The 288,358-nt window shown below is 45.8% G+C and overlaps 4 protein-coding genes and 1 non-coding gene across 13 annotated transcripts; 3 read left to right on the forward strand and 2 right to left on the reverse strand.

Moving 5' to 3' along the window:
* Positions 1–47,657: 47,657 nt before the first annotated feature.
* Positions 47,658–171,018, forward strand: STX18 (syntaxin 18). The gene is given in 12 exon segments (XM_032632447.1): positions 47,658–48,126; positions 116,402–116,437; positions 116,439–116,470; positions 129,173–129,288; positions 131,041–131,118; positions 131,278–131,344; positions 145,348–145,463; positions 155,180–155,268; positions 164,029–164,087; positions 165,566–165,635; positions 168,009–168,089; positions 168,783–171,018. Coding segments are annotated over 12 exon segments (1,008 nt in total). The 5' UTR covers positions 47,658–47,958; the 3' UTR covers positions 168,879–171,018.
* NSG1 (neuronal vesicle trafficking associated 1) lies at positions 168,096–201,217 on the reverse strand. Of its 3 annotated transcripts, XM_032632450.1 has the most exons (6): positions 200,985–201,162; positions 200,436–200,590; positions 196,711–196,827; positions 178,486–178,596; positions 171,328–171,563; positions 168,096–169,015 (listed from the first exon to the last, which is right to left on the reverse strand). In XM_032632450.1, exons 2-5 carry the CDS (start codon positions 200,562–200,564, stop codon positions 171,363–171,365), a joined length of 558 nt encoding a protein of 185 aa, XP_032488341.1. In that variant the 5' UTR covers positions 200,565–200,590; positions 200,985–201,162; the 3' UTR covers positions 168,096–169,015; positions 171,328–171,362. The 3 variants fall into 3 exon arrangements, with proteins under 3 accessions (XP_032488341.1, XP_032488339.1, XP_032488342.1); XM_032632448.1 differs by lacking the exon at positions 168,096–169,015 and having other exon boundaries at positions 170,083–171,563; positions 200,985–201,217; XM_032632451.1 differs by lacking the exons at positions 168,096–169,015; positions 178,486–178,596 and having other exon boundaries at positions 170,083–171,563; positions 200,985–201,167.
* A 32,514-nt stretch (positions 201,218–233,731) lies between these two features.
* Positions 233,732–233,804, forward strand: TRNAG-UCC. The gene has a single exon. It is a non-coding gene; the product is annotated as a tRNA-Gly (tRNA).
* A 9,742-nt stretch (positions 233,805–243,546) lies between these two features.
* On the reverse strand, positions 243,547–267,314 carry ZBTB49 (zinc finger and BTB domain containing 49). 7 transcript variants are annotated; one of them, XM_032633287.1, is made up of 8 exons: positions 267,190–267,314; positions 261,529–261,699; positions 258,478–259,580; positions 255,479–255,525; positions 249,357–249,430; positions 247,800–247,882; positions 247,547–247,708; positions 243,547–244,614 (listed from the first exon to the last, which is right to left on the reverse strand). In XM_032633287.1, the coding sequence occupies exons 2-8, from the start codon at positions 261,678–261,680 to the stop codon at positions 243,950–243,952; spliced, it is 2,286 nt and encodes a 761-aa protein (XP_032489178.1). In that variant the 5' UTR covers positions 261,681–261,699; positions 267,190–267,314; the 3' UTR covers positions 243,547–243,949. The 7 variants fall into 7 exon arrangements, with proteins under 7 accessions (XP_032489178.1, XP_032489180.1, XP_032489181.1 ...); XM_032633289.1 differs by having other exon boundaries at positions 243,557–244,614; positions 261,602–261,699; positions 267,190–267,209; XM_032633290.1 differs by lacking the exon at positions 267,190–267,314 and adding an exon at positions 260,775–260,887 and having other exon boundaries at positions 243,557–244,614; positions 261,529–261,603.
* A 29-nt stretch (positions 267,315–267,343) lies between these two features.
* On the forward strand, positions 267,344–285,732 carry LYAR (Ly1 antibody reactive). Its single transcript, XM_032633531.1, has 9 exons — positions 267,344–267,510; positions 272,318–272,494; positions 273,856–273,970; positions 277,058–277,165; positions 277,283–277,366; positions 280,553–280,985; positions 281,910–281,996; positions 284,819–284,904; positions 285,401–285,732. Exons 2-9 carry the CDS (start codon positions 272,373–272,375, stop codon positions 285,533–285,535), a joined length of 1,170 nt encoding a protein of 389 aa, XP_032489422.1. The 5' UTR covers positions 267,344–267,510; positions 272,318–272,372; the 3' UTR covers positions 285,536–285,732.
* The last annotated feature ends 2,626 nt before the right edge of the window (positions 285,733–288,358 follow it).

Consider the following 288,358-nt stretch of genomic DNA (forward strand, 5'->3'; position numbering starts at 1 on the left):
GCTGGATCCCAGTCTCTGAGTGTCTGTCCCAAGATACACACTTCCAAGGGTACCAGTTTTCATGGGCTTTTAAGAGCACTCTTCATGACAAAGCAGGACACAATATAGCACTGCCATTATCTTGCCATGGCTCACACACACAGATCATATCAGCTGACTCGTTGGTGTCCACCATTGACCCAGAAGCAACACAGCAGGTGTACGTTTCCACCCCCTCTGAGGACAATTAGATTCAATATCTTGGCACACTTGGTCTCAGTCAGCTCAGGCTGCCATAACAGATACCACAGACTTGGGGGCTTAAACAACAGACCTTTACTTCTCCCAGTTCTGGAGGCTGGAAATCTGATCAGGATGCCAAGGTGATCAGGTTCTTGGTAGGGGTCTTCTTCCTGGCTTGTAGATGGCTTCCTACTCTTTGTGTCCTCACATGGCACAGAGAGAAAGGAAACAAGCTCTCTGGTGTTCTACTTAGAAGGGCACTTACCCCATCGTGGGGCCCCACCCTCATGACCTCATTAACCCTAAGCACCTCCCAAAGGCCCCATCACATTGGGGGATTAGGGCTTAACGCATGAATCTGGGGGGGCACAATTCATCCATAGCACACCTGAAGGCCACTGATGGTGTGGGCTATGTTATGCTAAGGGGAAATCCCATTCATGTCAGAATGATGGAGCTGGAGCCATTTGCTGGGTTCAAATCCTGGCTCAGCCCCTTACAAGGTCATGATACTGAAGAAACTCCCTGTGCTTCAGATTTCCTCATCTAAGAATGAGAATACCAATAGGACCTACTTCCTAGACTCCTGGTAAGGCTTAAATGAACTGAAACATGTAAAACATTTGCAGCTGTGCTTGGTGCATAAGAAGCATTCAGAAGTGTTCGTTGATATTGCTGTGTCACCAGGAATATCTTGTTCTCAGCAAAAAACTGGTAAGATTCAGACCTTTGGGGCTGAAAGATGAAATGTATACAAATATACCTAATAAGACAGAAGGATAACAGGTTAGATGGAATTTTGAGATGGTAGCCTGTATTTCCCCCCCCCCCCCCAATATTCCTTTTTTCTTCCCAATTCTGAAATGAACAGCCAGGTGACATGTCCTGAAACACTCCAGTTATAACAAAGAAGCATAATAGGCAGACTTGTGTGCCATTCTCCCTAAAACCCTGGTCCAGGCCTTTCTTCCTCCACAATGCAGGAGAACCTCCATGTTCCTCAAGGCAGCGTCCATGCTATTCCTCAAGCTGATCCCTGCTGCACATCTCTGGATTCATCTCTTGATGCTCTGTCTCCTGTGATGCGGCTCCAGCAACACCTGACACACGTGCGTACACACCAGGCTGTTTCCAAGTTCAGGGACTGTGCCTGCTCATCTCCTCTCTCCTTTGTCAGCCCTAGCTACAAGTCTCTGCAAGGACGCCCTTCCAAGAAGCATTCTCTGGCCCTCCCAGACTGTGCCTTCCCTCCCATGGGCTTCCATAACCCCTGGGCACTGAACCTACCCCACTGAATGGCACCTGTTTGTGGAGGTTGCTCAGGACAGTGGTTAAGAGCATGAACTCTGGACCCCAACTGCCCGGATATGAACCCTGACTTTGCACCTGCCGTCTGCATGATGATGGGCAAATCACTTGGGCCTCCCTGTACCTCTAGTGTGCCCTTTGTCAATGGGGTTACAGACACGTGCCTCCCTCACGGGGCCCTGTTAGGATATAAGGGTACATAAGGCCCTTAGAACAGTGTTCAACATGTACCCGGTGAAGAGGCCACCGTACCCCTCACTAATGCTCTCTGTACATCCCCACCGCCGGGCCCAGCGCCGGAGACTCAGTAGTTGCTCCATAAATATTTGTTGAGCTGAATTACCCGACAAAATGGAAACAGAGCTTGGCTCACAAAGAGGGCGATCACTCATATTACACATTAGGCGATTTTTCCAGAGTATATCATGCCAAACATTGTACATTCTTTATTACAGTGAGGGTAGTGAGATTCATTAAAGGGTAGCGCCGTTTCATTAGAAACCCTTATTTTCGGAATTTTGTAACTCAGCCACAAAAATTCACTCCGGGCAAAAATGCTAAGTTTCGTCTGGAAGTAAATGGGTTTATTTTATAAATTTTTATGCATTTTCCACACATAAACAAATGGCTAGATAAACCATTCTTGAATGGAAGGATTGCAAGCGGAAAACTTGATATTTTGGCATAGGAGACAGAAAGACTCAAAAAGAGGGGCGGGGGCAAGGGGAGGGGGCTTGCTTGGCTGGGAAGTGTGCTTCACTGGGCATTTATACATAATCTTTCCTCGGAGCCTTTTCAAAGGTCTTTTGCATCATAATGACCGCCATTGTGAGGGCTTCCTCGGGCCAGCTGCTGTTCTAAGTGATATATATGTATTAACAAATTCCTCAAATTACAAATTACATGTCCTCCTAAAGGATGGATATAGTGGGTTGAATCATGTCCCCCCAAAATTTATGTCCACCTGGAACCCCAGAATGTGACCTTAGTTGGAAATAGAGTCTTGGTAGATGTAATCAAGGTAAGGTAAGGCTTACTAGATAAGGGTGGGCCCTCAATCCAATGACTGGTGGCTGATAAGAGAAAAAGGAAGGAGATTTGGACGCAGACACACAGAGGTGAGAAGGCCCTGTGATGACAGAGGCAGAAATTAGAGTGACACAGAGACTGCCCAGGAAAGGCAGGGACTGCTTACTGCCACCGGAAGCTGGAGAAAACAGGAAAGGATTCTGCCCTGGAGACTTCAGAGGGAGCACATCCTGCTGACACCTTGATTTGGACTCCTGGCCTCCAGAACTATGAGAATACATTTCTGTTGTCTTAAGTTTGTGGTCATATGTCACAGCAGCCCCAGGAAACTAAAGCAAAGCAAGGCCAGGTAACTTACCTGTTTACTCAGTGAGTGGGCAGAGCTGAGGTTGGAAACACAGGCGGTAGGCTCCAGGGTCCAGAGGTGTGCCCACTCGTACCTGCTCATCAGCAGATACATAAACAAACCTTTTGAACCAGCTCAACAGTAAACAACACACCTGTAGATGACTGCATCTCTTAATCCTTCCCCAAGGTCCCACAGGAAAAAAGGAACAGGCACCCCGAAAATCTTGTTTTCATTTCAGGATTTTAATTCATAATTCAGAGCTCTACCTAACAGCCTAAAAGCTACCTCTCATTGATTTCTACACCGTGGTGAGATCTGATTAGGGCAACAACATAGATCTTTACACACATTCAATGTCTAGAAAAACAAAGTCACAAGGAAAAGCAATTTTATAGTGTCTGGGTCGGGGCAGGAACCCCACCCTCATCCTCAGCCAGGTAAGCCTCTGTCCTTCCCACCTGCCCACTCTAACCTGCGTGACCTCAGCAGGGGCACGTCCGGGGGAGGGGGTGCCAGCAACGATGCAGCCATTTAAAATGTCCATAGTATAACCGAGTCACTTTGCTGTACACCAGAAACGAACACAACATTGTAAATCAACTCTACTTCAATGAAAAAAAATAATAAAATGTCCATATCAGCTCACAATGATAGGTGTGGAGAGATGTACACAGTGTTATGAAGTGAAGAAGCAGCTTATAAAATGGTATGTACAATGCACATCATTCTTAAAAATGTAAATGCAGGGAGTTCCCTGGTGGCCTAGTGGTTAGGATTCCGGGCTTTCACTGCCATGACCTGTGCTCAATTCCTGGTCAGAGAACTGAGATCCCTCAAGCCGGGTGGCGAGTGGCGCAGCCAAACAAATAAATAAATAAAATAAAATGTAAATCAAACATATAAACAAAGAAAAAGGGTGTGTGTATATCTGTCCATAAACACATAAGTAAGAATGGAGAAGAGCTGACACAATGTTAATAATGGTCCAGTAGGAAGATATTAAGGGTCATTTTTGCCGCGTTTTGCTGCGTTATATGTTTACTTATTGTCTGAATTGTTTTCAATGACTATGCATGTATTTTATAATTAGAAAAAGATAACAAAACTCTTTACACTCAGGGAGGGCCAGGAAGCCTGCAAACTGCAGTGAATTGTGTGCAACCTCTCCTGCAGGACGGGCACCAGAAACCCCCCAGGTCACAGGGTCTCACCCAGCAGTGCCCCAGTGGAAGAAAGGCTTCGTTGAGTCAGCAGCCCAGAAGGATTGGATTTCAGCTCCCCTGTCAGCTCCCCCTGCAGCCATCCCACGTAAGCCGGCCTTTCTTATCTAAAATGCAAATGAATTCCTCAGAGTTAATCTGAACCTCCTGGCCCAGTAAGCAACAGGGAAATGAAAAAATAAGAGGGCGTACCAAAGCCCAATGGGGCCTGAGCATTTACAGTTAAGGGCACAGGTCCATCAGAGGGGATTCGAGTGTTCCGGAAAGAGGAGCAGTGCCAGGCAATAAGGCTTGAGAGGCAGAAAGACCCAGTGGCTGCTTATTCAAGACAGACTGTGTTAGTTTCCTGTGGCTGCCAAAACAAATTACCATAAACCAGGTGGATTAAAACAGCAGACTTTTATTATCTCACAGTTCAGATGGCCAGAAGTACAAAATCAAGGTGTCTCAGAGCCATGCTCCCTTCAAAGGCTCAAGGGGAAATCCTTCCCTGCCTCTTCCAACTTCTGGTGGCTCCTGGCATTCCAGTGGCTGCATCGCTCCAGCCTCTGTCTCTGGATTCACATGGCCTTCTTCTTTCTGCATATCTGTGCATCTTCTTCTCACAAGGACTGTTGCTGGATTTAGACCCACCCTAACCCAGTATGATCTTAATTTAATTACCTCTGCCAAGATCCTATTTCCAAATAAGGCCACATCCTTAGGTCTCGGAGGACATGAATTTTTAGGGTACACTATTCAAATCAGTACAGAGACAGGCCATCTCCTGGGACCAGGTCTACCCCCAGCCTACCCCGAGGTTGTCTGTCCCAAATCCCACATCCTAACAGTATCTGGTGACTGACACAACTGTCCCTTGGAGCAACTGGTCATCCATCCAACAGTCAACAGCTATTTACTCAGCAACAGAAGAAGGACCCAGACACATTAGGGTTAGACATCTGCATGCACATTTGCTCGCTGTGATGGTTGATTTTGCGTGTCAACTTGACTGGGTCACAGGTGCCCAGTTAAACGTTATTTCTGGATGTATCGGGTCAGGGGGGTGGCGTTTCTGGATGAGCTTAAACTCAAATGTAGACCAAGTAAAGCACATTCGCTCCCCCATGTGGGTGGGCCTCGTCCGATCAGTTGAAGGCCTAACTAGACTGAAAAGCTGAGTAACAAAAAATTCTTTCTGTCTGTCTTCAGTCTGGGACATCAGTTTTCTCTTGCCTTCAGACTTGAACTGGAACCAATGGCTCTCCTGCTTCTCAGACCTTCAAACTTGGACTGGAAGGACACCGTCAGCTCTTTGGGGTCTGGACTTAGCCTCCATAATCATGTGAGCCAGTTCCTTATAAGCAATCAATCATATTGGTTTTATTCCTCTAGAGAACCCAGATTAATACACTCCAACATGAGGCAGATAGCCATAGACCATCGTCAAGGAACAAAAGTGTAAGGAGGATTTAAAATAGAAGAGAAGGGGAAAAAAATAAAAACCTATGAAACTCTGAGAATGGGCAGTCTTGTTTATACACTTTTAGCATAAACTAATCGGCTGGTTTCTAACCAGGAAGTCAGTCCTGGCAACCTGGGTCTAAGCAGACAGGCTAGGGGTACACAGAAAACCGGTTCAGCTGTTTTGTGGATCCTCCAGAAAACCTTGGCAACTGGGCTGTGAAGCACAGGAGACAGACTGTCCTGCGTGAGGTTCCTCCTCCTTCCTTCCCCTTCCCATGGGCCGAGTCACCTTATGCATGTGTCCCAGCCTCACTCCACGACAGGCCACAAGCTCAGATACTGGGACAAGCAACACAGCACAGCCTCGGCCTCAGTGCGCTTTAATTTTCTCATGTCTTAGTGACTCTCACCTTTACCACTTAAAGAATTGAGCCTTGTCCCAAGTTAACAATAAGAAGCGAAGGAGACTCAGCCCTCATCCCTGACCTTCTCCTTCCACACTTTCTTTGATGCAAAACAGCCTGGCCCCCCCCAGCACCAGCCTGAGCTGGCTTTGAACCCCAGTCTTATGAGGGTTCCCTAGGTGCAGCCTCAGGTGGGATCTAGCACACAAAGGTCACCAGCTCATCCCAGCTAGACATCCCCGGTTTTAACACTGAAAGTCCTGTGTCCCCAGGAAAGCTGTCAGACAAGAAAGCTGTCTGTCCAGGCTTATGACAGAGGGAGGGGAGGGACTCAGGATCAGATTGCGGGGGGAGGGGAGTGAGAAGTTAAAGGCAATACAACCCCGACCCCCAAGGGCTGCTTCTGGAGCTGGGCTGGCCCTTCAGCATGGACACCCAGATCAGTCAGAGGCAGGCTGCCCTCAGAAGGGCTGTCACCATAGGCGAGGTGGCCCCCTTCTCTGGAGGGGCTGACAGTGGGCTAACAGCAGCTGGGGCCACAGGCCTCTGCTGAGTTGGAGGAGGGTCTGGATGGCACATTCCATCCTGCTTTCAGAGCTGTGGATCTCGGGCAGGTTACCCCACCTCTGAGCCCAGTCTCCTCAAACAACACCGTTTTTCCTACCTGAAAAGGGTGTGGGGAGGAGAAATCTAAAAAATATAAGGGAAGTGACTAGAACATAATAGGACCTCGCCAGTGGGGTCGTTTCCCTCACTTCTACCTGTCTTTAGGACCTGAAATGAAGGTGATAATGAACATGGTTGTACTAGTTTATCATAGTAATGATAATAATAGCAATAGCCAGTCTTTATGGGGCCCTTACCTTGCATGCTTGGTATTATTCTAAGCACTTTGCATGTATAAGCTCATTTGATCTTCAAAACGACCCTGGGAAGCAGGTACTATTATTATCCCCATTTCATAGATAAGGAAACTGAGGCTCAGAGGCACTCAGTAAGTCGTTGACGTTTGCAAGAGTAAGAGGGAAAGGGATGGTATTTACGTTGAGTATTCCTTTTTCTTTCAAATGACGGAACTTAGGCTAAAGCACATTTGACTTAGAAGAATAAAAGTTAGGCAGCATCCAGGATATATAAGGAATTCTTACAACTCAATAACAAAAAGACACACAACCCAATTTAAAAATAAGCAAATGACTTGAGTAGATATTTCTCCAAAGAAGATATAGAAATGGCCAAGAAGCACATGAAAATATGTCATCAGGGAAATGCAAATCAAAACCACAGTGAGAGTTGTTGGGAATGTAAATTGGTGCAGCCACTATGGAAAACAGTATGGAGGTTCCCAAAAAAACTAAAAATAGAGTTGCCATATGATCTAGCAATCCCACTCCTGGGCATATACCCAGCCAAAACTGTAATTCTAAAAGACACATGCACCCCTATGTTCATAGCACCACTATTCAGAATAGCCAAGACATGGAAACAACCTAAATGTCCATTGACAGAGGAACAGATAAAGAAGACGTGGTACGGGCTTCCCTGGTGGCGCAGTGGTTGAGAGTCCGCCTGCCGATGCAGGGGACATGGGTTCGTTACCCGGTCCGGGAAGATCCCACATGCCGCGGCGCAGCTGGGCCTGTGAGCCATGGCCTCTGAGCCTGCGTGTCCGGAGCCTGTGCTCCACAATGGGAGAGGCCACAAGAGTGAGAGGCCCGCATACCGCAAAAAAAAAAAAAAAAAAAGATGTGGTACACATATACAATGGAATATTACTCAGCCATAAAAAAGAATGAAATAATGCCATTTGCAGCAACATGGATGGACCTACAGATTATCGTACTAAGTGAAGTAAGTCAGACAGAGAAAGATAAATATCATATGGTATCACTTATATGTGGAATCTAAAATATGACACAAATTAACTTATCTACAAAACAAAAACAGACTCACAGACATAGAGAACAGATTTATGGTTGCCAAGGGGGTGGATGGTAGAGGGATGGATTGGGAGTTTGGGATTAGCAGATGTAAACTATTATATATAGAATAGATAACAATGTCCCACTGTATAACAGAGGGAAATATATTCAATATCCTGTGATAAACCATAATGAAAAAGAGTATGTATATATATGCATAACCGAATCACTTTGTTGTAGAAATTAGCAGTAGAAATTAACACAGCATTGTAAATCAACAATACTTCAGTAAAATTTTTTAAAAAATGAAGTGTACAATCCAATGGTTTTTAGTATTTTCACCACAATCAATTTTAGAACATTCCTATCCTCCCTACAAAGAAACCCAATACCTTTTGCCTGTTACCCCTAACTCCCCACCTTTCCCAACCCAAGGCAACCACTAATCTACTTTCTGTATCTATAGATTTCCCATAGATAGAATCATACAATAGGTGGCCCTTTGTGATTGGCTCCTTTCACTCAGCATGTTTTCACGGTTCATCTATGTTGTAGCATAAATCAGTGCTTCACTCATTTTTATGGCTGAATAATATTCCATTGTATGGATGGACCACATTTTGTTTATCCTTTCATCAGCCATGGATGTTTGGGTTGTTTCCACTTTTTGCTATTATGAAAAATGCTGCTATGAGCATTCGTGTGTAAGTTTTTGTGTAGACATCTTTTTTCCACCCTTTTGGGTAGATAGGAGTGGCATTGTTGGGTCCTGTGATAATTCTATGTTTCACTTTCTGAGGAGCTTTTGGACTGTTTTCCAAAGTGGCCGCACCATTTTGTATTGCCAGCAGCCGTGTAGGAGGGTTCCAACTTCTCTACATCCTCACCAACCCTTGTCAGTATCTGTCTTTTTTTTTTTTTTTTTTTGCGGTACGCGGGCTTTTCACTGTTGTGGCCTCTCCCGTTGCGGAGCACAGGCTCCGGACACGCAGGCTCAGCGGCCATGGCTCAGGGGCCCAGCCGCTCTGCGGCATGTGGGATCTTCCCGGTCCGGGGCACAAACCCGTGTCCCCTGCATCTGCAGGCGGACTCTCAACCACTGTGCCACCACGGAAGCCCTACCTGTCTTTTTGATTCTACTTATCCTAGTGGGTGGGAAATTGCACCATTTTTTAAATTACCCTTTACCGAACACTTAGAAAACACCAGCGACTCTGCCAGGAACTTTCCATGCACCGTGTCATTTGTCCCTTTCAACAGTTCTATGAAGCAATTACTTTTTTTTTTTTTTTTTTTTGTGGTACGCGGGCCTCTCACTGTTGTGGCCTCTCCCGTTGCAGAGCACAGGCTCCGGACGCGTAGGCTCAGCGGCTATGGCTCACGGGCCCAGCCGCTCTGCAGCATGTGGGATCTTCCCGGACCGGGGCACGAACCCATGTCCCCTGCATCGGCAGGCGGACTCTCAACCACTGCGCCACCAGGGAAGCCCGAAGCAATTACTTTTATTCTCCCTCTTTTTACAACAAATACTAAGACTGAGAGAGTGAACAGGTGTGTCCATGATCACTCATCTTAAGCACGCAGGTCAATTGCTACAGCTGTCTGCCTCCCAGTTACCAGCTGTAAAATGGGTGTAATAAAGAACAACAGGCACTCAGTGTGATGTGAAAATGGGATAAAATAATATGCGTAAGTGCCTGGTGTTCCCTCACTCACTCATGCATTATGCATCCAACAAGCATTTCTTGAGCACCTGCTATGAGGCAGGTGGTGTATTGAGAACTGTGTAAACTAGAAATGTATTCCTCAAAGTGTGGTCTGCAGACCAGCATTATCAGCAGCACCAGGACACTTGTTAGAAACGCAGCATCCTCCCTCCTGAATCAGAGCCTGCATTTTGCCAAGGTCTCAAGGTAATTCATCTACTCACTTAAGTTTGAAAAGCACTTCATGACAGCAGTGGGTCTCAACCCAGGCTGCTGCCCATCCAAATCACTTGTACAATTTTTATTTTTTATTTTTTTAATTTAATTTTTATTTTATATTGGAGTATAGTGGATTTACAATGTCATGTTAGTCTCGGGTGTACAGCAAGGTGATTCAGTTATACATATACATATATCCATTATTTTTCAGATTCTTTTCCCATATAAGTTATTACAGAATATTGAGTAGAGTTCCATGTGCTATACAGTAGGTCCTTGTTGATTATCTGTTTTAAACATATTGAAAGTAGTGTGTATATGTTAATCCCAACCTCCTAATTTATCCCTCCCCCCACCTTTCCCCTTTGGTAACCATAAGTTTGTGCAACTTTTAAAACTAGAAATGCCAGTCTCTCTTCCCCTCACACTCCGCTCTCAGATTCCGATTCAGCTGATCCAACCTTCTTCTCCTGGTGCAGGGATCCAGTTGTGTGTCAGAGTCGGGAACCTGTGCTGGAGACTAGGTCATACATGGCTCCTCCTCAGACCTTTCTGTACGTGAGCAACCTGGCTTTGTACCTGGAAAAGTGGGGGTCAGGAGACTGGTGAAATAATCTGAGCAAGAGTGATGGGGTCTGGACGGAAAAGAAACAACAGACCCCAGAAATGTCTAGGAGACGACCCCGGCAGAACCTCACCAAGGGGCAGTGATGACAGTGATGGTGACCGGGTAACTGTGGAGGAGCTGGTGATACCATTCCAGGAAGGGGGCAGTGGTCACGAAGATAAAGAATATGGCATATGGACAAGCAGAGTTGGAGTGGCCTTTGGAATAGCCAAGGGGTGATGTGTTGCAGGTAACAGGATAGGCAGGTCTGATGCTCAGCAAAGAGTTGAGGGATAGAGACACGAACTTGGCGTGTGAGGACAAGACCTTTCAGACCATGCAATGATAGCCTTTTTTTTTTTAGGATGTTGGGATGCCGCATTAGGCTATGTTCTGCAGATGGACCTGTAAGGGTGTACTCTTACCCTTGTGTGGGCCACAACTCATCTGGTTTCCTAGAGAAGCAGTACATTTCTCAATCAAAACCTTGGACCTGGGCAGGAATGCCTGAAGAAGGGAGATAACAAGACATCCTTTCTCTCTGGTCTAGAGTCTGGGAGAGTAAAGGGTGCCCTGGAGAGCTACCTGCTCACATGTAGTCACATTAAATATATATATATATGAACCAGGGACCTTCACCTGCTTAGAGACCCCAGGGAAATTCTCACTCAGGACTGAAGGGAAAAGGGTTTCTTTGAAGCATCATTTGTGGTGGAGGGGTTGGAGGTGATCTGGGTGTCCCCATCACCAGGAGGATGGATAAATGAAATGGGGCAGAAACCCACCTCTGAGGACATAAGTTCTAAGTGAACCAAATGACTTACAGAACAAATTCTTCAATCTAGTAACATCCATGGAGATTAAAAATCCATGACCAGATAAAACAACACTACCTATTTTCCAAGTATACATAAAAATACAAGGATACCCATTGTTACAGACTAAATGTTTATGCGCTCCCCAAATTCATATGTTGAATTCCTAACTCCCAGTGTGATGGTATTTGGAGGTGGGTCCTTTGGGAAGTAACTAGGTTTAGATGAGGTCCTGAGGGTGAGTTCGCATGATAGGATTAGCATCCTTACAAGATGAGGAAGAGAAACCAGCCTCTCTCACTCTCCACCATGTATGGACACAGTGAAAAGGTAGCCATTTTTAAGCCAGGAAGAAAGCCCTCACCAACGACTAAAACTTGGTCTTGGACTTCCCAGCCTCCAGAACTGTAAGAAAGAAATGTCCATTGTTTAAGCCACTAGTCCATGGCATTTTGTGATAGCAGCCCAACCAGACTAAGACATTCATCAAACATTTCAAAGTGATTGCCTGTGGTGGTCATGAGGAAGGGGTGTAGAGGAGAGAGTGCAAGTGTGAGATGGAGATAAAAAGAGAATAAATAAATAAAGCAAAAAAGCAGCCTCCTGTAGAACAATGATGAAAGTATACCATGAATTGTGGGGTAGGATTCATTAAATTCTCCACTTTTTTTTTTTTTTTTTCGGTATGCGGGCCTCTCACTGTTGTGGCCTCTCCCGTTGCGGAGCGCAGGCTCAGCAGCCGTGGCTCAGGGGCCCAGCCGCTCCGCGGCATGTGGGATCTTCCCGCACCGGGGCACGAACCCGTGTCCCCTGCATCGGCAGGTGGACTCTCAACCACTGCGCCACCAGGGAAGCCCAAATTCTCCACTTTTGATGTCTAAAGATAAAACTGGAAGAGGGGTGGCCCTGCATGCTCTCGCCCAATTGGTGCTTGATCTGCGACAATGGTTGAAGCCAAAAACTGAAGGCACCTAAAACCCTCTCTTCATAGGGATCCTCATGGCATGGGACAGTCCCACAGATCCTGGAGAACAAGTTGGTTCTTGTGGTAGCCAGCCTCCAAGATGGTCCCCAGTGATCCATGCCTCCTGGCATTCATGTCCCTGTGTACTCATCCCCCATACTGAATCAGGGCTGGCCCTTTGTGACCAATGGAATATTAAGGAATTGGACGTGTGTGACTTCTGAGGTTAGATAAGAGGCATTACAGTTCCTGCAATGACCACTTGCTCTAGGGAAAGCCAGCCACCATGCCATGAGGACACTCAGGCAGCCCTATGGAGAGGCCCACTGGCAGAGAAGCCGAGGTCCCCCAACCAGTAGTCAGAAAGAGCTCGCCAGCCATGTGAGTGATCCACTTTGGAAGTGGATTCCCCAGCCCCAGCCAAGCCTTCAGATGATGCAGCCCCAGCGGATATGTGAGTGCAACCACAGGAGAGCTCTCAAGTAAGACTGTCCATGAGATGTCTTTCTCTATTCCCACCCAATGGAAACCAGGAATATAATAAATGATGGTGTCACATCACTACATCTTGAGTTGATTTGTTACTTAGCATTAGATAACTCACACAGCTCTGTTGGTTCAGACCTTGTAAGCCAAGCTGTTTAACTTCTTTGGTCTTGCTCTGCTTATTCCCCTTGAGTTTTTCCTCTGTACGTAGCCACATATTAAGAAAGCTTCACTTGTCAACTGTGCTTTAGGAAAGCCAAGGGGAAGGGATTGTTCACTTATGTCAGAGATTTACAGGAAAGCAGGCCCTTCCTGACATGCCCAGAGGAGGGGTGAGCAAGAGTTGCAAAGAAAAGAAAACTCAGACAGGGACCAGGTGGCTAGATACCCCTTCCCATCAGAAAATTCTCCTCTCGACAAAAGACTTGTATGCAGAAAACTATAAGACACTGATGAAAGAAATTAAAGATGATACAAACAGATGGAGAGATATACCATGTTCTTGGATTGGAAGAATCAACATTGTGAAATTGACTATACTACCCGAAGCAATCTACAGATTCAATGCAATCCCTATCAAACTACCAATGGCATTTTTCATAGAACTAGAACAAAAAATTCCACAATTTGTATGGAAACACAAAAGATCCCCAATAGCCAAAGCAATCTTGAGAAAGAAAAACGGGCCTGGAGGAATCAGGCTCCCTGACTTCAGAGTATACTACAAAGCTACAGTAATCAAGACAGTATGGTAATGACACAAAAACAGAAATATATATAAATAGAACAGGATAGAAAGCCCAGAGATAAACCCACGCACATAATGTCACCTTATCTTTGATAAAGGAGGCAAGAATATACAATGGAGAAAAGACAGCCTCTTCAATAAGTGGTGCTGGGAAAACTGGACAGCTACATGTAAAAGAATGAAATTAGAACACACCCTAACACCATACACAAAAATAAACTCAAAATGGATTAAAGACTTAAATGTAAGGCCACACACTATAAAACTCTTAGAGGAAAACATAGGCACAACATTCTATGTGACATAAATCATAGCAAGATCCTTTTTGACCCACCTCTTAGAGAAATGGATATAAAAACAAAAATAAACAAATGGGACCTAATGAAACGTCAAAGCTTTTGCACAGCAAAGGAAACCATAAACAAGATGAAAAGACAACCCTCAGAATGGGAGAAAATATTTTCAAACAAAGCAAATGACAAAGGATCGATCTCCAAAATATACAAACAGCTCATGCAGCTCAATATCAAAAAAGAAACAACCCAATCCCAAAATGGGCAGAAGACCTAAACAGACATTTCTCCAAAGAAGGTATACAGATTGCCAACAAACACATGAAAGGATGCTCAACATCACTAATCATTAAAGAAATGCAAATCAAAAAAAAAAAAAAAAAGAAATGCAAATCAAAACTACAATGAGGTAACACCTCACACCAGTCACAATGGCCATCATCAAAAAATCTACCAACAGTAAATGCTGGAGAGGGTGTGGAGAAAAGGGAACTCTCTTGCACCATTGGTGGGAATGTAAATTAATACAGCCACTATAGAGAACAGAATGGAGGTTCCTTAAAAAACTAAAAATAGAACTACCATATGACCCAGCAATCCCACTACTGGGCATATACTCTGAGAAAACCGTCATTCAAAAAGAGCCAGGTACCACAATGTTCATTGCTGCACTCTTTACAATAGCCTGGACATGGAAGCAACCAAGGTGTCCATCAACAGACGAATGGATAAAGAAGATATGGCACATAGATATAATGCAATATTACTCAGCCATAAAAAGAAACAAAATTGAGTTACTTGTAGTGAGGTGGATGGACCTAGAGTCTGTCATACAGAGTGAAATAAATCAGAAAGAGAAAAACAAATACCGTATGCTAACACATATATATGGAATCTAAAAAAAAAAAAAAATGATTCTGAAGAACCTAGGGGCAGGACAGGAATAAAGACGCAGATGTAGAGAATGGACTTGAGGACGTGGGGAGGGGGAAGGAGAAGCTGGGATGAAGTGAGAGAGTGGCATTGACATATATACACTACCAAATGTAAAATAGATAGCTAGTGGGAAGCAGCTGCATAGCACAGGGAGATCAGCTCTGTGCTTTGTAACCACCTAGAGAGGTGGGATACGGAGGGTGGGAGGGAGACGCAAGCGGGAAGAGATATGGGGATATATGTAAATGTATAGCTGATTCACTTTGTCATACAGCAGAAACTAACACAACATTGTAAAGCAATTATACTCCAATAAAGACGTTTAAAAAAAAAAAATAGGGTTTCCCTGGTGGCGCAGTGGTTGAGAGTCCGCCTGCAGATGCAGGGGACACGGGTTCGTGCCCCGGTCTGGGAAGATCCCACATGCCGCGGAGAGGCTGGGTCCGTGAGCCATGGCCGCTGAGCCTGCGCGTCCGGAGCCTGTGCTCCGCAACGGGAGAGGCCACAACAGTGAGAGGCCCGCGTACCTCAAAAAAATTAAAAAAGAGAATTCTCCTCTCAGGGCTAATCTGGGAGACTCTGGGTTTTACTTTATTAAGGCAGGTAGCATTGCCTTTCTGGTAACTCTAGGCTTAAAGTAACCATTTGAAACAGGGCTGGATGAACTAACTCTGGGAAGGGAATGTTTCCAGTGAGAAGAAGCAGAGACCTGAGCCCTGGGGAAAAGCAACATTCAAGGAATTACCTTTGGAAGAGGAGGCAGGGAAGGGAACAGGAGAGGATGAGAGGTAGGATCAGAGCTAGGGCTCCAGAGGGTCTTGGAAGCAAAGGGAAAAGATCTTTAAAAAGGGACATTTCTGTAACAAACAGACAAACAAGAGGAATGGATCTTATATGCTTAAAAAAGAAAGGAAAAAGGCTCGAGATGATGACAGCTCTGCAGTAGTCCGGAAGGAAGGTTAGAGTCTTCAAGGATCCAATAAATGTGATCCTTGCCAGTCACGCTTCTCAGAGTTCCTCCTCTGGGCCCAAATGACCCGGACAGTCACCATGACCCATCATCACACAGGCATCTACTACCTCTCAAGAAGGTGACGTCATTTCCCCATGTCTGTTTCTCGTCTTCAGACAAGGCACAACTCTAGAAATTGCTGAATGCACAGTTTTAGCAGAAAGAAGGGCTCTGTCTTCAGCCCCTATTTTCCCAGTTGCTGTTCTCTTTTGTTTCTGTGCACCCTGTCTCTGTGTGAACACTGAGATCTCATTGAGCATCCCCAAAAGAGGGATTGCACTCAACGTGCTGAACCGTCCCTGGAGGAATACACAATCATCTTCAGTGAGCAGAGGACAATAAGGAGGTGTCCTGTTACATAATTGAGGAGACAATGTCTTTTAGACTCAGTCTGGTTCACTTTTCACACTAAATTAATCTTAATAAGCATCTGCTTTGAGTAAAGGAAGTTTTGTGATAATTCAACCGTGACCTCTGTAAAAGTCCAAGTGATTTCACTTTAGTCTCCCAGCCCCGAGTATCCTATTGAGATGGTCGTCTTTATTTCATGATCATCAGCATGTTAACATGAGCTGATTAATCCCATCAACCTAACTACACAGATCGGACGCAGCCCAGGGCTATGACATCATTAGCTTTGGGATGCGAGCAAGGAGAATGGCAGACGGGGCCAGTCAGCTGGTCCCACAGGTCATTTGATCCAGGCTCCTTGTTTCTAAGAATTAAAAGCAGATTCTCCCTCCAGCTTGTTCTCTGGCTCCAAGATCCAGGTAGAATTGTCCCTACAAGGGCATCACTGGGACATATGTAACAGGGGTCCACTGAGCCTTCATTCTCCCATGGGACCATTTGCGACCAAGCAACTGAACAATCAGCCAGGACTTAGGACCCAGCAACCCGTGGGTCTCAGTGGCCAGCACGATCTCTGCCAGCCTCTCTTTATCCTCCTCCATCATTTCTGAGCACGCCTTCCTCATGACTGCATCACATACTTTCTCCAAAGCAGGAGCCCCTAACAACCTGGACATTCGTGTCCCTGCCATCTGGCGGCCATTGCTCCCAGCTTCTGCATCGTAATGATATTTCAGGAAGTTTCTCTTCCCACCATATATAGGCGGGTGAGAACGTCTGTCAAGGAGCTCTGCCTCCTCTCAGCTTGAAGCGTGATTCTGGGATGAGCAGCGTCAGCATCACCTGGGAATTTGTAACAAATGCACATTCTCAGGGCCCTCCCCAAACCTGCTGAGTCAGAGAGTCTGGGACTGGGGCCCAGCAAGCTGTAAGCCCCCGCAGTGGCTCCATCGTATGCCGTTGCCAGAGGTAGGCACGTGAGCCAAATTACTCTGTTGGCCATAAGTCCATAGTTTACATTTGGGTCCCTCTCCGTGTTGCACATTCTATGGGTTTTGACAAGTGTATAATGACATGTATCTACCATTACAGTATCATATAGAAGAGTTTCTCTGCCCTAAAATCCTCTGTGCTCCACCTATTCATCCCTCCATGTGCTCTGATTTAAGCCACTTGTTTGTGATAATGTTTGTGATGATTTGTTACAGCAGCTACTTTCTCCCTCCCCCGGACTTTGGTCTGGAACAGAGTGAGGTAACTCAGGAAGACGGCTGGGGCCAGTTGCCCAACGTTGGCTTGGCCTCACCTTCTGTCGCTCACGATGCCCTGCACCCTCACAGGTGCCCTGATTCCTGTCCTTCCAGAGCCTGCCTTGGCCTTTTTGTGGATTCCAAGAGCCATGATGATCGATCATCCTAGAGGTGGCCTTTCTGCTTAAGTGAACCAGAGTTGGTGCTTGTTGCTTATAACCATAGGGCCTTGTCTCCAAAGCGCAGAGTTGAACGACAGTAGAAGTAGTGCCCATAGCTTACACTGAATTCAGCGCTTAGAATGTTAAGAAAAATCTATTTCTGTTTCTAGGATAGAGTTTAAAACAACACCTTCACAAAGCTAACAACTTTCCATGGAAGGGAGCAGATCTCTAAATGGTGGTTCAAGTTGCTGAGCAAGTTTCCTGAGACTTCTGGGTCGGGCTGAGAACACACCAAGCACCATCAGAGCTTCATTTACTCACTCCTCATGGCAACCCTCTAGAGTGGACACGATTATGGTTCCCTTTACAGAGAGGAAACGGGTACAGAGAGGTTGGCTGACTTGCCCAAGGTCACACAGCCCTGCTTACTCAAAGAATGCAAAGAGCACCATGCAGTCTAAAGCACTGGTATTGTTTCCCAGCTTTGTCACTCACAGCTGAGTGCCTTTCTGTATCTGCTTCCTTTCCTATTAAATGGGGGTCACAATACTCACATGACAGGTGGGAGCAGAGATGATGTGCTGGAATGAGAAGAGGGGCCTCCTAACATGAACAAACCAGTGCAGATGAGAAAACCACAGCCCAGAGAGGACAACTGACATGCCAAATGCCAGCCAGTCAGTGGGTAGCAAGATCAGAAAAGGCATTCTTAGCCGGACCCGGAAGGTTCCGGAAGCTTTCTCAGCAACTTTCACCAGCAGTAAGAAATCTGCTCCTTTCCACGGAAAGTTCTTAGCTCCGTGGCGGTATTGTTTTAAACTCTATCCTGGAAACTGAAATCGTTTTTTCTTAACATTTTAAGGAACATTTCACTTTCATTTACTATTTTAAATGATAACTTGGATATGAAGACATGACCGAGTTTGGCCTGCTTTTCAATTGGGATTTGGAGCTGGAACACTTTAGTGTTAGATATACAGACCCAGTCCAACTCTTTCAAGATTTCTGCACACACACAGGCACACACATAGATGCACACACCAGTATCACAAAATGAAGTCAGGGTTGGAGGTAGGAAAATCAGGAAGCCAAGCAAACCAGGCCTCCCCCGTGTGACCTGTCTTGAGGCCTCAGCCCACTACCTACCCAGCCGTTTCAGAGCCTGTGCACACACATGGCTTAGATTTCTCTTCCTTGGCCTGGCATAGAGATTTAAACACAAATATCCTGTGAGAGGAAAGAGTCGGTGCCAACTCCCTGACTCACAGATTTGCTCCCTTTTCTCTGATTTTAGCAAGGACTGCAGGAGTGGAAGAGGTCTACCCCAGGTAGGCACTGAGTTTGGAGGCAGGACACCTGGGTGCTAGCCCATCCTCTGCTACTAACTCACTCTGTGGTTGTGGGTCAACCATCTACTCTCTCTCGGCTAGTTTTGACATTAGGAAAGGGAAAAATGATATCTTGTACCAAGAAGAGATCCCACTTAGAACCCCTAGGTTCACTCAGTTCCATAAAATACTCGCTGAGCAGCTATTATGTGAGGCACAGAAGCCATAAATATGAGAAGACGCATCCTTCTGATGAGAAGACGCTCATCACTGGGGATCAGGGAGGTACCAGGGGATGTCCGATCTTCAGCCTCAGTTCTACCGCTAACCATAATGTGGATAGCCCTGATCTCACAGACTGAAGTATCCGCCCCCCTCCCGCAAATTCATATGTTGAAGTCCTAACACCCAGAACCTCAGAATGTGACTGTATGTGGAGATAGGGTCTTTAAGGAGATAATTAAGGTTAAATGAGGTTCTAAGTGTGAGGCCCTAATCTGATAGAAATCATGTCCTTATAAGAAGAGATAGCAAAGAATTTGCTCTCTCTCTTCAAGCCCTTAGAGGGAAGGCCACATGAGGACACAGTGAGAAGGCAGCCATCTGCAAGCTGGGAAGAGAGGCCTCACCAGAAATCAACCTTAATGGCACTTTGATCTTGGATTTCCAGCTTCCAGAACTTTGAGAAAATATATTTCTGTCCCGTAAGCCACCCAGTCCACAGTATTTTGTTATGGTAGCCGGAGTGGACTAATACACCTCTTCTCAGGCTGCCTCGGTCCTCCAATTAGGTTACTGGATCTTTGCCTTTTTTATCCCCGGGACCCTTTAGGAACCTGATGAAAGCACAAATGCTGGAAAACACCATTTCAGAGGTCTCTCCTGCCCACTAAAGAACATCCACGAGAGGACCCTGAACCCCAGCTGGTCTCTGTAGTTCCTGCCAGTCTCAAGCTTCCCCACCTGGTCTTATGCACTGATATAGGACAGAGAGACTGTCCCTTCTTCACTCTCAAATGTGGACCTCCTTTCAGTGCAATTAGAACAACCGCATGTCTTGAATAAGCAAAGAACACTGGGGTTTCTCCCTCACTGTCCAGACAAACCACTAACCTTTTTTTCATTAGGGAAGAGAACCCACACTGAGTTAGCAACTTTCTTTATGCAAATCCTATACAAAACTTAATTCAAATTTCCTCTGCTTCTGGCTATACACAGTAGCTACACAAAAGTATCCGGAGTAAACTTCTCACTGAGAACAACTATAAAGGCTGAATTTTTTTTAAAGAAAGAGTTGTTTGGGGCTTCCCTGGTGGTGCAGTGGTTGAGAGTCTGCCTGCCGATGCAGGGGACACGGGTTCGTGCCCCGGTCCGGGAAGATCCCACATGCCGCAGAGCGGCTGGGCCCGTGAGCCATGGCCGCTGAGCCTGTGCGTCCGGAGCCTGTGCTCTGCAACAGGAGAGGCCACAAGAGTGAGAGGCCCACGTACCGCAAAAAAAACAAAAAACAAACAAAAAAACAAACACACACACACACAAGAAAGATTTGTTTGAAGTCATCCAAAAATATCCCAGTCAGGTCAGACTAGAGAGATCAAGACCCCACAAAAACACACTGAAATAAGTGTTACATCCTCTGCTGATTAGCTCTTGGGGTATTTTTCACAATGTGGGTCATAGAGGCCGAATCAAAAGCAGCGATCCAGAACATAAGGCAGCATCTTACTGAGATTAGAAGGATAAAGAAAAAATTAGATACCAGGGGTAACAAGCACCTGGTGGAGGGGACAAGATACCAGAGGATGGAGAGCCATGCAGAAGTGAGTGCTATAATCTGCACTCTATCTCTCTACAAGAAACGTACCAAATCCTAAACTATGCAGTCACAGGGAGAGAGACACAGAGAACCCAACTAGAAAGTATCTGCTAGGAGGCTAAGCACAGAATTTGGCAGTTTCGTGGGCTTGGGGAAACAAAATTTGGAGTTCAGGGTAAATCAAGAGTACGTGTTCCTAATAAACACCTCAGGCTTTCAGTTGAAACCCCAAAGGGCTACACTCTAAGAATACGATAAATGGGACATAGGCCAGACGCGACTGGATGAGGATGACATAGCCATACTTTACCCATCAATAAGAGGAAAATTAAACCTGTTCTGGAAGAATATGATATCATCCAAAAGCTCTACAATTTTTCATACACAATTTCCAGCATGCAATAAAAAATTACCAGGTGGGATAGAAACAGGGTTGAATACCAACAGTAAAGAGAAAAACAGAGTGAAAACAGATTACAGAGGAACCAGATATTGGAGTTCTCAGATATAAACTTTAAAATAAGTATGCTTAATATGCCTAAGAAAATAGAAGAAATGATGGAGAAAATCACCAGAAACTGGCATCTATTAAAAAAGAATCAAAGTCTGCTAGTTTGCCCTACAAATTTTGGACTTGCCAACCCTAACAATCACGTGAGTTAATTCCTTTAAAAAATCCCTCTAATAAATCTGATATCCATAGATATATATCTATAGAGAGAGAATGTATATATATAATGTACATATCTTATTGGTTCTGTTTCTCTGTAGAACCCTGGTGCAGGCAAGATCAATCATTGAAGAGAAAATGGCACAGCACTGTTCCAAGTTTTATTAGAGATATCAACCCACAGATTCAAGAAACTTTACAAATGCCAAGCAGGATAAACACAAAGAAAAGAGATTAAGAGAGCCCGGAAAAAAAGACTGGCTTCAGTTTTTATGGTGATTAGAGGACAGAGCTAGGATTTGGCTTCCCACGCAAGGTTCAGACTTGTGTGGTTCAAATTTCCCACTGGCACAAAGGGAAGATGCACCCAGGCTTTCTGAGCTTGCCCAGATGTGGGACAAAGGGGGAAGAGGGAGAGGTGGGCTTGAAGGCTGTCACTGTCAAACATCAAATGAAAGAGTCAGGCTTTCTGACAGCAAATCATAGTCAAACTACTGAAAACTAACAGCAAAGAGAATAATCTTTAAAAGAGACTTTATCTTAAAAGGAGCAATAAGACTGACAATAGACTTCTCAACAGAAATGATGGAAGACAACCAATGGAATGGCATCTTTTGAGCAGCCAAGTAGAATTCCATACCCAGTGAAAATATCATTTTTTAAATGGAGGTAAAGTATAGATATCTTAGACAAATAAAAACTTAGAAAGTTTACTGTCAGAAAAGCAGCACTAAAAGAATATATTAAAGGAAAATAATCTGAAATAAAAGCACAAATAAGGTAGAAAGAAATGAGGAGCAATGGGAATGGTAAATCTATTGGTAAATATAAGTAAATACTGACTACTTAAAACAAAAATAACAATGTATTTAGGGAATTAATATATATGTAGAACTAAATACATGACAGTATAGCACAAAAGGCAGAAAGGATAAATAAGCTGAAAGTATTGTCAGACCCTTGCCTTATGGAGGAAATACAAAAGTATTATCTAAGAAATGGTAACATCCAAAAGTAGATGCAATAGGTCAAGGGTGGGTGTTTTATTCTCTAGGGTAACCAGTACAGGAATAATAACAGAGTGTATAACTAACAAGTTAGCAGAGCAGAGAAAACGGAATAAATTTAAAAATTTTTATATTAATGCAAAAATTGTCAGATATCTAAAAAAGCACAACTCAATTGTATTGTGACTATAAGAAAAAGGTACCTTAAATATAAGGAGTCTGAAAAGTTAAAATTAGAAGGATAGGAAAAGCTGATTATGTTAACAGTATAGTTATTGCTATTGACCATAGTAACATATAGACATAGAGATAGCTACATGTCTTTAACAACATATAGTTAAAAAGACAACATATTCTTTAAGGCAAGATTTATTACTAGAGATATTTCATAATATTAAAGAGCCAATTTAGCAAAACAATATAAAAATTTTATAGCTGTACACAGCTGATAACATAGCCTCAAGATAATAAAACATAAACTGAAAAAAAAAGAAATAATCAAATCCATACCCATAGTGGAAAATATAACATACCTCTTTCAGTTACTGAAAGAAAAAACAGGCAAAAATTCAGTAGATATAAAAGACCTGAACAACATAATTAATGAACTTGAGCCAACAAAAATATATAGAGCACTGTAGCCAACAACTTCCGGGTACATACTCTTTTTTTTTTTTTTTTTTTTTTTGCGGTACGCGAGCCTCTCACCGCTGCGGCCTCTCCCGTTGCGGAGCACAGGCTCCGGACGCGCAGGCCCAGCGGCCATGGCCCACGGGCCCAGCCGCTCCGCGGCATGTGGGATCCTCCCGGACCGGGGCAGGAACCCGTTTTCCCCTGCATCGGCAGGCAGACTGTCAACCACTGCGCCACCAGGGAAGCCCAAGGAAACCCACCAGGTACATATTCTTTTCAAGAGCACAAGGAATGATTCCAGAAATAAACCATGTGTTGTGCAGTAAAGCAGGTCTCAACAAATTTCAAAGGACTATCATTGTACAGATATATTCTTTGACCATGATGAAATAAGCTAGAAATCAATAACAACATAATTAAGAAATCAGCTAAATGTTTAGAAATTAAGATATAGCTTTCTAAAACTATGCTTGGTTACTAATCATTGCTTCTGGGAGATCATTTGGGGCCTCCTTTGGTTCCCTCTTGTGATACCAGAACTGTTAATAGATAAACTGAGACATATTAAACATTTTAAGAGGTTATTTGAGCAAAAATCGATTTGAATCAGGTAGCACCAAAACAGGAGTGTTTAGGAGTGCTCCTGGTATCAGGTGTTATGTTTAAGTCTTTAATCCACTTCGAGTTAATTTTTGTGAGATGTGTAAGATAGGACCTAATTTAAAAAAAAAAAAAAAGATATAGCTTTCTAAATAATTCATGGGACAAAAAAAGGAAATTTAAAAATATTTTTAGCCGAATGATAATTTAGAAATGACATATTAAAAACTTGTAGGATGCAATGAACTGCAATGAACACAGAGTTTATAGGAAAATATAAACTTAAATATAAATATTAAAAAGAAAAAAAAATCACTTATGTAAACCAGGAGTTAGCAAACTACAGTCCCTCAGCCAAATCTAACCCACCATCTGGTTTTATAAATAAAGTTTTATTGGCACAGAGCCACTGCAATTTGTTACTATATTAATCATGGCTGCTTTTTACTATAACGCAAGAATTGAATAATTGTAACAGAGATTGTAGAGCCTGTAAAGCCTAAAAGATTTACTATCTGGTAAATATTTCATTGACCTCTGATCTAAGTTTTCAGTCTCAAAACCTGGAAAAGGAACAGCAAACTAAACCCAAAGAAAGTAAAAGAAAACAATAAAGATAGGAGTAGAAACCAGTGAAATAAAAAATAAACTTGCAGAAGAAATCAACAAAGTCCAAAGGCAATTTTTTTAAGATTAATAATTCTGATAGGGACTTTCCTGGTGGCACAGTGGTTAAGAATCCGCCTGCCAATGCAGGGGACATGAGTTCGATCCCTGGTCCGGAAAGATCGCACATGCCGTGGAGCAACTAAGCCCGTGCACCACAACTACTGAGCCTGCGCTCTACAGCCCGCGAACCACAACTACTGAAGCCCGTGTACCTAGAGCCTGTGCTCCGCAACAAGAGAAGCCACCGCAATGAGAAGCCCGCGCACCGCAACGAAGAGTAGCCCCTGTTCGATGCCATTAGAGAAAGTCTGCGGGCAGCAGCAAAGACCCAACACGGCCAAAAATAAATTAATTAATTTAAAAAAAAATAATAATAATACTGATAAACTTCTGACAGGATTGTTGTGGAAACTGACAAGTTCTAAAACTCATATGGAACTGCCATCAACCGATAACAGTGAAGATAATCTTGAAAAGTAAGTACAAAATTGGGTGATTTACACTACCAGGTAGCAAGTCTTTTTGTTACTGTAACTAAAACATTTTGGTAATTATGTGACAATAAAGAAATAAACAGAACAGAGTCCAGAAATCGACCCACATATATCGGGGCCAATATAATGCTGCTGGCAAAAATAAAAAAGTCTTTCAATAATGGTACTGATGAACTGAAAAGCCATAGGAAAATAAAATGAACTTTGACCCCTACCTCACATCATACGCAAAATTTCATTCCAGATGGATCATAGACCAAAACAGGAAAACCAAAACAATAAAGCTTTTAGAACATAGAAAGAAAAGGATTTTTATGAACTTGGGATAGGTAGTAATTTATCAATAGTACACAGAAAACACTAACCATACAGGAAGAGATTGATAAATTAAACTTCATCAAAAACTTCTGTTAATCAAAAGACACCATTATAAGAGTACAAGGCTAACCACAGAATGGGAAAACATATTTTTTACATATACCCACAAAATATTCATCTTCAAAATATATAAAGAACTCTTATAAATCATTTAGGAAAATATAGCTCCATTTCTTTTAAATTGGAATTGAATAGGCATTTAAGAAGTCATCCAAATGGCCAGTATATAAATGCTGCAGAGGGTGAGGAGAAAAAGGAACACTCCTTCGCTGTTGGTGGGAATGTAAATTGGTACAACCACTATGGAGAACAGTATGGAGCTTCCTTTAAAAACTACAAACAGAGCTACCATACGACCCAGCAATCCCACTCCTGGGCATATATATGGAGAAAACCATAATTTGAAAAGATATATGCACCCCAGTGTTCACTGCAGCACTATTTACAATAGCCAGGACAGCGAAGCAACCTGAATGTCCACTTACAACCTGTGTGTCCTTAGACTATTTAGCCTCTCTGCACCTCAGTTTCCTCATCTGTAAAATAGGGATCATGCTAGTACCTAAGTCTAAGGTTGTTTTGAGGACTCGTAAGTTGATTCATGCAAATTTTTTACAGTAGTGCCAAATATGTAGTAAAATCTCACTAATTGTTTCTTTTTTTTTTTGGTTGGTGTTATTATCTTTGCATTCATCCTGGAGGGCCACAAAAGTTGGGGTAAAAAGCAAAGACCTTACACCCTCAGGCATTCATCCCAGAAAAATGAAAACTTGTGTTCACACCAACATCTGTACACAAACGTTCACTGCAGCTTTATTCACAATAGACAGGAACTGGAAACTCAAACGTCCTTCAGCAGGTGAATGGTTCCATACCATGGAACACCACTCAGCAGGGAGGCAGAATGAACCATTAGTCCAGGAAACAACTTGGGTGGGTCTCAAGGGAACCCTAAAATCAACCCTAAAATCATGTAAATGTATGCTTCCATTTATAAAACATTCTTGAAATCACAAAATGATAGATCTGGAGAACAGATTTAGTGGTTGCAGGGTTAGGGATTCAGGGTGAGGGAAGAGAAGTAGGTATCGTTATACATGGGCACCACGAAGGGTCCTTGTGGTGATGGGGTTGTTCTGTGTCTTGACTGTAGTGGTAAATGCATGGACCTATAAATACGCTAAAATTGCACAGAACTAAATATATATGTGTGTGTATATAGACACACACACATAAGGACATGTAAAACTGAGGCAATCTAAGTTTGGTGGATTCCATCAATATCAATATCTTGATTGATATCATAGGATAGCTTTGCAAGACGTTTTCACTAGGGAAGACCGCACAGAGGTTGCACTAGCTCTCTCAGTATGATTTCTTACAACTGAATGTGAATCTACGGTGATCTTTGATGTCAATCAGCCATGGTTTGATGTCCTGACTCCATCACTGACCAGCTGGTGACTTTGGGCCGGTAAACTCCCTAAATCCTCAGTTTCCCCATCCACTAAATGGAGACAGTCATAGTTCCTACTCCCCAGGGTTATGGTAAGGATGGAGTCACTGAGCATAGTGTCAACAAATGCCACTTTAAGGAAAATTACCATTGTTACAAATAAGAAGAGGGACATTAAGGAGGTGAAGTGATTTGCCCCAGGTTGCCCTGAAATGAGCCAAGATTCCAATCCCTGAGGCTGGGTTCTACTTGCTCAGAGGGGAGAGAGGATCAAAAGTGGGAAATCTGGGGGTGGATGCACTGATTTTCTCCCCCTGACATTGTGTATGAGTATGTTGGGGGAAGGGAGAATTAGGAACCGGGAAGAGGAGCATTAGGAGACAAAGGAAGACGGGGTCAGAGAGCAGACACCAAAAAAATGCTAAGAAAATCAAAGGGCCGAGGGGAAACAATAGTTTAGGGGGCTATTGTGCTCTTGCCCAGATCCTCTGGCTAGGTCTGAATAGAGTCCCCAGCCATGTCCTCCTCTCCCACCAGGGTGCATGCAGAGGTCAGCTGGGTTCAAGGATGTGACAGCTGCTCTGGACAGCGAAATGCACTGCACAAATGTTTGTTGTTGTTGATGATGATGATGATGATAATGACAATGATGATTTTCGTAACTGTTGGTTGAAAGGACCCTTGGCATCATTTCACAGTTTTTACTGCCCTCGCTGGCCCAAATCCGGGCAACTGTTCGTCAGTCTCCATGTGCCTGATGCCAAGGCTCAAAGTCAGAGCCAGAAGTGGCATCATCACCAGGGAGTTTGTCAGAAAAGCCCCACCCCAGACCACCGGAATCAGACTGCATTTTAACAACATCCTCATTTGATGTGCTTGAGCAGCACGGCTCTAGTCCAGCCTACTGGTTTATTGCCAAGGAAACAAAGGTGTAGAGAGGGTGAGGGACTGCTCTGAATCCCAAAGCATGTTTGCACCAGAGCCAGAGTCAGCGCCAGAACCCGGGCTCCGGGGCTCCCAGACAGCTGCCTTTAGCCAGAAGCCGCTGGTTAAGATGGTTAGAGGAGGGCTTCCTTGGTGGTGCAGTGGTTGGGAACCCGCCTGCCAGTGCATGGGACAAGGGTTCGAGCCCTGGTCAGGGAAGATCCCACATACCACGGAGCAACTAAGCCTGTGCGCCACAGCTGCTGAGCCTGTGCTCTACAGTCTGTGAGCCACGGCTGCTGGGCCCGCGTGCCACAGCCACTGAGGCCCCCACACCTAGAGCCAATGCTCCACAACGGGAGAGGCCACTGCAGTGAGAAGCCCATGCACCGCAGCGAAGAGTAGCCCCCGCTTGCCGCAACTAGAGAAGGCCCGCGCACAGCAACGAAGACCCAATGCAACCCAAAGTGAATAATACATAAATTAATTAATTAAAAAAAGAAAAGATGGTTAGAGGAGGAATGGGGCTGAGCTTCCTAAGTGAGGAAAGTTCTCTGTCTTCTCTCTTGAAAGCTGTCCTGGTAGGAAAACAATGCCCCTCAGTGAGCTCACTCAGCTTGTGCTTTGGGTACAGGTAACAAATTCCACCAGTTTGCAAACATATAAAATCCTCCTCTTCCAGGGAAGGTTGTGCAGAAACATCACAGGAGCTGGATTGTTTTCGAGGTAGACCACTTCCTCTCTTTGTACCTTGGTTTCCTCATCTGGAAAAGGTGCTCTTCCCTGACAACCATGATTAAGCACCTGAACGCATCAGGCCTGGTGCCGGGCCCTCGGTAAAGATGCACGCGTGCTTACAGCCTGGTGGTCACAAACATAGGAAGGTCATTCGGTATCTGCTAAGGATACAAAGAAAAGCGGGAGGCAGCAGGGAGACTGCACGCAGAAAAAATGCAGAGAATCACAAGCCACCACTGTTGGAAACATTTGTTTGACCCCACTTGCCAAAGCCAACCTTGGCATCTTCCCTTCCCATAATGCTCATTTGGGTGAAACCAAACTGTCTCCTCCATGAACCGTATCAGTTGAAGAATGGTAGCACTGAAAGAAGCATCATGTTAGAAATCTCCTGGTCCATCTTCATTTCCCAGAAGGGGAAACTGAGACCCAGCGAGGGGCAGAGGCATCCCTGGGGACACTGAGCATTAGTGGCAGCACCAGAACTCTCCACCCCTTTTCTGGAACACTTTCTATCTCACATCCTGCCCCCCACTTCCATGATAAAGTCACAATTCAATCAATATTGACAAGCGTCCTCCCTCTATCGGCGGTAGGAGGGTTGTTGACACTCGGTTACAGTTAGTTCCTGCCCTGAGTAAACTCATTGCTTAGCAGTTGGTTAATCCTGGCTACTTAGAAGTCGTAACACTGGAAGGATGGGAAGCGTCCCCCAGAGTGCGGGGGGCGGGACTGGCGTGGGCGGGACCATTCTGGGGTTGGGGGGAACCTTGGGAAGAGCCTGCAACTCACAAGCTGTGAGGAGGGCTTTCCAACAAGAGTGTTGGAGACCTGGGTAAGTAATTTTTGGCTCCACCACGATAAAAGCAAGCTGCAAAGGCAAAACTAATAAATGTTTAATTAAAGGTCTACAGGAGGTAGCACCGTGTCAACATCATTAAGTAGCTAAATTAACTATTCCTAAAAAGTTTCATTACCTGTGAAAACGATTTAGATTTTCTCACTTTGCAAGAACTTCCCAGTTCGCCCAGTCAATCCTAAGAAATTGCAGCCATTATAAATTAGGGCCTTGTAACCAAGTAAAGCAAAATTAAAATCATGAAAAAATCCTTTCAACAATTTTATCATAAAGTTCTATGTAATGTGTGGGATGTTGCTCTTTTTAAGGGTTCGCTATGATGAGAGCTGGGACCTCCAAAACAGAGGTACCTAAGGGCCTACAAGTTACCATAACTTGGTATGCTAACTAGCTCAGGGCTGGTGGTTGGCTAGCCTGCCAGAAATCCTTGGGCAAGTCACTTACCAACTCTGAGCTTCGGTTTTTCCCCTTCTGAAATATCCAGGGGAGTCAGGAACCCCAACTGCGGGAGCTTGCTGTGAGAATCCATGCCAGGCAGTAGAGGGGAGTGGATACCACCTGGGTAGTACTTCCCTCACTTGTCTGCCAGGCAAAATTTAATGGGCGCCAAGAAAACTGGGTATCCAAGATAACATTCTAATGCAATATATTTTTTTAAAGCAAAATTAATGCACACACCAAAAAAGGCAGATGAGCAAAATACCAAATATGAAAATACGATCTGTCGGGGACTCAGGCCAGCCAGTCTGGCAGCACCACTTCTAGTTCTGCAGACTGGTGGCGCAGTTCCTTCGTGCCTCGTTTCCTTTATCTGTAGAACGGAGCTAACCATCCTCCCAACTCGAGGAGTTTGGGGGAGGAGGAAATGGGTTAATAAACGCTAAAGGATTTAAAAGAGTGCCTGGCAAGTAGGCGCTTTAAGTCTTTACTATTACGGTGCAAAGAAAGCACTGCACTCAGTGGGAATTTCACACGCTGTAAGAGAAACCGAAGGTCACACCGTCACCAAAATTTGGTTCTGGCCAGGTCTGGGTAGAGGCGAGTCCTGGCTGCGGTTGGACCGGCTGGCGCTGCAGCTCCCGCGCCCGGGAGGCGCTTGGGGACGGCGAACGGGCGCCGGGGAGCCGGTCGGGGGCGCGCGGGGCAGGCGCGGCCACCCGCTGGCCCCTGCCGCGTGCTCGTCTCCACCTTTGTCCCGCTCCGCGCCGCGAGGCAGCCGAGCGCCCTTTGTCCGCCCAGCTGCGTCTCGCGGCGGCGCTGACACTTGATCCCGCGGCCCTGCAAGCCCTTCATTAGGCCCGGCCGCACTTCAAAGTGTGCGCAACAGTCCAGCTCCGAAGGCGATCCCCGCGGGGCCGTGCCCGTCGAGCTACAGGGCCAGACTGTCCGACAGGGAGCAGTGGCCATCCCTGCCCCGCCGCGCCCGGGACACCGAGGGGGCGCCGGTGTTGGGGCTCGCAGTGAACATCAGCTCCTTCGGTGGGAGGTGGGAGGACGCCTTACCCCAAGGGGGCCAATAATGACACACTTTTTGTCCATTTCAGAGTCAAGTAGAGTGCGTAATTATCTTCAAGATTTTCTTTTTGTAAATAAAACAGCCCCTCCACACACACACACACCTTTTGGCCATTTCTGAGACCAAAGGAATCCTTGTGGCTGCCCAGAAATCCTTGAGGCTGCCCAGAAGAATTACGCGCTGGGAGTAAATTAGCGCACTGGGCCTCGCTGGATGGGCAGGGATGCGCACAGTTTCAGGACAGCTGGTGTGTGTGTGTGTTTGTGTGTGTTGGGGGCCTGGGGAGGTGGTCACTCTCAAACGGAGACGTGGTGGGGACGGGCAGACCAAGCCAGCACTCACACACTTCACCTACTTCAGTCTTTTCCCACCCACTGACCTTCTCCCGGCTCCTTGGTCTTTTCCATCAACCCACGTGCTGTTCCTTGTCCTTGGAAGGCCCTTCTCTCCATTTTCTACTTAATGAACTCCCACCCCCACCCCCACCCCCGAGGCCCCACCCCCACCCCGAGGCCCCACCCCCACCCCCGAGGCCCTGCTCAACTCACCTTCATGAGAAGTCTTTTCCCCTGCCTTCAGAGTTTTCTTGGTTTAGTACAGGAGCTCTGGAACAAGACAGTGGCTGCTTGGAATCCTGCCTGGACCGCATATCTCCCCCTGTCAGAGAGGCAGGAGGGAGGATAAGTATTGGGTAGGTGAATCCTGGACCAGGTTTCCCAGATGCTGACCTCGAGGTGAGAATTAGTGGTCAAGGGATTTATTAAGGAAGTGTTCCTAGGAAAAAGAAGTAGGGGAGTGGGGGAAGCAGAACAGGGCAGGGAAAGAAGACAAGCAAGGATGCCAGGTTAGGCCGAGTCCCAGTCTTACTTAATCTTGCAGGGAGCTCCTGAGGATTAATTCCACCTCCATAAACTCCTTGACATCGGTTTTGGTGATGATTTTTTGAATCTGACACCAAGAGCAACAAAAGCAAAAGTAAACAATTGGGACTACATCAAACTAAAAAGCATTTGCACAACAAAAAGCTGAACGGGAGAAATGTTTGCAAATCACACCTGGTAATGGATTAATATCCAAAATATACAAAGAACTCATACAAGTCAATAGCAAAAAAACCAAACAATCCAATTAAAAAATGGGTAGATGTTCTGAATAGACACTTTTCCAAAGAAGACAGACAGATGGCCAACAGGTACGTGAAAAGATGCTCCACATCACTAATCATTAGGGACATGCATATCAAAACCACAATAAGATGTCACCTCACACCTGTCGGAATGGTTATTATCAAAAAGACAAGCAGTAACAAGTGTTGGTGAGGCTGCGAGAAAAGGGAGCCCTCATGCATTATTGGTGGAGATGTAAATTGGTGCAGCCACTGTGGAAAACAGTAGGGAGATTTCTGAAAATATTAAAAATAGGATTATTATACAATCCAGCAATTCCATTCCTGGGTATTTATCTGAAGAAAATGAAAACACTAATTCGAAAAGATATATGCACTCCCATGTTCATTGCAGCACAATTCACAATAGCCAAGACAACCTAAATGTCCATTAATGAATGCATGGATAAAGAAGATATAGTACGTACATAACAATGGAACATTATTCAGCCATAAAAACAATGAAATATGGCATTTATGACAAAATGGATGGACCTCCAGAGCATTATGCCAAGTGAAATAAGTCAGACAGAGACAGACAAATACTCTATGGTCTCACTTATATGTGAAATCTAAAATAAGTAAATAAACGAAGCTCATAAAAAATTAGTTAAATAAATAAACAAATTACACCTCTCAATTTATTCTGCCTGCAAAGCAAGGAACATGGACTCTCCTACCTGTCAGTCTTTGGCTACTGGGGGCTGGGGGGAGGCAGGGCTCGGAGAGACACACTTACAGGAACTGTTTGTTGGCCATCGCTGCCAGTGCAGAAGACACTTCTAGCATCCCAGGGTAGTTCCTTGACGAAGGCTGCAGGTGTCAGTCTTTAAGAGCAGAGCACACAGAAGCTTGGGGGATAGGCAGGCAGAGCCAGTAAAGGGCATCTGTGTTGTCTGGGGGCTCAAGGTGCAGGGGGTCTCTGGGAAGAACACTGACAGCGTTGGCTACAGTAGCTCACAGTGGGGTGCCACGTCCTGGCCCAGAAGACACTCTATTGTTCTTCTCACTTATGTGTCTGCCCCACCCAGTAAACAACCAGCTCCTTTGGGCAACAACAAACCCAGATGAGGTATGTTCTATAAAATGTCTGGCCTGTAATCTTCAAAACAGTAAAGGTCATGAAGATCAAGGGAAGACTGAAAGAGACGAAAAGGGGTTTGACATCTAAAGGTAAGGTGTGACTCTAAATGGGAACCTTTTGCCATAAAGGACATTATTGGGACAAAGGGTGAAACTTGAGTGTGGTCTGAGGACTAGATGCAGAAATGCATGATATGAACTTCATGAATCTGGTGGTTGGTCTCTGGAAATACACACTGAAGTATTCAGGGGTGACCAGGGATCATACAACTTTCAGATGGCTGAGGAAAAAAAATTCTTTGTACTATACTTTCAACTTTTCTGTAAACTTGAGAATTTTTTTGTGTGCATGTATATATACATGTGTGTGTGGGAGCATGCGTGTGTGTAATATATCAGGTCGTATCACTTCACTGCTCAGACCATTTATTGCTTCCATATCACCTTTGGAATAAACAAAGCCCTGACCCTGGTCTGTTTGTCCTACACATCCTTTACCCATGTCCTCATGCCTCGCGGTGTTTCAGCCACACTGGCTTCCTGGATGTTTCTACAGTGTGCCAAGGACTCTCCTGCCTCTGGGCCTTTGCACTAGCTGTTCCCTTTGCTTGGAGTGTGGCTCTCCAGATTTCCATACAGCCCTCACCTCGCTGTATCCAAGGTCTCTGCTCACAGGTGCCCCATCCGAGAGACCTATGAAAATAGCTCCTCATTCAGGTCAGTCACCTGTATCCCTTTACCTTGTTATTTTTTTCACAGTACTTTTCACTACTTGACATTTTAACATGGGTTTCCCTGTCTATGGCTCATTTCCTCACTAGCACATAAGCTAGTGCTAGTGTGGAGCGCTCTTTAAGTCCCTAGCACGGTGTGTGGCTACAGTTAGTACTCGGGAAGATAAACAAAAAATACAACACTGACCAAGTTATGAAGTTGTTTGCTCAAGTCTTGGAACTGGATATTTCAAGGGGTGAAAGATCAGGAAGAAAGAACACAGGCTCTGCCTGAAGCCTGGAGAGGTAAGCCCCTGAGGACAGAGGCTGGATTCCAAATCGTTTCCTCTTTGCTCTGGGTACAGGTCACTTTAGTGCTTTGTATCTGGGATTTCTGTCCGCCTCTGGGGACTGGGCCATGCCCACAGGGGTGGGACTTCTCTCTCCCGCTTGGGCTCAGCCTTTGCTTCAAATGCCTTCCTGGAGACAGGTTTCTCATTTGGCCAAGGCAGCCAGTTCCACTTGAGTATGATCCAGTCCACAGGCCGTTTGCTCAAGGCTGAGAAACAGTCTTGAAATGCGACATTTCCAGATTTGCTTTTGCTCGTTTATAAATGTATACTGTAAGCAAGTTTCTGTCCCTGACAATCCAATCCCTCCTTTGGCACTGAATTACCTTCAGAGCACTAACATCAACATGGAGAGGATGCCCTTTCCCCAGCCCCAGAGCAACTGGAAACACTGGATATCCTTTTAGCCATTAAGGATGGATAGGATGGGAAGTTTATAAAATAAGTACCTATCACACTTTTGATAATCTTTGCACCTTGCTAGGAAATAGAATTCTATTTTGCCAGGTCCTGCCAAGTTACCACTCATTCATTCAATAAATATTCATTGAGCTCTTCCTCTGTGGCAGGCAGAACTCTAGATACTTGAGACATACATCAGTGGACACATCAGACAATGATCCTGACAAAGACACCTTTGTACAGGTGTGATACACCTGATACACACATTTATTCTCGCTTTACCTGGTGAATTTCTACTTACCCTTCAAGATTCTGTTCAAACCAAATCCACCTCCTCTGGAAAGGTTTCTCAGTGTGCCCTCGGAAAGTTAATTACTGCTTTCTCTATACTATCACAATACTTTGTTCAGACCTCTCTTATAGCACTTTATCATCTTTTTTTTTTTCTAAATAGGTATTATTGCGGGGGTAGTTTGGGGTTTACAGAAAAATTGAGCAGAAAGTACAGAGAGTTCCCATATACTCCCTCCATCATCCCTGCCCCCACTGATTTTCCCCTATTAGTACATTTTGCATTAGTGTGGTACATTTTTTATAATTGATTACTATGTGAGGAAAATAACTCCCCGTCCTATTTAAACTGCTATTAGGAGGATTTTGGGTATTGTGTTCTGTATTAGCTTTCCAAAGTAATACAATACCTACAAACGCTCACGAAAAGCCTGTGCTAAGCCTTTTATAGCCATCATGCCATTTAATCTTTGTACTAATCCTATGAGAAAGTGGTATTATTACCACGTAAGAATTTTTTCCAGAGCTGGATGTGCTAAGGCTCTGCTTCTCCAATTCTACCCAGACTCCTGAGAAGCAGACCCCAGTCCATCTACACTTACCCCAGCACAGTAAGTTGGAGTTTTACTTACCCAGGTGTGGTCTTGGCAAGAAACTGCTTTGAGAAACAGAGATTTGAGCCAAAGTCTGCCACCTCCATCCAATAACAACAGAGAAATTTGTGAGTTGAGGCTGGAAAAAGATATGAGAATCTTAGGGTTCTGGGGTCACCACAGTGTTTCTGAGCTCAATGCAGTTTACTGGTGGACAATGGGGATGAACAGAATGCAACGCGGAGGATTCTCTGAACATTTCTGGATCCTGGGGGTAGCCAGCCTCCTTTTCTAGAAGCTTCAACAGAGGAGAGGGTTGAGTGGTACACTGAAAGTTCCCCGTCACAGTTAGCCGAATGATACGATTTAAAACAAACCTCCACTTGCTCCTGATAGTACCGTCTGCTTTTTCACCAGTAAGGTTTGCATTTGGGTTAACAAGCAAACACCCTGGGTGGTGAAGAAGAGTGTAAACTATCAACCATTTACTCCTTAGTATGGATTACTTTGCTTCCATTTTCTCTGTAATACCTAGGCAAAAATTCTCAAAGAACAGAAGTTTCATTAGGGGATGTTGAATAAATGTGGCAGAATGAAAAACTTGTGTATGAATGAGCTGCATTCATAAAGGAGTGTTCAGAAACTCACAGGTGGTCTCCTCAGAGCTGAACCCTAACACACACACACACTCTAACAGGAGATGCAGAGCTTTTGAGGTCTTCTTGGGTAACAGGAGCAAGATTCGAAAGTTCAAGAAGCTACAACAAGGGTACTAATATAATAAGACTAAGTTTAACAAGGGCAGGTGTCCAGAATTGCCCCACACAGGTGGGGAGATGGGGAAGGCAAGGCTTAATTGCCTAGAGGACAAACATGAGGATGGGGATGGGGGATGGGGGAGGGAGAGCAAGCAGGGGAGGGCTGGTAGCCAGCAGCTCCTGTGAGTCAGCAGTAGGAGCTGGCTGCCAAAACATTAATGAGATTCTGAGCCGCTCTAATACAAGCACAGTTTTCAGAACGGGAGACAACAGAGGCATGAGAGTCAGACCACACCTGAAGTCTAGGGCTCAATTCTGGGAAGAAACATGGGCAAATGGTGACCGAAGGAAAAGCCACATGACAGGAGAGGGAAGGGGGAAAGCAGGGCAGAAGATGTGGCCTCTAAAAAGCAGGAACGGGGCTTCCCTGGTGGCGCAGTGGTTAAGAATCCGCCTGCCAATGCAGGGGACACCGGTTCGAGCCCTGGTCTGGGAAGATCCCACATGCGGCGGAGCAGCTAAGCCCGTGCGCCACAGCTACTGAGCTACTGAGCCTGCGCTCTAGAGCCCGCGAGCCACAGCTACTGAGCCCACGTGCCACAACTACTGAAGCCCGCGGGCCTAGAGCCCGTGCTCTGCAACAAGAAAAGCCACCGCAATGAGAAGCCTGCGCACCGCAGCAACTAGAGAAAAACCCGCACACAGCAACGAAGACCTAACACAGCCAAAAATAAAAATTAAATTTAAAAAAACAAAAAAAGCAGGAAGGATGGGGGCGGCTGGAGAGCAGGGATTGTGTCTGATTCACTTTGATGTTCCCAGTGCCTGTTGCCGAGCCAGGCAAATACGTTTGCGGCTCCGTAAATATTTGCTGAATGAACAAATTGGAGAAAAACAGAAAGAGCTTTCCTGTAGAGTTCCCCATCCATGAGAGTATTTTGATGCAAAATAGATGGCCCCTTGCTGGAGTTTTCCGGGAGAGATCCAAGCAACCAACGAAGGCTTGGGAATAGATGCTAACTAAGATCGACGTCCTGAGAATCTTATTCTCTAAGTCTAGGTAGTAAAGCCCTCACCATCTCCACCTCTCAGACTTTATTTCTCTTTCATCAGTGATTCCCCAAGAGAAGGGAAAAGTGGCCAGTGTAAGGGCTGTTCGCTCCCGGAAGCTGTACTCCCCTCTCCCGACTCCCAAGAAGAAACACCACGCCACCCCCCTGCCCCCTCTCCCCGTGCACCACTTCATTAAGAGCATTCATTGTGCTGTGTTTTTCCTGTCTCTGCCTGGTGCATGTGTAACAGCCTCTCTTCCCTGAAGCCTGGCTTCATTTGTTTCATACCATTTTGCCCCGAACACTTACACGGTATTGGTTGAACAGTACCTGTTAATAAACATTTGTCCAAGGAATGAGTGAATGAATCTTGCACTCTTTAGACTTTGTTAGGAATGTGTTTTCTACGCTGGCCTGTCTTTCATACAATATTCTTAAGTAAAGTTTGTGTATATTATTCCACTGGAGGAAAAAGGAAGGCAGACGGGGGGTAGGGAGACATTCTGGAGAAGTAAAAACTACCCTCTGTGGGTTTCAGAAATGTCTGGGATATTATGCCTGAAGCTGAAACATCAGGTTGTATTTACTTTTGCTGTTCTATAAACAGTTGTAAGTTTCCTAAAAAACAAACAACAAATAGCAAAACCTCTTGTTACTTTTTTGTAAAGAAATCACATGAGCATGTGTCTCTCAGATTCTGGGACTTGGTACTCTTTCTTTTACTTGACTTGTTCTCCAAGGTTTAGAAAAATTATGTATTGATCTTATGCCTTGTGTAAGGGTTTTTAATGAGCAAAAGGCAAAAAAGTACTTGAAATTTCAATGAGAGCGGGGCTATCCATCCCCTATCATAGTTCCTGCAGCTAAAGCAGTGCCTGACCCATAGTAGGTGCTCAGTAAATACTCAGAGAAGGAGTAAAATAGTTGCTGCCTCAATGACAGGTGTCACATAAGGAGCACATTATCAACAGTACTAGTTAATCTACCAACATCCCAATGGTTAAGTATGATTCTGATGTTCAAAAACAAAGAAATAAGATGAAGGAACTAGTCAATGGTGGTAACTGAATGAGTTAGGATTCAAAACCAGCCATGCCTGACTCCAAAGCCACCGATCTCTTGTGTCACACGCTACTCAGTGGACAGTGGTCTTTGGTCCGAGCAAAGCTCATCTTGGGCTTTACCTGCTACCTGCCCAACCCTTTCTTCCCCTAGTTGTTCTTGGGTCCAGATCTCTGTCTACCTTTTTCAAATGCTTTTGAAAACAAGGTAGGATATAAGGATTAAGTGGGTGGATGGTTAGAGAGTGAGCTAAATGGTGGATAGTGAGTGAAATTGATGGGTCGATAGTTAGTTGCACACATAGGCTCCTTCTCTGTCTGTACCTACAGTATCAGCCTGGCAATTTCAGTCTGGCAACACATCCTAACAAAACAAATTGGTCTCTATAACTCTTCCCTGCCAGTTCCATATCAGCTGCCTGCCCCACCCAGGATGGTAAACCCCGAAGTCTTGAAAGTGGAGCACACTTCTGCACTATAGTTTTTGCCAGACCTCATTAATTCAGGAAGATGATACTTCAGTCAGTGGAAAGACTTTGAATGCGTGCAAAAACTCCTTAATTGCGGGTTTCCTTTTGCTGTCTGCTCCCTTAATAAATTTGGAAACTATTTCATGTAAATTCTATTCTTTGAATGGGGCCCTCATGCTTTCCAGCTCCATGAGCTGGAGCAGAGATTGAGCAGAGCAGGATAGAGGAAAACAACCCGCCTGGTGAAAACGCTCCTTCCCAAGGAGATGGCTATTGTCACTACATCTACTTTTTAACTGTAAATCAAATTCCTCTTAGGGATGCTGTATGTAAATGTGAACTTTGGGGATGCCGATGTGAAAGGGAGCCAGAAGTTTGATGTGCAGGCAACAGAGTAATGGTGCAGCAGAACGCTTGGCATCCGTAGTAACTCCAAGGGCAGGAAATATACACTAAGCCTGGAGATGCCTGGGGTGGGATTGGGTGGCTTAAAAAGAAGGATGCATGGGCGAGAGTCAGTGAAATGGAGAAAAGAGAGGATGTTGGTCCAGCCAGCAAGGCAGAGCTGGAAGGGTGGCCCAGTGGAGAGATCTGGCCAGGCCAGGAGCCCAGGGGTAGAGATGGCCCCTAAATCTGTTTGAGTCCACCTCTGGTCTCAAAGCCGGAGTTCCTGCAACTACCCTGCACTTCCGCCTGTCTGGCCCACAAGCACTTCTGGCATGACTGATCTCTCCATGGGAGGCATTTCAGACTTTGGAGCTGGGCTGCTTGGGCTCCACTGCTCTTTACTTACCAGCTGTGTGACTTTAGGCAAGTGTCTTAACCATTCTGTACCTTGGTTTTTCATATCTATAAAATGGGAATGATAAGATGACCTCCCTCATAGGATTGTGTGACTTATTGCCCATAAAACACTTAAAATAGTGCTTGTAAGTAAGTAAGCTAGTAAGTGGTACATAAGGATTTACCATCATCACTGCCTTCATCCTTCTCCTTTATCTCTATTAATGGCAATGAGTCACCCAAGCCAGAAATTTCCATTTATCTACTTGTGGGGAATGGATGTCCATCTTCACGCCCATCCTGCATTTCCTGGAACCTACACTCCCCAAGGCTAAGACAAATGAAGGGACTACAACTCAAGGTGGAGGAGGAGGAAGACATGACGTAGAGAAAGAGGTAGCAGAGCTCACACCGGAAGCATGAATGAAACATCTGACCATTGTTTACACCATCCCGCCAGTGGGGCAGAGGAGACCTCCCTTAAGTCCTTGCATGAGCCCCACTAGCAAAGATGAATGACAGCCCAAGAAAAGGGAGGAGCCAAGGGGACCTCCAGGGCTTCAATAGACCAAGGAGTCAGGGAGGGAAGGACAGAAAGAAGGTCTGAGGGGAGGTCTCTCTGCAGACCCAGGAGGGTGGCCATCGGGCTGCCATAGAAATGAGAGCTAAGGTCTGGCTGGCTACGGGGGCTGGGCCGACCATGGGTAAAGCAGCTGCCTCTGCCTTTCCTCCCTTTGTCGGCCATGTGTGGGTAAGAACCTGAAGTAGAGGACGATGAGAATATTTTTCTAGTCTGTTCAGTTATGGAAACCATGACTCCTCCTTCGACAACAGGGGAGGGAGGGCCAGCCTGGGCTCCTTCGTAACCAACAGAGTCCTGTGGGTCTGACGGGAGGCATCCAACACGTGAAAGTCCTTTGGTTACAATTAGGGACTTTGTAAATTAAATTAGTGGATTATTATAATGAATTCGACATTTCCAACAAAACACTTTGGGGGAGTGTTAACTACTGAATGATTGAATGATACAGGTTCTTTCTTAAAAACCTCTTCCAGATTATAGCCACTCGACTTGAAATCACTTAAAACACAAACCTAACCCATCAAGCCTACTTTTGGGGGGAAATAACTCAAAATTATTCCAACACTGAAGCTCACAGTGAGACTTTTATGTTCAAATTTTAACTTAGAGCTGTAATTTGCCTGCCTTTTTGATGAACTATTATTAAAACTGGTGGCTGGCTTAAAGTCTTCCTAAATTAGCAGTGAGAAACTTGGCTTTCATGGGAAGGTTGGGGAGAACTCCAGCAGTGTGGTCAATTCCTGGTTATTGATAACTTTTGAAATCCTGCTGGGCTGGCCTGCCTTATGCCTACAAGGCAAAGAAAGGTGAAGACAAGTGATAATGGAGACCTAAAAATACATCAACAGGAATAAATGTGTTGTGAGGAAATTCCAAACTTTATTAAACGTACTTCTGTTGAAAGAAGCCCTACAGAGAATTTCTTAATAAATTTCAGAGAGGGGAGGTGTTTAGTCACTGGAGTAGCCTACATAAGCAATCGTGGTATTTGTGGAATGTCGAACGGCAGATTGCTGGAGGTTAGTAGCACAATTGTTTCTTACAACAGGCCAAGGTCTAGGACAGTGGTTTGGGGTTGGCTGAGACTCATGTTCTCCTGTTAAAGGATTCTGTGAGTGACATGGGATTCCTCAGTCTGGAAAGAGCTTGAGAGTGTAGCCATCCCTACGTGTAGCCAATGCTCCCACACGTAAAGGTCCGTGGCCCGAAGAGCCATTGTCCTGATATTAAACACCTTTTGGTAAATCATTGCCAAGTTCAATGACACCCACATCCAGGAAATACTTCTTGATGATTAGCCTCAATCCCTCCTGCTTCACTGTAAGCTCGTTTCCTCTCATTCTGTCCAAAACAGAAATAGGGAACAGCTGGTCTCCATCCACTGGTTCATACACTCGAGGACCTTTATTTCATCCATCCCCTAAGTCTTCTCTTTTCCAGAATAAATACTCCAACTCCCAGAAACATTCTCTGAGACTGACCCAAACCACGGTGTCCAATTACTTTCTAAGTTCTTCCTTTAACCCCTACACTGATCCAAGGTACCGTCTCAGCCTTTATTCACCCTTGCACAGCACACATTAGTTGGGTGATGCAGAGACCAGAAAGTGAACCAAGTCTCCTTCCGATACTTGAAGAAGACTCTCCACGACCTCCAGATGCCCCGACACCACCAGCCATGAAGTTTAATCCTCAACGACCTATTGCCACAACGGCTGTACTTTCATTATTAGCTCTGTGCCAGATGCTGCCTTATACACTTGATATAGATCAGCTCATCTCACACTTCCAAAGCCCTGTTGGATAGATATTTTTTATGTTTAATTCACACTGGGATTTGAACGTGAGACTGTCAGACTCAGAGCCCAGGCTGTTGCCACGATAACAGGCTAAGACCTCATTCCAGCTTTGTACAGTCCCATCAAGACTCGGATGACTGAAATGGCCAGAAAGGACCACCAGAACATACTCTCTACAGTTCTATTCCTGTGGTTGTGTCCCCTTTCTCATTCATGCTGATCTTTTCCTATCCCTGGAGAGTGGGCTAGTGATACATAAAGCTTCTTAAAAATTTCACTCTTCAGAGATGTCATTAAAAAAAAACCAAACTCTGTTATTGTGTTTAACTGTCTATATATATTATCTGCCCCATTAGTTTTTTACCTTTTCCAAGGTGGGGATTTCACCTTTGTTTTTATCTTTTCAGCACCTAGCACAGTGCCACTTATTGAGTAGACACCGAAAATGTGTTTGGAATCTACCTGCCTGGATGGATGGATGGATGGATGGATATAACACACACGAATCCACACTTACTAGTCAGCCCCATTCTCTAATCAAAAGTTCTTATATGATACATATAAATATAGAAACACATGGGTCCCTTTGTATAAATGCCTCTCCCCCACTCCCGTCTCCACCTCCACTCCCACCAAAAAGTTGGTCTGGGGGGGCACTGAACAGTTTATATAAAGAATAAAATCTCATTTTTTCCCACTAACTCAGTGTGTGATCTTGGACAAGTCACTTGTTTTCTCACCTGAAATACGAGAGGAATGGCCTGGATGATATTTGAGGACCTTTCCCATCTTAAATTTCCATAATTCTATGACTATCTACGTACCTTAATCAGACTTATCTAAATAATCACAAAAAACATCACTTCATGCTGGAGAAACACAGTCATAAGAAACTAAGCAAAACCAAATACCCTTCAATATCCTGTTGTGAACTATAAAACGTCCCCTAAAATCACACTTTCCCCTTGAAACAGGATGTAAGAAAATATTTTCCTATTAAATCCTTTTAAAGTGCAAGGGAAAGCGTTTATTCTGTGATTTGCTGTCCAACTCAATAAAAAGTGGAGGATTCGGTCACGTTCATTACAGAAGATACCGTCAGAAAAGCAAAGGTGGTGGAAATTCAGGTTGGAAACCAAGATGCCATGCCAACAAAATGAAGCACGAGTTTTCTGGAGGAAGCTTCCAAGTGTGTACAGAGCAGTTTATTTCTACCATTACATTGGGGAATCCACTAAATGAGTTTTTATGAAGTGATTTACCAAACGCCTGGGGTGGACGGAGTGAGTGCTGGGAGGAAGTGGCACCAACCTTGCAAAGCTGTGGGGTGAGGTGAGAGAGAGGACTTGAACTTTGGTAACTGTTGATTGCATTGTTGCAAGTTGAGTCCTCTGAAATGGGTTCAACAAAGTAGGATACTTTGCTTAAGAGAGGCGGAAGGGGCTAGAAGATTTCAGAGGAAATCTTGGTACTTTGGATATCTGAAAGCCTCCTGCTAGATTAAATCCTTTAAGGGATTTAAATACTCTGTTTTTTTAGATTTAAATTTAAATCCTCTGTTTTCCTTATTTCTCTAGACCCTTGGAATGTTTCAAGGAGCAGGGCTGGAAACATTGTTTGAGAAATGGAAAAAGAATAGATGGATCTCTCTGTTCATCCAGGAAGACAAGGCAAGAGGTGTCTGCCCAGCTCATAATCAGTCCTCCTTTCTGTTGGAGCTACCCCACTGGGGTAGGCAGAATAATAGCCCCCCAAAGATGCCCAAGCCTTAATCCCTGGAAAGTGTGAATATGTTACTTGGCAAGGGGGAACTGAGGTTGCAGATGAAATTAAAGCTGTCCTCCAGGGATTATCCCAGACTTCCCGGGGGAGCCCAGTATAATCACAAGGGTCCTTACATGTGGAAGAGGGAGGAGCAGAGTTGATGTCAGAGTGATAGGTTGTAAGAAGATTGTTATTTGTAGGCAGGATGTTGTACAGCTGGTCTCAAAAACCTATTTATCTTGTGTAACTGAAATTATATACCTTTTAATTAGCAACTCCCCATTTCCCCCTCCCTCAGCCCCTGGTAACCACTATTCTTCTCTCTCCTTCTATGAGTTTGACTATTTTAGATACTTCATATAAGTGGAATCATGCAGTACTTTTCCTTCTGTGAATGGCCTCGTTCACTTAGCATAGTGTCATGTTTAATCTGTGTTGTTGTATATTGCAGGATTTCCTTCAAAAAAAAAAAGACGGCTGAATAATATTCCACTCTATGTATGTGCTACTTTTTTTTTTTTGATCTGTTCATCCATCAATGGACATTTAGGACATTGATCTGTTCATCCATCAATGGACATGTTTCTATGTCTGAACTCTTGTGAATACTGCTATTATGAACATGGAAGTGTAACTATCTCTTTGAGATCACAATTTTGATTCTTTTGGATAAATACCAGGAAGCAGAATTGTTGGATTATGTGGTAGTTCTATCTCTAATTTTGTGAGGAAACTCCATATTGTTTTCCATAGTGACTGCGCCATTCTGCATGCCGACCAACAGTGTACAAGGGTTTCAATTTCTCCATCACCCTGATTTCTTTAGCTAGGTTCTTCCTTAGGAACAAGTTTATTCTTTGAGCTTCCCATCCCTAGAGTCATGGTCCTTTTTAGAACCCCTGAGAAAAAAAAATTGTTTTATGAATTTCTTTAGGTCCACTTTCTAAAGTGAAAACACATGTTCTCCAAGTCCTCTCCTCTTGCATTGTGAATTCTACCATGGCATGGCCAGCCTTCCAGGGTTTCTGTCACTCTAACGCTCCTAACCAGGTCTTTTCTATTGGTTAGATCTAGGTGTAATCTAGTAGTTCCTTCCTCTCTGTCCTTTACCTACTGAGAGATAACACTGTAATGTTGGTAATTGATGAATGTACCCAATAGTCTGTTTTGGCAGACTTCTGGTTATGTGGTGTATCAGTCAGCATAAGATAATTAAGCTGCAGTAACAAACAACTCCAAATATCCATGGACAAGTAGAGCGAAGGTTTACTTCTCACTGCCAGCACACGTCCTTAGTTGGCTGTGCTCCGTGTCATCTTTACTCAGTGAACCCAGGTTCATGACCCAATGGAACATTACAGGTTGCCAGGGCAGAAGGAGAAGAGAGCACAGTGAACCACATGTTAGTTCTTAAATTTGCTGCCCAGAACCAACACGTCACTTTTCACAGTTAAAAGGAATCACCTGGTCAAGTAGCTGTCAATAGGTCAAGGAACTATAATCCTCCCCTAGGAGAAGCCATGAATATGAGTGAACAATGAAACAGACCACCAAGGAGGGTCTCCAGTTACTATATTATTGTGGCAAGTCCATGATTTCATGAACCCAGAAAACTGGTCTCCCCATGCTGCCTGCAGGAATTCACACTTCCAGGCATTGGGCACCCTCCTCCATACAGCAAATACCAGCTTACACCAACCTTCCCCAGGTAGTAGGGCTAGAAAACCAACGTCTCTAAAGGAGGCAACAGCGACAAAACCTCGGTGTTTTGACACAGTTCTGTCATGGCTTGGGCACCCGGTTGGGCAATATACCCTCTTTTTGGCGGAGGCTGCATTTAATGACTTCCATGAGACTCCCCAAATGATTCTAAGCTGCCTACATCTATCCTGATTGTAAGGAGGGTGCTGTTATAGGGAACTCTATTCCGTAATTCCAATATGCCCTACTGTTTTTCAAGAGTAGAGAGCCTAGCCTAATGAATGAAACATTGTTACTAATGAAATGTAGTGTATGTACCACTTCAAACTTGGAAGTTTGTAACACACTCCCACCATGCTTCTGTTCTTCCTTTTTATCCACATCCCCTCTCAGCTTTATGGGGTTTCTCATTAGTCCATGGTCAACTGAAGTGACCTTGCTCTTTGAGGTTAGAAGAGTAAAATAAAATAATAAAAATGCAACAGCTCATATCCCATGGTCTGTGGGACATCCAAGGGCCTCCTCAAGATCTTTGTAACTTTTCTAGGAGTTTTAGGTGTTTGTGGTCACTTGTGGTTTTAGAGCCTGATGTTTTGAGCTCACATGGGTCTCATCTCCATAATCTTCTTTGCTCTTTGTAGAGGCAGACAGAAGATTTAGACCTTTCTCCCAAACTTTTTACCCAAAAAACCCAACCGCACCAAACATACTACTCACTGAAGCTTTGGTGTAGCTCAGTCCCCTCCCACTCAAAAACCCTACCCAGGGCTTCCCTGGTGGCGCAGTGGTTGGGAGTCCGCCTGCCGATGCTGGGGACACGGGTTCGTATCCCGATCCGGGAAGATCCCACATGCCGCGGAGCGGCTGGGCCCGTGAGCCATGGCCACTGAGCCTGCGCGTCCGGAGCCTGTGCTCCGCAACGGGAGAGGCCACAACAGTGAGAGGCCCATATACCGCAAAAAAAAAAAAAAAAAAAAAAAAAAAAAAAAAAAACCCTACCCAGTGAGCTACTATTTCCTTTCCTGGCCCCTTCCCTGGGTTCTGGTTCCTCCCTCTTACCCTTAATTCAGTCCTGTTCATTTTATTATACAGGGTGATTTAACTCTCCTACTCTGCCCAGACTATCTTCGCATAAGCCAAAGACTCATTAATGTCTCGATAAGACAAAGGGCCACTTATGCAAGGCAGAATCATTGGGCAGAGATTTAGTAATTTCTGTCTTATTCTCTCTCCCTATTCTGTTGTTGGAAGAAAGCTGTATGAGAATTTATTTTCCTCATAAGGGAAGGCTGAAGTGGCTACAGTGTGGGTTTTAAATACCATTTTCCTTCTTCCTTCCAGGTACCTATGTAGTTTCTTAACATCTATTTCTGATAAACATATTTAACACAGCAGGTGTCAAACTTTTGGTCTCAGAACTCCTTTACACTCTTAAAAATTACTGAGGGCCCTAAAACAGCTTTCGTTTATATGGGTTTTAGCTATGGATATTTACTGTCTTAGAAATTGAAACAAAAATTTTAAATATTCATTCAGTTAAAAGTAAAGATAAACCCATTACATATTAACATAAGTGGTATATTTTTGTGAAAAAAAAAAAAAGCATTTCCAAAACAACTTAGTGAGAATGGCACTGTTTTACATTTTTGCAAATCTTTTTAAAGTTTGACCTAATAGAAGACAGCTGTTTTGCATTCAGTGTTTTGCAATATCACAAGCACCCAGCCTCTGGGAAACCAATTGTGCACACCTTATGAGAGAATAAGAGTGAAAAGATAAATAACATCTTGCTATGAAAATCATTTTTATTTTGCTACCACTCTTTGACAACCACATTTTAATACATATTCTAGTTGTGCATCCTCTTTAGAAAACAAGAAAACAAATGATGAAATCAAAGATCTTAAATTAGATCTGAACCTCGAACCAAAATGTAGAAAGAATTCACTGGCTAACCTGCAGTCGACTTAAATAACTATGACTTAAGATGGTATATTTAAAAACCGTACATGAGGAAGAACAGAAACCAGTGAAACTCTTCCGTCCTTGTCTCGATCTGATAAATTCCTAGTCGTTCTTCAAATCTGCCTTCTCTACAGTGTGATGCCTTCGCTATAGAGCTTTCCCCACCATAATTAATAACAAGAATGTTAACAATAATGTTATTATTAACAACGGTAACTAACTTTCATTGGTCTCTAGCAGCCAAGCAACGGCCAAAACACTTTGCACGTGTTATCTCGCTGAGGAAGGTGCTGGCTTCATTTTACAGATCAGGTGGTCGACGGTTGGAAAAGAAAGGCCTCTGGCCTCTAGCTCTCTGCCGTGCACACCTGCTCTGCCCTAGCACTTACTGCACCCAGGTGGTCACCGCCCACGTGCTTCGGTCCCGCACAAGGTGGGTTCATGAGGTCTGGGTCAGGTTGGGTCGCTTCCTGTCCCCTTGCAACCCGCGCAACAGGGAGCCAAGAGAATGGAGCCAGCCTTCCGGCTTCCTGATCCCCCTCGGTCCCGGGGCCTACACGCCCTAAGCGAGCTCGCAAGGGCTCGGGACTCCGGGACCTCCCCGCGCGGCTAAGTCAGCCAAAGTTTGCCGGCAGGAGAAACGGGCGCCGGTGTGAGCGTCGCTGGGTCCGGGTCGCCGAGGGGATGGGCACGCGCGCCGGCGGAGACCGGAACCTTTCTCCTCTCGCCGCCGTAGCCCCGGGCGGGCCGGAACCTTTCTTCTCGTGTCGCCGTTGGTGAGCGGAGGCGTGCGGAAACGGAACGGTCCTCCAGCTGCCCAGTTCGCGCCGCGGTCGCCGGCTGCTGACGTGGGCGGCCCTGGTGGGGGCCGTGGGTGTGGGTCGCCATGGCGGTGGACATCACACTGCTGTTCCGGGCCAGCGTCAAGACCGTGAAGACGCGCAACAAAGCGCTGGGAGTGGCGGTGGGCGGCGGGGTCGAGGGCAGCCGCGACGAGCTGTTCCGCCGGAGCCCCCGGCCTAAGGGCGACTTCTCCAGCCGGGCGCGCGAAGTGGTGAGCTGGTTGCTATGGAAACGGCGGGCTAGAGGCGGGGGCGGACCCGCGGCAGGGACCCCAGACCCCAAACCGGACTCTGTCCCGTAAGCAGTGGGTGAGGGAAGCGCCTGGAGAAGGTGGTGTCAAGGGCGGTCAGGAGAGTTGGTCCCAGAGAGTCGACGGCTGTCTTTGGAAAGGAACAGCCTTAGGTCGAGGAATGGGGACGCATGTTGGGGAGCTCGGAACTATGTCTGCAACGTACATGGGCTGCTTTGTGAGGTAATGAGCTTGCCGTCACTGCAGACCTGAACGCAGGCGAAGCTTCCTTCACCGTCCTTTGCTTTCCTGTCGCAGCACTGACTACAGTCACAGTGTATTTATCTCTTCTGTTTACTTGTCTCAGCCCCCTCCCCTTTCCTGCCCCGCACTGAGATCCAAGATCGCATTCGGCCGACCTGGCCCTTCTTGCCTCCTGCAATAGCTTAGGGTTCGTGCCAGGGACCGTTCTGTCTTGAGACTGGTTTAGGATAATCTTTCACAAACACTCTCTTACAGCCATCTAAACTACTTTCTGTTCCCTGAACACAGCAGGCTTTCGTTCGGGAGAGCAGGGACCTACTCCTTCAAGGCAGTAACAGTGTTGGCTTCACTTCAGAATCCCCGAAGCCTGACTCATAGCATTGCTTAGTAAATGTTTGTTGGATCAATGAATGAACAAATGGTTTTCTCCTTCCCCACTACACGGGAAACTCTGTAAGGGGAGAGATAAAGTTTGCCAGGTTCACTTTTGGATCCTTGGCACCAAGGGTGGATCTAGTTTTTGTGGAGCTTGAAGCTTTATACAGTTCTGTCTGTCCTCTTTAAGAAATAAAAATACAAGTCACACACAAAAAAAAAGGTTCAGAGCTTTGCAGGGGTGCAGGGGAGGGGCCCTGACGCTCAAACTTCATGGTAAACCCACTTCTGTTTGATACACAGTGCAGTGCCTGGTACTTTGTAGACACTCAGATATTTTTAAATATATGTATGCATGAATTAGTGAGTGGCAGTTTGCAGAGGATATTCAAGCCTCGGAAGGGAAATTGGTCCCAGATGAATATATTCAGTCCATCAATAAGCATACACTAAGCGCCTACCTTCTGACCAGCATTGTGTTAGAATAACGCGATTTAAACGGAATGGTGGGGGAGACAGACGCATTACCAAAAGAAGTGCCACAAACAGCTTGAAGACGTTGTGTAGAACACAAAGGAGAGTGTTCAATCATGCGTCAGGGACAAGAAAGGCTTTACAGAGGCGATGATGCCTGAAACAAATCTTGAAACGAAGAGTAGTTGGTTCCAGTGCGCATAGGGTGGAGAAGGGCATCTCAGGCTAAGAGAAGAGTATGCACAAAGGTGTGGAGATGGTAACTTTATGCTCAGTTTATTTATACTCAATGCGTGTCTACCCGTTAAATTACAAACAAATTAGTAATGGCATTTCAGATTTGGGGGCGGGGAGACTTTTCGTAGCTGAACAACTCCTAACAGTGATAACTATGCCACTTTGCCATTGGGAGCTTGATTAGTTTAAACTCATTTGGTCTGTGGGCTTAATGGGGACCTTGGGAGTAGAAACTGGGTCTCGGATTTAGAAGACTTAGATTCCAATCTGGGTTCTGCTACTTAGATGTTGGTGACTTGGGTAAGTCCTGTTACCCGAGTCTCATTTCCCTTTTCTATAAAATGGGCATGATAATACCCTACTCGACTGGTAAGCTGATTATCAGGATCTTATGAGACTTTTGTATATATCGTAAAGAGCCGTAATGATTGTTATTGTTCCCCTTCACTCCTACGCTAACTCTGTGTAGACCATTTAGATGTATTTTCATTCAGTGCACAAACTTTATTCCCTACACCCACTTTGCTTTCTTGTACTTTCATTCTTTACTTGCAAAGGGGAACCAAGTAAGTTATGAGGGAATCTGAAAATTCTGTGTAGGTACTACTAGCATCGATAGTGGAGGCAGTGACACTCCTCTGTCAAGGTGAAGCTATCAGCGATGGCATATGTGTGGCAAGCATGCAGCTATTCCTCTTTCTCCCTCCCTGGGACCATAGAAGCCAGTGTTAATGTCCCAGTACATCTGTGTTGCTCAGAATCCTTTGGAACTTTGTGCCCCAGGCAACCATTACCTATTGTTGGACCTGACAGTCAAGTTGAAATTTGCTGATATCCTACATAACATATAGTAAAAATAGAGTCTGTATGCCTGAAGCAGAACCATGGACTTTTTTCTTTTAGTACTTAAAAGGATCTTAAGTTCATGTTGTTCAGTCTTTTCATTCTATAGGTGGGAAAACTAACACTCAGGTAAAGTGAAATGTCTTGCCCAGAGTCATAATAGATGAGGTCACAGGACAGAGCCAGAGGAAGAAGGCAGGTCCTTTGACTCCAGTTTAATGTTGCTTATTTCCCACCCTGCCCCATACATACATTTCCACTATAATTTTAAACCAAAAATTCTTCAGCTGAGTTTCTTCTTCCTGAGTTAATACTGAATTCATAATTGCATACTGAATAAGATTTGGAGCATAAAGACCTGAATTTGAACGCCTTTTACTTACTGCATGAACTTGGGCAAGTTACTTAACCTCAGTTTCCTCACTCCTAAAATAGAGTGAATAATAGCAACCTTATAAGGTGGTTATGCAGATGAAATGAGGAAAGGTTTGCAAGTGCTTGCATGAGTGTGAATTCTTTTGATTGCTAGTAAGGGTAACCTAGTTTAAACTAACCTGAGCAAAATAGGAATGTGTTGGCTGGTAAAACTGGGAAACACAGGAAGGAGCTTCTTTCTCCAGGTCTTATCCATAAAACCCCAGGAAAGGACTCTAGTTGGTTCTGCTTGGGTCCTGAGCCCTTGTTATGGCCTCAGAGGGATAAGGTTCTTCACATGGCCAGGTCAGATGTCCACTCCAGTAGGTGGGTTGGGTGCTGTGATTGCTGCCCCACCAGAACCTTGGAAAAGGGAGTGCTATGTCTGACACTAGGGAGTAAGGGATGCTGGGCAGGCAAAACTGACAAAAATGTTCCTTCTGTTCCCTAGCACAGTGCCTGACCTGTCTTCACTTTACCTGCCTGGTGGTCTTCAACTCTGTGGGGAATAAAAAACTAGAATTGTGGGAGTTTGTATGACAGGCTTTGGTGTGGGAATGTGTCTGGAGGTGCCTCATAGGGGCAGCTCTTTCATTTTCTTACTAATTTATAAAGGTTACAGAGTCCAGGAGAAGCAATACACAGTAAACCGAGACCCCTCTAAGTAGCCAAACTGAGTATGCAGGGGCAACAGGAGCCAGTGAACAGAACATCAGGGAACCTGTGTTCTAGACCAAGTTGAGCCATGAAGTGGACAGACCACCTAATCTTTCTGCACCTCAGTGTCCACATTGGTAAAGCCGACAGCTTAGACTATAACTGTAGCGAGTTCTTGTAAAACAAAGATGTCTCGTTTATAACATAAACAGCGACTCTGTGTTGTTGGGAATTCTATTTTCAGATTAGGCATGCAGATGAATTTTTCTTTGTTTATTATACATTGCTTTTGTGAAAGCTAAGTGTCACTTACTTTTTTTTTTTTATGAGTTAATTATCTTTAGTTCCTGGCTTAAATTCAGACTTCTTACAGCAACCCAAAGCCAGATGGTCTGGTCCCTGCTACCTTCCTCGAGCTCCCCTCCTCTCACCTTCCTCTTACTCTACTCCAGCTGCCCTAGCCTCCTTGCTTTCCTCACATGCACCAGGCACATTCCTACCTCAGGACCTTTGCGCTTGTTGTTACCTCGACCTGGAACACTTTTCTCCCAGATTCCATGTGGTTTGATCTTTAGGCCTCTGCTCATTCATTGTTTCAGTGAGCCCTTCCTCCACTGCCCTGTATAAAGTACCATCCATTTTCTGTTCTTTACTCCGCTTTATTCCTGTCATTATCTAACATATGTATCCATTGACTTGTTGTTGATCCACTAGACTATATACTTCATGAAAAAAAGGCTCTTTAGGTTCTAGAATAGTGCAGGATAGGTTCTCAGTAAATGTTTCTTGAATTAAAGAATGAGTGTTATCTACTGTGTCACTTTGCTTTTAATTTTGGAGCTGGTTGATCTCTGTCCAAGCCTCCTTCCAATTCTAGAAATGTGTGATCCTAACATGATTCCTTAATATTATATAGTATATATGTACACTTAATCCATAAAGTGTACATATAATACACTGGAATAAACCTTGAATAAATAGTAGCTTTTATTTTATTAGTAAGATTTAGTTCCTACATCAAAGAGTTTATAGTCAAGTGGAGAAGCAGACCCATAAATAATACAACGACTCAGGTAGAAGTGACAACCGTAATGCTCAGCATTGATTCCCCAGGTCCTCCTCGATTTTCTTCTGAGTTGTAGTGTTGAACTTGTGTGCCAATGTTTGGAGCCAAAGGTTAAGCTGGGACCACCTGGATTATTATCCATAGTAGCTGGAAATAGACTTTATCCAAGGATTGAGTATAATTCTGCTTAAACTGGGTTTCAGTTGAGGGAGCATGGTTCAAAGAAGCAGTATCAGGCAACAGGTGCCAAGGGTCAGTGAGAAGCTGGAGACAGGCCCACACAAGACGGGAATAGATCAGGAAACAGTGTAGGTTTAGGATGTAGGATTCAAACAGAACATAGGTCTGTTGAATCATGTAGATTTAAAAAAAAGTTAATGGAGAGTTCTTTTTGCAAATGAAATAAGGAGCAGCTTTTGCTAAGGCTGGGATGAGGGTGCTGGGAAGAGAGAGGTTCATTAGCCAGCTTGCTCCTCTACTGCCATTCCCCTTCTCCTTGAGAGCCCCATTGGAACCAGCCATAGGGCTGAGAGAGGACACAGTGTCTTCTCACTCCATTAATGGTTCTCCAAGTCTTCTCTTAACTTCATGGTGCTGTATTTTTATGGATCATTAATAACCGAGTGGTGTACTGTAAGCAGACTCAGTGCTAGTGGACTTTCCATGGTATAATGGTGAGCCCTTTGTATGGACTGCACTCTGAAATTTTCCAGGATTTATGAAGACTGTAGCTTTGAAATTATATTTATTCAATACTAATTGATTTATTCCATCTCCTGTAAGCATTGGACTCTTGATAGGTGTCAGTCATGTGAGGACACAAAAACTATGAGACATATGTCTCGGCTCTTTGAAAACAGAAATAAAGGATAACTAAAGCTCCTTGAGGGAGAATTGGTAGAAAATCAAACTGGACCTTGAAGGATGAGAACCATTCTACCAGACAAAGGAAGGGAGTTAAATCGCATTCCTGGCAGAGGGAGAGTGTTAGCAAAGGCACGGTGTACAACAGCAGGGTGATGGCGGGGAGCAGAGGCAAGGCTGGAGTGATTGGAGCCCTTTTCTGGAGGAGGCCTGGGTGAGGGGCAGAGAGGCAGGAGATGAGGCTGTGCTGGATTTGGTTAGAGCAGGGGTCAGCCAACTTTGGCCCATAGACCAAATCCAGCTGCTGCCAGTTTTTGTAAATGAGGTTTCAGTGGAATGAGACCACGGTCATTTGTTTCCATGTAGGCTATGGATGCTTTTGTGCTATAGTGGTAGAGTTGTAGCTGGCAAAGGCTGGCAGAGTCTGAAGTAATTCCTATTTGGCTCTTTAGAGGAAAAGTTGACCAGACCTTGGGTGAGAGCATTGTCAGCAGTGCTGAGGAGTTTGGACTTTATGCTCTAAGCTATGTGAGCAGAGGCCTGAAAAGTTCATACTTGTCTTTTAAAATAATCAGCAATATTGCAGATGGGTTTGGAGTGTAACGCGACTGACATAGAGGAGCTAATTGGAAGGCTATTGCAGTAATCCAGGTGAGAGCTGATGAGCTAGTGACAGAGGAGTGAATGGATGAAGTAGCATATTTAGGAGGTGGATTTTTAAAAATGTAGCCATTGGTGGGGTAGAAGAAAGAGGGAGAGGTAGAATAATTCCCAGCTTTCTACTTGGCAAGTTTTCATGGTGGTAGATAATCACAATAACATTTTTTTCAAAGTTTGAGTAGGATGCCAATTAATCATGCCTTCCCTCTCTCAGTTCTAAACAGTGGAGAATAGATTCACGGGGCCCAACAGACATTAGAGTTTTATTAAGACAACAAGTGGTGGGTAACTCCCCAGTGGCAGTGCTTCTTGGTAAATCTGGATTGGAGAGCATAGCTGGAACCCAGTGGGTTCCTCTAGGTTTGTCGTATTTAGATCTTGGAGATGATTGAGTCTTTAAAATAGACACATAGTTCATATACCCAGCCAACCACCTCACAAATCCAGCGAACACTGGGCTAGGCCTTATTATGGTGAGAGCTACAAGGCAAGTCAACCACACCAGACTGCAGATGGGGATACTGAGTAGGGCCATTTAGATACCAAGTTCTTATATAGACTTTTATTCTCAACTGTGCATTCTTTATTCTTGAAAGAAAGTCATCTTGGTGGTAATGATTGTATCACATACTGTAGAAGCATGGTTCTCAGGGATAGTCAATTGACTTTCTCCTTCATTCCAAGAAAAGTCTGGAATGGGTCAAAGAGTTCCCTCTTTTCTCAGTTTCTAGTTGGCAGGTAGCCAGTAGTTCAGTGTATCACCTACTAAGGATAGGGCTGCCAAAACAGGTCCTCTCAGGATGACATTTTTTTGTTTGTTTGTTTTTTTGTTTTTATTTTTGCGTTACGCAGGCCTCTCACCGTTGTGGCCTCTCCTGTTGCAGAGCACAGGCTCCGGACGCGCAGGCTCAGCGGCCATGGCTCACGGGCCCAGCCGCTCCACGGCATGTGGGATCTTCCCGGACCGGGGCACGAACCTGTGTCCCCTGCAACGGCAGGTGGACTCTCAACCACTGAGCCACCAGGGAAGCCCCAAGATGACATTTTTAATGAACTCTTCCTGTCCATGGTCTGATACTATCTTGCAGGCTTGAGAACCAGGTTTGTCAACATACCAAGGATAGAACGATCTATCAGGGCAGATATCAACTGAGCTCACACCAACTTGTGTACAAGTTAGAATACCAGATTATTTTCTTTGAGTGCCATAACTAATACTCAGGAGGATCTAAATTTTGGAAAGTCAGTTATTTTTGAGCTTCTGCTATAGGTCAGTAACTCTGTTGAGGGCTTTACATACCTGATCTCAATTAATTTTTCTCTATTTGGGGGATAGAAATATAATATTATCGAGTGATTTTACAATATTGATCATGTTATGAATAATATGATTCTAGAATTCATACAAACTTGATGTTTGAGGTTTCTTGTTATGTGAAAATCTATATGGGCTCCCTCTGGTGGGCAAAGTATCAGTGACGTTTACAATGATTAATTATGGCTTGTGTTACGAAAAACTTGTGCTTAAAACATATTAAGTTTAAAATTGACTTAAAAAGAGGCCCCTTCTGAACCCTCTAAGAGAAAGTGAATAAACCAGAGAAGTGAAAAGTATGATGTGTTGAATGAGCTCATATATCATATAACTCACATATGAAAAGTTTGCAGCACAGTTGTAATTTTAAGCTCGGTAGTACTTTTTTCTTCCTGACTTTCAGGTTGTCAAAGTCTGTAAATACTAGAATTTGCCTTCTACCTGTTACAGTCTAACATAATGCCTAATTGTCAAAACTTTCTTATGGAGCTCAGAAGCTATATTTAACCAAGAGAAGTGAGTCTTTTCATTTCACAGTATTGTATACACTCCTGTTCACTTTTTGGACAGATGATAAGAAAACCATAGTAAAATCAACATTTGTCTTTTATAGTCTAAGTAGAAATGACAGACTGCAGCATATCTTGACTGGGAGAAATTGAGAAAGGAATTAAAAAGCATAAGTTTTGAATTATAAATACTTTTGGACTATGCCAATAATTAACTGTATGATCTTGGAGAACTCACCTAACCTCTATTTTTGTTTTTCGTTTGCTTTTTGTTTTTTTCATTTTTCTTGTTTAATGAGGAGCTTTGACCAGATAATCGTTTAAGGACCTTTTCAACAGGGTGGTTCCATGATTCAGTACTCTTTTTTCTGAAAGTCTCAGAATATATTTTAAAATGCTTTTTGCAGTAGTAACTGCCCCAGCGCCTTGTGATGCTTCCTCCGAGTTCCTATGTACTCAGAATTTTTCACCTAGATAAAAAAAAATGATTTCGTTTTTCAAAGTTGTTGTTTGGTATGTTTCCACAAGTATATTTGATTTAATAGTGATTATGTACTCTTATAATGGGCTGTTATCAGTGGGGCATGTTTTTGAAGTTGACTAATTTTAAAATCTGATTATAAAACCAGTAAGTGCTCATTAAACAGAATAAAAAAGAAAGTGAAGTTCACATATAGTACTACTTGCCAGAAATAGCCACTGTTTTAATTTTCGTATATGTTTTTTCAGACATTTTTCCTATTAAACAAAAACAATTTTTCTACAGTGCAGTTTTCTAGCCCCTCTTTTTTTTTTTGTCTTGTCTTGGTTTTTTCACTTAATAACATATTGTGGACATTTTTCTATGTCAATACGTATTGTTCTTGTTATCAGTTTATTTGGCTGCATAACCATTAAAAATAATATTACAGAATAAAAATCTCTTACCTAAAAAAAAAAAAAAATTACATAACTTATTCACCTGAACCTCTATTGAAAGACATTTAGGCTGCTTTCAGTTTATCACTATTTTAAACAAACAGTACATTTTTTACCAAATTTGTTTCAGATTTATAATCTCTTAAGATAAAAGGCAAAATGTATATAAATTCACTTTACTTGTTTTCTGTTGAATCTTTTCTCAAATATAAAAAATTGGATGCCCTAATTTGATAAAAAGAAAATTATTCCTAACTTTGGGGAAGTGTTAAATGTATGAGAACTTATTTCAGTGCTGGAGGAGAATAGACAGGGGTAGGTGATAACTGGGAGCAGGCTAGTCAGGAAAACTTTTACGTGGGAGCAGAGCCTTGAAGAGCAAGTAAAATTGGGTAGGTGGCGAGCCTGAGCAGGATGTATTTCAGTGACGGTAAGGAAACTGGCTGACTAGCCCAGTGGGTTCTTCTTTGTCAGTGGCGTGAAACAAACTTGGGGAGGTACTTTATGGTCTGCAGATTATAGAAGGCCTCCTGAGCTTTTGTACAAAATAAGTGTACAAAAATCAGTGGCCATCCAAATCTAATTAATGACCACTTAAAATCTAATGAAATCATTTACAGTAGTAACAAAAAGCATTTCTAGAAATAACCTTAATAAGAAATGTAAATACCCCATTTGAAGAAAACTTCTCAGTTTTGTAGAGAGATATAGAAAACTTGAATAAATAGAAACACATATTGTGTATGTGGAAGGGAAGAAGTGTTAGAAAGACATCAGTTATTCCTAAATTAATTTGTAGATTTAGTGCAGCTTTATTCCAAATTCCAGCAGAAAGTAGTTCTGAAATTTATCTAGAAAAGAAGATGAGTGAAAATAGCTAATTAATTTTTGAAGAAAAGTGGAAGGGTGTGTGTTGGGGTGGGTGTACTAGCCTTACCAAATATTAAAACATTTTGAATCCAAAAAATAATATATGCATATATGGATCAATCAGTGAAGCCTGTTAGGCCAGATGTGTATGTGTGTGTAACTCTTGTTTAGGGAGGTATTGTAAATCAGTAAGAAAAAGAAGGTTTATTCAGTGATTTGGGGATAATTGGTTAGCACTTTGGAAAAAAAGGCTTTTTTTTTTTTAGGTCCTTGTCTTTTACTGTACATACATTAAAGTAAGTTTTTACATGGACTAAAGATTTAATTGTAAAAGCAAAACTGAAGAAAATGAAAATGTATATGAAATATTGACCTATCTTCTAGAAGTGGGAGGTCTTTCTGAGTTTAAAAATTAGCAGCAGTAATCTTAATAATGGTGTTGATTTTGATGATAGCAGCTATCACAAGTACTTTACATAGAGACACTATAGCATTATTACCAAGTACAAGAAATTATTAGGTAAATATGGCATAGTGAAGAGTTTGTCATGACATGAGAAGAATTGCTCATATTAAAAAATACTACCAAAACCAGTTACAATTAAAACTATGTATACAAAATCAAAAACTCTAGGCATGGATATAGTGATTAGAAGGAAACTGGCTGACTAGGCCAGTGGGTTCTGGCCTACGTTTTAGTGTATGTAAAATGCTAACAATGGCTATATCTGTCTGATGAGACTATGGGTGATTTATTTTTCTGCTTCTATCTTTCTGAATTTCTCTAATGAACACATATTACTCTTGAAATGAGAAACAAAACAGAATAAGTAAAACTCTAGGCAGATGAGTTTTTATTTGCTGTGGGAGGAATGGAAAAGAATATCTTTTGATTGGAAAAATGTCATGAATAAGCAGTATCTAATTATATATTAAATGTACAATGGAGGGGGCCCCTCTTTAAAGGAAGTCTGTGGTAAATCTTTTGTAAAGGGAGTAATTTTCCTGTAACTCAGCTGGATTTTCAATTCAGACTTTCTTAACCTGTACAAGAAAATCATCCACAAGTGTTTCATTGATGTCTTAGCTTTCTGGTTGTCATTCTAAAAAATAATAAATGATAATAATAGCTACCACTCGTAGAGCACCTACTCTACCTGGCACTCTGCTAAAAGCTTTGTAATTTGGTTGACTATCCTTGCAAGTTAGGTTCCTTTACTCATAAAGAAACCAAGGTGTCCTGCCCAAGATGATGTAACATTGATGAGCTTGTGCCGTATTCCTGGGATCGCCTGCCACCTCTCCAGGTTCTGTGGATGCAGGGGTATGTGCATGCTGAGTGCTGTCCTGGGACTTTGGAGCTGGACTTCACTTTGTATGGCACAGGTCAGATCTCTGGTGATTTTCTCCTTGGCATGTTGTCATATCATCTACTGTCTTTAGGGGCATATTTTGCTACATAAATCACAGGTATTTGAAAATTCCTGACTAGCTTTTGGGGAAATACAGCTGCCTCCAAATCAAACTCTTTTTTTAGTTAACAATTACTAGTAACTGTATATTTTTTAGAGGTAGTGTTGAGGTATGTTTCTGGGAAAATGGAAAAAGGGTTGTAGTTTTAGTTAGTAAAATCACTGAGAAGGAAGGAGACCCAATTTATACATTATATCCATCTGAAAAAGTATAATTCCCTTTTCTGTCATTGGGACACTAGTTTGTTATTTATTTGTTCATTCAACAGTCAGTCCCATGGAGAACTCGAGCTGAGATGATTTTTCAGAATTGCTCAGGTGAGGCAAGGGGCCAGGCCTTTAAAAACATTGGTCAGTCATCAGAAGAGGGCTTCACCAGGGAAAGGCCTTTGAGTTGGGTGACATAGCTTCCTTCTGCTGAGGACAGTGCCTGAGAGAGACTCAGCTGTGAGCCATCAGCAGGCAATTCTTCTGGATGTTGGGGGAATGAGGGCCTTCATCCTGAAGGCACAGCTCTGCCATACTACCCTTTAGGGTTGTTGTGAGGACCGAATGAGGTATTTCATGTAAAGCTGCCAGCATTGTATCTGGTACATTAGATAAACTCATTAAATGGCGACTACTTTATTATCTGCTTATATTTTTTGAGTATCGGCCCATAAGTATAAGGAAGGCACTTAGATTGCTCTTTGGGCTGGAAAGATGAATGAGACTTTCATTTTGGTCATTAATATGCTAACAATCTAGAAGAAGGCATTCATTCATTCAACAAATATTTATTGAGCATCTGCTATATGCTATGTACTGTTTTTCACCCTGCGGATAGAGCAAAGGTAAGACAGACCAAAATCTCTGCTTTCATGGAGAGTATATTCTAATGGGAAACTTACAGTAAACAAGTGAACAGATTCAAAAATACTTATGTCAGGTAGTGATAAGTAAACTCATAAGACATACTCATAGAAGTTTTCACAAGAGGAACTTTGATAATTTAGATAGCAGAGAAATTACTTCGGGGTAAGGTTGAGGGGAGGCTTCATGGAAGAGGTGACATTTAGGTGGGCCTCCCAGATTTTCCACATGTGGAATGGAGAGAGGAGATGCAGGACTGAACACATGACGAAGGCTCTAGGAGTGGGAAAGCACAGGATGGTAAAATCTGAGGAAAGCTGAGTTTAACTGGAAGGAGTGTGAAAAGTAGGTAATGGGGTGTGCCAGGTATTACCCCTCGGCCACTACAGATCTGCTCTCTATCCTTTCCACTCTGCTGCTGCGTCAGCAGGCCGATCTTTATGGAGTGCGTGACTGGGTGTCCTTGTTCTCTGGCTTCTGATTGGGTGCAGCCAGTTCGAGGCTCCAGCAGGAGACTGGTGGGCTGGAAGAGGCAGGAGTTGGTTTGGGAACTGGGTAAAGGTTTTGCATTCACAATCTATTACTTAGATTACGTGTCTTCCCACCAGCCCTAGAATTTTTTACCTGTGTATGTCAGGGCTAGGATGGGTTAGGATGGGTTTAGCCATGGGTTAGGATGGCTTTAGCCAGTAGGCTGGTACCAGCCATCAATAGACAGGATTGTACTGTAGCCCCACTCAGGGGTGACCCTGAAAGATAGTGACAAAGGGAATTCCTCCCCGTGGATAGAACTTTGGACATTTCATCTTTGCCTTTTTATTTAAGGTGGCTTTTAAAGGCAATATGTTTCTCTCTGTCTCTCTCTCAACTTTACAATGGGGTAATGTCAAGAATTTTAGGCTCAAACAGATTTTCTCTTAGTGATGTGGCAGTTCATACTTTTCTTCCAAATATGACCTGAAGGATTAGAGGTGGTAAATGGTCTTGTGGCATTTTGACTATAAATCTGAACTGGAATGGAATCTGTAACCCATTATCAGATTCTGAATCAGGCTGCCTTGTCTTTCTCCTGTTTTTGTTTCAGTGAAAATGTGTGTTTTTATTCTGTCAGTGGATGGTTTACATACCTAATATACCTAATATTAAAAGGGAATTATATAATGAATACTTGATGTGAAAGGGACTAGTTAAATACTTCAACTCCAAAGGATTCCATTAAAGTAATAAGGAAATTACATTTAATTTTAAATGGTAGAAAGATTTTTTAATGTTATTGCTATTAAGCATGTATTACACACACTCAAGCCATTTTCTGCAAATGAATTTCCAAAGCACAATTCATCTTTTTACAGGTGGAGAGGAAATATTCTTGCAAAATATAGTTTGATGTTGTCTTCTTAACTGCAGAGAGAAGCATACTTTTCCAAAGAATAGAATGTGATGGTTGATTGGAAACTTTTGGAGTTAACGGGCTTTTAGCTCTACCTCTTGAAATAAGAAAATATATATAAATGGGTCCCCAGATGAAGGCGTGGTGGGGTACTTTATAGCCCTAATTGACTCCAGACATAGAGGCCGTGATTTGCAAGCAAGTAGTGACAAGAGGAAGTTAAATCAAAATTAAATTAAGGGAAGGAAGAAAAAAAAGAGAGATATTAAGGAAAGGTGATGAATCTTCTGAAGGCGTCTAAATATTTATCTGTAGGTAAGTGAGAAATCTGTGAATATATCTCAGTTATGTCAAAGGATGAAATCTGGAAACATTCAGTCCTAAAAAAGATCTCTCTTTTATAAAGTCTTTTTTGTATTCATTGCTTGGTACAATTCAGTCAGTACACGCATATTTGCTTCTATACTTTTCCATGACTCAACTGGCAGTAAAATCAACATCTCCCATGATACACATCAGGTGATATTTTGGGAGAATTGGTTTTTCTGTTTATATTTTGACTATTTGATTTTGTTCAGCTCATGTAAATACAATTCTGAGAATCAGAATTGATTCCGGCCACTCAGCCACACTGACCGCCATTTCTGCACTTGTCTCACTTTCCCTTTTGCTGGCCTCCCCTGTCCAGTGAGTTCTCAGGCCCAAGAGAACAGGGACTGTGTCCCACTCCCCATCACAGCACAGATGAAGTGCAGCATTCAGCACGTATTTGTGAAATTAGTCTGTGCCTTGTGCTTCCTGTCTTTCTCATCCGGCCCACTGCTACCATGTGTGCTCATCCCTCACCATCTTGAGCCTGAGTTGATGGAACAGCACTGAGCACTCCCCGCCCCTGCCCCCCGCTCAGAGCCAAGGCACTGTGCCGAAAATGCGGCTTTCCTTATGTTCCTGTGCTCAGAAATGTTCAGTACTGCCCATTCCTCACACAGTGAATTCTGTTATTTGGCTGGTCTTCAAAGGTCTTTATAAAGGTAGCCCTACCCACTTTTCCAGTGTTGCATCCCACACTTCCCTGGATCATCCTACCAGCTTTAACCAAGCTGCACTTTTCACAGACTCCTCTGCTTTCTTGTCTCCTTGTTTGGCTCTTGCTATTTCTCTTGCCTGGACAGCTCGCTCCCCTTCACTTACTCAAATTCTACCCATCCTTAAAGGGTAGAAGTTTAATCTCTTCTGAATTCAAAGCACTTGCTGTCTGTATTACTCATTAAGCCAGCAACTATGTGTGGCTTATGACAGCCTTTGCATTATTGTTTGGTGGTGTTGTTATTCTAACTTTTTGAAGATCTGATTGGCTTTATTCAGTGATTTATGAATCAAGCAGTGTCCCATCTAGCAAAGAGATAGGCATTCACATGTTGTTATTTAATGATTGCATTGTTGCTTAGCTTTCCAAGTGCTGTTGTCTTCCAAACTATATTATTTATCTTTGAGCATGGGAGATGGAAAAGGAAAGGGCGAGAGTGACTTGATGTTTTTTACCTATTTCCCTCACTGGCTTTGGTAGCTAGTGCTGCAGTCGTTACACAGGACAGTCCCCACGTCTTACTCATGTTTCCCTTCCCAGTGCCCAGCCCCGCGCCTGGTCCATAGTGGCGATTCAGTACATGGTATGTGACTAAATAAATAGAAGGCGTTCTCAAATATTTGTTTACTAGTTTGACCCAAAGCTAAAAGAATCAACATGGGTGATTTTCCAACTTCTAAAAGCCATAAAAATCCAGTTTCTCATTTAGCTTTTTTTCACCATTAACAGTTCTCCCTCGAGCACTTCTTCCTTTTGCCTGCCTTCAGCTTCATGCTGAAATATAAATCAATTTCCTCTAATTCTTTTCCCTGTGAAATTGGAGAACAGCTGTTTAGTCACCTCCTTATAAATAACCCTTCAACAAGTTAAATTGCCTCTAGGATTTGCTTTCTCCAGATTAAATTATCCCAAAGCCCTTTCTTTTTCTCATAAAGCCCTCTTCAGAAAGAAGTGTTAGTTGTTTTTTTAATTTCTTTTTCTAGCTCTTTATAAAACTTTATTCTTTTCATAAATATACCATAGAATACCCCTATGAAGGCCTGATTAATGCTGTCTGGAAAGGAAGGCATCTTGAATCTCCTTCTCATTTGTGTTTTGGAGTATCCTGTTAACCTTTTTTACCTGTTGCCTGTCAGATTTAACTTGTGGTCTACTCTCACCCTCTCCTTGTTTTGTTTCCTTTTTCTGTGCAATTCTTCAAATGAGTAGCTTGATTTTCTTCCCACAAAACACTAACTTGCTGTATCAGGAGTCTTACAATTACAAGTTACGGAGACCCAATGTAAATTAGCTTAAATGATTAAGGGAATTTATTGATTTATGTCACTGAAAAGTCTAGTAATAGGACTTAACCTCCAGCACGGCTGGACTCAGGGGACAAAACAGTGTCACCAAAAGCCTTTTTTCTCACTCCCTGTGATCTGCCTTCGTGGTGTTAGCATCTCCCTTAAGGTACCTCCAAGCTCTGCTTCATGGTAGCTGTAGAGCTGCAGCACGTGCAGACCTTACTTGCCATACTACCCCATCCAGAGGAAGAGAGAGGTGCTTTCCTCAGAGTACCCACCAGCATCTTGGAACCGAGGCAGATGCCTCTCCTTAAACCCATCTCCAGAGGTCTGCTTAGGACCCAGCTCTGCAAATAGAGCAGTGTCACATATGGCTGAGAATAGGGAAGGAATGATTTCCAAAGGAAATTGGGGGAGCTGTGCCCAGGAGGAGGGCAATGGGTGTGGGTGGCCAACAGTAGACGTACGTTACACTCAAAATTGTGCTTCTTCATTCTGCCTTAGACAGATTATTGATATTGCTTTGGACTGAGGGTGTCTCTGCGAATGAATTCTTCACCCAGTCACTCACTCACTCATTCTTCATTGAACACTCTGGATAGAGTATGCCAGGCACGCAACTAGGTATTGGATGTACAAACGTGAGTGAGGCAATATCCCTGACCAGGAGAAACTCATAGTCTAGTGAAAAGACAGACTAATAGGCAGATAGTTAAAGCATGTTGTAATAAGTGCTGTTATCAAAGTATATATGGACACAGAGGTAGAAGTGAAGAACTCAGTGGAAGGGGCTCGAAGCAGGGAGGGCTTCACAGGAGAGCTAAGCCTTGATGAGTAGAAGGGATTTCCCTAGATTGGGGAAGGAAGGGCATTATCCTCAAAGCCATGGTGAACCATAAAACGTTTTCAGCAGGGGACTGGCAGGATCAGGTATGGATTTTAGAAAGATCATTCTGCTGGCCATTGGTAAACCTAGTGGAGGTGAGAAGGACTGGCGGTGAGGAGGAGGATCCATTGACTGTTGCAGTAAATGACGTCTGAGTGAAGACCCCGTGCACTGAGCCAGGGACCATAGAGACAGAGGGCAGATTTAAGATATATTGACAGGATTTGGGACTTGTTAGATGTAGGAGATGAAAATCAATTGTTCTAGATGAATTCAAGGTTTCAGTTGTGGGTGACTAGATGAGTCTGGTTCAGTTCAAGATGAGTTCATCTTTGTGGTTATTTGAGGTGCCTGTTGAACGCCCACCCAAGGGATTCATGTTTATCAGGCCGTGGTAGATACAGAAGTGGACCTCAGGAAAGGTTTCTGAGCCAGAGACATAGACAGGGAGACATTGGAGTATAGGTTGAAGCCTTGAGGAAGGAGTGAGGTTACCCAAGGGGAATTTCAAATGAGAAGAAAAGAGGGCCTGGGAATGGGGAATGGCAACATTTGAGAGGCTGGTAGAGGAGAAGGAGAAGGAGGCTATGGAGGAGTTAGGCAGGCATCTGGGTCCCTCCAGATAATAGACCTCTTCTCATCTTGATAAAGGCAGTGTCACCTGGGAGGTTGGTGGCATGGTGGTTAATTAAGAGCATGGACTCTGGGCTTTACTACCTACTGGTGTGTGACTTGTGGGCAAATTACTTAACTTCATTTCCTGATCTATAGGATGGGAATTAGGTAGTACCTAATTTTGGAGGATTAAATGAGCAAAGCGCTTTGAAAGTGCTTGGCACATAGGAAATGTTATAAAGTGTTGGATAAATAAACATGGAAACCAATAAATGCATGTGCCCTGCATTTGTGCATCTGTCTGTCTCTCTGAAATTACACATCCACTGGCCAGTTAATCTGAAATCCAAAATTAGTTTGTTTGGACTTAAATAATTTATTCTTCTGAAAACTCTGGTGATTCCAGTATAACAGTTTAAGTGTCTGACTTCCTGAAGATTTTCTGGATTATTTTTTCTACTGGCTATTAATTTTACCTCTGACTTTGATGTACTTTTCTTTGTTTCCTCCATACTTCATATATTTTAAAATTGTTCTTAATAACCTCACAGCATACAGCTTTCTCTTCCCTTTTTTTTTTTTTTTTTTTAAGATTTTCTTCCTCAGAATCATTCTTAAAGTTCTGGAATGCTCTGTCAGTTGCTCCCCCGCATTTTGGTCAGTTTCTGGCATGTTACTTTTAATCAGGCTACTTTTTTCATCCATCTGTAGGAATTGGCAATATTTTCAATTCCTCTCCATTATGGTCAGGATTATGAACTTGCTGTCTTTTCTTCTTCCTTTTGCATTTTCCCAAGTATGTGTCTTGAACCGCTGATTAGATCTACATGCCCACAATAACATAAGCAGGCACAAAGCTTAAATCTGATTTAAAGGAGTATTGTACAGTTTGTTCCTCCATTAAAGTCTAGATTAAAATAGAACAGTTTTCAGGGTGTGAGTTTGTCGTGGAATCTCTAACACTCGTTGAATCAGACATCGTGTGTGTTCGTTTTTAAATAACTGGGTGGGTCACTTTTTTATTTATTATGAACACAAACACTGATGCTAACAACTGACATGTGAAAGGAAAACAGGGAATAGTGATGAAAACCATTTAATGATTAGTGAGGAAACAAATATTGTTTAATGAAAATAAAAACCATGTCTAAAGGGCCTAATGCTGACTTTTGGAAATATAACCATGTTGCGGTCTGTTGTGTACCCTCTGTCCTGTACAGTAGATATTGTTTAAAATTGCTTGGGAACTGGAGCTTGCAATTGTGAGCCTGGAATGTCCTGCAGATAATTAAGTTGTGGTCAGGCTTTGGAAAAATAAAAAGTTCTCGAACTATGATTTTATAAACATGCTACAATAACATTTCTTTATATTTAACAGTTTCTTATAGAAAGCTGATACTCTCATGAGGCATTGATTAAAGGTAAAACATCAAGAAAGAAAAAATATTAAATTAAAACTTCACTTAGGATGTTGACAGTTGGCTTGTAATATTAAACAGATGTGTATGTTTCTGGGGATATTCTTCTTTCTGAACTGAATTGCTAAGTTGTATTTTTTTAAATGACAACTACAAATTTTTGATCAGTTAATAATTTTAAATGCCCTTTCTACAATCTTCTGTATTCTAACTTCATCTGTAGTTTGAGCCCTCTCAATGATATAATGATTGGTGAAACCTTTGCTGCCTCTTCTAAAGTCTTTCATTTTCTTTCTTTCTTCACCCCCCCCCCCCAACCCCCGGTCTTAAAGCTTAACTGGGCTCTTCTGATTTCATGATGCATTCTTGGAGATTGATTCCTTGAAATAATTTTAGGATCACTGAGTGGAATTCTACCCTTTTAGATTTATGTCTGTAGTTTACTTCTATATAAGTTTCACGTTGGCATCTCAGTGCACAAGTTGACCTACATTGTGGTATTGTGTTTGTGTGGTCAATTGTAAAAGCTTCATGATACGTGTGTAGAGCCAGCCACGCAGATCGGCCCATACCCCCGTGCTGTGGGCCTAAAGAAACGTCAGTGAGGGACCTCAAGGAAAGAGATTCAGTAAACTCTTCTTTTTGCTTACAGGGTTTGCCGTATTAGGCAAATAGCATAGAGTCCAGTAAGGGCAGTGGAAGGGGTGGATTGGGTGGGTGGGTAGCCTTTGGTAAATGGAGGAGGAGTCAGGTCAGATTTCGTAGGATGAAGTGAAGATATTTTGCATCTTCAAAGATTCTTCGTATCTATTCGCAAGACTAGATAAATTGTTCATTGCGTTTGGGCTGATGAAATTTTTTAGTTCTGAAGATCATTTTAATTGTAAGTCTGACATGTGGACATCTTGAGTTTTCTGAGAGATATATTTTATGAGGCAGGAGTCTCTGATCAACCTGGAAGAACAGTTTAGTTGGTTTGGGTAGATTTATTTATCTTGGAACTATGTATTGTTTGCACAGTCTTCTTTTTGGAATCAGTGTTTTTTTCTCTGCAGATTCTATTTGGGAAGCTCTGATTTGGGGCCTAGTATTTGGAAGGCATTTCCAATAAACACAAACAAAGACCCGCTAGACTGTCTGAACAAATACAATGACATACTTTAGCATACAAAGCTTTATTTAACCTCAAGAGTAATGAATTTAGTTTTAATAGCAAACTATTTAAACATTACTATTTGTTCTTTATATCTAATATTGTAAATCGTTTTTAAATGTCCTCTTTCTTAAAGTTTGATTTGGAAGCCAAAAATTTTCTTCTTATAAAAAAGTACATTTTTATATGAAAGGATTTGACAAGTATACATTTCAGGTGTACAGCTTTTGTTCTCCAGCTCGCTGTTTTAGAATTATTATATTACATTTTGTGTGTGGGAGGAAGGAGAGCAAATTTCTGTGTTCGATGTCTTAGCAGATTTAATTGAATCATTGCCATATTCTCCTAGAAGTTTGCAATGCTAATTAACAGTACTCTTTCGGAAGGAGTTGGGAACTTGAGCTATGTGTAAAAATACTATATAAGTTTAGCATAATTTGTTACTCTAGAAAGAGCCATCCATTTTAGCGTAAGAATCTGAAAAGCAGTAGAACATGTCTGTTAAGGTTTCTATCAGTTAGCTTGTTTCAGAGCTTTGTATTATTTCATTCCAATTCTCTTCCAATATTTTGCTGTGAAGGAGTGTTGTAAATATTTTAAATAGTTCTCTCTGACCAGAATTAATAATACCAGATATAAGTAGAAAATGCTGTTTCATTTTACCATTCTTACTGCATCATAAGCTAACTCTCTGTAAATGATATTCTTGTATAGATATTTTGGCCTGGCTCACTGATCCTAATTTCAGTATTATGCCTGACTTAGCAATACGCTGCTGTGATCAGCAACAGTAAATTGTATTAGGCAGGCTTTATTTTCTGTGGCAGTGTGGTATTGTAGTTTCTCCCACCCCTGAGGTAGAAAACCATGGTCTTAGTATTGTTTTTCAGTTTTAATGTTTAATAACTCTGTCTTGGGGAAAGGGAAAGTGGGAAGTTTTTCAAAGTAGATGATGATTAAAGAGTTATACCATTTGAATTACTTTCATCTTTTAAAAATTTCATTTGATCATCATTTTTTCTCTGTACAGTGTTTGGATCTTCTCAGCTGTTTCACAGATAATGAATTTGGTTCTGTTCGGGAGAAGGGAGTACATTGCCAGTGTTTGCAACGTTCATTCTCTTAACCGCGAAGTTACTGATTTGGGAATGGAGGACACTCGTTGGTCCCTAGTGGTCTGAAATGGAAAATGCATCTCCGGAAAATTTCATTTGAACTTTCCATGAAGTTTAACATTTGATTAGAAACCAAAATGTTAATAATTTTAGGTAGGTTGATTGGCTTATTTATAGTGTTCTTTGAGCTACAGTTGTAGTTACTTATTTTCTTAATCTCTTATTGAAAGTAGATGAACTACATATAAAAACGTGGGAACTAGATTAGCACCTGTATTTCAAGCCACTTAGGAAATGGAGGAAAATTCTGTAAATGCTTGTGTAAGTGCTAAGTAGACTGAGAAAAATCTGTCAGAAGTTTTCTCTTTGTCATTTCTTTGTTAGCTTTATCATGCTTAATTTTCATGAAAATAATGTGTTTGTTACTGTGGTCGCACCGTGATTTAGCTTTGGCTTGTCTGTGATATTTTATTGTCCCTGTCCTGGAAAATTATAGCAGTTTTTATGAGGAGTGGTTTGTGGGTTCACACAACCCACTTGGAGTGCCATTTACCATAATTCTCTTCTAAAAGGACCATAAAACATCACGTAAATTGTTTAAAAAGGGAAAGGCCTTCCTTGAGAAAGGCTAAGAAGAAATCTTTCCAGGCTTTCTTTTGTTTCTTATAGTTTCATGATTTTAAGCTCTATTTAAAGTATGAATGTTAAAGAAATAAAGTGCGCATGTACGTGAGTAAAGATTGTTGTGAGCCAGAGCTGGGCTAAAACCGGGTATTGATGCAGAATAATATGTATCAAATTCATTATAATATTGTAAAATGTGTTTCCTGTGACTTTGGAAATGAAATTAAGGAAGAAAGGAAGAGAGAGAGGGAGGAAGGAAGGACGGAAGGAGGGAAGGAAGGATGGAATTAATTCATAGCATGTATATCTTTTTAAGAAAACCCTTGTGTTCTCTTAACCAGTTGCTGTGTGTCTGTAGTCGACATTAAGGCACAATTTTTGGTAACCAGTCTTGTGAAATGCATATTTAATTTCACAAACAGATTTACCTAGAGAAACTTCCCCTCTTGGCCGTTTTACCATTTCGGTTGGCTTGTGGCACTCAGTTTATATACACCCTTACGAAGAAAGCGTAGAATAGCACAGTAACAAGGCCAAAGTTCTGTCATGGTTTTCTGTACAAATGCTTTATTCCGATATTATCTTGGTTTTGTGCATGAGCTCGATGGAGAGCAAGGACGGAAATTGTTAATAATTTTCTACAGCATTTACGTGGTGCTCTGAGCTGGTCACTTAATACAGATATATCTTATGTTTAGGAAATTTTGATAAGAAAATCCATACATATGCAAAATATAAAATAGAGGCCCCTGTTCATTTTGCATAAAGATATAACAAATATATAATAGATTTAATTTAAAAAACCACTTCCTTAGTACATGTGAGGCTATTATAGTTGGAACAACATTTATGGGAACACTTACAAATGAAATGATGATAGCTCTGTTCATGTAAATAGTGATATAAACATTTGTCTCTGCAAAATTTTCTATTCAAATTAGTGTGTTTTAAAAAACCCAAGATTATCAGTGTGGTTTAGAAACTCCTTGGTTTTGTGACAAGAGGAGGTTGTAAGTAGATTATATTTATGCATCTTGAAGAGTGTCAGTAAAATTGCTAAATTTTCTTGAACATGGCTGTAAATCTTTGTCTATAAATACTTCCTATTTGCATGTGTAATTTCATGAAGAATATCAACTTAGGTTTTATTAGGTGACTGTAAATTCTCCTTTTCCATGTGTGTTAAAACACACATGCACACAAAACCAACTTCCTAAAACATATCAAAACTTTTTAGAATTATTTCTTACTCTACACTCTTTTTTTTTTTTCTCCTGTTGAGGTGTTTCTATACTATCAGGATCACAGAGTAGCCAACTGAAGTGAACCTGGGGAATAGAAAATGAAGGAGATTTTAAAAATAAACAGACGAGTCTAACGTGAGGTTGTGAAAGGTGGGAACGAGGTGAAGGCTGTCCTGCTGGGCCTGGAGCCTCTGTGCCGCTGGTACAGAACCGCCCTTGGCCTGAACCAGCTCTTCTCGGGGCTCGTTTGGTGGAGTTGGGAGCCCCTTTGACCAAGTCTTTAGCCTGAGAATCTACTTTCTGTGGTTAAGTGTACTAAGCAGAGAAGACTTTTTGTGGTATTTTAACTGAAGCTATTGGTTATGCCACAAATTCTGTAATTAAAAATTTTGTGTCTAGCTCTATTGACTAAATTGTTTTAACATGAGATGTTTGGAAATAGGATAGGCAGGACACTGAAGGGACCAAATACCAAATTCTCCAAGTTAGATATTATTTTCCACCATGAATTTATAATACACTGCTATATAATGACATCATTATTATTGTAAGTGATATAGAATGCTATGTTTAGGGGTTTTCTTTTTTTAGATTAGGAAATAATTTTTCATTTTTTGTGTTTACACAGATAACGTACTTCCTAGTCATTTACAGTTATTAAATAAAAATGCATAAGGTGAGTCAAGTGTGTGTTATCTTGTTTTATAAATTACTCAGTTGGAAGGAATCTAAACTTACTTTGCTTACAGCTTTTGTCCCAAATGTTGATGTTTCCTTGTTTCTGTTTTTCACTTGAGTCAGAAAATATTTTTCATGGACTTTAGATGACAGTAAGTCATTTGTTATTAAATAGCTATATTTTTTCTCTTATGTGAAAATCCTCATCAATATGACCAATTCCTGTTGGAGAAGGGGCACAATTTTTCAATTTTTCCCCCCAAAACTGCAACTTCAGAAAATATGTAAGAGATGTAGCAATTAACCTACATGCACATTTATAATACTAGAAAATGGGCAGCTAGTTACATTCAAAGACAGGATCTGATAGACCCAAATTGCTTAAAACATCACAGTTATTGAAGATCTACCCCAGGGAATTTGAGAAACCATTTAACAGATGAAAGTACATTTTGAAAAGTCTGACCTTACAGGCAATCATAAAATGAATCAAAACAGTGCTTTTTTCCCCCTGAAATGTACAGAGCCCATCTGTGTCTAATCCAGTAATTATAGACTGTGTTCAATTACCTTTTCAAACTTGGAGCAGACTGGAGACTAGGCAGTGAACAAACATAGGGTTTTGTCTAGACCTCAATTGACCACAGTCTAAAACTTGAATTTATATCTAATTTTATTTTTTGTTTGGTTTGATAGTTCTTAAAGGATTCATTTTTGCTACTTGGTGTTTTCCCTTCTTAGATTTGAGATATTGCCTTTTCTCATCACAAAAGCTTTTGTGTCATTGATAGCTTATGCTATAATCAGATGTGTGTTTTCTGAATACTTTTGTCTGCAAATCAATAATTTGCACTGGAGAAAAGACTGCATGGGGTGGGGGAGGGGATTATACCTGTGAGTAGTATTTTTTTAAAGTAGCCTTTAAAATGTTGCTGCTGACTATAACTCTTTTTTATGTGCTACGAAAAAATAATTTATTTGCCCTTAAACTTAGAAAACTATAGTTAAGGTAATTTTCAGTTGCTTTGTACACTTAATAAGATGTTTTTAAAAATACATGTAAACTGCTAAAACAAATCTGTCTCTTTTATCAAATATATTTTACAGTTGTTTTTCTCTTTGCACATTTTTTATTGCGTTTGCTCATCAGGCTGGTATCCATTATAAGATACAGTGTATAGTGTTCAAAATCCACTTCAAACCATTTCTCTTCAAGTCATTTTATGATTTGATGAATCTTTGTGTGAGAATTAACCACCGCTCTGACGGTTCAAAATATTTAAATTTTATCCAGGAATCTTGGAACGTCAGGTTTTTCTTAAAACACAAGACAAACAAAAGGTGACTACAGTTTTTTTGTGTTTTTTTTTTTTTTTGTGGTACACGGGCCTCTCACTGCTGTGGCCTCTTCCGTTAAGGAGCACAGGCTTAGGACGCTCAGGCCCAGCGGGCATGGCTCACGGGCCCAGCTGCTCCGGGGCACGTGGGATCTTCCCGGTCCAGGGCACGAACCCGTGTCCCCTGCATCGGCAGGCGGACTCTCAACCACTGCGCCACCAGGGAAGCCCCGATGACTACAGTTTTTAGCATGCTTATGCAATAGCCAAAGCTCTTTTTTCCCCATTATTTAGTATTCATGTTATTCACATTCTAATTAGCATTGGAGACCAATGTTTTGAGGTATTTATTGGATGTCATCATTGCATATTGAACCATGAATTTTTCTAGGAACTTTATGACCATTCCCAGAATGGTGTTTTGGGGTTTTTTGTTGTTGTTGTTTGTTTGTTTTGTTTTAAGTTCATTTAGGTCTCACCATTCTAGGGAAGTTTTAAAGTTTCTGTCATAGGGGAGGGTATTTGGTTGCATGAATGAACTTTCTGAGAGTTATATGGGGAAAATGAAACCTAAAGAGAGTTACAAGTACCTTATGCTTAATATTTCCGTGAGACATTTGCTCAGTTAGAGTAGAATAGTATGATATCTTTACCTCTTTCCTGTCCCCATGCTTCTTAGGATCTTCACAGAGAAAGTGAAATATTAGTCTTTCTAAGTAGGCACTTGAGAGACCCTTTGGATCCTGTCTCATTCCCTCCCTTATCTAATCCATTTAAAATGTTCTTGTTTCACCCAGTTTTTCCTAGGCCAGCACTCCCCCCTAGTTCCCACTTCATTATGTGATGTTTGGGCCACTGAAGCTACCTCCTTCATGGCACTTAGCCTGGTTTGGATTTTTATATTTGTTTATTAACCTGTTTAATGCCACTCCCACTGGACTGTAAGCTCTTTCAGGTCAAAGGCTGGATGTGTGCTATGTTCTGTTGTATTCCACCATTAAACACAATGTTGCTTGTGGCAGGCATTCGCTCCTTGTTGGCTGAATGATGGATGAATGCACTGTCTGCCTTACTTTCATCCCATTCTCCCTGGCTTAGTCACCATATCCATATTCTTTCTCAGATAATCCAAGCCCCTCTTAACCCAATGCTAGTCTTTCTCTCCTTTTCTTTTTGTGCCATTTCCTCATATAGATCTTATTTCTCTCACCAAATGACTCTGGCCATGCTGGTACCCTGCCCTGAATACCCCCGACCATTTTCCTTTCAGCCAGCCAATTACTCTCCTCTTTACAAAGTGATACACTCCTCAGAAACACTGTTGCTCTAAGCTACATCTCCTCTTGTGTACTTGTACTTACCTGATATTTGCACTTAATTGAACATAACCTTGGAAAAGTTGTTTTTATGGTTGAGGACATTGCTTTATGATCTGTTGATATAGAGCAGTTAGTCTTTTAGGCTGTGTTGTTACAGGGCTCACATGAGGTCTAAGTGTGTGAATAATAGCTAGTATTTCTTTAAAGCGTTCCAGTCTGCCAGTCGTTTTCGCTCAATTCTCACAATCCTTTTAGGAAGGCCTCCCTGTTTTAGAGATAAGAGACAGTGAGCTTCAGAGAACCCAAGTTGACTTGACTGAGTCATGAACCCCAAAGCAGCAGGACAAGAATTCAGATCAGGGTTTTGTCACTCTAAACTCTTATGTTCTTTCTGGCACATCAAGATTGTTTGAAAATATAAGTTTTATCTTTATAGACATTCTGGACACATAGAAAACTATTGGTTTGTTCATTGATTAAAACGATGCAGCCCATAGTTTTGTTGTATCACTTATTGGACTCACTGCAGCTGTTGGCTGTTTGTCTTCCCCATTTTTGCTTCTTAAAGGCACTGGCCACATCCTGTTTGATTTTCAGTCCACAGTGTGTGGTCATAGTAGAAATGCAATTGTTGAATGAATATAGTGAATCAAATGAAAGATATAAAAAAATGCAATCAAAGATAAATCCTTAACTGACATAGATAATATCTAAAACATTGGGCTGATATAAAGGTAGTACGGTCCGGTGGTTAAGACCAGAGAGGCTGGAATCCAGTCTGCCCAGGTTTTAAGCCCCAGCTGTGGCACATTCTAGCTGTGCGACCAAGCAAGTTACTTTACCTCTGTGTGAATCAGTTTTGTCATCTGTGAAATGGGGATTATAATCGTACCTGTCTCATAGGGTTGTCTGTGTGTGTGTGTGTGTGTGTGTGTGTGTGTGTGTGTGTGTGTGTGTGTAAAAACTTAGAATAGCATCTGGCTCATAATAATGCTCAGCAAATATTAGCTTTTATTAAATAGACCACATAGGGCCACTGGGCCATAAAGATAGGCATTCATAAACAAATATACTTGATTGTGTGTATCAGTAAAAATAATGGAAAATATTAAGGAGTTGCTGGAGTAATTTGGGTGGCTCGCGCTGTGTGAGGGCAGCATGAGAGCGCCAAGTGGAGGAGGGAACACTGAGCATTGAGTGTGGGAGAAGAACGTTCACTCTGCAAAACACATGCAACATTTCCTGCGTACTCTGCCGTATATGATGTATGTATATTCCACAGATCAAGTTCAGAGGAGAAAGGTGCTACAGGGTGCTCCTTTAGTCAGGAGCTAAGGATAATTCCTGAGACGTGCCCTCAGAGACTAGAGGATACAGATCGGAATATCCTGGATCCCAGGGAAGAGAGAATTTTGATTAAATAAATAATTGGTTAAGTATCATGCAACAGAGGAAAACCAGGAGGTTTGACCATGTTAATTGGTTATCATGTAGAGAATAATTTCATTGAAGAGTTAGTTAAGAGAAGCCAGGTTGGAAGGGCTTAAGATTAAATATATGAATGTCTTGAAAAATCGGGACAAAGTGGACCATCCATTCAGGGTTCTTAGTATTGAAAGACAGGAGTGAAAGATCTTTAAAAGGTAGTAGAAATCACATCTAAATAACATTGAAGCTCTCTCTTTCTGCCATAACCAAATAGCTGAAAGAACTTTATTTCTCACTCTAAATTTTTTTAAATGAGAACAATGATAGAATGAATTTCATTCATGAGATGTTTTCCATTCACGCTGCACTGTCTGTCGCTGTGCTTGACAAATTGATTGCTTTACTTATGACAATATTTATGCAACTGCTTTCCCCATCTGCAGTGAAAAGATTGAGAAACATTTCTTTGATTTGTGTATCTACAAGTCTTCCTGATTTATAGAGAAGCCTTGCAGCAATGACCACCAGTAAACAGTTTTTGAGCACTTTCAAGGTGCTGCTTGATGCAGAGACATCATAACGTACAAGTCCTGACCTCGTGGATTTTGAAGGCTGAGGGTTGATCATCATGTCTCCTTTAGGCTGGATTCTCTCCCTCAGTGGAAGCTGGAATCGTACAGTCCTTCCTCCAGTAGTGACTCATGCATGGGTTTCTTCCAGATCCTCAATGTCTTTATCACAGCCCTGCCCTCAGGTTGAAATGAAAAGAAATTATGGCATTATAAAAGCAATGATTGAACATCAGTCTTTTATAAGAAAAGATAGAAGTTTATGGTTGTCTAATCGCAGCCAACTAGCATGTTATTACTGCATTAGCACAGAGACACCGCAAACCTCTGGCTTTGCAGTGAGGATGTGAGTGCTAGAGTACTTTTTCCTCATCAGAGGATTAAGAATCTCATTGGTTATTCCTTTTTGTTGGGTGTCTGTTTAAAATGTAGAAATGTGATTTTTACTAAGCTTGGAATTTTAGAGATTTCCAAGGTGTCATATTTAAGTAATCTACTGATGAACTTTGAAAATATTAGTATTCCTGTGTGTTGCTGGTGAATGTAGCCCCTAAAACTGACACTAACACAGTAAGATTCAAGAACAGAGGGGAGAGGCCCCAACCTCCGTGACGCTGACGGAGATGACTCTGCAGGTTGAAACCCCCTACACTTTCCTCTACTGCTTCAAGCCTTTTTCTCTGTCCTTCCCTTGATTATGACTGGCTCCTGGCTCTGCAAAGGGGTGCTTCTTCTGGGATAAGTTGCAGTCAGGTGTTTGAGCCTACTTCTGTGAGATAACAGATGAAATCCTGAGAGCTCTGGTGTGCCTAAAGCTGAGATTTGGGAGCTAGGCTCTTTCTGATCTTACTCTCAAGGTGCAGGTGCTTCTAAATTAACATGGAATATAATTTCTGGGGTTTGCTAATGTGAGAACCAGGGAGAGATTTCCTGTCTCCTGTCTCCTCTTAGTGTTTGGGAAAATTTTTAAAAATTTTAAACTTAGACTGCTTCCTTCCTTAAATTTTGAATTGAATGCACTCATGCCCATTTGATGTGTATATTATCATATTCCTGGATTTTATTCTTGAACCCAGTTGGAAAGTTTCAAGGCAAACATTTGGTTTTCTGTTAGCCCACAAATTGGGCAATGGTTGTTCAATTATGGTCTTCCGCTGACTTAGGCAGAGTCACATGTTAAAAGTATATTTTGCTAGTAGCCCACAAAGCATACCAACTGTCAGTCCTTTGTCATGTCTGCCTGTGGACAGTAATAGTAATATTCCAAAATTTCATCTGTGGATTACTTAAATGTATCATCCAGAAATTCACTTTAAAATGCATCAGAGACAAAACAGCCAAGCATAGATGTTTTGTACTCTGCCTGCCCAGTTACCTAAAAATTATAATGGTCTCTCAGTGGACTCAGATGCTGCCCAGAATACCTAACTCACAGACGTGCCTCAAATGTAGAAAATCAAGTTCAATATTATGAAGAAATATTATTTTCCTGACTGTTTGCTCTGTGTTATGCTTATTATTCCATGTTAAATGGTTGTGGTGGATGCCTATTATATTTTTTGTCCCAAACCACCCTTCTATCAACAGTAAGCACCTTCCTCCTTTTGGGAACTGATACCGTCTCTGACTTCAAACTGGTATTTTCAGCAGAAGCTGCTGTGTTTCCATGTAACATCCTCCAGGTCACACACAAAGGGTAGGTCTCAGACTCAAATCAGGACAATAAGAATCCTTCCCTAAGATGTCTTAAAAATTGCAATTTGAGGGCTTCCCTGGTGGCGCAGTGGTTGAGAGTCCGCCTTCCAATTCAGGGGACACGGGTTCGTGCCCCGGTCCGGGAGGATCCCACGTGCTGCGGAGCGGCTGGGCCCGTGAGCCATGGCTGCTGAGCCTGCACGTCCGGAGCCTGTGCCCCGCAATGGGAGAGGCCACAACAGTGAGAGGCCCGCGTACTACAAAAAAAAAAAAAAAAAAAAAAAAAAATTGCAATTTGAGAAAAGAGTGATTCTTTGTCCAGTGGCCTGGATTTTAACAAATAAAAGGAGCTGTTGGTGGCCATGTTCCCATTGCTGAGCTGCAGTGAGAGAATTAAAGCTGAAAATCAGAGAAGAAAAGGGATTAGAAATCAAGGGAGCTCTATAATTTAAAAATTAATTAATTTATTTTTAATTCAAGTATAGTTTACTTATTAGTTTCAGGTATACAACACAGTGATTTGATATCGTTAGAGATTTCACACCATACAAAGTTATTATAATATTATTGACTATATTCCCTGTGTTGTACATTATATCCCCGTGACTTCTTTATTTTATAACCAGTAGTTTGTACCTCTTAATTCCCTTCACCTATTTCACCCCTCCCGCCACCTTCCTGCCGTCTGGCAACCACTAGTTTGTTCTCTGTATCTGTGAGTTTGTTTCTGTTTTGTTATATTTGTTCATTTGTTTTTTAGATTCCACATGTAAGTGAAAACATACAGTATTTGTTTTTCTCTGTTTGACTTATTTCACTTAGCATGAGATACCCTTTAGGTCCATCTATGTTGTCGCAGATGGCAAGATTTCTTGCTCTTTTACAGCTGAGTAGCATTCCGTTGTGTGTGAGTGTGTGTGTGTGTGTGTCACATCTTTATCCATTCATCTGTCATTGGGCACTTAGGTTGCTTCCATGTCTTAGCTATTATAAATAATGCTGCAGTGAACATTGGGGTGCATATATCTTTTGTTTTCGCATATATATTTTTGATTTAGTGTTTTTGTTTTTTTGGATAAATACCCAGAAATGAAATTGCTGGATTGTATGGTAGTTCTATTTTGAATTTTTTGAGGAACCTCCATACTGTTTTCCACAGTGGCTGCACCAGTTTACATCCCTACCAGTAGTGCACGAGGGCTCCCTTTTCTCCGCATCCTTACAGACACTTGTTATTTCCTATCTTTTTGATGATAGTCATTCTGACAGGTATGAGGTGACATCTGATTGGGGTTTTGATTTGCATTTCCCTGATGGTGAGCATCATTCCATCCACAAACAGAAGAATACCCATTCTTTTCAAGTGCATGTGAAACACTCTCCAGGATAGATCACATGTTAGGCCACAAAAAACAAGTCTTAACAAATTTAAGAAGAATGAAATCATATCAAGCATGTTTCAGACCACAACGATACAAAACTAGAAATCAATTACAGGAAGAAGATTGGAATAAACACAAATACATGGAGACTAAACAACATGCTACTAAAAAACCAATGAGTCAATGAAGAAATCAAAGAGGAAATCAAAGAACAGCTTGAGACAAATGAAAATAGAAACACAGCTTTCCAAAATCTATGGGATGCAGCAAAAGCAGTTCTAAGAGGGAAGTTTATAGCGATACAAGCCTACTTCAAGAAACAAAGGGCTTCCCTGGTGGCGCAGTGGTTGAGAATCTGCCTGCCAGTGTAGGGGACATGGGTTCGAGCCCTGGTCTGGGAAGATCCCACATGCCGCGGAGCAACTGGGCCCGTGAGCCACAGTTACTGAGCCTGCGCGTCTGGAGTCTGTGCTTTGCAACAAGAGAGGCCGTGATAGTGAGAGGCCCGCACACTGCGATGAAGAGTGGCCCTCGCTTGCCACAACTAGAGAAAGCCCTCGCACAGAAACGAAAACCCAACACAGCCATAAATAAATAAATAAATAAATAAAAATTTTAAAAAAAGAAACAAGAAAAATCTCAAATTAACAACCTAACTTTACACTTAAAGGAACTAGAAAAAGAACAGAACAAGCCCCGAGTCAGCAGAAGGAAGGAAATAATAAAGATCAGAGAGGAAGTAAAGGAAATAGAGACGAAAACAAACAATAGAAAAAATGGATGAAACTATGAGCTGGTTTTCTGAAAAGATAAACAAAATTGATAAACCTTTAGGCAGACTCACAGAGGAGTTTTAAATACCCACTTCCACTTGTTTCAGAGGTCCAGCTGGATCTTTGCCCTGCCCATGTTTTGGCATTAAACCAGTGGCTCTCAACTGGTGGCAATTTTGCCTCCAGGGGATTTGGGCAATGTCTGGAGACCTTTTTGCTTGTCACTGCTAGGGGCCTGCTCTGGCATCTAGTAGGTAGGGGCCAGGGATACTGCTAAGCCATCCTGCAATGTACAGGCCAGCTCCCATTCCCAGAATAATTCCCCTACAACAAAGAGTTATCTGGCTCAAAATTTCAATAGGGCTTAGGGTGATAAACCCTGAATTTTAACCCCTCTTTCAAACTTGTTGGATAACCTTAGTATCCCCTTTTTTGGAATGCTCGCTAGAAGCAGTTGCTGTTCAAGAGAACGTTAACTAATCTAGGGGTGTACATGAACTAATTGTGAGTGTTGTTTGGTTATTGGTACACATTTTAGTTCCATATTTAAGATTTTTCAGCACAAAGCTGATCTAATGAACAGATATCCCATCACTCAGGTTTAGAGGGACTATTGAATTCACCTACCACACCTACACACATTGTTCAAATGGACCTTTGGAGCCTTTCTTGGGTACCTAAGCAACATATATTCTGAACTTGAAAACTTTTGAGGCAAAATCTGTTCATAAATTGCTACTAGGATTGCATCAAAATTATGCTGTCCTCCCTAAGATTTCTTTTGAGATTTACATTCAGCTCATATGTAAGGGATGAAATATCTGTTTTTAGGAATAACTGTGTGGAATAACACACTGTCTTACAGTGGTCTTGATCAAGCATGGCTACCACAAGGAACTGCCAGCATCTGTGTTAACATGGGCTGGGCAAGCAGAATTCCTCTTTGAAACTATCAGAAAGCAAGGTACCTCTGATTCATCTTCAGACTCATATACATGAATTTCTCAATGAAAAATTGATGAAAAGAATGTTAGTGATGACTTAACAACGAGAATTTGAGGTGTTAAGCATGGTCCTGCAGTTAATCTCCTAGATTAAGAATCAGATTTAATGTTTCTTACATTTTTCACTAAATCTTTTTTTTTTTTGTAACTTTCTTTGACTAATGTTTTTTAAAAACTGTGATGGGGAATCTCTCTCAGTTTCTTTCCCCCTGGCCTCCCCCATTGCTCTGGTTAAAACTACAGATGAACTGCGAGGCTAAATTTCTCTCCTCTGTTTTGTCTTTCTGTCTCTCTCTTTTCCACTCTCCCTGGCCTAGTTGACACATAGGCACTCATTAAGTGTTTGTTCAAAGAACAATGAATTGTTGTCTCATCCAACCGCACAGCTCTATTTGAATTCCATTAACTCCTAAATTTTTATTTCCAGCTCCAACTTCTCTTTCAAACTCTATGTTGGATTACCTACCTGACATCTGTGCTCAGAGGTCTAGTAGACCTTTGCTGTCCTTGCTTTTCATCACATATGCTAGGTCTACTCCTGTCTTAGGGCCTTTGTACTTGTTCCCTGGACTTGTAATGCTTTCTCCCAGATATCTGTCTGGATGACTCTTACCTCCGCGCCTTTAAGCATGTCCTTACGTGTCATCTTCTCAATAAGGCCATCCTGACCACTCTATTTAAAATTATAATTCATCTCTTCCTCCACATTCTACCTAGATTTCCCTCCCCTTACTCTTTTTCTTTTTTCCCCCCATAACATTTATCACCATCTAATATACTTTATTAACAGACTTACTACTGTTTATTATTATATGTTTTTTAACATATTTATTATATTTATCGTTTATCTGTCTAGAATCTGGCTAGATTGTAAGCAGAGCCAGGATCATTCAAATTGGGGTCTTTTGACTCCCAGGTTTAATTCAGTTTTTGTTACAAACCAGCTGCTGCTTCTTCTTGACTTCAGAATGGCCCTGGTATTTTGGGATCTACTACTTCTGGTCTCCTGAAGTGTTGGGCTCAGTCTTTGCTTCAAAATAACAAATTTCATATATATAACCTACATAATTAAAGTGATGTTTCTTTCTGTTTCTGACTGCAACACCAAAACTTCTTGGATTTTCACCAAATTCAGAGCTTATGTTTGGGACGACGTAAGTAAAATATAGGCTCCATAGCCATAAATGAGAGATGAGAAACGGCAGTCAAAAGAGGCAGGTTTCTTCTGGAGCAGCTTCAGCAGGGAATGGAGAGGCCCAAGTGACAGGCTCTTAAGACACCACGGGCACACAAAAAAACAAAAGCAAAACAACAGTGGTTTGGGATACGAGCCCCAGGTTATAAGTCCTAAAAGCAGGTGTTTTTCACCTGGGCATTTCTATAATGCATCTTACGCTCTAGAAGGAGTGTCAGCCATGGTACATTTATTTGATGATAATTCATAATTCTCCTAAGCAGTCGTGGGAGGCCAGCTAGTATTTAAATTAAAAGACACCCTATATTTGGACTTTTACATCTGTGTTAGGATGGCCAAAGTCATTTGTTCTGTGGTCAGCTCACTGGTACAGTAGCTGATAGACGATAAGCACACAGTAGATACGGAATGCTTACTTTCCAGGCTGGAGCATAAGGTGCTAGGAGAGTCAGTGTATATCTTTCTAGTTGGCTTCTTTTTTTTCTTAATTTTAATTAAAAATTAACATACAATAAAATTGACCTTTCTGCTGTACAGTTCAATGAATTGTAATACATATATGTATATATATACATATATGCCAACATATATATATATATATATATATACACACACACACACACACATATATATATTCTCTTTTGGTGTAACCATTTTATAGTCAGGATGCAGAACAGTTACATCACCTACAAAATCTCCCTCATGTTATCCTTTTGTAGCCACCCCCCCACCCCCCTCCCCCTACACAACTGGTTCTTCCTTGCTATAGTTTTTTTTTGAGAATTTTATGTAAATGGAATCATGTTGTATGTAACCCTTTGAAACTGACTTCTTTTAGTGAATATAATGCCCTTGAGATTCATTTAAGATGTGTGTTTATTAATAGTTCCTTCCTTCTTTGTTGCTGAGTAGTAGTTTATTTATTTTTTTTAAACATCTTTATTGGGGTATAATTGCTTTACAATGGTGTGTTAGTTTCTGCTTTATAACAAAGTGAATCAGCTATATATATATACATATGTTCCCATATGTCTTCCCTCTTGCGTCTCCCTCCCTCCCACTCTCCCCATCCCACCCCTCCAGGCTGTCACAAAGCACCGAGCTAATATCCCTGTGCCTTGCGGCTGCTTCCCCCTAGCTATCTACCTTACTACGTTTGTTAGTGTGTATATGTCCATGTGAGTAGTAGTTTATTATATGCAGGTACCATGGTTATCTGTCACTTGCTGAAGGACATTTGGGTTATTTCCAGTTTTTGACAATTATGAAAAGAGCTGCTACAAATATTTGTGTACAGGTTTTTGTGTGAGCATAAAGTTTCATTTCTCTAGGGCAGATAGCCAGGAGTCAGATTGCTAGGTCGTATGATAACTATATGTTTAATGTTATTAAAAAGAACTGCCTGTGCACAAATGTTCTTAGCAGCATTATTCATAATGATCAAGAAGTGAAAATAGGGCTTCCCTGGTGGCGCAGTGGTTGAGAGTCCGCCTGCCGATGCAGGGGACACGGGTTTGTGCCCCGGTCCGGGAGGATCCCACATGCCGTGGAGCGGCTGGGCCCGTGAGCCATGGCCGCTGAGCCTGCGCGTCCGGAGCCTGTGCTCCGCAACGGGAGAGGCCACAACAGTGAGAGGCCCACGTACAGAAAAAAAAAAAAATAGTGAAAATAATCCAAATGTCCATCAACTTGAGGAATGGGTAAATAAAATATGCTATATCTGTACAGTGAATATTATTTGGCAATAAAAAGTAATGAAGTACTGATACTTATTACAACATGGATAAGCCTTGAGAACATGCTAAATGAAAGAAGCCAGTCACAAAGGGCCACATATTGTATGATTCTGTTTGTATGAAATGTCCAGAAGAGAGAAATCGGTAGAGACAGAAAGTAGGTTGGTTGCCTAGGGCTGGGAGGGTTGGGGAGATAACAGGAAGTGACTGCCAATGAATATGGGATCTTTGGGGTGATGAAAATATTCTAAAATTGATTGAAGTGATGGTTGCACAACTTTGTGAATATACTAGAAACCACTGAATAGCACACTCTGAGTAAATTGTATGCTATATGAATTATATCTCAATAAGGCTGTTTAAAAAAAAAAACAACTGCTAACTTGTTTTTCATAGTGGCTGTACATTTTGTATTCTCACCAGCAATACGTGAGAGGTTTAGGTGCTCCACATCCTCACCAGCACTTGGTATTGTCAGTATTTTTTATTTTAGCTATTTTAGCTAATGGGTGTGTGTGTAGTGATATTTCATTATTAATTTGTATTTCCCTAATGGCTAATGATGTAGAACAGCTTTCACGTGTCTGTTTGCCTTCTTTAGTGAGGAGTCTGTACAAGTCTTTAGCCCATTTTAAAACTGAGTTGTTTGTTTTCTTAGCGTGAAGTTTGAGAGTTCTTGACATGTTCTGAATACAAGTCCTTTGTCAGATGTGTGATTTGCAAGTATTTTCTCTTAGTCTCCCAGTTAGTTTGTCTTTTCACTCTCTTAAACACTTCTTGATGGGTTACAAGTTCTCAGGGTTTCATTGTTTGATTACTCCTGTACCCTTAGTGCCTAATATAGTACCTGGCATAAAACAGATAATCAGTTAATATTTGATGGATGAATGAATGAGTTCCCTCTTCTTACTGATTAGCAGCAGGTTTTTGTTTTCTGAGAGATAATATATTAAAAGTAAACCTAATTAGGTCACTTCCCTGATTAAAATATTTCCTTCCAGTTACCTCTTTAGGAAAAAAAAATCTCTAATATAGATTGTAAAGCCTGGAATGATACAGCTTGGTTCCTTGAACATTTCATGCTGTCCTCTGCCTCATAGTCTTTATACATGCTGTCCCCTCTGTCTGAAACACTTTTCCTCCCACTCTCTTTGCCAGGCTAATTTATTTATTTCTTAGTTCAAGTATCACCTTCGCTCATTCATTCTAGACTCTGGGAATATAAGAATGAATAAGACAGATACAATCCTTATCCTCTTGAGGCTTACCTTTCATGGCAGAAACCCTCTCTGCCCCTCACCCCAGAGTAGGTTGGGTGCCTCTATTTTATGCTTTTATAGTATCCCTATGTTTTTACTTCACAGAACTTTGTGTAATTATTTACAGTTATGTATGTTCAGTGTTTTTCACCCTACCAGCCCATAAACCAATGACTTTTAAATATTTTTGCTTATTTGTCCTTTAAAAGAATTTTGAAAAAAACTAAGTAACCTCATACATATATTTCAAGCTGACATCTATAATTTTTCATTATAAGTTTAAATAGTTGCAAAGGATATAATTTCCAGCATACTATAAAACTTGACATTTTAAAGTTAAACTTTTGATCATTCTTTTAAATGTATCCCATGGAATCTAAATACTATATTTGATACCATCATTTGTTGAAAAAAAACCAAAGCCCTTAAAAAATCTTTTTTATAGTCATAAATTTTACAGTCTTCCTTTTTCTCCGTAAGCTCCATTTCACTTCCCCCACATAATATTATCCTATCCCTCATTATTGTTGAAAATCTTTTATTGCTCATTCTCTTATACTTCTTTGCAACAAAGATAGGTATGCAAGTAGAAATTTAATTTTTTTTTTTTTTTTTTTTTTTTTTTTTTTTTTTGAAATTTAATTTTTAAGGTATTTCCAGTGATGACCAAAAGGCTGTAATTGTTCTGTTGAACTATTGTGTTGAATTATTCTATGTTGAGTTACCTTTGCAACTATTACCAATATACATGGATTAAAACAAAAAATATGTTATTTGACGTGAAAAGTCTCTTAAAGCAACAGATTTTTTTAACCAGATCGTATGCAAGTGGATGAATGTTACTTTTTTCTAGACTATGACAGTATTCAATATCAACTACCTTCTTAATTTGCATTTCTTATGACGTAAGAGCCAAGAAACCTTGGAAACCTTGTTTGCATACATAAGCGGACAAGAGTGGAAGGAGTTTTGTTATAGCGCTGGCACTCCACTCTGTCCTTTGAACTTCCTCTGAGTTACGTGCCCAAACTGTCATCAAAACTTTTTAAAGAGATCTGTCAGCTGACAACTCAGATCCTCCATTAATTGTGTTGAGTGGAAAAAATTGTAAACCTCCCACCCACCAGACTTGTGAAAGGGTTTGTTGTCCAGTAATTAGAGTCATTCCCAGAATTTATAATTGTCCCTTTGTTAGAGGTTTTTATGTCCAGGACAGTGCACCATAGGAAGATTCAGGTATGGTGGAGCTCGGACTTTCTTTAAGAAGTGGGAGAGGGGTGCTTGTGAAGGGTTTGTGAGAAAGTAGAACCAGCAGGATGTGGGTCACAGCAGATTCACAGGCAGATCTGCTTCAGAAAATAGTTATACGTAGATGTTGAGGCTCTAGAAATAGACTTCCTTAAAACTATGCGTGCCAGATACGCCACAGCAGTCCCTCCTGTGCTTCCAGGGATACCCATCCCTCCGTTGTGAGGACTACTACTTCAGGACACATGAGGGCAAAGAGCTATGATTTTTTTTTTTTTTTTTTCCAACCACAATTTCCTCAACTCAGGACATCTAGTAAGAACTCAATAAATATTTTTTCACTGATGCAGGAAAAAAATTTTTCATGTAAAATTTGACTCTAAATCTATGAACCCTTTCAGTTTTCTTTGAAAAGATATAAAAGGGAAAATGTTTTTATTCCAGAGTAGTGTTGTATGCTATGAAGTTCATTTTTAATTTTCAAGAAAAAAATGTTCTTTTGCAAGTAAATTTTTTAACTCAGTAGCTTATAATAATGCCACTTTCCCTAAATCCTTTTTCTTTGTTTTCCCAATTACAGTGTTTAAGGTAACTTTTACTGTTTTTCAAGTAATAAGGTTCTGCTTGAATTCTCCACTGAAATAATGTTTTTTTGGTACTTTTTATCCTAATGTAATTTTCAAAGATTAAAAAAAATGTTGTCATTTGTTTTCTTTTTACCTGCAAGTGGTTTTGAGGTATCTGGTAGGTACTTTTAGGCATATTACACCTATAGGGTAATAAAGGTCTGTGTGCGTGCATCACGTAAATAGGTTATATTGCTGCTAAGAAATATGAACTGTAGATTGGCAGCTTCATCTTTCTGTTAATGTGCAGATTCTTAATGCTTAATATCCTGGAGGTTTCTGTTTTTCTGCAGAAAATCTAATACAGATTTTCTGTTGCCTCCTAAAATGCTGCACTTCTCCAGGAAACCTTATCTTCAATATAGCATCTGGTTTTCTGTGAAGTCAAAATTCTGAATCAGAATTTCCAGCTGTTGCATCTAGTTTTATGGAGCCTGAATTGAAAATCAAAAACTAGGTTATGTACTTAAATACCAGAAGTGAATGTAATCTTTCTTTTTATAAAACAGGATGGCAATTGTATTTAAGTATTTCCAATTTGCAGAGTTATTGTTCATGATTTGCTCCAAGAGAAACAAGATTGAATAACAGCTGAACAGCTTTAAGTGAATAGGTTACGTTTTATTCTCCTGTCGGTGTCCTGTGAACCTACACATATGGTGTCTGCACAAGGACAGATAAGAATTGTAAAATGTTAGTACTCACAAGCGCCTTACAGACCATTTAGTCTGACTCTCCTCATTTTCTAGATGAGGAAACTGAAGCCTTATTTTGCCCTGTATATAGAAAATGATCACTGACTTGAGGCAGAAGAAATCGGATTTAATGGTATTAAGATAATTGTGTTGTTTACTGTTCTGAAAAGCAGTCATTCTGAACAGGCAAACAAAGGGAGGGGAGCCTTGGCAATACTGCTCATGGACTGCCGCTGTGTGCCTGGGACTGGGATGCCATATGAGGCAAATAGTTCCTTTCCTGTCTGGGAAACCATTTGGCAATATATGTCAAGATTTAAACATGTTTGTAACTTTTTAGCTTGCAATTCCTCTTTTAAGACTTTGTCTTAAGGAATTACAAAATCAGATAAAGGTTTAGTATACAAAAATACTCTGGTATGGTTTAGCACAAAGATGTTCATTACAGCATAATTTATCCTGTGGAAAATCAGAAGAAACAACTTAGTTATCCAGCGGTAGGAAAACAGTCAAATTATGGTAAATTTAAACAATGAAATGTTATATAGCCATCAAAGTAGTTTTTTAGAAGATTTTTTAATTATGTGAGAAAGTGCTCATTATGGTGTCAATTAAAATAAGTAGAATATAAAATTGTACATATAATATGGTTCCAATTATATAAAGGATATATATACATAAAATGGAAAATACATCAAAGTGGTAAAAGAGTTTATTTCTAGGTGATCTTATGGGTTGATTTTATTTTCTTTATATTGTGCTTATTTCACAAATTCTCCATGATTAGCAGAAAATAAGGTTATTAAAAAAGAAATTTAAAATGTAGTTGAAGAGGCAAAATTTTTTCTAATACCAAGTGATGGAAAACCCACTTTAAAATCCCACTGAGGACAGGCTCATTGATACACAGTCTCTGATGCTTGTGCTCTGTTAAGTCTCACACAGCTGCCCTACCTTCACCCCCATGGCTAGGATCCTAACGGTGGGAGTAGTGACCCATCTGGACTGTGGGTAGTGGGGTGAAATACACGAGTAACTGCTGTATTAATCAACAGTCATTTTATTTGGCAAAAAATAAATTTGAAAAGCCATTTCCCCCTGTTGAATGAACATTCCTTTATTCTTTCATTTAGCATACGTTTTTAGTGCCTACTAGTTAATTCTTCTGACTTGAAGGTAACATTCTGCTACTAGTGATTCTTTGCCCAGTGATTGTTGAAATTTTCATAAATCTGCTTGCCAGAGTATTCTGGTATACAGGTAACTCGACACAGTTCCTGTTCTCACCTGGTTCAGGTTTAATAATTAAATTGGGTTAGCAATTAAATAATGAATGTTTGTGTAGAAAGCAGTCAGTGTAATATCTGTGAACCTGAAAATACAACTTCATAATCAGTGCAGGGCTTGGTGGGATCCATGTGGCTGTGGCTTTGCAGTGCAACATGGTTGAGCAGCTGGGCAAATTAAATGCTGTTTTTCTAAAAGGTAAGCTTTCCAGAGCATGATATGGTTTTCTTGCTTTCAAAATTCTTTGTAAAATCTGTGAATATTTTGAAGTCCTCAATTCCACTTTATAATTTAAAATTAATAACTTCTTACTACTGTAATTTCATACGTTTTATACTAACCCCCTAGGGAAAAAAAAGTATTTACTTACTTCAAATTTCTTATATTGATTTCAGTTGGTCTCATTCCACATTACAATTACGGCTTTCCAGTCCACAAGGTATGGCTTAGAGTTGTGTTTCAAATTTGAAATGGGTTGTGCGTTAATAAGGCTACTGTTTTTAGTTTAATAAGAAAAGATCTTCGAAGAAAGTTTGTTAGGCACTGGGATAAAGTTTTTAAATGTTTGTTATATGTAAGTTCATGATAGCCTCAAATTGCTATCCCCCTGCTAAGAAGTGGCACCTTTTTTCTTCATTTGCCTGTTCGGCCTAGTTGTCCATTTTGTCTCACAGGCTATAGCCAAGGAATTCTAGAGCTGGAAAATGCTGCCTAGGTGAGCTTTCTGTCTTCTTGCAAAAATAACCTGAAGCCCTATGATGAGTATCTTATTCTTAAAGGCCTTCAGAGAAGGCCACAGTCTTTCCAGTGCTTAGTGTTTCTCATTGACCACATCTTTTTCTCTTTTTTCTTTTTTATCTGATATGAAACCTAGATCTTTTTCTTAAAATTTAAGATGTTTTGCTATTTGCCTAATACTTTGGAGTACTAAGTTGTACCCTTATGGATATAAACTAATTGTTCTTATTATCCTTCCTAAATGTCCTGACTGCTTATGTATTACCTGATTGTTTTGTCCTAACAATAGTGTTATGTACCAGTGAACTGGTATCACAAAACTGTTTTTCTTAGAAAGATTGTGAAGTCTTTGATATTGAATTGGGCCAGTGATTTAAATAGTCCAAACACATGTACTTAGGTTTATTTAGCAGTTCAGTAGATGTTTATGGGATACCGGGACTATGTGCCAGTCATTGTATTGAAGATTGAAGATACCAAAAAAAAAAAAAAAGGATGACATTAAGTGTTTCAGAGTACAGCAAGTCTAGTAGGGAGACCTTTCTGATATATCGGCAGTAATATTATAGTTATTTGGGGTTTATTATTATTAATGGGTTTATTATCCAGTATTATTTTGCAGAGCAGTAGAAAAGTGACTTCAAATCTGTTTTCTTTTTGCCCTCCCCGCCGCCCCCTGGGAGTGTTTCCCTCCGGAGAAAAATTGTGCTAAAAAGAAAAATAAAACTTCCAAATTTAGGGAAGACATATAAACGAGTTATAAATTTATGTGGTGAAAACAATATGCAATGAGGTTCTATGGAACAAGAATTCCCCTTTTATAGAAAAGAGTGATAAAGTTTGATTTTCCCAGTTAGTATTGTTACAGAAGTTTTATGTGACTAATTTTAATGAGTATAAAAATACAACATCTGTTCATTTACAGTAACTAGTAATCATACCTTTCTTTGACATATACCATATACCCTCAGATGTAAATACCCAGGAGTACATTATCTCTGACCAGACCATAGCATATTGTCTCCTTATATTCTTAGAAGATAAAGTTAATCTTCGTTTAACTCATCAGGTGCAATACACATTTTGTTCTAGGCCTAGTAGATGTATCTCAGGAGGATATGACAGGGTGATTCTGAGGACCAGTGAACACATTTTTAATTTACAGATCTTATAAATTCTAGCGCAATAGGCAGTATAGACATTCGTTAAGAGCAGAGATTCTGGAGCCACATTAACTGGGTTTTAATCTAGTTATGCTCTGCATTAGCTGAGTGACAGTGGGCACAGTATGTAACCTTTCTGTGCCTCAATTTCCTCATATGTAAAATAGGGATAATAGTACTATTCACCTCATAGATGAAGGAGAATTAAGTGAGTTAGTATCTGTAAGACAGAATAAAACTGTGCCCGGTGCAGAGTGTTATATGGGTGCTAGTGAGTGTGTGAATAGACGTTTTGTTATCTGTTGATGTTTTTGGTATTAATCACAGAATAATAAGGTGCCATTTGTAATTCTGGGGCCTGCTCGGGGGTTGATGCTGAACAAGTTGAATGGTGATATAGCTTTTTCTAGTTTTCCTTAGTTCCCCCCTGCCACCACCCCCCCGTTTTTCTGCAACTCACGGTTCATCATAAACATCTTAGAAATTGGAAGTCTGTGATCTTTATTGGCATATTGTGCAGTAATCCTGGGAATTCAGCCTGAGCCCCTGAGAACTAAATCAGAGGTCATGCTCTCCTAAAGCCATACCAGACAGGCCTTCTGGTACAGATACTGGGGGGCGGGGGTTGGAGGAGTCTTGTGGTCTTCACGGCTCCCTTTGCGCTGTGGAGCCTGAGGGGGCGTCTGGGCGATGGTACACTTGCATGTCTGTGATCGTCCGCTCCCATCGCCAACCTAGGTCCTGGATCTGGGATGGCAGACCCAACCACAGTCCTCAGAAACGAGCACAGTCCTTCATTTGGTTCAAATGCTGTTTTTATGGAATTCATTTCTGTGTAGAGCATTAAGAAGCCAGTTCTTCCACTGGCTATTAAGTCCTCTCAGATACAGGCTAATTTGCCTTGGCAGTATGAAAGAATCTTCTCCCTGCCTCCCACAAAAGGCATGTAAGTCACTGCTTCCCACACCCTTCATCTACCTCTTTCAAACAGCTGTTCTTTGCACACCCTAAGTGCTAAGACTTACAGAATTTGAGTCTCCTGCATGACACCATGGTTTAATGTGGCTGGTGGTAGGTTTTTCTCCTTTTCTTTCTTTTAACTCCAAACCTGTGGTACTATAGTTATTTAACATGGAAAGGGTTATAGGTAAAATGTCAGTCTTCCTACCCACAGTTGTGTAGGCAGCATCAGTATGGTGAGGCTTTTAATGACACTCCAAAGCTGCTGCTTTTAAACAGCACAGGTAACCCAGGCCTCAGCTCCTCCCCCCATTACTGTGGCTTGGGCCAGCTGGGTGGGTGGGGTGGGAGTGTGGGTGGTGGATCAGAGAGCGGAGAGCCTGCAAAGTAGGGACAGCAGTGAGGCATCTCCACGGTTAAGGCTGACGGGTGAGCAGAAGGGGGTGGATTCAGGAGCCATTTCAGACATAGAGTCTGTAGGTCTCGCTGATGGATTGGCCGGAGTAGTTCAGTGGGAGGCAGTGATCAGCTGTGAGGGCTCTGCCTAAGAGGACACTGACGTTCTCGTAATCTCATAACTGACTCAGAGCATAGTAGCTGACACAGGACCTGCGGCCACTGTCCTGTGATGGGGGGTTATCAGGACGTGAGAGGCCTCACAGCTCTTAGATGCTGTTTCATTTTGCTGCCCAGGCCTCTCCTTTTCCCCTTAGCTCACCACTGGGGTTGCTATTTAAGAAATCAGAGTTTGGGACTTCCCTGATGGCGCAGTGGTTAAGAATGCACCTGCCAGTGCAGGGGACACGGGTTCAAGCCCTAGTCCGGGAAGATCCCACGCGCCGTGGAGCAACTAAGCCCATGCGCCACAAATAGTGAGCCCACAAGCCACAACTACTGAAGCCCGCACACCTAGAGATCATGCTCCGCAACAAGAGAAGACACCACAGTGAGAAGCCCGTGCACCGCAATGAAAAGTAGCCCCCACTCACTGCAGCTAGAGGAAGCCTGCATGCAGCAACAAAGACCCAACGCAGCCAAAAATAAATTAATTGATTAATTTAAAAAAAAACAAACTCATTATTAGATGTTTAAAAAGGAAATCAGAGTTTATCTCACTTAATGGTGGTGTTGGGCAGTGCTCTGACTCGGTTTCTTCATCTTGATATTGAAGATCTTATATTATTTGCTTTACCTTTCTCTTGGGAATGTAAAGAATAAATGAAAAAAAAAGAGAAATCTTGGTTTTGAAAGTGTATATGACAAAGAGATCTTGATGAAGGTACACTTATTTAATGAAATATAATTCAACTGTAGGATAAAAATATCACATGATCTGATAATCATAGCTGTTCTCATTTACCATCCCAATATTTCAGACGTGGACAGTTTTTAGAGCCCGTAGTGTGTAGTTGGCAGGCCCACTGTACTATGTCCTTTTATTTTAACTCTCATATCCATTTTAACTTGTTCCATCTCCTTATACTAGGATACTGTGAGATCCTCCTTTTTAAAAAAATTTTGCTACAGTTAACTCAACAGATTATTTTACCTGAAAATGAATGTTATTATGTGTTTTTTTTTTTTCTGTTTAAGAACTCAGACATGGGGTTGGGGAGCTGGACCTGGACCTGGACTAACATAAGGCTACCATTTATTTTTTGTATTTAAACGTACACTTTTAATATGAAAGAAAAGAGAGAGAAAGAAAGAAAGCCGTCTTCTTCTGTCAGCACCATCTGTAAAAGAACACTTAACACCGTTGGCTTACAGAAATTCCTTCACTGGGCATTCAAGGCCTTCCAGTCTTTGCATAGTACTTGTTGTATGCCAGGTATTTTTCTGAGCAGAAAATAACCCATTTCACCCTCATATGTGTGTGGTATGTCCCCATTTTTACAAAAGAAGAAACTGAGGCAAAGATAAGTAATCTGGGCACACCCACACAGCTCGTGACTGTCAGAGCCTGTGTTGGATCCAGGCAGTCTGAGTGCAGAGTCCGCTTTACTGTCCCCCACCCTGCCCCCATCAGTGGTTCTCAGCCTGCTTGTCCATTAGACCCATCTGGAGAGCTTGCCAAGAATGCCAAGGGATAAAGAGAGACGTTTTACCTGGCCCTACTTGAAACCAATCAAATCTTCCTTCTTCCTTTTCAAGGTCACTGTCTCCCTGTTTTTCTAGTCCACCAGACCCTTTTCTTCCCCTGATTTCATGACATATGTAGGGTTTTTAATGGCCTTTTGCAATTAATGACATACAGCTTTATGGGTTGGCTCTCTAACGCAGGGCCCTTGGGGACAGGGACATCCTTCCTCCCTGTGTGTAGCCTTCCCTGTGCCCAGCACAGCATTGTACGCATACACAGCACTTGATTGTTAATCCCTCTGTGGACGCCTCAGTGTACCGTTGTCACTTTGAATCAGGGGAGATCCCATGATGTATGGAAAGAGCATGGATAGTTAATTGGGCAGATCTAATTTGACCAACTCTAGCATATCTGAGCCTCAATTTTCTTACCTGTAAAATTGTAAAGGTGATAATATTAGAGGATTAATATGGAGATTAAATGAGATATGTGAAAATATGGGCTATGCTCTGTCCTGTAGTAGGTAATCAAAAATAAACGCTGAATTCTTTCTTTGTAAAGTAAGCACAGTTTTGAATATGAAAATCGCTGGAAAATGTGCTGTTCAGCTTTCAGTCAAATGCAAGAAGTCATGAATTTTTGGAGCTCAAATCGACCTTCAGATCAGCGAATGCAGTCCCTTCATTTTGCAAGCGAGGAAATTGAAGCATAAAGAAGCGACTTGACCAAGGGCACACTGTGAGCCCAGATGCAGTCTCTGTGTGGATTTACTCATTCTGTACTGGTGTACAGATAGGGGGTTAATAAATGCTTTTCTTACTACTGTGATTATTATTACCTTCTGCTTCATAGCGTTTGCACTGTCACCTCAGTGTACTCTTATATGCGTTATGGAATTCTCAAAGCAACTTTGCAGGCCTCCAGTGTCTGGACCCCAAAGTAAAGCTTTGCCTGTGGGATACGGTCCTAAAGGAGTCACCATCGGATATGGAGTTAAGGAGGTACAAGGAAAGAGTATATATTTACCTTGATTTTTTTGCACGAGAGGGAGTAGAGTTAAAAATATGAAATGAGGTTGAAAGCCCCATGAAGCTCTTTCCAGTTCCTGTGTTTTCTGTGAGAACGGGGCTCTTTTATCTTTCATAAGTTCTTGCATGTATAAGGTTTAAAAGCAGACGGGAAATGAAGTTATTCCCAACTATGCTTCTACTAGAACGTTGATATTTTGTTTTACTAAACCATCATATTGTAGAAGCTTCAAAATAGTATCATGCGTTGAGATTGTTTAAACCATTATAAGCGTCATTTTTCCTATTGATGCTTTAGAATAGATTTTTTTAGTTCTATTAAGGTTGGTTATTATAATTTGAAATAAAAGTGAAAAAACAATCATAGACACATAATATGTATTATTTATTTGGGGGCCTAATTGCTAGGGAAGTGTGCAGCCAGTAGTGAAGATAGGAAGATAGTAAGTATGCGTCATTTTTCTGATCTCTGAACCCAAATTCTTGACTCCTGTCATCTCCTCTCCACCCCCTGCAGAAACCTTTTTTTTTTTTTTCATAGTGGGATAGTTTTTGGAACAACCAAGGTGAACACACTCTGGTGTCAAATCATTTACAGTTCCTCATCATTTTCGACCCATTTTGCAGCTTACTACATATGCTAAGATGTCTTGATTCTCTTAAATGCTTGGGAAGGTTTTCCTTTGTAGGACTGTGAAATTAGCCCGTGAACAGTGGGGGGAGGAAAATGCCTGTGTCTTTTCCAAAAGTGGTTTGCTACAAAAGATGATGATAAATGTTCAGCATTCTTAGCAGCACTAAAGTCATGCGGAGAAATACCTATTTCAGGCCTCTCCAAGGACTTTGTCTAAAAGCAGAAACATTTGTAGTTTGCACTTTACTTGGGGTTTACAATACACTGTATGAGCACGTTACAAATATTTAACATTTATTTTTTGACATGATCATTGGTATCTTTGTTTCCTGATTCTACACTAAGCTCTTAACCTTTTTTTGTTTTTAATCTTCTTTTTCAGAAAAGTCTAAATGGGTGGGTTTTAAAAAATATAATGGAAACAATGTGGCTTAACTTCTAAAATTATTCATTATGCAGAGAAAAACCTGAAGCTATAAAATTTAAATCTCATGAAAGTTAATCAAATTTGGTAGTGCACAGATTTCATCAAACCTGAATTTCATAGCCTTGAAAACTTTGATGTTTTAAAAATGTTTGAGGAGTTTGTCTTTACCATTCCTCAAATACACATTCTTTCAGACCACTCGGGAAGAAAGTGCACAGAAGAGTGTTGCCGACTCCCTGAGGCGTCCCCAACTGGTTTCTAAAGCTGAAAGAAACTTCTTAGTCATATGGTGATAAGCAGAATTCAGAACATGTCTCTATTTATTTTAGCACGTGTGAAATAGAAAGTGATAGTGATCACAAGAATGAAATTTGAGTTATGACATATTGATGGATCTTCATATTAAGGCACTGTAAATGATATTTTGGTTTCCTTATGAAAACAAAGTGAGTTTGAGTGATTCTCCTAATTGTTATGGTTAAGTTCTTTGCTCTGCTCTCTCTTTTTCTGCTCACGCTTAGATAATCTACAAATACGGTTTGGATCCTGTGTGTTTCACTTTCTCTTTCTTAACTAAAAGTTTCAGTGGGTGTAGTCCCTGAGCAAATCTTTTTCTTTCCAACAAAGTATTTAGCTTCTATGCACACAAATTCACGAGTCAGTTAAAAGTGTTTGATTAATTTATCACAAAGAGTGCCACCTTGAGTAAAAACAATTCTACTCCTGTGGAAAGTTCTTTCTTTTTAAAAGAGGGTCCTTATTTCTAAGAGCAGAGCTCTGATTTTAATTAAAGAGCATTTTATGCAATTTTTTTCTAAAGCTTAAGATTAATTTCTATGGTTACTAGGGGTATAAATCTCTAGATTGCTTTAAAACAGAGATTTTTGTTCAGGAGAGAGTTGACAGCTCCCTTTAAGAGAAGCAATTACTTAATTTTACTTTCCTAAGTTTAAACACATAAAAATATTTGTAATGATACCCAAAGGCATCATAAAAATGTAAAATAATTGTACTCTAAAATATCTAAAATTACAGGAAATAGATCTCATTTTAAAAAAAGAACTGGGATTCATGGCTGGGGAACTGGGGTGTGACATACTTCAAATCAGAATCTCTTGTCTGGAGCCTTTTTTTAATGGTAATAAAAAAAATCTTTTCTACTGCCAATCATACAGACTTTAAAATATGTTCATTCTATTAGGAAATATTTCTTTATAGTTTCATTACCTTTAACATGTATTACTTTACGAATGTCTTAGATTCCCCCTTGAGAGACAAACTGCTGTCTCTAGAATTAAATGGCATCATTGGCTGGTGGATTAACTGTATCGCAGTTACCCTTTAGGCTCTTTTTAATGATTATTTTTAAACCTACATAGCCCAGTTTTCTAAGCAGCTTTGAACAAGGGCAGCATAAATAGTTTCCAGTGTTTTACTTACCCAAAGTGTACTTCCTTTTTCAGTAGATAATGTTAACTGGTAAATTGTTCCCAGGTTAAAGGTTTGTCATATTTTAATAATATAGTGCAAGATCTATAGTAGGGACGCTTAAAGAAAACCCCCACCTTTCCAAGTAAATGAATTAATACTTATCTTCTTTCCCACTTCGGTATTGTAGTATCAGTTCTTTTGCTATTTTCAGTTACTAAAATTTTAAGTGGGTCTTATATAGTAAAATGTCGTCATTTTATTAGGAAAAGTGAAATTAGATGGTTTTGAAAGAAAGGGTGTTTCTATGTAATATGAATGCTACTGGGACTAGATATGCTTTTAGTTTAAAACGTGCCTGATTCAGGAATGCTTTGCATTAAATGAGTTTATATTTTGAGAGCAAAATGGGGGAAAGAAAACTACTTTCCCTCCCTTTTTTTTTTAAGAGACAAAAAAATTAAGTTGAATGCAGATATTGAAAGTGCTGTGAGCTGAATGTTTGAGCAACAAATGTAAACACTGATTATTGCAAATGTACATTTGGGCCAATTTACTTTTATCTTTCAAGCAAAACATTTCCCACGGTTTTGTGGGCTTTTATTTAAGTTGGGAAAGCTTTGGAAGTTTGTGTGAAAGTATAAATAAGTTTGGGAAAATCATGATTAGAGTTTGATAATAAACATGCAAAAGCAAATTGGGAAACTATTAAAGTCAGATGTAATATTTAATAATGTTTTCTCTAAAAACTCATTTTTAGGGAGAAGAATGGTGATTTATGTGGCTCTGGAATAAAGACTTTGGCTGTAATTGAAAATAAGGACTAAATATGAATTCTTCAACATGTATGAAATTTTGCTTGTTTTTTTTTTTTTAAAGAACCTTAACGATTGTTTGGGAGTTCCCATAATGTCCCCCTCCAATTATGGGCACAAAAACTACATATGGATTTCCATTTAAAAAACAAAATACATACTTAGTTGCCAGGAAAATTTAAACTACTTTTTACGAAAGAAGAATTAAATTTTGATGTATAGGGAGATTCCTAATTTTGCAGGGCGGAAAAAAATTTTAGTTCATTTAATTATTGAAATATAATATAGAGTATAAATAAAAATAAAATTCAAAACCTTAGTAGTCTGAAATTTGTTATAAACCTCATTGTCATTACATCAACCTCACAATTGCAAATTGGCATTTTATTTTTAGTTTAAACAAATTCTTGGGGAAATTTGTCCATTTTTTACTGTAATACCAGAAGGGTAAAATGATATTACTTTAGCAGTTATTACATTTAGGTACTTTTGAAATAGTAGTCATGCCAACATTTGATCAGATACAGAATTTTTGAAGGCTTTCTTGAACATTTATAAGGTTTTACTTTCCTTTCTTTGACACACTGCTGTATATGTCCCTGAAAAGTGTATGTGTTTGGGATGGGGGGGCGGTTAGTGTTACATTTTGATGACAGTTATTTTTTGTTGTTGTTTTTTGGTTTTTGCTGTACGCGGGCCTCTCACTGTTGTGGCCTCTCCCGTTGCGGAGCACAGGCTCCGGACGCGCAGGCTCAGCAACCATGGCTCACGGGCCACTCCGCGGCATCTGGGATCCTCCCGGACCGGGGCACAAACCCATGTCCCCTGCATCGGTAGGCGGACTCTCAACCACTGCGCCACCAGGGAAGCCCCTTGATGACAGTTTTATTGCTTACAAATTGATATGTGATTTTAACTGAAACTTGTTGCTGGGATAAGAATGGAAAATTTTATATGCATGATGTTTCAGATGCTTTACCTAATGATCTGAAAAACTGTTAAAAGGAATTTAAATTATATACACTGGTTTTACTTTTAAAGCTTTCAACTGAGTTCTCAATATAAAATTCAAATATAGGACTTAAAGTATTTAGGTGTCTAAATATAAAACAGTAAATCTTAAAAGTAGGCTGAAAAGATATAATTTGATTCTCAAAATCAAGATCTATATATATACAGCTCAGGATCTAACCATTATTTTTTCTAGTTATTATTATACACAGATTGAAAAATATATTAGGAACTAATTATTTTCTGCTATTTGAACGCTTGAGTAAGAATCAGTTTTTATCAGGTTAGTCCCCATTTTATAAAAACTAGCAGTTAGCAATTTGCTATAGTCTCTTTAAATCCTAGAAACTCCTAAATTTTATTTTCACTTTTTCAAGCAAAGAGATTGTTAGAATGTTTTGTAACTTATTCCTTGAAGTAGTATTTTTGCCTTATTTTCACTTTCAGTTTTATGCCTTACTTACTCCAAAGCAGACCACAATGAGGGAACGGAATCTATATTTTTTAGAGGACAGGGAATGATGAAACAAGGCCCGGATTTTGCTTGGAATTTGAACATTTGTATTATTGTTTGAGGCTGGCATGCTCTGCATTTTATTCCCACTCACTCAGTTGAAAGATGACTTCGGAGGCAAGGCTGTGTATCTTGTTACCAAGCCCTCTTTCTCAGAGCCTCATGATAAAACGCACATTGGTTCCTTTGCTTTTGTTTTCACTAATAAAGAAAAAATATATGTTTTAATAGAGCAAAGCACTTACACTTTGGGGGTTCGAATGTTATCTAAGCGTTTTCTGTTGAATGTAAATTATTGGCATCTATCAAGCAGTATGGAAGTTGAATGTATGTTTTCCCTTTGTACCACCCTCCGTTGATTTCGCTCTTCTCTTTGCTGATGTGAAGCAGAAACTGGACAAGGTAACAGTTTTGATGATGAGATTAGAGGTAGCCAGGCTGACTGTCTCCTGGCTTTTAGAGAACCTTATAAGCTCAGGGCCACCCCTTCCCCTTGTTTAGATATTACTTGCTCTTTTGAGTTTCAGATTACAGGAGCAATTGATCTGCATGACCTATCTTAAGAACTTTAACTTTGCAGTGGAAACTTAAACCAAATGTATATCCTCAAGAGACAAATCATCTTAAAACCAGGCTGTTGTCATTTGATATACTGTACTGTTCTCTGAGGAACAATGTGGTAGAGGGCAGCACCTAGTGGATGGGACGTGCACTTGCTGCTCTTGGGTACAAGGTTTAGAGAGCCAGTCTATATTGATGTGACTCTTGCCCTTCCTTGGCTTGCAAAAAGGTGAGGTTTTATGTTGTTCCCAGCTCATAATTTCTACCCAGGGCTAGAATCCCAGGAGAATGAGATTGGGAGAAGTTGTGACATGTCAGTTTTATTTGTGGTTTTCCCACTTGCGTAGGTGTGTGTGTTGGTCCTTGCCATCTTCACAAACATATTCTCCTCATAGTTGATATTATAATTAAAACAAAAAGAGCATTTTAAAAATAATTTTAACACTCCTTTTTTAAAATTTTATTTATTTATGTATTTATTTTTTTGGCTCTGTTGGGTCTTTGTTGCTGAGTGCAGGCTTTCTCCAGTTGCGGCGAGCCCGGGCTACTCTTCGTTGTGGTGTGCAGGTTTCTCATTGCGGTGGCTTCTCTTGTTGCAGAGCACGAGCCCTAGAGCGTGTGGGCTTCAGTAGTGTGGCACAGGGGCCTTAGGGTGTGCGGGTTCAGAAGCTGTGGCTCACGGGCTCTACAGCGCAGGCTCAGTAGTTGTGGCGCACGGGCTTAGTTGCTCTGCGGCATGTGGGATCTCCCCAGACCAAGGATCAAACCTGTTTCCCCTGCATTGGCAGGCAGATTCTTAACCATTGTGCCACCAGAGAAGCCCCCCAAAAGGTCATTTTTTAAAATGTTGATAGGGCAACATTCGGTCTTTGGGGATTTTATGTTTTTGAGTGTATGTGTTTAACCTTAGTAATAAGAGACTACCTCTGGATAGAACTGCTTGTTGCCACAGCCTTTATACTCTGTTGCTAATCTGTTCTCTTTTTAAGAAGAGGAGTTGCTGCTGATTTATCAACTGGATCATAAATTGTTGGCTGCCCGTTAACAGAGCGTTGTGTGCCTTTGGAGTAAACTAACAAATTTGCCAAAACTGTGTGAGAAAATTCCATATTAAAGAAAACTTTTAATGCGTCACAACCACCAGTTTTAGGTATAGCTATTCCTTAATGTTTATTTTAGAATGAGAGATTCTCAATAAAATATATCACTCTTTCAACAGACACTTATTGAGTTAGGAACCTTGCCAGATTTGGGAATCTGAAACGAACGTGACATAGTTCTTTCTTGGACGTGCCATTTTTTTTTAAGTCTTTTAATTCTTTACCACAAAAGGAGTGAACATATTCCTGAGAAGTGGAATGTACTACAGTGGGGTATAAATGTGTTTATTTGCATGGTGTTTTCTGCCTCAACTGGAAGAATTTAGAAGACATTTAGCAAGTACTTTTGGAGGAACTGATAAATAAAATTGATGGCTTTCTTTTAATGAGTTTGGTGTGTGGGAAGTTGTAGAAGTCTGCATGATAACTCTTCCTCAGTTGGGTTCTTCAGCTCGAGCTTTATGCTGAAAGAGCCCAAGCTTGGAGATGCAGCGTGAAGAATTGAAGAGCACAGGCTCTGGAATCTGTTTTGAGTATGGACCTTGGCTTTTCAACTTGCTAGCTGTGTGACCTTGGGCAAGTTACTTAACAGCTCTGTGCTTCAGTTTCCATTTTCTCATTTGTTATGAGAATTAAATGAGATCATCTATGCAGTGGCATAGTCAACACTAAACATGGATGATGTTGATGATGGTGACGACGCTCGGTTACTGCTTCTCTTCCATCTCCCCTTTTCTCCATGCTGTAAGGCAGGAGTGTGAGTAGTTGTGACAGTGTGCTCAGTCTTTCCCCCACACCTGCAGGCCTCGCACCCCTGCCGCCTCCACCTCTCCCTGGTTACTGTTACCGCTGTGCAGATAGACTGTGCCGATGGACGGCCAGCAGCTGCTTCCAGGTGCTGAGCTGGAAGTGCTTCCTTAGGCACATGAGGTTTACAAAAAAGTTGTGCTCACCTGTGTTTGTCTATTTGTTTGCTTGTTTGTTGAATTGTGTTTTGTGATCAGAGGGTCTTAACCTGAACTCCAGTGAGCCAAGAGCCTCTGAATCTCAGTATGGTGGGCAGGAAGTTTTTTGTATCTTTGGGAATATTCATTTTCTTAAAGGAATAGATCAGACACGTAGCTTTGGTTAGTGTCTCAAAGGATCTGTGCCCCCTAAAAGGGTCAAGAACTATACGTTTGAAGTTCACAGTTCTTTCTGGAAAGCCACTCATGAAATTAAAGATACCATAACCCCCCCAGAAAATGAAACTCAAATTTGACTTTTACACTATTTGTTTCGTAAGATATACAGACATAATTTTAAGGGTAGAGTTGAGAAGTTAATTTAATTTGAGAAACTCAAATATAAATGGAACATTTTTCCTCTTACCCCCTCTTGTCAAAGTTCTGAAGAATCATAAGAACAAGGAAGAGTCAGGAATACAGGCTCTGGAGTAGACCCCCTGGTTTCAAATCCAGCTCTGTCACGTGCTAGAGAGACCCTGAGCCAGTAAGTTAGCCTCTCCCACTGTAAAGGGGGAATAATGACGGTACCTACCTCATAGGATCGTACCAAGGGTGAAATGGAGTCATCGGGACAAAGCCCTCGTGGCTCTTCTTGGTGTGTAGTAAGTACTCTGTGTTTGCCGTTATCATTTTGTTTCACATTTTTGTTTACCCAACAACATTTGTAATATGTACAAATTTGTTGCCTATTACAAATGGTCTTTAATTGTCTGTTTTACCTCTACTTTATTGATGTGTGAACGTTTACAAATATTTCTAGTTTCTTTCTTCTGACCAGACTTTCCAAGGTTCTATAGCTGAGTTGCCTAAGTTAGAAAAACCTTAATAAAGGAGGATCCCAAGTACTTGGATCCTTAAAATCACGCTTGAAACTTTGGAGAGCATAAAAGGAGTGAAAAGAAACCAGCAGGGTTTGGTCAGAAGGAACGTTCTAATGGATTGAATGCCAAAAATTGTCATGGAGTTTCTGAGGCGAAAGGGCCTCTGCGGCCTGCAGGTGAGGAGTCCAGGCCCAGAGCAGAGAGTCTGAGGCCCTAGGGTCGGCTCGGGTCCCGGTGTGCCGGGGGCGGGGGGGGGGGGCCTCTCCCTGCTTGGAGCTGGCCGCCCACCATACCTCCTGCTCGAAGCACGGTGTGAGAGCAGGGTGGATGCGGCGGGCTAGCGGCGGAGTGCCAGTGTGAGCGGTGGTCCTCAGAGAGGGGACGCTAAATGCAGAGACTGCCTGGGAGGAGAGCACCTGTGCTGAGAGAAAGGAAGTCCTTGTGAGCCCAGAGAAGATGCGGAGAAGGGGGGGATGGGGTAAGGGGAGCCAGCTGCACCCTCAAGACGCACCTCACAGACACTGAGCCAGCAGGGGTCGGCTGCTCCGCGTGCTTCGCCAGGGCCCCTTGTTGTCCAGTCCACATGTGCGGGCCCCGGGTGAGGGTGGGATGGAGCTTGGGCGCTGCTGTGCCTTCCTCGGTTGTTAGCCTAAGACCTCTTCAGTTAAGAGTACCTTGCCTCACTGCCTGTGAGTCTAGCATGTAAGAATAAGCATTTTTGCTCTCACTGTGGCTCTTAAAACTCAAACCAGCCACTCCTTCTGATGCACAACTGAAGAAATGGCAACCGTTCCAGCTCTGGGGGAGTGAGCTGTCTTGGACGTACCTAGGAGCGTAAGTCAGAATCCGGAGCAGCCTGTGTAAGCGCCGGCTGGGTCCTGTGCACGCATTTCACCTCGTGCCTGGAAGTTAGCCTGATGGTGAGGGGCGGCTCTGCTGTGGAAGCAGCTCAAGGACAGCAGGCAGCAGAGCTGTCATCCAGCCAGCTCTTTTCAGGAGCTGGTCTTGCCCACGTGAGTTGTTCCCAAGCTGCTTTCAAGAAGGGCTTTTCCAGGTGCCCTTCCGCTGTGGCGTTGAGCCTGCATCAGGGCGCCTCTGTCCCTCCTACCTCTGCTCTTTGCGCCTGACCTTGGTACCCGTGGGGGCCACCCGTTGCCGCTGAGGCAGTTAAAGTTGGACTCCGCAGCCAGACCCTCTGGGGCCAAGTTGTGATAAGTCGCGGACTCGCTGTGGGGCCTTGGGCAGCGTGTTAACCTCTCTGGGCTTCAACTTCCTTCTCTTCCATGGGGGTAGTAACAGTGCCTATCTCATAGGGTTGTCATGAGAGTTAAATATACATAAAGCTTCTAGAATAGTGCCTGGCCTGGAGTAAGCAGTCAATAAATGTTAGCTAATAGTGTTACCACCTCCTGTCCTCCACTTGTGCTGTATTTGTGCCAAATCCAGTTTATTTCCTTCCTCTGACTCCATAGCTCTCTGTTCCCCTCAGTGCTACGACTTTGTGTATGACCTTCTAGGTCACAGCTCTTTCACGTGACCTGGGTCCCTCCACCTCCCTTTCCATCCACTGCCTCAGGGCAGCCCCCACCCCCATCCAGGCAGACCTGGCCTCGTGGGTAAGGCCCAGACAGCAACGAGGAGGCAGCGGAAGGAACCCTAATATGCTTGAGCACCTGCTTTGTACCAGACACGGTACCGACATTTTCACTGACAGCTTGTAGTCACCTTCAGTTACTGTCTCCAGTTTATACGTCAGAGGTTAAAGCTCAAAGAAGTTAAATATCAATAAGTTGCAGAAGGCACTATCACTAGTCAGTGGCGGAGCTGGGATCTGAACCCAGGTCTGTGTGACTCTGGAGTTCTTGCTTTGCATTACCCAGAGTGGACAGAGAGCAGGATGCGTGCGCACTCTGCACACACACTCTACACACAGCCTCCGGACCAGACAGGATTTGGATTGGGTCTGAAAAGCGATGTGAAGCCATGTCAGCCCTGGGTTGGAACTCCCTGTCTGTCCTCCCTCCTCCCTTCCTCTCTTCTGCCTTATTATCTCCCTCCTTAATGTGTTTGCCCCATACTGGGTCTTAGTCTGCTTGTCAAGAGAACAAATAAAAGGAAGGTGGGGTTTTTTTTGCACACAGAAAAGAAAGTAATGATGATTAACTAGCGTGCATTTGCAAAGCACGAGCTCTGTCCCCCCAGCCTCATTGTGCACTTTTGGATCAGGTTGTAGGTGAGGAGAAGATCTGATCTCAGAGTGCGGTTAGCAGATCTCGCCGTGATATTTTTGTGGAGGAAACATTTTTTTTTTAGTGGACTGAATATTTGGATTTCAAGTGTGTCTGTGGTTCGTTGATCTGACTGTCCACCGGGAGGGGTCTATAACTCCATGTTTCTTTTTCAGCCCTGTTTTCATTCCAGTTTTTAAAATGATAATTTTTACTTAGAGATGTCTTTAGTGGCAGAATGGCAAATGACAAGGAGCCAGGGGGAAATATGGATATAGTGAAGACATAGTTCTTCATGGAAAAAGTGATTTTAGTTGATGTTAAGTCAGCTTGACTCTGACTTGACGGTGAACATCCTCTTAGGCGGCATTAATAGAAGCACAGAGGCTGGAACAGGGATGTAATGGTCCTGCCTCCTCTCCACCTCCTGTTGACACTGAGTATTGAGTCCATTCTCGGAACCACATTTGACTTTTGAGGCCGATAAATTCCTGCATTCAGAGACTAATAAGTAAGACCAGCAGCCACAAGTGTATTTCACGTAAAGAATTCCTTAAGGGATTGAGAACATTTAGCTTACAGAAGAGAGAAGACTTGCGTGGGGGGCACACAATAGCTGAACTCGATTCAGAGTGAGAAAGAACTGTGAGCTGTGGTGGAGCGGATGGCCCGGAAGAAGCAGGGGCTCCCTGCATGCAAGCAGAGCAGGGTGTTACTTCCTGGAGTTATACTCTATGTCAGCTAGCAAATTGCAGGTTCAGATAGGCCAGGAGTGGACCGAGCTTTGGAAGTGGCGGGTATGTGCCAGCAATGCCAAACCCATGCAGTTTGGGGAGCCAGTAGAATGGGAATTAAAATGTTTAACGAGATTCAAGTGTGAACCTGAAGACAATGAGATGTAAAGAGAAAGCTGGGGCAGAAGGATTGAGGAGGAAGAGGTTGAGAACATGATATGCTTTTACTTTTTCTTGAGGTTAAGAGTCCTAGACCTGTTTTAAAATGGAATTGCGTTGAGCTTCATGGGTCATTAAGCCCTATGGTGCTACTCAGGTTATGAAAATTGTCATGAGTTCGTTCATTATGTCATTAGCACTAAGAATCTAAGATTTTACTTTTTTAATTTCTTAAAAGGAGATAGGGGCTTAGTATTAGAAAATAATACCTTTCAGGTTGCTTGAAGGTTAGTTGCTAATATCAGAAATTAGACCACTAAATTCATCGCAACTCCTGTTAATTGTCCTTGTCCCCTCCGTGTGACCCTCCCTATCGTCTGCTCCTCAGGATCTATGAAGCTGGCGTAGAAGGCTGGAACTAGAAGAATCACTCTCTCTCCTCTTTCAAGTACACATTTCTCTCTCTCTCTCTCTCTCTCTCTCTCTCTCTCTCTCTCTCTCTCTCCCTCTCTCCCTCCCTCTCTCCCTCTCTCCCTCTCTCCCTCTCTCCCTCTCTCCCTCTCTCCCTCTCTCCCTCCCTCCCTCCCCCCACCCCCGCCCCTCTATTAGAAAACATACGCTGAATTCTGGAAACTACAAACCAGTAAGGTTGGCACTGGTTCTCAGCAAAATTCCAGAACAGGTTATTTAACCACTGATGACAGTTTCCTTAGATCAAGAATGTCTGTGTCTTCTTTTCTAGTGAGGTTTCCAGACTGATGGGGTAGAGCACTTTATATATTCAACTAACATTTATGTGATATATATGCACACATATATATGCGTGTATATGTGTATAACGTATATACATGCAGCGAACATTTATAACATTCAGCTAACAGACACTTACAGCATGCCTCCCGAAGGCATCATACAGAGAAAGTGGGAGGTGAACCCAGAATGCCATATCTTAAAACCTCCTAGGGCCCAGCACATTTGAGTGCTTGGTGGATGAGAAATAAGATGTTCCAGGCAAAACAGCAGTGCCAAAGGGCAGAGGCGGAAAGAGGAGGCTGGATCAGGGAAGGGCTCTGAGGGTCTGGGCTCTGGGGTGGGTGTGGGAAAGCAGGCAGAGAAGCTGGTTTGTGGGTGCCCATTCCTTTGGCAGATTTTCAGCCAGTGGTGTGGACAGGCCTGGCTGACCAGTTTACTTTGTGGGGTGAAAAAGAAGAGTCAAAATGTCCTGAGATTTTCTAACTTGGGGAATCGAGAGAGAGAGAGAGAGAGAGAGAGAGAGAGAGAGAGAGAGAGAGAGAGACTCTTTCTCTTTGTGGGGACAGGGAGGGGCTGAGGGTAAGTCAGGAGGATCAAGCGTGAGTGGTTGGATGACTAAGGCTTTGGGACATGTAGCTTTTGAGGCAGCAGTGGGACACACAGTAGACGGTTGAATACGCTCCTGGAACACAGGAGGGAGGCAGGGGCTGGGTGGGCATTTTCTGTAGATGGTAAATTAAGCTATGGGTGGAAGGGGTGGGTTTAGCAAGAATGTGTCAGTGCTGAGCTTCATTAAGTTTCTGAGGTGTGCAAAGGCGGAAGAGGCAAGGAAAGAAGGTGAAGCAAAGTTGTCAGAGGTTTAGGAAGAGAACCTGGGGACAGTGGGGTCCTGGAAGCCGAGGGAGTATGGTGCTTCAGGAGGGGCTTGTGCAAGGACTGCGAGAGTGGCTGCCACCCCTCCAGGGCCCTGTATGCGCTGAAGGGTGGCCTCGTGCAGTAGAAATTAGGGCGGAAGTGATAGGAGGAGGCTCAGACTCCTTGCTTATTACTAAACAATTGCTGAAAGGAAAGAAGTGAAAAAGAACAGTTCATACATGTAATCCCTTAACACACTCACTGCTGTGACCCCAGCACCTAAGGAATGTCTGTGGCCATGCCAGGCTCTGTTGTGGGTGACCAGTCACTGGGAGCTTCTCTAGCACAGGGATGGGGACAGGACTCAGACAACCCTCACTGTGACTTCAGCAGAGTCGTCGCGCTCCAGAGCTGTGACGGTTCTGAACTTTTAGCTATAATTGGTATTGATGCATTTTTCAATTATGACTGAAGGGAGGTGGATTTGGAATTTAGTTAGTGGGCCTCCAGATTAGACTTGGGAACATGATCCTTGTGAAAAGTCGTTTTAGCTTATCAGTAGCTGGCAAACATTTGTACAACAGTGGTTGTTCTGACTGTCCTTTGGCTGCCTACTAAACTGGACAGCAAGCTGTGTCCACTGATTGAATGAAAAAAATAACGATTTTGTGTTACAGGGAACTTTTTACAATAAGCCAGAGGGCCTTACCGGAGTCTCTTTAATCTTTAACAATGGCTGTCTCTTGCGGAGGCAAATTATGCAAATCAGTGCTTAGTGTTTCATAATCAATCAGGTCTTTGTTGGAAGTGTTATGAGCGCCAGAGCAGAATTCCTGTGGGGGGGGAGAGTAGTTAGGGGAGTTGCAAGTCAGGCCACTGCTGTGATCTGCAGAGGACACTGGTGGCTGCTTTGAACCCCCCTGCAGTGAAAATGCAGTCGTCCTTTGAGAAGAATCCCTCAGTTTTGTAGCAGGGTTTTTGTTTTACAGTTTATCTTGCTTTGGGTAATTTACAAAACACCCACGAAGGAGCAGCTAGCAGGTCTGTGCTGTGGATGACACACATAAACAAAGCTGGGCCCGCCGCCTGGGACGGCAGATGGCAGCCATGCTCCAGAGCTGCCTTTGTGTTGAACCTGCCAGGAGTGCAGTGTTTTAAAACCTTGGACTCATCCAAGTGCACGTGTCTATTTCAAAACAGTGTCATTTCAGCTTCAGCCTGCACAGCACAATTAACCTTTAATAATCCTTTGATTCTAGATCAAAAATACAGAACCAGAGAAAATTTTAAAGCCCTTGGGAAAAAACTGTGATATTTTTGAGAGTTCCTGTTACTACTCCTGCTATAATACATGTGTTGCCATCTAGTGGATAATGTAAAGTATATAGCAGACTTACTATGTTTGGAGTTTATTTTACCCTGCTAGTAATTCTTGAAGCGGATAGAAAGTCAGTTCAGTTCGGAACATTAAATCATTTTTGGAGAGCTGCTTTGGGCTAGGCATATGCCCGAGCAGATTATGTCCGATAGACATGAAAACATTTCAAAACAAGATGGTGACATCCCTGAAAAAGAGATGCTTGCGAGGGGTCCTTAACCTGGCCTGGAAATGGCAGAGAAGACTTCCGGGAGGTGTATCCCCTGAGCAGAGTAGGAGTAAGTCAGAAGACCGGGATTGGGAGATGGGGGAGGGCTCTGAACTCGGAGAAGTCAGCAGGGCCAGGAACACTAGGGGGTCCCAGGCTCAAGGAATTGATTTGACCCTGCGGGGCCTGGGGAGTCAGTCAGTATACACTCTTAGTTAGGCAAGATTTACCTTTTTGTTTAAAAACATTTTTTGTCCGGTTGCAAAGATTACACATACGAAGTGTAGAAAAATTTTAAGGTACGAAAAGGTATTAGGAAAAAGCAAAGTCTTCAAATCTTAACCACCCAGACCACCATCAGTGTTTTGATGAGCAGTCTTTTAGATTCCTCTCTCTCTCTGTGGGTTCAGCTTCAGGTCTGTATTTCATAAAATTTACCTAAGTACATGCTGTGTGCAACCTTGGTTTTTCCCCCATTCAGCAACATGCTTGTGGGCAACCCATCCATGGGGTTGAGTCCCTGGGGCTGAGTCCATGTCAGCAGTGCACATATTGGGATGTCTTTGTTTGGTCTCTCCTAGTAAAAGCTTTATGTGTAACAACAGGTAATGTGAGAATCTGTTTTTCCCTGTCAAATGCATCTAATATAGGGACCACTGCTACTGTTTTTTATAATCAGTCTGCTTATACGGTAGATGTGTTTTGTGGGGAAGTTCAGTGTCTTGATGATTTTTGAAATTAGCCTTATTAGAATACAGTCACTTAAAAGTGAACTTGATTTATCTTCAGAGAAAGAAAAGGATGAGTCACATGAATGCCTGTCATTTTAGAATGGAGTTTAAACAATTGTTTAGTTGAGTATCAGCTTTGTGGAGAAGCCAGATCCTGGCTGACCCTGGAGTGTGGCTCTTGGCTTTGCGCTGACCCATAGCTGTTGACATTGCATTTGACCTGAACAAGGCATCTCAGCACTGGGTACTTTTGATCTTAAAACGTTCTGTGTGCACTGTGGTGAGGGCAGCCCTCAGAGACCCACTGCGCTCGGGTGGGACAGTAGGTTTGTCTTCGTGGGCAGACTTGCAGAGGCTGAAAGCACACAGGTACTTGGTTTGGGAGTCAGAGTCCCCTGTTTATTTTGAACCATTTATATGAAATGTGTTACTTCAGTGTCTTCTTATCTGTAAAGTGGGATTATAGTGGAACCTATCCCACAGGGTTATTAGCAGAAGTAAATGAGCTAATTGACGCACAGTGTTCAGACTGATGCCGGCCACACAGCATGTGCTCGATAAAAGTTAGCTATTAACTCGTGCTATTTCTATTTTTAAAGAATCATTTTTACTGCCCTCCCTTTGTAGTGAAGCTCAGGGAGATTAAGCAACTTGCTCAAAATTTCAGTTGGCAAAGTTAAGCGTTTAGGGAGTTTATTAAAGCACCTCTTTTTTCCCAGCACAATTTTGGAACTACCTGAAAGAAATACAGGAGTCAGAAGGTGAAAAAGCCAAACGGAGAACCTGGCTTTAGATTTGTGGCCAAATATGGGTGGAGCGCTGGCCAGAACAGACCCTCTCTGCTGCCTGTTGCCGAGTGTGCTCACTGCTGTCTCCAAACCCTACACCAGTAAGTCCTCTTCCCTCAGATGCGTGAGTGAAGCGTTGGGAGACAGAAGAGGAAGTTTGTCCAGCTGGGGTCCCTCCATGCGAAGCCTGAAGGGGGTGGGGGGGAATCAAGGTCCCCTTCAGAGTAAGTGGTGGAGATTGAGCAGAGATTAGAACCAAGAAGCTCAACCAACTCCCTGGATTCCGTACCCGTTTCTCTCTTGTCTGCCCTGCTCCACCCAAAACCCCACAGTCTTTTGCCCGGAGTCTGCTCCCTCTGCTCATACCCCGCCCCGCACTAGGCGAGGAGGTAGAGGAACTCAGACACGGGGAAGAGACCCAGTCCTGGAAGTTGCCTTCATTACTTGTTTAAACTGTGTTTTGAGGCAGTTTGATGATTGATACTCAAGGGTGATCGGGTCGCCATTGCACCGCCAGTCTTTCTGACCATCCTGGTTCCTTGCTCACAGCTGTGGGCCTTCCTCCCAGCATCCCTGTGGTACTTGCGAATTCCAAGCCTCCCGTGTCACAAACACAAGGAATAACAGCCGAGCTTGGAGGAGGAGACTTCAGTGGTAAAACAGGCACTTTGGATATGGGCACGTTCCTACTTTGAGTGACTTATAAAACGAGCGCGTCTACGTGGAAACATTCAAAAAACCTTTCTTGCAGATCTTTCTGTATCCACTGTAGTTGAAAACATTTTACGAATCAATATATACAACTGCTGTCACATGAAACCCAGTTTATATTTCTGTGAAGAAAAGCCTCAAACTTAAATAAGCTAAATAGTAATAGTCATTAGTCTTTTGACCATATAATGTAGAATAAATAACTTAGCCTTTGAGTCATACAGACCCGTGATCCATGCCACTTCTTCCCCTTATTATCCTGTGACCGACCTCACGTGGGCCTCAGTTTCCATGTTTATCAAACGAGAATGGGGGTAACATCTAACTCATCTGATTGTTATAGGGGAGCCGATGACGGCACTTAGTGAGCAGTTCACGCACTTCTGGCACACACATGCCTGGTATGTCACTCCTGGGTAACATCAGGTGTGTAGTGCACTGTTGAACACAGATACAAGACAAAACAGCTTGCTGTTGCTCGCTGGATGTCTTTCTCGGTTCCCAGTCATCCCTCGTTGTGATTACTATACTGGGAAACTGCACTTGCCACCTGCCAAGAATCTGTGCTGAAATCTGGGCATTAAGAACTCAAGCCTGATACTTAGAATGCTGGGTTCCATTCAGGCTTCACCCCACGTGTTCCTGAGCACATTACTTACCCTGTCTCTGACTTAGTTTCCTCATCTGTAAAATAGGTGCGATGATGTTACCCATCTTGTGTAGCTGGGAGAATTTGATGAGCTAATGTGTGGGGAGATCTTGGAACAGAGCCTGGCATGTAGTAAACTCTCAATGCAGGTTTTGTTGTTGGTGGTTTTTTTTTTAAATGGCATTGATCCTCTTAAATGGAACTTTAAGCAAGGCTTGCAAGTACTTAGAAATAAAATAGCTAGAGATTTTGCGTGGGGTTGAGGTGTTGGTTCAAATGTGGGTTATTACTAGTTTGGCAGCAGAAAATCTGTACTTCAGAATCACCAAACATGTTAAACGAGAGTGCAAAATGGGAGATTTTTTTAAAAATCATGTTTTGTTAAGAAAACATGTCAAGTATATACTAAAGTAGGCCGAGAGTGTAAGGAGCCCGCCTGTGCGCACGTGCCCATCTTCAGCTGTGAGCTCAGGACTGATCCTCTTTCCTGTGCTCCTCCCCACCTCCATATTATTTTGAAGCGTAATCTCAGGTATCACGTCATAAGAAATTGGGATCACGTTTGTTGTACTTTAAGGGAAACTTCTTGTAAGCATGTTTTCTGAGATGCCTGCGGGGCCTTCTTGTTGCTGGCACTTATCCCCTTGCACCATTCTACCCTGGTGGACTGAAATTAGCTAAAGCTGGGGGGTGCTGCTGGTCTAGCCTACGTAGTAGATTCCTTTGGGCCTGTTCAACTTTTCATTGAAAACTATGACTCCTTTTTTTTTTTTTAAAAAAAAAAAACTGTTTTGGATAAGGCTTTAAACAGGTATGCTATGACTGAATGTTTGTGTCACCCCAAAATTCATATGTTGAAGCCCTACTACCAATGGGATGGTATTTAGTGGTGAGGCCTTTGGGACCTAATTAGGTCATGAGGGTGGAGACCTCGTGAATGGGATCGGTAGGTACCCTTAGAGGAAGAGACACGAGACCACCATGTGAGGATTCGGCAAGGAGGCAACTCTCTACAAATCAGGAAGAGGGCCCTCACCAGGCACCAGATATGCTGGCACCTTGACCAGGACTTTCCAGACTCCAGAACTGTGAGAAATAAGTGTTTGTTGTTAAAGTCACCCAGCCTGTGGTATTTTGTTATAGCACCCCAAACTGAGACAAAGTGTACTAGTTTCTTATTGCTGCTGTAACAAATTACCACAAGTTTAGTGGCTCAAAACAACAAAAACTTACTATCTTCTAGTTCTGTAGGTCAGAAGTCTAAAATGGGACTCCCTAGACTGAAATCAGGGTGCTGGCAGAGCTCTGTTCTTTTCTGGAGATGCTAGGGGAGAATCCATTACTTTGCCTTTTCAAGCTTCCAGACGTTGCCTTCATCCTCTGGCTCCCTTCCTCCATCTTGAGAGCCAGCAATGTTGGATTGAGCTCTTCTCCCGTTGCATCGCTTTGACTCTCTCTTCTGCCTCCCTGTTCTCCATTTAAGGACCCTGTGATTACATAGGGGCCTACCTACCTGGATACTCCAGTATTAATCCAGGGTATTCTCCTTATTTTAAGGTCAACTGATGAGCACCGTAATTCCATCTGTCACGATAATTCCCCTTTGTCATGTAACATAATATAGTCACAGGTTCCAGGGGTTAGGACTTGGACATCTTTGGGTGGAGGTAATGGCATTACCCTGACTACCACAGTAGGTATAACCTTGGGGATTATCAGTACCCACTATCTATTCAACATTTAGTAAAAGTTTCTGAGGCTCTGCTTTGCACAGGAAACTGCTGCCTGGACAGGTTCTGGGGAAAGAGAGAGGACCCTTAACCTCTAGGAGCTTGCACTCTGGGAAGAGAAACCAGTCGGTAATGAGTCATTGTGGTCTTTGTGGTCTGTGGGGAGCGCGGCAGGGACTGAGGCCACTCAGGACTTTTGGAGCTGAATTGTGAAGGCCTTGAGTGCTGCATTTGGGGTTTGGTACTCAATCCCATTGGTTAGGCCCAGAGATGACAATTAGTTGCCCTTTGGCAAGTCGGCCGGCAGAGATGCTTCCTTTGGCTGTCAGTGTGTTTTAAAACCAGAATTCATCCCTGCCCAATGCACCGCGCCTTCCATTCCTCTTGCTTTACCCCCTCACACTGCTTACCTGGCCCCTTTGCAGGCTAGGGGTTGGGGGAGGGAATGGAAACCACTGAAATGTATAAACTTAACTTGATTAAATCTTGTATGTGGGTACAGTAAATACCTTGTTTGCACATCTCTTAAATTTTTTTTCCCAAACAATCTTAAAAGTCAGATTTTAAAATGCAGCATCAGTGGAAAATAGGAGTAAGAGTGTGAGGAAGGCAGCTGTGGCTTAGTGGTTGAAGACGGGACACAAATTTGAACTCAGATGTCCAGGCTTGCCTCTGAGCCCCACCAGGCACTAACCATGTGGACTGGGGACGAGTCACTTAGCTTCTGCAAGATTCACTTTCTTCCCAACTGGTTAATGAGTGTGGTGACGTCAGTGCCCACAATGGGCTGCTGGGAAAGAACAAGGTCGTGTGTGGGGGAAGTTCCCTCACGGAGCCAGGGATGCTGGACAGACTCTGGCTGTCTCAGTTGTTTGTTTGTAATCTGGTAAATAAATGAATATTGTGGCCATAGTTCAGTTTTTCTTTGATTCATGTTCTTATAGATGCCTAAGGGTGCTTTTCTGAACCATATTTGCTTTTAGTCTAGGACTCTCGTGAAAAATTTACTGAACCCTTACTGACCTGTCTCCAGGACAAATGCTGAATGTATTCTTTAGTGGTAAATACTATTTTTGCATTTAAACATTTACTCATTCCACAAATACTGACTGACACCTTCTGGGCTTCCATGTTGTGCTTAGAGCCATGCGGGAAGCTGTGCAGCCCCTCCTTGCGTAGTTCCTAACCCCCAAGAAAGAGGCGTGCATGGCAAAAGTGAAGCCAGAGGACGTGGCTGTGTGTAGCTGAGTGCCCAGTGGGTGGGATGCAGAAGTGCTTTTTAAGTTCAGAGCAAAGCGAAAATTAGCCTGAGTTGGCCTTGACAGAAAAAACTTTCATGAAAAAGATGAAAGTTCAGCACATCCTTCAAGGATGGGGGCTACGTATGTTTGGAATAAGTACAAAGGACATTAGGAGGAAACTAGTGTGAGCTGTGGTCAAAGGACGAGCAGGCCACCAACTTAGTTAATCATTCTCTCCTTCTGGGAAACACTTTTGTCCATGTTGACCATGATCCTAGGTTTCTTCCTACCTATTTTTTATTTTATTTGTTTCTTAATCCCTCATTCCACAACATACTGACACATGCTTTAGTACTAGAAATGAGCCATCACAAGTTCCGTCCTCTGTACTTTTTGTGTCTGTTTTGTTCATCCCGTGGAAGTAGGGAAAATGGGAGACTTGCTTTGTAGGGATAAATTGTTGCTCCTGCCATCTTTTCTTTAATTCTGCTGCTCTGCATGGGCCCTATTTATACACTTGATAGCTCCAGCCTTAGAAATCCATCCCCTAGAACACTTGGAAGAAGGAATATTTGTCTATAAAATTTTGGATATAAGACACATAAGGAAATGGAATTGGCCTTTATTGAGCACATTGCTGGTAGTTTACTAGACATGTACTATCTCATTGAATCTCGAAGTTCCTTAGAGATCATCTCTTCTGTCATGTCACAGATCACAACAATTACAGGAAGAAGGAACCCTCGGTAGGAGACCAAAGACCCAGGAATGGTGGGTGACTTTCCCCAAAGCCACCCAACAAGTCAGTGATTATACAGGAGTCTAAAACCAGAGATATCCAGTTTGTGTAGCTTCAAAATCTTTTTACTACCTGCATTCCATTCTCTACTAAATTTAAAATTTGTTGCATATGGAGCGTAACATATTTATCCATATAAATCGTTTGCTTTCTTTTCATTATAGATTTCACACATTGGCAAACTGAGAGATTTTCTTCTCCGAACACAGGAAAGATTATATTAATGCTTATAGGTAAGTGTCTATTTCTTACATGATTTTAGTGACTGTTCTTTTCCATACCTATATTCCTTTTGAGCTTTTTGTCCTCACTTTTTACTAACTTAGGGTTTGTAATGGGGAAGGTCAGTTTGGCAGTGGAAGAATATCTGCAGAGCAAAAAGGGGCTCCCCCCAGCCAAGGTAAGCTCAGCCATACCCCATGTCCTCAAAAGTCACCATATCCTCACAGCAATGTCCCCTATTCTGATGTTCCCATGTGTCTGTAGCTCTTTGTGTGCCATATATGTTGTGAAACATGCAGAGAGAAATGGGGCAGTTCTCATTGAATGCATATTGCTTGAGCAAATGAAGAGAAAAATGCAGGTCATGTAAAAATGCCATTTGGGAAAGACAAGAGCTCTTACCTCTAGTGAAGAAACTTTTGGTTAGGTTGATCTTTAAAAAGAAAAAGCATATTTTGATCGAGCTTCCAAAATGGCTTCCTGGAATAGACTCCAGCTCTCAGTAGACACAGGAACCACCGCCGTGCAGATATCATGCTCCTGCTCTTCCCTGACCTACATTTGCACCTGGCTTTAGTGTGGCGTTTCTACCATAGGAGTCAGCTTCAAGTGTATTACCTAAATTAATGGAAAAGTTGGATTAGACATACGAAGTGACATCATTAGAAGCATCTTTTTAGGATTTGCATCATTATAAAACAAGGGATTTTGGGCCTTCAGAAGCCTTCCTATCGCAGTTATGAAAATACAGAAAAAATCTGATTTTTTAAAAAAACTTTGTCAATATATGCAAAAAATGAAAATGTTTCATATAAAGTCTTTTAACAGAGAAAATAATTATGCCCCAGGTGAATTTTAAATAATCTCTACCAGTTTGTCTACTTTATACTTTTAACCTGTATTTCATTTGCCATAATTTTGGAATATACTAAATTATTCTAATGCTTAGTACCAAGAAAACCTTATTTTAAAGTTCTCAGTTAAAATAGTTGGTCACCACTAGATGGCAGTGTAAATTTTAATTTCTAAAGGTGTGTGTACAATCAGATGCTAATTTTATAGTGCATAAAAAATGGAAGCGACGGTCATTTTGGAAAGCTTAATAAAACTGGTATAAGCCTGTCAGTTCCAGCTTCTTTCTTTAGTACTTTACAACTTAGGTTAAATAAGTGGTTGTAGAGATCTCTCATGGAAATCCATTATTAACTCCCCTTTTCCTTGAAAAGGCATCCAGCCAGGTGAATGCTTTAAAGGTTGGTTTAGTTCAGGCCACCCTGTCCCCTTATTAACCATGCAAACCTGAGAAAGTCACTTAATCTGTAAGATGCAGTGTCTTCCTCTAAACCAGGGGTCAGCAAACCCCAGCCTATAGGCCAAGTGCACTCCGCTGCCTATTTTTGTACAGCCTGTGAGCTGAGAATAGTTCTTATATTTTTAAATGGCTGGAGGGAGAATAATAACAATAGGGACTTCCCTGGTGGCTCTGGTTAAGACTCCTCCCTCCCAATGCAGGGAGCCCGGGGTCGATCCCTGTTCGGGGAACTAGATCCCACATGCATGCCACAACTAAGACCTGGTGCAACCAAAAGAAAGAAAGAAAGAAATATTAAAAAAAAAAAAAAAAAGAAGATGAAATTAAGGGAAGATGCTGGGCCAGTGCCCCACCTCCTCTTCCCTGGTTAATCAAATACACTGTCCCTCCTAACAGTATACTTGTAATACATAAGAAATAAAACCAGTTTTTTTTAAAAAAAATAATTATTATAATAATATTTTACCACATAAGAAAATTTATGAAATTAAATTTTCAGTGTCTATAAATAAAGCTTATTGGAACAGCACCACACCCATTCATTTGAATGTTATCAATGGCAGCTTTTACACTATGACAGCAGAGCTGAGTGGCTGTGACAGGCTATATGGCCCTCAAAGTCTAATATGTATACTATGTGGCCCTTTTCAGAAAAGGTTTAAGGAGCCCTGCTGTAAATAATGAGAGTGATGATCACTTGCCACTTGTCAGGAGATTCAAATAAGACAGTACAATTGAAATGCAGTGCAAAAAGAAAAAAACAATGAGGGGACTTCCCTGGTGGCGCATTGGTTAAGAATCTGCCTGCCAGTGCAGGGGACACGGGTTCGAGCCCCGGTCCGGGAAGATCCCACATGCCGCAGAGCAACTAAGCCCCTGCGCCACAACTACTGAGCCTGCGCACCACAACTGCTGAAGCCCGCGTGCCTAGAGCCCGTGCTCTGCAGCAAGAGAAGCGACCGCAGTGAGCAGCATGCGTACCGCAACGAAGAGTAGCCCCCGCTTGCCGCAACCAGAGAAAGCCCGCGCGCAGCAACGAAGACCCAATGCAGCCAAAAATAAATGAATTAAATAAATAATTTTTTTTTAAAAAGCAGTGGATTTATAAAAAGATTATAAGGCTGCTATTCTGTAACTTTGCAGTAGTTTTAAACTTTTGATTATAATGGTGGGATTAAGGCATTTCTCCTCGAACAGCACAGCTCAGCTCCATACAGTGTGTCAGTGTTTCCAGAGCAGATGTGGACTTAACTCTGAGTTCTCATGCCCCTGCTCAGGACAGTGGGCAGCTGGCCTCAGCCTCCCCCTTTCCCGGCTACCATGGCAGCACACTCTGGGGCGGAGGACCAGGCTCCCTGGAGCCCATCTCACCCTGCCACTTACTGGTTGTGTGGCTGCAGCGTCAGCAGAACTAGAGCTCCTGAGGCTTTCTTAGTCTTGACCAGTCATTACCCCATTATAGAAACTCAGTCTTTAATTCCTTTTCCCAGTTGCAGTTCATGGCCAGCCAGTGCAGTCTGAGTTTCACTCCTACCCCTGTTTTGGTCCCTTTGAAAGATCAGGGACTTTGAGGGTCAATCACACCTAGGTTCTAGTCCCAGTTCTGCCACGTATTAATCATGTAAGTGTATACAGCTCACTTCACATCTTTGTGCTTGCTTTTTTTGTTTGTTTTTAAATAAAATGTGGATAATGTTCTTGTGAGGATTAAAAGAGATGTGTGAGAGCTCCTGGCACATAGAAGCCCCTTGGTGAATGGTACCTGAATTGGAATCCCATTTGACCTGTGATGAGGTTGCGGCAGTGGTCAGTTGATAAAGAAAGCACCTCTAATTTCCTGCCAGAGGGGGGAGGGAGGGAGAGAAAGAGCGAGAGAGGATGCCAGAGTCAAGTCGACCTGACAGAGATGGACGTGTTCTCAGCGTGATCACTGGTGAAACCTAGGGTGGTGGCAGAGGTTAGGTCTGCAGGAGGGTGACCTTGCTGAAGGCTCCTGAATTAGACGCACTCAGCCATTAGTGCCACTGAACGGTCACAGCCCCGGAGCACAGGGAGCACAGAGGCCCCTGATAGCATATGAGAGAGAGGGCAGGCAGATCCCAGAGGAGAGGACAGACAGGAGTCGTGGCTCCATGTGTGTTCACGCCTATGCCCAGGTCCTTCTGCCAGGCTGCCAATCAGAGAAGTGCCTGCCCCCAAGGGAGGGGCAGGAGGGAGGATGCTCAGGTTAGGTGTCACGCTAGAGGAGTGGATTCATGTAGAAACATGAGGACTAGGGAATAAGCATTCCCCTCCATGCCCTACATTCCCTCCAGATGGAGAAAGGCCATCCTTATCTTCTCCCATCAAGCTCTCCCTCCCAAAGGTGGTAGACTGTTTAAAGCCTTTCTTTTTTTTACTGCTCTGCCTCCCAATGCGATGTGCTGGCCTTGGCTTGTTACTGAGGAAGATTTTGGATGGAGTGTGATCATGGAGGTGGAGAGAAATATTACCTTCAGACCCATTAAAGCTATGTTAGCTTGGCATAATCAGGAAGCTGTAATCTTTTCCACAATGTAGAGCTCAGACTTTATTGACCCATTTAATTTTTTTTAAATAATGACATTTTACTAGAGCAGAACAGCATGCAACCTAGGTAGCCTCTGGCTGGATCTCTTGAATGATTTTAATTAAAACTGATTCCTCCACTTCTGGTAGATATACCTTTTCCTCAATATCCTGGCAATGAAAACAATACCACCTGGGGGAGAAACTTTTTTGGTTTTTGTTGTTGTTACTAATAGAATAACCATACTGTCCATTTCCAGTTTAAAAAGGTTTAATATATAATGTCTCCTAAGGAACATCACCTTTTAATTGAGTAATCAGTTTTATCAAATTAACCTTTAGAACTTTTCAATTTCACTGAGCTGAGTTTCCACTAAGTCAAAATAGAGTAGGAGGATGTTAATCTCATGTTTTTGGAATTAGTCGTTTATAGGTCTGCTCCGTCCACAGGGTACATAGCCACTTGGAAGTGGGTACCTGTCTTATTTATTTGTTCCTGACCCCGTTAGCCTCCGTTTCCAGAGAGATGGTTTCTATTAGGGGCGGCACAGGACTCGCCACCCCTCTGCTCACTGCTCTCACTCTGCCCGCCTTGACCTGACTGGGGAGTTGGGAGGAGGGTGGAGCGTGCTTGCCCAGCCCCTTCCCCTGTCTCTTGGGTCTTCTGCCTCAGGTAGAGTACATTCTGTCAGGGTTACCATGTTAAGCCAAACTAGTTAAGAAAACAAAATATTTGGGGAGGGTTGGGATAGGGAAATAAGTCTCTGTTGCTTTTCAGGTTCTGCTGAGGGGAGGACCATCCATTCCCCAGGAACCTGTGGGCTTCCTTCTCTTCTTCCAACGACCCCCCCGCCCCCGAAAATGTGGACCCTGGGGTTGGGGCGTGGGAAGGTGCCGCACTGAGGGAGGAGAGGAGCCTGGCCTCCTGGTTGGCCCTGGGAAGAGCCTCAGGCTTACTCCTCCCTCTTCTCTTGGGGTCCTGTCATCAGGATGGACACATTCCCTGCCCCTCTGTGCCTCCACTTTTCCAGGGAAGGCTCTGGAAGAGGGGTGCCTGCAGGTCTTGGGGTGGGAGTGAAATAAATCTGGGAGGGACCTATTAAGGAACACAGTTGTGTAGCTGTGTGTCAGGCCTCTTCAGGTCGGCCTCAGGCATTAAGTGAGGTCATTCAGAAAGTATTTGGCTCTTGAGATATTGATTGATCAGCCTACTGAATCCTAGGTATTGCCCGTGATGATGGGATGCAGTAATGAACAGACAGACAAATGTCCCTGCCTTTATGGAACTTATATTTTGGAAAGGACGACAGACAAGAAACAAAATAAATGAGTAAAACATAATAGTGTTAGAGCAGGATAAATGCTTTTAGGGGGAGGGGAGAAGGGAAAATAGAAAATGTCAGGGAGGGTACAAGTTTATAAACGTAGCTTAGGGAAGGACTTTTTAAGATGGGGGGACATTGAGTAAACACCTAAAAGAAGTAAGCAGTCAGTTTATATAGATATCATCCAGGGAAAGGACATTCCAGAAGGACATTCAGTTTATATAGATATCATCCAGGGAAAGGACATTCCAGAAGGAGAAGATGGCAGCAAGTGTAAGGTCCTAATGCAGGAGTATGTCTGGAGGGTTCAAGGAACAGCAGGGAGACCAGGGTGGCTGGAGCAGGAGGGACTGGGGAGTGTGGGGTGGTAGTTGAAGATGAGCTCAGAGGGGGCAGCAGCCAGATCTCGTGAGCCGTCTTACGGCTCATGTAGCTCTTGTGAGGACCTCGGCTTTTTACTCTTGGGGAAGCACAAGAAGGTCCGTACAGAGGGTTGATAGGATCTGAGTAACTTTCTAACAGATCAGTAAGGCTAGTGTGTTAGAATAATCTGTGTAGGGACATGACAGAAGCAGCAGACCAGCTGGGAGGCTACGGTTACGTTACAGTCCAGGTGAGAGATGCCGATGGCATGGCCCAGAGGGGTTAGCAGTGGGATGTGATAACGAGGGTCACATTCTGGAATTATTTTGAAGGTAGAGCCAACGAGATTGTTAATGGATTAGCTGTGAGCTGGGAGAGAAAAAGAGGTGCAAGGATGACTCCAGGTTTGGGGCCTGAGCAGCTAGAAGGAATGGAATTGCCATCAACCCAGATGGGGGAGCATGTTTGAAGAGAGCGGGCAGGAGCTCAGTTTGGGGCATATCTGCAAACACAGGTTAAACATCTGAATAGAGACGTTGAGCCGGCAGGTAGATATACGTGTCTCAGGTTCAAGGAGAGGTTCAAGCTGAAGACATAAATTTGGACTTGTCATTGTAGAACTGGTATATACGCTGACCCAAAAAAAGCCACGAGCCTAGCTGAACTCACCAAGGGAGCAACGTAGACATTGGAGAGATTGAGGGACTGAGGGTAAAAAGGTATCAACAAAAAGCCTGAAAACGAGCAGCAGCCGGGGAGATAGGAGGGAAATGGGAGAGTGTGTTGTCCGGGGAAGACAGAGGAGAAAGCAAATCAGGGGAAGGGGAGCCATTAGCTCCATCCAATCTGTGGAAAGTAAGTGAGGGGAGGGATATGACCCAGGGGTGACCTGAGGAGTGAGGACCACAGTGGGGGGATGAGGGCAAAAGGCCCTTTGGATGAGGGCAAAAGGCCCTTTGGATGGGGTCGAGAGAGAATAGTCAGGAAGATGGAGGACAGGGTTGTAAGCGTCTCAGAGGAGTTTTACTGAAAAAAGCGGGGAAATTGGACAGTAACTGGTAGGAGACATGGATTTGAGAGATTTTTCTTTTGTTTTTTTAAGTTGGGAGAAATAACAGCATGTTTGTATGTGGCTAGGAGAGATCCAGTAGACGGGGAAAATTGATTTTATTAGGAACTAACACGTGTTAGTGTTCACTGTGTGCCAGACACTGCATAAGCACCGTGTCTGCGCAGTAATTCTTTTACAGTTGATGGTGCACGAGAGAGAAACTGGGGCCAACCTGGTGCCAGGTGGAGGGGGCAGAGCTAGGAGATGGACACCTCATCCTTAGTAGCTGGGGGGAAGCGAGGTGGGGAGAGCTTGGAGGAGCTCTCAGAAACCAGAAGCACAGTTATTACTGATGCTGCAGATGGGGACGGAGGTGTTGGAGGTTTGAGCTGTGAGGAGAAGATAGGAAACAGGCACCTGGGAGAGTGGGAACGCAGACACAGTGAGAACATACTGCATAATTGCCAGGCACCATTAGGGGGCCATGTGTGGTTAGTAATCATATAAAGCCAATATTTTGATCTCTGTCTGATTCCCGCTTGATCCTAAACTCAGCTGCTGGTGAGCTAGTAACTCTCTGTTCTCCGTACAGCGCCGGTCTCCGGACTCTTAACTCCAAATGGCCCTTCTCTCATTGCTTCCCGCTCCTGGCATTCTTCCAGGAGCCAGACTTTTCCTATAGCCCTCAGAAGTTTAGGATGGAAAGAGTCAGATCAATTAAACAAAATCCAGGCAACCAAATATTTTTTGAGTCCGTCATGTGAAAGCAGTCTGTTATTAGTTTGTGGACTGCACCAGTGTTCTGTTCTCTTGATCAGGCCACGGTGAGCGTCAGTAACCTCAGCCCTGTGTCAGCTTTGTGGCCACTGTGCTGTATGTCACAGTGACTTTTCCCTTTCTCCTTCATAAATTATAGAACTTCAGAACTTTACTTTGTCTAGATTTTATCACAAAGTGTTTAGAAGACCATTTGCCCTGGTTTCGCTTTTGAAAACAAAGTATCAATCGTAGAACATCTAGTCTCAAGAGCATTACTTCTGTCCTTTTGAGTTGCATTACAGGGACAAGTGTTGTTAGCAGCTTCTTTCTTTCATATTTCCAGTTCTTTCTCCTCTTCCTTCTGTGCTCTTTGTTTCTTACTACTGTCTCTTGCTCACCCAGGCCCCAGATCTCAGGGTCTGCTGATGCTTTGCCTCCAACATCTACGCTGTTCCTGACGATTTTTACATCTCAGATCCATCACCCCTTTTCAGTCTTGCCACCCACGCTCTACCATGGCTCCTGTCTTCAGTTCGACAGAAATTTACTAGCCCCTACCTGTGCTAGGATATAAGATGAATAAGGCAGGATTCTCTGCCTGATTTCCATAACCCATCACCTGATCTTCCCCCTCTCTTCCAGCTAAATGTGGAATTGCCACATTTATCTTCATCGAGCTCTGCCTTTCCACTGGCTACAGAATAAAACTCCTCAAGTCATACTGGAGGCCCACCAAGAACTCATCGCTTCTACCTAGCCTGTGCTCCAGCCAAACTGAACCACTGACTGTTCTCCAGACAGGCTCCCTCTCTCCCGATTCCGTTCTATTGCTCAGAGTGTCTGCTCTTGTCTCCCACGGCTACATCCTGCCTTTCAAGATTTAGTTCATAGATCACCTTCCTTCTGATGAACTAATAGGGAATAAGCATCCCCTCTTCTGAACCCTTCTACCTTTTATGACTCAAGAAGTGCTTTGAGCAGTGGTTAAGAGTATGGAGCCAGGATGCCTTGGTTCAAATCCCAACTCTGCTAATTCCTAGCTGTGTGACCTTGGCAAGTTACTTAACCTCTCTGTGCCTCAGTTGCTTCATGCGTAAAATGGGAATTATAATAGTACCCACTTCATAGAATTTTGATAATTAAGTGGGTAAAATACATGTGAAGTGCTTAGAACAGTGAATTAGTGTTAATGCATGGACCGTGTTATATGGCTGTTAACCTTTGTTTATGATGTATAGTTGTGTGCATAAGCCTGTAGACATTACCTGTTGTGATAGAGTTTATTGAGAGCAGGGTCTATGTTTTGTTCGTGTCTGTAGCCCAGACATTAACAGTTTCATTTCATAATGTATATTGGGCATATACCATGGGCAAGGTACTACACTTGCTCATATTTAATATTTATAGCAAAAATGAGATCGTGGCCTTTAACTTTTGTCCAAACCTTTTCAGTAACCTTTGGAACAGAGTCTAAAATAACTTAGGTTATTCTCTCTCCTTCTCTGTCTTCAGGAAGTATCTAATTGCATATTAAATTAATAGGCAGAATGTCCATGGTATTTTGTAATTTTGAACTTGCCCTTTCTTAACATTGTAACCAACCAGATAATTTTTAAAAGCCTATTCCTTTAAATTTCTGAACCAGCGAATAAACTTACTCCTCTGGTTTTTTCCTTGTTTCTCCCTGAAATAAATTGACTAATTGAAACCTATACGTAACATAATCTCCTTAAAGCTGAATCTAATATTTAGATAAACTGAAGTCTGTAATAAAATTATTCCTCTGCACATCATAAAGGAAAAAATCAAAGTTTGAAAAAGTTAGGTGTGCATGTCCCGTGAGAATATATCTTTTGGAATTATTTGCCAGATGGTTAACCTTTTCCAAATAGTAGTAATTTTGTTATGGTGATTCTTAATTTGGGGCTATGTCACTGGCAAGCGTTCGTTACTTTTGATGAGTGTTTCAAATGCCGATTATATAGCTAGTGCTGTTCTTACAACATCACAGCAGAATCAGAGTTTGAACCCTTTCTCAAGTTGCTCCATCTCCTCATCCGTCACGTCCTGAACTTTCCATGCCGTCTTTGGCCCCGCATCTTACCATCTTTCCTTCCACACCTGTGCTTTCTTCTGTGCTCTGTGTCCTAGGCGTCTCCTCGTTTACCTCCACACCCAGTCAGCCCAGTCTTGTAGACCCAGTCTGTGAGATCTCTCTCAGATCTGTTATGCTTCCTCTCCCCCACTGACATGGCGTTGCCCAGGCTCTGTTCATCTCTTCCTGGATGCTCAGTGCCCTCTTAACTGGGGTCTGATTTCATCCACCTCCAGGCCAGCGACCACAGAAGACCCCATGCAAAATGCAGATTCCTCTGTTTAAAATCCTCCAATGACTACGCCAGCCAGCAGTCCCCACCTTCTGTACCGTAGGAACTCCTTGCCAGTTGATAGTGGCATATTTGTATTTTGTATGATTGCTGTATTTGGGGGAACCTATTGATACTGAAGAAACAGCTAATGCAGATTTGGTAACTTTAAATAAATGTGTACTTATCATAATCTCGTCTGCATTCCTTTGGAAAATTGTGTAGACATATGCTAGGCACATTCAGCGTGGAGACACTGACCGGGTGCATGTGATGTGCTGCCCCTTGAAATAAATTAGGAAGTCCCAGAGGTCCATAGCTAGGATGCTTGGTTTACAGGGACCACCTGGAATACTTCTGTTTTCCCTTTCATTCTCAGATGTGTCCTGTTGTAGATCATACGTTATGTGGTCATTCCAACCGTGACCCACAGGCTGGGGATTTGGAGCAGGTCTTCTCCCGCTGTCTCCTGTGTGGAGACTCTTCCTCTCCACCTGCCCAGCACCTCCCCTGCATGAACTTACCACTCCCCGCATGGGTCCCACAGTCCACTTCCAGACCAGTGCCATCCACTGCAGTTCCTGTGCCCCCCATGTCTGTGCCAGTCTCCCCTGTGGTGTGGTACCCTCTGTGGGAATCAGAAATGAGCCTTACTTAATTAACTTTGAACCTCCAGCCCCGCCACAGTGCCTGACATATGGGGGGCTAGTATACAAGTGAGTGAATGAATGAATTGCAAGGATTAAAAAGTAAATAAAATACATGTTAGGCACCGAGAATAGTGTCTGGCGCATCCTAAGTGCTCAGCTAATGTTAGCACACTTACTGTGTGTGGGACAGCATTTTTAGGTATTGGGGAAACAGAAGTAAACAAGACAAAGTCCCTGCTTTCATGAAGCTTGCATTCTCCTGGGAGGAGATGGACGTTACTATTTCAGAGTGCTGTAGAGGAAGACAAGCCAGGTAAGGAACGTATAGTCGGAGAGGAGTAGTGTGATTTGGGAGGCTGCAGCCCTCACATCACAAAGCAGAGTGTGGGAGGGCGGCTTTGGAGCTGAGAGACAGTGACTTAATAACCAGCACAGACTATTTACAACAGCTGAGACATGGAAGCAACCTAAATGCCCATCAACAGATGAATGGATAAAGAAGATATGGTGTGTGTGTGTGTGTGTGTGTGTGTGTGTGTGTGTGTGTGTGTGTGTATATACACAATGGAATGTTACTCAACCATAAATTAGAATGAAATAATGCCATTTGCAACCACATGGATGGACCTAGAGGTTATCATACTAAGAGTAGTAGGTCAGAGAGAGAAAGGCAAATACCATATGATGGCACTTACGTGTGGAATCTAAAAAATTGTTACAAATAAACTTATTTACTGAACAGAAACAGACTTAGAAAACAAAGGGGTTACCAAAGGGGAAAGGGGTAGGGAGGGATAAATTAGGAGTTTGGGGATTAGTAGATATATACTGCTATATATAAAATAAACAACAGGGCTTCCCTGGTGGCTCAGTGGTTGAGGGTCTGCCTGCAGATGCAGGGGACATGGGTTCGTGCCCCAGTCCGGGAAGATCCCACATGCCGCAGAGCGTCTGGGCCCGTGAGCCATGGCCGCTGAGCCTGCGCGTCCGGAGCCTGTGCTCCGCAACAGGAGAGGCCACAGCGGTGAGAGGCCCGCGTACCGCAAAAAAAAAATTAATAAACAACAAGGACCTACTGTACAACACAGGGAGCTATATTCAACATCTTGCAGTAATCAATAATGGAAAAGAATCTGTATAACTGAAGAATCTGTATAACCGAATCACTTTGATGTACACTTCAAACTAACACAACATTATAAATCAACTATACTTCAATTTAAAACAAAAGAATTAGGGAGACTAAAAGAAATAAAAACTAAAAATAACCAACACAGGCAGTGACCACCACTGAGGGCAAGTGCTGGGTGCGGCACAGGGGGTGGTCGGTGGGGCTGGTTCTGGGCAGGCCGTGTGAGCAGAGATGCGAGGGCAGAGAGAGGGCAGGCATCTGCTGGGAGAGAGCCCAGGCTGCCGAAGGTTGTGTGTCTGATTGGGGGATAGCAAGGAGGCCAGTGTGACTGGAGCAAAGTGAATGGGAACGGGAGGCAGGAAGTATGGTCACAGGTGGAGGTTGGGAATATCAGGACTTTGTATTTTATTCTCAGTGAGGATGGGAACGGGGGCTAGTGCGGCTGGTGGGTGGAAGTGGAATGATTACCTAAGGTCCCTTTTAACTTGACATTTTGTGATTCTGAATTTCAGCTGTAGTGTCCAGGGTGTCTCATCACTGTTCATAATAATGCTGCAGCACCCACCCATGTCTTACAGAAATGAGCACAGAGATATAACTACAACAGCTTCAGGGTGCGGCATTACTGAAAGTGGGCACCCTTACTTGTTCAGTAACTTTAGAGTTTTAACTGATTATCAGGGGAAGTGAAATGGTTCTAAAAGCTCTTTCATGGTGAATTTTGAAGACCACTTGTCAACGTGGGAGAAATGCCAGCCTGAAACAGCTCTTCACAAATGGTGTCCCCGCAGCGCTCTCCGTGCAGCCCCCAGGGGTTCCTCTGGGGGACTCCAACTCTGTCAGTGTGCTTTGTGACAGCCATCAGTAGCTGCCCCGCTGTTCTCAAAGTCAAAGCCCACACTCTTAACAAGGCCTGTGTGCTCCGGCCCCTGATTCCACTCCAGGCCCGCCACACTCTCTCGCTGGTGTGGCCTGCTCCAGTTTGGTCTTCAGGAGGCTTTTCCTACCTGACGGCCTTCGTAAGTGTTGGTTCTACTGTCTAGAGAGTTCTCCCACCTCTTAGCCTGGCCAGTTCCTCCTCATCCTTCAAGTCTCAACTTAAACGTCACTGCAGCAGGGAACTTTGTTCTTCCTTTCACACCCCGTGACTCCATGTGTGGTCATTTGCTGCTGCCCTTTAATTTTGTCCCTCTCTCTCTCTCTGTTAGCCATGTCATGTCCGAATATGGGAGAATGACGGACACAGAACGAGACCAGATAGACCAGGATGCTCAGACATTCATGAGGACCTGCTCAGAAGCGATCCAGCAACTGAGAACACAAGGTGCCGTGCCCCGAAAGATGCAGCCAGCCAGCTGTGACTCAATTAAGTACTCACATCATGCATATGGCACAGCCGCGTAAAGCTCTCTTTTGTGTTCTTATTTCGATTTAGGTTTCAGAACTTTAACATTCTTTTTTCCTGATTAGTGTTTTAACCTAAGCTGTTAAAAATAATGAAAAGGCCATGAATTCAAGTTAAACAGATGGGAAGAGGGAGGTGGAAAGGACCTCTCCAGACAGAACCAAAAATTTACCAAGGGGCCAGGGTCAGAGAAGATGAATCGTGTGTGGAGGTGTGTGCGTATGTGCCTGTGTTCTGGGTGGCGCCGAGAGGGGCAGCAGCTGATGGCATGTGGACAAGGATGCAAGGTCTCTAAACCCTCTACTTAGAGGATTAAAGTAAACTGTAGTATCAGACCCTCATGGTTAAGAAGAAGGCTCTGGAGCCTTGGCTGCTTATGTACCCACCCCAGCTCCACCATGTTCTGGCCATATGGCCTTTGGCAAGTCACTTAATCGCCCTGGGTCTCAGTTTCTTCATCTATAAAATGGAGATATTTCTTAGCGTATATTTCTTAGGTATATTTCTTAGGGTTTTTATGAGAATTCTCATGGCATCCTTAGAACAATAGCTAGCATTAGGGTTACTATTATCATCTCACTTGCACTGATGTTTAATTCTTACTGAGGGACTGAGATGGCTTCCTTGATTCTTTTTTCATTTGCTTAGGCAGATACAGATTACATTAACATAGCATAGAGTTCAAGTGGCCAGATGCTGTTGTGCTTGACACAGACTTTTGTCTGGGAAGCTTCCATAGACAGCCTGGAGAGTCCGTTGAAAGCTATAGACATTCCTGCCAGAAAAAAATATACATATGCACAAAATGTTGTGTATAATTTCATGGATCAGCTAAATTCCTCATGTGAATCTCAGTTTACGCGGCCCTATGGTAGAAACAGATCATGCCCCCTGCCCTTAAGGACATTCATGGAGGTAACCTAGAAAATACATGAACGTTAATAAAATGAGGAATTAAGTGACCTTGGCCTCCTTATGGACTCTGAGCCTTAGTTTCTTCATGTGTAAAACAGGCCTAATTAGAATTGCCTTTTGCATTGTTTGGATCATTAGCAGTGATTTACGTGAAGTACTAGCGCGGTGCCTGCACATGGTAGGTACTCACTCTCTCATAAACCGGAGCTGTCTTAGCAAAGTAACTGGCACAGACTCTAAGAAGAAGTGATGGTTCACAGAAGAAGGGCATCCTTGTGGCTCAGAGAATCAAGGTTTCCTGGAGAAGGAAGGTTGGACTCGGTGTCTAAAGGAAATGTGAATGGCTGAGGGGAGAGGACGGAGCGTTCCAGGCTGAAAAACAGGCAGGCACAGGGGGCGTGTGTGCTCTGAGTTTGATTTAAACATGTTACTTGGAGGTCAGCTTGAGCGTTGGGCACTGTTATTACGAACAGGGTCAGCACTCGAGAAGAGGGCTGTGTCAAATGCCATCCCTACGTGCTGTAATAAACCATAAATTATTTGACTAGTTTTTCTGCAGGTTGAATCTTTTACTCTCACAAAGCCTAATAAATCTTACTCTTTTAAAAATGTAATGTCACTTGACACAAGACTTGTTTTATAGCTGTATTTTTAAGAACACTTCTAATAAAGAAACTGTTGTGAGGAAGCTGAAGATGAATTGTTCTTCTGTATAATTGAATACAGAGCCCTGAATATTGTCCTTTTCTGTTACAGCCCACAAGGAGATACATTCCCAGCAAGTGAAGGAGCACAGGAGTGCTGTTTTGGATTTCATTGAAGATTACTTAAAAAGTACTTTATTTTATCTTAAAGGGCAAATGTGGCATTTCACAATAGATGGGATGCAACATTTAGCTTTGCTAGCTGAAGACTGTCCTGTCTCATTGTATTTAATGATACCTTTGCCTGAGAAGCAGTTTTAAGTGGTCTCTGCTCTTTTCCCCTGAACAGGAGTATGTAAACTTTACTCAGAACAAAGAGCCATCCGAGTTAAGCGAGTGGTGGACAAGAAAAGATTGTAAGTATTGTCTCCATTGGTGTTCTTTAATTAATAATAGCAAATAAAGTTTATAGAGCACTATGCTTTAGAGTCAGACTGGGTTGCTATATAAACATGAAAAATAAGCTAACTTAATCAGGATATGTCATAATTAGTGAGATCAGTAGCAAGTTCAGGGTGGGGACTGGTACCATTGAGTAGCAAAGCCTAGGACCTAAGAGCTCCAGCTTGCAGGCAGGCAGCCTGTGTTTAAATCCTGGCTTTGCTGTGTGACCATGGGAAGATTGCTTAACTTCTCTGTGCCTTAGTTTCCTCACTTGTAAAATGGAAAGATTTATAATACCTACCTTGTTGGGTTGTTGTGAGAATAAAATGAGTTGATATAGGTAAAACACTTGCCGTTGAGTGGTTAATATATGTTAACTTATACTATTATCTGCTCTTAAGCATTTACCATGTGTCAGGCACTATGTTTATTTCATTTAGTCCTCACAGCCACTCTATTAAAAAGTATTAGTACCCCATATTATAGAGGAAGTTGAGGCTCAGGGAATTTGGGTTACTTGCACAGTGTCACATGGCTGAACTCAGATTTGAACGTCAGGTTAACCAGGGCAGATTTCTCAAACAATGGGCTTTGTGTTGGATGCTGAAAGAAAATAATCTGGGTAAGGGATTAGAGAGGAAGAAAGCAGTCCAGGCTCAGGCAGGAGGGCAGGCAGAGTATTTGCCCAAAGCAAGCCCTGGAGGAGAAGTTAGGGCCTTGATGGTGTGTGATTTATCATCGAGAGGTGGTGCGTGGTCACTGGGTCTCACACCCACCAGAGCGAGAGATGCCAATTCTGCTTCCTTATCTCAGGCGGACCTTGACACTTGAGACTTAACAGGTACCTTGAGTAAAGTAAGAAGGGGCTTTTGCAGCTGCCTCCTCAGTTCCTGGTTCTCAGCAGAGGTTTGGACAAATTAAGATCAGATGGGAATTGTTCTCATTTAGGCAGTGAAGTTCATCCTCGTCTCCTGTCAGATAGCTGCCCTGTGCCAATTACTTTGAGCAGAGGACCTTGAGGGAAATAACTGTGTGACCCTTTACAATGTAGTCCAGCCCTCCCTTCTAGTTCTTTCCTCACCTTACCCCAGAAGGCATCTGCCTAAAACATACATATACTTTTATCACTCCCTTGCTCCAGTGTCTTTACAAAGCTAAACTTCACAGCATGACATTCCAGGCCCGTAACGATTGGTTTCTTAGTTGGTCTCCATGGATTTATGCTCTGACTATACCTGACTACTTTGTGTTCTAAAGAGGCCTTGTTCTTTGAAATTTTTATGCCTTAATCCTTGCTGATGTCTCTGCCCAGAATGCCCTTCACATATATATTTATATTCTCTGCCCCTGTCCCCTATACTCATGTGGCAAGCCAATTCCTATTTATACTTCCAGCCCCAGTTAAGATGTTGCTTGATCTTTAAGGACTTTCACAGTTCCCATGGGCCCTATTAGTGTCTCCTTCCGATGTAGGTTCCCTGCGCGTTGTCGTGGTCAGGTGTGACACTTCCACTCTTAGAAAGCTGCTAGTACGCCCCCTTAGCCCAGAGTGCGGCATGATGCCTGTCCCAGTCTAGGGAAGCCTCTCAGTAAGGACCGTGGAATGAATGAATGAACGAATGGCAAGTTTCCTGAAGATAATTTGGCTGTTAAGTAGGGTTGTTTTCATTGTCAAGTTGGATTGGTGGGTTCTTTGTTTTTGTATTATTTTGTTTTCATTGGTGATGGTTATGTTAAAAATCATTCTTATAAAATAGATTTGAGAAACCCAAGTTCTCATGTTTTATGGCATTGTTGCTACTCTCGTGTTTGTTTTTTTCTTGGTGAAAGAAAAGCGTATTTGTTAGTAAAGGGGCAGCCTGATAGTTTTGTATTTTAAACCTTTCACAGTGTAAGAGAAAAGTTATTCTCTGATGGTGTTTATTTTCATAGGATGGTAATATCACACTAATCTCTCACACCAAAGGGCTCTTATTCCAGACGGGGTGAAAATGTTTTGCCCGTGAAGGCAGACGTAGTCTCAGCCGAGCTTTCTGGGGTTTTCCCTCCATGCCTCCTCCATTTCTTAGAAGGATGCACCATTGTCAAATGTAGCTCTCTTCACCCATCCCTAGGCACTGTGCTACCTGAGTTGACAGTTGCACCTGCTGTTAGTTGCCTTAAGCTGAGCATGCAGATGGTGATAACTCTTGCTGGGGTCTCACCTCTGTTCTTCCTCCTGCTGTGAGACCGAGAGTCCTTTGAAGACAGGGACCATTGTGTCTTTTCTCTCTGTGGTCCCAGTGCCTTAATCAGAGCCTAGCACAAGATAGGTGCTCAGTTAAGGGTTCTTGAGTGAAGGAAGGAATGGGGCACAGGCACTAATTACAGGATCCTCAGGTCTATGTATTGAGAGCTTATAAAATGGAAAGGTTGTGGGCAGTATAGACACAGCATTGGCACAGGTGACCTTGTCATCCCCAAAGGGTTTGACGTACACCCATATCCTCCTGATCACCTGAAAGCACTAATATTTTGGTTAAGATTTAAGTTGAAATAGCCAACAGATGCCCTCCTGGGTATGTGCTCTAATTTAAAACATGAGAAACATTTCCCCTTTCCAGAAGGTAATCAGGTTGAGTATCAATCGCCTTTCTTTTTCCTGGGAAGAGGTTTGAGGTGGCGATCTGGAAATTAAAACTAACCTCTGATATTGTTTTTCACGAGTTCAGAGCATTTTCTTTGTTTAGGTGTAATAAACTATACAGAAATCCAGGAACACATCCAAACTTAAAATAGCAGGGCTTCTCTTCAAATTGCTGTTTCTTTCTTATTCAGTGGTGAGTCGTCTGATCCTGAATCTACCCATGGCTAACCTCACTTTAAAGTTTGCTGGGTTTTGGCCCATCATTTGAACACATCACTTTTCACTGGTACAGTGATATTCTTAGAGTGGGAACTCCTGGCTATTTTTTCTGCTTCAGGGGAGACTTGAGATTGATAAAACATATTGCCTGAAAGATGATGTTTCTTCTAACATTGCACAGGTTATGAAACAACAGATAGGAAGTCTAGACAAGTTTACAGCACCTTCTGAATTTATCATTGTAGCTTGAAGTGAACTATCAGAATATTGTCACATCCTACTATTAATTCTAAAGGATAATGTGAGAATTTGCTATGATATTCTGAGGAAATCCTGGCAACCTAAATAAAATAAGTGTTACTCTGTAAGCAGGTTCCATGGTCAAACGAGTTTGAGAAACTCTTAGTGTATAGAGTTCCCTTAGTCTTTACACTGACGCTGTGCCTTGATTACATCTTTCTACGAGAGAGCCCTGCTCACTGTGGAGCCCTTTACTCTTGAAACACCTGGCAAACACACTTTAGAAATAGTGCCCAATCCCATGGCCAGGTGTATGACCTTGAGTTATTTATTATTTACTCCCTTAGGTTGGTTACAAAAGATAAAAATTTTGCTGCATTCCATTTTTCCTTCTTTAAAGAAAAACTGGTATACTTACAACACATACTCTCACCATACTTATTTGGTACTTAAAGAACGTACTCATAGTATTATTTATGATTTGGTCCTCTCATTCCAACTAGATTGGAAGCTTGGTGAAGGCAGAATTTTGTCTTTTACCTCTTTATATACACAGCCCCTAACCCGGTATCCTACACATCGTAACAGCTCGATAAATTTTGCCAGTGTTGGGGATGATAATGATGATAGAGATGAAGAAAACAAGAAGTGATACGATGTGATACTAAGTCCATAGCAATGATTTTGTGGGTTTTTTTTTTTTTAATTTCGGCTTTTTTTGTATTTGACGTACAAAATTTTAAAATATTTAAAGAGTACACTGTAGTGGTGTGATATATGTATGCATTATGAAAGGATTCCTGCCCATCTAGTTAATTAACACATTCATAACCTCATATATTTATCTTTTTTTACCTATTTATTTTTTGAATTTTTGTATTTTATTTTATTTATTTTTTATATAGCAGGTTCTTTTTCTTTTTTTTTTTTGCTGAGAACATTTAAGTTCTTTTCTCTTAGCAAATTTCAGTTATACGATACAGTGTTATGAGCTGTAGTCATCATGTTGTACATTAGATCCTTAGGCCTTGTTCATCTTACAATTGAAAGTTTGTACCCTTTTACCAACCTCTCCATATTGCCCCCACCTGTGATTTTGTCTTATTCACCACCTAGAACAGGGGATCAGCAAACTATGGCCTGTAAGCCAAATCTAGCCTGTTTTTGTACAGCCCTCAAGGTGAACATGGTTTTTATATTTTTAGATGTTTGTAGAACAAAAAGCAAAAGAAAAAAAGAGGAATATGGGGATAGAGACCATATACGTTCTTTCACAGAGCCTACAGTATTTCTCATCTGGCCCTTTACAAGAAAAGCATGCTGACCCCTGGCTTAGACCAAAGTCTCTGAGGTGAAGGACCGCATTTTTGTTGTTTGTTCTTTGCAGTCCATCATGGACTGATGTGTCAAGTTCCGCTGCGCAGGTCAAGTTCATAGCTCATGCTGCTGGTGAGCCACCACAGTAGTTTGATAACACCTGAAGTGGTCTATACCCTGTTCAGAGACAGGAGTCCCCTGATTAAATGGCAATATCAAATTGCTATAAATGTTTCTAAATGCTTATTCTTCATTTTTGTACTTATTCATAGCAGACCAGTAACAAACAGTTCATAGTCTCATACTGGTCTGCGGACCATACTTCAAGTAGCACTGGCCTGAAAATCACCCAGTATGGAGTAGGTGCCCAGTAAATATCTGTAAGTGTGAAGATGGCTTAAGGTACTGTGAGATATTCCTGCTCTGTGGGAGTACAGGGTACCTGTGCCAGAGTGGATACCTTAGACTGAAAGCCATCTTTGAAATGAGAGTGCTATAATATTAGGTATCAAAAATATCTCCTTTCTACCCAGAGTCTTTGTTGGGGGCATAAAAGAAGTATAAGAGCTATGCCTGACTCTGGAATATTAATCATTTTTCTCAAATATTTGTACAGGGCTTTATTTAAGGTTTGCAAAGAACTTCTTCCACATATTTTCTTGTTTTAAAACTGGAAAATCTGTTTCTCTCCCTCTCTTCTATCTCTTCCTGTTCTTAAATTTTAAGTAAAATCCCAAAGTCTTTCAAATAAGGGACCTGGAAACAGATGTTGGCCAGGTGGAAACTGTTTGGATTGCTGTTATGAAATGCTCAGCTTTCAGTTAGAGAAATCAGTTTAAGTAAATCATGGAGCATAAACTGATCTTCCTGATGACTTTTTAAACATTGCTTTTCTCAAATTGCCTTCAACTAGTTAATCTGTAATTTCCCTGAGGATCTCAGTAGACATTCTGTGTATAATTAGATCTGTTTTTATCACTTAAAAAAAAAAAAAGCACTCAACTTCATCTACGTCTGCTGCATTGCAGTCCTTTATTCATTTTAAATTAAAAACTGGCACATTAGCATACCCTGGACACAAAGGGCGACAGACATTAATGGAACCCTTTATTTAAAAGTCAGTTAAGCCCCTCTCCTTCCTGAACAATTCAGTCCCGCAGCCATGGAATGGGGCAGCGTAAGACGCGTGTCTGCAGCTTCGGGGAGCTGTCATTTCCCAGGGCAGGTCAGAGTCTGAGCAAGCTGAGGAGGGGTGGCTCAGCATGGGCAGTGAGAGCCCGAGCAAGGACAGGGGAGTGTCCACATGGGGGAGGAGTGGCAGTGGAGGTGGCAAGTTGGTGATATACAAGGGGGACTGATCAAATAATAAGTATATACGGATAATGGGAGCCAGGTTTCACACTCTTAGGGGAGTGAAAGGGGAATTGGATTGGAATGAAAAGTACTGGTGTGAACTCATGGTTTTCATTTTACATAGGTAGATATAGAAATGAAATATGGTTGTAAATGTGTATGCGTGTCTAGGTCTGCAAACACATACACATACTTTCTGGTTCTGTCCACTGAGAGGGCCTGGACGCGCCGACATCCCAGTAGCAATGAGAATACTTAGCACTCAGATCTTGGCTTCTTAATAGCAATTTCAGCTTCCAGGAACCAGCGCTCCTTGGAGAAATGGCTGATTCTGGGGCTGGGTCAGAGAAAGTATAAAATGAGCCTGGAACATTTTGTTGTGCCAGAAAGCAAGGAACGAACGGCTCGGAGAGTGATGGGGACATGCAGAAAGGACATAAGCCAGTTTGAAGGGGCTTCCGCTGACCAAATTAGAGACAACTGGACCGTCAAAATACATCGTAGCAGATTATAACCCATTGAATAAAGTAGGGCATCATGAGCCCATCTAGAGAGGAATAAATAAATGAGTAAATTGAAAGTTTGAAATTGATAATTGCATAGTATCTAAGCAGGCCCTCCCCCAGGACTTATTAATTACAAAGAGGAAAGAGTACCTTTACGGTTACAGCCACTACCTTAATCAAGTGATCAAAGTGAAATCATGTACAGCCTGATAGGATGAAATGAGAAGTATGGAAATAGAATATCACTTCTATCATATCATATTGTTTTTACACCAGAGATGCATAACCTGAATCCAACCACGAGGACAAGTCAGGCAAACTCAGATTGAGGCATGTCTTACAGAATCACTGGCGTGTATCAAGGATTTGAAACTCAAGGAAAGGCTAAGATCTGTTCAATCCAAAGGAGACTAAAGAGAAACAACAACTAGATGCAGTCAGTATGTGACTCTGAACTGAATTTTTTTCTTATAAAAGATACTATTGAGATCTGGTCAAATTAGAATGGGGTCTAGGGAGAGGATGGGAGAAATGTATCAATGTGAATTTCCTGATACAGATGGTTGTATTCTGACTGTATCAAAGAATACTCTTATTTTTAGGAAATACTAAAATATTCAGAGTTGAAGGGGCATCAGGTTGGCAACTTACTCTCCAATGGTTCAGGAAAAAGCATTCTTCGAACTACAGACTTCTCTGCATGTGATTATTTCACAATAAAATAAAACCCCGCAAGATCCCATTTCACACATGTTAGAATGGCTAAAATAAAAGTGATAAATGTTAGGGAGGATATGCAGCAACTGGAACTCTCATTTATGGCTGGTTAATAATTGGAACTCTGATTTATGGCTACTTACTTCTAATAAAGTAACTCTTTATTAGAACCAGCCAGGGACTTCCCTGGTGGTGCAGTGGTAAGACTCCACGCTCCCAATGCAGGGGGCCCGGGTTCGATCCCTAGTCAGGGAACTAGATCCCACATGCCACAACTAAGGAGCTGGCGAGCCGCAACTAAGGAGCCCGCCTGCCACAACTAAGACCCGGCGCAACCAAATAAATAAATAAAAAGAAATTTAAGAAAAAGAAAAGTGTGTATTAACAACCAATTTATTAAAAAAAAAAAAAGAACCAGCCAAATAGTTCTCCAAAGTTAAATGACCACCCAATGACCCAGCAATTCCACACCTAGGTTCTTTATGCCTAGAATGTCCTTTCTGCTTTTCTGTGCCTGGCAAAACTTTACTCCTTTTTCAAGAGTTTGCCTAAGTGACACTTCCCCTGAGAAGCCCCCAGTTATTTCTACTCTCTGAATTAGTAGCAGTAAGAATTTATAAAGTACTTACCTTTTCCATAGTACTTTTTTTTTTTTGGTCTGCTGTGTTATTTAGTCTTTGCAATGACTTTGAGTGTTAATATTGGAAGGATACCAGAAGCCAGGTTTCTCATTATCAAAGAAGTGAAACGGAAAAAGGCAGAAGGAACCTTGTTTTATTGGTTGGAACAGAAGATACTGGAAGCTGCTCTACAGGTATGGAAACTGAGGCCCAGTGCTTACAAGGTGAGCCAGGGCAGCACCTACTGCGTGCCAACCTCTGTGCTAGGTCCGTTGTCACGGGTGATCTCATTCAATGTTTACAAGAACCTTTTTAGAAAAGCGCTATTTAATTCATTTTGCAGATAAAGAAAACTCAGACAAAGAGGATTTTAAAAAACACAACAAAACAAAAAACCTGTCACATTGCAGATAAATGGCAGACTAGAGGCTACTCTGCAGATAAGCTGCAGACTAGGATCCAAGCCCACTTTTGTCTCCAAACATATTTCTAAATATATTTGTCTTTCTCAGGCAGTCAATCAGCCAATAGTTTAAGGACCCAGTCTCCAGCCGCCATGGATGTGTGGAATTACTGGAGTAACCTGTCAGCCAAGACAGTCCAGGAGGACATCAGGCCAGTCCTACTGAGGAACATGGCTGAGGTCAAGGCTGTGTACACTCAAGCAGCTTGTGGCTGCCCACCCCCACCCTGAGACCTCTCCCCTGCTGATCTACCAAGACTCCTCAAATCCTTCCCCCTCCACAGTACCAACCCAGAAGATGAGCACTAGTTGGCCCCTAATTGGAAGACCCTGCTGAGTCCTTTGCACTGATTACAGCAGTGTTCTCCCTTCTCTGAATTTTTTGTTTTTTTTTTTTTTTTTTTTTTTTTTTAGATTTTTGGCCACACCACGCAGCATGTGGGATCTTAGTTCCCAAACCAGGGATCAAACCCGTGCCCCTTGCAGTGGAAGCATGGGGTCTTAACCACTGGACCACCAGGGAAGTCCCTGAATTTTTTGAATTACTAGTGGATTTTGTCAGCTGTTTTCTTCTGTTCCTCCATTGGTCTGCATCTTGTCAGAATAAAAAATGTATATTTCTTTAGGATTTCACAAGACTGTCCCACCCCTCTGCCTTTTCTTATTACCCAGTGATAGTAGCAGCAGTAGTAAGAGTGGTAGTAATAGCTCATTTTTTCAGCTCTTGCTCTAGACTGTGGTCTAGAGCACCTTTTCCTCTGCTTATTGACTATTCGTATATTTGCTTCTTTGAGATGTCTGTTCAAGTCTTTAACCCATTTCTTTACCAGATTGTTTGTCTTTTTATTGTTGACTTGTAATGGAGTTATTTTTGTATAGCCTGCATACAAGTTTCTTGCTGGATATGTGCTACAAATATGTTTCCCTGTTCTGTGGCTTGTCTATTCGTTTTCTTAAAGGTGTCCTTTGATGAGCAGAAACTCTTAATTTTGAGGAAGTCCAATTTATCTGTTTTTATATTGTCTACCGAGCTATTCTTTCATGTTTTCTTCTAGGATCTTTGTGAGTCTAGGTTTTATGTTTAGGCCTGTCATCTATCTCAGATTAATTTTTTGATACAGTGAGATGAGGTTGAGGTTCATTTTATTCCATATAAATATCCACTTATTCCAGCAATATTTCAACTTTCTTTTCCTCATTGAATTGACCTGGCACCTTTGTCAAAAATCAATTGACCATACATATATATCTGTTTCTGGACTCTTTATTCAGTGTTACTAATCAGATTTTTTTATTCTGGTACCTCACTATCTTGATTACTGTGGCTTTGTAGAAAATCTTGAAGTCCGCTGATGTTAGTCCTCCAAATTTCTGCTTTTTCAATATTATTTTTGCTATTCTAGATCCTTTGTATATTTCCATAGAAAGTTTAGAATCAGCTTGTCAGCTTCTTCAGAAAACCTGCTGGGATTTTTATAGGGATCATATTGAACCTATATATAAATTTAGGGAGAATGGATATCTTAATATCTATCTACAAGCATGGTATATCTTTTCATTGATTTCTATCTTTATATTTAAATTTCTTTTTCTCAGCAATATTTTGTCATTTTCAGCGTAGTAGAGGTGTGTTGCTCATCTTTTGTTAAATTTATTCCTAGATTTTTTGAAGCTCTTGTAAGTGGTATTGTTTTATTAATTTTCCTTTTCAATTTCTCATTGCTAGTATATAGAAAATACAATTAATTTTTGTATCTGCAAAATAACTTTCTGTCCTGCAACCTTAATTAATTCACATATTAGGTCTAGCAGCTTTTTTGTAAGTTCTGTGTAATTTTCTGCATAAACAATGATGCCATATATAAATAACGTAATCTTTATGCCTTTTATTTCTTTTTCTTGCTTTATTACACTGCCTAGGATGTGGGCCTCCAGTACCATGTTGAATAGAAGTGGTTAGAATGGACATCCATGCCTTGTTCCTAATTATGGGGCAAGGATTTATTGCTTCACATTAAGTGTGATGTTAGCTATAGGTATTCTGTAGCTCTTCATCAGGTTAGGAAATTCCCTTCTTTGTCAGGGGTTCCCAAGACTGCCCTCAGGTTCAATGATTTGCTAGAAGGACTCACAGAACCCAGAGAATCTGTTATACTCATGGTATAGTATTACAGTGAAAAGAAACAGATTAGGATCAGCAAAGGTAAAAGGCACGTAAGGCAAAGTCCAGGAGCCACCAGATGCAAGCTTCTTGTTGTCCTCCCAATGGAATAGCGCGGACAGTGCTTAATTCTCCCAGCAATGAGAATGTGTGATGTGGGACAACATGTACACAGTATTTGTCAACCAGGGAAGCCCACAGGATTTCACTGGGGATCAGTCATGTATGCATGGAGCACCCAGCCGCTGGCTTTAGTTAATCAGTCTCTAGTCCCTCCAGAGGTCGAACTCATACAGCTTGGTCCAAGACCCCAACATTAATCACATTGTTAGTGTAAAATGTCTGGTGTGGTCCAAGGCCCCAGGGGTACAAGAACAGTCTTTATCAGGCAGGATGTTCTAAGAGCTTGGTGGTTATCTCCCAGGAACTGGTCCAGGGCCAGTTTCTTTGAAATGTGTAGAGTTGGAACACCCAAACCTGCTGCATCAGCCCTTTCCCGCACACTCTCTAGTACTAGTTCGTTGAAACATTTTATTATGAAGGTATCTTGAATTTTTCAAATGCTTTTTCTGTATCTAATGAGATGATCATCTGCTTTTCTTTTCTGTTAATGTACATTACACTGATTGATTTTAAGATGTTAAACCAACTCTGCCTTCCTGGGATAAACCCCACTTGGCCATGATGCATTGCTGTTTTTATACATTGTTAAATTCAGTTTGCTTGTATTTTGTTAGGGATGTTTGCATTTATGTTCATGAAGGTATTTGTCTAATTTTCCTTTCTTGTCATATCTTTGTTAGATTTCCGTATCAGGGTAATGCTGGCCTCATAAAATGATTTGTAATTGTTCTCTCTCCTCTCTTCTTGCCCAGGTATACTACATTCCTACCTCTTTCTCATCTTAGGGAAAAACATTTAGCCTTTCACCATAAGGTATGATGTTAGCTGTAGATTTTTTGTAGATGTCTTCTATCAGATTAAGGAAGTTCCCTCCTATACACACTTCTCTTCACCTTGCTTGATTTGCTCCACAGCAGTATATAGAGGTATTCTTCATTCCTTACAGCTCCATAGTACTCCAGAGTTTATTAAGCCAGTTCCAGGTTGATGGACATATGGTTAGTTTTCAGGATTTTGCTGTATTAAAATTGAATTACAAAATTGCTACAATCATATTATTGCTGTATCTTTGGGATAGAGTCATAGAAGTCATATTTCTGGGTTAGAAAGTAAATATAATTTTGCTAGATATTACCAAATTTCCCTCCATAGGTGTTAACACCACTTGGCATTTTTTTATGCAATTCAAAATAAATTGCAAACATCAGTACACTTATCCTTAAATACTTCAGCATGTATGTCATTAACTAGAGTTCAATATTTATTTACAGTTTTTCTGACTATTCTTGCATGTTTCCAAATGAATTTTATAATTGACTTGTCTGACTTCAAGATGGCGGGGGAGGGGAACCTGGTGATATTTTTATTGGGATCACATTATATTTTTAAATTAGGGAGAGCTAACAGCTTTATGATATTTCTTTTTTCAGTCCAAGAACATGATATATCTTTTCATTTGTTACAGTATATTTTTTTTATATTTCAAGAACATCTGTGAGTTTTGGGCTTTTCTTGCTAAGTTTACGCTGCAATTTTTGTTGTTATTGTTTTTTAATCTTTTTTGTTTTGGCTCTTGCAAATGGAGTGTTCTCTTTCATTGTATCTTCCAACTCTAAACCAGGTACTTTCTGATGAACATCTAAGTCATTTTTTTGTTATTATAAGCAGTGCTGAATATCCTTGAAACTATATCTTTGTGCATATCTATGATACTTAGAATAGCAGATGTATTTTTCAAAGATGGCTGCACCCAAACATATCCCGTGCCCCGTGGTCTTATTAAAATGTGATTTTGTTATTGCTTCATTGAGTGTGAGATATGAGGTCTGTATTCCCTCTCCTTGAACCTGAGTGGACCATTGCAGCTGCCTGGGCAGTGGAATATGACAGAAATGACAGTTTGTTATAAACTGAGGCTGAGGCTGTTATAAAAGGCCTTGAAGCTTTTACCATAGTCTCTGAGACTGCTTTCTTTGGGGGAAGCCAGCTGCCATGCCAGGTAATATATTGACATGGCCCCACGAGGCTCCTCCCAGCACCAACACAGAGCTGTGTGAATGAACTTCCCTGGAAGTGAACCCTCCAGCCCCAGTCAAGCCTTCAGATGGTGGGACCCCATTGCCCTATAATGGTACCCTCATGAGTCAGAACCGCCCAGCCAAGCTGCTCCCAAATTCCTGACCCCAGAAACATGGATAGATGGTAAATGATTAATGTTGTTTCAAGGCACTAAATTTTAGAGTGGTCTGTTACTCAGCCATAGTAACTGGAACACTTAACATGATTGATATTATAATTACTTTTGAAATTTCTGTTGTTAATGTTGTAGAGGAGCATTTCCAAAACAGCCTTTCTTAGAACACTAGTCTGTTGTGTTTTGGGTTCCGTAAGGTCACATCCCAGCCCAGCCATTTACTAACTGTGTGACCTGGGCAAGTTTCCTAACTTCCCTATACCTCAGTTTCCTCCTCTGTAAAAAGGCCATTAATACTAGTAACTACTTTATAGGGATGTATGACATTAAATAAGTTTATGCATATACAGTGCTTAGAAAAGTGCCCAATACCTCATAAGCCCTCGGTAAACGTTAGCTGGCATTAATTATATCATCCTTATATGCATTTACATTGTTCTTTTTATTTTTAGTCCTTCTGCCTAGTAACGTGGAAATTATCTTAGATCTTTTTAGTAATCTGCCTAGAATTTTCATAGTGCTGTATGAATTCCATTACAAGGCCCGTTGTTTCATAACCGGGTTGTTTTTCCTCGTATTAGCCATTTATTGACAATTATAAAGTATCCGTTCATTCAACCTATATTTATTAAACACTAAATGGCACACACTCATCTAGAGCCTAGGGCCACACAGCATCTGCGACTTATGAAGTCAGGTACTCTGCTCTCAGAGCGTGCACTGCAGTGGAGTGAGACAGACAGTAAAGAAATGAACGAGCAGGATGGTTCCAGACTGCAGTGACTGCTGGGGAGAAGACAGACAGGGGCACAGAGTAACAGGAGGAGGCCTGTTTTAGGTAGGAGAGTCAGAGGAGGCCTCTGTGAGCGTGTGAGGTTGCACCTGGCCCTGAGGGTGGAAGAGAATACACTGTGGGAGGAGCCCAGGGCCACTGCCAAGTGCTGAGGCTTAGGGACCTGAGTCAAGGCCTTGCCCCCCAGTGGATATGTAAAGACTTGTGCTTTTATGGTTCAGTTATTTTCAGATATTACTTATATATCATATTTGTTATATAACACGTGCATGTGTGTAGTCAGCAACACTTTTGCATTGGTGTAAGACAACCAGCTTCTTGGGTTTGTTGAACTTAGAGCAGTCGGCCTTCGCTGCCCACGTGTAGAGTGTGGGTTCAGGAGGTCGGGCTGTTCAGGTGTCCTTTCCTTCGGTGCGTCCTGATGGCACTCGTCCTGCTGCGTGTTATGGCTGGGGGTGTGCGGTCTGCCATGTAGTAAGTGCCCCACTAGAGCTGTGTGGGGATGGCCGCTGGGCCCAGGGCAGCAGCTCTGCTCTCCCCCAGAGGGCACAGAGCAAGCGTGAGGGCCACGTGTGACTCCTCTCTGCTTTCAGGTGGAATCCTGTGTAAGTAAATGATATGACTGCTAATTTTTTATCTTTAGATCTAAGCTGGAACCAGAACCAAATACAAAGACAAGACAATCCATGTCTTCTGAGAAAGTTTCACAGAATCCTTCAAAAGACTCTGAAGAAAGACCTGTCACTGAAGAATTTCCAGGTATGAATTAAAATCAGAATCTTGCCTTGCGCCTCTTCCTTGTGACACGTTGGCCAAAATACAAAGCAGAAAAAGAAGGAACACAGCCCCAGACATCTTGTGGTGTTAGTATTTGCATAAAGCAAAGGAAACACGGAAGTGTCAGTCTTTTTTGGTCACAGTTGGATCTTAATGCCGCCGCAAGGGCGGGGTGGGAGGATCCCACAGTCACCTGGCAGCCGCCAAGGTCTAGAGAAAGGGCCTGAGTTGCTGCGCACCAGTGGGGTGGGGACTGGAGACTTAGAACCTGGAAGAATCATGGGGATCTCTGCCTGTCAGTCTCAGGAACGGTGGGGCGCTGCCTCCCCTGCACCCACGCAGTGCACTGTCAGCACTGACCTTGCCTGGACCTGACCATCCTGCCTTGGGGCGGAGCCTGTGGTGTCAGCCGCCTTTGTCAGCCAATTGAGCCAGTAGGACAAAATGCAAGTCTGGGTTTATACACTTCCTGTCTTCATGTTTGCTAGCCGGCCCATAACTTAGAACAGCTCCTAACACATGATAGATGCTGGATAAATACAGTGTCTCTATGAAGTCTGGAAACATAGGGGAATGTATATATAATGCTGTCAGGGACATCTTCAATCCATGTGTCTGGCCAGGGTGGCCACCCTGTGTAGGGGATGCATGCTTAGTTTGCTGTATCTCAGAGGCACATGAGATTTTGCTTTGTGTGAATCCCAGGATGCTGAGGCCCGAGAGTCTTCCTCGCCTCCTCTTCTGTACTCTCACAATGGCTGTCATTTACTGCATACCTCCCAGGTACTAGGCACTGTCCTGAATCTTCACAGACATCACCACCATCCTTGTAGCAGCCCTCTGGGATGGATTTTATGACCTTTTTCTTGTCCAAGTTAAAAGTTTATAAATGGTGGACCTGGCATTTACATGTGCATCTGTGCTGCCCTTCCATCTAATTTATTCCCTACATATTACAAGCGAGGGAATTCAGAATGCATTTGGGGCTTTGTGAGCCTGAAAGATGCCAGAGGCCTTTCTGTAGCTGAAAACAGCTTCTGTCGGAAGGGCAAGGAGACTGGCGTTCAGTGACCACCCCCTTCATTGTGCTGGGCACCCACTGGGGGTGTCAACAAATCAAGTCTCACTGAGTCTTTTGAGGTGTTATTGTCATCATTTTGTGTGTGAGGAAACAGAGCTTTGAAGAAATTATATAACCTATCAAAAGTCAAATAACAAGATAAGAGCGTCACTGGGATTCCAGGTGTGGGTCACTCTTTGTCAAGCCTGAGCCCATCCTCTCTGGAGGCTGCCTTGTCCCATAGGCCAGAGGCCTCGCACACACCCTCCCATCCCCATCTCCGCTTGTTCCTAATGAGGGAAAACCCCAGCATCAGTCACAAAGTGATGGGGCCCTGCTTTTCGTAAACAATACATAGGGGTATCATATCTAAATTTACTCCTGCCAGACATAGTTGCTCGACCCTTTATCCATCCATTCATTCATTCAGGAACTATTGTCAGGGCTGCTGAGAGTGGGGAGAAGCCAGTCCAGAGTCTTGGGGCCCAGGTGAGGGTAAATCTCACTTAGAGAGAGTCTGCCCTTGCTGGGTCCCTCGCTCACAGTGAGAACTGTTATGCCAGGCACTGCGCTAGGTGTTGGGGATACAGGAGCGAGTAGAAAATAGGCACATGTGCTTGCAGTCCAGAGGGGAACAGATGGTAATGGAATATTACACAACTGGGTACACAGTCAGTCTGTGCTATAAGAGAGGGGGTCCTGGTAATAGAGATATGGCCCACTGGAGAGGTTGGAGTCCTTGAGGTTTCAGTAAAGACCCAAGGGCAGTGAGGAGTGAGCCATGTGGCTCTCTGTGGGAAGAGAGTCACAGGCAAAGGAAGCAGAAGTGCCTGGTGTGCTAATGAGCAGCCGGGAGGCTGCAGAGTAAGGGAAGAGCAGAGGGACAGGAAGCAAGCAAGTACCAGGGCACCAAGGTCATGGGGCCTTCCGGGCCACGGGAGAGCTGTTTACTCTGAATGAGGTGGGAGGCCACCAGGATGCTTGCACAGAGGACTGTCACACAGAGGACTACATTTGAGCAGGGTCCCTCTGGCTGCTCTGTTAAAGTAGATTGTTTAGGGGATGAAGAAGCAAAATAGGGACAGTTAGGAGGCTGCTAAAGTCTCCTAGGAGCAAGGTGGTGGTGCAGCACACCAAGCATGGTAGCTGGAACGTGGAGAAGTAGAATTCTGGATATATTTTGAAAGTTGAACCACAGAATGTGCTCCCTGGATGTGGGGCATGAGGAGGAGATGGGGCAAGGAAGGCTGCAGTGGTTGTTGGCAGTGCGAAGAAGGTGGCTGCCCTTCACTGAGATGTGGGAGGCTGAGGGGGGGCGGGCTGGGGGCTGCAGATCAGCTCAGTGTGGAGTATGTTAATTTAGGGATGCCTGGCACAGAGGTTGAACAGGAAGTTGGGTTTATGAGTCTAGAGGTCAGGGGACAGGTCTTTAGATCACGTCAATCCCATGAGACAGGCTGGGATCCCTGAGGAATGAGGGTCAGTGGAAAGAGGATGACGCACTAAGCCTCCCGATCTGGTCTTCCCTGTTTTGTCTTTCTCCCCGGCACTTGTCACTACCGTTCTATATGTTTGACTCATTTATATCCTTTATGCTCTGGCTCCCCTACTAAAACTTAAGTTCCACAGGGACAGGAATTTCTGTATGTACTTTGTTCAGTGCTGTAACACTGGCACCCAGAACAATACCTGGCACATAGGAGGTGCTCATTAAATCTTTGTTGAAAAAAATGAATGAATGAAGACTCTGTTTGGAGCACTGATTGCTTTTAGTTGCTGTGGAAATATTTCCTGAAGCAAAAGGAACTTAATGCCTCTCGGTGGTAGAAAACAAATGGTCACTGAAAGAATGCTGTTCCTCACAGTTTATTTTTTTATCTTAAAGTCAGTATTTGGACGCTTTATAATCACGAAGTTATCTCCTGACTAAGCCAGCCCACCAATATGTTGAGAGAACCCTCCAGTTTAGCTTCTGATCAACGTGTAGGAGCAGAATGGTGTGAAGGGTGTCTCTCTGGAGGCCGTCAAGGTCCCAGCTGCAGCATTTAGTGGCACTTCCGAGAACCATTTCCCCCATTTTGTAAATACATCTCAGGACTCCTCCCGCCCCATCTTGGTCCTCTCTTGCTTTTTCCCCTGTATCCTGGCCCCTGCTGCCACTCCTGGCTCCACTTCACTGTCCCCACAGCTCCACCAGGCAGCTCTTTCCTCCATGGTCATTTGGTGATGCTTATTTCTGAGCCATCTCTTCCTTGGTTATGTGGAGTCCCAAAGGGTAATAAAATCTTAACTAGTGCATTTTAAAAATGTGCACACTTTATGTACAAATTCCTGCATATATAACAGGCTTTTTCTACTTCATTTTGTTTGTTTTTCCCAAAAGAAAGCTATTACCGTTGCTGTACCCCACCTTTATCCATTTTCTGTTCATGGAGATGGGCCATTCCTTCCTCTGAGTGTGAGGGAAGGGAAAGCACAGTGGTTGCAGTGTGTTGTCATGGAAGGGTCTGAACCTTGGTTTCGCAGTCTGGCCTCTGTCCTGCACCGTGACCTTGGACAAGTTATTTGAACTCTGAGCCTCAACTTGCTTATAGTATCATGTGACTGTGGTTTGTTGTGAGCATTTCAGGAGCTAGTGTAAAGGGCCAGGCAGTGTCTGGCATGTGCAGCAGTAGGGTTCCACAAAGAGCACATTTTACGTTAGTTCGTAAAGCAGCTACGACGAGATCCATTGCTTGACACTAAGGATTGGGCAGGATTCTTTTTCAAATGAGTACTGGAAGTCAATTAGTAGGCTGGCCAAGATAGCAAAGGCAATTAGGAAGGCAAAGGAAATGAAAGTCTAGATTAGGAAGGAAGTTTTTTCTATTTACAAACTGCCTGGTATTGTGTACAGAAAATTTTAAGGAATCCACCAATAAAAGAAAAGTAGTAAATGAGTTCAGCAAGGTTGCAGGATACAAAACCATTATACAGAGATTTCATTTCTGTATACTTTCAATGAATAACCCAAAAATAGAATTTAAAAAGCAACAATTCCTTTATGATAGCATCAAAAAGAATAAATTCAACAAAAATATAAAACATACTTTGAAGGCTGCAAGTCATTGTTGAAAGAAATTAAAAATGATCCAAATAAATTGAAAAATATCCCAAGATCATGAATCAGAAGAATTAGTGTTGTTAAGATGGCAGTACACCCCAAAATGATCTACAGTTTCAATGCATTCCTCTTCAGAATCCCAGCTGATTTCTTTGTGAAAATTGACAAGTTGATTCTAAAATCCATGAGGAAGTGCAGGGAACTCAGGATAACCAAAACAGTCTTGGAAAAGAACAAAGTAGGAGGACTCACACTTCCCAATTTCAAAACTTACTACAAAGCAACAGTAATCAAGACAGTGTGGTACTGGCACAAGGACGGACATATGGACCAATGGGACAGAATTGAGAATCCAGAATTAAAACCGTGTGGCTCTGGTCAACTGAGTTCCAACAAGGGGACCAAGATCATTCAAGGGGGCAAGAACGGTCTCTTCAACAAATGGTGCTGGGAAAATTGGATATCCACATGCAAAAGAACAAAGTTTGACACTTAACTCACACCATTTATAAAAAGGTAACTCAAATAGACCAAACGCCTACACAGAGCTAAAACCCTAAAACTCTTATAAGAAAGCATAGGGCTGGGGCTTCCCTGGTGGCGCAGTGGTTGAGAATCTGCCTGCTAATGCAGGGGACACGGGTTCGAGCTCTGGTCTGGGAAGATCCCACATGCCACGGAGCAACTGGGCCCGTGAGCCACAATTACTGAGCCTGCGCGTCTGGAGCCTGTGCTCCGCAACGAGAGGCCGCGATAGTGAGAGGCCCGCGCACCGCGATGAAGAGTGGCCCCAGCTTGCCACAACTAGAGAAAGCCCATGCATAGAAACGAAGACCCAACACAGCCATAAATAAATTTTTAAAAAAAGAAAGCATAGGGCTAAATCTTCCTGACCTCAGATTTGACAAAAGATTAACAAGGATATGACACCAAAACAAGCAACAAAAGGAAAAATTAGATAAACTGGGCTTCACCAAAATTAAAAGCTTTTGTGCTTTAAAGGTTAAAAAAAAAGAAAGTGAAAAAAGCCCACAGAATGGGAGAAAATATTTGAAAATCATATATCTGATAAGGGGTCTATATCTAGAACATGGAAAGAACTTTTACAAGTCAATAAGAAAATGATAACCCAATTTTAAAATGGGCACAAAGGGTCTGAATAGAAATCTCTGCGAAGAAGAAATACAAATGGCCAAAAAGCACACGAAAAGATGCACGACATCATTAGTAATCAGGGAAATGCAAATCCAAAGCACAGTGAGATTCCACTTCACACCTACCAGGATGGCTAGAATGAAAAAGGCAGACGATAAGTGCGTTTGCAGGATGTGGAGAAATCAGAACCCTCCTGCAGGTAAAAGTTCTCCAGGCAGAGGGACCAGCCAGTGAAAAGATCAAGGAGGGAGAAATGAGCTGGCATATTTCCACACGCATGCACACACACGTACACGCACACACACAAGAGGGAGGCACCAGTGAGAATGGTACAAGAAGGGGTGAGAGACGGAGGCAGAGGCCTGATCACACAGGGCCCTACAGGCCGTGGGAAAGGTTCAGCTCTGAGTCTGTGTGTAGTGAGGAGCCCTGGAGGTTGTTAAGCTGAACGTGACAAGGCCCGGGTCACATTTAAAACCTCCCTGACTGGGCTTCCCTGGTGGCGCAGTGGTTGAGAGTCCGCCTGCCGATGCAGGGGACACGGGTTCGTGCCCCGGTCTGGGAGGATCCCACATGCCGCGGAGCGGCTGGGCCCGTGGGCCATGGCTGCTGAGCCTGCGCGTCCGGAGCCTGTGCTCCGCAACGGGAGAGGCCACCACAGTGAGAGGCCCGCATACCCACAAAAAAAAAAAAAAAAAAAAAAACCTCCCTGACTACCGTGTGGAGCTGGAGTGGAGTGAGAAAAAGAGGAACCAAGTGGCCTTGTTGGGAATCTATTGCAGGAGGCCACACGCCAGTGGGATGAGGTGTCACCTGAGGGACGTGGTGGTGGAGATGGCCACAGAGACAAGGGCTCAAACTCTGCTCACACTTGGGAACTGAAGGTTAGCCAGTAGGTAGGACGTGAGAGGTGAGGGAAAGAGAGCCATCAAGGGCAACTTCTAGGTTTGGGCTGGACCAACCAAGATGAGGAAGGTGCGAGGATCGGCAGTGAGGCCGGGAGGAGTGAGAGGGAGCAGAATCATATTCTGGCTACACGTGTGAGGTCTGAGATGCCTATTGGATTTTCAGGTGGAAATTGTGAATCCGTTGGAGTGAGCCTAGAGATCAGGGAAGAACTCAGGGCTGAAGGTCTTTGGGAGTCATAGGACATAGGCGTACAGAGCCGTGGGCCTGGATGCGTCACCTAAGGGGAATGTGTGGGGAGGGGAGAAGCCTGCGTAGACCTCCGTGGTGCTGCCAGTTTTCCAGGGCCTTTGCCATTTCATCTCCGTCCCCACCTCGATGCTAGCAGGTAAATCTCGTCCCCCACACCCAGCTGGTTCCTCTTAGGGGTCGTATATCTGCCCTTTTCTCTGTGCCATTGGATGACAGCTTTTTCCTGTCCATGGGAATTTTGCTAAGGTTATCTACAGTTAGCAGAAGGATTTTTAAAATCTGGGCTATGTGGTGTCTTTTTGCTTATCTTTTCAGGTTTTTCATTTTGCTTTTGAAACATGAGATGTAACTTAGAAAAAATACTTTAGTGTAGGACTAGGTGGTACACGTCTAGGCAGAGGGTGGTTTCTTGCTTGTCATACTCCTGTTTCTTAAAAAAGGCACTAGTCTTGTTACTTTTTGATTTGAGCAGCACAATAAAGCACCTCTGTGGGCACAGCTGCCCTTCTGTGCATGTCTGAGGTTCAGGTTTTTTTCCTTCCATATTCTTACTCAGCCAGGATGAGATCTTTGTGGACCCATTTATAATTTGTTTCCTGACATTGGTTTCCACTAAGATGGGTACGGTTATTTGTGAATACTTCTTGCCCTTCTTCTCCAGTCAGTCACGGGTCCTGCCCTCAGTTGACAGGGAAGCTCAGATTCCAGCCCCTGAGAAAGTGAGTAGTGCCAAAAAAGAGGGCACAGGTGGGAAAGGCGTAGTCCAGTCAGAGGGCCAGGGAACTTCAGGAGGAGGTGGTCCGGAGAACTGAGTCTGAACCTGAAAAAGGGGAAGCTTAGAATGTTCTAGGCAGAGGAAACAGCATGAGTAAATACTCAGAGGCCGGAAAGCGTGGGAGAGGTATGGAATGTAGTCAGTAAAGAAACCACTTCTGGGTCAGCAAAACTCACAGAAAGGGGAGGAGGAGTGGGCCTTAAGGTGGGAAAGGTGGATGGGGCCAAACCATACGGAGGGCCTTGAGTACTGGACCAAGGAGTCTGGACTTGAGTGCCTTGGCATCGGGGTGCATGGAGGTCTGGGCAGAGCACTCGCATGGGGTGTGCCGTGCTTCAGGCTGATTCTTACAGCTGCAGGTCAGGGTGGCTCCAGGTAGCTGCAGAGGCTCTTAACAAACTTTCCATTCCAGCTCAGAGCTGATTTATGCTTCGTTCTGATGTGAATATGTTTCTGTGTTTCTAAATTTGATGTTCTTATCCTTAAAACACATAAAGGTAAAAGCTTGAGATGGATACAATAATGAGGTCAGGTAGGAGATAGAGGGCTCTAGGGGTGGGGGTGGGATGAGTGAAAAGTACAGATGTTCCACCTGAAGAATGTGGTCTCAGAAAAACACCTCCTCAGCTTCTAAAGAGGTTTTCAACCTTTTATAAATATCTTTAATATAAAAATTATGTATTATATTTATAGGTCCTATATTATATCTAAGTTATACATGTGTCTTTTATAAATATGATGACAGTTCTGGCAAAAACAGCCAATTTTTTAAAACTTGCACAAGGTCGCAGATGACATGGAGTTTTTTTGTGATGACATATCCAGAATAATAACCATACCTTGTACATAGGTCTGCCTAATCTTCTTTCTCTAAATTGGTGCTATCATTATGTTCTTTTCCCTTATCAGTCTCAAAGCAAAAACTCTGGACTTTTGCCCATCTCATGGGGCTGAGAGCAGCCAATGGAAATTTACTGAGATTGGGGAAGAAAAGAAAAAGAAGCAGTGTTTGCCTTTAAGTACTTGGCAACCCACTGACAAGCCCAGAGGCACTGCTGAGACACCTGACACAAAGTCACCTATCCAAAAAGAGACCCCATTACAGCCTCCGCCCAGGAGTGACGCTCCGCCTCCCCCCCCCCAACCTTGCTCCCAGCCCACCCCTGGATGAGCCGCATAGGCCTCTCTATCAGGGTCCTGGGTGGGGCAGCCCCTTCTGGGAGCTGTGCTGTTGTTCTGCTCTGTCAGAGAGCTGGCCCATGTTTATGTGATCCCGGTCAAAGTGTTCTCTAGATTAAAAGTAAAATTACCGCCAGTCAGCAGCCCATGCCCAGGTTCCCGTCCTGGAGTACATCAAAATGCACCAAAGCATGGACTGGCACACGTACCATTGTACCAGCAGAAAACCCAAAGTAACCAAAGGTTTATCAGTGGAGTTACGGTTACACAGAAAATTCCTCACGGTGGGATGTCACGCGGCAATTAAAAGAGAAAGGCAGGGCCTCCCTGGGGGCGCAGTGGTTGGGAGTCCGCCTGCCGATGCAGGGACGCGGGTTCGTGACCCGGTCCGGGAGGATCCCACATGCCGCGGAGCGGCTGGGCCCATGAGCCATGGCTGCTGAGCCTGCACGTCCGGAGCCTGTGCTCCGCAACGGGAGAGGCCACAACAGTGAGAGGCCCGCGTACCGCAAAAAAAAAAAAAAAAGAACAAGGTAGATATATGTGGAATGACATTGGGTAATCACCCAGGTGCATTGTTAAGTTATAAAAAGCAAGTTTTAGAACAATGTGTTACCACTGATATCTTTGTGAAAAACACACTGCCACACACACAGAACTATAAATTATCTCTAGGCTGCGGAGGAGGCAGGGAACCGCATATCTGTGTGTGTATGTGTGTGTGTGAGTGTGCTGGATAGAGCCTGCGAGACTCCATCAAAGCACTGACAAACAGTGGTTACTTCTGGGAGGGGAATGGGATTGGCGTGGTATGTCATTTCCTCTATTTTTTATATATGTATATATATATATTTTTTAATGAAATTACCCATACATTTTGCAGTCTTTAAAAAGTAGAGGGAGGGGTATAAGCATACGAGTATGTGTTTTGAAGTCAAGTCCACTTGAAAACTGGTCCTGAAGAATGTCCATTTGGTTTGCGACCATTACTGAGATCAGGGCAATACTGAAACTGTGCATGGGTCCCCTCTATCCATACACACACACACACACACACACACACACACACACACACACACACAGACAGATCTTTACATTGTAAAGAGTCATGCTGCAGTGCTTGAATATTAACCAACAGTCGAATGTGGACGAAGCTCTATGATTTCCTTCCATCTCATGTTTTTAAATATGCCTGCATCCTAAGACAACCTATTCTAAAGTGAATATTTTGCCTTCTGCCTACTTTCAAATTTTTTTTTTTTTAACAGAAAAGATTCCGGCCGAAGCACAACCTGAATTGGGAACCTGGGGAGATGGGAAAGGTGAAGATGAATTATCCCCAGAAGAAATACAAATGGTAATGCTATTCTCTGCCTAATCATGTATTTTTAACTACTTTTAGTAAGAATATTTCATTGAGTAGGAGGTCATCCTAAATGCCCTTGCCCTAATTTTTATACTGAGTTTTAAAAATTATAAATAAATATTTTAGATCAATTTTCCACTTGATTTCCAGATTCTTAGTATGCTTTTCTTATGTTTAAAATTCGCAGTAGCTTAAAGAAGAAATTGCCTTGGAATAATTTTATTAATATTAGATGTCTTTTCAGTGGCAGTAAAATAGTCTTCTGTTCTAAATGGGTCTTTTATAATCGCTGCTATGGTGCTTTTTAATTGTTTGAATTACTGGTGCATGGTGATGTGAGGAAAGCATAAGTAATGGCTGAAGAATGAAAGAGTAACACCTTAACTGCGAATATCACTTCCTTTTATTTACCTGTCCCCTAGTTGCCAGTTGTAGTTTATTATCTCTGGGTGAGTTTCAAAAGAAAAGGGACAGATTTGGCCAGAGCCCCTACCTGTTCGTTTACAGCCGGGTCTATGCACAGCTGTCTGGACATCGGTGTGACAGAGCCACATGGAGTACATGTACCTGGGGTTGGGAACAGATGTGTCCTAGAGCTGCCCTGGTGGGATGCTGGCCTTGCCCAAAGAGCTGAGAAGCTGGTTCCCACATAGTCCCCCTCCAGTGGCTGTGCCTGGCAAATGACATCTTAATTTGCAGCTGTTTACGGTGGACAGAGCTTTTTAGTACTGGTTTTATCTGTGATAGTCTCAGTAATCACACTAAGAGGTGTTGGGACATTACTGTCTTCTTGTAACTTTGGCAAAAAGCAGTCGGCTCTCTTGTCCAAGGGCCCCTCATTAGTAAGTGGTTGAGTGGTTGAGCCACTTACTTGAGTGGCCGCAAGTAAGTGAGCCACTTACTTGGTTGAGTCAGCGGTCTCCTGATGTCTCCTGAAGAAGATAAGAGGTAGAGCTTCGAGCCATGGCTGTCGAGTGAGAGAGGCACCCATCTCCTCCCAGACCTCACACAGAGGCATTCGTGTCACCAAGCTCTTCACTCTTGTCTTCCTGTCCTACAGGCTCAGATGTTATGTCCTCAGAGAGTCCTTCCCCGACCACCTGGCCTGAAGTGGCCCCAGCCACTATGTCTGTGTGCCCACATCCTGCCCTCATCCCTCCACTAGAATACAAGTGCCCCGAGAGTGGAAATCTGTCTGCCTTCACTGCTGTGTTCCCAGAGCCTAGAGCAGGGGTGGGAACTGTTTGTTGAATGGATGAGTGACTTGGATGAATATAATATAAAAACTGTAGGTTGTTTTAAATGGTAAAGCAGGATCATCAGTAAGAACTACTAGAATATTCTATCTAAGTTATTATTATTATTTATATTTATGAACACCTTCTATGCACCAGGCCTTGTTTGTTTAATCTCGTAACAGTCTAGTGAAGTAGGAATTATCTCTCTTGTATAGTTGACGAAAATGTGGCACAAACTTCCAAAGCCCGTGCAAGGTCACAGAGCCGAGCACCTGAGCCATGCTCCGTGCCCCGAGCCCCGGCTCCAAACCCTGAGCTTGCTTCCCGCGTCACAGGTCATGTGAGTGCCCGCTGGGATCTGGTGGTCTAGGTGGGTGTAGCCTGCATAGGAGCACTGGCAGACTGACCTGGGCGGCCTGACAGAGGCTCACCAGCCCCAGCAAGGGGGCCAGGTCTGCTCTCTTGAGCGTTGGCTGCCGAGAGCATAAAGCTGGCTCGGAATCCTCTTGCTCTCGAGGCTTCCTGTTGCTTCCCCGCGCCTGACTGTGGGATTGAAACACGGGTGGCCCCTCACGGTGGGCTAATGACTGAGTGAGTTGACCCAAGATGGTGCCAGGCATACAGAAGGCACTCATAACTGAGTTCCCCCAGCCTTTCCCCTTCAGAGTGGCAGGTGTGCACAGAGGCAGGGCAGCCCTGGGCTGCACAGGGTCGGGGGGGCCTGGGCAGTGCTCACATGTGTGGGGAAGGGCTGTGGTGCGTGTGCTGCCCTCACGGCAGGATCAAAGGGCTATGCGGGGTGGCAGCTGCCGCTCCATGGAGTCTTCATACATATTTTATACTCAGGACTGTTTCACAAACATTCATTCACCCAGATGAGCAGTTTCCCCTTTAAGATCATCACCTTAGAAGCGTGACACTGATTCCAGTGATGACACCATTAGCCATGACTTTCCTGGGACTTGCTATGGGACTTGCCTCCCTCAGAGGCTGTGGGACTTTCTTTAGAACAAGAAGCAGAGCTATCTGTGCCCCTGATAGATAAAAATAATTCTGAGCTAAGGAAGTAACTCAAACACCTTAAAGTGGCCTGCCAGGCCCCTGCCTTCCTTCCACACCTCTGACTTGGAGTACATGCTCAGTGCCCCCCAGACCAGCAGGCACGTGACCCGGAGGCCTCGCAGTGTAGACTGCGGCAGTGTAGACTCCAGGCAGTAGCTGTGGCTGCCCAGTCAAGTAGAGAGAGGCTGAAGACGATGGCCAGGGAGTGGAAGTGAGAGCGGAGATGAGAGAGCTGCTGCGGGAAGTGGACTGGACCTGGTGATCCACTGGAGGGCAGCAGGGCGTGTGAAGAGAGTGAGGCAGGAGAAAGAGCCTGGAGCTTTGTGACCTGGGGAAGCAGGATGCCGGCAGTCAGGAAATGAGGACCTGGTCACGGACAGGAGGTGTCTGGTGGGCGCTGGGATCCCGGGCTTGGGGCTTGGGCTGGAGACGTGACTGTGGGATACACCTGAGGGCTGGTGTTTGAAACAGTGCATACAGGGGAGAGAAAGGCACAGCACATCACCCCGGGACACAACGCTGGAGGGAAGGCCCAGGGGGACAATTTGATCACGCTCCCTGATAGCCAAATGATGGCCAGAGTTTCTTAAAAGCTCATAGTTTTCCTTCAGCTTACACAAAATAACTTTATTATTGAAAATGGTGTCACGTTCCCCCGTATCATGTAACATGACCACCTATCTTTGCTAGAGATAAAAATATGTATAGTACTATCCCTTCATTAAGAGAGAATACATTTGTATTTAGGCAGAACTTAGCTTCCATTTAGGGCTTTTTAAAAAATACACTGCACCGCTTCATAAAGGAAGTAGCTAGAAGAATGGCAGTCAGTCGTTTGCCAGAGGACTTGCCTTCCCCGCAGGCAGTGGTGAGCAGCAGCAGCTTGTTAACCTGCACAGATGGGTGCTTGGAAGCTGCAGGATGCACGGGGGCTGGACCCGTGGAAGGCTGGCAGCAAGGATATCTGTGACCAGCTGATGCTTGGCCCCAGTGAGAGATGGCCCCAGTTAAGGGCTTTGGGACTTGACAGAGTTGGTTTTTAACCCTCTTTATGTCATTTACTGCCTGTGTGATTTGGGGGCAAGAAAATAAGCCTCACTGAACTTCAGCTTGGTAAGTTGACAGGATTGTCAGGAATACAGTCATGTATGTATGAGTGCCCAGGGAAGTGCAGGGCACGTAGCAGCTGCTCAGAGAATGTTCCCTCACAAACAGTGAGAGATCGTTGCTGGCCCCATGTGGTTCTGGGTTCCCTGCGCATGTTCCGAGTGTGATGTATGTAGCTGTTGCGTATGAGAAACACATGTTCATATCATAAGGCTCGTCTTTCCATAATGATGGTTGGTGCACCATGCTTTGTCCAAGCAGTGTCCAAATGAATGAAACATTGTCCAGAAACATGCCAGGGATCATTCCCAATAATGCTAGTTATTTCGGCGTCATGATATCAGTGACCTAAGCAATCAGAACCAGCAGGACCTCCCTAATTTTTATCGCGTAATTGCAAGAGGATGGGGCAGAAGGCTGTACTGTTCAGTACTTTTATGACAAGCTGTTTAATGTTCAGTTCACTTCTTTCTTAACTGGGGCTCATAGCTAAGTACCATGTCTTACAGTCTGACTGACCCGAACCTTATTTAAAAGGCTCAACCCTGAAAATGAAGAGAAAGAAATGCCATACTATTGGTTTGAAATTGGAAAGTGTTACAGCAAATTGTGGTCATAAGTCATAATCACTGTTCCTTGGGGTAAAATAATGAATTAAGCCCTATAATAGCAGTTTAATTCATTATTTCACCCATAGGAGCTGTTGTTACTCATTCCAGAATGGCTGCGGAGCATTGTATGACTCGCACGATACGTTTCCATGCATCACTCATGATGCAGGGATGTTAATGCCTTTGAGTTAATATAAGCAGATGTTTTGTGGTCAGGCTGAGCGGAACCAAATTGTTTTCTGATGCTACCCAGAGAAAATGCCTCCTTTCTAAGCCCACATTCATTTTACTTGCCTCCAGTGAAACCACTGCACTTAGTGATGTATTTCTTGGAATAATTTTTAAAGACATGAATGTGACTTCTGTTCTTCAGATCACATGAAAGGTGTCCCTAGCCCCTGTCCCCGGAGGTGGGCCCTTGGAAGCACCAGGGGGCTGGCTGGCAGGGCTTGTGGTCTGTGGCCAAGCTTGGCTTACACATTGAGAACAGGAGAATTGTTGATGGAATTTGAGCGCCACACAGGTGAATGCTGGGGCACAGACCCTGGGGAGGTTCACAGGGGCACAGGTGGGGGTCACGGTGAGGGTCCCAGAGCCACAAGTGTGAAGGTGTTTGGCACAGATAAAGCACAGCTAGAAGAGCCCAGAGTGGGCCTGGGCGGTGGTCTCCTGAGCCAAGGGGCAGACTGCCTTCTAGGCCAAGCCCCCTGTGGGTTCACAGTGTTGCTTCAGTGAACTGCTCGTAGGTCTTTGCAATGCACATCCTTCTCCTGGTCTCATCTGACGCTCAAAGGCCTTGGTAGGAATGATTTTCTTTTTAAAACTACAGTAAAGAGGATTAGATTAAAAAAGGATTTCTGTGACAATGTATTCACAATGTGGATCTGTATCCTTTAAACCAGATTATCAGCCCTTTTGGGGGGCCCTACTTGAAAGTCTGACTTACTTCCGAATGGAATAAAGCAGTTAAATGATACTGCCTGACGTGCATGTAACCGTCTCAGCCCGGTACCGTATGAGCGCTTAAGCATTTATTAATTTATGCTGCCCCATGTGGTAGGGACTGTTGCTGGGCCCCCAAGTCCTAGACTCTTAACCATGATGCCCACCACTGCTGTTGGGGGTCTGCGCTGAGGGAAAGCGCTGTGTGTTGCTGTGAGACCTAAGCAGTGTAGAGTGCAGTGGCGCAGAAGGACAGGCTGGCTGCCGCCATGCTCCTCCTCCATCATCCGGACCTCTCATCTCCCTTTCCTGGGACTCATGGAGATGGAGGACATGGCAGGTGTGTCGTCGCAGGGCCTGTAGGTCCCCCTGCCCTTGGTGCTGATCGTGGAGCCGAGGCTGCATTCAGCACCTTGGGAAGCCCCTGCCCGTGCGGGCTGCCAGTGAGCCCCAGGGAGCTCTGTGTGCCTGTGCTTCTCAGGCCTGAGAGGGTAGGAGACCAGTAGTGGCCCTCTAGAATTTGAAACCAGGGAGGGGGAAGGGGCCATCAAAGCATTTAATGACTCATTTTGCATATCCAGGATCTACTCCTGAAGAGATTAAATAACAGTAGTTAACGTCTATGGAGGTGAAGTTGGTAAGCAGCTTCCACGTAGCACGGATCTTCCTCCTAAGGACCCTACTGAGTACTACAATTATCCCCAGTTTAGTGATGGAGGCAGAGACACAGAGAGGTTAAGTTACCTGCCCAAGGGCATACAGCTTAGAAGATAAAGGAGCTGTCCCTCCCCACCCTCAGGATCAGGCAGGAAAGGATAAGAATAACCAACTACATCTGTTCACAAAGAGAAACTGACAGGCCACACAGAAGGCCAGTGACTGGGGCAGGGTCACCCAGGAAGTTCCCGTGAGGCCACGGGAACTGGGCCATCAAAGCCCCTGGCATATCCCCTACCTCCCCCCGCAGGCTGGCATTTGGTGGCTCCCTGCCTTACTCAGAGGATGAGAGGTGAGGTGTACAGGTTTGCTGCCCAGACAGTCTCGGAAACCTCCCTGCAGCCTGTGCGAGTGAATGCGGTCAGCATCCTGGCCGCCGCCTAACCTACCAGAGCATGGCCAGATCTCGTTAAATGGCTCCCTGTGGGAAACAGGTTTTGTTGGGTTTTTAAATGCGGTTTCATTGTTACTCCCAACCCCTGAATGGAGGCTGCTCTCCATGGATGTGGTCTGGCAAACCTCTCTCCTCAGCCCTTACCACTGCTTGATCCCTTGAGGCATTTGTTTCTCTCACTTCCTCCAGGAATGGGGAGTTTCTCAGGTGGCATCAAGAACCCATGGGTTGGAAGGAAGTCAGAGCCAGAATCTGATCCCACTCCTGACCCTGCTAACAGGAGCCCTTCAGAAGTAGCAATTACCAACCAAAAGAAAAAAAGTAACAATTACCAAGAGGCTTAAAAGAAAGCCAGGTGCCCTTAAATTGGGGAGGAAACAAACAGAAAGCTTTGTTCCCAAGGACCATTTCCAGTAATACACCACCTCAAACCCCTAGTTAATTTTGTTTAGGAACGGTTTAAAAGCATGAAAGGGCTGTAGATTTAAAAGGGTAGGGCCATATTATTGTTAGAAAAATTCAGAGAAAATGCCCCCTGCCACCCCCCCCCACCCCCCCCCGCAAAACCTGAGTAAAGTACCTGAGAGAATTAGTCAAATTAGCACCCACATGCTGAAGTAATTGTATTTTTTCGTATATATCAGACTCTTAAGTAACTGTTGACAGTTAACAGAGCTGATTCTTTCAGACTCAAAAGTGACGCTTTTATTCCCTTAAATAGCTTTTTTGACACATAATTAGAAGGGCCGTGGCAGTGCCCTGGCAGCGGCCAGCAAGGCAGCCTGCCAGTTGCCCCGGCCCTGCAGGAGGCTCCCCACCGCTCCGGCCTCCTGGAGCCTCGCCAACCCCGGCCTCTGAGGTGGCCTGGGGTGGAGTAGAGGCCTCTGTGCTTTGATGAGCGGCTGGTGCTGGGAACCCACGCCCTGTCGTGTTTCGGGCCCTTGTGCTGGGCTCGAGGTCCAGAGGAGAAAGACCACCCCACCCAGGAGGGGAGCCAGACCCCAAACAAGCGTGGGAGTGCAGTGATGGAGGCGAGAGCAGAGAAGCTTTAAAGAGAGGGGGATGGTGGAACATGATGAAACCTGCCCTGCTGCGTCTGATGACTAAGAAGGTGCCTATGCTGGGTTTCTAGGGACCAGCTGGAGTTCCCCAGCCAGAGGATGAATCCACCTTAGGCTGAGGGCTAGCCTGTGCAGAGATGAGGCAGGGGATGGCAGGAGATGCCCTTGGAGAGGCCTGGGGCGTAGCCAGCTCGTGCACCTGGCGTCAGACCTGATCTGCAGGGTGCAGGGGCAGGGCCGGCATGTGACTGACGGGATGGAGGGCAGACTGAAGACTATGAGAGATGAGGGCAGAACTTAGATAGCAGGGAAGGAACGAATACGGCAAGTGTGCCAAGTAAAACTGGCAGAGTAGGAAGGGAGGTTGCCGGCCGAGAGCCTCGCAGAGGGGCTGGAGGGAGAGGAAAAGGACTTGACGTTGAGGAGGCCCCGCTAGAGGAAGCCTCCCTGAGTGACGGGGTGCGGGAGTGAGCAAGGCGGAGGTAAGGGGTGCGGAGGGGCCGGCGGCTGTAACAAGGTTGCTGCGCGGGCAGGTGCGGAGGTGAGAGCACAGCCCCCCTCCCTGGTGGACCAAGCCCCTGTGTGTGGACAGCGGCCTTTTCCAATGTGTGTGGGTCCAATACGTTTCCCACCTGAGCGGCTCATAGTCGTGCAGACAGTTTGAGAAACACACAACTCGGTACAAGGCAGAAAATGGCTAATATTCTAAGGGATTTTGAGAAGATACCAGGCCACGGTTAGAAAAATGAGAAATAACCTTGAGCTCCAAGGCCCAGGACAGTATCATGGAGAAGGTGGCACGTGAGCTGGAAACACGTGGGACCCGTCGGGGAAGAGACGGAGGAGTGGACGCGTGAGGCCTGAGTCATCATCGTGGACGACAAGCTCCTCCTGGTCCCACGCCATGGCGGCGCTTCAGATGCGCGCCGTCCTCGCGTTTGACCAGTATCGAGCTGGCAGGATGGCTGGGAGAGCAGCTGTCCACCCTGCAGAGTTAGCTCAGCTCTGATGAACTCCCCGGGTGCTGGGGTGGTATACTTACCCAGACTAAGCCCCAAAGCCTGGTGCCATCCCAAGCACCGGGAATGCAGCTTCTCCAGCTCCCGGGCCTGTGTCCCTGTTGTGGTGACTGGCCAAGGCCAGGCTCTGCGATCAGACTGAGTCCCAGCGCGGTCCTGCCACTACCCTGATTCAGCACGGCCGCACAGCCTCACCGCTCCATTTAAAGAGGATGGTATCAGTAGGTCGTGAGGGCCCAGAGGGAGAGCAGGGCGGCCAGCCTAACGGGGCTGACCCACAGGCCTCCGCGCTCCCAATCAGAGTCGGCTTGCATGCTTGCGGTTCAAATGAGTGAGATGGAAAGTCCAGCCACAGGCAGCCTCGCTGCACTGCGGGGTTTCATTTTCTTCCTACGGCCTGGCTATCCTCACAGGAACACTCAGGGTCTTCCAGCAATGCTGCCACGATCCATGCTGGAAAGAGGGGCTCCACAGTGATTCTTAGAGGGCGGATCAAAGGTTTCTGCACAGGCACGCCTTGCTCGACACTTGCCTTTGGCTGTGGTGCTCTGAGACTCTAGTCAGTTTGTCCTCATCCTTAACGTGTTTGTTTCCTTACAGTTCGAACAAGAAAATCAGCGCCTGATTGGTGAAATGAACAGCCTGTTTGACGAAGTGAGGTATGTGTGTGGTTCCTTTGTGAGCCGATGGCCTAGTTTACAACTTTCCCCAAAACTAGGAACTTTAATTTACTCTGGTGCCCAGGCATCCACATGTGGCCCTTGGGCCAAATGTAGCGCCCCTCCTGCCATTTAGGGGGTAAAGGAAACTGCCTGAATTCACTGACTCCCCTCGACTTGTGGGCCTGTGAGATAACCCCACGGGCTGCTACGAGGCGCCCAGGTGCTGCTGCCCCATCCAGGAGGATCGGCTCATGATGGCAGATGACACCAAACCTAATGACCACTGCCACATGGGGGGCTAGTTACACTTAATTACTCTAAGATGAAAGGGAGACCTCGTGAGGGACGGCTCACAGAGGGAAGCCCTGCGGATGGCTCCACTGGGGTCCGGCTGCTCCCTCACCAGAGTGATCAGCCACGCAGAAGGCCCGTGGCCGTGGCCCACACAGGTATGGTTACCAGCCCTCCGGTGAAGGCACTCAGGCCTCTTGCCCTGGGAATGCCAGGAGCATTCTGAAAGGATGCGCCGAAACTCTTGTTGCACCATGGTCACTTCCCAAAAGAAGATGCATCCTGACGTTACGCTTGCGCAGCCCTGGAGACTGAGTGCAGGTGTTTCCCTCTGATCGCTGCCCCCGGCTCTTCCCCCTGTCTCTGCCTTCACAGGCGGGTCTCCCAGTCCTTCCTCAGAGATGGCGCTCTCCCCACCCTCACCCCTCCTTACTCTTCTCCCGTCTCCTCTCCTTCCCTCACCTGGTCTAGGGGGACTCGAGGCCTGAGTGACACAACTAGGGATCATCTCCCCATCGAACATTTCCGCTTCCTCCTGGGCTGGAGCTCAGCCGCTGCCTGTGCTAAAGCAGCTGTCAGCTCAGCCTCTAGACGTGCCCCTCCCGGCCCACCCCAGGGCCACCCTTGCCGCCCATGAAACGGGGAGAAGCCCGCACACTTAGTTGCTGATCCCAGCATGCGATGTTTTCTGCCAGAATCAGGTTTCCTTTCAAAGTTGGGTTGAGCGGTGAATGCACTCTTGCCCCTAACCTGCTGAGAGGTAACAAAGTTGGGTGACAACACATTCTGACGTTTTCTTTTGAATCCCCCCCATGTGTCACTGTGTTGCTAGGACGGGGCTCGGCATTAAAGGAGACTTGACTTTGTGTGACTGGGCGCAGCTGCGTGCCCCTGGCCCGGGCACTGGCTCAGGAGGCTGGGCCCTGGAGCCAGCCTATCCAGGGGGGCGGGGTGGGTTTCCAAACAGTCCAGTATGCCCCAGTAAGCTGAGGGATGTTAAAGGGGAACCAGTAAGGAGAGTGAATCTTCCTCTGCCCGTGTTCTCCTTCCCTGAGCCTGACGCGGCGTCCCCTCCCTCTCTCGTGCCTTCACTTAGAAGAGACGACTTCTTTAGAAATGTGTGACACTGCTGTTAAGATCGCCAAGTACTAATAGTTAATGTGTAATCTGTTTTTTTTATGAAGGCAAATCGAAGGGAAAGTGGTTGAAATTTCCAGACTCCAAGAGATATTCACAGAGAAGGTTTTACAACAAGTAAGAAAAAATATAGTGGTTTTAAGATTTAGCTTAAAATGGGGATATACTAAGAACTCGGGACATTTCTTCTGAGGTCGTTGGGCCTCTGCAGCTGTGTGCCCGGAGCCTCCCCTTCCCCGGGAGCAGCCTCTGCAGTCCGGGGCAGCTCCCCACACGCCCCAGCCCTGTGCAGCGGAGCACGTGGGGGAGGGAGGCGGCTAGGTTTTGGTTCTGGATGTCCTCTGGGAAGCTGGGGAGCCTCTCTGAACTACAGTTTTTTCATCTGTAAAATAGAGTGGCCCTTGCATGGTTGTCGTAAGGCTCCGAGAATAACCCATGGAAAGCACCCAGCACGGTGCGTGAGTAGTAGCTTTTCAGTCAGCGGTGTTACAAGCTCAGACTTGGCCCTCTCAAATGCCGCGTCCCCGCCACCTCAGGTGTCCCGTCCTCACAGGAAATGTGACTGTCCTCATACATGGATTTTCATGTCATTTCTACCTGCCTACAGTTCTGAAATTCTTCCAGCAGCCACTAACTGGCAAAATTTTCAGACACCTGATAAATTCTCCCTGTTGTTTTTAGTATCCACAGACTGGAAGAGTTTGAAAGACAAAATTATTTTTCTTCACTGTGTTATTAGACTGGGCTGCTTGGCTTAAGATACTCCACTCACAAGATGCCCCCTAAACCACACAGCCAGTCAAATCATTGCACGTTGGGTACACAAGGTGGTTCACAGGAGGTGCCCTTTTCACTAGCGTGTTGCAGGAACCATTCTAATATGTATCTGCTAAGCCTTCACTTGGAAGCCTGATGGCCATCAGTTCAGCCTCCGGACACAGAAAACAGCTCAGTCAGACGTCTCCCCCTCAGAGCACCCACTTGTCCTTAGAGGCAGCTCGGCGTGGCGGGAGGAGCTCAGAGCCCAGGTGGAGTCAGACAGACGGCCCCCACCCGGTTCCCCGTCATGCATCACGTGACGTGAGCCCTTTCCCCCTCAGCAAAGCGGGGCTGAGGTCACCTGCGTCACTCTCAGGGGTGGCGGATGGGATCCGGGCCCCCTCAGGCTCTCAGTCCTGGAACCAGGAGCCGTTGTTTGTGGGCACGGCTGTGGCAGACCTGGGTAATGCACTGTTCACTAGCGCGGCCAGAGCCACGGGCCAGGGGCCTTCACTACAGCAGGGCTGCTTACATGCAGCAAAGTACTCTGAGGTCCTGGGGCCCAAGTGCACTAAAAGCCCTTACTTTGCACGACCATTTCTTCTGCTCCTACACTCAGCCCAGCCACTGAGGAGCACTGATTGCCCTTCACATTTGATTCTCAGTTGGGGGCTGGTTCTCGGTTAGGAAGCAGCAGTCCCGGGGTTCTGGACATGTGCCCCAGGAGGTGGCAGAGAGCCACTCAGGGCCCCACCCTGTGTCACCCCCAGGGCTCTGGGCCTCGACCTGGGAGGGATTTGCAGAGCACAGGCTGAGCCCTGCCTGGCTCCCTCGGGGTTTCTAAGACCTGAGAAGAGCTGAGTCTGTCTGGGCTTCCTCATCTATGTTGCAAGGTGATTCTTACCCACCCTCTCATGGGAACAGTGGCCGTGGTCAGCCAGCTCCCACTTGGAGATTCTCTAAAAAAAACCGAGATTTTGGAGCAAAGCAGTCCTTGGCCCTCAAGTCCTTAGACTATGTGGCATTCACTGCTGGGAATCGGATGGCTGAAGGTCGATTTCCTCTCTGCGGTACTGTATCAGTCAGGTTTCCCTAAAACCCACACTCGTCTATATTCCCTCCCCACCGCCTAGAGGGAGAGATAGGCCTGCTCCTTAGACCTCAGTGTGGTTCGCAGCCGGTGCAGGGGTGCAATGGTGGGTGATTAGCCACCCACTCCTGTGTAAGCCCAGGATCCCATGTTTAAGCTTTCCCAGTATTTGGAGTAAAATTTTTGCAAACATCCTGCATACCATTTTGATTTTTAAGTTTTAGCTTTTTTTTTTTTTTAAGAGAGAGAAAATGGTGATATACAAAGTGCCACTTTGAAGCTAGCACGTATGTTTTAGAGCCACATGTGCTTTGAAGCCCCTGGCATGTGGTGGCCACTCGGCGATTGAACTCTTCCCGTCCAGTGAGTGGAGGAAGGCGGCCAGCCGGGGTGGAGGGAGCACAGGCACCGGGTCCAGTCCCAGTCCTGCAGCTTGGGTGCTGTGTGACTTTGGGTTTCTCTATGCTTTGTTTCCCTCTTGTAAATGAGAGTGTTGCCTACCTGTCGGGTGCTATGAGGACCCATGGGTTCATGGTGTGTAAAGCCCCAGCACTTAGTAAGTGGCAGCTAGTTACTATCGTGACATACACTCGGCGAAGGAGGTGGCAGTTGTATTTATCTGCTGTTCTCTTCCCCGACAGGAAGCTGAGATTGACAGTATTCACCAATTAGTAGTAGGAGCAACTGAGAATATCAAGGAGGGCAATGAAGACATCAGAGAGGTGGGTACTCTTGGGGCACCGTGTCTGATTTGGAGGGGCGCCGAGTCCAGGCAGTAGTGTCCACCCGGTCAGGGCCACGTGCACAGGGCTGGTCTCAGGACTGCGCTGGATGGGCCCGTTCCACCCTGCCAAGCCCAGGACCCCACTCACTGCCCTGCAGAGGAGCCAGCTGGGGCGCAGGGGTCCCTCCCTAAGTCCGGGCTGGGCCCCACAGGAGAGGCTTGTGGGACCCCTCCAAGGACCCAGAGCCCTGGTCGCTGTTTACAGGGCCACCACAGTAGACTCTGTTGAGTGGACTTTATTTTCTGAGTGCAGTCCTCAGGTTTGGGTTGACGTGGGACCGATCTTGGACCACCACTGCCATCGCACTACTAGGAAACACACGTCAGGGTAGTGGACACACGCTCTCATCCTGTCTGTGTGGGTTTAACCCTGGGGTGGACATGAGCCATTTTTCCTGGGAGAATTGTGCGTGATCTCCACGTGATGACTAACCAGAGAGGGAGATGCAGCCCATTTGTCTAACAGACTTGAAACCCACTTTTTGGTTTTGCTTAATGATTAAGGCGTCTGTGCAAGGTAAGCATAGGGTTGAGCAGCCCACACAGTCAGAGCCCCGCAGGGAGAGCACGTGCAGACACACGAGGCACTTGAGAGCCTTTCCAGCCTAACCCCCCGTGCCCCGCCCCCCAGGCCATCAAGAACAACGCTGGCTTCCGCGTGTGGGTGCTCTTCTTCCTGGTGATGTGCTCCTTCTCCCTGCTCTTCCTCGACTGGTACGACAGCTAGGCGGCCACACCCGGCAGACGGCGCGCTTGGGCGCGCTGTCGTGGTCCCTGGCGTTGGAGCCGTCGGTGGGGAGGGGGCACGGAGATATGTACTCACAAAAGGGACACCCGACTTGTGGTTTTAAGCCCATGTAGTAGCTGAAAAAGAAAACAACACAACTAAACGTGGTCTGCGTCACAATCCTGCGGCCAGAGGGAAGGAACCGGGAGGGTGATTATTCCTGCACCTGCTGGGGCCGCCCCAGGGAGCGGGGCACGTGGGCCTCCTGCTCCACAGACGTCTCAGGCTTGGAGGAGGCGCCGGCCTTTCCCTCCGGGTGGCAGCAGGAAGAGCAATGGCCAGTAGCTTCTCACAGCACATGATGGATTGTTTCCTGTGGCTTCTTGTCTGCCTCAGCCAACTGATACACAGACTCATCGTGCGGTAGAAAAGATAGCACCTTCGCCCTGTGAGTCTAGTGAATACAACTACAGCCATTTAATGTATTGTTGGTGGGTCCAAGGTTAGAAAGTCAGTGCGTGCCCACCTGCCTCCTGTCTGGGAAGAAGTGTGGGGACGGGGCCTGGCTCCCCTCAGAACTGCTGCCCCCAACACTCTCCTGATGGGTGGGCAGGGGGTGGGGAAGGCCCAACTTGCGGCCACTGGGGCCCACGGAGCTTCGTCCAGAGGAGGACTTGGGCCTCTCCACCCACCAGAGCCCCAGGAATCAGGAACGCCTGCTTGTACTCAGGCACAAGGCATCTGCGGCCACATCTGTGCAGAAAGCGCCCGGTGCGCATGGGCCCCCAGGGTGTGGGTTCGAGGGCTCCGCACAGACAGTCCGGGGAGCACCACGGGGATCCTGTGTTCTTTATTTGCACAGAGTGAAAATGTCAAAAGTTACATGTGAATGAGCTTACAGTCAATAAAATACATGTCTCCTAGAAAATACAAATAGGGTTGCCTTGACACTGCATTGACATGGGCTGGAATCTGCTGATAGATGCTATCTATCTCCACAGAAGTTCTGGCACGTAGTTATTGCTCTTACGCGTCGGCACAGCTTCACAACATCCATGACTCTACGCCCACCCACGGCCCCGAGGTCATGGTCGTTGTTTCCAAACACCCTTGGTAATAAAATATACTGTATGTTTTGGAAGCACATTTCAGGAAACAGTAATTAATGGAGTTGGCCATGACCACCATGCTTGTTCGCAACAGATCTTGCACTATTTGTCATTTATTATTTTTGATCTAAAAAAACAGTGAAACTTTTGACATGTCCACCAGAAACAACACATTTAAATAACATGGAAGAAAATGTCCATGAACGTCTCTTTTTCTATTTAATCATCTTACACACTTAGTTTATCTAACTGGCAATTTTGTAAACATATACTTTAATGTCAAGATTCAGGTTGAAACATAACTGTCTTACAAAGATTGTGAATGAAAATGTCGTAACTGGACTTGCAAGTGCGACGCCAGCCCCCCTCCCAGCCTTTCCTGCCTGTTTCTTACATCAAAGGAGTTACATCTGTCCCACAAAATAAAAATTAAAGTAGCCTTGGCTTACCAGCAGTTACACTTTCACTTTTCTCACCCAGCTAATTGTTTTAAAACTAAGTAGCTAATACAGCTGTCGGTGCAAACTTATTCATAATAGATGTGAACAAAAGGGCCGGTAGGTTTCATTCCTACTCAGCCCATCACGGAGCAGACAGACTAGCTACAGGGAGACGGGTTCTGCAGCCTGTAGCCCAGGGTCCCCTCTTCCCAGAGTCCCCACCTCACATGCTCTGACCCAGTCCACATGCACTGAGGGAAACACGGCTCCCCTGCCCAGCGGGCGCCCTCTGTACCGGGAGGCAGCCTTCTGCCTGCAGCAGTGACCCCTGCCCGAGCCGACCTGCCGCAGCGCCTGCGCACTCAGGAGTGAGCACGGGGCAGGCGAGGGCACAACTGCGACCTGATGGCATCTTTCCTTCCTTCCCTCTGACGCTCACTATGGTGCATCTTGACCACTGGCACTATTGCCATTGGCGGGAGGGGGGAAGAAACGTGCAGTACAGCTTGCTCTTAGCAAAGCAAGGGATCACTCTAGATATGGCTGTGGTGTAAGGTTTGCAAACGGCAAGGTGGTTAAAAAAAAAAAAAATCAATCCCACAAAATGCATCATTTATCTGAAGTCTGAACCCCTTGCATATCCAGTGTAAATTTATTTTTTGACAGCATCCAATAAATCCCAGTCAAGTTGCTAAATTAAGATTCTTTACCATGGAAAGTGGTGTCGGAGCTCTTTTAGCAATGCTGATATGCCCTTGATTTTATGCCCGCGGGTGGTCTGCAGCAAGCTGTATTTGCAGAGCAGCATTAGCAAACAGAAGCAGTTGCACCATACATGAGTAACCTCTAAATTATCAGTAATTACATCTAATGAAATGTCCCTCAAAGTCGCTTTGTTACCTTCAAGTGACACTGTAAGGAACCTGCCCATCTCGCTAAGCGGATTTCTCAGCAGCCTCAGTCTCCTGCTCTGAGAGCTTCTCTTCTGACAGAACTGACATCCACGGCGACACCGAGCGGGTGATGCTCTGCTTGGCCAGGTTGTAGTGGTTGATGACGGTGTAAAATTTCTCCCGGGCGTTGGAGTCTTGCTCCGCATAGTAGCTCTCCAAGCCTTCTGGGATGCACTGGGTGTTCTGAAAGACAAGCCGCCCCCTGAGATGCATGCACCGATGCAGGAGGGAGGCCCGTGAGTCTCCAGGTGGCACCCAACCCGTGGTCACTGAGCACCTCCCCGGGCTTGGAGGAAACTCAGAGATGAGCTGACTGCCTGACACTGATTGCGTGGTAACGGGATGGACGTCTGTACAAGGCCGTGGCGACGGGACTTACACAGCGGGCCTCCTGCTTCTTTAAAGATCTTACACTCGTGGCCATTGATTTTAAATCTCCTAGAAGACAATGGAACTTTTGACATGTCCACCAGAAGCAACATATTCAAACAGTGAAGGAAGGGAGTCAGAAGGGCTCCTGGGAGCAGGGGTTGGGGGCACTTGACCCAAAGGAGCCGGTCCTCGGGGCAGGAGGACAGGGACACAGGCTGAAGAGAGGCCCGTGGCCAGAGCAGAGGGTGCAGAGCCGCAGGACACAAACGCTGGGGAGAAGGCAAGGGTCGGGGGGTCAGGACACACCACCTACAAGGGTCTGGTAGGGAGCTGTGTGACCTGGAGATCCAGAGAGCCCAGGAAGCCACAAGGACCCCATGAGGGCACGTGAGGGTGGGGGGCTCTCGGGGGGCAGCTGTCCGCTAAGGGAGAGGCACTTCCCTACAGCTCGTGGAACCCGGGGGTGGGGAGGTCAGTCCCTAGCTTTCGTCCGCTCACCAGGGGTCTAGGGCCCCCAAAAAGTCAGGCTACCTTCCCTTGTCCATCCAGCAGCCGGGCTAAGCCGCCGCCCACCCCGCCTCCACGTCGCTCGCCAGGCCCTGAGGAAGGGGTCGCGGGCTGCATTCTGCCTCCCCCCGCCCTTCTCCCAGTGACAGGCGGGCGCGTGGGGCCCAGCTCACGACACGCTTCTCAGCCCTCCCGGCAGCCAGTAGAAGCCATGGGGCTAACTTCTGGCCAACGGGGTGTGCGGGGCTGTGACAGGAGCAGGTTCTGGGGGGCTCCTGCCCTCCACCGCTCCCTTCTCGGCGGCTTTGATTGCCTGGACTAACCTGCCTGGAGAGGGACAACACCCTGGGGGCCGGCAGTGCAACACGACAGAATCGGGGCTCTAGGGGGACCTCAGGGAGCCCCACTGCCTGCCAGCTGCGGCTTTAATGAGAGAGAGAGAGAGAGAGAGAGAGAGAGAGAGAGAGAGAAACCTTCCATCTGGCGGAAGGCACGTTACCTGTGTCTCTAAGCAACCAAAGCATTACAGGAACGCCAAGGTCTGTCACACACTGAAGGGAGACTGCAGTAACAAGGGTCCTGGGCCTTGGCTACCTTCACAGTCACCAGGGAGACTTTTTTTTTTTTTTTTTTTTTTTTTTGCGGTACGTGGACCTCTCACTGTTGTGGCCTCTCCCGTTGCAGAGCACAAGCTCCGGACGCACGGGCTCAGCGGGCATGGCTCACGGGCCCAGCTGCTCCGCGGCATGTGGGATCTTCCCAGACCAGGGCACGAACCCGTGTCCCCTGCATCGCCAGGTGGACTCTCAACCATTGCGCCACCAGGGGAGCCCCAGGGAGACTTTTAAACCCCCCTGATTCCCAGCACCGCCCGCAGGGTCCGGCTGGCACCCCCGAGCAGCATCTCAGCCAAGGCCACCTCGCTGGCAACAGCGCAGCCAGGATTCTACCAACTCCTGGGGCCCAGCAGGACACCCCACTGCTCGATGCACTCCTCTGCCAATCTGGGCTGAGCAGTCTCCCAGCGTGGAGACCGTGACAGAGTCTCTGATGGTCACCAGGATGGCCGGTGGCGGCTACTGCCCTGTGGACGTGGGCGCCAGCCTGGGATGCACGGGGGGACCTCCTCTGGGAGCCCTGTCCCTGCCCGACCCGGGTTTCTTCAGCCTCCAGAAGCTAAAGGCAGGTTAGCTCCGTCTCCGTTAAGGGGCTGCTCCCTGGAGTCTCTGCAGACCCAAGGCCCGTCTCCACATCCCAGCCCTGCCACCACACCGGTTCCTTCTGACAGGTGGCCAAGTGCCTTGCGGGCACAATGTCTCCCTGCGAGCTGAGATCTGTTAGTCCCATTTCAGTCACAGCAAGTGAGACCCAGAGAGGGAAGGGACCACAGGGCAGTGTGGGAACCGAGCTCCAACCCGGGTCTCTGCTCAGTGCACTCCAGACGTCGCCCCCCCACCCGCAAAGCTGCCGATGGTGACTGCTCAGCTCAAAGGCAGAACAGTGAGAAACAAGGCAGCGCGGTCCCCCCGGGGCGCCGGAGCAGGACTGTACGCCCTGGCAGCTTCAAGTCCCGGTCCCGCCTGGGCTCTCAGCATCCTCAGAGGTGGGTGTGGCAGAGCTCCGTCCGCAGGGCTCAGGGGGCTGGGCTGGAGCGGGGAGGTGCTGCCCGGGAGGAGCTGCTGAGGCCAGGACCAGGGGAACCCGGTGAACGCCACAGCCTTCGTCAAGCCCTCTTCGGGCACCAGGCGGGCAACGTCACCCAGTGGACCCGGAGGCCTCCCCACTGTGCCTCCCCACCTGGTATCAGGAGCAGCCACGCAGGGCCGAACACATGATTTGTGGACGAGAGAAGGGACCACGTCTCAGTCTTAGAAAAGCTCCCATTTGAGCCACCGCAGAGGCTGGGCCGAGTGTGACCCAGGGCCTCCTGTTCCACCTGTAAGTGAGCGAGCTCCCTCTCCGTCCGGATGCTGCTTACAGGGGTCACCAGCCCTGTGTCTGCGAAAAGGAGTGTCAGCCTGAGGTTAACAGGCTCTCCTACAGGTGGGCTGCCCATCGGGTGCAGAGTCACTCACACCAGTTCTGGGCCAGGCCCTGGGGATACCACAGGCCCTGCAGCCCCGTGCCCACCCCGTGGCCTCCAATCAGGATCCAGCTCTGCTGCTCACACTAGGAAGGGGCAGGTGTGGCCACTCGGCAGAGGGAGGGCAGCGCTACCTGGCGTGGTTACTGGCGGATGTGATGGCGCCATGCCTGGTCCAGCCCTGGCCCACCTGGCTGCTATTTCATCACTCATGGGTCTGGGAGGATGGCAGGTGGTGAAGGAAGGGATGTGGTTTGCGGGCAGTGGGCTTTAGACAGCTCTGGGATTTGCCAGAGGTTTATAAATAACTTGAATTTGACAGCAGATCCATCCATCCGCCTCTGTTCCCTGAGCCAGGGCTTCTCAGAGATGCATGGCTCACTGCCGCTGGTTTAGTGAAGATGGAAGGGAAAATAATAAACGCGTGCTTTCCCCACAGCCCTGATACCACCCTGCCCCACGGAGAACTGGTCTCCTTACCAGGTCACTGACCCTGAAATACAGACTAGAAACACCTGCCAGCTAGCTACTTCCAGGAGAGAAGTGACAAAGGGACGCAGTGTGTTTACGGCCCAGCGCCGCTGTACACAGCGTTTCTGTGGGCTGAGGCCGGCAGGAGCAGGAGGTCACGTTACAGGCCGAGGTCACGTTCTGCCTGAGCCTCAGTCCCCTCGACTAAAGAAAGGAGCTGATGAGGACTGCCCGGGCTGCTGTGAGGACTGCAGCCAGCGCAGCACAGCGGACAGCAAGGATTAAAAGCCCACAGGGGCCCGCTGAGGTCATGCATGCCCTTCTGTCATCGGCGTCCTGAGCCCGGCCACGCCTGGGCACTGGGGAGCCGGGCACTCTGCAGGGGCAAACCGTCTGTTCAGCCCAGGGCCGGCCCTGCAGGTGAACTGGCCCCTGTCCAGCAGGCCGGCGGCCACCCTCCTCCCCCACCTGCAGTGCCACCTCCCCTTCACTCTGTCCTTGCCACCAGCACAGGGTCTGGCAAGACATTCTGAGGCCACCAACACCTGCTGGGCAGTTAGTGACTCTGCTCCAGGCTAGGGCAGGCCTCCAGATGGGATGGGGCATCCCTGCCCTCCAGGCACCAGGACAGACGGTCCCGCTGCCACCCACACAGTGAGGCTGTAAGACAGGGGTGCTGGGGAGGCACTGTCGGGGGGGGGGGGCGTGCTGGCGGCAGGCAAGACCCTGGGGGAAGACGGCTTCCAGGGGGTGTCCGGGAGCCACACAGGAGTAGGATGGGGTGGGAGCTCCGGGGAAGCTGCGACCTGCCCCCTTTGGCTGGAGAGACCCCAGCATAAACACGTCAGCTGTGGGTGAGCTCAGGGAGGTCACAGAGCTTCTAACGTGAAACGATAACTGGACGGGTGAGGGAACCCAGGAAAGTGTCCCAACAGCCCTGGCCCACGGTCCAGGAGGCCTAGCTATTAAACCTCACATGCAAGCTCCCCGAAAGCAAGTCAGTCTACGAGGAGCACCCAACTGTAAACACCTTGCAGGCTCTGGGGCAGTTTTCTCCCATCGTGTTTAAGACCTTTCTGTAACACTCATCCAGGGCCTTCATGGTTTAAAAAAAAAAGCAGAAACCTAGGATCCTCCCCAGCCCACATCTGCCTTTTTAAATCTCCTCGTGACACTCCTCAGCTTGGGGCCCCCTGCAAAAGGCTGGCCCGCGCCCCTCTACGCATCCCAGAAGCTCGGGCGCCTGTGCCCATCAGCCCTTCCCTCGGGGCCCGGGGTCAGCAGGCCCGGCCCAGTCTGTCCTCAGCACAAGGCCAGCCCACGGCAGGTGCACACCAGCACCCCCCCGCTCATTCGGGTCCCAGCCTGGACGAGCACCGTGCTCCCCCAGGAAGGGGTGGCCACAGGCAGGCGGTCACCCACGTATTCCTTCTTGCCTAACTCTTGGCAGCATCCACGTCATCTGGACATCGGTCTGCTGGCTTGCTGCTAGAACATGAGCTCCGAGGGCAGGCCCCTGACACACCCTGTGCCCCGTGGCACGCCCAGCACCCCACCACGCACACAGGAGGTGGCAGTTAATAAACAGATGCCGAATAAAGAAGGACGTGCAGGGTGTGACTTTGGGTACGACGTCTCTGTACTCAACTTCCTGTTGGTATAAGGGGGTCTAATGGCATCTACCCCACAGGGTTTCTGGGAGCATCAGAGATCCTAGTTAAAAGCTCCTTGTAAACTGTCGGGTGGTGGCATGTGATACACACGTACGAACACGCAGAAAGGAGGGAGGAAGGGGACACACACACACTCACACCTTCCCTTCTCCAGCCTTAGCCCGAGGGCCGTGGGATACAGGGCAGCAGCTCCCCAGCCCTCCCAGTGACCTTCTCCAGGAAGGACACCACCCATTAGACACCAGTGGAAAATGCCAAGTCCCCAGAGGCGGAACAGTCTCTCAGGGGCTCTAAATTCCCAAGGCTGGCTGTGCACCGGAACCACCTGCAGAGCCTTTTCAACATGCACACACCTGCCGTCCAAAGCTGCTGTGAGTCCGAGGACTGGGCCTCATCTCCCTGGCTCCCCCTGGACCAGGTTATCTAGCAGAACCTGGCCTTGCAGGACAGGGAGTTTGGGCCCACTCCTGCCTCCGTCTCAGGCACAGAGAGAACGAGCCCGGAAGGAAGCCCTGCATCTTCCTGGTCAGGCTGTGGCCGCAAGTATGGCTGCCGTCTGCCTGGACGAGGACTCCAGTCCCCAGGGAAGTGGTCCTCCGCGCACCCGGCTTCCCTCAGGGCGCGGCTCCTGTGTCACCTTGGCTCCTCCTCCTTGACCTCAGGTCCTCCCCTCCCGCCCCGCCCCCGCCTCCCAGATTCACTCCTGCTCCATCCGCAGCACCCAGACCTGTCTAGACCCGCATCTCTTCCCTGGTCGCCTGCAGCAGCCTCCTGTCCCTCCCTTCCAATCGGCAGCCTCCCCAGCCACCCGAGTGGCCATCCCATCACCTCCCTCTCCTCCAGCGGCCTCTGGCCGGCACTCCAGTCTGGCCACAGCTGGCTCTTCCCCAACAAGGACTATGTACGGACCGGCCCAGCCAGCACCTGTGCTGCTCCTCCCCTCGCCCACCTGGCTCAGCCCTGCCGTCCTCCAGCATCAGCTCATGTGCTGCCCTCCTCGAAGTCCCAGCCCTCTGGGTCAGCCTCCTTTAAACCATGTTGTCTCCTGAGCCTCCCAACAGATCATAACTCCTCCAGCCGCAGCCCAGGGTGTGCACGGGCTGGTGGAAGGGGCCGGGGGCTTCGCCCTGCCCAGACGCCCTTCCTCAGGTCCCTGCACGGCGCCCCCACGGGCCTCTTACGTGGTGGGCACAAAACGCACACTCGCTGAGCGCAGAAGGGCTCAAGTGTCAGAAGCCTTGAAGCTGTGGAAGGAGGAACCCATACGAGGGCCCGTGTCCCTCACATCAGCAGCTCCCAAACCGCAGCCGCCCAGTGGCAGCGGGCGACCCGGCTTCTTCTGCTCGTGCCCAGCAGCACACAGAGCCAGGTCCTGCTTTCATCCCAGCAGCGCCAAATCCTGGGACTGATCATGTTTTCCTCTTCGCACTGGCTCTGGGAAGTTCAGAACCAAAAAGGGGCCCAGGTGCTGAGTGTATGGGACATGGGAGCAAGTCCACGGCCCGTGTGTTTCACTCCTGCTTCCTTCACCCCACCCCCTCCCTTATTTTTCTCCCCTTAATCCTGCGGCCCCATGTGTCTGCTTCTCTGCCACTTGGAGCCTTTGGGGAAGGAGGCATCATCACATCAGCAAAGCGAGCATCGAGCGCGGAGAGCCCAGCAGCATGGCGGGCAGACCAGGGTCTGCGGTCGGGGCGCTGGGGTCGCCCGGCCCTGGTCCCAAACCCCTGAGTGGTGGTGCAGGTCTTCCTCTCCCGGGACCTCTGCTTCCTGGCATGTCCCCTCATCACTCACTGCCCCCCCAGGGGATGTGCTAGGCCTGCAGACAGGAGCCTCCCTTTCACAGGCCCCGCCGTGACCCCGCTTCCCTGCCCCCAGGTCCCCATGAGGAGCTCCCGCCAGGCCCCAACACCGCCCCTGCCGCTCTAGCCCTGTCATGAGTCACGCGGGGGGACAAGGCGCAAAGGCATCAGGGGCCCAGGGGATGGGGGGGGCTTACCTTGAGGACGAAGCCGTCGGGGCAGGCACGGTCATACTTGTACACCTTGTAGACGACCAGGAAGACGACACAGGTGAGGAAGGCCAGGGCAAAGAGCACCAGCACGGACACCTGTGGGGGGGGCGGGGCCGTCAGCACGGCTGAGGGGGCGGCCACGCAGACACACCCACACACAGATGCACACAGACACACACAGGCCCGCGGGCCACTATACACGGGCACCGTCTCCGGAAGGAGGCACGGAACACAGAGCTGGGAGGCCTCTGGTGATAAGCAGTCAGCAGAGTCTGAACAACTGGACAACTTTTTGTACCATTTTCATTTTTTCACCCCAAGCTGCATCACCTTCATTTTAAATTAGCCATTTCTAGTATTCCAGGCCTTGCATAGAGAGCTCGGGGTACAGATAACGATCGGGCCTCATGGACATCGGACACACCATCGAGCCGTGGGTGTGGGCTGCCCTTCTGATGCTGTGGGTCACCACAGTGGCGCATCAGCCAATGGCTACTCAGCTGTTCCAGAGACACCCCTGAGCCCTGGACACCAGCCCTGCCCTTGACCTGGGGCCAGCTGGCCAGGACAGAAGACCCTCCCGGGCCCCCATCACCTCTACTCTGGACAGTTTCCTGCGTGTTCAGTTAGAGCCTGTCCTCCCCACCCTGGAGGGCGGTCCCCATTAGCATGGGGACTCGGCGTTCTGCACCGTGGCTGGACCACGGGACGTACTCAGTAATGTCGGCAGATGATTAATGACAGCCCATGAGCAGAGTGGGCCAGCGACGGGAGACCTCCCCACTGCAGGGCCTGGGGCACGGGGGACGAAATGATGCTGCATCTGGCCTTGAAGGTGCTCCCTGGCTGCTGGAAGCCGCTGGGCAGGGGCGAGAGCGTGTCCTGGGCTGAAAGGGCGTGCAGAGGCCCTGCGGGTCAGGTTGGGAGGTGTGACCAGGAACCGCAGCACCCAGGCCCCCAGCCCAGCCCCACTACTCCCTCTCTTCTCCCCACACGGCCACCCTGGCCACCGGCCACTGCTGCCCGGGCTACGAGTCCCCACCTCCAACCACCCAGCTCACGCTCACTGCAGCCTGGGCGACACCCGTCCCCTCTGTGCCCCCCACCCAGGGAAGCAAGCAAGGAGTCTCTGTGTCACCCCCAAGGAGGCCCTTCCTGCCCATCCCTGCAGTCCGCCCCCGTCAATATCTCTGTCCTCTACCCCCTGTTCTTCTCGTGACCCCTCACCTGGGCTGTCAGGGCTGTCACCCTCTCTAGCCACTCCAGCCTGTCTGGACAACCCGCCTGCACGTGGAGCCTGCGTCTGACAAGGGGACACAGGGTGGCGCCACGGCTGCCTCAAGGCCCAAAGCACCCCCAGGGATGGTGCCATCTGGGTTCTGGTGGCCGCTATGGCACATGGGCAAGGACAAGACCACCCGGCCCGGGTGGGCAGCCCGGAGAGACCACAGAGGCAGCTGAGCATGGAGCTGGGTGACAAAGGAGGCTGAATCTGAGGAAGAGGAATGGGCAGTGGCCCTGGGGACACGCGGCGGCCGAGGGAGCAGCAGAGTATGTGCGGGGCTTTCCGACAGGGGTGGCAACCCTGCCGGTGCCCGGCGCCCAGGAGGGGCAGCCAGATTCTGGGTAAGTCACCCCACTCCTCCAGGCCCAGGCTCCTGCCAGCCAATGGCAGTTAGAGGCCCCAGCTCCCGGGGCTGGTGGGAGGACAGCACCTAGGCACAGTGGATGCTCTGGAAGGAAGCGTTTGCTGTTGTTGCTGCAACTGTCACCACAGCCATTCCCTTAGCTCACTCGGGTCACACAGTGGCAGATGCAGAGCTGGACTCTCAGCCCAGGCCGCACAGCCTCCCCCAGGCCCGCCGCCCTATCCTACCTGAGCCCCTCCCCACATTCACCTAACTACTGCTCACCCAAATCTGCCCTGCCCGGGACCCAGCTACCCAGTGGCGGCCCCTGGGGGCAGCAAGGGCCACTTCAGCAGCTCTTTCCACAGTCTAGAATAGCAGGGTTGTCCATAGGGAGAGCTGTATTTAAAATAACTGAACTCCTTCGTAACCCTCTGTATTCTATTTTGGGCATTTGAAAACATTATTCCAAGAAGAGGTCCATGGCACACAACAGGTTAAGAAGCCCTGTTAGAATATGTCCTCAATAAAATATTAGCGAACTGAATTCAACTACACGTTAATAAATACATGCACCATGATCAAGTGGGATTCATTCCATGGCTGCAAGGATGGTTCCAACATCCACAAAATCTATGTGACATATCACAGTAACAAAATGAAGGATAAAAATCATATGACCGTCTCAACAGATGCAGAAAAAGCATGTGACAAAATTCAACGTGCATTTATGATAAAAACTCTCAACAAGTGGGTATAGAGGGAATGTACATAATAAAAGCCATATATGACAAGCCCACAGCTAACAGCATATTCAATGGTGAAAAGCTGAAAGCTTTTCCTCTAAGATCAGGAACAAGAAAGGGATGGCCACTCTCACCAGTTTTATTTAACATAGTATTACAAATCCTAGCCAGGACAATTAGGCAAGAAAAAGATATAAAAGGCATCCAAATTAGAAAGGAAGAAGTAAAACTGTTAACAATTTGCAAATGACAAAGTATCTATAGAAAACCCTAAAGACCACCAAATAACCGTTAGAACTAATCAACAAAGTTGCAGGATACAAAATCAACATACAAAAAAATCTATTGCATTTCTGTACACTAATAAGTGAGCTATCAGAAGAGTAATTAAGAAAACAATCCCACTTACAATTGCATCCCAAAGAATAAAATATCTAGGAATAAATTTAACCAAGGAGGTAAAAGACCTATACACTGAAAACTATTTATAAGTCAGTGATGAAAAAAAACTGAAGAAGACACAAAAAAATGGAAAGGTATTCTGTGCTCATGCATTGGAAGAATTAATATTGTTAAAAATGTCCACACTACCACTACCCAAAGCAATCTACAGATTCAATGCAATCCCTATCAAAATTACATATTCATTTTTCACAGAAATAGAACAAACTATCTTCCAATTTGTGTCAACCATAAAATAGCCAAAGCAATCTTAAGAAGAAAATTGGAGGCATCATACTCCTTGATTTCAAACTATATCACAAAGGTATTCAAAACAGTATGGTAGTGGTGTAAAAACAGACACATAGACTATGGAACAGAGAAGAGAGCCCATAAATAAACCCACATGTGTATGGTCAATTAGTTTATGACAAAGGAGCCAAGAATATAAAACAGGGAAAGAACAGTCTCTTAAATAAATGGTGCTGGGAAAACTGGAGAGCCTCATGTAAAAGAATAAAACTCAACCACTAACACCACATACAAATATTAACCCAAGACAAATTAAAGACTTGAACGTAGGACCTGAAACCATAAAACTCCTAGAAGAAAACACAGGTGATAAGCTCCTTGACATTGGTCTTGGCAAGGATTTGTTGTATTTGACCCCAAAAGCAAAAGCAACAAAAGCAAAAATAAACAAGCAGGACTACATCAAGCTAAAAAGCTTCTACACAGCAAAGGAAATCATCAACAAAGTTAAAAAGCAACCTACTGAATGGGAAGGAATATCTGTAAATCATATATCTGGTAAGGAGTTAATATAAAAATATATAAAGAACTCATAGAACTCTAGAGCAAAACCCAAAGAATCCAACTAAAAAATGGGCAGAGGAACTGCATAGGCACTTTTTTCCAGAGAAGACATACAGATGACCAACAGGTACATGAAAAGGTGCTCAACATCACTAACCATCAGAGAACCGCAAATCAAAACCATAATGAGATATCACCTCACATCTATTACAATGGCTATTTTCAAAAAGAAAAGAAACAGTAACGGTCGGAAAGGACGCAGAGAAAAGGAAACTCTCGTGCAATATTGGTGGGAATGTCAACTGGTGCAGCTACTATGGAAAACAATTCAGAGGTTCCTCAAAGAACTAAAAATAGAACTACCGGGACTTCCCTGGTGGCACCGTGGTTAAGAATCCGCCTGCCAATGCAAGGCACACAGGTTCGAGCCCTGGTCCGGGAAGATCCCACATGCCACGGAGCAACTAAGCCCGTGCACCATAACTACTGAGCCTGCGCTCTAGAGCCCACAAGCCACAACTACTGAGCCCACGTGCCACAACAACTGAAGCCCATGCACCTAGAGCCTGTGCTCCGCAACAAGAGAAGCCTCCACAATGAGAAGCCCGCGCACTGCAATGAAGACCCAACACAGCCAAAAATAAATAAAAGAGTGAATTCACACACACAAAAAAGAACTACCATGTGATCCAACAATCCCACTTCTGGGTATTTATCTGAAGGAAATGAAAAAACTAACTTGAAAAGATGTCTGCACCCCCATGTTTACTGCAGCGTTATTTACAATGGCCAAGATACCGAAGCAACCTAAGTTGCTTGGATAAAGACGTGGTATATATATTCAATGGACTGTTATTCAGTCATAAAAAGAAGGAAATCTTGCCATTTGTAACAACACGGGTGGACCTTGAAGGCATTACACTAAGTGAGATAAGTCAGACCAAGGAAAACAAATACTGTTCAAGCTCACTTATATGTGGAATCTTAAAAAAAAATTAAAACTGAGCTCATAAATACAGAGATCAAATTGGTGGTACCAGAGGCAGGGGGGTGGGGGAAATGGGTGAAGGGGGTCAAAGGGCACACACTTCCAACTAAAGATAAATAAGTCCTGGGGATGTAGTATACAGCATGGTGACTACAGTTAATAAAACTGTGCTGCGTATCCGAAAGCGGCTAAGAAAGTAGCTCTTAAAAGGTCTCATCACAAGAAAAAATATTGTAACTGTGTGGTGACAGATGTTAACCAGACTTACAGTGTGATCATTTCTCAATATACACAAATATTGAATCATTCTGTTGTACAGCTGAAACTAAAATACTGCTATATGTCAACTACATTTCAATTTTTTTAAAAAGAGTGTAGGGACTTCCCTGGTGGCGCAGCAGTTAAGAATCCGCCTGCCAATGCAGGCGACACGGGTTCGAGCCCTGGTCCAGGAAGATCCCACATGCTGCAGAGCAACTAAGCCCGTGCGCCGCAACTACTGAGCCTGTGGGTTCACATTTCCCTACATGGCATGGTGTCCCCTGCAGTCACCACGGCCTGAGAAGCGAGCCGCAGGCCTTTCCAGGAAGATCCCCAGCTGGCTCCGAACTGGATCCTGGCTCTGCCACCCGCCACCTGTGTGACGAGCAGGTCGCCTGCGCATCTTGTCTCTGAAGAAGGGACAAGGCCTCACACTCTTACACGTTTATCAAGAGAATGAAAAGCTATCAAGGGCTCAAGAGCATGTTGCCAGCCCCACGTGCTACACCCCAGTCAAGGTTGAATTGTGCCCCGACCCCCCCAAAAAAGTGGAAGCCCTAAGCCTGGCACCTGTGAATGTGACCTTATTTAGAAATAGGGTCCTTGCAGGGGTGATTCAATTAACTGAGGTCATTCGGGTGAGCCCTAATCCAGTATGACTGTGTCATGAAAAGGGGACATCTGGACACACAGGTGCACGCACATGGCCATGTGAAGACGGAGGATGGAGTGATGCACCTTCAAGCCACGGAAAGCCAGGGACTGCTGGCAACGCCCCGCCCCACCCCCACCCCCCAGGAGCCAGGAGGAGGCACGGAAGGGTTCTCCCCCGGAGGCTTCAGAGGGCACCTGCTGGCACCTCAGTCTTGGACCTCTGGCCTCTAGAACCGGGAGACAATACATCTCTGCTGTTGGAGTCCCCCAGTCGATGTACTTTGTCCCGGCAGCCCTAGCAAACTAACACAGCCCCTAACACCAAGGCTGTTTTAGGCCCTGAGTGGTCAGCACTGGCTCACCTCCCCCGGAGGTCGCCCTTGTCCCTTCCCCAGCATGGCCAGGCTGGCGGCCTTCCCTCCTCCTCGCCAAAGCCCTGGCCAGGCCCACTGCCTCCCAGAGGGCTCTGGAACGTGCCAGCCTCTCTAGACACCGAGAGCTCATGTGTCCCCCATAATCCAGTATCTACCATTTCCTGAGTCAAGTGACATGAAACTCTGTCCCAGTTTGCAAAGTTTCATGAACCTCCCTCACCTCCCACCCCCATGAGACAATTAAGAATATTCCAGAACAGAACATGAAATCACTTAGCCAGACATACCTGTTTCCTCCAGGCCCTGGGAGTACCCTCTGGCTTTCTCTACATGGGCACGCCATGGCTGTAAGCACCCTGGAGAGCCCTGATCACCCAAGGCTCCATCTTTCAGCCAATTCTGAAATACTCTGGCCAAGAGACAAGCCACCCATCCACTGCCCATTGTGTGTCAAGCGCCCTGGGTTCTAGGCCTGCTCGGCCAACACACGCAGTGACTCTGGAAAGGGCATCTGTCCCCTGACCCTCGGTCCCCTCTCAGCTGCGAAGGGGGAGCACCCACATTTACAGTGGGGTGTCCAGGAGACCCCCTCACTGAACAACATAAGCCTCCTCCCTCAGGGCTGCAGCCTCAGAGCAAGGAAGATGCCTGGAGACCATCAAATCCAGCACCTTCCTGTACACGTGACGGAGGCCCAGCCACTGAAAAGGCAGCACCTCCAACGGGAACAACGGGACACCCAGGTGGCCAAAGAGGCCGGGGCGCACACAAGAGGAGGGGCAGCCATCACCTCAGTGACCTGACCTGAGCACAGAAAAGGCCCTAACAGCGCTGTGTACTAGAATCACAGGAGCCTCCAAGGATCCCGATACGCGGACCCCAGACCGGGAGACCCCCATACCCGGACCCCAGACCGGGAGACCCCCATACCCGGACCCCAGACCGGAAGCAACACCCAGGCATCAGTATGTGAACCCACCCCCCAGCCACGAACACCTCCTGTGTTCTCAGCCTTGCTCTGAACCGTGGGGGTGAACAGAGGATCCCACTTCTGCGTCGAACTCCTGCAGCCAGGGGGCTCCTGAGCTCCCACCCAAGCTCTGCCCTGTTGCACCAAAACACCATATTGATGGCAGCTCCAGAAACTTCGCTGCCTCTGCACTACATACGGTTGGCAGTTTAAATAAAGCTTGTACACTCCTACGACAGCACCTGCAAGGCCACGTTACTGACTGCATCTTACAAACGGGGCAACAGAGGCTCAGACACGCAGACGATTAGGCCAAGGGAAGCCGGCTGATACCCTACAGGTATCCAGGTCCTAATCCCTGGAACCTGCATATGCCACTTTACATGGTAAAAGGGACTCTGCAGATATGTTCAAGTCAAGGGCCTTGAGGTGGAAGATTATCCTGGATTATCCAGAGGGGCCCTCAGTGGAACCACAGGTGCCCTTATAAGAGGGAGGCAGAGGGCGAATCTGCCACAGAGGAGACGCCGATGGGAAGATAGAGCAGAGAGAGACTGGAGATGCCGTGCTGCAGGCTTTGCAGATGGAGGGAGGAGCTGCAAGCCAAGGAACGCAAGCAGCACACCTCCAGAGGCTGCAAGAGGAAGCGCAGCCAGTGCGACTGATTCAGGACCTCTGGCCTCCAGGACTGTCAGAGAATGAATGCGTGTGGTTTTACGCCACTCAGCTGCCCCAGGGAACTAATTCACCTCCTTGCAAGCCCACCTCCCCATAGACCGAGCCCCTGCGGGCAGGGTTGAAACCACACAACAGGCAGAGGGAGACGAGTGAATGAGTCAGTGGGTGGATGCAGCTGGCAGGTAGCCCATCCCCCAGTGAGGACTTACAGCGCAGCCCTTGGGTGCCAGGAGCCAACCCGGAGCATCTACACATCAAGTGGAACATAAATTCAGTTTGCCGGGTTTTATTAAGGAAACGAACATGCACAGGATGGGGGCAGGACCCCGGGCAGCTCTGCCCTCCAAGGGCCCCTGGAGGCCGGGACCCGGGTGGATGGGCAGTACCCAAACCTGCCGCTGTCCCCTCCGGGTGGGGCTGTGGGCCTGGGGGCCAGGGATGAAAGCCATGGAGGCCCTTGGTTGGCAGAAGGGTGTTTCCTTAGAGGCAGGGCCTTTGTTTCAGGGCCGACATCTCTATCAGGCATACAAAACCCAGTGCTGCGGCCCGCGATGCTTTTAGTGACCCCAGAAAATGGTTTTAACTTTTGCTTCAAAACCAGAAAAAATAATAATAATGAATCCAGCCTGGATTATATTCATCTTTAGTCCAAGACAGTCATAAGACGTTCTTTTTTTTTTTTTAAGGAGGAAAGGGCCCACAAAGGCAAAAGCATCTTGGGCCCCAAGGCCCTGCCTTCCTACATCGACGGAATCCCCAGTGGCTGGTGGATGTTCCCGGCCACCATGGAGTGACCTTGGCCAGCAGGGTCAGCCCTGGTCTCTGCTGAGTGGTGTTAACTCATCACAGCACGGAGTGAGAACCGGGAGGATAAGGTGGGAGCAGAGGCCAAACTCCCCCATGCGGGGAAGCGGTCCAGGAGGGGGTGTCTGGTCTTGAAGGATGGGGAGCGCTCCTGGGAAGCTCGGGAAACTGTGTTGTAGTCAGAGGGAGAGAGAGGTTGTACCAAAGCCCCAGGCATCCAGGACACAGTGTGTTCAGCCAGTGCAGCTGGAGCATCACACATCCTGCAGGAGAGCGGCACGGGAGGGTGACAAAGGACGCCGTGTGCCACACCAAGAGGTGGGAGCCCAGAGGGTTCCTGGGCACTGCAGGATTCAAGAAGGCGGCTGCCCCTCTATTATGTCCCAAATTAGCATTTCTCACAGCGCTGGAAGGTGTTGCCAGCTGCCTGAAGGACAGATGGTTGCCACCAATTTACGAGTGTGTTAGAGCAGATACTACATGGTCCCTAAATTGACATCACTTTTGTGCAGCTGTCAATAAAAGCTCTAAAGCTGGACACAGTGGGGTGAAATTCAGCTACTGTACAGGGATTTGTACTCACCACCCCATGTCCTCTGGCGGGTGCCCCATGGTGACCCTCACCCCACTGCTGTGGGCAGTGGGCTTTAAGGAACAGTGTATAGGAGCAGCGGGGGTCGGGGGAGAGCCTGGTGCAGGGTTTCCACCATGTTTGTGCCACTGACCTCTGGCAGCCACGTGAAGCCTGTAAATCCTTCTCAGAATCATGCTTAAAATGCATAAGACACAACGCACAGGAAAAAAACCAATCACATAGAAATACTGTTATCAAAATATTGTAAAAATATACATTTGTGATATATTATGCATGTGCTTCCTTATTAACACACCAAAAAAACAAGATCTTATAATACTGTGATTTCAAAGGAATGATGAGACTAAACACTTCCCCAAATCTTGGCGACACCTGCAGTGTGATACAAAGAACACTTGTGATTTGCATTGGTGACAGTCACGGGATTTACTTATGCTACTGCAGTTGATCGCCTACAGTAAAAAGTGAAAGAATGTGTACACTGCAGACTGTAACATGTTGCCGAAAGAAAGCAAAGAAGACCCGAATAAATGAAAAACACCATGGATTGGAAGACTTAATAATGTTAAGATGGGAATACTTCCCAGACTGATCTACAGATTCAATGCAATCCCTATCAAAATCCCAACAGCCTTTGCTGTAGAAATGGAAATTGCAAGGTATAGTGAATACCAAAGCAATCTTGAAAACGAAGAATAAGCTAGAGGACTCACGCTTCCCAATTTCAAAGCTTACAGTTTCAAAACTTACAGCTACAGGGCTTCCCTGGTGGCGCAGTGGTTGGGAGTCTGCCTACCAATGCAGGGGACACAGGTTCGTGCCCCGGTCCGGGAGGGTCCCACATGCCGCGGAGCGGCTGGGCCCGTGAGCCATGGCCGCTGAGCCTGCGCTCCGCAATGGGAGAGGCCACAACAGTGAGAGGCCCGCATACCGCAAAAAAAAAAAAAAACAAAAAGCTTACAGCTACAGCAATCAAAACAGTGTGGGACTGGCATAAGAACCGCCATATAAATCAATGAAATAGGAGGGAGAGTTCAGAAATAAAACTATGTGTTCATGGTCAACTGATTTCTTTCACTAAGTGTGCCAAGACCATTCAATGGGGCAAGAACGGTCTCTTCAATAAATGGTGTTGGAACAATTAGGTATCTGCACACAAAAGAATCAAGTTGGACCCTGACCTCACACCATATACAAAAATTAACTCAAAATGGAATAAAGACCTAAATATAAAAGCTAAAGCCATAAAACTCTTAGAAGAAAACATAGAGGTGAATCTTCATGACCTTGGATTTGGCAACAGTGTCTTACATGTGACACCAAAAGCACAAGCAACAAAAATAAACTGTACTTCACCAAAGTTTAAAAATTTTGTGCATTAATGAACACTAGCAAGAAAGTGAAAAGACAACCCACAAAATGGTAGAAAATATCTGCAAATGATACATCTGGTAAGGATCTAGTATCCAGAGCATATAAGGAACTCCTACAACTCAACAACAGGAAGACAAACAACCCAATTAAAAATGTGAAAGGACTTGAATAGACATCGCTCCAAAGAAGATAAACAAATGGCCAACACAGGAAAAGACGCTCAACATCATTAGCCATTAAGAAATGCAAATCAGGGCTTCCCTGGTGGCGCAGTGGTTGAGAGTCCGCCTGCCGATGCAGGGGACACGGGTTCGTGCCCCGGTCTGGGAGGATCCCACGTGCCGCGGAGCGGCTGGGCCCGTGAGCCATGGCCGCTGAGCCTGCGCGTCCGGAGCCTGTCCTCCGCAACGGGAGAGGCCACAACAGTGAGAGGCCCGCGTAACGCATTAAAAAAAAAAAAAAAAAAAAAAAAAGAAATGCAAATCAGGGCTTCCCTGGTGGCGCAGTGGTTGAGAGTCCGCCTGTCAATGCAGGGGACACGGGTTCGTGCCCCGGTCCGGGGGGATCCCACATGCCGCGGAGCGGCTGGGCCCGTGAGCCATGGCCACTGAGCCTGCACGTCCGGAGCCTGTGCTCCGCAACGGGAGAGGCCACAACAGTGAGGGGCCCGCGTACGGCAAAAAAAAAAAAAAAAAAAAAAGAAATGCAAATCAAAGCTACAATGAGATACACTTCACCCCCACTAAAATGGCTATAATAAAAAAATAAACAAGTAACAAGTGTTGGTGAGGATATGGAAAAAGTGAAAACCTTGTACATTGCTGGTGGGAATATAAAATGGTGCAGCTGCTGTGGAAAACAGCACTTCCTCAGTATGTTAAACATAAAATCACCACACGAACCAGCAATTCCATTCCTGGTTACATACCCGAGATAACTCAAAACAGGTGGTCACAGAGAAACCTGTACATGAACGTTCACTCCGGCACTATTCACACTTAACCAAAAGGTAGAAACAATGCAAACGTCCATCAATGGACGAATGGATAAACAAAATGTAGTCTTACCCGTTCAATGGAACATTCCTCAGCTATAAACAGGAATAATGTAGCGATACATGCTGCAACATGGATGAACCTTGAAAACATTATCCTAAGTGAAAGAAGCAGTCGTACAGGACCAAATATTGTATGATTCCACTTCTATGCAGTGTCCAGAATAGGGAAATCCATAGAGACAGAAAAGAGATTAGTGGTTGCTTAGGGCTAAGGGAAATGGGGAGTGACTGCCAATGGGTATGGGGTCTCCTCTGGGGGTGATTGAAAATGTTCTGAAAATAGATAATGGTGATGGTTGGGCAACACCACGAATGTAGTAAATGCCACTGAACACTTTAAAATGGTAAATTTTATATTATGTATATTTTACTACCGAAATAAAAGGGCCAGAGGCAGGAGGCCGGCCTGTGGCAGGGGTCCGGAAGAGACGGTGAGCCCAAGCCAGAGCAGCCCTGCCCCAGAGGCAAAAGGGGTCAAGGGGTGTTTTCTGGAAAGAACGGTCAGGAATGGACAGCAAATAGGATATGGGCTTCGGGGTGAACTTTATAAGCAGTTTATAAGGAGGGGACCATGTGCCCGAGATGCTTGGGTCAGTCCTGGCTGACAGTTACTGCCCCGGCGTCCCAAATGCACAGGGTCCACCATCACTCTCCAGAGTGTCCCGGTCTGGGCCATGAATTACACGGCCACTCGACTTACAAGGCCCTGGCCCTTATACCTGTTCTCCAAATATTCACCATGAGTCGGGAATTAGCAGTCACCCTGTTTCACAGACGAGGAGCTCGATGGGCACTTGAATTTGCTGTGGTCCCATCTGCTCTTTCTGGCCTGGGATCTCCTCTCCTGCCGGGGAGCCTCCCGGGGGTCACCGCCCAGCTGGGATGGGAACTAGGGCATCTGCAGCAGGGGAGAGTCACCCCACAGGCCCCATGCAGCTGTGGGTATGGAAAGCAGAGCCTGGCAGGCTCCGTGTCAGACGGATGTGGGGCCGAATCCTACTGCTATCCCCAATTAGCTGGCTGACCTTGGGGCGGTTCCTCTCTGACCTTAATTCCCCACCTCCAAAATTAGGACAGTAAGATCAACCTTCAAAACTGTTACTAAGAGCCCAGGCAGGCAGCATTGGGTCGATGGCGGCTGGGTCATCCTTACTCTGCTCTCTCTGCCCTCCCACCCTCAGGAGGGAGGGGGGGAAAAATGTGCTTTTCTGCTGAGTAATGCAGTTAAAAAACAAAAAAATCTTGGAAAAATAAGATGAATCCTGACATCTCCAAGCATTTACAGCACTAAGTATTTTCGGTAACCCACACAAAATGAACATACAGACACACCCCCCAGATGACTCAACCCACTTAATTATTCCATTCTAGATGAAGCTCCCACTCTCTAGCTGGGCCAGGAAACCGCAAAACGGGGCAGCTGAACCCTGCATGACGCTCTGCTGAAGGTGACAGAGTGTTGAGATGCATTTCTAGGATCCCCAGTGCCCCCTTGCAAAAACCACGCCCACTGCTGAGTGCCAAGGCAACGGTGCCGCCGTTCATAAATATTTAACAAATGCATCTTGGAACACACCAGGGGATTATTGGAGAGGGTGGAAAACAGACGGACACCTAGGAAGCTCAAGGTCATTAAGGATGTGAGAAAAGATACAAACCACCCACAGATTCATTTGTTGACAGAAGGCATAGGGACCCCCAATGCAGCACATGGACACTATTCAAACAAACCTGGTCTCTCCTTCCAGGACATTCTCCCAGCCCTGCACCAACTGTGTAATGCCGACCTTGGAATCTCTGAAAGTCCCAAAGGCAACATGGCACCAGGGGAGGGGGTGCGTCTTGTTCGCCCTAACCCCGAACTCACAACGAGACGGTGTGTAGATGTCGGAGGCGTCAGCAGCCCTCCATCACGGCAGTCACAAGCATAAACCTTCCTTTAATCTGCCTAAGTATGGCCCCTCCATCCTCCGAGCCTTAAGAAGCAGCCTCGGCAGCACTGCGACACGCCGCTCTGCATGGGTAAGGGGGACCGTGCAATGAAAACACTGTTTAGGTTTAGTTAATTTGAGAAGCATCTCAGGCCCGTGTTTATTCTCGGCATAGATACACCTCCAGGTAATTCAACAACTGCTTTCCTCGTTGACACTAACCTTTTCGGGAAGCCTAGACTTTGGGCCACCTCTGGGTGACTCATCCAGCAATCCCTGTGTGGCAGAGCCTCAGAAAACCCTCTCCCCAGCCAGCAGTTACCTAGCAACCAGCCTAGCAACCTCGCAGCCAAGAGATTAATCCCCGGGTGATAATCATAAAGCAGCATCCCAAAAGACATCTCGTCTCGAGGATGCCATCCGGAGGCATATAAAGATGAGGGCCGGGCAGTGGCACCTCGCCCCTGAACTACACAAATCGCAGACAAAATGGGGGCATGTTATTTACTTGTTGCTTCGACAGCTGAAAGGCACGATTTCATTTCTGGGATTCACACACGGAGCCAAAGAGAACGAGGAGACAGCTGGGCTGGGGAGCCACATGGAAGCTGCCCTAACACCAGCAGGATGAGGAAGATGTTCTGTTCCAGCCACAGCTGTGACTGACCCTCAAGTGGGATGGAGGGGCAGGGGTAGAGGTCCTCCTCTCCGTTGCCCACACGTATCTCAGTTTTCCAGGAGACAGCCCCCAGCCCTCAGCCAGCTGACGTCTCCCACCAGGGAAGCACGCCTCACTGTGTGCGTGCATTCAGAGATGGCAGAAACACAACTGGGCAGTAAAAGGCCGAGAGAACATTCCAGAAAGGCCAGCACCCTTAGCATTTCCAAAAGGCACCAGCCCTCCTGAGCCTGCCCAGTCCTGGTGCTGGAACGCAGCCCACCCATAAAGGGTCACGAACTCAGTAGGATCATCTGGAGAGCCTGTTACAATGCACGTCCCCAGGGGCCAGGGTCTCTCTGTTAAAACTGAACCTCAGGTGATTCCAACACAGGTGGCCCCAGACCACACCTGGAGGCCACCTCCCGCGCACAGACCCCACGGCCGGCACGCAGGCAGCCCGGTGAACCAGCTTCCTGTTCAGCAGGGCTCTGGAGCAAAGGCAGGTGTGCAGGACGCGGGTCATTTAGCTGAGCGACTCAGGCCCACAGGCCTCTGGGTCAAGCCGGCCAGGTCCCCTCGCACTGACTGTGGGACCCTGGGCAGGTCACCTGCTGAATGTGTGATCACCTGTAAAGGGCTCACACCCACTCATGGCCCAGAGAGGGCTCCCTCAGGAGCTGCCATCAAACTTACCCAACAAGCGAGGGTCCCTGGAAATCTCACCAAGTCCCCATCACTGGGGGCCAACAGCCCAGTCTGTCATCCCCTGACTTACGGAGTTGTCACTGCACACGTGTCCAGCACCAGAGGGGAGGCATCAGGGAGCTCCTCTCTTGCCCAACACAGAGGGGCTGGAAAGTTCTGTCTGCACCCAGAGCCCCGCACCTGCACTCTGCCTGACGGTGGCTCAGGGGGCGCTATGCTCTGTCTCTCCCCCAGGTCACCAACTCAGGTCAGGGGGCCTTTGCTTACCAGGGCCACCCCACTGGACACTCATCCCACTCACAGGGACACCAGGTCACAGGCCTCACACCCAGAGAGAAGCGTGAGCCAGGGAAAGGGGTCTGGTCACCGTGACATAAAAGGAAAGGAAGGCAGAAAAATGATGCTTACATGGGGAGGACTCAGGGTACGTGGGCCCCCCCACATCCGAAGGCTGCTGGGAAGTAGGGCAACTTGTGTTCGGATCGAGGCCACAGGGCAGCAGTCACTGGGAAGTGGTTTTTTTTGGGTTTTTTTTAACATCTTTATTGGGGTATAATTGCTTTACAATGGTGTGTTAGTTTCTGCTTTATAACAAAGTGAATCAGTGATACATATACATATGTTCCCATATCTCTTCCCTCTTGTGTCTCCCTCCCTCCCACCCTCCCTATCCCACCCTCCCTATCCCACCCCTCCAGGCGGTCACAAAGCACCAAGCTGACCTCCCTGTGCTATGCGGCTGCTTCCCACTAGCTATCTACCTTACGTTTGGTAGTGTATATATGTCCATGCCTCTCTCTCGCTTCGAATCAACAAAGGAAAAGGCTTCTTAGAAGCAGAACGATCCAGCAGCGCAATAGGTTGCCTGGGGCTGAAAGCATCCCATGCAAATGTGTCCTCCAGAAGCCACGTGGACCTCAGGCGGTACAGCCAAGAACAGGCTGCTTGGGTTCAAGATCTCTGCCTTGGTTTTCCCTCAGTTGTAAAATGGAGATAATAATGGTGCCTGCCTCATGAGGTTTCTGAGTATAAAATGAGATCATAAGCGTTACGAGCTTGACCCAGAGTCTGGCTCATGGGAGCACTCCGCTACTGTTAGATGCTGTTACTGCCTCGTTACAAACGGGGGGGTGGAAACACCAGGAGAATGAGGTTAATCCCAGGAGGCTTCATGGCAGAGGTGGTATCTGAGCTGGCACTGGAAGGTGATGGAAGGGGAACGGGGTCCGGGACTTGGAAGTTGGGGCCCATAGGGAGGTGTGTATGGCAGGAGATGTGAGGAAGGGTGCTGGCCTCAGAGGTAGAGTCATGGGGAGTACCCCAGCAGCCCCCCGTGACCACCTGGGACTCAACAGCCTCATCTGCAAAAGAGGCAATGACGCCCCCTTCCGGGTGGCTGTGAACCACAGGGAGGCCACAGATCTAAATGTACAGACATGCCTGGTTTATGTATAGAACTGGGGAAATGGCCACTGCACCGCAATAATCCCTGAGCACCAACTGCATATACCACCTTCTTAGACATTCTTAGACATCCCAGGAGGTGGGAGCAGACAAGTCAGGTCTTCTGCCACCACAGCCCGATCCACTGGGGCAGGCACGGATCTTCTGGGTCCTCAGGTTCCGGGCAACTGGAGCCAGGGAACCACACAAAGGCCCAGCTGTGGCTGCTGAGAGCCCTGATGGCCCATGTGCATCACCCACGCCTTGAACAAGGGACCTGGGGACCTGCATCAGGTGAGCGTTCATGAAAAGCAGCAACAAAGGACCCCAGAGGTGGGGACAGAGCCTGGCGTGCAACCAACAGATGAAGGGATAGCTGTTCAAGCTGCTTTGTGGACACACAAAATGCCGGGGCCAGGAGAGGCAGAGTTCAAACCAGGAATGACAAACCCAGACACGCTCAGAGATCCAGATGGCGTCTGCCACTGGGATGATGGCTATCATGCCCTTAAAACTGAGGTCACCTCTGCCTCAGCCAGGGGTCGATCCCCGGGTGTGGACAGGGCAGATCATGCACGTGGCAGCAGGGGCACATGCCAAGCAGCTGGCCAGAGCGGGAGAGAGATACTGACCTTAGGTCAGTCCAACCTGGCCCCCGTGAGCCTCACAACACGGATGAATTACCAAGCCGGGAGCCACCAGAAGAGCATCTCAACCTATACACCCTCCTGAGGCCACCGATAGAAACCACAGATGCAGGCCTCTCTCTCTGTGCCTCAACTTCCCCATCTATAGAATGGGTTATACTAATAGTACCTGCTTCTCGGGGAGGGTTGCTGGGAGGATTAGGTGAGCTAACACAAGTAAACACCCCACAGACACAAAAGACGACAACTCTTGACGGCACCCGCTGGCTTGACCGGCCCCTGTATGGCTTTCCTCCAGGCCGGGGAGGCAGCACGGAGTGATGGGAAGGATTTAAAGTCACATTATGCCCTGGAATCCCGTCACCCCACAAGGCCACCTCACTCCTTGGGCTTCACTTTCATCTCTTAACCAGTTCACAGGTGTGTCATGGAGATCAAACAGGATGCAGTATGCAAAGGGGCTTTGGAAACTGCAGGGCACGGAGGTGGGCAGGTGCCCATGCACCCAGCATAAAGACGTGGCTCACACATCCACGTGGGTGGCAAGCAGGGAGCCAGCCAAGGCCACCCTTCAAGGCCTGGGTGACCTACTTATGTCTCCCACATCACCCTTCCGAATCTAGGTGAGGGCCTCCATTTTACCATCTCTCATGTTTCCCAAAGAACAAGTTTCCAGAAGATCAATATCCTAACTTGTTCCTCAACCAACACAGCTGCTTCCATCCTCAGAGGCCACCCAGACTCAGGGGAGAAGGCTCTGTCCCCAGGCCTGGCTGCAATCCCGCCCCTTTCAGCAGTTGTTCTTCCCTGAAGAACGGTCCAGAGCAAGGTTTCCCTCCCCAAAGTGAGCACTTCCAGCAATCCATGTACAGGGCCAGCCAGGCCCCACCCCTCCACATCCTGTCAGATGGAGTATGAACACAAGGGCTCTGCAGTGGGCCACCTCTGACTCCTGGTCCTGCCACGCAGAGCTATGACCGCCCTGTGCCTCAACTTCCCCATCTGCAAAATGGGCTACATGGATAGTACTGACCTCCTGGGGAGGGATGCTTAGCTGAGCCTGCATATGCCAAGGCTCAGATTGGGTCCTGGCACTAAGTAAGTGCGATGGGTTGCCCTTTTGTTACTGTCTGCCCTCCTCCTGGAACTGAAGGGATTTTAATGTTTGGTAAGTGATCTGTCGTATGTTTATAACCTTTGCCTAAAAGGAAGTTTAGGGATGGGTCTTCCCCGTTATTAAAACTAAGTAATATTGATCATTTTGGAAGATAAAGAAAGAAGAAATTTTTAAAACCACAAGGTCAATTTTGCACATCTGGGGTCAGCCCATATCGGTGTCTCATCCTGTTCCCATCACTCCACAGGTCATCTCTGCAGCTCAGTGGACCCCCTCCTGGGGGCAAAAGCAGTATCTCATCCGCTTCCAGGGCCACTCACCTTGAACCTCTCGGTAACACCCTCAGTGATGCTGACGGTGAACTCAGCTATCTTGGGAGGACGTGTTTTGCCTTTCTTGCGGTCAGGTTCATATTCAGTCTTAGTTTTCACCACCACCTTGTCCAGGAAACAGAAGCAAACAGTCAGTGGTACAGCCAGATACATTCAGACACACCTGTCCAAAGAGGACAGGTGGGGAAACCCTCGTTCAGAGTCACCATTTCACCAGGAAGTATTTCACAGAAAGAATGAGAACAGCCACCACTCATTAGAAATCTCCTCTGTGCCGGGACTTTCAGCACGTTACCATTAATAATCCTGACAGCAGCCCCAGGAGGGAAAAATGATAACGGAGGGGCGGGGAAGTTAAGTACATTGGTCGAGGCCACGTAGCTAGTAGGTGGCAGGGCTGAGAGTAGTCAGCAGAGCTCCTGACTCCTAATTTGGCGCTCCCTTCACTGCCCAGAGCTCTATCGGCCCAGGCGGTGGGAAGGATACGCTGATATTGTCACTGGTCTTCACATGCCGCCACGGGCAAAACAAGAAGATTCAAGGGCACTATTGCCCTCCAGCACTAGGAAGGAGCAGGCAGCCAGCCTTCAAGCAAATCGACCTTGGGGAGTCTGTCACTACCCCACCACCCTCCTCTCTCCCTTGTCTCGGCAACAGCCCTTAAAGGGTCTCCCTGCTCTGCCCCCCCTCCACTCTCCACTGTGAAGCAGGAGATGTTTTTCCAACCACGAAATCTGCTCTGCCTCTGCCCCAGGCAAACCCTTTCCCTACATGCCCCCCAGCTTCAGCTGCGCCCTAACCCACCCCTCGAGCCTCCACCCTCGGAAGCTCACAGCCTCTCCGCACCATCACTGCCCCCATCACACCCGGTTGCCAGGGCTGTTTCCTTCTCTGTCCCCACTGGACGCAGAGGCGAGGTGTCCGGGAGCAGTGTCCAGGGGCTATGTGTGTCTAGTCCTCAAATGCCCACCCCCTAGAGCAGAAGCCAGGAAGTTGAACTGGAGACAGACAGCCCCCCACCCTCTTCCTCACCCAAGTGACAACGCCCTTCACTGGGTGAACCACAGCGTGGGGACACACTGCCCTCCGTGATTGTGGGACCCAGCGCAGAAAAGGCACTCAGGACACTGTGGGCGCTCCCAGACTGAGCCGTGACACCAGACCCAGCCTCAGGAAGAAAGTGGCCCACGCCATGCAACACTGAACAGTGATCCAAGGGCCACATCCCTTTAAAGCACACTCTTGCCTCCCTCCTCCCTTCCGTTACAGCTCTCCCTGCACTCAGTGCGACAGCCTGCGTGCCCACCCTGGGGGCACCCATCTCTAGGGCAGCACCTGGGCCTCACCCTGCCATCCTCGAACCCCACCTGTACCTGAGTAGCTGTGGGACCCTGAGCACACCCTTGGCTACTTGGAACCTCAGTTTCCCGGCCTGTGATATGGGTGCAAGGCCTATCTGGTAGGGCTACTGTGAGGAGGAGGGTATCCACGGGACCCTGAGCCCAGTGGGGACCCGGTCAGGATCCCATCAGCCCGGATTCCATCTGCCTCTGCCACTAACAAGCTAGGTGACTTCGGGCGAGTTCCTTAAACTCTCTGTGTCTCCATCTCCACATCTGTAAAACGGGGTAACAGTGGTAGTTACCTCCTAACGTCAGTGTTAAAGTAACTGAAAGCCATAAAGCATGCAGACAAGTGCCTGGTGAGTAACAAGCGTTCAAACACGCCAGCTGAGACTGGCCCTGAGGCTGCTACCGGCTCTGTGGCAGCTCAGAACCTCGTGCTCAGCACACATTCTGTTTACAACCTTAGCTGTGTTATCAGCCCTCGGACACGCGTCCCCTGGGACAGGTGACATCACCTCCCTGAACCCTAGCTGGGAGCACATGTTGCCGCTGTTCGGGTTAAGAGATGTCTCGTGAGAGTGCTGTCTGGCTCCAAGCAGGGCAGACCAAGGGGCCCCGCCAGAGCTTCCGCATTCTGGAGGATGGCAGCCTTCAGCCGAGTGACCTTGCGCATGTCCTATAAACTCCTCGAGACTCGGTTTCCTCATCTGTGACCTCAGAAATCTGGCGCAACCAGCACTCCCTGCTAGAATGCCCATGTCTGGAGCATCTCAGGGACGGGAGACTCACCACCTTCAGAGCTGCTTAGGTTACCCTTGATGGCCTGATTGTCTGGCCAAAATTTCATACCTGCCTGAAACCTCCTCCCTGGTATAAGCCAACTATGTGCCAGACGGTTCCGGAATGGAACAGACCGAGGACCAAAGAGGAGGCTGAGTGGAGGCGATCACCTGATAGAGGTGCTTCCTGGGGATGCCGTGTCCCCGGCACAGGCTGAGGCAGGAGGGGAAGGCGGGCACGGTGGCGCCAGGCTGGGCTAACTGGGCAAGTCTGACACCTAGACAGGGAAGGAGGAGGCGGAAGCCAAGTCCTCAGGCAGCCCTGCCCCTCCCACAAAGCTTCTTTTAGACCATCGATGCCTGACCCAGGTGCACAGGTGTGACCAGCTGAGCCTCTTTTCTTGAAATAAAACACCTGTTCCACCATCGCTCCGGCCCCCGCCCCCCGCTCTCCTACCCAAACACAGACAACAGAGTTGGGGGAATCAAAACCACTTTGGGGAACTGAGTAAGGCTATCAAAAGGCCCACCATGGGAATAATGAAAGGAAAGACCCATGGCAGGGAAAGTCTCTCATCCCCACCCCTGCCCCACGGCCAGTAATCACCAACATGCCCCAAATAAACCACAAGCCCTGAGTCAGAACCTCCCTGCCAGGCATTAAATGAAACAATTAACGCCAGCACACGTGGGGGAACAGAGTGCGCTTCCTCGTGGTTGGGATGATTCTGAAAAGCTGCAAGGTGGTCAGAATGGATGTGTGTGGATAATTTTAGGTTTGAGTTTTACAATATAACTGTCTAGACTTTTAAGCGTTTTTAATGTTAACTCTTGAAAAAATTGCCCTTAATGGACACAGAAACTACTTGATTGCAGGCGGTATTCAAGGAAGAGGGGATTCCTTAAATTCAACAAAAAGAAAAAAATCCCGCTTTAAGGAGAGAATGATGAATGCCTGTCCCCAGTTACCCTAATACTGAGGAGCACGAGCGCTTATTTGGAGATTTCACAAAAGGAACAAAGAGAGGAAGGAGGTGGTGTAGGAGCGTGCACCCTGCCGCATCTACCGCCGATGTGGGAGGGGTGGGCGCAGAGGGTAAGGAGGGGGATTCAGCCCCTAGGGAGGGCCCATCTGGCCAAGGAGAGGGGCCTCTCCACCCCAAAGGGGCAAATCGGGCTGAAACTGCATCATCCGGGAAGGCACGAGGGGCAGCCGCACCACTCCTGGGCTCACCCCAGAACCAGAGCTCCTGGTACCCCGGGGCAGAGACGAACGGGGCTGGGTTGTAGGTGGAGGGGCCAGGGGCCTCTCTCGGACAAGAGTCCCACGAAAATCAAGAAGAGACCCTACCCCGTCCGCGTTCCATTGTCAGGAAGAAGCTGTCATCTAAGGCGGGGCGGGGAGGGCCAGATCTCCCGATCCAGAATCCCGCGCGGGTACGTGGTCCTCCGAGGGGCGTCCTCCACCCCGCCCGAGCCCGCCCCCAGTTCGCGTCCCCAGCGCACGCGGCGCGTTTCTTTTGTTGCGGCCGCCACCCGAGATTTGGGGGTGCGCACCCGGCGGTCCTGGGTACCGGGGGCCTCTCACCTTATCCGGGGGCGGGAACTGCAGTTGATTGACATCAAGGGGCGTCATCAGGGGGATGGTGTCGAAGCCATCCTCCAGCAGCGGCTGCTTGGTGCCCTTCTCCGCGAAATTGTTCCCCAACTTCACCATGGTTCCGGGAGACCCGAGGCTGCCGCCTGCGGAGCGAGGGCCGGGCGGGAGTCACCGCGAGCAAGACCCACCCGCTGTCCCGGGCGTCGGCGAGCTCTCCGGCCCCCGCCTCGTCTCCGAGGAGGGGTCGTGAGGACGCAGAGGTCGCGGCCCGAGGGCTGGGGAGGGTGGGTGCTGTGTATTTATGGACTCACCCGCTGGGCAAAAGCGCCAAGCTCAGGGACGCCTAGCAGCCGGGGAGGGGCGCCGCCCCTGCCCGCGGGTCTAGACGCGTCCCCGGTCCTGGCGACGCCTCGCCGGTGACCTGCCCAAGGACCCCTGTCCCTCCCACCTGGGGAAATGCGCGGCCCTGTACCCGGCTTCCCGGCGGAAGGGTCCAACCCGGGCGCCCCGCGGCCCCGCCTGCCGGCCAGCACTCACCCCACGCCCGGCTCCGGCAGGTCTGGACTCCGACCGCACTCCGAGCCTCCGCGTCGCCCGCTCCCGCTCACAGCAATGGCAGAGGCGGCGCCGCGCGGGGCCGGGGCGGGGGCGCCGCGCGATTGGGCTCCCTCCCCCCGCTCGCCACCTCCCTTCCTGCCGCTCCCGGGGGTTAACTGCGCGCTGTGAGTGCGTGCGTGTGGCGGCGGCGGCAGCCTTGACGCAGCGCGCGCGCGCGCGCGCCGGCCGCACAAAGAAACGCGGGGCGGGCGCAGGGGGGCGCTCCCCGTGGACCCCGCGGTCGCCGGGACCTCGGCTTGGTGGGGGGGAGATAAGGGGGATGGGATCGCGCCCCGGATGGGAGGCTCGGAGGGCGCCACAGGGCTGGTAGCAGGGGATGGGGGGAAGAGAGGTGCGGGCTGCGTAACCCCGGGGCGGCGGCTGGGGCGCAAGGCGATTCGAAGCGAGAGAGGGGCGGGGGATCCTAGGGATGGAGCGATCCCCCAAACTGGGGGAAAAGGTGCCCCCCTTACAGGCGAGCCGATCTGGGAGTCCTGAAAGATAGGGAAGGGTCCTGCGGGGGAGGGTTCCAGGAGGCTGTGGGCGGTGGCAGAGACGAGAGCGTGGTCTGGTTAGTGCGTGGCTGGCTTGTGGAGAGGCCGACAAAAAGAGGGCGTGTCCCTGGTGAAAGGAGGCTCGGATGGGAATGGAGGGGGGAGTTTTTTGGTGGTACAGGATGTGGAGGGAACGCTCTCCAGAGCTGGGGACGGTGTCCGGACGTGGGGGGACGCCCAGGGTAGCGGGAGGGAAGGTATCCAGGGCAAAGAGAGCGCTTCGCGTGACGCGTTGGAGCGTTTCTCTGGTCTGGTCAGAAGGTAAAGCTGGGGTCCGCTCCCGGCAGCCGCAGCCTCAATCATCCAGGGCTCAGAGAAGGGGCGTCCTGGAACGAAGAACCCCCTCTCCATGTAGCTAGAGAACAGGAACACGATTCTCTCACTGCCTGCTGAGCCTTGAGCCACAAGGTCAGTCTAGGAACCTGGCCATGGGCACCTTGATTTCAAAATCCCCGGGAGGGCACAAGCAGATGAGGTGCCTGGATTTCTCTTAACTGGGCCCAATTCCTCAGCAGGGTCCACATGAGCCTTTGACCACAGGGCAGCCTGGCAGGACCCAGGCTCTTGGTGCACACGACCCCTGGCCAGCCCAGGAAGGGCTGGTGTCCCAGACGCAGGCACCTTGGGGCCTGGCATCAGCATCCTTCTGGCAAAGGCCCTTTGAACGCAGGACTGGTACAGCGATAAGGCATCTGTGTGTGGTCCAGGTTCTTACAGGGGACCAGAGGGGGCCTCCTCCCTGACGCTTCGTTACTTCCCGCAGCAGTTGAGGAAGAGCAGCTAGAATCTGCTCAGGTGCTGGTTTAGGTGCGTCCCTGGCCAGACTAAGAGCTTACAGATCACAAGAAACCTTGTGGGCTTCATTCACCGAGGGAATAGCTTTGTCCCCATCTTCGGCCCCAATACGCACACACACAAACACTGCAGTCAGAATCCCACACGGGGAGCTGCAGGGTGGGCCTCCTGGGCCCTGTGTGGACCCCTCTCCCCCTCAAAGGCTGTCAGCTGAGGAGGACAGAGGCAAGGATGGCCCATGGTCGTCCCAGAGACAGCAGGGGACAGTCGCCAGCTGGTTTTCCATGCTGTCCTGGGTTTTGACTGGTGCCGGTCACTGGGACTCTGCAGCTTCATTCTGTGTGGGATTTTTGTGGGTGCCCAGGCCGCACCAGACCCTGTGAAGGGCACACATGTGGACAATGCAATTCACAAGACACACAGCGCCCCCCATCAGCAGCTGATGGACAAGGGAAAAGAAATGGCAAGCCTTCCGAAGGAGCAGAGGGCCCACCAGTGGGAGCGACCTCGTCCACTGCCAGGGGGAGAAGGCAGGAGGCTGTGGGCAAAGTATGAAATCCTCCAGGGGGGCCCGAGGGAGAGCAGAGTGGGCGGAAGGTCTCCCAGGTGGGGATGCATGTGTAGGCAGATGTCAGTTTCCCAGGCCTGCTGTAACAAATTACCCCAAACTGGAAGGCTTAAAACCACAAATGTATCATCTCACAGCTCTGGAGGCCAGAGTCCGAGATCAAGGGGTCAGCCAGGCCACATTCCCTACAGAGACTGCAGGGGAGAATCTGCTCCTGCCTCTGCCAGCTTCTGGTGGTGCCAGGCATTGCTAGGCTTGTGGCCGCATCCCTCCAGTCTCTGTCTCCGTGATCACCCTGCCCCCTCCTCTCCTCTGTGTCTCCTATAAGGGCACTTGTCATTGGATTTTGGGGCCACTGGGATGATCCAGGATAATGTTCTCTCAAAATCTGTAATCACAGGGCTTCCCTGGTGGCACAGTGGTTAAGAAAACACTTGCCAATGCAGGGAACACGGGTTCGAGCCCTGGTCTGGTAAGATCCCCCATGCCACAGGGCAAGTAAGCCCGTGCGCCACAACTACTGAGCCTGTGCTCTAGAGCCCACGAGCCACAACTACTGAGCCCTTGTGCCACAACTACTGAAGCCCGCGTGCGTAGAGCCCGTGCTCCACAACAAGAGAAGCCACCGCAATGAGAAGCCTGCGCACCGCAACGAAGAGTAGCCCCCAGGTCACCACAACTAGAGAAAGCCTGCATGCAGCAACGAAGACCCAACGCAGCCAAAAATAAATAAATAAATATATACATTAAAGAAATAAAAAATGTTTAAGAAAAAAGTCTGTAATCACATCATTTGCCCTATAAAGCAATATTCACAGATTCCGAGGGTTAGATTTGGACGTCTTTGGGGGGGCCACCACTGAGCTCACCACAAGCATCAAGCCTGCAAGGGTGCAGTGATTTGGGGAACTCAGGTTGTAGATGGTTCTGGGAGAGGCAGGGTAGGGTCTTGGCTAGAGATGAGGTTGAAGAGGCCACAGTCACAGAACTGGGGACCAGTGAAGCTGTGTTGTGGGACAAACTGATTTAAGGTGTTTTTACAGTGTCCACAGAGTGAAATCTGTGTGAAATACACTATGCTCTTCCCTCAGACCCCAGTTTCATCCTAGCACCAGCAATCTGTAACTCCTAGAGATTCACAGGATTTTTGACATGGATTTGGTTTTTCTAGATGACTCTTTAAAGGACATTTCTAGGGTTATGATCCCTTTCTAGGGACAGATCCATCACTGCGCAGATGAGTGCAGTAACCGCCGCCCCGTCCACCTTCCACCGGGCAGGGCAGCCAACTGCTGCTCCCCAACACTCAACACCCTGTCATTTCCACTTCCTAGCCTCTCGGCGACCTTCTTTGTCCCACTGGTCAGAGCCCAGGCTGCCACGGCAGGAGGCAGTGTGACACAGTCTGATTTCCAGTCCTCTCTCCCGCTTCTAGCTGTGTGACTTTGGACAAGTTGCTTAACTTCTCTGTGCCTCAGTTCCCCCATCTATAAAATGGAAATAATAATAATAATACCTCCATCACAGTGTTGTGAGACACTGAGACAAATGAGCTATTATGATATTAAAAACAAAAAACACAGTGCCTGCTTTGCCTCTTATGATGGCTTTGACCTCTAATTAGGTACCCTGCAGTGTCTTCTTGGTAGTGATGTTGAGGCCAGGAGGAGGTGGTAGAGGCATGTCACGAATGTAGGGTTAGTGCTCAGAGTGACTAAGGAGATCCTCCCCAGGTCCCGAGGAGCTTCTTTGTAGCTCCAGGGAAGTAAATTCCTAGTCTCAGGCCACACAGTGCCGGGCAGAGGCGGGCCAGGCTCTGGGCTCACCCGGCAGGCTTCCCCATAACCAGCCTGATCCCCAGCACAGGAGCAAATTCTGGCAAAATAAATATTTTTCATTTCTCCATCTCCCGTGCCTAGAACAGGGCCTGGTGCACGGCGAGTACACAGGCACCGTACGTTAAATGGAGTAGGCATCCACTCGTCTTACATTCACAGTAGATTCAGACATTGCAATGTCAGGTTTGTAAAGCCAAGTTCAAGTGTATAGTGAGAAAATTCACGGTCTAATTCAAGCTGAAGGCAAGGTGGCCCATAGCATCACTGAGACATTCTCCTGCCTAGGTTTAACCCTGCTGCAAACGCTCATTTCTGGAAAATGCCAAACCTTATTTTAAAATGTATGATGTGTAGACAAAGTCATAAATACAGTGATTTTTATGATTTTAGTGTTTCATTTACCTTTGTAGTCCCTAACCCTCTGCGCACATTAGGGACTCAGTAAATGGTTAAGAAATGAATGAGCGATATTTTTATCCCTTTCTTTGTATTTGTAGAAACTAAATAAACAGGATTATGGGGCTCCAAGTCATTTGGTGAGCTCTTACATTTTTAAACAGAACTGTATGTGTATTGGGGGTTTTAGGAGTCTTGCGGGGGGTAGTTGGGGGGTGGGTTGTTTGTTGCTGCCTGTAGAGGCTTAATGAACCAGTCAGCAGTTCCTAATTTTCCCCAAATGTTTCGATGATCAACCTCGCTTTGGCTGTGAGGCCCTTGACCTTGGCGGGGTTGTGGGGGTCAGGGGTTGTGAGCAAGAAAGACAAGGGGCTCTGGGGAATGGCTCTCTTGGGACCTCAGTTTACAAAATGATGGGAGTGATCACAAAGGTTTCCTTTTCTGAGCTCCAAGATTTGGGATATAAGAAAAGATGATTTTTAAAATCCTTCCCATTGGAGTCCCATTTTTGGATCTGTGGTCAGAGCATTGCCATTCTGGGCGATTGGTGCACGTAAAGTCAGCAGAAGTTGAATTTTTTGGTTGGGTAATCGTCTCCAAGATGCTGGTAGCTCCAAATTCCTATGGTCTGCACAACACAGGCTGCTTTCAAATGTTCAAACCTGTCCAACCCTAAAATCAAGGACGGTAGAGTAGAAAAATATTCAGGACAAGGAACGTCACTGTCCGACGGAAGGAACCTAAAAGAATATTTCTTGACCCCAATGTTTTCCGTGTCAGCAGGGAGGGAGGGCGAGGGAGGAGTGACACCACCTCCCTCTACCCTGACAAAAGAGGCTGAGGGCAGGGGAGTAGCATGTGCAGTTCCAAGGAGAACATCCAATAGTTTCCCTTTACTTGGCAGGGCGGGGGCGCGGGGCGGGGCAGTGGGGAGGAGGGTTCAAGTTCAGAAGATACATCTCCACCGTCCTGCCTGGGGAGGAAATGCAGATCAAATAACCACGCATCTTGGGATCAAGGGTTTTCCAGAGGTTGAATAATCCTCTAGTTCCACACCCTCGTTTTACATTTTACATCCAGGGAAGCTGAGGTCAGCCGGGAGTAGGGTGTAGAACCTGTCCCTGGGGCTTTCGGCGGGTCAGCCCCCAAGGGAGACATGGCGGTGAACTCACAGACCAGGTGAGCTCCCACCCCTCGCACTTCGCCTCCCAGGCACCCCTTCTGCGCTGGGGGTGCCAACAGTGCCGTGCTGGGCCCCCTGCAGACCCTCTCCCGCTGCCCCACTCTGTCTGGGCCTGCAGAGACCATGGCTTACTTCAGTGCCCTCTGACCAATAGGGTCCTGCGTCCCAGCCCCCTCAGGCTGGCCCTGAAGAAGGTGGGCCACATCCCTGAAGTATCCCTTGAAGAAGGTCACTCAGGAGGAGCCCAGGCCCCTCTGCCTGCCTCCCTGCTGACCCAGGAATAGTCATAGCTCCCCCAGTGCTCACTCCGGCTACAGGACCACATCTTCTGGCCCCCTGGCCACATCCCTCCTCAAATGATCCCATTTTAGTGGGCCACCTGCTACCTCTTGGCATCTTTTTTTTTTTTTTTGCAGTACGCGGGCCTCTCTCTGTTGTGGCCTCTCCCGTTGCGGAGCACAGGCTCGGGACGCGCAGGCTCAGCGGCCATGGCTCACGGGCCTAGCCGCTCCGCGGCATGTGGGATCTTCCCGGACTGGGGCACGAACCCGTGTCCCCTGCATCGGCAGGCGGACTCTCAACCACTGCGCCACCAGGGAAGCCCTCCTCTTGGCATCTTGACCGATACAAATGCCGAGGGAGCACATTTTTTGCTCCTGCCTGGACACTCTCTGGAGCCCCCAGGAAGACCCCTACCCACTGCCCTGCCCCCCCTCCTGGGTGAAGAACTAGATGAGGAGGAGAATGAAATACTTTCTCTGCCATTTTCTTTTTTCTTTCTCTTTTTAGCTTCACAAAAATTCCGAAGTGGTAGGGGGCAAGCATTGTTATACCCATTTTACAGATAAAGGAACCATAATAATAGGTAGAAAGACTGTACCAACAATAGCTAATGGGCAGTGAATGCTGATAAGTGCTCTCTAGGCACTGACTATCAATCCCCTCTAACCACTGTGTGAAGTCCTATTAATCCATCTCTCAGAGGACACCACTGAGGCCGAGATGAGATATGCCCCTTAAGACAATGCTCAGAAGGCATGTAGGTAGAAGAACATCAGGACATATCAAGAACCTAGTCAAAGTGTCGATTCCCGATCAACGCTGCAGCTTCCTCCCTCTGCTCCAAGCCCCAGCCAGATGCTCTTGCCCTCTGATGGGAGAACCCAGCTGCCTCTGCTTCCCGCTCCCTCCCTTCCTCCAAGCTCCACTTAGGACCAGAAACGGGGGAGGGGGAATACCCTAAATCTGAATAGCCTAAACTCTGGTCCTGAGTTTATGCCACCCATTGGAGTCATACTAGCAACGTGGCCTTAGGCAAAGCACCAACCCACCTGGGCCTCAGTTTCCCCTTACATAAAATGAGGGGGTTGGGCTAGAACCATAACTTAATTCCCCTCCAGCTTCAAAGCCACACCCACCCCCATTTGGTTCACTCTCCCATGACAAGAATGGCCCAGGATGGGGCTTCCCTGGTGGCGCAGTGGTTAAGAATCCGCCTGCCAATGCAGTGGACATGGGTTCGAACCCTGGTCCAGGAAGATCCCACCTGTCGCGGAGCAACTAAGCCCGTGCGCCACAACTACTGAGCCTGCGTGCTACAACTACTGAAGCCCGCGAGCCTAGAGCCCATGCTCCGCAACAAGAGAAGCCACTGCAGTGAGAAGCCCGCACACCACAGCGACCCCCGCTCTCTGCAACCAGAGAAAGCCCACACGCAGCAACGAAGGCCCAACGCAGCCAAAAAAAAAAAGAATGGCCCAGGATGAATCAGAACCCAAATTACAGAGAGCATGTTGAGGTCTAGCAAGGTACTGCACACGACCTGGGGAATAAATTACCAGGGCCATCTAATTCCATCCAGCTTTTACCCTGCTCAGTTCAGAAGCATTTTCATATCACCCAGCACCAGCTAAGGACCAGGTTTCCGGCCTGTAACAATAACTCGTGTTAAATTATTTAGCTGGTAAGTGATTATAAAAGCCCTTTGCCAAAGTAAAGAACCAGAGAAAGGCCAAATCCTAATAACAGTAATAGCACCGTATGGTGGAATTAATTATTGAATTTTTAAAAAGCCCACAGATGGATGAGTGTAATACATTCCACGCTCTGTGGAGCCAGGGTCCCTGGGAGAGTGTCTAAAATTCACAGCATCCCAGGAGTCTGCCGGAGACTACACAGCACAAGGCCCAACTGCATTGCAGGCAGCTCAGCTATGACCTAAAGGGGCTGTTCTATCCGGAATGTATCCTTTCCTGAGGCTGGGGCTGGGATTTGGTTAGTTGCAGCCCAGCGAAATTAGCACATGGCTGATCCACAGGCTCTGAGCTGAGCTAGGACTCCTGGCCGTGGCATGATTTTTTTTCTTACATCCATAATTTATAACCTTTCCTCTGTCGGGCAGGCTCCCCTGCGTCTCTGGTCCAGCAGGGGAATGGAGGTGGGTTTTCCCAAAGGTTGAAATTTTCCTCATTTTGGACCACAGTTATTCTAACGTGCAAGGTGTGTTGCCCTGTCTTCCAAAACAAAGGATGTTGAAAAGAATCTTACCCTTTCTTGAAGAATGGGGTCAGCTTTCTGCAGGAGCTGAACAGGAAGCACAGGGCCGGGAACCCTCCCACACTGAGTGTCCCCAAGCTCCGGGGGCTTCGTTAGTGCTTATTTATTGACATCTATGTGGCCTCCATCCCCTCAGGGGGCTGCCAGTAACCATCCTCACCAGTCACCCCATTACCTCTTTCCAACTTGCCGTGAGCAAAATATCCAAATTGCCAAATTTATTAGACTAAATCAAAAAAAGGAGAAAGGGGGCTGCCGTGGGTTGAACGGTGTTCCCTAAAAATTCATGTCCACCTGGAACCTCAGAATATGACCTTTCTTGGAAATGGGGTCTTTACAGATATAATTGGTTGAGGCTTGGGACGGAATCACCCTGGATATAGGATGGGCCCTAAATCCAATGACCAGTGTCCTTATAAGAAGAGGAGAGGACACAGAGCGACATACAGAAGAAAAGGCCAGATAATGACAGAGGCCACGGCGCAGAGAGATGTAGCTACAAGCTACAACGCTGAGGATCGCCACTAGCGCCTGGAAACTAGGAGAGAGGCGTGCAGCAGACCCTCCCCTGGCACCTTCAGAGGGAGCATGCCCTGCTGACACCTTGATTTTGAACTTCTGGCCTCCAGAACTGGGAGAGAGTGCATTTCTATTGTTTTAAGCCCACCCCCCCGTTTTTGGTCATTTGTTACAACAGCCCTGGGAAACTAACACAGAAACTCTTCAGCCCAAATAACTTCCTTAATGTTTTTACATTTTTAAAATCTTAAACCAGTGCATATTTTGACATCATATGCGTTTCTTTAAATAGCCCTTTAGCGTTTTCAGAGCATTTCACAAGCATGAATTTCCACGATTAAAGCTTGGTAGAGCTGAGGGTACCTGCTCCGCGCTGCCATCTTAGCTGGGTGGTCATCACAGGAGCCTGCTAACTCCTGTCCAGAGCCCCATCCACGACGTGGTGCTTCCTCCCCTCGAGAGGAGAGCCCGCACTCTGGGGTCTAGAATCACGAACCTGCATTTCAGAGCTGGGATGGAACTTGGAGTTAGTCCAGGGCTGTGATTCTCAAGGTGGGGCTCCCAGACCAGCGGCAGCAGTCTTGCCTGGGAACTGGTTAGACGTGCACATTCTCAGGTTCCACACCGACCTGCTGGATCAGAGACTCTGGTTTAACAAGCCCTGCAGGTGATTCCCATGCACACACAGGTTTCAGAATCATTGCTTCCAGGTTTGCAAACTGGAATTCTGCAGGCTGGGCTAGGCTAGATACACAGATAGGTTTTGCTCGTTTGCACTTTAAAATAAATTGCTTGCATTGGAAATATTGAAAAACCAGGAGATTGCACAAAACGTCCAGATTTCCTGCCTTCTTTTGAAGAATTGGGGGATCTAAGAATAGAGATATTCCTATGTGGCAAAAATCAGCTGCATAGGGATAATGGCTGCCCACCCCCACCCATGCCCCCATCCGCCTTACACCAGTGCTACCTTGCCTGCTTGGCCCCTGTAGGCACTTGAGTTTGAGACGCTAATCTAATCCAATACCTCATTTTACAGTTGGGGAAACTGAGGGACAGACAAGGGAGTGAGCACTTTCCAACATGTTTGCCGGGTGACGGGCAGCTCAGAAGCCTTTGCAGGTACTTGGGCAAGCACAGAGGTTCATCATGGGGCACCTGGGAAAACTGTGATCCTGAGGCAGTCAGCCCTGAAATTAGAAACCCTCAGTGGTACCATGGGCCACGCAGAAGGTGAAGGAGGAATGGGCACGAGGTCATGGAGAAGGAGAGGAGGGAGAGACACAGAGATGGTTGGGGGATGGCTATAACAACAACAAGAGACAATAATAAGTGTCTACAAGGATGTGAAGAAATTGGAACCCTCCTACACTGTTGATGGGAATGTAAAAGGATGCAGCTACCGTGGAAAACAGCATGGCGGTTCCTCCAAAAGTCAAACATAGAATGAACGTAGGGTCCAGCAATTCCACTCCTAGGAATGCACCCAACACGTGTTCACACAAAAATGAGTACACAAATGTTCATTCCAACATGAATCATAAAAGCCGAAAAGTGGGCTCAACTGATGAAAGGATAAACAAAATGAGGTCTCTCCATACAATGGACAATTACTCATTAAAAGGAATGACGCACTGGAAATTCCTTGGCGGTCCAGTGTTTAGGACTTCAAGCTTTCACTGCTGAGGGCCAGGGTTCAACCCCTGGTCAGGGAACTAAGATCCCACAAGCCGGGTGGCATGGCCAAAAAAAAAAAAGGAATAAAATACTGATGCGTGCTACAGCATGGATGAACCTTGAATACATTATGCGGAGTGAAAGAAATCGGTCACAAAAGACCGCATGTTGTATGATTGGTATGGAATGTGCAGAATAGGCAAATTCACACAGATAGAAAGTAGATTAGTGGTTGCTGGGGGATGGGGAAGCGGGGGAGAGGAAACGGAAGGTGACTGCTAACAGAATAGGGTTTCTTTTTTGCCTTGATAAGAATATTCCAGAATTAGAGAGTGGTAATAGTTGCACCCCTCTGTGGATATTCTGAAAACCAGTGAATTGTATGCTTTAAAGAGGTGAGCTTTATGGTATGTGAATTATATCACAAAAAACGGGGGTGGTGAGATCGGGTCACAAAATGGTTGGTGCGTTGGCAGTTCGGGTGGGGACAGGATGATTCTGAGGCATGACGATCTTAATTGCTAACTCTTTTATAGCATTTACACGACAGGCACTGCATCAAGACTTTACATACATCGACTTATTTAAATACCATACTTGCAGTGAACGTATGTGTAGGTACTGTGGTTAGAGCCCTTTTGCAGATGGGGAACCGAGACCTGTTCAAGGTGTGGCAGGGCTGAGACTCAAACCCAAGGAGTCACCCACTCTACCATTGTGTCAGCGGGCTCGTGACACTGTGGCTGTGTGCACGTGGGTATTGTGCATGCAGGAGCCCGTCTGTGTATATGTGTGTGTGTGTGTGCATTTGTGTGTGAATTGCCCATGTGTGCATGCATGGGTGTTCATGCGTGCGTATGCGTGTGTGTTTGTGTGTGTGCATGTGTATGTATGTCTGTGTGCATGTGTGTTTTTTGTGTGTGTCTTGCACACCCATGAGAAGAGATCGAGGGCCTGTTAGGGAGCCTCTCTGTCTCCTGGTTGGGTAGTTCCCAAGGGTGGGATGGACCTGGACTGAGAGAAGAAAAGCTCCCGAGGAAGTCAGGCTGTGCCTAAGGGCAACATGGACTGAGAAAGACACTGGGATTTGGGACCAGAAACAGCCCTGCCTTTGCAGGTCCCTCCCAATGAACTTCAAGTCCTGCCTGGCCCGACGTGCAGATCTTCTCAGACCTCACCCCCTCCCTAGGTTGAAACTCACTTCCTCAGTTCCCCTCAGCAACACAACAAAGCACCACAGATATGGGGACGTAGGTATAGGTATAGCTGATTCACTTTGTTATAAAGCATAACACTGTAAAGCAATTATACTCCAATAAAGATGTTAAAAAAACAAAACAGGGGCTTCCTAGTTGGCGCAGTGGTTGAGAGTCCGCCTGCCGATGCAGGGGACATGGGTTTGTGCCCCGGTCCGGGAGGATCCCACATGCCGCGGAGCGGCTGGGTCCGTGAGCCATGGCCGCTGAGCCTGCACGTCCAGAGCCTGTGTTCCGCAGCGGGAGAGGCCACAACAATGAGAGGCCCACATACCGCAAAAAAAAAAAACAAAAAAAAACAAAGCACCACGGCCTGGGGGCTTAAACAACAGATACTATGTTCTCATCCTGGAAGCTGAAGTCGGGATCAAGTTGTGGGTGCAGATGATTTCTCCTGAGGCCTCTCTCCTTGGCTTGTGGACGCCCACCTTCTCCCTGTGTCTTCACAGGGTCGTCCCTCTGTGTGTCTGTGTCCTAATCTCCTCTCCTTATAAAGACCCCGGTCAGATTGGATCAGGGCCCACCCTAGTTATCCGTTTTACCTTAATCACCTCCTTAAAGGCTTCTTCTCCAAATGCAGGCAATTCTGAGGTGCTGGGGGTTAGGACTCCAACATACGAAATGCGGGGGACAGACTTCAGCTCACAGGGAAGCTCAACTTCATTACTCATCATAGAGTACTGTTTCAGAAAATAGCTTGGGCTTCAAAGCCAGATGCGCTGGGGCTCAAACCTAGATTTGGTCACTTTCCAGCTGTAAGTCATTTCCCCTCTCGGAGCCCCTGTTCCCTCCCCTGAAGCATGAGGGGCATCGTGAGAGTCTAATACTATGCCCTCGGGTCTCTGCAGCTAACGGTGCCCGGCACATAGCATGTGCTCAGTAAATAACACTCCCTACCATGGCAGCCACCCCGGCTTCTGGTCGCTGAGGCTGCTGTGGGCCAGGCCTGGGTGGAGGCTCTGCAGATGTCCATCTGATCCTCCCCAGGCCATGAGAGGAGGGAGGCACCTGTAAGGAAACCGAGGCTCGTCGAGCTGAAGTACCTGCTCAGGGTCGCATGGCTGGGGCAGGGAGCTCGGGGTGCATTTGCGTCTCCTGTGAGCCCTGAGAGGGCAGAATCGGGGGCTCATCCATTCGGAACCCCCATGCCTTGCATGGGCCCCTTGCGGAATACATTCTCCATCAATGGAGCTTTGATCACATTGAAGTGACTTGAAACAGGCAAGAGACAGGGTGTGGGAGATGGAGGGCCACGACGTTGATTTTGTTCTCTGGGTCCTCTTGGCTTCTGAAGATTGCTTTGAAACCTCTAACAAGGCCCCTGGAATGTGAAATGAAAACATTTTTCCCAGCAGAAGATGCATCCATCCATGTGAAAGGGGAGGTGAGGCTGTTGAACAGCTCGGCTATGCTGCTCCCCGCTTTACCCTGTGAGGAAGGAGATGATATTTATAAATGATACAGCTAATTGTGTTTTTCTACAAGATTAATTTTAGTGTCCCATTATCTGCTCCTTCTGAATCCATTCAGGGGTGGATTATGTCTTAGCTTTCAACTCTGGAGCTTTCATTAAAAATTAGGTCACCTTTTAGCCAGGAGCCCTGGATGGCCCAGGCCAGGGAGACTTCGACTGGAACGGAACCCCTTAACACGTTACAGTGTTCTCACTGCTAATGTCAGGATGCCCCGGGGCCTGGGAACAGTGTGCTTCCTCCAACATCTGATGCCGGGAGCAGGGGACCGGCACTGGTTTGGGGTTTACTAGATCGCAGACACTGTACCTGGGGCACTTTTCTCGTGAAACCTCACAACAGCCTGGGAGGTCAGCGCTATTCCCCATGATACAGAGGAGGGGCTGAAGGTCACCCCCGCAGGCCGGTAGATCCTGGTCAGCTAACATAGATTCCAACCAAGTACAGCTTGCCTCAAAACTGGTGCCACCCCTACCCTGCCAGGTGGGTACCTCTCCCTCCAGAATTTAGAGAGAGGATGTATGTAGTTTCACTCTCCTGAGATCTAAAAGCTAAACCAACTGGAAACGTTTCTAACAAGATGCCTCGAACACATTGACACTGGTTATTTCTCCTTTTTCTTTGGTTGGTAAAAGATGGTGCAAGTAGTGGGAGGGCTGGAGGTTAAGATACATTACCGTTGACTAAGCACCAGCTATGTGCCAGACAAGCTCTATTCTTATCCTTGGTCTTCATCATAATCCTAAAAGGTAAATCATATTTTCTTCTATTTTCCAGATAAAGTAACACAGGTGCTGGGGCCAGACACTGAATGATCAGCTTATTAATTGGGACCCAAACAATACATGTTGAACATGCAGGATGTTTATGATTTTTCACAGTGATAAGTAACACTGTAATGAACATCTTTGAGCACATACAAGTCTCTGTGAACTACTGTGATAATAACTATTGGTATAGGAACTCCTGTATCCATGCTTTTAATGTGCTGTGTAATGGAGAGGCTGGAAAGCAAAATGCTTGGTTTTCCACACTCCCTTGAAGCTAGAGATGCCATGAGGCTCAGTCCTGACCAATGAGCGCTATACGCAGTCTTCCGGGAGTGTCTGTGGGAAAACTTTTGTTTTTCTACTGAAGAGGGACACACATGTTGGCAGTACTCTTCATCCTTCTTCCTGCCTTAAATGTAAAAATGATGTTTGGAGGCACAGCAGCCTTTTTCTGTCCATGAGGCTCCAAGTCTGAGGATGGAAAGCAACCCTCAAAGTGTGGTCATCTTTGTAACGGCTACACTGCGCCAGCAACCAAGCACTCCTTGTTCAAGAAAAGCAAAGCCTAATTTGCTGAAGCTCTGTTAGGGCAGGATTTCTGTTCCTTGAAGCGAGTACATTTCTGACTCACAGGGTCAGTCAGGTTCAGCATAATAGATGTGGACTGTTCCCAACACCCTTTCTCCCCTTCTTCTGTTGTAAAAAAAAGTTCCCTCCAGGCACATGTCTGTTCAGAGTAAAAACACCATTGTCTTACCTCCTTTGCAGTGAGGTATGGCCCTGTGTGTAAGTTCTGGCAAGAGAAAAAAAGGTAGAAGTGTTGTGTGGCAGATCCTAGTAACCTTCCGTAAGGGAGAGTCGGTGCCTGCTCCTTGCCTCTGTTGCCTTTGTTCCTTCCTCCCTCCTGCTGCCTGTTATGTGGAAATCACCCTCCTGGAACGTAGGATAAGAGTCCCAGCCAGGTTGACGTAGCTGAGAACTGGAAGGAACTGGGATCCCGAGGACCTCACGCTGAGCCTGCCTCCAGCCCTGGGCCACTTGCCTCCAGACTCTGTACCCAGCTCTTTTCTTTGAGCCACTGTTAAGTGGGATTTTCTGTCACAGTCAAACCTAATCCCAGCTGTATTAGTTTCCTGTAGTTGCTGTAACAAGTTACCATAAACTCATTGGCTTAAAACAACACAAACTTACTCTCTTAAGGTTTTTGGAAATCAGAAGTCTGAAATCAACTTCACCGGGTTAGTGGAGCTGGTTCTTTCTGGAGGCTCTAGAGGAGAATTTGTTTAGTCGCCTGTACTTGTCAGGGACCTGCTGACCTAGGAGCAGAGAGAAAAGAGAGCTGCCCAGACCACGTGATGGGCCTTAAGGTTCCTCCTCAGGAGGGGCACATGTCACTCTAGTCACATTTCATCGGCAAAGCAAATCCTATGATGGGGAAGTGGAGTCCCCTCCAGAACTGTGAGAAAATACACTTCTGCCGTCTAAGGCCCCGACTCTGTGGTACTTTGTTAGGGCAGCCAATATTGGGAAACCAATATCCTAGGCTTTGAAAGAGTATTGGTAGTTATAGTTTGGTAGAAATAATGTAAGCTTTTATGTTTCTAAGAGTTGGATAACTGCAGTTATACAGAAAATAGGATTTTGATTTGAAAGTCTATGATCTCCCATCCCACACCCTGGGGGGTATTTGGGAAGTGTGACGGGGGTCAGTCAGGCCTGAACCCAATTCCAGCTGGACCACTCACTTGCCTTCTGATGGGCGACAGGTTGCTTAACCTCTCTGAGCGTTAGTTTTTCCATCTGTAAAATGGCACTAATGTTCCCAGTGATCGATTGTTGTGAAGGCTGGCTCAGCATTCAGCAGGCTTAGAAAAAGTGTGATTAATCAGACCTCTCGGTATTCATGATCCACACCTCTGACCCAATCACTGTACATAGCCCTCGTTCACTTGTTCGTTCATTTAACAAATCTACCATATGATCCAGCAATCTCACGCCTGAGCATATATCCAGAGAAAACTCTAATTTGAAAAGATACATGCACCCCAATGTTCATGGTAGCACTATTCACAATAGCCAACATAAGGAAGTAACCCACACACAAAATGGAATATTACTGCACGCGCACACACACACACACACACACACACACACACACACACACACACACACAATGGAATATTACTCAGCCATAAAAAAGAATGAAATAATGCCATTTGCAGCAACATGGATGGACCTAGAGATTAGCATACTAAGTGAAATAAGTCTGACAGAGAAAGACAAATATCATATGATACCGCTTATATGTGGAAGCTAAAAAAATGATACAAATGAACTTATTTACAAAACAGAAATAGATTCACAGACATAAAGAACAAACTTATGGCTACCAAAGGGGAAAGGGGTAGAGAAGAATAAAGTACGCGTTTGGGATTAGCAGATATACACTACTATATATAAAAGAGAAAAACAACAAGGACCTACTACTGTATAGCACAGGGAACTATAGTCAATATCCTGTAATAACCTTTAATGGAAAAGAATCTGAAAAAGAGTATGTATATATCTATGTATATTTCAATAAAAATCAAAAACAAACAAAACTTCGACATCAACCAAAACCTAACTGAGGGTGTCCTGCTACAAGCCAGTCACACATGTGGTGTCAGGTGTCAGTAGATGTAGCCTTTGCTCCCCAAGTGCTGTCACAGAAATCCAGCTTCCCTCTCCAGGGGCTGGCTAGTTTTTCCCACAGAGAAATGTGGAAAGATCTCAGGCTTCCAAGCTGGAGCCCTGCTCAGCTCCCTCCCGCCCGACCGCGGGGCTGAGAGCTCTGCTCCCTCCCCCACGAATCAGGGGCCTCACTGTTGTTTGATCTGTCTTCCCGGGCTTGCTGCCCAGTGGGAATGAAGTGATATCTAACTCAGCACTTTGCAAACTTGAAAAGCACTGTGTCCGCTGGAGGGAGGATTATTTTTTCTGGACATTAATCGTGTGTCTTAGCCTTTATTGAGCACTGATCGTGGGTCAGGCCCTGTCCCTGGTGCTTCACTTGGATTCTTCACTTGGATTTTTACCACATCTTATGAGGCAATGACTATGAGTGTCTCCAATTTACAGATGAGGATACTGAGGTCCACAGAGGTTCCCTGCAGTCCCGTGCCAGCCCTTAATGACTTCAAGGAACAGGTGTTTCAAACCAAGGGGTTAATGGTTGATAATGGCTCAATCCAGTGTCAGGGGGACTGACAGGACAAGAGAGGGGACACGCCCTGAACTACAGCCACAACCTTGGGGGTGGGAAGGAGGGTTTGGATTCTACACTAAGGAAGCAGTTTTTCAGGCTATCAGGTTAAAAAAAAGAGGACTCACCCGGATGCACTCTAAGCCAGTGAGCAAGCATGGGTGACCAGTCTACGAGTCCCCAAACTGTCAAGAAGACAGACATTTACAGTAATTCATCAGGAGGTTAGGGAAAGCGAGGGATGCCGTGTGGCTTACCCAGATCGATTCGGGGGAAGACACCTGCCAATCTCTTGGAAATGCTCAACAAGCCCAGAGATATTTATTGCTCATGAAGCATTGTTTCAATGCTCATGGCTGACTCTGAGCATAGGCCATAGCTTCTAGCTGGGATCCAGTGTTCGCTAATAAAACAGCATCTACCAGAACCAACCTAACCTAGTGACACCAGGGCTGCCACTGGAGCCTGGCTGCTTCCCAGGGTGGCCCTAGTGACCTGGAGGATCCCACTAAGCTCTCTGGGACTCCTGCATCAGCAGCAAAGACCACCTAATTGACTTCTACTCACAAAGATGAAAAGCCATGGTCCGATCGACTAACAAGTACCACGGTGGTGCAAGGACGATGAATGGGCCAGAGGAAATACAACACAGAATCTACTGGGCAACTTATGCCAATTGCTGTGTTGAGCTGTTCAATGTACATTATTATCTCATGATGACATCATGAAGGAGATGTCATTATCCTCATTTTATACCAAAGAAAATTTTGGTTCAGAAAGCTTAGGTGACTTGCCGACAGTCACACTGTCAACAAGAGGTAAAGCTGGTGTCTGAGCTGAGGTGTTCTCTTCCCCAGCCCTGCCCTGGATGCCGTAGAAGATCTCGGAGGGGCCTTGTGGCTCTAACATTCTACTGAACAATTGGGCCAATGAGTCAAAGGTGGATTTTGGGAGAATTTCAGAAGCCTTGTGTATTAGTGTCCTGTAGCTGCTGTAACAAATTACCTCAGACAGTGTGGCTTAACACAACAGAAATTCTCACAGCTCTGGAGGCTGGAAGTCTAGAAGCAAGGTGGCAGCTCCCTAAAATGGTTCTAGGGGAGAATCCCTCCTTACCTCCTATTATATCGCAGATTGTGATTGCATTTGGAAATAGAGGTCATTTAAATTGAAAGAAGTAGTTAGGGTTAAATGAGGTCACCGGAGTGGGCCCTAATTCAGTATGACTGGTGTCCTTATAAAAGAGATTCAAACACAGACACACGCAGAAGGACAACCATGTGAGGGTACAGGGAGAAGATGGTCATCTACAAGCCAAGGGGAGAGGCCTCAGAAGAAACCTAGCCTGCTGACACGTTGATCTTGGACTTCCAACCTCCAGAGCTGTGGGAAAATAAATGTCTGCTGTGGAAGCCACCCAGTCTGTAGCACTTTGTTATGGTGGCTCTAGGAGACTAATACAATCGGTTAGATGCACTCGCATGAGTCTTGGGCTTGGAATGGAATTAGGTGGAGAGGGAGGTGGCAGCACAAAAGCCTTCATTCTGCAAGACAGTGTGTGCCTGGAGCCAAGAGCAGGACAGGCTCTTCCATCACCATCTTCCTGACTGTGGCTCACAGCGGTTTTCTTGATGACCCAGTTCAGTGCGATTGCCCTGGAAGTCACTCCTTCTCCTTCAGCTGTTCCACCGACTGTGTATGCGTCTGATTCCCCGATGAAATCGCTCTCTGCCTAAAGCAGCAAGAGGATTTTTGTCCCTCACCTGAGTACTGACTGATACATGGCTCCTCCCCCAATCTTCTCCAACAAGGCAGATGCAAGGCGATACATAGGAATCATCACTGATTCCGCTCCTTTCACCAGTCCCCATCTAGTCCATCAGCAAACCTTGTCACTCCTACCTCCAAACACAGCCCTAGTCTGACCGCATCTCCCCGCCTCCCTGGCTACCCCCCAGCCTCACCATCACCGCCTCTGCCTGGTGACCAACCTGCTCCAAATCTTAGACCCTGTAGTCCATTCTCCAAACAGTAGCCAGAGGGTTCTTTTTCTTTTCTGTGATATAAAGCACACTTTTTGTTTCTTTTAAAATTTATACACAGGGACTTCCCTGGCGGTCCAGTGGTTAAGGCTCTGTGCTTCCACTGCAGGCGGCAACAGTTCAATCCCTGGTCAGGGAACTAAGATCCCTCGTGCCATAAAATAAATAAATAAATTAATTAATTAATTAAAATTTATACAGAGAAAACTTTGCTTTTTAAAGGGGTACAGTTCTGTGAGCTGTGTAATCACCTTCACTCTCAGAGCACAGAGAATAGTTCCATCATCCCCCCAAATTCCCTCTATTTGTCCCTTTGTAGTGAAATCCTCCCATCTCTAACCCCTTGGCAACTACTCTCTGGTCTCCATCCCCACAGCTTTGCCTTTTCCAGAAGGTCATATAAATGGAATCACAGAGTGTCTTCATCAGCTTGGGCTGCCATAGCAAGAGTACCATAGACCAAGGGGATTAAACAACAAAATTGTATTTTCTCACAGTTCTGGAAGCTAGAGTTCAAGATCAAGGTTCCAGCTGTGTGACCTTGTGAAAGTTACTGAAACTCTCTGTGCCCCAGCTTCCTCATCTACAAAATGGACCTGATGAGAGTTTCTCCCTTGTGGAGATGTCTCGAGGGTTAAGTTAGAATCGTCGCATGGCAGGGATGTAGTAAGAGCCCAGTCGATGTCAGCTCTAAGTGTTCATTGTACTGACCCATGAGAAGGTGCACTTCCTCTGCCCCTGACGTGTCTCTGTTCCAGGCATTCTCAGCATCCCCGACTGCTCTCACCTGACCTGTTCCTTTCTGCAAGGTCGAGTGCAGGTCCCACCTGGACACATGCTTGTTTGTGATGTGACCCTCCCATGATGAGGCCAGAACTGGCCTGGGATTCCAATGCTGCAAGCGAGGGGTACAGATGCGCTGCTCTGGGGGGACCAGGAGAGGGCAGCTAAGGAAGTGCCCCGGGGTGTCACTCTAAGGTCTCCAGACAGAGGAACCCTGTGCAGGGGCAGGGAGAGCATTCCAGAAGAAGCAGGTCCTTGGCACGTCTGAGCAGGGATTGGCGGAGCAGGTGAGAAGGTGAGGAGTTGATGCCGCTGAGGGAGGGGAGCAGAGGCCAAACCGGAGGGGCCCTTAATGCCAGCTGAGCCAGCTGAACAATGGCCCCCAGCGGCATCCGGGTCCTAATGCCTGGAACCTCTGCATGTCGCTTTATATGGCAAAGGGACTTTGCAAATTTGATTACATTGTCCATCTTGAGATGGGGAGATTATCCTCAATTATACAGGTGGACCCTAAATGCAATCACAGGTGTCCTTTGAAGAGGGAGATTTGACACATAAGAAGGTCACGTAACAAGGAAGTAGGATGCTACGTTGCTGGCTTTGAAGATGGAGGAAGGGACCACCAGCCAAAAAAATGCAAGGAATACCAGCTCTGAAAGCTGGAAAAGGCAAGGAAACCTCTAGATGGGATGTGGCCCTGCAGACACCTTGATTTTGGCCCAGTGAGACTGATTTTGGACTTCTGACCTCCAGAATTGTAAGAAAATTAATTTCTATTATTTTAAGGCACGCAGTTTGGGGTATTTTGTTTCAGCAGCCACAGGAATCTCCTACACGGGCTAAAGAGATTTTAGCTTTCTTCCCCAGGGTCGCATACGCCAGTGAAGAGTGACACATTCAAGTGTCTTAGGAAAATCATGCCATTACAGGATGGAGGAGATTCCCCTTTGGTGGCTGGGCAGGCATGGAGAGTTCTGTATTCAGTAAGTGCTTACATCACCCCTGCACCCCCTTCCCAGGGAAGCTCTCTCAGTCCCCTACCAGTACCTACCAAAGCCAACTTTTCCTTCCCTGACCCATTCTTTGAGGTGTTCCCCCAGCCCCCAGCATCCCCATTTTCTGCCACACAAGCTCCTACACATCCCTCAGAGCCCAGTATGAATGCCACTCCACCCCAAGCTATCAGTCCCATTTGAGGAGTCATCTCTCCCGGCCCCAGGACTGTGTCTCCATATTTGCTGCACACTTACTGCGGGCCAGATGCTATTCTAAGTGCTTTGCGTAGATCACTGGGTTGACTCAAATGAAACTGTCAATATCCAATTATTTCTGACTTGCAAAAATGTCAATTTAACACGATTCAACCTAAACACCTTGGGTAATCCTTTACAAACTGTGTAAATTAGGTGCTATTTGCAAGTGCGGAAGCTGAAACTTAGAAGATGAATTCCTGCAAAGTCATGAAGCTCACGTATTCGTTTCCTAAGGCTGCCGGAACATATACAGCAAACTGGGTGGTTTCACACAGCAGAATTTATTCTCTCTGGAGAATAAATTCTGGAGGCCAGAAGTCCGAAATCAGGGTGTTGGCAGGCTGGGCTCCCTCCGAAGGCCTTAGGAGAGAGCGCTTCCTGCCTCTCCCAGCTTGTGTGGCGTCAGCAGCCCTCGGCTTGTGGCTTCATCACTCCAATCTCTGCTTCATCCTCACATGGCTTTTATTTCTGTCTCAAATCCCCCTCCTATAAGGACACTTGTGGGATTTAGGCTCCACCTGGGTAATCTGGGACTATCTCATCTGGAGAGCCTTAACCTAATCACACCTACAAAGGCCCTTTGGCCAAATAAGGTAGCATTCAGAGGTTCCAGGGATTAGGACATGTTTTCGGGGCCACCATTCAGCCCACGACGTGCTCACAAGTGGTGTCATCGGGCGCAGGATGCCTGTACCTGCGCTCCCAGCCACGACACTGGTGCTGGGTTAGAACCCGCTCTGGCACCAGTTCCCCACCGGCTCCAGCTGTGCCCACGGAACACCCGCCGAGCCCCTCTGTGTGTGTTGGCTGTGGTCCTAGACTCAGACCCGCATCATCTGACAGCCACCCATCACTCTGCTGAGTGTCTCTCCCCCGGCTCCCTCCACGGGGCCCCAGGCACTTCAGAGGTTTTTCTTACTCCTGTCATTTTTCAATAAAAAACCAAAAGATAAACATTCACTGCTTCTTGTTGAAGAATTCTAAACACCACGCGTGGGAGGATCCACGTTGACAGGTGTGTGAGTCTCTCGGCGGCACATACTTGAGGCAAGCAGCTCCCGGGCACAGCTGGGTGAGTGGGACACGAAGGGGAGGCCACTGAATCCTGACGTGGGGACCTCCCTTGTGAGTCAGGGTGCACGGCTCCCACGAAATCAGCCTCGATCTGAGGCAGAGGTGGCCAGGTCAGCGAGAGAGACAGAGGTTCGAGGCGGCAAACCAGACAAAGGACCAGCGCTGTTTCCTTCCCGACCTCACTGAATTCCCTCGGTGCTCCTCTGCAGAAAGTATTATGTATCATCCCCACTTTAAGGAAGAAGAAAGTTGTCCAGAGAAGGTAAGCGACTTGGTCAAAGTCACACAGCAGCAAGCAGTGAAAGTGGTTTTTGAACCCATATCCCTTTGACTCTTTTCTCTATGTTGGGGGGAACGGAAGAGGAGTGGACAGGGGTCTGGAAAAACTGGCATGGAGAAGGTGACAACTGTACAGGGCTAGAAGATTCAGACTGCTTGGGGCATGTGGGCTGGGGTGCAGCCCGTATTAGGAGTTTACCTCGAAGCTGTCATACATCCACACTCTTGGAGGAGGATCCTGTGAATTCTGCACGGTAGGCTGGCCCGGCTGAGGCTGGGGTCTCTCATCAGCTTCAAGTCCTGCGGTCCCCATCCTCCACCCTGTGTGGTACCCACGGTGTTAAGGCCTTGCGGACAGTAAAGGATGCCTTAACCGTAAAATCGGCATCCGGACTCCAGCTGCGAAACAAAGGTCCTCCGTTATGCGTAACCGAGGTCTTTCCCCCCTTGCAGATGGAAAGGCAGAGCCGGGTAGACAATTCCAAACCCTGGACGAGAAAGGACCAGGAAGGAAGGGTGTGGGTGAGGTAGGTTCAGCCGGCAGCACAGAGGGTGGCCTCCTGCTAGTTTATTTGACACCACTCTGATGGCTCTTCCTTCAGCAAGGCGCTGTCCTGTGTGCTTTACAAAACTTAGCTCGTTTGATCCTGTGAGGAGGGACCGTTATCAACCCATTTTACTGAGAAGAAACTGAGGCAGGCACACAGAAGTCATTTGCCTAAGATTATAAGTGGCCACACAGGGACCCAGGCAGCCTGGCCTCAGGGTCCCTGCTCTAAACTTTTGCTAAACTGTGTCCTCATTTTGTGACTTTTTTTCCCGGAGGCAGAGAAAGGTGGCATTACAAAATGGTCTATCTGTGCAATGGAATAGTGTTTGGCCTTAAAAAAGAAGGAACGTCGGGACTTCCCTGGTGGCACAGTGGTTAAGAATCTGCCTGCCAGTGCAGGGGACACAGGTTCGAGCCCTGTTCCCGGGAAGATCCCACATGCCGCGGAGTGACTAAGCCCGTGCGCCACAGCTGCTGAGTCTGCGCTCTAGAGCCCGCGAGCCACTACTGAAGCCCACAGGCCACAACTACTGAAGCTTGTGCACCTAGAGCCTGTGATCTGCAACAAGAGAAGCCACTGCAATGAGGAGCCCGTGCACCGCAACGAAGAGTAGTCCCTGTTCAACGCCACTAGAGAAAGTCTGCGCGCAGCAGCAAAGACCCAACACGGCCAAAAATAAATAAATAAATTTATTTTAAAAAAAAAGAAGGAAAATCGGACACAAGCTACAATGTTGATGAACCTTGAAGATGTTTTGTGAAATAAAATAAGCCAGTCACAAAGGACAAATCCTGTATGATTCCATTTATATGAGGTTCCTGGAGGAGACAAGTTCACAGAGACAGAAAAGCAGAATGGTGGTCGGTCCCAGGGGCTGGGGGAGGGGGCGTGGAGAGTGAGTGTTTAATGGGGACTGAGTTTCAGTTTGGGAAGATGAAAAAATTCTGGAGATGGATGGCAGTGATGACTGTACAACAATGTGGATGTACTTCATGCCACTTAAAATGGCAAATTCGACGTTGTATATATTTTATCTCAATTTTAAAAACCAGTGGCGTAGAAGCGACTACTCTCCCCATTTTACAGATGAGCAAGTGGAGGCCCAGAAGCGAAGGGGCAGAGTCAGAGCACAGCGCCCTGCAGAGCACACCCACCCTGCAGGTCTGAGGAGGAGCCTGGGGAAGGAGGAGGAGTGGGGAGAGGGACAGAGTCAAAAGGCACAGAGAGCAGGAGGCAGAGGTCCTGCTTCCCAGCAACTCACGGTGCAGTCTCGCCAACCCAGACCCCGGGAGCTCAGGGCAGATCGGAATGTGTGGGAGGGAGGGGCCAAAGGAATGTGGCTCTTGTGGAAAGGACCCAACGTACGCACAGGGAACATGTTTAGGATTCGCCCAAAGGCAGGGAGGGATATTTATGTATTTGCCCTTCATGTCATCGGATTGTCTTTTCTGATTCACAAAGCTCGGGGAGGGAGGGCTGGTGGGGGAAAAATGGAGAAGACCTTTACAATAGCTCAAGTATTAAAGAAGGCCATTGCGGGCAGGCGTTTATCACCCCCCCATTTCACCCCTCCCACCCCACCTCCCGTCCTTTAATAAGATGGTAGGGGCTGGGTGGCCAGTTTTCTTTATTGGAAAGAAGGAGCCCAGGGGCACCCGGCATCATGTTCCTGGGGAGGCCCCAAGGATGTCACCAAACAGCCACAGCCAAGGGCATCTGTTAGGTCAAGAGAAAGGAAAGCCGAACCCCGCAGAGCACTGGGGCCCAGGGAGTGCTCAGAGGGTGAAGATGGGAGGGGTTGGCCAGGACCACTGAGGCCCTGGGGAGGATACATCCAGTTCACAGAGTCCAGCTCCCCCAGCCCTGGGGCCCCTCCACGACCAGGGATGGCCCACGTCTCCAGCCTGTTGCCTGGTATCGCTCCCAGCATCCTCCACTGCAGGCTGGATGGACAAGCCTCCCTCGCCCCCCGCCCACTCCAGGGCTGACCATCCCAGGTCCCTCACGATGCTGTGCTCTTGACAGGCTGGTCCCTTGGCTGTTCCTGAAAAACCACCCAAGTGGGCTCAAGTGTTTCCTTTTCTGGCAACCCCACCCCAGGCCTATGCGGGAAGAGTGATACCCCAACTATTCACCCCTTCATTGGAGTGGGGACCCTTTATGAGGAGGGGCCCACATCCTTCATCTCTGGAATTTGTCAGGCCTGGTCCGTGGCAGCTGTACAACCAACATCGACTGGATTAAGATGAAACCCACTAAATAGAAGTGAAACTAATTAAAACAGGTCATAAATACACTCCTAGGTTGTATGTAATTAGTGAAAGTTGACTCCCCCTCCCCAAACTTCCATGTACCAACTAACCCCCAGAACTTGGGAATGTGACTTTATTTGGGAAAAGGGTCTTTGCAGATGGAATTATCTGGGTGGGCCCTAAATCCAATGACAGTGTCCTTATAAGAGACACTCAGAGGAGAGACAGAGGCGAAGCCACGCGGATGGCGGCAGAGACTGGAGTGATGCAGCCACAAGCCAAGAAGCACCTGAGCCTTTGGAGGGAGCTTGACCCTGCTGACACCTTGACTTTGGACTCCTGGTCTCTGAAACTGTGAGAGTACAAATTTTGGTTGTTTTAAGCCACCCGCTTTGTGGTACTTTGTTATGGCAGCCCCAGGAAAACTAATACAAGTGTGGTAGAAAGAACATGAGATATTTGGATTCAGAAAACACCTGCTCTGCCTCTTGATGTCTTGGCCAGATTCCTTAAGCGCTGTAAGTCTCAGTTTCCCTGTGTATAAAATGAGGATCCTAATTCCTATTTCTGACAGTCATTCCAATGAGTAAATTCATGGAACTTCTTGGTCAGCCATGACATGTAATCACTATTCAACAAACGTTCAATGGGTTTTTTTTGTTTGTTTGTTTTTTTAATTTATTTATTTTTGGCCGCGTTGGGTCTTCATTGCGGTGCGTGGGCTTCTCATTGCGGTGGCTTCTCCTGTCGCGGAGCCCGGGCTGTAAGCCTGCGGGCCTCAGTAGTTGTGGCTCGCGGGTTCTAGAGCGCAGGCTCACTAATTGTGGTGCACAGGATTAGTTGCCCCACGGCATGTGGGATCTTCCCAGACCAGGGCTCGAACCTGTGTCCCCTGCATCGGCAGGCAGATTCTTAACCACTACGCCACCAGGGAAGCCCGTTCAATGGGTTTCTATTGTGGGCTGGCTCCAATACTGGGCTCTGAAGATTCTAGGTGAAGAAGTGACCTTGCCCTTCAGGAATTCACAGCCTGGAGAAGGAGGCAGAATGCCAAAGAAATCATTACAGTGTAAGAGCAGGTGAGAGCTGGGATGGGGATGGGGGACATAAGAGATTGTGGGGGCAGAGGAGGGAAACTCCAACTCACTTGGGGACAGTCAGAGAAAAGATCAGAGAGGAGGTGGTAACTGATTTGGGTTTTGAAGGATGTGTAGGAGTTTACTAGGAAAGTAAAAGAAGTGGATTTTGGGTAGAGGGAAGAGCACGAGCAAAGGCACAGAGGAATGGAAGAGCATGGCTTATGGTTGGAGGCAAGAAGGGTGAGGCTGGGGAGACAGGTGAGCTGACTGGGAAGCACCTGGTCTTCCAACTTGGGCCTGGATTTATCCTGTCGTCAGTGGGGAGCTATTGAAGGGTCTGTGGCATGGGAGTGAGATGACCGGGTTTGTGTTTTGGAAAAATCACTCTGCCTGCGGGGTGGAGGATGGAGGGAAGTGATGGGACAGACCAGGAGACCAGTGGGGAAGGGAGGTGGGGGCCGGTGTGGCCATGGTACCTGCCCGAAACGCTTCAAAACCTCACATCCATCTATGCACTCCTCGTTTTGGGGGATAATTTTTAGGCTGTGACCTCGCACCCCCTACCCCAGGTCCCACCTCTGTCCCAGAGACAGTCCCCTTGCCAACTTGGGTTTTTTTCTCTTCCAGGGAGATGTAGTCTCCCTGAAGAGGTTCATTATCACAAGCATATCAAATCCTTTCTTTCTGCACAATTTTGTACACATTTGCGGTCCTGCTGGATATACAATTGTGTATCCTCTTTCACTTAGCATCGCATTCTTCCAAGTTAGTACAAACTCTGTAAACATTTTTCTATCAAGCTGATATGCCATTGTTTACTCAATCAATCCCCTATGGTTAGACATTTAAGCTATCTCCAATTTATTTTTTACCATGATTTTTTTTAAATGTTGTAATAACATCTTTGAACAAAATATTTGACCACTTTTCTGATTATTTCCTTAGGAGGGATGTTTAGAAGTTGAATCACTGAATGGAATGGCATGCGTCTTTTGGCAGCTCTTGGGAAACGCTATCACATTACTTTCCAAAAGGGGCCATAAGCATTGTATGAAAGTGACTGTTTCAAAATCATTGCCAGCATTGACAATTACCATTAAAAAACAAAACCAAAAATCTTTCACTCATTTGAAGGACAAGAAATGGTATCCTGTCTCTGTTTGTATTTGTTTGACCACCGGAGGGATGAACACATTTCCAGGCTTGTTAACTAGCGACATGCCCTCCTGTGGGTGACATTCCCTCCCACCCACCCACCCCCGTTGCCTGTTCATACTCTTTGCTCCTGACCTCTTATAAACACAGCAGCAGCCTGGCAGCTCCCAACCACAGGCAGGGGCAAAAGGCCTGGAGGGGAAATTCTAGAAAGGACAATGAACCAAACCAGAGCAGAAGTCCCTGTTTTGTTAGGATGGAATTGCACAGCTGGCCCCATATGTGACAGAGCTCTGGGCACTGTGGGGACTGCCAGTGGCTCCCCCAGCCTCTCCTGTCTTCTTGTTCTGTGCTACAGCCTGGGGTCGAGAGCAGATGGTGGGCTTGTACTGGACTGAGTAGCATCCCCGAAAATTCCCGTCTACCCGGATCCTCAGAATGTGACCTTATTTGGAAATAGGGTCTTTGCGATGTCATTAGTTAAGATGAGATGATGCTGAGTAGGATGGGCCCTAATCCCATATCTTATAAAAGGAGAAGAGACATAGACTCAGACACAGAGGAGAAGCCATGTGACGATGGAGGCGGGATTAGAGTGACACGGCCACAGCCAAGGAGCCACCGGAAGCTGGAAGAGACTCTGCAACACCTTGACCTCAGACTTCTGACCTCCAGGACTGTAAGAGAATACAGCTCTGTTGTTTCGAGCCAGCCAGTGGTGGTAATTTGTTCCAGCAGCGGCAGGAAAGTAACACAGGGCTTATGGCAGGACAGGGACAGCTGGCAGGGTGACAGGAGGGCCATGGGCCAGCCAGGTCACTAAGCGGCACCAGCTCTGTGCTCTGCTCCGAGGCTGCGCCCAGGTGGATGGCTGGAGAGGTCCCAGCGTGGACGTCAGGGAGCTGGGCTCAGCCCTGCCACTCGGCGGTGACTAAGTCTGGGCTGCTGACGGAGCCACTCCACTGCTCAGTTTCCTCTTCTATAAGTTGAGGATACTCACAAGTCCACCGCAGGACTATTGTAAGGATTAGAGGCGATGATGAACTAAACAACACTGGCCTGACACACGCAGTTGCCCAGAAAATGTTATCCCTTTTCCTCCTTTGCTGCTGTAAGCCTTGGTCTTGGCATCAGACCGCCTGGGTTCAGACTCCAGCTCTCCACATCCTCAGCTCCATGACTTGGCAAGTCCCTAACTTCCTACGCCTCAGTTTCCTCATCTGTAAAAGGGGGCTATTACTAGATCAAACGAGGGGTTGCATGCAAAGCCCTTAGCATGTTCCTGGGCTCCCAGGAAGGGCTCCGCAGAAAGCAGCTGTCAGTCATGCATCAGAAGGGCTATATGGTGAAGCACTATAGTCTGGTAACTCCTCTCTCCTCCGCGCTGGTCCGAGATCCAGCGGTATGGGCACCATCGGGGAGCTGGTTAGTAAGGCAGACTCTGGCCCTCCCCGAGCTGCTGCTGAACCAGAATCTCATTTAACCAGCCCCTCTCCCCAGCCCCAGGGAGCTGCCTGCAGGGAAGCTTAACTGAAACGCAGTGTTTCCCAAACTTGCACCTCAGAAATGGGCTGTGACTGCACGTTCCCAGACCCTCATCCTGGACCAGGGGATTCCGACTCTTGCAGGCACAGACCTGGGAAACACCTTGCAACTAACCTTTCCTGGTGATGGGGGGACCCCCACCTGAGCAGGTGGGGCTCTCCTGCGGGGGGAGATGGACAGCCTGACTTGGGAAGGGGAGGCAGGCATTTGCTGAGCCCACTGGTCCTGGGGTTGCTGGGCCCAGCGGCCTGGGGTGAGGCCTACGAAGCTCGAATGAGGGGACAGGTGGCAAAATGCGTAGCACACAATTGGAGTAAGTAGTGTTCAAAAGATAACTGTTAGGTGAATGAATGAATGAATGAATGAACAGGTAGCACCAACACACTAGAAAAGAAAAGAAAGGAAACCACTCAGGAGTTTTGCAAGCGTGTTCTGGGGCCCCGGGGCAAGGCTGCATTTTGTCCTCCTGCCTGCATTTCATACCTAAATTTTAGTTCACATGTACTTGAGGACCCAACAAACACACAGACTCAGTAGCAGGGAAACCTGGCATCTCATTCAAGCACCTTCCTCCCCACACGGCCCTCTCCAGGGCTGGTAACGGGCCACCCCGTTGTATGACCTTCGTAGCATTTACCGTTCTCCGAAAATACCTTGCTAGCTGCTTGCCTACTTGTCTCCTTGAACTACATCGTAACCTCCAGGAGGTCCACGTCCTGGTCACCAGGCTGGGTCTGCGGTGTCTGGCCACTTCAAACCTCTCTTTGGTTCTGCCGTCACGTCGCCTCCTTCTTTTGTGTCAAATCTCCCTCTGCCTCCTTCTTATAAAGACCCTCGTGATGATGGTTAGGGCCCAGCCAGATAATACAGGATAACCTCCCCATCTCAAGATCCATGACTTTAATCACACCTGCAAAGTCCCTTCTGCTGTATAACGTGGCATTTACAGGGTCTGGGGGGTGAGGACCTGGACACCTTGGGGGCATGGTTGAGCTGGCCCCAGGGCCTCGCAGAAGGCATCTGTGCAGGGGGCCCCTCTGGAAGCCAGGGCACGACAGGGTGTTGTCAGCAGCTATCGGCTCCAGTGACTCGGGCAGTGGGGATGGGCAGGCTCTAAAGAAGCCACACAAGTGGGCACAGAATGACTGCAGGCCTGTGTCTGCCATGGCCAAGGTCATTTCACAGCTGAGAGTGAGCTCCAGCTCCACCGGCTACGGGAGACTGTCCTGCCTTCTCCGCAGCAGCCCCGACACACGTGCTGGGGGCGCCGGACACAGCTCCCAGGACGCAGAAGCCTGCAAGCGGGGAGAGGAACGGCAGGAGAGCCGGGGGGGGCACGGCTCTGCACCCGAGAATTTGTAAATTAGATGTCAGATTGAAGCCTTGAGAGCTGACGGGACTGGCGCTCTAACAGCTGGATAATGGCACATAGAGAATCCTCCATGAGTGACTGGGGAAACTGCGGGATCTGCCAGGATCTCTTCTGGGGACCAGGCTGAAAGGGGCAGACACGAGAAAGCAAACACTCTTCCACTTCCATTGCCCTTCGCGGAGCCTCTTGTTCAATAAACTAGTTTCGCTGTCATCCTCCATCCTGGGAGGGCTCAGGCGGCCTCGCTCTAAGAAAACCTGGTAGGACAGCACCAAGCCCCACACAGGAGTGAGAAACCCTGAGGAATCTTCCTTTCCAGGCTGGGCTTCCACTACAAGCAAGCTGTGCTTTGAAAATCTGCTCTAATGAACGACGGCAGCAAGGGGACTGATCCTCACAACGTTTATCACAATGAGTCTTGTACACAGGAGGGTCTACTTGCGCCACCGGGCAATGAACGTGCTGCTCAGACAGCTGGACCTTGGGCGAATGGGCCCGTTTCTAGAAGGCTCTTGGTATTTTGACCTAGAAGCTTGGGCCTCTGCTGGAGGTCTTTCTAGACCCCAACCAACCTTTTCACACTGCCCGTGTGCAAGATGTCGGGGAAGCAGAGACTAATTTCCTCTGCCTGCCACGTTCTGGAGCCCACGTGTCCCGGCACATTCATATCCATCACCATGAACAGGGATGAACAGGTGCCACGCACGGAGCCAAGGGCAGCTGTAACAGTGGACGGTCTCAGCCCCTGCTCTAGTGGGTGAGACAGGCACGAAACCCAGGGAGCACGGTCCCTGATGGAGGGAAGGGTGCCAGGAATGATAATAGCACAACTGCATACCTGGATCAGGTGAGCTTGTGAATGACCACCCCACACCCGCTTTGTACCAGCCCCATGAGGTTAGGTGTATCATGTACCCAGGGTATGAACGAGGAAACTGAAGCCGGGAGGAACTTGCCTCTGACCACCCAGCGAGGATGGAGGTGACTGGGATATGGGCTTGAGTGGACCAGTGGTCACACCCATAGCTGCTATACTGTGCGGTCTCATAGGCAACTGTCCGCTGGGTCGGGATGGGGAAGGTTTATTGCAGGAGCTGAATTGTGGGGTAGGAGCTGAGGGGAAGCAGAGAGGAGGGGAAGAAGGCAGGGATGCCTGGGCAGGAGGCGACGGTGATGGTGTTGCCATGTGAGGGTATGGGTGGCCCACGGGTAGCCCATGAGCAGTTGAGAACTGCTGGGATTGTCTGCATGGAGGGAGTTGGGTGTGGGGAACCAGGTGGAGCCTGGCATGGGTGTAGTGGAGTCTGAGTGACGAGCTTCTGCTTCCTGTTCAGTCACCTGCTACCATCTTGGACCTTGGGGGTGATGTGGGAACACCCTGTGTGCATGCTGAACCTCCTCTGATCCCCCATACATCACCGTGACCGGCTGAGAGGCCAGGGCCCTGTTCTGAGACCTGAACATTGTCTCGGCCACTACCACTGTCTCTGGCTGGCCCCAGGCCACCACCTCTATCCCTCAAGCCCTGAAAGTAGCCAGGCCGGTGAGGGGAGCTGGTCCCTGATGGGTGCAGCTGCATTGGAGCCCAGCTTCCCTTGATCTTGTTTGTACAGGTGGGAGGTCTGTTTGGAAAGCTTGGGCTCCAGCAGTGTCTCCTCTGGGGCATTCACAGGAAATACAAGGAGGCCACTGGAGGGCTCCAGTCAAGGGCAAGCAGAGGGGGCCTCTGGCTGCGACTGGCGGAGATTGGGACTTGGTCTTTGTATTCAGGGAGACTGAGCCCCAGAGCCTCATGGCAACCAAGCCTGGAAAATCAGGGTGGGAAAGAGAAAAAGGGTTCTAGGTGAGTTTGGAGCAGGGCCGGACATTCGCTCCTCTGGCTTTGTAAGCAGTCAATTCCTTGTCTTTTCTGCTTGAAATAACTAGAGAGGTTTCTGTTTTCCTGACGGAACTGCCTAGGGTCTCACGTATAATATATAATGAACAATGGTTTTGCCTTCCTGTCTCTTGAAACTGCTTTGTTGCTGTGATCCTCAAGGTGTCCCGTCTCCCGTGCATCCATCACACCCACTTCAGATCCCGCCTTCTCTGGGGAGCCTCCCTCTGACCACCGCAGCCCATAATGCTTGCTCCCTTCTGCCAACTCATTCATTCATTCATTCACTCATTCGTTCATGAGTGTCTACTGAGGGTCTGCTCTGTGCCAGAAAAGACAGGTCCTCCCCAGCACTAATCACTTCCATCCTACTCAAACCGACGATGCTGAATTTTACCTGCCCCTGGAAAACAGCGAAGATTTAGAAACCCCCTCACCCTTTTGTGTTCTTCAAAGACGGCTCACTGCAAAGCACCAACCTTCCCCAGGTGACTAGGTTGCAACTCACAGATCCTCCCCCCACCCCCAACATTTACCTGTGACAAGGTCAGACCCTCCAAATTACCATTCTTTGCTCATGAAAGATTAGCTGAGGAATTCCCTGGTGGTCCAGTGGTTAGGACTCTGCACTTCCACTGCAGGGGGCACGGGTTTGATCCCCGGTCGGGGAACTAAGATCCCGCATGCCGCGTGGCATGGCCAAAAAAATAAAAAGATTAGCTGAACTGTTTGTCCCCACTGACCAAGCTGGACAGGTCCATGTTTGGTCATCCGACTTCACCAAACCTTAGTGAAGCTTCTGCCCTCCCGCAAGGCTCCTGAGTTCTGGCCGCCCTTGGCCTGGGCCAGCATACTACACCTCTTAGCGGCCTCCCAAGGACACTCGGCTGATGGCAGGAAAGACGTCCTCCGATGTACTGCCCATCACTCCACCTCCACTCCGTCCACCGGGCTGTTCATTGGCACGTTGGCACCTCCCTGTGGAGGAAGGGCCCTTCCCCTGCCTGGCCCTGGGAGGCTTGCTCGGCTCGTGATCCCAGCCTCTACCCTAATGTGATTGTCCCTCCCCACTCTTGCAAAGATCCTGTCTGGAAAAGTCTCTCCTTACCTAAGTCCAGATTGGTTTGTTTGTTTTTTTATATGTGCTTGTCTCCTTTTTTTTCAGTTGTGGTAAAAACACATAACATAAAATTTACCACCTTCACCCTTTTTAAGTGTACGGTTCAGTTGTGTTCATCGTTATGCTACCAACTACCATCCATCTCCGGAACTTTTATCTTGCAAAACTGAAACTCTGTCCTCACTAAACCACTTCCCATCCTTCCCTCCCTCAGCCCCTGGTGACCACCATTCTACTTTCTGTCTCTATGAACTCGTCTCCTCTAAGTACCCATATTAGTGGAAGTGTACAGTATTTGTCCTTTTGTACTGGCTTATTTCACTGAGCATAATGTCCTCAAATGTCCATCCATGTTGTAGCATGTACCAGGATTTCCTTCCTTTTTAGGGCTGAATAATGTTCCATTGGATAGACAGAGTTAGACCACATTTTGTGCGTTCATTCTTCTGTTGATGGACACTTGGGTTGTTTCCACGTCTTAGCCCTTGTGAATAATGCTGCTATGAACGTGGATGTGCAAATATTTTGTCTACTTTCAATTCTTTTGGATATATACCCACAAGTGGGTTTGCTGGGTCAATTTTTAATTTTTAAAAAATTAATTTAAAAAATTTAATTTAAAACATTTTAATTTTTAAATTTAAATTAAAAAAAATGTGAGGAGCCTCTATGTTGTTTTCTATAGTGGTTGCCCCATTTTACCTTCCCACCCACACTGCACAAGGGTTTCAATTTTTTCACATCCTTACCAACATTTGTTATTTTCTTTTTTTTTTTTGATAGTAGCTATCCTAATGGATATAAGGTCAGATTTGTTTTCTACTTGACAAAATCAAGCAACTTACTATGCTCCAAGTGCCAGGGGATGCACTCGGGTGGCTGGAGGATGAGAAAGTGAACACTGAACTGGGTGTCACTGCGAAGGTCTGTGCCCTACAGAGGCCTCAGCGGGTGAGTGATGGTGTCAGGGGCTGTGAGGCGCCCCTACACGTCCACTCCAAGGAGGGCACGAACTAGCGAGAGATGGACACACTCGGACCAATTCAAAGACCCTCCACACTGTGAGAATGAAAGCATAAAGGCTAAAGAAGCACGGTCTGGAGGCCCATGACACAGATGATGGAATTCTAGACCATTCACTCTGAAGGGGCTTTGGGGATCATTTCATCCTTCCTCTTTGGTGCAGCTGGTCTGGTTGGCCCTGTTTGCCTGGAGCACAGTGTTGGGGGAACCCTGAAGTCGGTGTGAGCTCGGTGAGAAAATGCGGGGATCTGTCCACCAGTGCAGGTGCAGGCAGGCAAGCAGCTCCAAACATGCTGGCATGGCCCCTGGCACATGCCTGGGAACAGGGCTCCTCCCCGCCGGCACCTGGCTGGCCCGGCCCTGTGGTTTGGCCTGAGCCCGCAGCCCTCGGATTCCCATACCAGCTCCTCCTCTGCAATGAAAACCATCACCAGCCCCTGCAAGAGGACTGTGAGATCTTAAAACCACAGAGCTGGAGGGAAACTCAGATTTTAGCCTGCCATTTCCCAAAGTGATGATTTCCTAGAAATCAGTGGCTAAAAAATTAAAAATAAAAATGCCAGGTAACATTTATTTTTGAGAACTGCCTGGGTACCAGGCACTGTGCTGGACACCCTGGACCCAGCACTTCTCTTGAGGTGGCCAACTTAGCCCATAAGAAATGCTGAGATTCCAATAACAGATTCCCTCTTTCCTTTGGCCGCCAGGAATCTCACGGCTGAAGGCGATTCTCACGTGCGTAAATTGGCAGGACTGTATGCGTACTGAGAGTTTGCTAGGGCTACCATAAAAAAGGACCACCACCAAGGAGCTTAACAGACATTTGCTGCCTCAAAAGTCTGAAGGCTAGAGTCAAAATCAAGGTGATGGCAGGACCATGGCCCATCTGAAGGTGCTAAGGAAGAATCTGGTCCAGATCTCTCTCCTAGTTTCTTGGTTGTGGCAGCAGAACTATAATCGTCACATGGCATTCTTCCTGTGTGTCTGTGTCCAAATTTCTCCTTTTATAAGGATACCAGTCATATTGGATTAGGGCCCACCCTACTCCAGGATGATCTAATTTAACTTGACTGATTATATCCGAATGACCCCATTTCCAAATAGGATCATGTTCTGAGATCCTGGGGGTTAGGACTTCAGCATAAGAATTTTGGCAGGATGTGGCTGTCTTCTTGCTATGTCCTTACATGGCCTTTCCATGGAGAGAGAAATCTCTGGTGTCTCTTCTCACGAAGATACTAATCCTATTGGATCAGGGCCCCTCCCTGGTGACCTTACTTAACCTTAATCATCTCATTAGAGGCCCCATCCCCCAATGCAGCCATACTGGGGGTCAGGGCTTCACCATATGAATTGGGGAGGGGGACAGGAACATTCAGTCCATAACACCCCTGAACAGTGTACATTGTATGTTATATACACACCCTCGTTTCACCTTACCTCTGCCTCTGTGTCCTCTTTGTCTCAGTCTCCTTGTATACTTTAGAAATATAAAAGTTTATTTATATTTCTATAATCTTCTTGGAGCAAAGCAAGTCTTAATAAAGAACAAAATAATGGAACCGTGCAGGGGCCGGGTGGCAGGAAATGCGGTGACACTCCCAGCAGTAACTCCAAGGCCAGCAGTTTGCACACTGCTCTCCTTGGAGTCCCCGGGGGGCCTCATGGAGCCTCCTCGGGGTCAAGGCTGGTGGGCAATAGAGGGATGAGGGGCCGTGCACACAAGCCTCTGGCCCCATCCTCTGTGAATCGGTTTCTTCTGCTCTGTGGGTTGGGCTTTCACCTGTCATGTGACGGATTAAAGATCCTATGGCCAGGACTGCTTGGGAAACCCTGAGGCCAAACCAGCCCCAACAGGTCAGCTGGCAGGAAACAGACTCTATTCTCAAAGCCGATGGTCCATTCCCTCTTTTTTCCTACAGTTGAAGGGTCAGGCTGTCTACAGCCAAGGGCCCTGACAAAATCACTTGGTAATTGGAGAATCTCAGGGACCAAAAGTAAAATGACCAAGTTCCTTTAGCAGTCAGACTTGTCTGTCACTGGCCTTGCTGCTGTGGTCTCTCAGAATCATAGGCAGATTCATGAACTGGGTAACTCAGCACACTTCTGGTGGCAGCCCCTGGGGGCACGGGCACAGCTGCCTCCACCAGGTCACCCAGCAGGATTCCTGCCCATCCCTCCATGCCATGGACTCCAGCCCGTCCTATTTCTTGTGCTATGTTACAGGCTGAATTATGATCTGCCCCCCACCAAATTCATATGTTGAAGTCCTAACCTCTAGGACCTCAGAATGTGACTGTATTTGGATAGAGTCTTTAAAGAGGTCATTAAGGTAAAATGAGGTCATATGGGTGGGCCCTGATCCAATAGGACTGGTGTCCTTAGGAGAAGAGATTAGGAGACAGACACACACAGGGGGCGACCTTGTGATGACACAGGGAAAAGACAGCGGTCTACAAGCCAAGGAGACAGGCCTCAGAAGGAACCAACCCTACCAAGACCTTGATCTCAGCCTTCCAGCCTCCAGAACTGGAAGAAAATTAATTTCTGTTGTTTCAGCTGCCCAGTCTGCGGTACTTTGTTTTGGCAGCCGAGGCAAACTAATACGCTCTATGTTTGGAAATCTACCAAATACAGGCATAAATTAAACAATAAACGGAGAAAATTTTGTCTATTCTGGATCAACCTGCACTTTCAGAAGTCTGTTAGAAATAATTTTTTTTAAAAAAAAAGAGGAAAAAATCATGCCTCTCACATAGATATAAAAATGAATATGTTGTAGATTATATTTAACATGTTAATCAGGGAGGGAACTGGGCAGATGTTCTAGCTGGTTCAACAGAGACTCCAAAGAACCGACACATTTTCAGGTCAGGAATATTGAAATGATATGAAATGGAGGCAGGGCTGTTTTTTTACATCAGGGGAGAAGCCAGCTGAACCTCTGCTGGACAGGACAGGGTCTGCCTGTCCGTAGACAAGAATTATTTTGCATTGCTATTGGCCCCAAGCTGAATCACGTTTATGCTTTTGCTTTATGTATGTTTAAAGGGTACTGCTTGGAAAATTATTCAGTTTGTTTCTCTTTTGCCTCTGAGAACTTCCTCCACGATGATCAAAAACATCTATCTGCCTTGGGTGGAGGTGGGGTCAGGAAGGTCACAGAGGAAGCAGAGAGAAAGCTCCAGGTACTATTCTGATGTTGGCATGCAGAACAAATACTGCAGCAAGACAACAGATTGGAAAGCCAGGGTCCTGTGAGAGAGACAGGGTTTTCACAATTCCTTTCTCTCCTCTGTCAGCACATCATGGGCCAGGCCCAGCTGGTTTAGAGGGTTCTCAGGAGATGGTGAGACCAGCTCTGGGGTGCAGGACACAGGGTACTTTTGTCCTGAAGCCAGAGGGAGGAGAGCAGTCCCATCCTGATTCACCCCTCCAGGCATCCTGTGGGTGAACTCACTGAGGTCACCCCTTAGGAGCCTGGGAAGCCCCGGTCCCCACTTCCTGATCACCTCTGGGGTCCCTTCTTATAAGGACATGGTTCTACGGGATCGGGTCCCAGCCTTACGGCCTCACTTTTCGGGGAGGGAGACACAATTCAGTCTCTAACAACCACTATCTAGTTCTAGAATCTTTTCATCAACCCAAGTGGGAACCCCAAACTCATGAGCCGTCACTTCCCATCCCGCCCTCCCCCAGCCCCTGGCAACTGCTCGTCTGTTTTCTTTCTCTATGGATTTGCCTATTCTGGGCATTTCATATAAATGGAATCACGCATCACATGTGAACTTCTATGTCTGGCTTCCTTTACTTAGCATCGGGTTTTCACGGGTCACCGTGAGTTGGAGCTATTTTTAAAGCACATTTGTACAGAGGAGACATGAGAACCCAGAGAACCGTGGCGAGTTCACACAGCTGTTTTGTGGCATCTGTTCTTAGAGCCACTTGAACCCAGGAGCCTGGGACGTTGTTGGCACTCAGCAAGGTTGAAAAGTAAATGAGCAAGTGACTTCCCTTCCTAGTGACACATCCCTCCAACTGGGGAGGAGAATGTTATGTTGCCAACAGGCTTCTATGTGGGGTGCGGGGCTCAGGTGAGCGCAAGTGGCCCCAGCAGCCTCTGGGGCCAGCCTTGGCATTTGAGGTCCTCCAGTCATGGTCTCTGCTTATTGCGAGGGGCTATACTGCCATCTGGTGGCCAGAAGAAAACACAACATGAAACAGCTGGAGCGGCCTGTAGATTTCCTTGGAACTTCAAGGAAAAGAGGGCTTTTCTTGTGGAGCACCTGGCATCTGCCCTTCACAAACAGCTTCAGACTGCAGGGGTCGTGATGGGATATGAGACGGGGAATCAGAGCAGTGAGGTCAACACATTCTTTGACACGAAGAGATACTTATGACAATTTGCTTTGTGAAAAAGCAAAAAGATATGTGTATGGTACGAGCTGATTTTAAAAAGGGCGAAGTGCCTAAATGTATCTGTATCTGATTGCAGAGGAAACAAATCAAGATGTAAACAGTGTTCTAACTCCTTGGCTGTTGAAGGGGCTTCATGAGAAGATGCATGAGAAGTACGGAGGCTGGGGTTTCCCAGGCTGGGGGGGTCCCAGCAGGCGTCAAGCTGGCGTCAGGACTAGAATCACGTTTGTCAACATCATCTCTGGGTGATGGAAATATTTTTCCTTGTTACTTGTTGTATTGTCTGATTTTTCTCTTTTGATCATGTTACTTAGAAAAAAGAAATTAAAAAGAAGAGGGTGTGATAAGCTCCCGCAGAGGTGAGGTCACGTTTCATGAATATCACAGCAGCAGGGTGTTCTCTGAAAACGCATCACCCACCCGGGCAGGCAAGCCGGGCTGGATCTGATCCTGGCTTTGGGGCCACCAACTCACCCAGGACCTTGGGACCCAAACTCCTGGCTGGGCGGAACTGGGCAAGTTCCATGACCTCCCGGGGGTCACTTTCCTCATCTGTAGATGGGGACGGTCACAGGATCTACCTTGCAGGGGGTCATGGAGCTTAAACGAGTTGACACTGGTAACGTGTTTCCATCAGGCCTAGCACAAGACAGACACGATGCTGCTATTATGACTGGGTAAGTCACCTCCCAACTCAGGGCATCTATCCGATGAGGGACTCAGACTAGAGCAGAGTTTCTTCAACTACTGTCCTTACACCACCTGCCTGAGAGTCATCTGGGAAACTTGCTAAAGTGCAGCCCCTAGGCCTTGGCCCTGACCTACAGAATCAAAATTTCCAAAGATCTGCATTGTTAACAAGGCTCCCATTCGACCTCATAGAAAGTGGAGACCCCTGGAAACAGGAGATAATTCCTAAGGTCTCTTCCAGCTCAGACATTCTAAGATGCTGGGGTTCTTCTAGAGACCTGCCCAATCTCTTGGCCTCTGTACCCCACTTCTGTAATGAAAGGCAGTTCTTGGCTCAGGAAGCTTCCATAGGAACCTAGTCACGGGCTGTCCTTAGAGAATGTTCACAGAACAATAAAACTGAGAAAACCTCATTCCACTGTCTGGGTACTGAAGTCCAGAGAGAGGAGGGCATTTGTCACACAGCTGGTGATGGAGCTGAGAACACCATCCAGGTCTCCTGACTCTGGGGTCAATGATGTGCGTGTGCACGCATACACATGTACACACACACACACACACACACACACACACACACACACTCTTATTCTTGCTGAGGATGGTCCATGCTATGTGCACAACACAGAGTCAAGGCCTGGCCTACGGCAAGATAATCTTCCATCCAAGAACACATTAGCACACTCCCAAGCCTTTTCACTAATCCTAAGTTTTTCCTTACTTAGGTTAAGTCTTTTGGGCAGAGTAATAAGGGGAGAAAAGGAAAGAGACAGGAAATGTGAATTTTAAAGCTTTGGTTTTAATTTTTTCCTATACTTTTATTGTACAAGAACAAATTATTGTCCTTGTCAAGCAGATTTATTTAAGGTTACCCCAGCCTAGGCAATCTTATTCTTTGTGCCTTGGGCAAAACCCAGGTGTATAGGAGGCGCTCCATAAATGTTACTGATGGAAGTGGGGTAACTCTTGGGGTTTTTAGTCTGGGCCACCGGAAGAATGGGGTTGCCATTTAGTGAGGTGGGCAAGAGAAGGGGAGAGGATGACGAGCTTAGTTTTGAAAATTTTCTGAGATGTCTATTGGACATTCAGAGAAAGATGACAGGTAGGCAGTTGGGTACAGGATTCTAGAGTTTTGGGGAGAGGCCCAGGACACACACAAGTTTGGGAGAGATGAGCAAACAGATAGCACTTAGGGTCATCAGACATGCAGAGAAGGTCTAGTGAGACGAAGGACAGGAATGGTCCAGGCCTGTGCTCTGGGGCACCCCAACTTTCAAATGTGGGCCAGTGAGGAGGGGAACAGGAGCCCGAGACTGAGCAGTCAGTGAGGGAAGGGGAAACCTAGAGCGACTGGTCCTTCAGGAAGTCTTGGTTCTTGTCTCATGGAGGAAGGATCAATTCACTGCTGAGCTGTCAGTACTGCCCAAGAGTCAACTGAGACGGGGATTGAGAACTGATCACTGGGTGAGCAACGGAGACCTGGACAGAAAGGGTTCCAATGGAGTAGTGGGGACAAAGGTCAACTGATTGAACAGGGTGCCAGAGAGGAAAGGAAATTAGAGGACTAATCCAGGCGGGCCCATATTGTGACTAAAAGGAATTCTAAGATCATTCCTTTGACAATTATTTACTGAGCATCTATTAAATGCCAGGCACTGTCCGGGCGCTGGTGATAGAGCAGAGAACAAGAGACAAACATCTCAGGTGCTTACTTCCTGGCGGGGAAACAAGAGAAACCTATAGTAGGTTAGAAAGTGGAAAGTCCTAATGAGAAAAACAAGGCTGGGTGCCGGGGTATAGAGAGGTGGGGTGGGGGGAGGCAGCAGTTAGGTGAGGGTACAATCGACAGGCACAGCCATTTGGTAGGTGTGGGGGGAGGTTGAGGAGGCCTTCCTATTTGCTTCTAAGTCCCCAGAGAAACAGGAAGCAAGCTCATGGGCGGGAGGATGGAGAACACCGCGAAGGCTGAGAAGGAGTTGTCCAGGACGGCACAGGGCCTCGATCAGTGAGGAAGGAGGCCACACGGACCCCGGGCTCACCAGGAATTTGTGGTAGAAACCAGAGGATAGCTGCTTCTCACCAGCCTGGCTCAGCTCCCCACATGCAGGAGCAGAGGGCAAGGCTTTACCAGGGAAGCTTGATAAAGAGGCCGGCGGGCGGATCACAGCACGTTGGCCCATGGGGTGCAGCCTGGGAAAGAGGTAGACAGGGACATGAGGGGTGAGGGGCAGTGAGAAGATGAGCTGACCAATGGGCTCCAGGTCCTGGTGGGGATGCAGGGCTGCTGGGGCTGGAGAACTAGAGGGAGGAGCTGGAAAGAGATGGTGGGGATGAGAAAGGGGACAAGCGGGAAGGCAGAGGGCGATGACCATCCATGTGCGACTACCAGGCATCAAGTTCAGAGCCAGGTGCGGCCCCAAGGAGACCGTGGGTCTCAGCTTTACCAGCTGCATGTCCTCGTGCAGGCTGCAGCCCCCCGCGACCTCAGGCTCTTCCATCTTCAGGGCAGCCTTGCGGGACTGCAGCGCCCTTAACGGTTGGGAACGTCAGGAGCGGAACCTGAATCTGACTTCAGAGCTGACGTCCTATTCTGCAACCACGGGTTTTCCGTGAAAATCCTCACCTACCCGTGCCTCTCTCATTTGTCGTATTTTATTTCCGGGCCAGAGCTGATGACGACGGTATTTGGAGGCACCCTCAAGCATCCTAGTCCTTTGTGCAAGCAGTTCTACAGCCCAGTGACTTCCGCAGCCCACACAGGTAACCTCACTTCCAGTGCACTTGCTCTCACTTTGACCTTCCCGCGACAGCGCTACAGACGCGACTCACTGTCCCGCAGAGGCCGGCAGGTCTGCTGGACAGGTATTTTCAAGTGGACGAGGAGATCATTTGAGCCTTGTAAGAATGCTGAAAGTCATTCATCTCACGCTGCAGAAGAGCAAACCCAGAGAAGGTTCTAGGAGGTTGAGGAGCTTGCCCATGACCTGACCAGGAAGTGGCAGCCAGGACTCAGGCTCCGTTCTGAGGGCTCCCAAAGCCCACTGTCCAAGATGGCACAAGAACTGAACCTGGCACTTATCCCTGCAGGGTGAGCCCTCGTTGATGTCTCTTTTCATACCACTATGGTCTTTGGGTTAATAAAAATATTTGTGGAAACACAATATTATACAGAAAGGCAACTTTTATTTATTCAAATTAAATTATAGTATGAGTTTCCTATACAAATAAAATCTTTTTGTAAATAAAAATACAAAATGCTACAAATTTCAATCATGTAAAAATGCAAAAATAATATCTGTATTATTATATCCATATAGTTTCCCTTTACCACAACCAAAATGTACAGTAGTTACATGCAGTTCACACCACGTCTGGGAGACGGTCTCTCAAGCCTTCTGGGGCGCAAGGCTTGTTCAGTCCCTCGTCCACTTCCACGATGTGCCAGGAGGCCTTTCTTCCCACACGCTGAGCTCAAGGCACTTCCGACGACCATCCCCTGTCAGGAGGGACAGAGTCTAGCCTCTCGGGCTAAAGCCGCCTCTGATGCTGAGCTGCTGACAGAGGACCTCACTGGTCCAGCTCGCCTTCGTTCTGCAGCGTCTTCATCGCCAGCCCCCAGAGGGTCATGCTGGAGAAGAACTGTCCCTCCGAGTTCCTGTACGCAGGGGCGGACGCGCGGCTGCCCAGGGGGTCGGCGCAGTGATGGTCCAGGGCAGCCAGGGACGAGCGGATCGCGGCCATGCCGTCGGCTTGCAGCGGCTCTGTGCCAGCCGAGGCCTCCACGCCTGAGTAGCTGTAGGCCTGGTGCTGCGCCTGCGGCACGTGAGGCTTGGTGAGCTTGAGGGGACCCAAGCTGAGCTTCTCCTGCTCACTTGCTCCGTGAGACTGAACCAGGGACCGGAACTTACAGGGGCCGTCAAATTCTGCCACTGAGTCTTCTTCCACTGGGTGGATGGGGATTTTAACAGACACGGGCATCAAAGTCAAGGACACGTCCTGAGAAAAAGAATCCGAGCTCTGAGATTTCTCCAGGTCCGAGGTCTCGATGGCCTGCGTGAGCTCCTCCAGAGCGTCCTGCCCCTGGTCGTCGGCCCTGCAGTGCATCTTCTTGTGCCGCCGCAGCACGGCAGAGCGGGTGAAGCACTTGTTGCAGATGTCACACGTGTACGGCTTCTCCCCTGTGTGAGTGCGGACGTGCCTGCGGAGGTCGCCGGATCCTCCGAAACATTTTCCTGGAAGAAGAAAAAGGGATCTTTTCAGAGGAGAACATTCTGGAAGGAGTCCCCTCCACCCCTGCTAAACCCCAAAGGACTCTGCTTTCATGTGAACTCAGCTGAGCCCTGCTGTCACCTGCTCACTCTGATTCCAGACTCTTCCACTCTTCTCCGGCTGTAGCCCCTCCAACCTGCAGCCTTGGTCTGGGCGTCTCGTGCGAGGGCTCTGGAGCCCCGTCTCCCTGCACAGGAGTGCTCGCTGGGTGTGCCTGGGCGCCTGCCCCAAACGCCCACACTGGGAAATCGCACCAGTTTTGTTCAGATTTTCATAAATCTAACACAGTCAATCTATAGTTTAGAAGCATCTTTTCTGCAGGTACTTATGTATTCAGCTTTTAACATAATTTTACACCTCCTTCTCCAGGTCCTATTTCCTTTCTCTGGGTATAAGCTAGAGGTAGGGGATCTAGTCCCGTCATGAGAGTAGGTTAGAAGATCGGAAGAGAAAAACCAATAAATAACCTTATAGAAGTCATAACACATTTACCAAGGTCTGAAACAAACTACACAACTTACATGGACACATATTTAGAACTTTTCACTTATTCCTATGTCATTATATTTGAATTCTCAGCTATCCAGCCCTGGTCAAGCAACAGTGGGCTATCTGGGCTGCTTCCAACTGTTTGCTACTATACCTGAGGTTCAACTAACATCTTTTTTTTTCATTGTTTCCTTAAGATAAATTCTCAGTAGTGGAATTAGTTGGCAAAAGGTGTTAACTATTTTCAGGGTCCTTAACGTGTATAAACTTCAGCCACAGTAGAGTTCCCAGCGAGACAGGGGATATGGGAGGTGTCTCCCCTCTGCCCTCAAGTCAAGACAGGGCAGCCAGGCTCGACGTGTGTCCATCGGAGGTCACGGTGGGGCAGCGCTTGCCTCCAGGTGTGGGCCTGCAATCCCCCAGAGCACAGAATGTGAGTATGTCCCCAGATGGGAAGTGAGCCAGCCCGGGGCCTAAGAGGACTGCCTAGAGAGGCGACAGGGCGCCAACAGAGAAAGTCTCCTCGGAGGAAACTGCTTTTACAAAACCAAGCGCTAAAGGAAAAAGTCCCGCTGAAAGAAAATGCACCTTTCCATCTCGGAAAAGTACAGCTGAGTGCTGCGGGAGGAGAACAGAGTGGAAGGGAAGGCTGTCTTTAGAAGAAGCATGCAATACTGGAGAGACAGGGACAGGGACAGGGACAGGGACGGGGGAGGGAGGGAAGGAAGAGGCAGAGAGAGGACCAAGCTTTAAACTCAGCAAAGCTCAGAATGGGAAGCCACCTTAAAACGGAAACTGTCTTTTGAATCCAAGAAAATGAAAACATACATCCACACATAAACATGTACATGAATGCTCAGAGCAGATTTGCTAAGTGAAATGAAGTCAGTTACAAAAGACCACGTATTACATGATTCCATTTATATGAAATGTCTGCAACAGGCAAATCTATAGGGACCGAGAGTAGATTAAGGGTTACCTCGGGTTGGGGGGAGGGGATGGGGAGTGACTGCTAATGGGTGTGGGGTTTCTTTTTTAGGGTGAGGAAAAGGTTCTAAGATTACATGGTGGTGAGGGTAGCACAACACTGAATACACCCAAACCGCTGAACCGTTCACTTCAAATGGCTAGATTTTATAGTACGGGATTTATCTCAATAAAGGTGTTATAAAGCTTTGAACCTGTCATGTAAGACCATTCCTGCTCCCTTTCTCCCTCTCCATTTCCCTGAAAGCTGACCTTGTTAGGGTCAGAAACCATGGTCAGTGAGTGGCTGGAGGGGTGGAAACGAAGTGGGGGGAAGAGAGGGTCCTGCTGCACTGCTTTCTCTACAGGGTCTTAGCCAGCAGCAGGTCTGGCTGGGGAAGGAAGAGAAGAGTGAACCTGAAATCAAGTTCACAGTTGTAATAATAATTTAGAACTGACATTTTAAACTAGTGATTTGAGACTGCAATTGTGATTTAAAGTGATGCAATTTTATCCTTTAATAGTAATGGAGCTGCCGACATTGGTGTCCAGGAGATCTGTACACAGTGTAAGTGGGAGATACAAACAAAGCTGCCTCCCTTTGGTTACATCCCACGCATCCTGCCCTAATTTAGATACTAACCACAACTAGAACAAGCCACTCCGAGGATGCCCCAATTCCAGGCTCCCCACAGCCTGACTCTGAGCATTTTTCCTATTTGTTCTAAACAGGTAATCGTAAAAATGGTTATTCACTCATCTGCCCGCGATTCAATCCACATTGTCAGGGGCACATGTGCACAGCTGCACACACATGTATACAGGCCCTCCCAGTTCTTCAGAGGTTCCAACACTCTGTTATCACAGGTACCAGGCGACCTAACTTGCAATCCCAGTTTCCTCATCTGTGCAGTGATGTGCCTGGAAACTGAGAGCTGCCAGCCTTCCCTTTCCTTCCTGATGACTTTTCTGAAGCGTCAAATGCCATAGAAACGACCTTTGCTTCATGATACACAATATGATCTCAAGAAGCCCTCCCTCTTGAGCCTACCATGTGCCCCCGAGGCCCCAGCAGGCCACCATGCTCTAGCCCCTGCTGCTGCACCCCACGCTCTCCCCCGCTTTTCCAACTGTCAACCCTCCACGGGCCCAGACCAGGAGCACAGGGCACCTGGGACTCAGTATCAGTCATCTGTGTAACTGGAGCACCCAGGACAGTTCCTGATACCTTGAAGACACTCGGTAAATGTCTGCTACACAAATGCAGACAAATCAGAGGACCAAGGTGGTTAAGAAACAGCATCACTTCCATTTTACCCATGAAAACAGGGACGACTTATCTGAGACCCCTAACAGCCCAGGACGGAGTGGGCACAGACCCCGGTGCCCTCCCACAGGGATGACCAGGTGACCGCGGGTCTGCGGTGGGCAGGAACTTACCACAGGCAGAGCAGCTGTAAGGCCGCTCACCCGTGTGCCGAACTCTGTGCTTTACCAACTTCCTCTGCATGTTAAAAGACTTTCCACACTCATCACAGGTGAAGACTTTATCAGCCGTGTGTGTCTTTTTGTGCTCCTTCAAATTACTGAAGTTACTGAACCCTAGAGAGACCACAACAGGGGTTAAATTGAAGGGCTGAGAACATTTTAATCAGAAATTTTCAAGGAAGAAAAGGGAAACCCTCAGCTATACCTCGACCACAGATGTCACACAAGTGTGGTTTTTCTCCTGAGTGAATAATGATGTGACGCTGGACATCACCAGAGGCTGCAAACCTGTAATGCAATTTGGAAATTCAGTTAAGAGCCTTTCTGCGTCACTGCAAATCTTTCTAATGCGAGTCGCTGAGGGAGGAGACGAGCTGCTCCCTCTATTACTTCGGAATGTGATGAGGAGTGGCCTGATTTCATTTCAGAGGTTTAAAAAACAACAAAAAAGTTTACTTTTTTTCTCTTTTTAAAGGAAAGTAGAAAATGATCCAAGTGTTTTGTTTCTAAAACATCTTTTCTTACCTACTTTCACTAACCTTTCTTCTTCAGAGGTGATCACTAAGTTGGCTTGGGGAGTAACTCCAACCCAACCCCCAGTATGAAGCTCTATGCTCTTTCCTTCCCACCACACTTGATAGCAGGATAAGAGGTTGCATTTGGGGGAAGGTGTTGCATAGAGACATGATTTTAAATGCATGGAGCTCAGAAGGCTCACATTTAAAACATCCTGCAAAACAGGGACCCCAAGCGAAGCAGCAGGGGGCTTATGCTAAGAGGCGCCTCAAACAGGCAGTACATGTGACCTGGGCACTAAACCTGGGCAGCTATGGCAGAAAGGGAGACGTGTCAGGCTAGGTACCTTTCACTTCTTTGCTTTCTTCCATCTGCAAAGATAACTGTCTTCCTGGAACCGAATCAAGAGTGTTGTCCCATCCTAGCAGAGAACTGTGAATATAGCTGGCCTGTGCCCATCCCACCCCGCCCCCAACTCCTGAGTACGAACTTATCAGGGGCCGAGAATCTGTATGTTCCCGACACAGCATTTAGCACACAGTAGGTGACTAATAAATGCTGAATGAATGACTGGTTAAACGAATGAAGAAAACACTGTGTGACTGGTATAGTCCTGGTTGTTGCCTGCTGTCCTAGAATGACCAACCAATAGATCATAGAGTATGTGGACTCCCGACAAACACCCCCAGTGAGGGGCGGGGAGTCCACGCTGCAGGCCGGTGTGCCCAGAGAAGGGACCATCTCTCATACTGCTCTCCACCTCCACAGGGAGACTGTCACCAAGTGAAGCCTCACTTTCCAAGTCCAAGGCCTCCCCAGCCCTCAGGCTTGCCAGGCCTTCCTGTGGCTGAACTCTCGGCCCTTCACAGGTCTGGGTGCGCAGCTGGGGTGCCTCCTACCGCCTCCTCTCCTGATTCCAGGCATTCAGGCTGCGAGTCTCATTACCCCTACCAGACAGTCACCTCCGTGGGGGCCAGTCATCTATTTTAACAGACATTTTTGGAATGAATGGAAATTTTAGCATAAGATAATTTTGTTTCATGTAAAATCCCATTTCCTAAGACTTGTGTCCTAGATTCTCTTTCCTTTAATTAACATTTCCATTTCTTTTTGCTATTCTCATGTGTGTCACAAGAAAAGCCAGAGGGTTTGGCTTTACTGTGTTCCTGAGTGACAGTGAGCCCCTACGTGGCTCAGAGATGCCAAGACTGCTCCTGACGTGCGAATGAACGAGCCCAGCACTGACCTCTTCCCGCAGATCTCGCAGATGTATGGTTTCTCCCCAGAATGCCGACGTAAGTGAGTCTGCAAATTACCCGCCTGTAAAAAAGGAAAAGAAAAAACATGCCAATAGTGAAAAAAAAATTTTAAGAGCACATAAATTCAAAAGGAAAACTGGCAGATTTAGCCAGGTTCCAGTCCAACTTCCAAATGAAGACTCCAGATGCACGACTCAGACGCAGCCACATGCAAGGAGATCAAGGTCTGGCCTGGTTCTGAGTCAGGAGCAGCCCCGCCCAGCAGTGAGCTGAACAGGGGAGCCTCTCAGCTCTGCTCCAGGCCAGCCCCTGGTCCGGCCACGGTGTCGCACTCCTCTAAAATGGGCCCGACACACTGTGGAGGCTGCTTTAGGGGTCGCTAAGCTTGTGTTGTAAACAGCTCTTGATGTATTTTATTTCATTTTTTTTTTTAAAACCTGGACCACCTATATGCAACATCATTTGAAAAAAAGGTAGCGCTTGTACTTGGTTATTTCAGTATTCATTGTTTCTTCCTGAAAAACAGCTTTTGCTTATAAAGAAAGTGAGACGTTTCCAAAAAGTATTTCTTCTTGGCAGTACAGTTATTCTGCCTCACAGGTTGGTCATTTTCACCTTCGTGCAAAAAAGCAAATCAGGAGATTCACAGTAGTCCTTCAGCTGCAGGCCTTTTACGTTTCTAATCTCTGAAACTAGCAGGGCTTTATGAAGAATAACTGATTTAAATGGAGATCACAAAATAGATTTCCATGTGCTAATCAACAGGAAATCAATATTAAATTGCCTAAAGTACAGTGAAATTAAACCTGCAATTGCCTCAGATATTACAAAAGCTACTGGCAAATGTTTCAAATTAGGATTTGGAAACACAATCTTCCATTGTTATAATTTAATACTCTCAATCTGTCACTTCCCAACTTAATTTTTTTATAGTGTTCTGTTACAAAAAAACACTGAGCAGGATGACTATATCTAAGGGTAATAATGTTGCAGGCCTTATGCACAAAATGAGCCAAAAAAAGAGAATGAACAGTAATACCCAACTCACAAACTTGGCTATGTAAATTTACAAATTTGCTATGTATATTTTAAACAAAATGCAAAGATAGTTCATGGTTATAGGTTTGAAGGTGGTTCTGAACCCGTGGACAGGTATAAAGAATGTTGTCTGTAGATTTTATGTTATATAACACAGAAGATTCTTTATGTCTATCAGACTCTGGGAAACACTAAGTTAGATACTACATTTCAGAATATGATAAATATAGCTTAGGAAAAAACTTGTTTATTTTAGATAACCAAAGAGAAAGAATCTGGCAGAGCACTGGGAAATACCCAGCTTTTAACTGAATGACTATTAATAACAGTAATAAAACAGCAAATGTCAACAGCAATAGATATTTGGTCTACTCAGGCCTTTACAAGTACAGTATAACTAAATTACTCTTAGAAATTGGTATTATTATCTCTGTTTTCTAGGTGTAAAACTGAGATTCAGATAAATAAATTAGTTGCTCTAGTTACATGGTAGGCCAGAAATTAATGTTAGTTTGTCTGAGTTTAAACTCTTACATGAGGGCGTGCAAGTTTCTGTGAATAAACTAGCTTGTACTGAATTCAGTATGACAAGCCGTCACTTTGCCATCCAGGAACCAGTTCACTGGAGTTGAGATAATGCACCACTGAGGGCTTTAAATCGGTCATTTCCAAATTTCAGAAAAGCTTGTCATTTAAATAACAATTTGAATAGCACCATCTGCTCAACAGTTAAATTAGATCCCTCTTGTTTCAAGTTATTTTGTAAACTATGTATTATGATTGAAATGCATTCTGATTTGATTCTTAGCAATGCTGCATCTTTCTTTTTTAAATAAAGCATAACAATTACTTATTTTCAAAGTAAACAATTACTTTGGTTTTCAAAGTAAACAATTACTTGTTTTCAAACTGAATGATCTTCCACTTAATATTATAGTACACAACAGTAAAACAAACTTTAAGATGTTTCCTTAGATATTTAATACTGGACATATCTAGTGAAAGTAATTATCATTCCCCCAAATAAAGGAGCACAAATTAGTCTGATAAATGGTATAAAAGTAGATTAAATAATGGAAAGATTCAGGCAAAAACATCCAATAATGCATTCAGATAATTTATACCGAATTACATAGCACAGTGGGGCCCAGATTATTTGCCCTTTAGTCAAGAGTCTTTATTTTTGGTAAACTTTGCTACGCTTTATTACTAATTATACATCTTAGAAATCATCTATAGCTGGATCCATGAAAACTCCAGTAAGTGCTAATACTAGTAGCCCTTAGTTATTAAGAGTTTACTACGAATGGAACACTTTGCTAAGCAGTTGCAAATAGTGTTTCAGTGTTTCAATGTCCTCATAAAGTATAATTCACACATTACAGGAAGTAAACAGAGGCTCTGGGAGGGAAGCAGCCTCAGCCCCTATAGCTGGGATGGAATATTCTGATTCAGCTTTGTCTGTGGACTCAAAAGCTTGTGCTGCTGTTGGGCTGAAAAAGATTTGCACAAAAGGAAGTTCCACCCTTTCTAAGTGGATACCATTTTAAATTAGGATGGAGTTGTCAGAATTTTGAAGTGAAAAACTCTGTCGTAGAAAAGAAGTTAACACCTGATTTGTTGAGCAGTTTAAAAAATAAACTCCTTCTGATAGGTACCTGAAACTCAGTATTTAAACATGATCAAACCAGGCAGAGATTCTCTGTCAGGGTACTCTTCTAGTGGCTGCTGATTGTTTATATAAAAAAAAAATAGAGAACCGTAAAACTTTAGAGAAAGAGAACTCAGATCTTAAAAGTAATCTAGTTCAGAAGTTTTAAGACTTTGAAACAAAACAAAAAAAATATGGAGATTAACACTGAGATATCACCTAAAGAACAACGATCATTATATTGATAAAAGGACATTTAACACTGAAAATGTTGGAAATATCACCTCAGAGCTGAAAATTTAAGAAAAGTTCATTAAAATATTCTTATTTTTTGCATTTTCATCATGGATGGGATGAAACTTTGCCACCCCTGGCATCGGGCCACATCAGTGCCCTGGAATGTGTCTAAGCAGCCTCCTACGGGATGCTGTATCCCGTCAGTCATGCCCTGGACACAACACAGGAGCTGCTGGGAGGGCACCGAGCCTCTCAGAACCTGTCCTTCTGCAGCAGCTGCTCAGTGTTTCTATTCTGCCTCCTTGGAGAGACAAAGCAACTCCATTCCTCTCCCCAAAGACAGCTAAATACACTGCTTCCCTTTTCCTGTTTCTCATGTGACAGGCACTCCAGACCTGTCACTATCTTAGTCTTCTCCCCTGGATGCATCAAATGGCCCAGGTTCTCCTCCACACGGGAGACACGTGGCTCCAAATGGAGCCTCATTCATACTCTAAAGTACTGCGTGACTCTTATTTGCTGAGATCCAGGCCCGTACAGTGTCCAGAATTATATTAATACGTGCATAGTTTTGTTGTCACAATCCAGGCTTATCACAGCGTTTTAAAGCTGAGGTCTCAAACTGCTTGCTGACTCATAATTAAGGTTGTGGCTGACCTTTTTTTTTTCTTTAAAAAATGACTAACACTATGAAATACTACACAGCATAAAAGATTAATTCTTATTGGTAGGTCTGTTTTCTAAATCTTCCAGAAAGGAAAATATTTCCAGTCCATTGTAACCACACGTATTCCAGTTTGTATGAGAAATGAAGGACAGGTTACTGAGTATTCGTGTGTAAACGCCACCACTGCTCTCTCCACCTGGAATGCCAGAGACTCTAGGCTGATCAATGACTCCCTGTCTTCAGTGCCCACCCCGCCCCCGCCAGCTTTCAGGTAGAAATGACTACTGTCCTCTTCATACCGTTGCCTATACAAGTGTCACGGCACTTGCAGCGTTTCATTGTGCTTTATCAGTTTATACAACTGTTTCTTCCTCTAAACGCAAAGCTCCCTGAAGCCTTTACTTGTCTTTGTGCCCTAGCACATGGCAGAGCTTATTCACAAAAATTTCGTTACTTCATTATGAAATAAAACAGTGATATACATCTGTAAACTATAATTATACATAACTTTACAGTCATAAAAATCTGGTAAACATACAGACACCAACACAGAAGAGGAGGATTTCTGTAACATTTATCAGACAGGGCTGCCCTTGGTGGGACTCGAGAGGGAAAGTGTAGGACAAGGTCTGAAGCAGTGGACAGGGCTGCCATCCAAACCACTGTATTAAAAAGTACCAACACTCAAGCCCCAGTCCCAACCAACAGAGTCAGAATCTCTGAGGGTGAGCCCGGCTTTAACGCCAGGAGAGAAGGCCGAAGGCAGACTCAATGCTTGAAAGTCTGGGTACACTTTATTTGGTTAGCACTGAAGAGTCAAGGACGGGTTCCAAGCAAGAAAAGGACAGAACCTAAATTGTTATCACAATGTAAACGTATAAAGGACTTTCATGTCCATTTTTTCATTTAATTCTAATAGTCCCATGAGGTGGTATTATCCCTATTTTTAAGAATTAGAAAAATGAGGCCCAGAGTAGAGATTGCTAACTATTAATGGTCATTAATCCAAGTTTTACGCTTTCCAACTACACCAAAACTAGAAAGGTTAAAAGGGTGGGATGTGGGGTGGAGAGAGTGCACCTTAGGAAGACTGGTCTACAAGAGCAGAGAGGACAGAGAGAGGAGAGAAGGGAGGCGATGGCAACAGGAGAGGGACTAGTGACGTGTCCTGAGGACTCACCATGAGCCAGGTGAGATGCTATCATCTTATGAACTCACTGACTCCTCACACACCATGGGGGTCAAGGGTCTCACACCCCTGCTCTATAGATAAGAAAGCTGAGTGCCAAATGGTTAGGTAGCTTGTCCAAGGTCAGAGCAGTAAACCAGAGGCTGGATCCAAATCCAGACTGTCTGGCTCTAGAGGCCAAGCTCTGACCCCCAGGTGAGGCTGGGAGGAAGAAGCACAGGCCTCAACGAGAGAGGCATGTAGAGCAACGACCCCTCCACTCAGTTCAGCAGAAGCTCACTGAACACTTGGTGGGTGCATGGACCCTGCCTGGACTAGTAATACACAGGAACACGTTAGGATGAGGTGAATCACTGCTTGCAGCCAGTAGAAGAGTGAGAAGTAATTAGATGGCATGTCTGGGTGTGTGGGAGAGTGATGAAGGGTAAATTGGAAGAGCCGGCTCTGTGGGGATGTGACAGAAGCAGGGGCCGCACTCCTGCTGTTGCCGTGCTCCGCAGGGCCACGCTGCCCCGCTCTCTCCACAATAGAGGGCTCGAGTCCTCCATTGAGGCCCAGCCCCAAGGTCCTTCCCCAGTAAGACAGCATTTGCACATGCTGTTACTCCAGGATTAGCACGCGTGTGTAAAAAACATTTGTGGGGTGACTGCTTCCTCTGCAGGACTGTGCACTGGGACCCTGCGAGAAGCTTCTGGAATGCCAATGCCCGGCACGTGGCAAGGGAAGAGTTACCTTCCATTTCAGAAGGAAAAGCAGGATCCCACAGCCATTCTATCATGTTCAAAATTTTCTTTAGAACATTCAGTCTCTAGGTTTCTCTACGTCTAGTGCCCAGATCAGTACAGCGCCCATAGGAGGACACAACACATGCCGGCTGAGTGAGAGAATACACGTGTAATGGTAGTGAAAGCAGGGAATGAAATGTGTTTGGTCTTTTCTCCAGCATCCTAACATCTAGCGTCTCAGTAAGAATAAGGACATTTGTCTTGGATCCAGCCCAGCACAATGTGCAGCCCCCAAGTGGTGCTCAATATGGTTACATCACTTGTGGAAGAAAAGAAATATACTAGAAATGGACCCATCCTTAATGCGGGAAAAAGGTATTGCGAGAGTTCACACACTTATAAAAAATGGTATTTTCCGCCCCATGAACTAGAAATTTCTTTTCTTGAAAATTATTTTTTTCTTGATTTAGTCTGAAGTCTTTTAAGTTACAGATATCATCAGAGGCTTCTCTCCCAAGTCCAAAAGTATGTCTTATCTGTAATAAAAATAAACACTGGGTTTCAGGTTTCCAATTATTAACAATAAATAAAAGAATTCCCACCTGAGAGAAATGTTTCCCACAAATGTTACATTCAAAAGGTTTCTCACCTAAAACAAAACAAAACAAAACAACAACTTGTAAAACCATGGGTAACATCTGCAGGATAGTTTTCTGTGTAAAATGTTTAAGCTGTCTCTTTTGTCCCACCTTCCAAACCATGGCATTACTTATCATCAGACTATGAAAACGGGAGCCTCTGTCCTCATCCTCATCATCTCTCGTGCCCTTAGATGATAGGCAGAGATGATAAAAGTGAAATCTATATTTACTTTTCTCTAAAAAATTAAATTGTTCTCCAAATTTACACCTGTGTTGAAATCAAACGTATTTATCTGCATTCAAACCAGATTTAGGCTTTGGACACAGACTTTTCCTTCAGTTGAAAATCAAATGTGAGTTTTCTGGCTGAACAGCATGAACCTGGTCACCCGTCCTCAGCCTGACTCCTGCAATGACCACTGATTCCTAACAGAACCAGGGTGACTCATTCACACCACATGAGGTATGAACTGGGACAGCCCAAAGCAGAGCGGGATCTCCTGAAAGTGTGATGGGAAAAATCCCCTCCCCACTGCCTTTCAGCCTTGGTTGCAACGTGCTGACAGGGGAAAAGAAGATTCCATGATGAGACATGTTCCCCTGCTGACTGCTTGGCCCCCTGATTTCAGCAACTCTGAATAATTACACTTTGGTACAGAATAGATGGAGAGAATGGACTCTACTACAAAGAAACCACAGCAATTCTGAAGACAGTCTCTAGAAAATAATCTGTTTAAAAACATACTTCAGGTACTGCCTTTAATGCCTCTAGAACCCTAATAAACAGACTGTTAAGACCAAGAACCTTCCATTTTCCCCACTCCCCTCAAATCAAGTGCTTTCATTAAGAGCCTTTTAAAAAAATAACACAAATGTTTCCCTTCCTACTGTATTGCTGGGGTGTGCCAGCTTTATGGGCTTCTGCTAAGGTACTTTTATTTTGATCTTTTCCCAAAAGCTATTTAATGGCTTCCTCAAGGATAAGGGGGGAGCTTCTGACCCCAAGTACAGTCGGCGCTTGGACAACAGGGTTTTAACTGCACAGGTCCACTCATACATGGATTTTTTCCAGTAGTAAATATTACAGTACTACATGATGGAAGCTGGCTGAGTCTGCAGATGTGGTGGAACCAGTACATGGAGGACCAACTATAAGTTAGACTAGGATTTTCAACTGCTCAGAGGGTCAGTGCCCCTCAGCCCTGAGTTGTTCAAGGGTCAACTGTAATTATAATCATACGGATGCTGTATTTTGGACTACATTTATGTCTGAAGTTATGGGGATAATAGATGTTACGTTAAAGTCCGCCCTATGAGATATGAGAGTCTGAAAAAAGAGATCACTAGCTCCTAAGACTCTCAAGTGACCAGCGTTAACAACTCTACTCCAGTGGTTCTCAAACTTTTTGTTCTCGGGACCTCTTTACGCTCTTAACAACTGAGGACCCTAAAGAGCTTTTGTTCATGTGGGCCATATTTGGCAGTATAGTCCATATTAGAAATCAAAACTGAGTGACTTTTGAAACACACGACATTTTTCACTGGCCTCCAGAGTGAAGGCCTCATCACAGATCCTGCAGCCTTTAGCCGACTCCACTGTACACTTGTGGGAGAAGGAGAAGGAAAAGGCAAGGAGCATCCTACATTATGATACAAACAGTTTTGGCCTCAATGACCCCCGAAAGGGTTCCCCACATCATACTTTGAGAACTGCTGCCCTTCTCAATATATTTATGTCCCAGGAAGCAGCTGTGCCATATAACTGTATGACTACTATTAACCAAAGATGTTCTTGCAGAATAAACAATTCTTGTTTCCTTTAAAGCTAAATAGGTTAAGTTTCTCAAATAGAAATTATAGTGATCATTAGGCTCCAGAAAATTACAGAATGACCTAAATTAAGTTTTTACAGGGCAAAACTGAGTCAATGATACTGTCTTCATATGGAGTAATAATAATGATAGTATCTTATATTCAAATACACCAAAATTTATAAAGGGCTTTCATAAATATTAATTCAGTCTCAACAGTGCAATGAGGCAGTAAACACCTAAGCAAACAGGGAATCAAAAGTGATAACAGGACATCACATCAATGGTCACAATTACACAAGTACCTTGAAAAGCAGTTACTTTAAGAAGCATCCTATAACATATTCCTTCTCATGCCTCTAAGATAATTGCCATTAATTTGTAATGTGTACCAGAGTCATCACGCTTAAATGCAGGAAGGATAGTAATATATATGTATTATATTACATAATGTATATATACTGTATAACACTTTCTTTTAAAGCTTTTGGAAAAAATAAACATTTTGGAAAGGGGAGGTATGAATTACATGAACTAAGGTATGAATTAAGGTAACAAAACTTTGAAAATTCAATGTTCAGATGGAAGGATTTTCATTTGAAAATATCAAATGGTTAAAGCTGATCCTTATTAAAAAGTTTGCCTCCTGCCTCCCAAATCACAATTTTTTAAATGTGATATTCAAATTACCTTCCAAAGCTTTCAGGATTACTCAAACTAAATTACTTCAGTCTGAATTAACCTACCTTATGCTTTTAAAAAATAAACAATCTAATTCTAAAGAGAGAACTAAATATTGCTTATCTGTTTTAGAATTAATTTGAAAATCTGAGTGCATCAAAATAATTTGCCATACTTTAGAGATGGAAAGTTTCCCATATACAACCGCAATTAAAATTAAAATGAAAAGTGTACCATTCTTTTAAACTGGCTCTATGAAAGCATTTACAGAAATGAAGATTATTCTTTAAAAGGCATCACCAAAAATATAAAATAAAAAATAGCTAACACTCTTTGATTTTTGGGGGTAAATATCAATGACGTCATCAAGCAATAGCAAAGCTTCTTACAAAAACAGGAGCAGGCAGTGGTGTCTGATTGTCTGCATTATTTCCTTTCCTTTTGCCTGCGGGGACCGAATCAGTGTACCTGTATGAGACCGTTTGTGAAGCTCCAAATTGCTGGGATGTTTAAAAGGTTTTCCACACAATTCACACGCATACTGTCTCTGTGACTGAAGTGTCTGGGATTGGTCTTCCAGGGCCGCGGTGTCTTCGGGCCTCTCCATCTCATTCATGCAATTAAAATTCTCAGCACTGATGAGTTCTTCACTTTCTTTTTCTTCAGCACTTTGGCTGTTAACTTTCTCTACACTATGGTCACTGGCAGATTCTATCCTCTTGGTTAACCTGTCATCTGATTTGGGTTCAGATGTCTGCTCTGCAGATTTCTGTGACTTTAGGAAATTTAGCTTCTTAAGGTGAATGGCCTTCTTGAGCCTCATCTGTCTGGTAGGTTGTTGGCTTGCGTGGTCTGGCTCAGGGTCTGGGGTAGGTTCATTCAAAGGCTGGGCCAGGAAGTTGGAAGGCAAGTGCTCGGAGGACTCCAGGACACACTCGGCATGACCAACAGCACAGGGCTGGTGTTCCGCGGCATGAAGGTCTGAGGATGTGCTGAAAGTGAAAGGCTGCTTGACGATTCTCTCATGACTGGGACAGGTGGCTTGTTTATAGTACTGCTTACTGTACAAGTTTCTGAGCTTGTAGTAATAGTTTAGCTGTTTGAAAGGCAGTTCTGTGCAGCTGCCATCTAACGTATCAGGGGCTTGTTTTGAGGTTTCAGCTGTGGAAGTATGAAGACCAACTGAGGGTGGGGCATGAGAATGTGATTCATCCACAACTCTACCCTGCTGAACACCTGCTGAGCACTCCTGCAGCAAATGAGGGGCGTAGTTTTCACTGATAACACAATTAGCGTCAGGAGTCAAAGCACTTTGCAGGGAGAATGTACTGTGACAAGGCAGGCCGGGTGGCTGGTCTACACCGGCTGACTTTAAGAATGTGTGACACAGATTCAGAACATTCTGAACTTGCAAACACTGTGCCGTGTCCAGCATGACTTGTATATTGTCCTGGTTAAGATCCAGATGCGATGTGTACATGAAGTCCAGGATCTGCCCGATGCCGCTTACATTTTTAATATCCAAGTGAAAAACATCATTCTTCTGACCTGAAGAATTCTGAAAGAGGCTCCTGATAAAAGAAAGGATATCTGCTTACAGTGTTAACAGTTCATACATTCTGATAGCTTTTTTTATAAATAATATCCATGTTAATATTCAAAATTACCATCCTTCTATAAATGCCAATATTTTAAAATTAAGTATGCTTTAATCCTTTAAAAGGTTTTGGCAAGCCATCCAATAAAGCAATTCGGACGCACTGAATTAGTGTGTTGAATATCCAAACTTCCAAGGAAATCTCAACATAAAATTTTGAAATATACTCATTGTTCTTTTTTTCAAAATGCAATTATCTAAATGTAATACTAATTGCAGAGTATAGAAAACTAAAGAACACACATTTTTCAATATTTACTGTTTAGTCTGACAAAGTAACATATCTCAAACCAGGAAACACATACAAAAATATTTCCGTATCTGTCTTAAAAACATCTGAATATAAAAATAGCTATAATAAACCAACCCTAGATATACACTAATTTTTTAAAATTTCAATTTGTTAATTGTGGCAAAATACACATAATATCAAACACTTAACTATGGTTCATATGATAAATTCAGTGGCATTACGTACATTCACGTTGTTGTACAACCATCACTACTAACCATTTCCAGCACCTTTTCAACATCCCGAACAGAAACTCTATACCTGTGAAACAATAACTCCCATTATCCCCATCCCCTCAGCCCCTGGAAACCACCATTCTGCTTTCTGTCTCTAGGAATCTGACTACTCTAGGTACATGAGGTACATTGTACTACTCTAGGTACATTTTTTAAGCGGTAATTTATCTGGCTATCAGATGTTTCTCAGCAACCCAATGGTCCATAAACCAGCAGTGAGAGAGCCCTATAAGTTAATGGGGGGAAAAGGCACCATAAAACCCAGGCACTTTGTTCTGGGCACAAGTCAAGTTCACTGGTGAATGAATTTGTCGCATGTAAAACTACCAAGTTGAGTCAAGTAAATTGTCTTGCAAGTTTGTTAAAGACCTTTTATCAAATGCAATCAACCTGCATCCCCCAAACAGCCTTCAGTTCTGTTCTAATATGTACTTAAGGAAAGTACATATCAAAAGTAGAGTGGGGAAAACTCAAAATAGCCAATGTATCACAACATCTAAACCTAACTGTTCTATGAAAACAGAACAGGCAAAGACCAAGTAGGGGACCATTTTGCACACAGGCAAAAAGTGTTGCCTACCTCAGTGAGCCAATCCACTATAATACAACTTGTAGCATATATGACAGCTGGGATTTAATCTGATGATTCGGGATTATCAAGGAATGAGTAAATCCTGTTCCACATGTTGTTTACTAGAGCAATAAAATAGTATGAATTTTAGGGGAAAAAAGGTACTGAAAAAGAAGCTTTAGTGCGTAAAGAGAGATAAATCTAGTTAATCAGAAAATGTATGTAGAATACATAATCTAATGTTAAAAATAAATGAAATACTATCGCTTGATATTATTATTTATAAGTAAATCTTTCACTGAGGCAAAAATGATTACAGGGGTAAGTAAACTGAGTTCAAACCTGTTTTCTTAGAATAGTCAAATGAGAAACAAAAACTAAAATGTTTTAATTTAAAAAAATAGCATATAGAATGCTCTCTGATTTCTTATCAAAGAAATGTTCTTACCAGAAATTCTATTTCTCAATCTTTTTATCCTGAAAGGGTAAGAAATGTATACAAAAGACGGATGTTAATTGGAACTATTAAAATCAAAGGCAAAGTGCCAAAATAGTTTCAAGTGCCCCAAATATATTTTAGTTAAAAGGCTCTTTCCCTCTCGGGTTACTCTAAATATTCAATACAAAAGCAAAAAACCCACAATGTGCTACAAAAGATAAGGGGAGTGAAATCCAAGGAGAAAATAAAATTTAGTCAAAATAGTTTCAGTCTAGAAGAGCTTTCTCTCCGTACAATTGGAAGAACAAAGTCTAAAATATGTACCTAAAGTACTGGCTGAAAGCTGCTAGAACATTCTTATGTGCTTTAAAGCAGACTCCTTTCACCACCAACATACAGTCACAAAGCAGGCCTTGAATACGCTGCTCGTGCAGCTGCTGGAGGAGATGGCAGCTGTGAGTAGCAACTGGGTCCATGCTCCACCATCCAGGAGACCTAGGACAAAGGACATGGATAAGTTGTGATTCCTGACGCCATCACCAGAAATCAAATGGCACCCAAACCCAGTGGCTGACCTGTGCTTCACCGTCATGATTCCTTGTCACAACAGTTTAAAAAAACGAGCAAAAAACATAGCTTCTGAAGCATCTAGACCAATGCTGTTCAACAGAACCATCAACAATGATGGACATGTTCCTTATCTGCACTGCTCAATACAGCAGCCGTGAGCCACAGAGGGCCGCTGAACACTGGGAACGTGGTGAGTACGACCGAGGAACTGAACATGTAATGTAATTTATACTTAAATAGTCACCATATTTGGCAGTGCAAATCCAGAATATGACCATGCTAATACTACATGCACGTCTCTCATTTCTACTTAGATTACTTCAATGAAAAAATATACATATATAAACACTTATGAGGTTGGGAAATGGCCAACTGGATAAGATGAAATCAATCCTTATTGAGCAGCTGTATATGGGGCACTGAAGTAGAAGTTGAGGAAAATTACGAGCCTATTTGGGGAGATAAGACACAAGCCAAAATAAATGAACACACACCATAAGACGGCAATAAGAGAGGTACCGCAAGGCAGCACCTCCACCCATTCGTCCCTCCAGCCTCTCTGACAAGGCGCTACTTTAGCAGAGACCTGAGGAAGGAACGGGAATGAGCCGGGGCTCCTGGAACAGAAACACTGGCAATCATGAAGTGTGAGCCGGAGCTGAGTGGGCAGCTGAAGCCAAGGGAGAGGGAGGCCCTGACACGAGGGGGAAAGGAGAGGCAGGGAGGGGAAGGACAAGCAGAGGGCCAGACCACGTAGAGCCTTGCAGGGCCTTTTAAGAACCTTGACTTTGACTCTGAATGAGACGGAAGCCATTATATGGATACAGAAAATTTCATCACTCATCATCTACTTACTGACTCCTCTGTGCCAGGCTCAAGGGCTACAACGGTAAGCAAAACACCCCAGGTCCCCACCCTCCTGAAGCTTACATTCTAGGGGAGGAAACACACACACAAGTACATGACAATGAAGCCAAACAGTCTGAGCTAGATACTTCATGAGTTAAGACACGGGCTCTGACGATGAGGAGCTCAGTCTAGTAAGAGGTGGTGTTTGGAAGAGGAAAAGTGAGGGAGAAATGGAGTCAGACTGAGGTGAGACTATGGAAGTTAAAATGGCAGTTTGGTAGTAAAAACTAAAAAGCCATTACCTGCTTTCTTTGCTTTCATTCTCAATACATAAGCATTACTGAAGAAGTCACTAAACCATGAAGGCAAAATCTTTTTAACATGGCCTCTACTTCTATTATTGTTATTATTATTATTATTAGGCTTACTTCCTATTAATCCCAGGTGTGCCCTCCAAAATAAACTACCTGCAGCTCCCCAAACAAGCTGTGTTCCTTGCCAGTTTTGGACCCCTAGCCCACTACTCACTAGCTATACGGCTGGGCAAATGACTTCTCTGTGGCCTACTTTCCTCATCCTATCTCACAGTTATTGAGATAATTGTGAGAACCCACGTGAACATTTAATATAGCCCCTGGCAATGTATTAAATATTCAACTCACGTTATCTAGGAGGAACACCTAGAGAGCCAGTTAAAATGCAGAGCCCCGGGCCGAGGCATCTGCACTGTGCGCATCCAGGTGACTCTGAAGCAGGTGGGCTGCAGACCTCCGCCTTGCTCTCTCCTCAAGAGTCTCTGGCTCTGATACTTCCTGTCCTGGGAATACTTTATTGACAAATGACTCTCCCACCTTCCAGATAACGCCCACGCTCTGAACACGGTTTGGCTGAGCTGTCACCTGCTCCCGAAGTCTTTCCGGCCACGTTTCCCCTTCCCCACCGTTCCTTCCTCAAGTCTGACTTTGGGGTCACATCTGTGCCATCTTACCACATAAATACTTCAGTAAGATACCCTGTCATCATGTGCTATCACCTGTGTCTCCAACTCTGCCGTGAGTTCTGAAGGTACACCTCATCCACCTTCACCTGGCACACAGCAGATACTCAACCACTGAAATGCACGCTAGCTGATCTCTGCTGCTGGTTAGTAACGTTTTCTATTTGTCTCTTTTCAACTCCGTCTACATTCCCCACAACAGTGCTTCTGAATCTTTTCCATTCTCTTCATTCTCACCACGTCTGTCTCCCTCTTCCATAAAAATGACTGTGACGCTGACTGCACTAAGGTTGATTCCATGAATGACTTACTATACCCTGAGCGCCTTTAAATTCCTTTTGTGATTCCAAATTTCCCGCTCACCCCCCTCAATCCCTCCACCTCAAAGGATGAAGCGCGCCTTCTCCTTCCAAAGCTGACTTCCCTTCTCCTCCCCCTCTAGGACTCTGCTTCATCACCCCTTTCAGTGCTCCACTCTGTCCTCCACTGGCTCACCAGTCCCTGTAAACACGCCAAGATGGCCCCGTGTTGAAAAAAGCAAAACAAAACAAAACAGGACAACAAACCTTTCCCCCAGGTATATCTAGTCATCACAGGGCCCCCCGTCTCACACGTTTGAAAGAGCAATCTACACACCCTACTTTACTTTCTCACCACTCCTTTTTTCACCTTTCAACCTGCTGCCCTTCTCACTGTGCTGAAACAGACTCCCCACAGTGGCCTGCCCTCAGTCCCTTCCCCCCAAGCTTTCCCACAACAGGTGGTGATGCAGCCTGCCCACCTCCACTGTGGAACTCCTCCTGCCCAGAAGGCTCCCGGTTCTCCATGTCCCTGATCTGTCCCATCTCCAGGCGGCACTTCTTCCCCTGTGAGCCCCCCACACGTTAATGTCCCTTAAGATTCAGCACCTGGGCCCTCTTCTCTTTCCCATCACCATCACATCTATTCTTAGCTTTCACCTGCTCAGAGCAGACAATTCCTAAATTTGAAACTCCAGCTTCAGCCACCAGTTCCAAATGTCCAGCTTTCTGCTGAACATCTCCAACCGTATGACCCTTCAACTCAGAATCTCCACATTTCATCTCCCATCATCTCACCTCCTGGTTCCTAAACCCTGGATGGAGCCCATGCTCTTATGCCCATGAGAAAAAGGACATTAAAAACACAACATACCCCAAAGACTTAAATGTTAAAATACAGAAAATATTCTGAATCTATATTAGACATTCTCTAGCTATAGAGAAGTGACATGCAAAGTTATGAACCATTCCACAGTTTACTTTGACTATAAAAATTGTAACTATTCTATATTACTTAATATAATTCTCTAATTGCTTCATGTCAATCCTGTGCCTCTCCAATAAGATTATAAAAAACTCTAGAAAACGAATTTGCATCTTGTATTTCTTATGTGTCCTATGAATAACAGCTATGAATAATAATGTATCATGTACCTAGTAACAATAATAACAAATATTTATCAAATGTTTCCTCTATGCCAGGCAGTATTTGAAGCTCTTTACACATATTAACTCATTTAATCCTCTGAATAACTGTAAAATAGATACTACATACTATTAGCCTCATTTTACAGACGAGAACAATGAGGCATTTGGTGGATAAAAGAGGTCCACAACTTCTCTGACCCTCTTCGCAAGGGGAGGTGGGATCTAGGTCTCCTCTCCTTGAATCTGAACAGCCTCTACCTTAATCAACAGAACAGGTAAAAGGAAGGGTGTAAAGCTGTGCCCATTTCTGGGCCCAAGCCCCACAAGCTGACAGCTTCCACCTTCCATGTTTTGGACACTGGCTCTGGAAGGCCTGAGTCAACAGCAGGACTGTCAGACACCCAGCTGGAGAGAGCACATGGGGCAGGAGAAGGGCTCAGCTGAGCCCAGCCTTCCAGCCATTCCTTCCCAGGTACCAGATGTGGGAGCAAAGCCACAATGAATGCTCCACACCAGCCCTTCCAGCTGATCACCACTCCCACTCCATACATGTGGAGCTGAAGAACCACCCAGCACGGCCCTGACTGAATTCCTGACCCAAAAAACCGTGAGATAAAATAAAACAGTTTTTAAGTCACCAAGTTTTGGGATAGTTTGTCACACAGCAATAGATAACCTGAACAGAGTTACAGAGGACAAACACAGCTAATAAGTAATAGGTAATCAATAAGGCACAGAATTGGGATTTAAACCCAGGGAATCTGACTCCAAAGTCCACATGCTTAACCACTTCTCCAAGTTACATGCAATAGCTCAAAGGCCTTCCTTGGAATAAGTCAGTAGCCTCTTCAGTCTACTACCTATACCTGACTATCCAGGTGATCCCAGAGATATGCACCAAAGTAAAGTAAAGCACAGCACACATGAGGACGAACACGTGCAACACAGGCGCTCTGTTGTGATACAAGAAGCACGGGGCTCTCTATATATTTTCAGCTAACTCACTTTGTCACAAGGTAAAAAAATCTTCTGTCTTGTTGATCAGCGTATCTCTGGTACCTAGAAGAGTGCCTTCGACACAGTAGGTGCTCAATACATGGTTTCAGGATGGATGGAGATTCTGGGTCTCAGTTTTTTCCTCTGTGAAAGTGGAGGGGTTCCCCCATTGGGTCAGATAATCTCTAAGGTATCCTCTTGTTCTAAATGCTACAAATTTATACCAAGATAGTATAGATTACTATCTTGCTGACACCTTGATCTTGGACTTCTAGTTCCCAGAACTGTGAGAAAATAAGTGTCTACTGTTCAAGGCCCCCACCAGGCTGCGGTACTTTGTTATAGCAGCCCTCACATACACCCTCTGTTCCATTCCCAACCCTGCTCACCTCCAGAAAGAAAGCCTCCTTATCACCCACACAGCCCCACTCTAGGCCTAATGCTTCTCACAATTCTCTGTTCAAACCCCGTTCAACCTTCATTCACTCATTGAAGCAACACACACTTAGTCTCCACCTCTGTGTGCGCGACCTGTCTTAAGGGCTGAGAAGAGCAGCCAAGCGATTAAGCCGCAGGCACTCTGAGTGCTTTACATTCACCAACTCATGAAATCCTACAAGAACCCCACCACGTAGGAACCGTTATTACACCCGTTTTACAGACGCGGAACCGAGGCACGGAGAGGTCTTACGCCAGTGGGGCTGGGGGCGCTAGGAGCTCTGTAGTCTTAAGCACTATTATCAACTACAGCGTGATGCTGCGAGCCGGGGCGGGGAGGGACCCGCTTCTTCCCGCGGGCGGTGCCCGGGCGGCCGACAGCGACTAGCCGGAGGAGACCGGGAGGGGACGCGGGTGGAGTTTCCATGCCGAGGGAGCTGCACGAAGGGGAAGGCCCCGCTCGAGGCCCCGGACCGGTCTTGGTCTCTGAGCCAGAGCACCGCGCGGCCGCGGGCTAACACGACTGACCCGACAGCTCCACTGACTCTCGCGGTGCCCGGGGATGCGAGGGCGGCAGTGGTTCCATGCCCTGCCCGACCCTCGGGAACCCAGCGTGGGTTCCGGGGTGCTCCCACCGCGCCGAACCCGCACGCCCTTGAGAGGCCGGCCTCCTGGCCCGGCGCCTACCTTCCCCTCGGAGGCCGCTCCACGCCCCGCCGCCTTCTCTTCTCTTGCCGCCGCCGCCACCCTCAGCACCGCTCGCCGGGTTCCGCCGGCAGCCGAACCACCCAGACAACGCCCCCTCGGCCAGTACGACCCGCCTCCGGCTTCCGGTTGCGTCACTTCCGCAAGGAGGTGTGGCCTCGGCGCGCAGGCGCGCGGGAAGGCGCTGAAGCGATTTTTGCTGGGGTAATCTCTGGAGGGAGGTGACGGCTCCGCTGGGCGGGCGGTGGCGATTCCACGTGCTCTCGCGGCCGGTTGAAACCTTTGGCGGGCGCTGGCTCAGAGGTGAGGGGCGGTGGCCCAGAGGTCCGACCTAGGAGGCTGGGGCTCAGAGAGTGGGGTGGGGGACGCGCTGTGGCCGATGCCTGCGTTTCCACCGTTAGAGAGTCTCTCCTTTGGCGTATACGCATGGAAGGAGGAAATGCATTCAGGTCCCTTTCGTACTCTGGGGAAGTGGAAGGAGTTCCGGACTTGGGATGACCAATCCCTCCGGGTTTTAAAATGGAAAGGTCCCCGTGCCTTGAACCCACAGAGGGGTTTGCAGCCAGGATGGTTGGTCACCGCTGGACTGGGCTGCAAGGCATGTTGGGGACGAGGCGCTTGCCTTCTTTGAGTCTTGGGGAGCTGGGTCCCAAAGGAGGAGGCCTTAGGGCATAGTGGTTGAGAGCCCGGGACTTAGGGCCAGAATAGCTGCGTGTGAATCCAGGTTTGCCACTAACTGTACGTGTGACCTGCTGCAGGTTACTGAACCACTTCGTGCCTGGTCTGTCAAAAGGGAATAATATAGAATCTAACTCAGAGAATTCTTGTAAGGATTACATGAGCCCAAACGTGTTAACCGCTTATGATAGGGCTTGGCACATAGTAGATGCTCAATAAATGTCAGGATTTTCTGCAGCCCCTGCCTCTGAGGAGAGATTAGGGGCATGAAGGGTGTGAGTGTGTGCAAGGCTGCCTTTCCTGCAGAGGGCCCATCTGGGACTTATTCAAAGAGCGGCCCCAGCCTTCCCCACCAGTGCCTAGCATAGTGCGTGACAGGTGGACTTGCACAGATAGTTATTTCACCAGTGTTTAAACCCGTGCTGGTGATGTAGTGTGTGGGGAGGTTGTGAGACTGGAACTGGGAGGCAGAGAGACACGGCTCAGCTTCTCACAGCCTCAGCTGGCTCATCTGTCCAGTGGAGATGGGTGTACCTGCCTCCTAGAGTTTTTGCAGAGCAAGGGAGAGGTCCTCCCTGAGTGCACATCCAGATCGTCATCACCCCACATTCAGAGGTTTAGGTGTGATGGTGGACAGTTTGTACTTGTCTGTCCTTCCCTTTCACCATACCCTTCGTTTCTTGGAATTCTCCCTCTTCCCCGCCACCCCCCAAGGGGCTCAGGGCTGGCCTAGATGACCAGATGCATTTTTTCACAGATGGGAGAATTTAAGTTCTGAGGGTTGAGTGCTCAAGGCCACAGAGCTCACTGGGGGCTGTTGACAGCTTGGCCCCTCAGGTGGGCTGTTTCGGTGTGTGATGGTGGCAATGGGGTTTAGGTCTGTGTGTGTATGCGAAGGAATGTTTTAAGAATAGTTGGTTATTTTTTTTTTTTAATAACCAATACAAAAATGTGTAGGGAGGAAGGTAAAAAAATCACCCCAAATACAATCCCAGAACAAACCTGAGTTCATGTCATCAGGGAACAGGGCAGTAGCGTGGGCACCCATGGGGTGGGGAGCCATAGGAGACTAGAGAGAATTTATGAAGATGGATGGATGGACTGAGGGTCGCATTTAAAGAAGCATGTGTTTGGAGGGGACTGGGAGCCATGTCACTGATGTGTAGATTAATAGATCACAAGAAATTCTACCATTGGGTAAGGATCCATCACTGACATTTGGTATCTTATTTAACTTTCCACACAGTGCTCTATGATAGATAATAGGCCCATTTTACAGATAAACAGAATCTGCGAAGTTTAGGTACCTCGAGGTCATTTAGTTTTCACTTGGCAGATGCGGGCTCCAACTCAGATCCTCTGGCCCTGACTCCAGGCCCAGGTCAACGGAACTCAGCTACCGTCTTGATAAGAGGAGACTGAGGTGCCTGGATTGCTTCACAAGTTCCCGGCCCCGTGCTGATGCTGTCTGTTGCCCATCAACTCAGCGCTACTGTCCAATACCCATCATACTCTGCTGTGACAAGGGTGGTCTCCTTGCCCAGTGTGGCCTGGCTTTAGGCTAAAGACTTAGGTTTCCTTTAAATGGACGGTCATGACGTATATGGCACCTGAACCCAGTAGACAGGTGTCCTAAAAGTCTTAATGCAGCATGTTTTTAGCTTTTCTAACCTCTGAGCTACAAATGTTACAGATTTACCAAAAACATCATTTGAAAGTTTAATTATTTAAATTTCTTCCACATTTATTTAGTCTTGTGAAGTTTGAATGAGTTGAGTCTTTTGTTTCAGGAAGTGCAGTGCTATCTTCAATTAGAGGAGCTGAATTTTCACAGGGTGTCTTGTAAGTTTGTGGCGTTTGCACTTCTGAAATTGTTAGCCCTGCGCTCAGGCTTGCCAGGCAGGCTGTGCAGTTAGGGTGGTTTTGGGCTTGCTGTTTTGCAGCCCCTCCCTCCTCTCCCCCAACAGGCACACAGGCAAGTGTTTACTGCATAAAAGAAAGGGGTAAGCTCCTTACAGACCTTATCTCCTTAGCAAGCAGGTGGCCACACTGCCCCCATTGCTCATCAACTCTAAAAACGCAGTGATGGCTCTAAAATTCCAGAGGCACTGTGAGACTGAGTTCTGGCTTACTGTGCAAGCTACCCATTCTAACTTTTAAAGAGTCGCAACAGATTTCTAAATGTAAACGTATGCCACGAAAGACCAAATGAAAACGTTTGGAGGGGTATTTTTCTGACGGACACGTGACCAAATTCTAATCCTCGCCTGAACGGATGTTTGCACTGTGTATGGTTAATCCCCAGAGGTAAAAACATGTTTTACACAGATATTCCGAGCATCTTCTTTTGTCAACATCACTGGCTTCTTTGAGTTGATAAATTTTGTCTCCAGCGGTCCTCTTCAGGCCTTTAATTCCTGACCTTCCACTGCAGCCTGCACCTCCCAACTGGATCTCAAAGCTTGCCTAAGCCTCCTCCCCTCCCCTCTCCGCCTTGATTAAGATACAGAATAGACCTCAAAAATGAAGGTTGGAAAGCTCCAGTCCATAGCTTCAGTTTGAGGGGGTGTTTTTTTCATTGTTGAATCTCCTTATGAAAGTACTTCTAAATTTTCCAGCAGATAATTTGCCCCATCGCAGCTGCTTCTACCTTGACAGTCCATTTCTTGGTGCTTAATTAATGGTTTACTCTCATTCTTAGACCAAAGTGCCACTAGAGACTATTTATTTGACAGTGTGGTGTGGGCTTTTGTTCTGGCCTTGTTCTCCTTGTGAGGCAGGGTGGCTGCTCTGTTGCCTGCCAGTAATCTATCATCCTTCTGCTGGGTACAGAATGCTGGCTTCGGGGGAATAAGTCACAGTCCAAGTGATGCCAGCCCCCCAGGACTTGTGACTGTTTCACATGTCTTTACCATAATCAGGTGAGAAGATGGTCTTTGTTGGTGCACATCCCAGAACAGTCAGGTTTGTTTTCCTCTGGATTCTCTGCTAGGCTGTAGCTGACCACATGTAACCCTGATGGTGAGCTGAGGAAGGGGTCCTGGGGTCAGGGACCCGCGTTTTGTGTGTAGCACATCAGGCAAACTGACATCCAGCAGTGCTCTGCGGGGCAAGAGACCCCCAAGAGAGATCAGCTGGGCCTCTGTAAACCCTGGAGTTGCAGCCAGGATGTACATTTCCATTCAGGGTTGAATGGATGCGAATAGCCCTGATCCTTGCTTAGGTATGTCCTCTCCAGCAGTGACTCAGAACGTGGGAGTGGAGGAGAGACAGTGATTTCATACATGAGAATTTTCCACGACCCAGGAGTCACTCTTTTGTGCTGAAGGATTCTCGAATGACGTCTTATCCGGAAACAAATTGTATCAGTTCACTTGATCCTTACCTTCACCATGAGGAAGAAAGTGCTGGGTTAAACAGTTGTTCTCAATATTTTTGCTGTGAAACTTATTTATAATGTGAAACTTATTTATAATGTAAAATGACAACACTCTTAGAATCTAGTGATAAAAACTTATATAACCCTGGAAAGTTACTATGACTTCTGTCACACTTTTAGGTTTTGTTGAGCACAATAGTATCTCCGTGAACTTTTTAAATGGTAATGTGTAGGTGTGGACCCACTTAATCATGGGGCAGTGCTCGGGACACTTGGGTTTGGGAACACCCTCCAGTAATGCAGCACCCAGCATTGGGACACCTGAGTATGGTCCCATTTCTTTCTTATTGATCTGACAGGGAGCCACACCTACTCCTGTCCATTAAAACCGAGAGGCACATCCTCATTTTTAACATCTGGTGGGTACATAGTTATGCCTATAGGAGTGCTTTTTGTGCTTATTTTTTTAGGCCTCTTCTCCACTTTCTAAACCTTCCTCAGTTCCCCTTTTGCTGTGTTCTTATTGTATTTGGGGACTTGAAATAATTTGCAGCGCATACCTAGAGGCATTAGAGAGAAAGAGAACGCATGTATGCACTTGAAGTTATTGGGAAAGGTAGGATATTTCATTTAACGCCCCCAAAACTCTTCATCTCTAGAGACAGCCTGTGAAGCTTAAATCCTGGTTCTGCTACTGTGTGACCTTGGGCAAATTGCTTAATCTCTCTGAGTCCCAATACCTCGTGTAAATTGTGAACAGTAATAGTCCTTACCTCATAGGGTTTAATGAGGATTAAATAAGTTCATTAGCTTAAAGCTGTTAGAATAGAGCCCAGCACATGGTAAGCACTCAACAAAAGTTAGCCATATTATTATTGTTGATTATAATTTTACTTATGTGGTGGTAGAGGTTTATGCAGATTGCTAATCAACTTTGATTCAGTTGTGTTGTTGTTTTCATGTGAAAAGCTAGCTGTCTGAATCGTATATTTGGAAAAGAAGTTTCAGACTACAATGATAATTATCTTTTTTCCTTTTCGATTTTTTTTTTAGGATAAGACTTAAAACCTGTCTTGGATAAAAAAAATATTTAATCATTTAGCTAAAAATGGTATTTTTTACATGCAATGCATGTGGTGAATCAGTGAAGAAAATACAAGTAGAAAAGCATGTGGCTCTTTGCAGAAACTGTGAATGTCTTTCCTGCATTGACTGTGGTAAAGACTTCTGGTAAGTTCCACAGAATTCAGGTAGATCCATAGTAAAGGTCCAGACCAATTATGGAGCCCCTGGTCCCACAAAGCAGTAAAAAAAAAAAAGAATAAGCAAGAGGCAAATTTGAGAAAAGAAATTAAGAAAAAAAATTAAAAGTGCCTTACAAGACCATTTGCCTTTTAAGGATGATTTAAAGGGAAGACTCAGGGAAAGGGAATTATGGGTTCGGTCATAATCTGATCAGTCTGTGACACTTGCTGTTGTGTCCTTGGCACTGTTACCAGACCCAGAGAGGTGACCACGTGGAGTAGGGTTTCAGGGGTGTGGTGTGCTGATCACAGTGAAGAAATGGATTTATAGACCGGCAAATGAATTTATTAATTCACAATGGAGGAGCTATCTGGGAGAAGAGGCTCGGCCCTCCCTAGAAAATCGGTGGTGATGGTGGCAGTGAAGCTCCTGGCCCCCCGTGTGTCAGGTGCTTCCACTGAGAGGGTCTCTGGAAAGGGGAGGACTGAGGGGAGGGTGCAGGATGGATCTTGCTCGTCCCTGTTTCTTCGGGAGGGTCATTTGTAGTTGGCCAACCTCAGCCTCATACTGATTCCCTTCAGCTTCAGAGGGTTCAGGTAAAAAGGTCATTTTTGGTGCATCCGTCCTAATGGCCTCTATGGCATTTGGGGAATATTTGCTGACAGTCCCTTTTAATTTCTTTCTAAAGCAGTGATATTTAAAAAAAGAAAAAAAAAAGTTTGGAAACTGCTAAAGTCTTCTTTCATACCTAATCCTAGGAGGAGAGATATATAGAACAGGTGAAAATTGGGTGGTTTCTCCTTAGGGGACTTTGCCCTCAACCTTGCTCCCACGTTTCCCTGAGGACCCCATAGAGCTTTAGAAAGATCGTTTGAGAGAATCAAGTTTCCTTTTTTTCCAAGACTCCTAGATCTTTTTTGTGACCTGTTACCACCATTTTACACCACCTTTTAACTTAGTCTACAACTGATTATTGATTGCCTACTATATTACCAGGAAGTCCTACAGGTTTTGTAATTTAAGATAAAGCCACCCTGTTGTAGAGAATTCTTTCCTTTTTTATTTAGTATATATTCACATATGACTAAAAAAAAAATGCTGCCTATCAATTTGATTTTAAGACATTTGGGTGGAAAGTTTGGTGCTGGGTTTTGAACAGTTGGGAAGAAGGAAAATGTGATGTGACCAGGAGGTTACCAGTATAGTAAGTGAAAGAGGTGGGATGGCTGTGCAGAGCACAGATGTGGTTGTAAGTGTGGACGGCAGAAGGCTGGGGCAGCGTGCTAGCTTTACACAGAGACTCCAATTTGAGAATCAATCTAACGGTGGAACTTTCTCACTTTAAGGGGTGACGACTATAAAAACCATGTGAAATGCATAAGCGAAGATCAGAAGTATGGTGGCAAAGGGTATGAAGGTAAAACCCACAAAGGTGATGTTAAACAGCAGGCATGGATTCAGGTAAGGTCTTTCTTTTTTTATTATTATTATTATTTTACTTGGACTGTATCTCTTTTTTTTTAAAGACTTCAACTGTTTGTTTTTTTTTTAATTTGTTTTTATTTTTATTTATTTTTGGCTGCATTGGGTCTTTGTTGCTGCACGCGGGCTTCTTCTAGTTGCGGAGAACGGGGGCTACTCTTCATTGTGGTGTGCAGACTTCTCATTGCGGTGGCTTCTCTTGTTGCGGAGCATGGGCTCTAGGTGCGCGGGCCCAGTAGTTGTGGCGCATGGGCTTAGTTGCTCTGCGGCATGTGGGATCTTCCTGGACCAGGGCTCAAACCCGTGTCCTCTGCATTGGCAGGCGGATTCTTAACTACTGCGCCACCAGGGAAGCCCTGTAAGATCTAATTCATCAAAAAGCTTCATCTGACATCTTCTACTTTCTTGGGACACCTAAGAAACCAAGAATAAATGTTATCATCCGTGCAGGCAAGACCCAGAAACATCACATCTTAGGATAGAGCTCTTTATTTCTCCTTTCAGTGCAACTGCAGTGTATTTTGTCTTTAATCTACACGTTTTGCAGATCTCTTGCAAAAATATTTCCAAATTCTCACTGACTTTCCCTTGGCTACGAAACCGAACGGAAACTTTCTAATCTGTATCTGCATCTAGTGATGATGCAACTTTTATAACTCAGACTATGTTAAGCTGTGGCGTCTGTCATCAGAGTCAGGCAAAACAGAGACATCTTCATAAATGGGAGGAATTTTCTACTTCTAAAATAAAATGAAAGCATACATTAAAAAAGTGGCAAAAGCAACGAAATCCCTAGTTTACTGAGGTATAACTTCCAGTATGTTATTCACCATTTACAGAAGAGTAGCAGGAGGAAAGATTCAGAAAGGAAGGTAGGAGAATGAAAAGACAAATGTCCTCTGTGTGGAAACTCTGTATTTTCCTGGAAATCAAATAAATAGTTACTCTCTTTGATGACAGAGTTTAAATGTGGATTTTCTGATATTGACTCGCTTACTGAGTTAGAAAACTCCTGGGAGGGAAAATCGGTTCACGAAGGACTAACAGAGTCTGCCAGTGCGAATTGAGAAGCTAGTGAGACCCCTTGTCTTAACTGAGATATTTGGGCTGGCGGCCATCAGCCATACTTTGGGGCCCTATGTCTGCTCTCCCTGAGTACCAGATGACATTCCTAGGCCCCTGAGCTGGAGGTACCTGGTGTGTGAGTTCTGTGACTGTTGACATCACATCTTGAATGAAATCCTCTAGCGCAGAGGTCAGGAAAGTACAGCCCACAGGTCAGATCCAGCCCACCACCTCTTTGTGAAGTTTTATTGGCACCCAGCCATACCCATTTGTTTACACATTGTCTGTGGTTGCTTCAGTGCTCCAAGGACTGCACTGAGTAGTTAGGACAGACACTGAATGGTCTGCAAAGCCTCAAATCTTTTCAGAAAAGGTTTGCCCACCCTTGTTCTAAACTGTCAGGCTTCAGCAGCCGTGCCACTGTATTAGAGATCCAAGGACTTTGTTCCGGATTCTGTCCTGGTGCACCAGTCCGCTCCCCATCTGAGTCCTCTGTAGCTCCCTAGCTGGCATCGTCAGCAGACACCTGAGACCGAATGTGGTCTGCTGGGAGAGTGCACGGGTCCTGCTGCGACCTGTCCAACAGACATGGATTTGGGTATTTATTCTTTTCCTTAAATCCTTAAATTCTCCATTTTTAAAGATTGAATTTTGGAATCCCATCAGTGTTAATGTTCACCGAGCATCCTTCCCGTTGTCTCTGTGCTTACACACGGAGAGTGGATAGTGGGTCAGGGGGAAATACCCTATTTGGCATGGATCTCAGTGTCTTCCTCCAAACTCCGTCACTGGTACACTTCTCCTCTGGTTCAGCACGTGGCTCTGGCCAGTGCTGAGCTAGCCTGACTTCTTCCTTGTTCATGCTTTCTTGATTCGTTTTTCTGCCTGGGTGCCTTATCCTCTTTGTATCCTGTATCAGTTTTTTTCTGGTCTGTTTATATATAGCTGCAGTTCTTCCCTAATGCAGGGACCCTTTCCTGCACTATATTTGTTTGGCTGCATTATTTGTCTTTATTTGTTGGCTCATAAGTGACCACCTTTCTTATGGATTGCCATCTCCCTAACTTTAATAATTACCTTTTTCCTCTGCCTTCACTGTGATTGCCATAAGCCCTTTCTATAGATCACTTATTTATTTTTCATCTCTTGTTCTTGCTATGTCATGTTTGTTTGTTCGATTTTAATATTGTTGTCTTGATCTTAAATTTATTCCCTAGTGCCTAGATTATCCACTGTCTTATTCTTTTGATCACTTTTGGTTTGTTTATATGTTTTTCTTTCAGTTTTTAAGAATTGTGATAGATTATACATGACATATAGTTTACCATTTTAAAGTATATACAACTAAGTACACTCACAGTGTTGTACAGCCATCACCACCATCTATCTCCAGAACTTTTCCATTTTTTGGTAGGGATTACATTTGAATCTGTAGCTCTCTTTGGGTAGTACTGACATCTTAATAATATTGTCTTCAATTCATGGACATGGGATATCTTTCCATTTATTTGTATCTTTAATTTCTCTCAGCAGTGTTTTGTAGTTTTCAGTATATGTCTTTCACCCCCTTGGTTGGTTTAGTTTGTTCCTAAGCATTCTATTCGTTTTGATGGTATTATAAATGGAATTGTTTTCTTAATTTCTTTTTCGATTTGTTTACTGTTAGTGTATATAAATGCAACTTGATTTCTGAGTGTTGATTTTGTATCCTGTGACTGCTGAACTTGTTAATTGGCCCTGAAGATTCTTTTTGTGGAATCTTTTGGGTTTGCACCGTATAAGACTGTGTTATCTGCGAACAGATTATTTTACTTCTTCCTTTCCAGTGTGGATGCTTTTTATTTCTTGCCTAATTGCTCTGGACTTTCAGTACTATGTTGAATTTGTAAACATAGACACTAATACAAAATCTGTACGTGACGTGTGAACCCGCTAGTTTGACTTTCGTGAAACTCATCTGTCAATTATTTATTGTTTTTGTTTTATCTTCGTTTTTTGTAGAAAATTAATGAATTAATAAAAAGACCCAATGTCGGCCCCAAAGTGAGGGAACTTTTAGGGCAAATTAGTGGTTTTGACAACGTTCCCAGGAAAAGGGTGAAATTTCAGGTATGTATTTGATATGACTTCCTTGAATGGAAGGGATATGGGCCTATTGGTGACAGCTTATGTATACCTGTCAAAATATGGGATAAGTGGGGTTTTTTCTTTTTTTTTTTCATACAGAATTGGATGAAGAACAGTTTAAAAGTTCATAATGAATCCATCCTGGAGCAGGTGTGGAATATCTTTTCTGAAGCTTCCAGCAGTGTAAGTCAGATCTCATTCTAGACTTGCAGTGTGGCAAAAATGATTGGTAATAATGAAATGGGACTGTCTTATTTTTGGAGGTCAAGACAGCCTTCTTTTTCAGAGAGCCTCTCTGTGCCTTCATTAATGGGAAGGAATAAACAGTGCACTGCAGAGAAGATTTCCTTATTGGGCAGAGAAAGGTATTTAATCCCAATATTTGATAATGGTACCAGCTAACATGAATTGATCCGCTTAGAAATCAGGCAGCGGGAAGTGTTAGAAAGAACAGGACCTTCGGGTTTCTGACAGACCTGGTTTGAATCCCTGCTATGCTGTTTGCCAAGCATTTGATCTTGAGCATGTTATTTAACCTCTCTGAGCCTAAGTTTCCTTATCTTAAATAAAAGTGGGTGTTTATACTCAGTACTTACTGGGTACCTGATATGTGTCAGGCCCCAAACAAAAAATAGAAAATATCTCAGGTGTGATAGTGCCACCAAGAAAAATAAACAGGGTGAGGACAGAGAGGGTGACTAGGTGTTCTTTTAGGTGTGGGGTGAGGGGTCACGGAAGGCAAATGAGGGTATACAGGCATCCCAGCTCATGCCCAGCAGGTAGGGGGCACTTGGTAAGTGCTGGTCTCCTTCCTTCTGCTGGACGGAGAAGTCATTGGAGTAAATGAGTCAACCACCTTCAGTCAAAATGGTTTGATCAGAGAGGCCCCAGACGTGGAATACACATGCAGAGAGTCTTACTTTGATATCTTGTAGGCACATTCTTGGTTATATTGTTAAACATTTTTCTCATTAATTCAGTTGCACTTAGCTCCTACTTGGAGCATAAGTCCCATCTGGAGACATATTGTTAGTGTTTCAAAAAAAAACAGTGGGGTCTGACTGGTCTTTTATTCTAGTCACCTTGTCAGCAATTGATTTGCTTTTTTATGTAGAGAGAATAGTTTTGGCCACAAATTGGGATAAAAATGAAACTTTCTCTTGGCAGTATATCTAGCATTTGTCTCCAAACATACAAACTAGGCCTTTGAAACCTTACAACCAATCATTTAATTGGCAGTTATGTGACACCTGCTTTTTAAAGGTTATTTACATTTTAACTAAGAATCAAAAGTTTAAAATTACTTAGTTTAACTCCAGAGTTCAAAAAAAAAGGGTTTTCCACTTTCCTTTTTAAAGCTGTGAACATACTAAGACTTAAATAAAATAACCAGTAAGCAGCTCGTGGTAAACTCTGAGCTCTGTAAAACGAGGCTTGTTATTGCATTGCCTTTGTGCAGTAAATGTCCCAGCACGTGCCTAGAGACTGTGGTGCAAACAGTTCAGAGGCCCCGGAGGTGTTGGGCTGGAGACTTTATATATTCTCCTCAGCTGCAACACCCTCTGTACCCTGGTGTGCATCGCACCTGGTCACTGTGGACGCAGCCATCCTCAGGCCCAAGTCCTGCCCTCCAGAGCTGTATTCTAGTGGGGGAGACAGACAGACAGCTGCGTATAAGGGTTGATGCTATGGTGTCAGGTGGTGATACGGGCCAGGAAGCAATGGGAGGCAGGAGACGGAGCAGAGAGTAAAGGAGGGTGCTCTGTCAGGAGAGAGTCAGTGAAGTCGTCCCTGAGGGGACCACGTTGGAGGAGAGCCTGGAATGAAATAGGAAGTAGATGGGGAGTGAATTTGTTCACTCATCATTTATTGAGTAGCTGCTGGGCGGGTGAATGTGTGTCTCCCTCCCTCCTTCCTTTCCTCGCTCTCTCCCCTCCCTCTCTCCGCCTTCTTGCAGCAGCTGGGGGATTGGTTTGGAAGTGGAGGCGAGGCAGCAGCTAGAGACTTAGCTGAACGGGTCGGTCTCAGGGCTGCGGCGCTCAGACCCTGTTGTGATCACGCTCACTACACACTGTACCCTAGGAAGGAGCTTGTAGGACAGGGTGTCCCTCTTCCTCCTGAGATCCTTTCTGAACTCATCCCCTGCCTCGCCCTCATGTACACGGACGACTTGACTTCTCCGAACTGCTGCTGAGAAAACTCCAACTATTTAATCTTTACTATTAATATCCTAAATGCTACTCTTTGAGCCGGGGGCTGGGCATTAAGGGTTGCCCGAGGCGGGAGCTCAGTAGAGTTCTTGTTTGTCAGTGAAAGCCAGTCCTTCATTTGGTCCAGGTTGGGGGCAGCATTCCCCCCTTGTGGCCTCGCCTCTCAAGGGAGGAGGACTGCGGTGACTTGTGCCAGTCACCTGGCCGTTAACTAACAGAGATGGAACGTGGGCCCTGGCCTCGGACTGTCCACCACACCTGCAGCAGCCCAGGAGCCGCCAGCCCCTGTCCCTCCAGATGCATCAGGGCTCCCCGAGCAGTTCAGTGAATTGCTCCACATCCTTTCTTGAGAAAGGGCAGGTCTAGAGACTGCAGCATATTTATAGTCAGACGACAGCAGGCAATGGGGCTGGCTTTGCTGAAGTCATTTTTTAAAACAATCTGTGTGCTGGTTTGAATAAGGTGGTGTAGTAAATGGGAAGTTTATCTTATTCCAGCTCACATTTCCATGGTTCCTTACTCTCCACTTTATACCTGTCCAGGTGTCCCTGACTGTCCGCTAAGGGTAACCATCAATCTAAACACTGATGATGATAACAGCACCTCTGTCTAGTACCCAGTAGTTTACAAAACTCTTCCCGTACATCTGGCTGCTTTATTGAGCATCGCTTTTCTCATTTTATTCGTACATGAACTGTATCAGGTAGATATCACTAACTGTCTTTTCACAGATGAGGAAATAGGTTTGGAGCAGGTAAGTAACTTGCCCTGAGTTACCTGGCTAGTAATGAACAGAGCTGGAACTTGAACCCAGGTCTGCAGATGCATAAATCTGGTGGTTTCTGCCACACCTACATGCTCATCTTCTACCTGAAAGGCAAAGAGCGAGCCAGAATTAAAGGTCTGGCTTTTACGTGGCATACGGATTCTTCACTTTTCCAGTGGAATGAAAATGTTAAGTGCAGAGAGGAATGTGGGCTGTGGGTAGTTTTTTCCATTTTTGTATACTTACTGCCACGTTAACTATTTTGGTGGGAGTCACAGTTGTAAAATGGTAAGTAATAAAAATTTCCTTAGGAGAATTTATTCAGTAGATACATGAGATGATATGTGTCTGGAATGAGTATTTATGTGTTTCTTGGTTTCGCTTAACAATAAGGAACCAGTCAGTAAGGGGCAAGATCAGCAGCCGCTGGAGCAAGCGACCAAACCATGTGCAGAGAACAACGCCAAGGTCGCGTCCTCCAAAGCAAATGACAGCGTGGAAGAGCCAGCAGAGATGAAGAAGAGTAAGAGAGAAAGGAAGGAAGGACGGCAGAAGAAGAGAAAAAAGGAAAAGAAAGAACTAAAATTAGAAAACCACCAAGAGAATTCAAAGAGTCAGAAGCCTAAGAAGAGCAAAGCAGGACAGGAGGCCGAGCAGAAGGCTGCAGGGGAGGCCGTCTTCGAGGCCGCCGGTTCTGCAGGGAATAAGAGCCAGAGGAAGAGGAGCAAGGCTGAGTGCACCCAGGACGGGGCGGTGGATGGAGGCGTGGAGCGGGAAGGGGAGACAAAAACCAGTCTAGGGAAAAGAAAGCAGAAGCATTCAGAAGGTTTGTGGCTAGCTTATGCTCCAGGGTTTGTTTTTTGTTTTGTTGTGCTTTTTGTTTTTTTTATAAATTTATTTATTTATTTTTGTTTATCTTTGGCTGCGTTGGGTCTTCGTTGCTGCGTGCCGGCTTTCTCTAGTTGGGGCGAGCGGGGGCCCCTCTTCGTTGTGGTGCACGAGCTTCTCATTGCGGTGGCTTCTCTTGTTGCGGAGCACGGGCTCTAGGTGCTCAGGCTTCAGCAGTTGTGGCTCACAGGTCCTAGAGCACAGGCTCAGTAGTTGTGGCGCACGGGCATAGTTGCTCCACGGCATGTGGGATCTTCCCGGACCAGGGCTCGAACCCGTGTCCCCTGCTTTGGCAGGTGGATTCTTAATCGCTCTGCCACCAGGGAAGCCCCCCAGGGTTTGTTAAATACTTTTTTTTTTTTGCGGTACGCGGGCCTCTCACTGTTGTGGCCTCTCCCGTTGCGGAACACAGGCTCCGGACGCACAGGCTCAGCGGCCATGGCTCACGGGCCCAGCCGCTCTGCGGCATGTGGGATCTTCCCGGACCGGGGCACGAACCCATGTCCCCTGCATCGGCAGGCGGACTCTCTACCACTGCGCCACCAGGGAAGCCCCTGTTAAATACTCTTTAAGCTGTGAGTTTGGGATGTCTAAAATCTGTTAGACCTTGCATTTTGAACCACGTAAGGCAAAGAGCATAAGGTTTGGGATCAGGCCGTCCTGGACTTAGTCTGGGCAGGTGCCATCACCTTGCAACTGCCCATTTTGTCATCTGCCTTGGAGGAGAAACCCCACGGGGCTGGGGTGCTTGGGGAATGAGCAGGGTGATGGATGTGAGGGGCCTGACCATGTAGGCCTCTCATTAAATGGTAGCCGCTAGTATAAATGCGAAATATTTTTTTAAATCTTTCTAATTACTTAGTTGAAGCAGATTCTAAGAAGAAAAAGATTAAGCTCCCCGGACATTCTGAGGACGGAGAACCGGAAAACCATGAGGCTCCTGCAAAAGGTATGGCTACCATCATTTGGAAGCTCTACCCTCTTTAGGCTGGGGGAGGAGGAGAGCTGGGCCCGTCCCAAGGTCCTGCCCTCCGGAGGCACGTGGAATGTTTTCCGGAGGCATGTGGAAGAACTTGAAGCAAAATCCATTCTCCAGGGTGTAACTGCTAAGTAATGAGCGAGAGCTGTGTGAGTCAGTCGTACAGGGTCTGTCCAGCTTTGAGGATGGAATGTAAAGCTGTCTGGATTGGAAACGTGTGTTATCTTTGGAACTTAAAATAAACCCTGGTTCTGAGGCCCTGTTCGCTCTCCCTGCTTCCTTGTCCCTGCCTCTCATCCTCTCCTAGAAGTACCCTGAAGTCCAGCCGGGCTTGGCTGTTCCTCCTCCCGTCTCTGGGTCTGTCCCTGCTGTCCCCGCGCTCGGAGCCCCACGGCCACCCCGTCCCTCAGCCAGAGTGCGCACTTGTCAGCTCCAAGGTTCCGCTTAAGCGCTGCCCCCTCCGCAGAGCTGTTCCCACTGCTCAGGCCTAGAGCACTCCCTAGGGTCCTGCCAGTCAAGAACAGGCCCGAGGACGTGATGGGAATCAAGACTTTATTCACAGAACTTCAGTAACTGCCCGAGTTGGGTTAGATTTCTTAGCTTGTAACTTTGATTATGTGAAGCTTCTCTTTTTTTTTTTAAGTTAAATTTTCAGTTTTGAGATAATTGTAGATTCACGTGCAGTTGTAAGAAATAATACAGACTTACGGGTCCTTCTGTAGCCTTTACCCCATTTCCTCCTAGGCTGATACCAACTGTAGGACAGAACGCCACTGGGCCGTTGACCTCATACAGTCAAGAGACAAATATTCCCGTCCCTACGGGGACCCTCCTGCTGCCCTGTTATAGCCACGCCCACTTTCCTCTCGCCCCACCCCCTCCTTTACCCCAGAGGTCAACAATGTCCGTTTACCTCCGTTTACCTCTCCATTTCTATAATTTTATAATTTCAGAATGTGACATAAATGGCATCATTTAGTCTGTAACCTTTTGAGATTGGCTCTTTTCACTCAGCATTGTTCTCAGGAGATTCATCCAGGTTGCTGCACATCTCAATAATCCATTCCTCTTCATTGTGAGCAGTGGCCTGGTGTGAATGTACCACAATTTGGTTATCCATTCATCTGTTGACAGACATCTAGGTTATTTCCAGTTCAGGGTTATTATGAATAAAGTGCATGTACAGGTTTTCCTGTGGACATGCGTCATGTTTTCTGGAACAAATGCTCAGGAGTGCAATGGCTGTCTCGTACGGTAGTTGCATGTTTAGTTTTTTAAACTGCCAACTTTCTCAGAGTGGCTGTACCGTTTAATATTCCCTCCAGCAATGTGTGAGGGGTCCAGTTTCCCCACACCCTGGCCAGCATTTGGTGTTACTGTTTTTTATTTCAGCCATTTCAATGGGTATGTAGTAATAGCTCACAGTGGTTTTAATTTGTATATCCCTAATGACGTTGAATATCTTTTCATGTACTTATTTCCCGTTTGTCTATCTCTTCATTAAATTGTCTGTTCTCATTCTTTGCCCATTTTCTAATTGGATTGTTTGATTTTTTTTTTTAACTGTTGAGATTTGAGAGTTCTTTATATATTCTAAATACTAGTCCTTTGTGAGATACGTGGTTTGCAAGTTTTAGTTCAGTCTGTAGCTTGTCCTTTTATCCTCTTAACAGTATCTTTTTGTAGAGCAGAAGTTTTTGATTTTGATGAAGCCTCATTTGTCAGTTTTTCCTTTAAGAGATGATAACTTTTGATGTCATCTAAGAACTCTCTTTGCCAGCCCTAAATCCCAAAGACTTCTTTTCTGTTTTTTTCCGAAATGTCTTACAGTTTTAGATTTTTACACCCAAGTCCATGATCCATTTTGAGTTAATTTTTATGAGGTATGAGACTTGCTTCAATGTTCATTTCTTTGCTCATCAGTGTCCAGTTGGTCCACACCATTTGTTGAAAAGGCTGTCTTTTCCCTCAGTGAATTGCTTTTGCATATTTGTGTAGTTCTGTTCTGGGTTCTGTTTCATTGGTTTGTGTATCCGTCCCTCCACCACACATTCTTGACTAGAGTAGTTATAGCCAAAGTTTTGAAATTGGGTAGGCTTATTCCTCTCACTTTATTCTTTTTCAAAATTAGAAGATTTAGAATAATCTTGCCTATGTCTGCAAAGAATCTTGCTGTGATTTATATAGGAATTGCTTTATATCAATCTGGGGAGAATTGATCACTTTACTGCGTTGAGTCTTCTACGCCATGAACATAGCATGTCTTTCCGTGTATTTAAATCTTTGATTTCTTTCATTAGCATTATGTATCTTCAGCCTACATGTCTTCATCTCCCCAGAAGCAGAGGTTCCCGAGATGAGTCCTAACCTGCTGACAGTAATTATTTGTGGCTGTCCTCTGTCCTCTCTGGTTCAAGGTTCAGCTCCTTTTGCTCATCTTTGCCTTGCCTACTGTGCTTAGAAAGCCCCTTGATCTTAGTGGATCCTTAGTAAATCTTAAGTTCATTAGATACAAGCCCTATCTTTTTATAGGAATTTATAGGACGGTGGTACTTAATGGTACTTAGTTAACCTGCTCACTCTAAGAATGAGTTCTGTGGATGGTAGTCAGCGCTTCTCGGCCACTGTGATTGGACAGGTCAGGTATCTGCAGCACGGTACTGTGGCATCCTGTCCTTTCTGGGCTTCTTCATTCCTGGGTAGCAGCAAATAGATGGTGCAGAAATGGTTTCTTAACCCTTTTGGTAGTACAACAAAATACAGTGTTTTACATATAATTCTCTATATTGTAGGTAAATTCAACTGGAAGGGAACTATTAAAGCTGTTCTGAAACAGGCCCCAGACAACGAAATAACAATCAAAAAGCTAAGGAAAAAGGTATGAAGTATGAACCAGGTATATATAAGCTGGGGAGAATCAGTTCTTTATTTTAAAATACACAGTTTTGTTCTGTTTTTCTAAATCTGAAATACTGTAGTGTGTATGTGTGTGTCTCAGTGACTTTCAAGTTGCTCCTTTTAGCCCCTCGGGGCTTGTGGGGAAGGGATAGAGCCAGACCCCATCCACGCTTCCTCAGCCAGAGCAGAGCCTACATTAAATATGAAAATTACTGCTCTAGATACGTTGCTGTCTTTTGATTATTGCAGAACAATGTTTTTTTCTCATTGTAACTTTTTATCAGTGTCTGAAACATGCAGCCAAGTGCTCACACGTGTGCAGCTACATGAATTGTCACGAGCAGGACACCCTGTGTAACCAGTACCTGGGTTCTTTCATTTGTCACTGTCGGCCTTATTGTGGGTCAGAGAAAGAACATGGTAGGTCAATTTTCAGGACAAATACACCCATTTGACAGTTGTTTTCCTTTGTGAAGGTTTTAGCTCAGTATTATGCAGTGACAAATGAACATCACAAATCTGAAGAGGAACTCCTGGTCATCTTTAACAAGAAAATCAGCAAGAACCCCACCTTGAAGTTATTAAAGGACAAGGTCAAGCTTTTAAAATGAACATTTTTATATTTAAAAATCGAATCCATTCCGTTGATCTTCTCTTTTCACAACTGTTTGTAAAACATATAATGATTATAACAGCTCAAATTTTGCTTTCCAAAGCTGTATTTTTAAGTTAAGAAAAAAATATATTTTTGGTAGAACTTATATGAGAAAATAAAATATATTCTTGTCCCAAGTTCTAAATTTGTGGTAGTGAAAATATTTTTAAATGTGACAGGTCAGAAAATAACTTGGGGGCTTCCCCGGTGGCTCAGTGGTTGAGCGTCCGCCTGCCGATGCAGGGGGCGCGGGTTCATGCCCCAGTCCGGGAGGATCCCACATGCCGCGGGGCGGCTGGGCCCGTGAGCCATGGCTGCTGGGCCTGCGCGTCCGGAGCCTGTGCTCTGCAGCGGGAGAGGCCACAATGGTGAGAGGCCCACGTACCGCAAAAAACCAAAACAAAACAAAAATAAATAACTTGGTCAGACTAGAAAGCAGTTGTTTTAACTACATCACTTCTACACATTTTCAATTAGAGGGTTTTGTGGGTTAGTTTTTTGCATGGTTTAATGTACATGTGAATTGTAGTATTTCATCCAGGAACAGTCGAAACAGTCTTTTGTGTGTCATAATCCTTGCGCAGCCAGAAGTTCTGCTCTTTAGAGGGGGTTTCTCTGTAACAGTTTGGCCCATCCACTCTGGCCCAGTCCATCTTCGGCCACAGATGGCAGATTTGTTGGTGACTAGATTTTGGGGTGTGGCCTGTGACCAGGTATAGGGAACCAGCTCGTTGGAAACTGAACCCATTATTCGGTGCTCCAGTTGGATTGACATGCTTTCAGAACTGGTCCTCTAAATCCTAGTTTATTGTGCAGAAGGAGAGCCAGGCCACTCTTTGATGTTTGAGTAGGTTTTGCCCACAAGTCCCTTCACAGCTGGTGTGTGTGGTAAGAATCACCCCTTTAACCAGTGTTAACTATCATCGTTAGTACCTCTTACTACAGGTGAAAGCAAGAATGGGGCATGGAACAAGTGTTAGAAGGATTGGGGGGGCATTAATAGGAGCAGGGGGGCAACAGGGCAGACGGAGTTACCCTGTGAGCCTCTGAGTCCCAGATGAGCCAGCTTTCCTCCTGCACTTACACTGTGTTCTGTTCTGATTTGGGGATGTGCTGCTGTGTCATGGCGGGATTCGGTGGCACTGTGTCAGGAGCAATGAGGACCCGGGCTTTAGAATCAGGCCTGGAGTCAGGCCCTGGCTTGGTCCCTTCATAGTTAACTGCTCTGAACCTCACTCTTTTCATCTGGTCAGTGGAACAGTAAAGGTCCCTCTTGGGTTGTGAGTGAAGGGACTAATTTGTGTAAAGCTCACAACACCATACCTAAGCCCAGAGACACCCATTCAGTGGTTGCCATCACTACTGTTAGTAGGAAGAGTTTCTGAGCCACGAGAGGCTTTAGATGTTTTGGAAGCAAAGGGGGGAAAAAGTGGGAAAGTGAAGCTTGACCCAGAACACATAGAGGGACAAAGCAAAGCCCTGAGTCCAGTCCAGGACGTCCCTTGTCCCAGCACTCCAGGGAGCAGAAGCAAGCACCGTCGTCCTCCGGGGATGGGGGTGGGGCTACAGCACTACTCCCTGGGGGCACTACAAGCACCACAGTATTTCAGGATTTGTGTTGATTTTTATTTTTCCGTCAGTTTTACTGTCATGCGTTTAAGGCTGTTCCAGAATGCTAGCAGAACATTGGGCTGGAGGAGGTAACCCCTCAGCTCCCTTGAGCTCTACGAGGACGAAGCAAGGCCAGCAAGTGGCGATTCTGATGGTCAGTGTCACGGGCAGGTCTCTTCGTTGGAAACTGCAGTTGGTGGCAGGAACGTCTCCCCATGCCTGGCTGCAAAGCACAATCTACAGCTCATTCCCAGGGTCTTGGCACAGAGACCACCCTTTGGTTTTGGCGATTGCCTGCCTGACTTGACCTCAAACACAGATGATATTGGAACTCTGGGGACTTCGGAACCAATCTAATGACATTTGCTTTGGGCTTTACGGCTTCCTTTTGTCTAAGTTGAGTGTAAGATTGGATTCTACCATGTTCCGCCTGTCCCTCTGCTGGTCTGATGGGTCTGGCACTTGGGTTTCCCCAAACCTGCCAGGTATGCATTTTGACACACTTAAAAAAAATTTTTTTTTGATACCTTCCTTTCTGGCATTCCTGGTATTTGTCAACTGTATGCACTGGCCATTTTCTGTGATGCTGTTTACAAATAGGATTTGGGAGAAGGTGGGCTGTATTCTGCCCACCAAAAGATTAAGACGTGTTGCCGGCTGGGGTCCTCCTTTATGTCAGACACACAAGGCATTTTGCAGTCTGATGAGGAAACTGAGGCTCAGAACAGTGAAAGGGAGGCCAAGCAGGAGTGAACCCAGGGCTGCCCTTTCTTCTGATTGGCTGCGACAGCCAGACTTGTGCTGATACAGAAGTCTATAAATATTCAGGCAGCTGAAGGCAGGGGGCATTTAGGTGGAGAGAGCTGAAAAATTGCAAAACCACTCAAGTTTCCCCAGGTTAATCTTGCTCCAGGCAGGTACGAGTGGTTTGTTACCTCGGTGTGAAGTAAGAAAAAAGAGGCTTTCAAAGACCCCGTTCCTAGTTCTCTGTTTAAACCCACCTCACAGGGTGGTTGTAAGAATAAACTAATAAAAGTCAAGGTTAATCACATTGTAACAGGTCTGCAAATTTTTATGAATATCCTTAAAAAGTTATTGTATTATCCTTCTAAACACGTCATTTTTCTTTCAGAGTTAAACCTTGAGCTGATCAGGTCCTATTAAAGCA

This window comes from Phocoena sinus, chromosome 5, assembly GCF_008692025.1.
Source record: "Phocoena sinus isolate mPhoSin1 chromosome 5, mPhoSin1.pri, whole genome shotgun sequence".
Taxonomy (NCBI): Eukaryota; Metazoa; Chordata; class Mammalia; order Artiodactyla; family Phocoenidae; genus Phocoena; species Phocoena sinus.

Excerpts from the sequence above, each read along its gene's own strand:
- NSG1 (XM_032632450.1), bottom strand. The coding sequence starts at position 200,564 with ATGGTGAAGTTGGGGAACAATTTCGCGGAGAAGGGCACCAAGCAGCCG. Across the intron at positions 178,597-196,710 it reads GTGTTACCGAGAGGTTCAAG|GTGTCCGTGCTGGTGCTCTT; the intron begins GTGAGTGGCCCT and ends CCCCCCCCACAG. Across the intron at positions 171,564-178,485 it reads CCGACGGCTTCGTCCTCAAG|AACACCCAGTGCATCCCAGA; the intron begins GTAAGCCCCCCC and ends CTTGTCTTTCAG.
- ZBTB49 (XM_032633287.1), bottom strand. The coding sequence starts at position 261,680 with ATGGACCCAGTTGCTACTCACAGCTGCCATCTCCTCCAGCAGCTGCAC. Across the intron at positions 255,526-258,477 it reads TCACAAACGGTCTCATACAG|GTGAGAAACCTTTTGAATGT; the intron begins GTACACTGATTC and ends GTTTTGTTTTAG. Across the intron at positions 249,431-255,478 it reads GTGGGAAACATTTCTCTCAG|GCGGGTAATTTGCAGACTCA; the intron begins GTGGGAATTCTT and ends CCTTTTTTACAG.
- LYAR (XM_032633531.1), top strand. The coding sequence starts at position 272,373 with ATGGTATTTTTTACATGCAATGCATGTGGTGAATCAGTGAAGAAAATA. Across the intron at positions 272,495-273,855 it reads GACTGTGGTAAAGACTTCTG|GGGTGACGACTATAAAAACC; the intron begins GTAAGTTCCACA and ends TCTCACTTTAAG. Across the intron at positions 280,986-281,909 it reads AAAGCAGAAGCATTCAGAAG|TTGAAGCAGATTCTAAGAAG; the intron begins GTTTGTGGCTAG and ends CTAATTACTTAG.